At 44.5% G+C, this 277,017-nt stretch overlaps 6 protein-coding genes across 9 annotated transcripts; 2 read left to right on the top strand and 4 right to left on the bottom strand.

The window, feature by feature from the left end:
- Positions 1-36,396: 36,396 nt before the first annotated feature.
- EPDR1 (ependymin related 1) lies at positions 36,397-76,267 on the bottom strand. Its single transcript, XM_075921740.2, has 3 exons — positions 75,862-76,267; positions 44,414-44,622; positions 36,397-38,847 (listed from the first exon to the last, which is right to left on the bottom strand). Exons 1-3 carry the CDS (start codon positions 76,110-76,112, stop codon positions 38,657-38,659), a joined length of 651 nt encoding a protein of 216 aa, XP_075777855.2. The 5' UTR covers positions 76,113-76,267; the 3' UTR covers positions 36,397-38,656.
- A 4,489-nt stretch (positions 76,268-80,756) lies between these two features.
- SFRP4 (secreted frizzled related protein 4) lies at positions 80,757-97,471 on the top strand. The gene is made up of 6 exons (XM_006124069.5): positions 80,757-81,888; positions 82,744-82,824; positions 82,917-82,982; positions 86,808-87,006; positions 90,329-90,392; positions 93,117-97,471. The coding sequence occupies exons 1-6, from the start codon at positions 81,447-81,449 to the stop codon at positions 93,336-93,338; spliced, it is 1,074 nt and encodes a 357-aa protein (XP_006124131.2). The 5' UTR covers positions 80,757-81,446; the 3' UTR covers positions 93,339-97,471.
- Positions 97,472-103,832: 6,361 nt separating this feature from the next.
- On the bottom strand, positions 103,833-144,037 carry NME8 (NME/NM23 family member 8). 4 transcript variants are annotated; one of them, XM_025185161.3, is made up of 18 exons: positions 143,710-144,035; positions 142,082-142,160; positions 140,476-140,512; positions 140,324-140,381; positions 137,888-137,994; positions 133,978-134,049; positions 128,069-128,185; positions 125,843-125,909; positions 124,788-124,864; positions 123,191-123,283; positions 114,722-114,882; positions 113,597-113,775; positions 111,342-111,486; positions 110,250-110,357; positions 107,687-107,838; positions 106,385-106,529; positions 104,124-104,382; positions 103,833-103,975 (listed from the first exon to the last, which is right to left on the bottom strand). In XM_025185161.3, the coding sequence occupies exons 3-17, from the start codon at positions 140,506-140,508 to the stop codon at positions 104,136-104,138; spliced, it is 1,761 nt and encodes a 586-aa protein (XP_025040946.1). In that variant the 5' UTR covers positions 140,509-140,512; positions 142,082-142,160; positions 143,710-144,035; the 3' UTR covers positions 103,833-103,975; positions 104,124-104,135. The 4 variants fall into 4 exon arrangements, with proteins under 4 accessions (XP_025040946.1, XP_025040948.1, XP_006124187.1 ...); XM_025185163.3 differs by lacking the exon at positions 103,833-103,975 and having other exon boundaries at positions 104,021-104,382; positions 142,082-142,157; positions 143,710-144,034; XM_006124125.4 differs by lacking the exon at positions 103,833-103,975 and having other exon boundaries at positions 104,021-104,382; positions 143,710-144,034.
- A 30,124-nt stretch (positions 144,038-174,161) lies between these two features.
- Positions 174,162-176,700, top strand: LOC149525373 (uncharacterized). The gene is made up of 2 exons (XM_089776544.1): positions 174,162-174,986; positions 175,507-176,700. Exons 1-2 carry the CDS (start codon positions 174,497-174,499, stop codon positions 175,965-175,967), a joined length of 951 nt encoding a protein of 316 aa, XP_089632670.1. The 5' UTR covers positions 174,162-174,496; the 3' UTR covers positions 175,968-176,700.
- Positions 176,701-191,156: 14,456 nt separating this feature from the next.
- On the bottom strand, positions 191,157-193,091 carry LOC142826500 (general transcription factor II-I repeat domain-containing protein 2A-like). The gene has a single exon (XM_075919090.2). The coding sequence runs from the start codon at positions 193,089-193,091 to the stop codon at positions 191,157-191,159; it is 1,935 nt and encodes a 644-aa protein (XP_075775205.2).
- A 46,830-nt stretch (positions 193,092-239,921) lies between these two features.
- On the bottom strand, positions 239,922-244,684 carry LOC142827269 (putative G protein-coupled receptor 141). The gene is made up of 2 exons (XM_075921741.2): positions 244,281-244,684; positions 239,922-242,360 (listed from the first exon to the last, which is right to left on the bottom strand). Exon 2 carries the CDS (start codon positions 242,323-242,325, stop codon positions 241,462-241,464), a length of 864 nt encoding a protein of 287 aa, XP_075777856.1. The 5' UTR covers positions 242,326-242,360; positions 244,281-244,684; the 3' UTR covers positions 239,922-241,461.
- Positions 244,685-277,017: the final 32,333 nt, after the last annotated feature.

A 277,017-nucleotide genomic window follows, 5' to 3' on the forward strand; every position in this document is an offset into this window, starting at 1 on the left:
TTTTTATATTGCTACAGCCCCTATTTCTAACAAACCCAGCCATAGCTTGAAGCTGTTGCATATACAGCCAAATATGCAACATAATCCAAATCATAATAGAGTATCTTTCATGGGATAAAAATATCGCCTCTTCATAATTTGGCTATCAGTAAATACCTTATGGACCTGTAATACACCTTCAGGCTGAGGAGTTTTTTGAAATGAAGTTACTAGATGCAAGTTTCTCTAATTTTTAAGCTTAACCAAGGGATTCAAAGCCTAATAATAACTTGGTATGTTCCAGAAGAGCAATGTCAATACTCAAACCACTCCTGCTATTTCCGCTCATATTTCTGAGGTTAGAGAGCAGCCTCATATTTCCCCATGAATTATTCCAACCTCTCAGCCTTGTTTAATTGAAAGTATTTCAGATTCAACAAGAAGAAATAAAAGCATAATTAGGCCATATTCCTGCTGTTTACTTTTCTAGGGGAGAGAGTGCGAAAAAGGCCCAATTGCATCATAGCGTACACACATTTTGGAATGAGTAGTGTGTTGTCTACCCAGATATCAAAGTCAAAAGGTTGTCTTTCTCTAGAACCATAAGCATGGAGATGGAATTTAAAGAACTGTTCAGAAAACCTGGCACATGAGAGGGCTCCTTTGCTAGAGAGGCTACCTGATAGAAAAGGTCAAAGTGAAACAAAGTATTCCGTCAGAGAATTTCAGCTCTAGATAACAAAATGAATGCTCAACTTATTCAAGTAAGCTGTTTGCCTATACCCTACTACTCAAGTTAATCATGGGGGTAAACATTATAATTCCAAGAGAAATAGGCCTAATTATAAAGAAAACGGAACCGTTTGTCAGCACAGTCTTTCAACTGATGCTCTACAGAAGGAGGTGAAGTGACAAGGAGATGGGCCTGAGCAAGACTGCATTAAAATATTTCATGAAGATTGCCTCCTGGAATATTGATCTCAAATAACATAGTCCATGCCTACACTCCAAGCAGTCATTTCAACATAATGTCAAAATAATATTGAGCTGGAGGACTTCTTATTCTGACTCCTATAACCCTCATTTTACGAGGAGTAAGGGAAGTAAGAGGAAGAGTGCTCTAACTTGGACTTTCTGCTGTGAAGACAGTGCCAAAAGCTGAAACAAACTATTTTGACTTAAGCTACGCAATAGATGTAGCTCAAGTTGCACAGCTGTGTAGATGTGCCCTAAACGTGAGACCTTTTTTCTTCTAGGCTTTGAATCTCTTTTAAAAGAGAATGTAACGCATGCTAACAAGCTAAGGAGTAGACATGCTTTCTGGCCCTCTTTTTCCACTAAAATAAATATCATATCTATTAAGATCAGATGACCTTCTATTTCCTGGACTTACATTTTCTTTTCAGATATCACTTGTCTTTATTATCCATGGATAGTTAAACTCCTCTGCCTGCAATCCTCTTGGTTTTTCCTCTTATTATGAGTCTTTCTGGGGACAGGTTGACTCTCTCATTGATTCTTTTATAGTACCTATATAGCAAATTTGTTTTTTGGGAAGATTTCCATGCTCCACTTAGTCCTGAAAATGAGGAAATTCCCAATCTCTCTGCTGACCTGGTATATAGAATTTTTCCTTTTTAAATCACCCTTGATTTACCAGGATCGTGGCTGATAGGAGGAAGAGGAGGGGTTTTAAAAATAGGCTGTAATAGGGCTTACAGGTCAAACCCAACACCTTTAAATTCTGCCGAGTAGAAAATAAATAGCAAGACAAATCCAAAATGTGAGGTACCCTGTAACAAACAGGGAAGTTACTGAATTCTACACAGTCTGTAACTTGAAACTTATGATGTTTCCTTATGTATAAAAAGTATTGTAGTTTAATCTGGAAATAACAGATGCATATAGAATACAAAAGATGCCCTTCTGTCAACAAATTGTGATCCCATGAGATAGTGACTATAGAATGCAATATAAATAAAAGTTAACTTGAAATCTTTAGTCATAACTTTAAAAGGCAGTAGCTCCTTGAAGAGTATAAACCTTACTGAGTTGCATAGAAAGGTGTGTGGACTAAATATTATAGCTGTATCGCAGACATCTTTGAATACAGTAATAGATCTTTGCTCATAGTCCAGGCTCATGATATTTGATAGTAGGTAGGAAAAAAATGACAGGAGTGTTGGAAGCCAGTTTCAGCACTGGGTAAAGATCCTACTGTAGCAGACTGAAAACAAGGCAGGCAAAACATACCCCTAACAAGCCTCTGCTGACTTATAGGTGTTAGTGAAGTCAAACTTAACTAGGAACAAGGAACCATTTCAGATACTTGATGAATCATTCTTCCAATTTTATTCTGGGTCTTGATCCATGACTAGAGCTCATTAGTGCTACTGCAAAGCAAATTAATAATGTGCTGCTTGTTAAACATTAGATCTTTTACATAAAACTGAATTTTAGAATTTATTGTAGACAGTAGCTATAACTCTCTTATCAAAACCGGAATTTAGATCCAGGAAGGAGCAATGATTAAGTCAGGAGACATGGGCTTTGTTCCCAGTTCTACCATTGATGGGGTTTGATCTCTGCATTGGTTTCCTATCCGTAAAACAGTCATTATCTTTGTGTAATACTATGAGATGCTCTCTGGATGAAGACTTACAGCATAGTAAGTGCAAAATATGACTTCAGACAGATGTGTGCCAAATGTATTTCACAGACTAACATTTCTCATTCTGGAACATCCATTCTTTGTAGTGTTCTGTGAAGACATGACACTCATCCTACTTCAAATTTTAAGACGATGTAATTTGTTTGCTATGTCACAGTCATTTGAAAACTAAATGCTATGGCAGTCACTTAATATTTAGAAAGCATCCTAGTCTACAGCAATGTGCTGTTTACATTCAGGCAGTTCATCCACTTTGTGCTAGTACCTGATTGCCTCACATCAATGAACCTAGAAACTGCACCAGTTCAAAAGAGCAAACTTTGGGGAAAACTAACATTTGGACTTGAATTAAGGGTTTAACTTATTTATTTTATGGCATGTTAAGGGCCATTATGTGCTGTGGACAAGGACTACTAGGTCTCTTCTAGGAAGCTCTTAAGTATGCTCAAATAAAAAGAAATTAACATCTAGATGGCTTGTTACCAGATTCCTCTTTTTTCCAGTGGGCTCGCCCTTACCTTGTGTCCCACCTGGAGGCAATAAGAACATTCCAAAGATTTAAAGTTCATGATGTTCCTGCTGAAACCAGACTTTTTTTATGTCAGCTGCTGCTCAGTTATAGGCTTATAGCTTTTCACTAGGGCATAGTGCAGGCCAAAGTGAGAAGTTACCTCTGAGGATACAATTACACTGAATCCCTGCACTGTGAATTATGCTAAGGAGCAGGGTACGATAAGCAGCAACACATTTAGAAGTTTAGTAAATTTAAGTGTGTCCCTGTTAACACTAAGCCAGGTTAAAACAGGTGAGCTAGACCAATTGTGACTGGTACTCATGTAACCTTTGGGTGGGCTAGCGTAGTGTTTTTCAATAACCAGTCCACTGTTACCCTAAAAAGGGGGAACTATATTATGGTTTTGTTCAGTGGGTTCCATTTTAAAAGAGACAGTTTGCCTCAAGAGGTTTTTCCATCATGGAGGTTTTCCCGCTCAAACTGTTAATTTGCACATGGTACCACCTTGTGCACCCCTCCCAAATAGGCTGTGCACTCATTACTATCTGGTGCACTCAGCACCAAAAGAGGTGCACTCAGCACAAAAACGCTGCACACAGCCCCTGGGAAGCTGCACTCAACACCCGAGTTCATTAACATATTTTTCCCGCCTCTGGGCCAATAAAAGCCCTGAGGTATCACCGGCTCGGGTCCTTGGATTTTCAACCTTGGATCTCGTCACTCCTTTTGTTGTTCCCTGCTTACCCTTGTTTGTGTATTATCCTTCCTGAAGCTCGGATACCATCTTGATAATCTGAGGCCTGGACTTTTGGACTGTGCTACCCCTTGTGTGGTGAATACCCACAAGGTTTCTTTTTGCATCGGCCCTTGGAACCGGGACTTTCTCCCTCTATCATCCTTATTGGATTACCCGCCTACTGGATCAGACGGTGTTGCCGAAGGACAGACCAGACTGTTTCCAGAGGGGATTCCTTTCCAGATCAAGGATCCATATCGGGGCTCGTCTCTCCAAAGAGGACTCGCCACTGTGGGATCCCCTGCTTGTCCTCCCCGGAGGCTTCCAAATAGCCCGAGGGTCAAAGGTCGCAGGCATCGATCGCCTCAGGCTTTGTATATATACCTTGTGTATCTAGGGAATTGTTCTATCTCCTTTCTTCGGGTTAGGGTGGGTTGGTTTGTTGTGACTTGCTGATAGTTGTATATCTGTTCACTTTATTTCCATCAAATACACGGTTTGGCCCTAAAATTGTGTGTGCCCCATGTGGAGGCGGGGCCACATAGCTCTGTGTGCTGTCCCATCTCAGGCACTGCTCCCACTGGCCACAGTTGTAAGCCAGTGGGAGCTGCAGAGCTGTCACTTGGGATGGGTACAGCGTGCCGAGCCCCCTGACTACCCCTACTTCTGGGAGCTGCCTGGAGATGCTGTTGCATGCGCAGAGCAGTACCGGAGTGCCTCAGCAAAAGCTCGAGGGCCAGATTAAAAGGTCAGACCGGCCAGATATGGCCCATAGGCCATAGTTTGCTCACTCCAGGTTAAAAGATGGAACTGAAAACAGATCTGTGTTCTAGACATTGGCTTGTACCATGATCTTGAGCAAGTGATTTGGGTCCAGATCTTCAAGAGTACTTAGGTACCTAACTAGCCTCTTTATGCATCCATACCCCCTCTGTAAAATGTGGAGATTACCGACTTTTGCGAAGCGCTTTGGTATCTTTGCAAGCAAAATGCGATAGCAAATGCAAAACATTCTCTTTATAGTTATATTACAGACACTTTCTGTATAGACAGTGATTCTTATTATAAGAGAACTGGACAATTTTATATAATAATAGTAAATTATAAACCAGTAAATTATAAACCTGCTTTAATACAGTTAATTGTGCACTACCAAAGTCCTAAGAAGTTAGCAATTGTAAATATTAAGAGCAATAATAATTCAGCCAACCACACTGTTGATGCTGTGTGTTAAGTAATAATGTAGGCCTTCCTTTGGCACGTACAGGTGCTATACCCTGCAGGTGACATGAACTGTTGCATTCTAGTGAAAGCACAAAAAGAGAGGCTAATGTTCATATGGAAAGGTTAATGTTCATATTTCTCTGCACTATGCAGTAATAATAAATGTCAAGGCTCCTGTATATCTAGATCAGGGGTGAGCAATAATTTTTAAAAGAGGGCCACTTCACAAATTTCTGAAGTGGCCCTGGGCTGCCCTGGAAGGGACGGGGCATTGGGAAGAAGGGGCGGAGCCAGGAGACTTCTCGTGCTCCCCCGCTCATAGCCCCTGATTGGCCTAGGTTTGGGGGAGCACGTGAAGTCTTTCTCTCGGCCCTCGGCTCCTAGAGAGAATTGTCGGCTGTTTTAAAACAACTGGCAATTCCTTGTAGACGCTGCAGCAGGAAGAGACCTCACATGCTCCCTCTGTCCCCACGCCAATCAAGACTGGGGGGAGGGGCGTGCAAAGTCTCTCACCCCCCGCCCACGCCCTACCAGGGGCGCACAACAGCTGGCGGTTCCCTTTGATGCCACACACCCCTGGTGGGGGGAGGAGACTTCACGCATTCCCTCAACCCAGGTCTTGATTGGCCTGGTGGTGGGGGAGTAGCAGGGCGACTGCAGGCCAGATCCAGTGTCTTGGTGGGCCAGATCTGGCTCTTTGTCCACCCCAATCTAGATCCTGATCCAATACTCAAGTGAAGTCAGTGGCAGGTAGATCAACACTGCAGCTGGAAGTGAACCTCCCAATCCAGGTAGAGAGATACCTGCTAGTGTAATGCTGACAGACCCCAGTCACCTGCAGGCAGAATTTCACCTGGGACCTCTGGAGCTTAGTGTAGATGCCTCTGTCCTCTTGCCGCTGTAGAGCAGACTCATTATTCTCTCTATCAGTGGTCTCAGTGCTAGTAGGTGGGACACTACACCACAGCCAGAAGCTGTGTGGGTTACATTAGCATGCTAAAAATAGCAGTGTGGTACGGGCAGCAGCATGCGCTAGCCACTTGAGTCCAAACCTGCCTGACCCTCTGGATCTGAGCTCAGGGTAGCCACCTGTGCTGCAAAGTCAGTGCTCACCTTTAGCATGTGAGTGGGCAGAGTGAATGTAACTCTGTCTACTCAGGCTGGGAGGAGTGCTCCCTGCTGCAGTGCAGACATATCTAAGTTGGCTTCCCAGGTTGCATTTGTCCTAAACTTAAATGTAAAGTCAAGGAGAGCTTTACCATTGACTTCAATGGCTCAGGTAAAGCTGTCTCACTTGTAAGTACAGTGGGTTGGAGAGGAAGCGGAGTAAAGGCAGAAAATAGGCACATCTGAGGAGATATGAATTTTAGCAGGATCCTCATCATGCTAATTAACCATATGCTACATGGTCACATATACACCCCTTTATACTACTGAGCAGGAGTATCTTGGCAGCCACATAGCAGTTTTGGCAATGCAGGACAATTTTCTCCAGCATTTCTTCTTCTGTTCAGCCTTTTCTTTTGGGGGAAGGGGGTAGTTTCCTTATACTTATGCAACATTTCTCATTTCAACTGCACATAATCAAGCCCAAGGTGCCTACTGCAATGCATTAGCCCCTGTAAATTGCATTAGGCGTTGATGTAAAATTAGTTACTTGGGAATTTACAAGTTCTACTGGCAAAACTGTTGCATCTCGTAGTCTCTGCAAACCCAAATCACCTAAGATTGATTTAGCTTTTCTTAAAAGGAAATATTAGAAAATCTACATGATATAATCCTGCCCAAAATGTATTTTTTTGAAAGTTCATTCCTGTTTATATCTCTCTTCCTACTAATAATGATAAGGATAATGTTTCTAAACAGATTACTGGTGATTCAGATCAAGTTTTGAGTCTTGGCTCTGGATGTCCTTATGTAGCTGAATAACTGATGTAAATTATCTGCTGTTAAGAGATTAACTATGCAACAATACATCTTCACTAACCGAGTACATTTGTTAGACATGCACAGATTAAGTCTAAACTTTCACTGCTCATTATAGTTTGTTGTGCATGACCATCTTTCCCCCCATTCTTAATGCAAAACTGCTGACTTGGCTCATCTTCATACTTAGCTCTCCAGCCTTAACTGAGGACTGAGTGCAATCAAATCAAGGTCCCCCGCATGCACATACATACATACACAAAGTTACAACTAGATTTGATACAGAAGTTCCAATCTGCATGTCAGGTCTCTAAGTATAAACGTAAGTCCCAGACTAGCTCATTCTGAGGTAGTGCATTCTTTCCCAGAAGTAAAATATCCATGGGAACCTTAGCTCTAGTTGCTCAATTGCAAGGAGTTTTAAATTTGGCACTTAGGCAGCACTTTCCCCTTACCCTCCACCCGCTCCAAAAAAGAAAAAGAAATCCAGGCCATTGCCCAGATTTTTGTCTGTGGACAGATCAGGAAGAAAAATGTGTGTCTATACTGACATAACTTCACAGTACAAAAATACCATTTTGGTTAGTTCCAATATACTTGTGTTACGTGTCAGTGTTATGGTTGGTATAGAGATGAGTTTTGTGTGGGTCAAAACTTCATTAGCTCTGAACAACTGGTAATAACCAAGACACCAAACAAACAGGCAATGCTGGGTGGACAAACCCTCCTAAGACAGCCTGCCTCAGCAACAGATACTACTTTGCTGTCTATGAAGATGATGAAAATATTTTCCACACTGTTTTTGCAATGAAAATGGCCCCTTTTGTGACAATAAAATGTTTTGTAAAAGAACTGTCAGCATTATAGAATGTTTCTATTTTTCTGTGACTTTTTTTTCAAACATTTAAATTCTTTTGAACATTTTTTACTGTAGAAAACTTTGTTTCAATAAGAAAACACTGGGTTTAGCAAATTCTGTTAAAATAATGGAAAACTTTCTATAACAATGTTGGCAAAAACATGACTAAAAGTTTCAAAAAAAGATGAAAAAGCATTTTGAAATCTGCCATGCAAGTTTTTTTCTGTCTTTTGACCAGCTCTGTGTCTCTGCGGAGAGAGAAAGTTAAGCTCTGCTGCAGACATATATCTGCCTTATTTACCTCTTTCCACTCCTTGCCAAAGAGCAAGTCCTCTGGCAGCTCCTACCCTGGGGACTGGCCAAACATGCTCTATTTGTGGCCTATCCATGCTACCCATCACAATATTACCTCTGCCACTGACTTTCCAGGAAGATTTAAAAGACTCCAAGCACTCATGAAAATATAAATTAACCATTGTTGGACAGCTGGATATATTAACACTATTTGGGGAAAACAAACCCTAGCAATCAGCTATTATGCTGTTGTGAAGCATTCCGCACCAGTCCCATGACAGCAGTCAAAGAAGCCAAATTAGCTTATCCATAAAATAGATGGAAAATTCCACACAGTGAGACATGCTTGAAGCTATGAAGGAGTGAAAAGAATCTGGGTTCACCCTCCAGAACGCTTCAGACATTAACGTCATGAAGGAAGGAAGGAAAAATCTTAATTGCAGTCATGGGAAAAGAATGTACTTACTCTGGTGCAATCAATTGGCTTGGGAAGGAGGTTTCCACCACTATCTGGTTGTCTCTCTCTGCCTTTTTACTTGTCTTCGGTGATTTTAGGAGAGTGGGGTTATCTATGAGGGCAGTGGAAGCACAGCATATTTAGGAGTTATGGTCTCCATGCCCAAGAACCAAAAGGTAATCACAGTAGGACACCAAAGAGTGGTCCAGTAGGATGAAGAGCCTTTACTTCTAGAATTCTTAAACTTTACACCTAAGAGAAAAAGAAAAGGAGCGTAAAGCATAATCTGTGACTATCTGTTTTTATGTTGAAATAAAATGGGTAGCCAAAGAGGCACGGACTAGATAGTTCGGATTAGGCTTCCTCGAGGCGTTCCACGAGGGGTACAGATAGTTCGGATTAGAAGCCTAATCCGAACTATCTAGTCCGTGCCGCGTGTAGCCGCGTGGCACGGGGTTCGCACTAGCCGGCTTTTAAAAATGGCGGCGCCGGCTTTATGCTAATGAAGCCCGGGAAATTCAAATCCCAGGCTTCATTAGCAAGTTCGGTATGCATACATTACCCCCCTAGTTCGAACTAGAGGGGTAGTGTAGACATACCCTGAGAAAGTCTTCGCTCAACCCATGTCTCATCTAGACCTAAGAACTAAAAGCAATTTACCTCAGTTGATTATAACAGGGTTGCCTTCCCAGATCCATCACAGCAGGAACTAACGTTCACGTATCCATCTTCAAACTGCCAAATCCCCACTTCCCAACACTGTTAATCTACTTTCAGGACTGCTATTTATTTGCTCAGAGGATGGATCTAGCTCCTAAACCTGGGAGTGGAAACAGAGACCCTCAGAGCAGGAGTCAATGGACATCTTGCAGTAAACTCCATCATTACCTCCCCTGGCCCATCCCAGCAAACTTTCGGACAGGAACAGTGGAGATGTCTGGCCATGCTCTTAGCTATTGGAAGGTCGTTGGTGGTTGCTTCAGAGCTACCAAATTCTCATACTTTATTTGAGGATTCTTAAAGCCAAGTTCATGATGTTTGGGGAGCCCGAGTCACAGTTTTGGTTGCCTGGCATTGGCCAGACTATATGATTAATTATCATATTTGGCACGTAGGCAGCACTTTCCAAATAAGGTAGGCAAATGAGCTTGAGATAGCTGGGACTAGTCAACTTTGTCCTCCTCCCCCTCCCTGCACTGACACAGGAGGTGCAAGGGAGCAGGAAGGGAAGCATGAAGAAGGGGAGAAGGAGGAGCAAGTAAGCCTTGACTACTTGCTTAACTGTCCTGAGAGTAGACCCTACCAGGCAGGAGAGTGAACTGCAGAAGAAACCGTAATCACCGCCAGCAGGCCTACAAACTTTGCTGGTCCCTGCTAGCCCCACCGATGGTCGAGAGGGTCCAAGTCACTGGCAATGTTCCTGACCATGTGGAAGTGGACACCAGTTGCTACTGTTGATTTTTGTCTTCCCCAGCTGCCTTTGGAGCACAGCACAGCCTGCTGTGGAAAAGGGGAGTGCAGGTATCCGGCAGCAGCAGTGGGCAGGGATAGATACCAATGTTCTTAGCTCCCCCTGCTGAGTGTGGAAGAGGGTTCTGCTTATGGAGGAGTTGCCTTGCACAGCGTCCTGCCTTCTGGTAGTGACAGGGCTGCCAGAGCTATCCCATCCATAGGACAAATTGGGGTGGCTGCCCCTATACTTCTGAGGGCCCTGCAGCAGCTGCCCCAACCACCCTATGGATGGGAGCGACTGGGGGATTACAGAGACCTGGCATGGCAGCAGCAGCAGGGACCACTTCTCCCCTACCCCAAACAGGCTCGCCATGCAGGAGGTGGGAGCTGGAGCGGTGCGGCAGCCTGCTCTGCCCTGCCCTGTTGTCCTTCCGGCCCACTGCATTTGGCTTCTCAGTGGCGGCAGGAAGCAGCATGCCCTGCCCCAGGGTGCTCCACTTCCCTTCCCGTTGTCCATGGAGAAGCAAGGCACAGCAAGCTGGGACAGCAGCAATGCAGGGCAGAGCAGGTTGCCAGGCCACTCTGCTGCCTGAGTGGTAAGCGTGTGGGGGGAGGCGATCCCTGCTGCCGCCTCTGTGCCAGGCCCCTGTAATCGAGGGAGGGGGGCAGGGTGGAATGGAACAGGGGGAGAGTTGAGAGGGGTGGGTCATGCAGGGGGGACTGCCCTAGGCCCTGTGCCTGGGGCACTAGTGGTAGTAGCGGGGTTGTTGCCGCAGGCCCCTTGTTCCCCTCAGGACGGCCCTGGGGGCTGCTGATGTTTTTTGGCTGCCCTTGTTGTCCGTTGTTCAGGTCCCTGCAGAAAATTCCTTCCTCTGACAATTTTTTTTAATTGGACTTACATTTAAAATCAGTTTGGAAAATATGTTGCTTTAAATGAACTCAGTTTTAACAATCAGTTCAAGATGTGTCACTCTGTGAGCCAGCTAGGGTTGGGAGCACTCTACAGGCAGCCCGCTCAGCCCTTCGGGCAGCGGGAGGGATGCTGGAATGCAGGCAAGAGGTGCTTCGGCCAGAAAGGACAGGAGGGCCTGCAACATCTGACAGAACACCAAGGTGCGGATCGTAAAATATTTATTGATGCTTTAAATCTGTGTAATACATCCTTTGTACAGGGCCACATCCTGCACTTGCACAGAAAACTGGCTGCAGTGTTTTAATAGGTTTTTTCCAGTTCTAATCACTATAAGCCCACCTGTTCTTGGCAAATTACCTGCCATAATGTATACCAATAAACAATTCCAATTGCAAAGACCTAAGCAACGATGGCAACAACAGAAGCAAGCAGGACCCGCTTTGTGTAGCCAGCCAACTTCCCGCCCCCAGGTCACTGAGACTCAAAGCCAATCCTCACTGCAGTACCAGGAATTAAAATTCTTCACAACACAGTCACATGTTCTCTAATGGCAACGTGGTGTTCCGAAAACATTCCTGACACAGCTCCACAGTTGCGGCTCTTGTTAATGTCTAAAGGCGTGGGTGATAAGGAATAACTGGAAATTTGGCTGAGAATATGAAAGCCACAGTGCAAGGAATAAATCAAACAGTAGGAGAGTCAGAAGTAGATGCAGGAAGAATGTTGAAGAGACGGGCTAATGAATCAAGACAAACCGAGAAGGAATGAACTCTTTCAAGTAGCAATAATACAAGTCTGGGTGTAGAGTTGCCAATAAGCATCACCCTGGAAAGGCTTGCAATTTTCCTGGTGCAGTGCACGCCTTTAAAAAAAATCACATCAATCCCAGATTAGTTGATTCTTATAAGTGTGTTTGATTCTTACAAGTGGGGTATTCAGTACTGTAGGAATAATTTTGGCCCAGTAGTTTTGATCACTCTATGCCATTGATTCTTATAAACGAAGTCCACTGTCCCACAGGATATATGTTCTTTGAATGTAACCACGGACATGATTTTTTTTAAATGAAGACTTGATCCCGTTGACTTCAGTGACTTCAATTTTTTCCATTGACTTCAGTAGGTTTTGGAACAGGGCCTTTTTGCAGTAGATTCATCTAGCAACATTAGGTAAGTTTTGAGACCTGCACTATTGGAAGAATGTCTAGAAATAAAACATTCTGAGGGAGAAATTTAAACTACTGACCAGAATGTGCAAGGAGTCCGTTTCAGCCATTTGTTCTTTCTCTTCCATTTTTCCTTCTCCTCTTTCATATTCTTTAATCCTTCTTGCACCTAATCTGTACTATTCACAGAGTGTAAAACATGGATTCCAATATGCTCATTTGACTTGGTGTTTTTATTTTTGTTGATGCTTTTGGTGTTTGTGCATATTTGTGATCTACAACTAGCTCTTTCCAATGTAAATTATACCTATAATATGAAATACGCAACAATGAAATACAGGGGTTGGCTTGCATAAGCAGGTCCTCTCACAGGACCCACTTTTCTATATCACCTTTTTTACAGACAAAACAATCTTTAAAACATTTTACGTTTTACAATTTCACAACAATTTTCCATCTAAAGATACAGACTTCCTCAGTTATTTACTCTGAGTTAAACTGCTCTTCTCACTGCTCAACAACACTTCCTCTTGGTTGTTCAGGGGATTAACTCAGCCCAGCCTACAACCCTTTCCAGTGGTTGCTTAGTTAACCTCATTCCTCTGTTAAAAACCTCATTCCACGAGAAGTAACAGCTAATTCAAGTTAAGGGGCTTACTTCAAACTCTCGTTTCACTGCCGTGTGTAGACATGGGCAGTTATTCCGGGCTAGCCAGTTTCCAAAATGGCGACCACCCGGGAACATGCTAATGAAGCGCGGGATATTTAAATCTCGCGCTTCATTTGCATTTTCGATCGCCCTCATTAGCCTCCCTAGTTCAAACTAGGGAGCTAGTGTAGACATACCCTAATTCTTCAGGGTCACAAGTTGTCACTGCTCAGAGTTAGTATTCTATACATTTCCCCCTTACATTTTGATGTATTATATATATTTACTTATATTTATAGGATAACAATTGTGTTCTCTTTCTTTATATCATTACCATAGGGTTGTGACAGGACGGTCCAGCCCCGCACTGGCCAAGGGGGGGAGCCAGCTGGCCTGCTGGGCTGTGTTGGCCCCGCCCCCGCAGCAGTGCTGGGCATGCTCCAACTGCAGGCCAGGTACAAAGGCCAGGGAAATAGCTCAGTTATGGCTGGCCTCCGGGGAGGGAGGAACTCCTGCTCAGCCTCCAGAGCCACAGCCAGACCTGCCACTGGAACAAGAGTCGCTGGCCTGCCGCCATTGCTGCTACCATCCCCGGGCAAAGCACGACCACAAAGCCGATCCCGGGGGGCAACCCGCCCCGCCGCGTTGGACAACCCCGTCGCTGCTGCCCCAGACGCCGGACCTGCCGACGGCACGGTCGCCACCAGCCCAGCGCCTGCAGGTGGGGTCTCCGTTGGCCACGGGGCTGGGGTAGGAACCAACCCAGGGCAAGGGGCAGGGAATCCCCTGGTGGGCTCGGTGCGTTTCGGGGAGAACTCCCCACTGAGCCAGTGGTGGGAACCACCCACCACTAATAGGGCCCTGGGTTGGGGTCCGGTGGAGAGGGAGGGCCCGGACCACCCCTACCCCATCCTCCCAGAGCATGGACTAGGCCTCAGGGCCTGCGTTGACCTTGAACTAGGCCTCAGGGCCTGCGTTGACCTTGGACTATGCATCCAGGCCTGCGTTTGTGATGAACTAGGCCTCCGGGCCTGGGAGTGTACGGCCCAACCCCAGGGCCAAGCAGTGCGAGGTGGGACACCCCGCGACAAGGGCTCATACATGCTCCCACTGAAGTCAATGCTCAGAGGGAGCAGAAGTGATTATCTTTTTCTCATAAATATGTTGACTGCGCACAAAAAAGTAGAGATCTCTGTTCAGACAGTAAAGCAGTTATGGATGAGATTTTAACTTTTAAGTCTGTTTGCACATCTTAAAAAGGAAGGCAAGTAGAAGCAAGAGCATTGTATAGAAATTTAAATCTATATGATCATAAAATACAGACAGACATATAAAGTAGACAAACTGGAGAAATGGTCTGAGGTAAATAGGATGAAGTTTAATAAGGACAAATGCAAAATACTCCACTTAGGGAGGAACAATGCGAAGTGATTGTCTAGGAAGGAGTACTACAGAAAGGGATCTAGAAGTCATAGTGGACCACAAGCTAAATATGAGTCAACAGTGTGACACTGTTGCAAACAAAGCAAGCATGATTCTGGGATTCATTAACAGGAGTGTTGTGAGCAAGGCACAAGAAGTAATTCTTCCATTTTATGCTGCACTGATTAGGCTTCAGCAGGGAGTATAATGTCCAGTTCTGGGCACCATATTTAAAAAAAAAAGTTGTGGAGAAATTGGAGAAGGTCCAGAGAAGAGCAAGAAAAATGATTAAAGGTCTATGACCTATGAGAGGAGACTGAAAGAACTGGGCTTGTTTAGTTCAGAAAAGAGAAGACTGAGGGTATGTCTACACTACCCCGCTAGTTCGAACTAGCGGGGTAATGTAGGCATACCGCAATTGCAAATGAATCCCGGGATTTGAATTTCCCGGGCTTCATTTGCATAAGCGGGGCGCCGCCATTTTTAAATCCCCGTTTGTTCGAACCCCGTGCCACGCGGCTAAACGCGGCACGAACTAGGTAGTTCGAACTAGGCTTCCTAGTTCGAACTACCATTACTCCTCATTCCACGAGGAGTAACGGTAGTTCGAACTAGGAAGCCTAGTTCGAACTACCTAGTTCGTGCCGCGTGTAGCCATGCGGCACGGGGTTCGAACGAGCAGGGATTTAAAAATGGCGGCACCCCGCTCATGCAAATGAAGCCCGGGAAATTCAAATCCCGGGCTTCATTTGCAATTGCGGTATGCCTACATTACCCTCCTATTTCGAAATAGGAGGGTAGTGTAGACATACCCTGAGAGAGGACAAGATAGCAGTTTTCAAGTATCTAAAAGGGTGTTACAAAGACGAGGGAGAAAAATTGTTCTCCTTGGCCTCTGATGATAGGAAAAGAAGCAATGGGCTTAAATTGCAACAAGGCAGGTTTACATTGGACATTAAGAAAAACTTCCTAAGTGTCAGGGCAATTAAGCACTGGAATAAATTGCCTAGGGAGGTTGTGGAATCTTTATTACTGGAGATATTTAAGAGCATGTTGGATAGACACGTATCAGAGATGATCTGATGATGCTTAGTCCTGCCATGAGGGCAGGGGACTGGACTTGATAACCTCTCGAGGTCCCTTCAAGTTCTTGTATTCTATGATTCTATGAATGTGTATCATTATCCAAAGGTGAAAATAATGGCAAATCTTTTTGAAATATCCTGCATAAGGCTACAGTAATCAGATGAGATATTAGAAAGGCTGCAATAATATGATTTTACCTCGAGGTGAAATTTTTCAAATATTCGTGCCCAAGGAATTAACATTAATGGAAACGGGGCATTCAGATTCCCTATGGAGCTTTGAAAATTTCAGCCTAGAGTCCTTAGTTGGGAACCTTGAATTTATTTTATTTCCAGATGTACTATGCTCAAACAGCTCCTATGGACCTGATGTTTTTGGCTTGATGTCATTGTTGATGCATGGAAGCAGCATGTACCCATCATTGAGTTAAATGCTGATGTGCTTGCAGATGCACTGTTCCACAGAAAACAAAGATTTGCAACCATTGTGCTTTGACCACATAGTTTATTTTCTATGCTCAGACTCCGTGCTTGTGAGCGGGGAAGCATTGCCTCTCAGAAGCGCCTACGGGTATTATGTGAATTTCCCAGATTATTGGGTGGAGGCTCAAGCCAGTTCTGTGTTGGGTAGATGGAGAGGATTCCCTAGATATGGAGCCTGGCTCCACCTGGCAGAAGGATTACAGAAATAAAAACAAACCTATTTTGTGAATTTTGATAGAGGCATTTATAGTTCATTTGAATTGAATTTCTGTGTAATTCAGAATCATTTAGCTTGGTGTTCTGGTATGTACTTAAGTGGGTTTTTAAATTTTTTGGGGGGGTTATTCTTTCAAGATTGGATTGATTCTTTCTTTTTTATATTTGCAAGTAGCTGAGGCTGTAAATATATTTTATTTTTATATGGGATCACCACAATAGCCAGACATATGTGAATGTACACAAACTCACAAACACAGACAAGTTAGACTGCAAAGTTGTTTGGGACAGGAAAAGTCTTTTTTAAATAAGAACAGCCATACTGGGTCAGAGCAATGGTTCATCTAGTTTCGTATCCTGTCTGCCGACAGTGGCCAATACCAGATGCCCCAGAGGGAGGGAACACAAGAGGTAATCCTCACATGATCCCTTCTCTGTCACCCATTTCCAGACAAACAGAGGCTAGGGACACCATTGCTACCCATCCTGGCTAATAGCCATTGATGGACCTAACCTCCATGAATCTATTTAGCTCTTTTTTGGACTCTGTTAAAGTCCTAGCCTACATCAATCTTCTGGCAAGGAGTTCCAGAGGTTGACTGTGCACTGAGTGAAGAAAAACTTCCTTTTGTTTATTTTAAACCTTCTGCCTATTAATTTCATTTGGTGACCCCTAGTTCTTATATTGTGGGAATAAGTAAATAACTTTTCCTTATTCACTTTTTCTACACCAGTCATGATTTTATCCCCCCTTGGTCTCTTCTTTTCTAAGCTGTGTATGGGTACGTTGCCTAGAGCAATGGTGATTGGGACTTCTAGACACCACCACAACGCTAATTAGTAATCATGATAATTATCAGGAAAAGTCAAGCACAACTAAAAGAAAGTTAAAATTTTAAATATAATGTAAACATAGAAAATATTGTTGCTCAGCCTTCTAGATTGCTGTGAGTACCCTGCAGAAATGTTGCTGCTTGCTTGCACTTCGCATTTCACTAAAGCTCTCACTTGAAAAAAATGACACTATTCACTGGTAAAAGTAAAATGTGTCATCAATAATTAATACGGTGTGCAAACTTTATATGATACTGAGTTCCTGATAACTTCATGCTAAAAGTTAATTAATTACAAGAACAGAAGTGCTTTCCCTGTAGTATGCCAGTATATTTCCCTCCAACTCTTCCACAGCATATGTGGAATTCTGATATCTGCTGTGCCCTAAGTGCAAGGTGAAAGGAAAATGACTATCATTCAAGGAAATGACATTCTCTTCCAGGAGTTATGCTAAACTGTGCATCTTTCATACCAACAGATATGTGTTAATATTAGAAATTATGAGGTAACATGACCTGTATATTCCTCCCTACAGTCACTGGCACTTTGGGAGGTAATTACTCTGACAGAATAGATTAGACTGTAGTATTGTCTCAAATGGGGTGTCACTGAGGCACTACTGTTAAAATTAACTAGCTGCAGTACATTAGCCTACACTGTACGGGAGAATCCTGGTTGGCCTACCAGTTCTTGTATACCTTTCACTGTCTTCAAGGGTAAGCATGGATTTCACAAATGGCAAATTATAGATGAGAGGCAAATCCTGTATGAATGGATATAGTTCTGATGGATTTAGGGGAGCTACACCAATTCACACCATCTGGCCCAAGTTCTGTTAGGTTTCCTGATGATTGTTATGATTCATCAGACCCTTACTGAAAATATAACCCATTCTTGGTTATCTTAAAAACTGAATAATTAGCTCTTAGTTCCCTGCTAGTACCAAAGGCAGCAAAGGAAGTTCCCTATAATTTCAGAAGGTCTATGGAAGATTTATACATATCATTAATATCTTCCTTTCAATTTTCCCATAGGCTTTAGCATTCCACTTGCTTCTTAACATCAGTTCATCTTTAGATCCTGTGGAAATAACAACAAACCCAAACATGGAGGCTGTGTCTACATTGGCATGATCTTGCACAAATACTCTTTAACGCAAGAGTTCTTGCATTAAAGTATTTGTGCAAGAAAGCATCTACACTGGCATGTGCCTTTGTGCAAGACGTGCTTTTGCTCAAGAGCATCCGTGCCAGTGTAGACGCTCTCTTTCGCAAGAAAGCTCCGATGCCCATTTTAGCCATCGGGCTTTCTTACGCAAGAAATTCATGTTGCCTGTCTACACTGGCCTCTTGCGCAAGAACAGTTGCGCAAGAGGGCTTATTCCTGAGCTGGAGCATTATAGTTCTTGCGCAAGAAGCACTGATTTCACACATTAGAACGTCAGTGTTCTTGCGCAAGAACTCCCCGCCAGTGTAGACAGGCAGCATGTTTTTGTGCAAAAGTGGCTGCTTTGGTGCAAGATCGCACCAATGTAGACACAGCCCGAATGGAATGAGCTCACACCATCTGCAGAGACTTCTTTTTGGGATATAAAGTGTTTAACTAAGGAAGACACCCCCCCATGTGGGCAGCAGCAGTTCAAATAAAAAGCCTTCTATAACAAGTGCATTTTAAATGGAGTTTATGGTGATACACAATGTTACATTAGTTGATATTTGTTCCAAGATTCATTCCAGGGAAATACTAAAATAAAAATTAGCTTCATGAATAGATGTCAGTTTTTTTAAAAAAATGCTAGGTTAAAAGGAAGCATCATATTGCAAAAGAAACTGCAGAATGAGGCTAGAAGATGTTTATTATAGCCAATAAAAGTATAGGAGTTGCAACATTTCTAATATGGCGTTACATTCATCATGTATAAGATGATCATGCGTCTTGTTAATAGTCATACATATGTCATAAACATTACAATGATTAATACATTAATATTTAGCACATATATGCATATAGAATCTTCAAAGCATTTAAATAACCGACACCAATGAGTCTACACAATATGCTTGTGAAGTCTTATTGTCCCCCTGCTACCAATGGAAAAACAGAAGCACTGAAATTAGGTGACTTGCCCCACAGCACCAGAAAGAATCAATACCAGGACCGGGAATGGAAGCCAAAAGTAGGATGTGCGTAGAATGAAGAACTTTGTACAAGAGGATAATAAACTGATATAGCTGGCAGATGGACGCTGATCACACTGAGATAACTTGGATTATTTGAGAGCTTAAGATTTTAAGAAAATGTGAAGCCAATGGATTCCTAACCTTCTGAGAATTCCACAGTGACTACATCTTCCAGCGGTTCTTGTTGCTAAAGTCATAATCTGAATTTGTCAGTATCAATATGCCTAACTCAGTGATTTCAGGGCTGAATAAAGAATCTATGGCTAATCTTGCTGTAATGGATCTAGTAGAATTGAAAGCATCACTGGAAGTTCCAATTCAAAGGCAAGGAAGTCTGAGAAACAAAAATGAAGTGCCTGAGTTGTAGCTATTTTATATCACTTGATCTTTGCTTCTTTTAGAGTCAGCATGAAGATGAACAGGACATTCTAGAGAATGCAAAATTCTTGACTCTGGTTCAGAAGTAAAATATGCATTGGGAAGTACAGACTTTTGCCATATCAGGAGCAAAACTGAAGGTATCTTATATTCTCTTTCATGGTCCTACTTCATGGCCTCTTTCAAACCCACGTTTGGATCACAACATTCTAAGATGACCTGCCATGCTGGATATTATATTTTCAGCTTAAATTCCTTGTGGAGAAAATGAAAGTATGATTTGAAGCAGATTACATTATTCCCAATAACTGACATCCTCTTAAACAGAGGATGAAACTGACTTTCTCCTGTAGGTTAATGTAACACAAAAAATGTCTCCATGGTGTTCTCTGCAAAGACCTTTCCTGATACGGGGAAAGAGAGGAGTGAGTCAAGCCCCCAAGACATTTATATGAAGCATTGGCTCTTGGGTTTGTAAAAACCCTGGATTATACATTTGCTGAGATGATCCCTTCACCCTCCCCTGAAAGCTATATTGGCAGTGTCTATTCCTATCACAGATGATGGTGAAGAAGAGATGAATGGTACTCCCTTACCGACAGTATTGAGCTTTATGCACACAAGTAACAGTCTTGAATCTTCCGAGGTAGGATCATACTCCACTTTCATGCAGAGGACGGAATGAAATCCTTCAAGCATGAAAAGATTTACTTTGGAATCTGGAATACGATGTCATGTAGGTCCAAGAAATCATGACTTCCATATCCCTGAGGATAGAACTTATGCTATTTTGACATTGAGAATGAACAGAGAATACTGAGCTGTGAATCTCTTACCTTCTGTTATTTGGTAATTGCAGAGTTGGTATCCAAAACAGCTCTTATAAAACCCAGCTGTGCCCTACAGTTACAAGCATTTTAGCCTTTAAGAATCTTTCTAGCAACAGCTTTATCTTGGTGGGTGGCCTTCACCCAGCTGTACAGACTCTTACAGACTGACAGATTCAGTCTAAAGTGTCTTTCAATATCTTACGTATTTTATTTCAACTACAGGTCCTTTCTGCAGTCTGCTATATATGACCACTTAAACAATGGAATGGGATGAAGCCACAAGAATGGATGCTAGCTGAACCTAGGCTGCTTTGAACCAGATAGGGGAATCAATTCAACCCGCACACTAGACAATGATGCCAGCACATAACCAATATTAAAACAACAAATCCAAGCAACCACTAAAATAGGAACACAAGCCAGCTAATAGTTGACCAATGCACAAAAGAAGGCTCCTCCTTGAGTTAATCAGAAGTTTCACAAATTTTATTTTTTTCCATGAAACCATTTTCACTCAAATTTTTAAAATTGTTTTGTCTTTTTCAAGTGCATCTCCCCTCCATTGTCTTAACCAGCTCTAGCTGTTTTAGCTGGCAAGAAGGCACCGAGGATCCTAACAATTGAGTCCTAACAACTAATTCTTGAATTCTGAACCAATGATGCACACTTGTCATACGAGTGGGGATCAGGGCTGGCCTTACCATGAGGCGAACTGAGGCAGCCACCTCAGGTGCCAGACTGGAGGGCGGGGGGGAGAGGAGGGGCGCCACTAGGACCCAGAGTGTAGAAAATTGTGTCTGCTGCTGGTGCATATGTTTTCTCTCTGCTCTAGATGCATAGAGATGGTGGAGTGCTGTGCTGGAGGAAGGAGGGCACAAGAGACATAATAGGCAGGCAGGAGAAAAGGTGGTATGGGCGCGTCATTTGAGCTCCCCGCCTCTGGTGCCAAAATGTTGTGGGACGGCCCTGGTGGGGATCAGTATGGACGATACTCAGAAGGAAACTTGGCAATGTAGTGTGCTATGTTACATTTTTAAAGGTACTCTAATAGAACTTGACAATAAACCGCTAACTTAGGAAAAGATCAGAATCTTATAGATGTTTGCATTATGATATATGGACATACTGCATTTTATATGCTAAAATAGAGCCATAGGTGTCATATACAGTAAAACTCCAATAGTCCAGCATCCAATAGTCCGGCACTCCTGATAGTCCGGCATCAAAATGGCAAGAGCCTAGTGAGTGAGCTTCGGCAAAAAATGAGTCACAAGGTAACAGTGGCAACAGCTGAACTGAGCAAAAAGGGTAAAAAAGGCTTAAAAAAACTAAAACATTACAGTATACTGTATATAGTATGTACAATAAAAAGGGTTAAGAACACTTTATATACAGTATATAATGTATATGATATATATATATAACCTGCTTATAGTACCTCCTGATAGTCCGGCATATCTGATAATCTGGCACCACCTAAATCCCATAGGTCCCAGATTATCGGAAGTCTACTGTAATTTGTGTTTACTTGTGCAAGCACCCTCCTCTCAGGCCTAAGGGGATTTTCACATGGACAAAGCCTGAAGAGAGGAAAACTGAGCCAGAATCCTTGCTCCCCATGGCCACCACCACAAGCTTAAAAAGTTTAAAAAGAAAGGCATGGAGACTTTATGGACAGAAGGGCCCAAGAAGAAAGATCTGACTTGGCCACATAACTTCCCCCTTTCCCTGTAATACACCCCTGATCTCTAGCTGAGTTACTGAAGTCTCAAATGATGATCTGAAGATTTCACATGACAGTGAATCCACCATTTAATTTAAACCTGCAAGTGACCTGGTGCCCCATAATGCAGCGGAAGGTGGAGACTCCTCAGGCCTAGGGGAAAATTTCTTCCTGTCCTCAAATTTGGTGATTAGTTAGACCCTGAGGCTACGTCTACACTGGCATGATTTTCCGAAAATGCTTTTAATGGAAAAGTTTTCCGTTAAAAGCATTTTCAGAAAAGTGCATCTAGATTGGCAGAATGCTTTTTCGCAAAAGCAATTTTGCGGAAAAGCGTCCGTGGCCAATCTAGACGTGCTTTTCCACAAAAAAGCCCCGATCACCATTTTTGCGATCAGGGCTTTTTTGCGGAAAACAGTACTGTGCTGTCTACACTGGCCCTTCTGTGCAAAAGTCTTTCGGAAAAAGACTTTTGCCCAAACAGGAGCAGCACAGTATTTCCGGAAAAGCACTGACGATCTTACATGAGATCGTCAGTGCTTTTCCGGAAATTCAAAAGGCAAGTGTAGACGGCTGGCAAGTTTTTCCGCAACTTGCCAGTCTAGACACAGTCTAGAAAAATGGCTCTTGCGCAAGAGAGGGGTTTTGCGCAAAAAGCAGCCATCTACCCAGCTCCTTTTTGTGCAAAAGCTTCTTGTGCAAAAACGGCCCCTAATTAATTATGAAAATGAAGCATGGCAATATGCTAATCTACACTTCATTTGCATAGGCTTTTGCTCAAGAGAGGTGCAGTGCGGACATAGCCTGAGTGTGTTTGCCAGACCTGCCAAACAGAAGGGGGGAAATTCCTTCTAGATCCCAAAGATAGAGTTGGACCCTGAGTACATCAGCATGACTTGTTAGCCAGATACTGGGAAAGAATTCTCTGTAGTAACCCAGTGCCCTCCCCACCTGGTGTCCCATCTCTGGCTATTGATGATATCTGCCACTAGCAGTCACAGATTATCAGGGGAGCTGGTCTGCTGGGTAAGGGGGAGGGGGAGGGCTGGCTCCATGCACCTGGAAGGTTCAGGGCTTTGGGTGGAAGGTGTGGGACCAGGCAGCGAGCGCACTATGCCAGCATCTCTGCCACAGCCCTCAGTGCCACCTGGAATGCACCTCCCTGCCCCAGCCTTTAGAGCTGCCCAGAGTGTGCCACGCGGTGTTCCAGCAGCAATTTAAAAGGCAGCAGCAGTCAGGAGCCCCAGACCTTTTAGGATTTCCAGGCCTTGGGGCAGTTGTCCCTTTTGACTCTCACTCCCCCCCCCCACACACACACACACCGGCAGGCATCCAGGTCAGCTACGTGCCATTGTAGTCAGTTCCATCCTACCATCCTTTCCATAAACTTATCGTGCTCAGTTTTGACCCCAGTTAGGATTTTCCCCCCTCACTGCTTCCCACGGAAGCTGTTCCAGAGCTTCACTTTGGTGGTTAGAAACCCTTGTCTAACGTCAAACATAAACTTGTTATTTCCACTGCCACTATCTTCATCTCCCCCCTGCCCTCAGTTGGAAGTTTTAGGCAGAGAGGGGAGCTGCTACGGATCAGGGCTCCCTGGCTCCTCGTTGATCCGAGACTGCAGCAGAGACCTCAGCTCAGCATTCTTGCTTTGCAGATACCCCAACCCTGTGACGCAGCACTTGCTGAGGACTGCACTGGGCCAACAGAAAACACTGTGTGGCCATAGAAGCAAGCACCTTAAGTAGAGCCCAAATCATGGAGGGTAGAGTCAGCAAGATCAGTGTGACATGGCTCACGGAAGTCACTCATACACACATATACGGCTCAATACAGCAGTGTGGTGTTGAAGCCAGAGGCCTTTAGTATATTTGAACAGGAAGCATCCAGAAGAGGTGAAATTTCTAACCTGAGCTAGGAAAATATATTCAAATGGAGTTGGGATAAGTTAATTAGTGACATGTGTGCTATTCTTTGTTAATACAGGTTGGGATGGCCAATGCTACTGGACTGTATGTGACATCAGTATCAGATTTGTAAAAATGTGAATGGAACTGAGAGTCCTGTGACTGAGACTTTTGAAACCTAGAATGATGAATGAATGCCATGAGTATGGGAAGGTAAACTACAACTGTAAAAAATAGCTCATTTCTGCGACAGGCATCACATCACCTTTCCAGCTGAAACTGAACTGCATAGATCCCTTAAGCAGGCATGGTGAGTTTGTATGAGATACAAGATGTATCCTCGACCATGGGTAACTTTCATAGCTCATTTGTGACTTTCCCCTCGGAGAGTTATTTCTCCACCTCGCTTTTTGGGAAAAAGTTCAGATCCTATATAAACTCACAGCACATCTGTCATTTCCTAATGATTTAGAACGGACAGCTGCCAATACCCGAAATAGGCAACTGGAAGTGGTAGGTGAAGTACAAGTCTTGTCTCCTCATTTTTGTATGCCAAAATTCATATGCACACTTGCATTTTGTAAATAAATGTGTTTATAACACATATGTGTGTGTGCTTAGATAGATGGAGGAAGGTTTTTTTATGCTGTGGCTGAGTGGGAGGCAAGGAAGAGGTTTCTTGTTTCTCTACCACAGTTTCCACAAAAATTTAGAAAGTAGACCTGCTCCAGAATGTACATAGTCTGGTTATTCCAGATTGCCTTTGCTCAGCAAGTATTATAAGGCCCTTCTGCTGTCAAGAACTGCTGTATTATTTTGTAGATATCTGGTTGGGTTGGGGCAAACTACCTGCTTCCATGTAGGAAGAGGAAGAGTATGGGATGCAGGTGAAATGTTGGTTGGAGAAGGCCGGGACCTAGGCATTTTGCTGCCCAGGGTGGAATGTTTTCAGATGTGCAAAAAACAAGTGATGTGATATCCTCTTGGATGCTGATTTGGTGCCACCAGAAGTTGACATCAGGGCCATTGCCATGAGTGTCCAGTTACCAGCCTGTGCAAGAGCTTCAACTGGTATCACTTGCTGAACTTCCAGAGGTGTTCAGAGAACCTCAGACTGCAACATGTGACTTGTCCCATGTTCTTCCTGGCTGGAGAAGGACAGGACGTCCATTCCTGCCACAGGCCATGAACATCTGAGAGAGAGAGCAGATGGCTACTTCTTTAACTTCTGATCATATGTAAAAATGAGAATTTGCTCTACAGGTTGTACCTCCCTTAACTGGGAGTCCCTGCTCCGGCAACATCTGTGGTCGTCTGGCATGGACCACAGATGTTCCTGGACCACAGAACTCAGGAAAAGGGAGGTCTGGCAGCCAGGCAGGAGCACATTAGGGGGCACTGGCAACCCAGTGAGTGTGTGTGTGGGTGGAGGGATGATGGGTGGCACAGCGGGGAGTTCTGGTCCCAGCAGCAGCCAGGGAACTCTGGTCCTGGCCATGGAGCCCGGCCCTTCACCCCAGCCCTGGCTACTCAACTCCAGCCCTGGTCGTGGAGCCAGGCAGCTGCTGAGCTGCTCTGCCCCAGATGCTCAGTTCCGGCCCTTAGGTGCAGAACCAGGCAGCTGCAGAGCTCTGCTCCGGCTGCAGAGCTCCAGCCGAGGTGCTCCGCTCTGGCAGCAGAGGGAACAGCAGAATTTAGAGAGTCCCGGGGCATCAGAGGGGGCAGACTGGAGCCCTAACCCAGTGGAAGCACAAGCCAGGAAAGGGAGGGACTTCCCTGGTCCTGAAAATCCCCTCATTCGGGGCCAGTTAGGTCCTGAGGGTGCCGGACCAGCAAGGCCCAACCTGTAGTGTGGTTAGTAAAAAGAAATTAAAATGTCATTCATCAACTTGAGTTCTGTGTTCTACTAGATGTAATCCTGTGATTTCTATATGAAGCCTGGAATACTAAAGACTTGGTAATGAGATACAGAGACTTTCACCCATGTTTAAATCTAGCTCAGCTGAGTGGCAGCCGAAAGTACTGTGTATCTGGTGGCTATGTGATAGGCTGTGTAAAATGAGTTAGTCTTCTCAGTCTAGCTGCTTAAAGACATGTGTCCACATAACAAAAATATGTAGTTACAGCTGGTGGTAATTGGTCCTCTATTTTGTCACTTGAGTTAAAGCATCAAAGGACTGAATGGGCACAGACAATGAAATAGTTGTCAGGGCTGAGACACAGAGATGAAGAAGGAAGGGAGGAGTTTTTGCTAATGCTGCCTGTGTTGTACTAGCCTGTGAATAAGAAATAAAAGTACTAGTTAAGCTCTTCTTCAGCACTCTTCATCAATAAACCTTGAAGCAATTAACAAAGGATGTTAGTAAAGATATCAGTATCCAGGGCTTTTCAGAAACACTTCTGTTGTTTAATCAAGAGAAAGTGGTTGTTGATGATGGTGATAATAAAAATCAATTGTCTTCTACCTTTCCCCAAAAAGCTCATTTGGTCAGTCAGTCTGTCTGGCTGGCCCCATAGTGAAAGGCAGTCAGTGTTAAAGAGTATAGAGCAACACTAAATAATAGTCTAGTATAAGAACTGCAGCACAAGTCATAATTACCCCTGTTCTTTCTTGGTCTAGTTGAAACTGAAGGGGGAATTTAGGTAGGTACAATGTAATTATCTGTGCTGGTATTTGGCTGGAATATCCAGTTCAGATCCCGATACTGTGACTCTTAATTTCTTTCAGCTAATAAAATTTGCTGATCAAAACAGTCTTAGTATTTAATACAATAAACAACTTGCACAATGAGTAGAATTCCAGCAGAAGCCCACCAAACTCTCCACATAAGGAAAAGAAGCTCAATCCCACTGATACCCCCATCCATTTAAAAGCTTGTGTAAACATATGGCCAAGAAATATGCCACAAAGCTAACAAATCTAGCTCTGGAACATTAGCTGGGGGAGTAAAGCCGGAGTCAAAGTCCCACGCTAAACGGGTACGTCTACACAGCAGCATTATTTCAGAATAACTGATGTTATTTTGAAATAACACAGTGTGCAGCTACACAGCCACCTGTTATTTCAAAATACTGTCAAGCTGGAGGACTTCTTACTCTGACTCCTGTAATCCTCATTTCACGAGGAGTAAGGGAAGTCAAAGGAAGAGTGTTCTTCCTCCGACTTCCTGATGTGTAAACAGCACCAAAAGCAAATTTAAGCTGTTTCAACTTCAGCTACTCAACTGACGTAGCATATCTTAATTCGACTTTTGCCCTGCAGTGTAGATGTGCCTCAAATGTCCTGACACCAGGTTATTGTTAGTTCAAGTACCTAAGCTAATTACAACTGTGGTGGTATCATGAAGGGACAACACAATCTTTTAGGCAGTGAGGACCTAAACTACAGTATACCATTTTATGGGTCAAAATCTATACTGGTGTCCCTGCAGATTACAGCAATGAAATGCAATTACTCTTAGTGAAGAGCTCCACAGAGCAAATGGGCTGCAGAACTAGCACATTCCCAACAATTTCTAAATTGTTTTCAGTTATAGACTCGGATGGTAGCATACGTCGCAGTGAGCTAGTCTGAATGTGATAAAGTCCTACCTAACTGCAATGAAGTCCACATCCAAAAGGAAAAGATCTCATCTTATAGCCAATGTAGATGGAAAACTTGTAGGGAACACAGGCGTACTCCGATTTTTTCTAAAGAAAAATGTCAAAAGATCATTAAGGGCCAGGTCCTGAGTTTACAATTCATCCCCAAGAATTGTGTGTGAATTAATATTATTCAATGGAATATTTCAGTGAGACATTTTCCAGTATGAAGTGCTGTTGATCACGGAACACACCACTTCTACAGACACGCTGTGAAACAGGTGGACCAAAGTTCTTTACGCCATTTGAAACACCTGACTAAACACTTGGAACTTATTATATGAATCTCAAAGCCCTTTAAAAGCCAGTGCTTCTAGCAGCTGCCATGGAAATAAGAATCTTTGCAGGAAGTTTTATGAAATGTATTGTCTTTGGCCAATCTTTGTTGATGTTTTTGGCTGGCTGAGATGCAACTTGCTGTTAAGGTATTATCCAACATTTACTTCTGCTCTTAAACAGAACCTCCAGGGAGGGTAAGTAATTTCATTCGTGAGCAACATTTCTGACATCATGCGAGTACTGTATAATATATATAGTATAACAGCAATCTCTGAAGTGTGTGATAGTTCTTTACTTTCTGAGACTTAGTTCTCTCATTTGCCTGTTCTGCAATTCCAACTCAAGTGGCTCACATGGTGGAAAAGGCAGAAGGTGCATGGGACCATGTCATCATGCCTTGTTTCTTTTTAGACTACACTTTTTTATTATTTCTCAGAACATTTCCTGTTAGACCCATTTGTTCCTTTCATTCCCATCTGTAAGAGCAAAATCACTGGAAAAATATAACCCTAAGGGCAATATACTTTTGGCAGCGTGCTAGAAAAGAAAGACCACAAGGTGGAAATTGCATGGAACGAAGTAAAGAGTTTTTAATTCCAACTTCAGCACCTCAGTTAAGAAAACTTTTCTTGGAAAGAAAAGGACAGGATCATACATGATGACTTAATATCCACAGACTGGATAGGATTTTGCTTTCCTGTAATATCTACCTACCTATTTAATTGGGAATTGCAAGTGGTTAGCATTTCCCAAAATCAAGGCCTAAAAGTCAAATTCACCCAGAGTCCATGCAAAGCCCCGTGCATCACCCAAGCCTGATAAATCCCTGGATTAAGGATTTAACACCAACCTCCATTGGCCGGGAGCCTTTCAGCATATGACTGCACTGCAATTAAAAACCTGTGCCTATGTCAGCTGACTCGAGCTAAGGGGCTTAAGCGAAGGGGCTGTTGAACTGCACTGTAGATATCAGAGCTTGGGCTGGAGTCTAGTTTCAAGCCCTCAATTAAACAGCCCCTCTCTCAAGTCCAAGTTAGCTGGCATGGACCAGCCATAGTTTTTAATTGTAGTGTAGACATTCCCTAAGGCTACATCTACATTGTAGCCTTCTTCTGGAAAAGCTTATGCAAATGAAGCATGGCATGGAATATCGCCATGCTTCATTTGCATAATTAAGTAGCAGCTGCTTTTGCGAGGCTTTTGTGCAAAAAGGAGCTGTGTAGACGGCTCCCTTTTGTGCAAAAACCCCCTCTTGCACAAGAGCTGTTCTTCCTGAAAAAATGAGGAAGAACGGCTCTTGCGCAAGAGGGGGCCTTTGTGCAAAAAGGAGCCGTCTACATAGCTCCTTTTTGCGCAAAAGCCTCTTGTGCAAAAATGGCCCCTAATTAATGATGCAAATGAAGCGTGGCGATATTCCACGCTGCACTTCATTTGCTTAAGATTTTCCAGAAGAAGGCTACAGTGTAAATGTAGCCTTAGTGTGAAGCAGTAAATGTATTGTATGTAGGGATGGGCATGCCTAGTGTTATTTGATATTTTGTGACTCTTGCAATGTACTTTGGGCATCTATGCTATTCTCAAAAGAATCTTTCTTTAAATCCAGATGTGCGGTAAATATTTTTTTAAAAGTTAGAGGGCAGCCAATGCTCTGTATCGGCAACTGCCAAGCTGTCCCAGGAGCTATGCTCTGGACTAGATCTTTTGGACTAGATCTTCATCTGTACCACTGATCCACTTGCTATAGGTGAGGTGAGGAGAGGAGAGCAGAGCAAAGTTAGCTTTAAGCACCTTTGACATCCACCTACTGCCACAGCTTGCAGGTTCCAAGTTGACCCCTAGTGTTACTTAGATCATTCCCAGAAACACTCCCTCCCCAAAGCAACCTCTGGTGTATTTCTCCTCAAAGTGCATTCTCATTCTGGTCACTCTCTGCTCTACTTTCACCCTGTCCTTTCTGGGTCTCCCCCCCCCCCCCATCTTTTCACAGGACCTCTCCTATAAACCATTTAATGTTCAAGTCTGAGCTGAAAATTCCAACTCAGTATTTGAATAAGTTAGAAATTAGGCAAAATGAGTTTGTTCATTCCTAATTGTGAATGTCTCTGAAGTGAGTATGGGATGTTATTTTATCACCGGTGGTCTTCAAATACAAAATGTGAAAGATCCTTAGGGAGTGTAAAAGCAACAAGGAGTCCTGTGGCACATTATAGATTAACAGATGTATTGGAGCATAAGCTTTCGTGGGCAAAGACCCACTTCGTCAGATGCATGTGTAAATTAGGGAGTGTGAATTGTCATAGATCCCTGGAAGTTTATGAAGCTATAAACAATGTACACCAGCTGAGGATCTGTCCATCTTATAAAAAAAAGACCCACTTCATCAGATGCATGTGTAAATTTAGGGAGTGTAAATTGTCATAGATCCCTGGAAGTTTATGAAGCTATCTGTCCATCTTATAAAACACAAGAGAGCAAAAGATGGTCAGGTCCTCAGCTGGTATAATTTTTTCTATAACTCCATAGATTTCCAGGGATCTATGACAATTAATAGATAACAAGCATTTGTAACTCCTGAATCAACCATCATAAAATATCTTTCTAAGGCCCAATTCTGCTCTCCTCTGCAGTGGGGTAATCCTGTTCTCTTCAGTGGGACAGTATGACATTCCAAGAGCGGAACTGGGTTCTCAGTTCATAAATAGAGGTTTTAATCTAACATTTAGTGCATTCCTCCCATCTAATAAGCACAAAATCTGTATTGGGGAGTAAGAATATTTTTGGGAAAACTGTACTGAGAGAAAAAAGATGTTTCAGTATTGTAACAAATACAAAGAAAAATTGCACTGAGTAAGTATAGTGGACCAGATCTTGAGTGAATATAAAAAAGCACAGGTAAATTAACTGTACATCATCAATAGCTAATCTATGTAATCATATAATGTAAATGAACACAAAATTACATTCCACCGTTACAGCATCGTGAGACTCACCACTGTAGTGTCGCCTGCTGGTTACACTGGAAGTTAGCTCTGTCCTCAGTAGGGCACCCTCTGCTGGCCAGTGTCTCACTTAGCTTCACTCCATGCTCTCTCCGTTCTGTTCTGGACCCATGTTGCTTCCCGGATCACGGTGTCGTCTCCAGGACACTGCCTTCCCGCAGTGCCTACCACATGGGTCTCTCACCTCTGCTCTTCGGTGGTTATCAGCAGTCCGTAATCTCAGGCCTGCCACTGTGGCCAACTGTAGCTTCAGTCTAGCTCCTTACCTCAGGGGCAAGCCACAGCCCACGTGGCCCATGCCTCAGCATGGCTAAGTGCAGTGCAAGGGAAAAGAGGAGGGACCCAAGCCCACTGTGGCAGCAGCCTTGTCCTGCCCTCCTTCTCTACCCTCTACTGCCTCCTGTTCCCTGAGCCACTTCCCCTGGTCACTCCAGCACCTCTCTGGCCCTTGTGTCAAGGCCTGCACCGTGGCAGGTAGTAGGCTGCAGCCTCCCTCTCTCTAGCTCCCCTGAGCCTGCCCAGCACTGCTTTCTCTAAGGTACCTCTCTGCCCACTGCTCTGCTGAGCAGCTCTTCTGAGCAGCTCCTTATAACCAGAGCTGCCTCATTGGCTCCTTCTAAGCCCTTCCCTGATTGGCCAGGGCCCTGCAAAGGCTCCCTCTAGCTTGCTTTAACCTATTTGCCCCACTACACACCCTTAAGAACTTTCATTTCAAAACTAAATAGTAGAAAAGGAAATAACATCTCCAGCTGAAATTCCCAAGACGGGGGTGTTCATAACCGACTGCATAGTTTTAAAAGAAAAAAAAGGTTAAAAATATTTGCTGGCATAAGCTTTTTTTGAACAAATATTTTATACCAGTCAGAGTATATTGTCTCTTGGCTGTGCCAGCCTAAATCCAATTAGCTTTAAAGGGACCAGAGTGGCTTATTCATCTGCCCATGGGCCATGCACAACTCCTATTCAATCCTTCACGGCTGTTCTTCTGCTCCAGTGGCTGGGCTGCCATTAGTTCTGTTCCAGTTCTGACATTTCACAGGAATCAAAGCGGAACTTCATGACATACCTGGAACAAGGAATGTGTGTTTTGCCTGAAAGCAGCAAAATGGTTCCTGTCAATGACAGATAGACACGTGCACATGAAAGAGAGCAGATGTCACTAATAGACAATCCCTCCTGTTGAGAGAAACATCTATATGTGCTAAGGGATATATGTGAAACATAAATAGTCCTTTGTGAAAAGGTTTGATTTTTGTTTTAAGAAATCTGTGTTCTCTTGTACAACTCATTTTTCCCTTTAAAGTAAACTCCAGTATCTTGGTTATTGTGTCATAATTGTGCTCTACTACCTGAGCACCCAGAGTCATAATTAAATGTACTTTGTTAATGGAATGAATGTAGAAGGTGCTTACCAAGTGAATATGTATAGAGTGAAGTACAGCAAATTAACAATATCACAGCAATAAGTAACTAAGAACCACATGAAAAGACCAACAGCCAGCCGAAAAGGAAATGGCAAAAGATGAAGCCCAGTGACATTCAGGCAAACCACTCTATCAAACAAAAGGGAGCAAGTAACTCTCTGTGGGTATGTCTACATTGCATTCCTCTTCTGAGAGAGGAATGCAAATGCAGATGAGCGAAATTGCAAATGAAGCACGAATTTGAATTTCCCGTGCTTCATTCGCATAATTGCGGACCACCACTATTTCGACATAAAGAATGCTGTGTAGATGCAGTTATTTTGAAAGAAACCCTTTCTTTCGAAATAACCACTAGGAGTAAGGGTTATTTCGAAAGAAGGGGTTTCTTTCAAAATAACCACGTCTGCACTGTGTTCTTTATGTCAAAATAGGGTATTTAGAAATAGCGGCGGTCCGCGATTATGCGAACGAAGCACGAGAAATTCAAATCCGCGCTTCATTTGCAATTTCGCTCGTCTGCATTTGCATTCTTCTCTCAGAAGAGGAATGCAATGTAGACATATCCTATTAAAACACAAACCAGGGAAGACAAGGAGTTAACACATCCCAAAAAGGAAATCAAAACAAAGTGGAGAGGCCCAGTAGAGCCAGGATTAAGCTTGATTCAATAACCAGGTCCTACCCAAGCCCTAGAGGCAACCAATGAAGTATCACGTGTGGGAGAGAGTTCTCTAACCCAGATCCCTGGCCCAAGAAAGACGACTGAAAGCTGACTCATGCTTACTGTCCAGAAGTATACAGCAGGCCAAGAAATGATTATTCAGGCATCTAGGTCTTAGATGATGTATGTATTATACTAACTCTCACCGCTTGACATCTGCTTTCAATTTCTATTTCAGTTATGACTAGACAATTTATGACTAGACTATGTCTCCCTTGTATGCAGCTGTGCAGTGGCGGGGAGGGAGTCGGGAGCCTCGCCACCCTTGCATAACCTACATAAAGATCACCCTGAATGGTGTTGCTGGGCTTGGGATAGTGTAGGGGCTGCTCCTGAGTTGCTCACCCCAGCAGCAAGTCACTGGACAAGAGGAGGGGACTAGCTGTAGCAAGTTGGGATGCCCTCTGCATGGGAGATGGGAGGAAAAATATTCTATATCCTTAAAGGGGTATCACAAGTTGCCTCCCAGCAGTCCCTTGTTACAGAGGGTAGGGTAGCCTATTTGCCTCTAACTACATGCCTCAATACAGTCCAATAGAAAAACAGAAATAAGCACTGAAATGAACTTGTCAGCCTATTGAGATAACACTTTTGTGACTGAAAATGATACTGAGTTTGTGACTGAGTGAAGGATAATTTTATTGGAGAGGCCAAAACCCTCAAACCTCTCTTAAAACGACATGGACTGTAACATGGAAATGACAACTGAACTAGTGCTGTTTCGAGAACATCCAAACTGTTTGTTTGTTAGAAATGTCCCTCCCCCGGCTCACAGCTGTTTAAACAGAGCTCCACAAGGCTGCTTTTCTCAGCAGCGTGTGGGGAGCAGCCAGGGAGTCTGCCTGAGGCTTCCTGCTGCATCCGTGGGCCGGATCTGGCAGCTTCACAGGCCGGATCCGGCCCACAGAGGATATTTTGCTCAGACCTGGGCTAGAACTTGCGCTCTGAGACTAGCCTGAGTCAGTGTAAACTCAAAACCTTGTCTCTCACCAACTGAAGTTGTCTCTCTAATAGCCTGGGACTGACATGGCTACAATAGGACTTGTCTTTCCTACTTGTCTTTCATAGCAGAGAGAGTTTTGTGGTAAGTAATCTTATGCTTTATTTTGCTTAATAAGTATTTTGGGCCTTCATTTTGATCTGCTTCCAGAAATGGCTGTATCAATCCATGTGACTCTTTCAGCTAAAGCCTTTTAAAATTATATATATATTAAGGGGAAAAAGTGATATACTGTAGAAAAGCTACAGAGGTGACACTACCACTATGCTAACTACATACAGTATAATTCCTTGTGTCCGAATTCCCTTCATCTGAAAATCCTATTTATTTGATTTCACAGTGTGTCCTCCTCCATATACCCTATGTTAGTAATCACCCATCAGTAACTTCTCAGGTATACTCTTAGGTCATGTCTACATTACACAGAAATTCAACACTTCACTATACCTGCTAAATTGAACCCAGAGAGGGCCCTGTCAGCACTGATACTCCTACTCCTCATCAGAAGTAAGGGAAGCCGATGGAAGCAGTTGTTCCCGTCAGCCTTCTGTGGTGCGGACAGTGCATAAACTCAGTTTAAGATACATTGACTCAGCTACGTAATTAACATAGCTGGAGTTGCATATCTTAATTCAACCTTCTGCTGTAGTGTAGACCTGGCCTTAGTGACTAATGAAGATGGCTTGCATCAGAAACCTGAAGAAACAAAGAAATGCTCACAAATTACAAACTGTGATTAATCAGATTTTTTAAAAGAGATAAAAAATTCAGAATTAAATTATATCCAGAATGGTTTCGATATAATTTTGGTGTTTTAATAAAGTTAATAAAATTATTTTTTATTAATTAATAAAGTACGAACTATTAAGCAAACATCAGCATTACTCCTTTTCTTCCCTGTACTTCCTATATCAGCAAAACTGACAGTCAAAGTAGCCGAACACATGGTTATCTGAAAGTTTCAGATATTCTCAGGCCATTTAGATAAAGAGGAGTGTACCATATATTTTTACCTATGTGTTAATCTTATCAACAGAAGGATGTTGTGACAGTCTGTACCCCATGTTCTCAGAGCAGAAAGGCCTAATTGCTAGATCCAACATAATTATCCCAGTGTGCAGGGCAGTGGGGCCTACCTATCAGGCAGTCAATAGGGTTACCCCAGTACGTAGGCGTAATGTGCCCTGGTATCCCTTTGGTGAGGGAACTTGTCAAAGGCTTTCTGGAACTCTAAGTACACTATATCCACTGGATCCCCCTTGTCCACATGTTTGTTGACCCCTCAAAGAACTCTAGATTAGTAGGGCATGACTTCCCTTTACAGAAACCATGTTAACTTTCTCCCAACAAATTATATTCATAATTTAGTTTTGATAAACTCAGTGCTCCTGCCCCAGCACCAAGCCCCCTTTCGCATCCAAACTCCTCCCAGAGCCCGTACCTCCTCCTGCAGCCCAACTCCTGCCCCAGGCTCAGCCTGGTGCCTCCTCCCACACTCCAAATGCTTTGGCCCCAGCCCAGAGTTCATGCCTCCTTCTCCACAACCCAATCACTTTCCCCATCCTGGTGAAAGTCAGTGAGGGTAGGGAGAATAAATGACGGAGACAGCATGGAAGAAGTGAGTGGGGCAGGGCTTCTGGGCAGGGGCATGACGTTGGGGCAGGGCAGGGCAGGGCAAGGCAAGGCTGTTTGGGTTTGTGTGATTATTAGACAGTTGGCAACCTTACTCTGACCCTAGATTAACATTAGGTCTAAACAAACTAGTTAAAATACGAACTAACCCAAATGTTCAAATCGCTAGGCCAAACTATAAAACAATCTTTTTTGAGTGATTCAGGAATGTCTTATTAGCTTTAAACAAAACAATGTTATGTTTCTCCACTTTCTGCTTTGGCTAAGCATCAAAGCAGAGATACAAAAATATGGCACAAAAGCCTCTTTTTGCACTAAATCTGGCAAAGCTGAAACCAGCCAGTACTGGAAATTACACACACACACACACACACACACACACACACACACACACACACACACACACACACACACACACACACACACACACACACTTTTTCTCACAAGATTTTCAACTCCAAAGCTACTGTTACTCCTAGTGCCTCTCTCACCGCAGATAAGCAATATTTGATTACGCCCAGGGTAGTTGCTGTAAGAAATTATTGTTCCAGAGTGTTAGCTACACAAAAGCCGTTCTACATCAGTCAGGCAATGGAAATGGGCCTTAAAGTAGGCATAAATGTAATTTACTCCCACTATAAAGCACTTAAGATTGCCATAGTGGTGTAAAAAAGTCAATAAGCAATGTTAAAGGCCTTATATGCCTCTGCTGAAAACAACAGAATAAGTTAGGCAAACTTTTTGGTTAATGATACATTAATTTAAAACAATGAGAAAACAAAATCAAGGCTCTTTGTTCTTTTTTTTGACAAGTCCCTTTATTGAATATAGAAAGCAGAACTCAAACATGCAAAAACAGCATTGTTTTATGCTGCATATGTTTTGTCATTGAGAATTAACTTGGCTGTCACAGCAACATTTTTAAAAGCACTTTGTGTTACAGACTTCTGCAAATGAATATTAAAATACCATCTACTGTAATATTATTTTTAGAACCAATATAATCATAAGCATGGTATTACATCCACACACAGAGAGATTACATTTTTATCTGTTAAACCACAACACAGTCTTTCCTGATGATGTGGAATCACATTTCCATGTCTGCTAGACAGATTTATTATATTTTCCAGATTTCAACAAGAACCATATATTAAGAAATGCATGTTGCCCTAATGAAAACAATATGCAGTTAGTATTTAAGTTGTCACAAAATTATAGAGAAATCACATAGACTAACTGCATACTAAATTGATAGGATCACTAGCACATCTCAATAAAGTTTAAATGTTTGGGAAAATATCACTAATTAGTTATACTTCAGCTAATTCACATGTATACTTGCAGGAAGGACTCCACTAAAGAAAATTCCTTCATAACTCCAGCTCTGAAAGGAAAATACACACGTACACTGTGCTGCAGTGTCTACATGATAAAAGCAGTAGAGAAATGAACATATAGAAACAAATAATGTACCTAGCTCCACACACTTCCAAAGATGGTTTTGGTCTTTGGTTTTTGTTAGCTAAGAAGGAACTACTGATCAGTAAATTATATATTGTAGGTAATCTTCCCCCCTCACTATCACTCTAGATAATTTTCTCTTTAGAAGACTATCCTAGAAAAGGAAGTCTTGTGGGATATTTTCAAAAAATTATCTTTAAGGGCCAAAATTTGATCCCCTTACTGATGCCTCTAAAAGTTGTCCTGTTGGCTTCAGCAGGAGTACTCATGAAATGAGGTACTAGCAAACATGAATTAAGGGATCAGAAAATCTAGGTATATGTATATAATCAATTAACAATTGAAATAAGATCCTAGACTTATAGAAGACTAAAGTATTTACTATAATTTCATACACATGAAGATGGTGACAATTATATAGTCTATATCACTTGAATGTCCTGTTCTGTTTGTACTGCTAAAAATGTACAGTTCCTGGGGCTTTTTTGTTTTATTTATTTAAATGAAGCTCTTGTTCCTTCCCCCAGAAAATAGCTGCATGTGTATATTAATGTTCTAGAATGCTGATTTAACAATGAATGTGTTCAGTGATCAAAGGAAAGGTTGCAAACAAAAGATGATTGTCATTTGTGCTTGGATCATAGTGCATTGAAATCATACCATAAAGAAGGGCTTTAAAATATTATTTTTCCGCCTGTCACACATTTAGGTCTTTCATTTGAATTGCAATGGGAGGAGCTATATATGCATTAATCTAGCTTTAGCTAGTTAGGTGACAGGAGCGAGGGAGAAAAAGGCTTCTGGATGTAGGTGTTACAAACAATTATAGCAATTCAGAGTGCAGTATCTATTAATTTATTTGCACAGATTAAAAGCAACAATGCCTTGACAAAGCATGAATTAGAAATGAATAAAACAAAAAAAATCTCTAATCAGACATTGTAGAAAGGCTTCACTGAGGGATTAATAAATGCAAGAAAAATTATGGCTTAATTTTTTATTTTCTCCCCAATACAGTATTAAAACAGTCATGTATATTCTATGAATAGTTATTCTGGTTCTTTGCAAACAAACAAACAGCCATACACAACACAAAAATCTCAAATCGCCACACTCTTGACTGACAGCTTTTTTTAAGAGCAAGGATAAAAAACCCAAGAGAATGCATTTAATCACTCTGATATTGTCTGCTTAAACTATGCCATTTTATGGTTACAGTTTAGCTCTTAAACAGACTGTATTTTACCAACCTCACAAATCTCTCCAGAAGTAACAAATGATATTCAACTTTTCCTTTATGTTAATAAGAGCACAATATACTTTTGTGTTGGCATTTTGACATATTAAATAATGAAACTTTCAAAAAAATTCACAGCTAACATAGTGCCTATAAACTTCATTGGTAAAAACACAACAAGTGAATCACTGAACAGAGTTTAATTTAGTGAAACAATGAAATAAAATGTCCTTTTTGTTACACATCTTAGCTCTCTGTTCAATTAAATGTTGTGTTCCCTTTCTAGTGAAATTTTAGAATTCCCAAAAGAGCAACAATGGGATTGAAAAGCAGGTTACATGTCACAACCAATTGTCCATAATCAACATTCATCTTTCATCTTTACTGGCTGGGCTTCCTGGCAGGTGCTGGGTGGAATAAACACAGAAGGGTCAGTAATACCCAGCTTTAAATCGAAAAAGCGGGTGGAGGTTGTCACGCTGTAGTTCTTTGTGTAGGTTTCCTGCACTGGGTAACAGTCCTTGACTGTATAAACGCCAACCCAGGACTCAACTATGATGAAACACAAAGTATGATTATTTTATGGGACAACAAAACATTTGTATATTTCCCTAACTTCAATCACAATTTTCAAGGGACCCCTGGGGAGATAGGCACTTACAACTTTTTGAAAATCCCAGCCTTAACAGAGAAGTGAAACGAAAAAATGTTTCTCGTGCTCTTTAAAGATAAAATGTTCAGTCACATCTGACCTGAATATTAACTTCTGGTGCTATTTTTGAAAACTCTGTATATTGTAAACATATCTGAAGAAACTCATGAGATAAACTGATTTCTGCTATTCTAATGGACAGCAGAAATCAATTTAGGATTGGGTTAATTAAATCCCTAATTACCAGAAAATTGTTCTGAATAGAGAATCATGTTTGCAGACTTCCTTCTTCACATCTATTACCCTAATTCATGGCAATATTGCTTCCCTAACCCCTCACTATTACTCTTTTCCATTACTTTCCCTTCCTCAGCTCTCTCTCACCTTTTCTATGGAGCCTTCTGATTTTAATTTGTACCCATGTTTGTAATAAAGCAGTATTTTCCAAACCTTGGATCATGAACTGTCACTGAGTTGTGGTAAGATTCTAGGGGTGGGTTACTAACTTAGTAGAGAGACGAGGCCACAGTGGAAAGGGCTGGAGAGCTAGCCCAGCCCACACTCATCCCAAAGTGGGGTTCCTGTCCTGTAAGATCTGGCCTGGCTCCCAGCTCTGAACACTACATGATGATTAAGAGGTGGGCCAGGCCAAATATGAGCCAGTGACCCACATGTGATCCAGATGGCAATGCCCAGTGTGGGGAGCCAGTCCCAATCCTGTGGGAAAGGAGCTGCTGCTGTGAAGTGAATGCAGAATGGGATTGCTCTCCTGCCTCTTTACCCCAGGGCCCTCCCTCCACACCAAGCAGGGTTGCTGTGCCAATGTGCGGCTCTGGGTGGTTGATGGTCTCCACACCTTTGAAGCAAGAAGGAGGAAGAGAAGGTAGCAGTGAAAATGGAGGGAGTTATACATATTGTATTAAAAGAATTATAGCTGAATTTTCATACCCATGACTTTACACACCATTTTTTCCAATTATTTTTTATTAAAAGAGCCACGGCAGATCTGCAGCACTCCCTGTAAGTATCCATGTCTCATCAGTCTAATCAAGAAAGTAGGTTTCTCTCACCTCTCTGTCTGATTCTCTCATAGATCCCAAGTGCCCATCACTTGGAAGGATAGTTATTTTAGTCCTAAATTTACCTACCTGCCACACAAATTTGACATCCTCACCTTTTTATTGTAAAAAATTATTTACCTCACAAATGAAGAACCATGAAAATAAAGTTCTAACAGGAGTTTTTTACATTAAAGGGAGGAACTCCACAGCATTTTGAGTTTCCAGCTTGACAAATGTTGTGTGTCCCACATTTGGGGTAAACATCATACACTGCATCCCACATTTGAGCCTAGATAATTTCAAAGGTCAGAGTACCCTGGATGATCTTCACACTGTACATAACTTGGAAACCACTCTTTCCTGTACAGATTGAAACTTTCTTACCTGGGATTCTCTGGTCTGGCAACATCCAGGGTTCAGCATGATGCTGCAGGACCAGAGAGTCCCAGTGGAGGGCCAGTAGCAAGGATCCCGGTGGGGCTGGCAGGGCAGTGAGCTGCCCAGTGTATGACTGCGGGTCAGCCCAGCGTATGACTGCGGGTCTGCCCAGCAGGGTTGGGAGATATGTGCATGGCTGCCCGGCCTGGCTGGGAACCACGGTAGGTCGGCGGGGCAGTGATCCGCAGTGCGTGGCTGCCCGGTGAGACCCAGAGCCCCAGCATAGCGCGCGCAGCTGCCTGGTGGGGCGCAAAGCCACGGCAGTGATGGCTGCCCAGCGGGGTTGACAGGGCAGCAGGGCCAGCAGGAGGTGAGGCACCAGCTGAGAGGCCAGGAGCTGGGTGAAGGAGCCAGCAGCAGGGGGTCCAGAAATGACCTCCCCTGGTCTGGCAAAATCCCTCATCCAGGACCAGTCAGGTCCTGAGGGTGCTGGACCAGGGAGGTCCAACCTGTAGTTAACCCATGACAAATATATTTCTTCCTTCTGCTATTGAAGGCTCTCTTTCTATGCTCATACAGCTGGGCCTCAGAGCCACCTTTGATATTGAGGAATACTCAATTTCCACAGCTGTGTAAGATATCTGAATCCCTCCTTGTCCATAGCTCTCCTATTACCTATGAAGTTGCTTGTTCTCTGTTTTGGTGGGAATTCCTTCTCTACACCAAGAATTCTCCTTGGTGGAGACCCACAGCCTTCTACCTTCATTGCGTTCAGTTATCTTAATTTCTAACAGCCCATTTTACACTGATAATCTCCAGCTGTACATATTTTGCCTTTTGACACATCTCTAATAAAAATATACTTGGCTTCGTCTCATCTTCTTCCAGCTAACTATCTCAGACACAGACATGTTAGTCCTGGAAAAGAAGAAGCATTCCCAAACACTATTCTAACTTATCTACCTCTTTCCTTGATTCATTCCTCCCATTCATTTCAGTCTCTTTGTAAACTTGTGGCATCATCCTAATCCTCACATTTTACTTCTCACACAATCCTTTGTCTGCAAAACAAACCTACATCCTCTCCAAGGCATTGCCTATATACGTCTCCTCCTTCCCTGCCCCTGTTGCAGAAATCTTCATCCATACTTTCATTAGTGCAACTTCCACCTCCCTACACATCTCTCCTGGCTCATTCATTTGAAGACCTATTCAAAACTACACTTCTTGGACCCTATTCTCCACTGCAAGATACAAGTTAAGCATACAAAATTTGTGTCCTAAAATGGAGAATATGTCATGGACTTAATCCACCATAACTTTCAGACCTACTTTCTTTCTTTCTCTCTCTCTCTCTCTCTCTCTCTCTGATTCTCCACCACTAGTTTCCCGTTTGTGATGTCACATAATCTTGCCACTGCTGATGCAAGCATTTCTATCTCTGCAGCTTCTGCCCTCTAGACGGATATCACTGATTCACCATCCCTTTTAAAATCTCACCTCATAATATTTATTTTCTCTCCTGTCTGCACCTCTCAATTTTTCTCTTCCCCCTTTTTTTAACTTGGTGACTGTATTGTTTTAAGTATGTGCACAAATGCCTTCCTTACTTTTACACAGTATTTGGAATATATTTTGCTTGAAAGAGGCTATTCAAAGAAGAATTGTATTGTATTTTATTAGACTGTAAAGAGTGACATAATTAAACACTGGCAAAGCAGATATATTTATTTTGATGTAATAATTAAGGGATTTCTTCTGTGGAATGCCCTTTTGGGATTATAAGGATGATATAAAATTGGTTACTAACAAATAATTTGAAAGACTAAAGATAAAGAATTCAGGGCATTTTACTGCTGTTAACTCTATTATGGCTTTTAAAAAAATCAAATTCTTCTTGAATTTGGATGTATATATTATTCTTGCATTATATCCTACCATACGCTAGAGTCTATATAGAAATTTCAGAATTGATCAGTGCACCAATTCCCATGTGTTAAATTCTAAGACATGGAGAGGGAGCCTACATCTAGCCATAACCACTTGATAGTCTTTAAGCTTTAAATCCTAGATGCTACCAAGTCTGAGATCCTTCCATTAAGCACTAGTGCATGTGATTAGTATTTCTTATTATAGGAACCCTGATTCCAATCCCCAAGGGATGAAAAATATATGATGGATGCAGTGACCTTCGCATTTTAGTAATCCATATTAGTGACAATTTTTTAATTGCTTTCAACCCTTTAGTAGCCTCTACCTCAGGGATGGGCAAATACTGGCCAGTAGGCTGGATCTAGTCTGCCAGGGTAAGCCCCTAGCGGGCCCCCACACCACCATATTTACCTGCACCTCCACTGGTACAGGGGCTCACAGATCCTGTGGCCACAGATTGCCATTTCCGGCTAATAGGAGCTGTGATCGCCCATACCTGTGGGAGTGTAGGTAAATATAGCTGCAGTGGCCCATCAGGGGCTAATTCTTGTGAATCACCACCATTGTATTGCTCACCCCTGCTCTACCTACCTTCTCTAATCCAAAGAGTGGTCATGCATGCATCATTTTAAAATCCAGTCCACATTATGAAAACAACTTGAGCTGTGACATATACACAGAACATCTAAATAAAGGCTGCTAGATCAGCAATAATTCAACACACTTCCCAAAAAGTCATAATACATCAGCTCACAATGTTTTTAGTGTATTTCATATAAAATGAATGCAAAAAATGCTATTAACGTACAATACATTTCCCTTGAAATCAGAATAACCTTACCATAATAACAATCTCCAGAATCCAAGATAAATTATGTCTCAGGGATGGGTGGATGAACAGATAGAGATGAACAAGACATTGTTTTCTTTCAATATTATTGTATAAAACACTCAAAAATAATTGGGGGTGTATAATATATCAGGGCATATTCAAATGACTTTAAGAGTGCAAATTGCTAATAACTGGTTATGAAGTCTGTAAATCTGCCAACAATAATAGATCTGAATAATAAGTTTCCTGGCTAGGATGGTGATGGTGAATGTTAGAGGATGCATCCAGCATAGTTGGAGTTCTAACAATCTTTTCCTTTATATTATTTTCACATTTTTTTATTACAGAAATATTTTCCCTTGTCTGAGTATTAAGGTTCAAAACCGGGTCATAAGTGTTGCATTAACTGGATAATGTTGTAAATTCAATTTAAATTCAAGGGTTATTAAGAACTATTTTTATTATAGGTAGGGCCTGAGTATGATGCTTCCAGGGGCACCTGGGTTTGTGAGGCACCTCACTACGACCTATTCTTAGCACAAAGAAGCCTCATCTATGCCTGCCAGGGCACAGCTCCCCACTTCTATCAGCCAGAGGCAACAAGTTCTACGTAGGCCCCACTGTTAATGATAAACACACTCTTACCCACGACCCCTAGATATGAGTTAATTAACTAGATACTTTTATGTCTTGTAAAGCGATGCTCACTTGAAGTCCTTTCAGTGTTTTTCACCCAGGTTAGCTGTGACTCAGCTTTCATGAGGCAAAACATGCTGTCAATTTGCCTTCTCAGCAAAGTATTCAGGGTGTTTGCACCCATTGAAATACCAGAAAAAAGCAGGACGCCTCCACTGGTTCTGTTTTCCCATCTACTCCTTTCTTGTAGATTTTGCAATCTTTTAATCAATGTTATTTCTACATTGTGTGACACACACTACCCATATGACCATACAGAGAGATTAGCATCTGCCTCCCTCTGCCAGAAAGGAACCGTCCAAAAGCATGTCACCTCCTAATGACCTGGCCTTATCAGAGGGCCTTAATTTCCATTATATTCTCTTGCACTAATTTAGACATTGGGGACATTTTCTTTAATACAATACAGCACTAATATGATACACTGTATATGCTGCATATTTAGTACATATTATTTCTTCCTGCAAATTTTGTGGTAATATGCAAACCCTTACTAACAGTCGGGTGGAAAATTGTATGTTAGGTAAAGGAGATGCAGGCATTTTTAATAAAGCAAAATACACTTACATTTCCTGGCTGGTTTTCTATCAGACCATTCCTGTACCATAATTTCATCTCCAGGCCCCCCAATGTAGTATTGATCTTCATAAGTGGAGTTGTCAGGAATATCATAAGGATCCCATGGCTCAGTTAAAGCAATCTTTGAACACAGCTTTGTGACTTGTTCAATCTGAAACATCACTGCATCTTGATAGAGAAATATATATTCAAAGAATCTGAAACATTTAAAAGAAGAAAACAGTTCATGTTCATAATGGTTTTACATCTGATAGCACTCCCTGTAGTCAATACTGCCTGAGACTCCCCTTCTCATGTTTGCAGTTGCTTATATCTTTGCCAGACTTTAACCATTTTGACTGAACTTCTCTATAATGGGTTTCTGCCTCAACATGAGCCAATGGGAGCAGCGGGGAAAGCCTCCAGACAGTGCATTCATGCACTGCCAATCCCCCAAGCAGGGGAAGGGAAGCAATAGTGCATGGAGCCATTTTTTGCCTCCTCAAACCAGATCCCGCAGCTCGTGCTCCAACCTGGCATGGGGTGCTGGACTGAAGCGCCTGTGCAGCCTCCCCACTGCAGAGGAGGCGGGGGGATAAGACTTGAGCCATGGCCCATCTGCAAGGTGGCCACAGACCACTAGTGGTCCGTGGACTGCAGTTTGATAACCATTGATTGATAGATAAGAGAAAGCATTTTTCATCATGGGTGGTTGGCTGGTGATCCACGGAAAGGTTTGAGTGCGGTGGGCTGCAGACCAAAAAGTTTGGGAATCACTGCTTTATGCTGAGAAATATTACGAACAGTAGCTATAAATCCATGTCTGTTGTTGTTGATGTCAGATATACAAGAAAAAGGTCGACAAATCTGAAATTACCAAAACTTCATGGGAAGGAGGAATGGAGTTTCCAGAAATATACCAAAAATAAATGCTTCACAGAATTCCCACTGAATTCAACAAGATTTTTATTTAGAAATGAATACCCAATGTGCAGCCCTTAGCATTCAATGTAAACTCAATATAGTGTGTTCACAAGTGAAGAGAACTGACGAATGTATTTGAAGATGTGTTGTTTGAAATGAAATCTAATTTCATATATTTTTCTAAAATGTATACAAATTATTGGCTTTTTGTGTTTTTCAGCAAAATATCATTTAAAATCCTGATCCTGCAAGCTGCCCCACCTGGGTGCACTTCTATACAAATTCCTTCCTTTTCTCCCTACCAAGTTGTAGAGATTTTTGCTTTCATCTCTGGAGACTCCACCTTGAATCCTTACTGTGTTGGCCATGGTGGAATCTATTACACTGATATCACTCACTTTCTCTTGGAGTTTATTTTTCTATATTGTGGTATCCCAGATTTTCTCAAAACCAAAAAGAAAAGGAGTTGCATTATATCTAATTGCCTTTGCTGTGACTCAAAGAAGTGAGAATGATGGCTGTAGCATGCCAGGACTTACACGATATGTCCAGGGATACCAGACATGGGCATTCACTAGAGAGAAGCAAATTAATGGTCTAAGGCTATGTATGAGACACAAACTTTTTAAGTTTTAAATCTGACTCTGCATTACTACTGTCTAAAGCTTTGGGCAAGTCACGTACAATTCTGGAATCTTTCAATTCCACTGAATAATGTTAGGATTTTAAAAAACAATATTATCCATTCCTGGGAAGATGGCTGTAATTTTAGGTAACGAGAACTGTAACCTGTTTTCCCATATTCAGCCTTCTGTGAACATAAAAATCCCTCTCACTTCAATTAGGCCCTATATTAGCTAATCAAGTTTACAAAGTATTTGGAAGGTGAAAGGCAGAATGCTAATTTATTAATTATTAATTATTATTATTATTATTAATTTGAATATATTGTTCAGATGTAAACAATATCATTTTAAATTGCTGCAAATGAACTTCAAAGTTAACTTTGTTTTCCCTCTACTGAAATAACTGGAAGTGTGAGTTACCAATCTCAGTCTTGTTGGTAGATTTGTCTAGTTGCATTTTCAAAAAGAAGATTCGTGAAATTGGTTTACAAATATTGTGAAATCCTTCTTCCTAGTGATAGAAATTTCACTTTTTAAAAGACAAACGCTTCTTTTCTGATGAATATAACAAAACCTACAGGAGCTCTAAGTCCCTAATTCTTTGGCTTTCTCATGTCATGTTTGACAATATATACTACAGCTTTCATAAAAATTGCTTCTTTTACAAATACGTTTTCTAAGCAAAACAGAGTAATGCCTTGTTCCTTAAATGCTGATAGCAACAGCTAATCACTTCATCATTTTTTAAAATAGGAACACTTTGGAGGAGAAAAAATGCTGCTGAGTAGACATTTGGTGAGATGATAAACACTTTCTTCGGGTCAAAGAACACTTCATCTGCTCTTGGAAATCTCTGACCAACTCATTTCCTAACTGTGAAGCCTTCATTTTTCGGTATACTTCTGGGAACTCCAGTCCCCTTTCCCATGCTGTTTCAGTAATTTCAAACTTGTGTTTTTCTTCTGGTGTATCTGACTTCAACAACAGTAATTTACCATCTTTGATCTCACATGTTTGGCAAAGATACAGGACTACAATATTTTATACAAATACAGCATTATACATATATACATGTGGCAGTACATGTAATCTAATACTGTACCAGTGCTGCATTTTTAACTGATCTAAAATGTTCTCAGATTTTAAGGATTTTCTTTTCCAAGGAAACTAAGCCTTCTGTATCAGGTATCTAACAAGATATAAACATAACTTTGACAATAATAAAAATTTTGAACTGGAGAGATATAGGCAGCTTTAGCCCAGTTAGTTATGAAGCTCAGGTACAATAGAAAATTTTAAATATAAGAAAAGAATCAAAACCTGAAAATTCAAAGATAAATCAGGGAGTATGAGTGAGGTTACATAGGTCTGTGATTTTACTTACAAAACTCATGAAAAAGTTTAATATAACCTTTTATTCTTTTTTACACATAAACTAGGTGGCTGTGACCCATGCTCACCAACCCCTCCCCTCTCGGGGGGGAGGGAACCCCAACTTTCCTCCCTGCCACTCATGGCTGTGCCAGCCCGGGCTCCTCCTTCGGCACCACCCCTCCATTCCCAGCTGTGCCATCCCAGGGCCACTTTTTAATCCACTACTCCCCCCCCCCCCCCCGCCTGCCACACAAGCCGCCAGGCCAGGTCCAGCTCTGCCCATGGCATCCAGGGAAGGCCAGGCTAAGGCGTGCCAGCCCAGCTTTCCATGTGGCTGCAGAAGAGAGACGGTCTGGCAGTGGGTGAAGCTTGGCTCCAGGGACAGGGCCTGGGACAGAAGGGGCGGGGTTGGGGATGAGGCTTTACCCAGCCATGCCTACTGCCCAGCCTGTGAACGATGTTGTGATGATGTCACTTTGTCGTCCCACAGGAAAACGATTTGTATATATATATATATAGAGAGAGAGAGAGATTAGATTACTTTGCTAAAAATGACGGGAAACTAAGTAATAAAAGATTTACGCTGGATTATTTCTTTTTTTGCTGTTTCTTGTGGTCCATTTGATGCTCCATAATATAGAGCCTAATCCAGCAAGCTTTAACAAACCATTCTAATTTAAAATGTCATTCAGGAACACAATTAAAATGAGCTTAAATGCACTCCTAGGGTATGTCTACACAGCAAAGTTATTTCAAAATAACTTTACCAGGGTCCACACAAGCCAACCGCTATTTTGAAATTAATTCAAAATAGCGGAGCGCTTATTTCGAAATTGGTAAACCTCATTCCACGAGGAATAACGCCAATTTCAAAACTGCTATTTCGAAATAAGTTTGGTCACAATCACTCTGGCCACAACCAAGAAAACTACTCTCCTTCCCCCCCTCTCCGGAGGCCTTAAAAGGGTAGAGTCTGGCCACAGTGCCTGTGCCAGCTCCAAGCCTGCCATCCCAACAAACAGTCTGTCTTGCCCCTGACCCAATATGAGCCAGCAAGCCACCAGCAGCCAGCCCTCCACCGCTCCTCAGGAGCAGTCTGCCAGCTCCCAGGAGCCTGCCAGGGGCCGGAAAAGGCAGGCGCCTTCCTGGTCCAGTGCGGAGATCATGGACCTCATTTAGGTTTGGGGGGAATCCTCCAACGTCCATGATCTCCGCACTAGACAGACGAATGTGGTTGTCTATGGCAGGATAGCTGCCAGCATGGCCAGCAAAGGCCACATCTGTACCCAGGAGCAGGTGCGGATGAAAATAAAAGAGCTTGGGCAGGCATATGCCAGGGACAGGGGGCAGCTCCCAACGAGGGGCACACACACCAAACTGCCCTTGCATCCTGGGGGGCGGGACGGTCCATGCCCCCCAGGTGGTTGTCAACCCTGGGGCAGAGGGTCTGACCAGGGCATCAAGGAGAGGAGGAGGAGAGCCAGGAGCCACAACAGACCAGACAAAGCGTGCTGAGCAGCCAGGACCCCCGAGCCACCCCAGCAGACCTGTCGCTAGTGTCATCCAAGGCCAGGGAGGCAACAAAAGGTGAGTGCCATCACTGTCCCCTTATGCCGGGAGGGGTGGGGGGAGAGGGGGAGATGGAAATCAGGGACTGCGTGTGTGGGCCTTGCTGTCCACAGATCAAACAGCAAACTGTGCACGTGCAAGCATGTGCCATGCCACCCCTGGGCATGTGGCCCCAGCTGGCTGCCACACAAGGGCCTTACCCTGTTATCCACACATGCATGTGAAGAGGCATGACATTCTCCTGACTCCGGGGTGGGACACAGCAGGATGCCCTCCCTCCACAGGGCCACTCTACACAGAGGCAGGGGACATCTCCCTCCCCCCCACACACAAACAATACACAGCACAGGGTATGGGTGCGGTCTCGGGGCAGCTCCCACTTCTGGGGATAGCAGGACATTCCGAACATGGCCTCTGTGCAAGCACAGCGGCTCTGATGGTGCAGGGAACAGTCATCCTCACCTTGCAGAGGCGGGCTGGGCTTCACCCACTGTGTCCCCAGGGATAACTGGCCACTTCTCGTTTCTTCACAGCTACATCAGCTGTGTGTGCAGGGCGCACCACACTACCCAGGACATGCTCCCGCACCCGAGGGCTCTGCAGGACCACCCGTGCAGTGGAGGGGTACCAACAGCAGCACCTGGGGGCACTGCGAGCCCTGCACTGCACCCTCCAGCACTGGGTGCAAGAAGACTTGCCATCTGCCAGCACCTGCAGACCATGGTGCAGAGCGTGCTGCCTCCTACCGCTACAGCGCCTGCTGCCTCCCCAGCTACTGATCCTCCTTCCACTCCTTCTCCCTCTCCAACTTCTCCCTCCACACCCTCCACCTCCTCCCCATCCTCCCCCGGGGATGCTGAGGCTCCCACACCCGCAGTGCTGGGAAGCAGTTGGTCCAGCGAGACTTCCAACCCCAAATCATTGATGAAGATATTGAACAGAATCAGTCCCAAAACAGACCCCTGCAGAAACCCACTATTTATGCCCTTCCAGCATGACTGTGAACCGTTAATAGCTACCCTCTGAGAATGGTTATCCAGCCAGTTATGCACCCACCTTAAACTAGCCCCATCTATATTGTATTTCCCTAGTTTATTGATAAGAAGGTCATGCAAGACTGTATCAAATCCTTCACTAAAGTCTAGGTATAACACGTCCACCACTTCTCCCTTATCCACAAGGCTTGTTATCCTATCAAAGAAAGTGATCAGGTTGGTTTGACATGATTTGTTCTTTACAAATCCATGCTGAACTGTTACTTATCACCTTATGATCCTCCAGATGTTTGCTGATGGATTCTTTAATTGTTTGTTCCATTATCTTTCATGAAAGTTAAGATGACTGGTCTGTAGTTTCCTGGGTTGTCCTTAGCTCTCTTTTTAAAGATGGGCACTATATTTTCCCTGTTCTAGTCTTATGGAATCTCTCCCATCTTCCTTGACTTTTCAAAGATGATAGCTAATGGCTCAATACCTCCTCAATCAGCTCCTTGAATATTCTAGGATGCACTTCATCAGGTCCTAATGACTTGAAGACATCTATCTTTTCTAAGTAATTTTAACTTGTTCTTTTCCTATTTTAACTTCTGAACCTATCTCCTTTTTTCTAGCATTCACTGTTTTTAAGCATCCAGTCACAACCAACCTTCATAGTGAAAACCGAAATAAAGATGTTGTTAAGCACCTCTGACATTTTAACATTTTCTGTTACTGTTTTTCCCTTTTCACTGAGCAATGGGTCTACCTTGTTCTTGGTCTTCCTCTTGCTTCTAATATTTGTAGAGACTACATCTACACTGCAGCGTTTGTCGCAAGAGCCTATGCAAATGACGCGCAGATTAGCATATTGCTGCACTTCATTTGCATCATTTTATTCAAGCCATTTTTGCACAAGGGGTTTTTGCACAAAAACAAGCAGTGTGGAGGGGGGGGGCGTTGCGCAAAAACCCCGTTATGAGCAAGATCCTTATGCCTCTTTGGGCAAATACCGTCCACACTGCTTGTTTTTGCGCAAAACCCCCTTGAGCAAAAACAACTTGCATAAATTATACAAATGAAGCGCGGCACAAGGCTAATCCACGCTTCGTTTGCATAGGCTCTTGCGGCAAATGCTGCAGTATAGACGAAGCCAGAATGTCTTCTTGTTACCCTTTCTGTCTCCAGCTAGACTGAGCTAGTTTTGTGCCTTTTACTTTCTAAATTTGCCCCTACATACTTGTGTTTTTTTTTTAATATTAATCCTTTGTACTTTGACCTAGTTTCCACTTTTTATAGGACTCCTTTTTGATTTTTAGATCATTCAAGATCTCCTGGTTAAGCCAGAGTGGTCTCTTGCCATACTTCCTATCTTTTCTATGCAGTGGAATATATACAGGTATCATAATAAATCAAAGATGTGGCCTCATTTACAACACTGTGTACAGTTATTGGTCACCCTATCTTTGTGTTCGATCAACACGTAGCACAACTTTTGTTCCTAAGACATATGGCAGCATTTCCCAAACTATGGGACACGGCCCGGTACCGGGCCGCAGGAAAAAAATACCTGGCCTCAGCATGGTTACCGGGGTGTTCCGGGCTCCTGGAGTGCCCGTGTGACACTGGGTCCACCAAGCCCTTGGCTGGCCTGGGCATAACCTGCAGCCTGATGTTCCAGCTCCCAGCAGAGGCGTAGCTAGGGGAGGTTAGGAGTGGGGGTGAGGGAGGGAAGGAGTAGGGGAGAGCAGGCCACTGGAAGCAGCACTGGACAGGGAAATCGGGGTGGGCTTTGGAGATTTGGGGCGAGGGGCAGTGTAGCCAGACAGGAACCCCCCTGTAACATCCATCTGTGCTTGCCTGGAGCATGCAGGGCACACAGAGCAGTAAAAGCCTTGAACAGAAGGCCTGGATATGCAGGCTGCTGTGACCCTGGATGGCTGTAAACAGAGATACGCCAATTGCTGACCAAGAGGCTGCTGAGGTGTGCCCTTGACTGAAACCCATATTGATACGAACACACAGCCGTCCGCAGGGGGAGGAATCTCCCGCCCAGTAAAAAAAATATCCAGTACTTACAATTTAGTTCTCTCTCTTGCAAGTGTAAATTAAGTTGAAACTTGCTTGTAAGAACTGGCGCCACAAAAACGGACCAGTACAATTTGGCATCTTAGATAAGAAAGAGGATACGGGCCCTTATGGGTATAAAGATGGGTCCAGCAGCACATTTACTGTGAGTGTCAATCTACCATCTATCTGCTGGTCGGGTTAGGTGTTTGACCTCCTGAGGTTCACGGAGACGCCCACCTCGTATTCGTCTTTCCTAGGAATTGAGGGACCAGCCCTGGCTTGACCCGCTGGAGTCAAGAGGCACAGAAGGAGGTAAAAATTGTACCTGGATGTGGTCCTTTGTCTTAAGTGTATCCATAGATTTATAGCTCTTTTAAGATTAAGCTGTCACATGGTACCATTATTTCTATTTTCTATCTTTATTTTTCCTTTGTAACCATTTTTTAAGATCTATATTTGCTAGCAGTTAAGAAATAGAGCAATAGCCACTGTAACCATATGATTTATAAGCTTCTTTAATAAACCTGTAACTGTTTTAAGTTTTAACCTGACTCCTTCAGTTGCTGTAACAGAACCAAGAACAATTTAAAAGAACTTCAGCCGGTCATAAGGGACAGGTATAGGAAGAGCTTGGGCGTTTTGGATCGTGACACTCCCAGGTGACAGATCCGTTGGGGCATCTCTCAGTCTTCCCTAGACTGACCGCTGCGAAGGGATCCTGTATCCTAGCAGCTGAAATCTGAGATGTAATAAGCTCTTCCTATAAAACTCGGGGCGTCTGTCAGCCTGTTGGCTGCCCTCCGCGATGGGACCCCGGTCCTAGCGGTAAAGGCATGGACGTTAAACCTTTTCTCGGTAACACACACACACACACACACTGCCCTGACCGTCGGCTGACAGGCAGTCAGCAGAAGCAGAGCTGGCCGAGGGGCAGGGGGCTGGCCGGGAGATCGGGAGGAGGAGTAGGGGAGAAGCGGCTGCCAGAAGCAGGGCTTGCCTGGGGCATCAGGAGAGATTAGGGGGTGGGGCGGCAGAAGCAGAGTTTCCAGGGGGCACGAGGTTGGGGGTAGGGAGCTGGCCAAGGAAGGTGTGGCGGGGGGGGGGGAGGGGAGAGAAGCGGCAGCCAGAAGCAGGGCTGGACATGGGCAGCGGGACGGCCAAGGGAGATTGGGAGAAGTAGGGGAGAAATGGCTGTCTGGGAGGGGGTTGGCGGAAGTGGCGCTGGCCAGAGGTGGAGCGAGGAGGTGGGGGGGACCGGGACTGACCTGGCCATATGTAGATCTCAGGGCACTGCCCCCCCTGAAAGTATGAGTGAGTCCGGCCTGGGGATTCTATTGTGCTCCCCCCAATCCCTTCAAGTAGTTGCGAACTGTCTGGCTGGTAGACACACTCATGCACCCTGAGCACATTTAGCAGCCAGGCAGTTCGAAACTACAAACTGATACATCTAGTAATAATACAACTCACCTAATGAGAAAATACCAGACATGTTATATGTCTGGTATTTTTTCAGTTTGTTTTTTACGTGTTTATATTTTTGGTCTGTGTACCAGTCTCGCCCGACTGTACCTGCTGCCCCTCCCCCTTTTGGGAGGGGGGTAGCCTTAATGTCACCCGCACGCCCTTACTACAGGTCGTTGGGGCGCTTCTCTAGCCTTGGCTTCTCCCCACAGCTGTGGGGCAGAGAAAAGGGGGGCCCGGGCCTAGGGCCCTAAGGACACGGAACAATCTAGCTCCGGTCTGGCTGACGGGTCATCCTGCCGTAACGCGTCAGCCCACCAGCCCTAAGGGACTCTGCCCTGGGCTGCTTCCTTTCCCCGCCCCCGGCCCTCCGGCACCAGGGGGCTCACTTTGCCTTTGGCCGACAGGCTGCCGGCGCTGCTCTACCCAGCAATCAGGGGATTGGTCCCGCCTGCCGGTTGAGGCCCCCACCGGGCCTTTAGGTGCCGGCTCGCGGTGCCACCCCCAAACCTTCCACCCAACCACCCGTCCTCTCTCCCCCCTTCCCTTTGCCATGGCGGCGGCATTTTTAAGCGTCCCGCCGCTTATACCCTCCCTGACGTCATCGGCATGGGCAGGGGCGGGGCTGACCGGCTCTGCCGCAGTTTTTCTGACGCGTGGGGCTCTCCAGGAGGGGGAATGCCCCCGTGCTATCCCTGCTCCTGTCACCACACTTTGGGCTTGCCGCCGGCACATCGGCCGGCTCCGTCAGCCCCGGCGCAGCATAAGAACACACCACGCAGCGCCGGGCTGCCTCCACCCAGATGCCGAGCAGCGCCTGCTCGGTGGGAGTTGCGGTGCGGGGCGATACTGCCCCGTCACAGTCTGCAAAAAACAGTACTGAAAAAAACGGGTTCCAACTAAAGTAAAAAATTTGGGAAACGCTGGTCTAACCAGCTTTCTGTCTGTCTTACACTCTATTTATCCAATCCATATTCTTTAACTTGATGGCAAGAATATTGTGGGTGACCATATCAAAAGCTTTGCTAAAGCTGGCACTGGGGGCTTTGGGAGGACCAGAAACAACTTATTTGAATATTCAGCATTTGATTAATGAATATGCAAATGAATGTTACTGGTCCTCCAAAAGTTTGTGAATGGATTTACTGGTCCCCGTGTCAAAAAGTTTGGGAATCCCTGACATATGGTATACAAATAAATAATAAGAAGAGGATATTGCAGAACTAGAGGGTGTTTAGAAAGCAAGGAAAGCTCTTCTATCAAGAGGCTGAAAAGACTGGGATAGTTTATATTTACCATTGAAAGGGGATGATAAAAGTAAATAAATTAATGAATGATAGAGAGGAAATTGGAAACTTCTCCTTCTCTTACAATATAGGTAGAGGGAACATTCAATAAAATGAAAAGGTGGGAAATTAAAAATGGACAAAAGGAAGTACTCTTTCACACAATAGGTGATTTAACTGAGGAATTCATTGAACTTGATGAGATTCAAAAGAGACTGGACATTTATGTGGATATCAAGAATAGCCAGAGTTTTCAAAATCAATGAGGACAAGGGTTTAAGATTATCTCTAACTATTGGAAAGTAGGATGAGATCTATGTAGGGAGCAGATTAACCTGTATCTGCCTACTGTGGGATTCTTACACCTGCCTCTGAAACATTTCATACTGACCACTGTTGGAGATACGATACTGGACTGTGTGGACTTTGGATCCATTCCAATATATATAGCAAACCTTATGTGTCATGTGAGAAGGGAAATGCAGGATGTGGCCCATATACTAAGCTATATTTACTTGATCACATGCAACCGCCTTTTTATAGAAAGCTATTTCAGAACAGTTGATAATAAGTACACACTTTGAAACTGGGACTGTGTACTGCAGCTTCACACACAACTTAGCTTCAATACATACATAGGGACAGTTTGTTCTATTGAAGTCAATGGAACTGTGCTGATTTACCCTGGGAACTTGTCCCAGAGAACTTGTAGGGTATTTGAGTTCTTTGTTTTGGAAATTATGTATAAGAGTTTGTATGTGAACCAAACATTACACAAACTCTTCAGTGGATATGCATAACACAGGAGTTTGACAAAAGTCAAGGGAGAGCAATAGGCTCTTGTGGATCCTCAACTGCCTATTCTGATAGGACAAATATGTTTCCATGATGGAATTATCTCAGGAAAAATCCTTCTGTAGCTGTTTATTTGCTCAAGATTCCTCGTACAGGTATTTTCTTGGGGACGGGGCAATGCAGGCAGTTGTAATTATCATTCTAATATAAAAAACTAAAAAACACTAGCACTGTATTATTAAGGAACGTTGTAAGACAGGTCATTTTGAGTAATTAGCACAGAAGAGAAGTTATGTGCACTTGATTTTTCTGACATTTATTCAAAGCTTTGACTACAGTTTATTTTAAAATAAGTTTTGTGCAAGATGAATATTTACTTCAGTGAAAAAAAAATAAAGAAAGTTCTGGCTTTTTTGTCAGTTTTCTTTTTCAACATAAAAATAACTCTCCTTTGCCACATCCAGAGTTCTTTGTGCAGGGGTGTGTGTGTGTGTGTGTGTGTGTGTGTGTGTGTGTGTGTGTGTCCCATCCCTCTGTAGCAGAGAGAGAATATTGTGTGCATCTAACAAAGATGAGTTTATATGCCAGTGGATGGGCTCAAACCCACATAATTTGGTAAATTAAAATCCTAGGTCAAATTAACATTGATTAGATGTGCAAAGCAAAAAGTATCATGGGAGAGAAGGAGCTGAATGTGAGTGAGACAGGGAGCAACACAAAGAGACAGAATTCAGCCTTCGTAGTTAAGGGAAATGACACTATAGGCAATCACTGCAATAAGTGTAGTACAATATATAACAAGGAATTACAAAAGGTAGGGTCATAGTTTTGGATCCATTTGTGATACTTACACTGAGCAGTTCCAAATCCATTGCACCCCATCCAGACTTAACAGTGATGAAGAGACAATACGCTCATCAGATCACCCAAATGCTGTCAGTCTCACTCAAGAAACCATTTTGGATGTCAATAACTTTGCAGTTGTTGTCCTGTCTCAATCCTCCTAACTGTAGGAAAGGCTACTGTGAAAGTAGTTATGGGCCTATTCCAGCTGCCCCTGGATTCCTTCAGTGTCGTACCTTGGTTCAAATGGTGGTATGAAAATGCACTGATATCAGTGGTTAATAATCTCCTTGTAGAAACGGACAAGATTTAGACGTCAGGGTTGCTGTTATCAGCTCTACTGGCAGCTTCTTATACCAAGGTATTGCCATCTGTAGGATCTTGCCAGAGCAGCCCAAATGGCTTTTTCTGAGAGTTCCCAACATCTAATGCTGGGCAACTGCTCTTTCTCTTTCAGGGCCCTCACACAGCAGCTCTATAGGACTTTTCCATGTGCTTATGAAGCCACAGGAGAAGACTGTGAAATATGGGAAACTGAAGTTCTCCTGCACACTGAGGATATCCAGCTGTATGTGTCTTTTTCAATTAACCCAGATTACAATGTCTCGTTATTCCTCATATTCTCGTTATGCCTGAATGAGTTAAAGGCCTGGACAAAGTAGCCTGGCTAGAACTCTGCACAGACAAGATGGAAGTGATGCTTCTTGGCTCTGGGAGAAATTTAAAGGAATGAGCAGAGGACTGCATATGCTGTTTGTTAAGGCAACATGCCTGCTTTTCATCAAAATGGTTCCAGGGCTTTGTTTTCCATGGAATCCATTGTATCTTTCATTAACCACAATTGGCTAGAAACTTGCGACTATTCCTCTGATTAGGAGGCCTTTCCACTGTCATCCACGCATTTGTCATGTTTATCACTGTTACCTTATTCAATGACCGTATCCTTGCTGCTGTACTGGAGATACATATAAGGGCGCACACTGATTCCTAATCTTACCGTGGAAGAGATATACAAAGATAAGACAAGATGCACTGGGAGAGCACATTAGAATGCAGCATTACGGAGCTTATTTTGTTTTGTTTCACTGATTTCATTTTCATCACCTCTAACATAATACTGCGAGGAACAGACACAGGCTAGTATTAAGTTGCATTGTAGAAGAACTGAGGCTTTGGGAGTGAATCCTTTTAAGTATACTGTCCAGAATCTCTCACTTGTGGAGAATAGAGCTGGCTACCCATGGAATAGATCACTGTGAATACATAAATCTATTCTTAAGTCTTCCCATTGGCTTTCTGGTAATTTTTGAGGTCAGTTCCAGGGCTGCATCATAACCTTTAAAGCCCCGAATAGTCTGCAACCCAGCCATCTGAGACAGGGGTGCACAATAATTTTTAATGGGGGGGGGCACTCCAAGATTTTGGTAAGTGGTCAAGGACTGCACTTCTGTGGAGGGGGCGTGGGGTCTGGGATAGCAGTTGGGATGTAGAACGGAGTTTGGGATAGAGGGCTGGGGTACAGGAGAGAGTGTGGAGTCTGATGAAGGAAAGGGTTAGATATGAGGCAGTGGCTTGGGGTGCAGGAGGGATTATGGGTGCAGGAAAAGATTTTGGGGTGCAGGAGGAGGAAGTTGTTGCTTGGGAGAAAGGAAGAAAAGGGGTGCAGAGGGTTTGGGTGGTAACATGGGGCAGGGAGATGGGGGGCAGGATCCGGGAGGGGTATGTGTGCAGGAAAGGATACTGTCCTGGAGGAGGGCTGTAAGGAGGATGCAGGGTCTGGGAAGGAGTTGTGACCTGGAGGAAGTGGGGAGAGGTGATACAGAGGGTTTGGGTGGTGGCCTGGGACAGGTAGTTGTGGGGGTGGGATGCCAGAGGCAAGCTCTGGCTGGGAGGCACTTACCTAAGTGGCTCCCAGCCAGCAGCTCTGTAGGAACCTGAGACAGGCTCCCTTCCTGTGTGCTGGGTGGGCTGCTCCACATGGCTCTGCTCCAGCACAGGGAGGGCGCGGGGACGGAGGGAAATGAGGAGGTTTCATTCACTAGCCCTGCCGTCAGCAAAATTTCTCATCTCCTACTGGCAAGAAACTGGCCAATAGGAGCTGAAGGATTTTGCTAGGGGGTGGGGACAGCACACAAAGCTCTCTCCTCCCTGCCCAAATTGCCCAGACTGTATAGCAATTAGCAGCCTGATGTTTAAAGCAGCTGCAGCTGCTTTGCAGTAAGGGTGCCAGTGAGGCGGCTATGGACCAGATCCAGTGCCTTGGCAGGCCGATCCGGCCCGCTAGCCACCTCTTGCCCATCCCTGATCAAAGAGGAGGCTTCCTCTGGCTCTTTCCCTCAGTGACATTTAGATCAGCTGGAAGGTTCTTCCCTGTTTATTCTTGAGGTCAAACACTGCACAATCAGCTGCAGGGCTTTCTCCATAAAGGGCCCTTGCCTTGAGAATTTGCTTTCTTTGCGGGTCTGCCAAAACCTGAATGAGATTAATTGCACGATGTAAAGCAATGACATTTGGTTAGGTATCTTTCAGAGCAGTTGTACTTTTTGATTCCTGTTTGATTTTAGTTCTGTCTAAAGAACAGCAGTTTTTCTCTATTACATTAAGAGTTGTAATGACAACAAGATATCTAGCTGCTATTGTGATAAATGTTAATAAGCTAATGAATAATAATCTTTGTTGTTGAAACCAATTTTTATTTTAAAGTCAATATGTAAATAGTAGGTAAATGAGAATTTTAAAAATATGTTTTTAAAGCATTTTCAAATTGTTTAGTGTTTGCTCTAAGGTTAATTGGAAAAATATATGTGACACAGAATTATTTCATATATTACCTGTTAATATACTACAGAAATTGACCATCACTGGTAAACAAACTGTTCTTAAAGACATGATTATCAGCTAAAACAGATTCTTAAAAATAGAAATGTATTTTATCCAAAATTATCCATTTTAATTGTATTAAAAAACAGGTGTAACTAAAAATCATGATTGACACTTTTATTTTTTATTCAAGGACAGTCCTAAGAAATAATAGCAAGGAAGACAAGACCTGTAAATAACAGTGGTATAAAAATACAGGACTAACATGGCTGAAAGTTTTCCACTGCTCAAGGAAAGGTCACTAGACCTACTGAATATATTTAGCCTACCCTATGCAGATTAAAACATCACAGAAATAGATTTACCATGTGGCATTGACATGACTACAAAACCAAAGTCTATGGCACAGGTAAGGCTGTCTAACTTTCCTGAAATGAAAAAGTCGGTAGCACATACCAGATGGGAAAAAAAAGAGTTTGCAATTCACTTTCTTCCATCAAAAAGAACTGATAATTTTTTGTATACATGCACTAGTGATTTACTTTTTCCTCCCAATAAACATTTCCTCCACTATGCCAACAAATACTCACATCAAAGTAACTTCCCTTTTGAGGTGGACAGATTATTATTATTTATAACCACCAAAAGTGTTCATATTGTAATTTTCTTGTATTTCCAATGGCAGGCACATTTAATAAAAAGTAATGACCACGATTTTTAAATAAAAAGTAGTGACCAGTGATTTTGAAAGTCACGTTTCTTGAGATGCCTGATTTTCATATAATTCAGCACTTTCTGAAAATCAAGTCCCTTTAATTTTCTCAGGTTAGCACCCAAAAATTAAGATGAAAATCTTCTAAAATCATTACTTACAGTTGAAAATCTTGGTCACTGGGCTTGCTTGTCTCTAACTGTTGTTTGCATTATTATCTATCCTAATATGCCAGAATAGAAACATTCTTATTAAGGGGCCTCTGCCTTACATTTTCAGGACTTCCAAAGTTTAGGCATTTCTGCCACATCCCTATTTCTTTACACACACATTCTCAAGGCTGTCTTTGGGATTCTTTTCTCAAAGGCTACACTCTTGCATCTGTGACTGAGTAGGTGAAAGTGTTACATCAGTACTAATCCTTTATTAACTAATACTGTTGAGACCTATCCCTCCAATCTCCCACACAGCTATCATGAATCTTTCTACATCTACATCAGGTCTTTCTACATCTGCAATTATTTACAGGTCCCATTTCATCACCCTCTCTATGCAGAACATATACACCAATAAACTTATCTTACTTTCCCTCCCCAGCTCCAGTGTGAGCATAAAGCCCAGACCTCCCAAAACATGTAAGGGCCATCACTCCAACGACTGTACAAATACCAGCATAATCTAGAATGAGCTGTAATCCATTTTCCAGAAAAAAATTAGGGCCTGATTTAAAGCCCAAGGGAATCAATGGAAAGAATCTTATTGAATTCAATAGTTAAATCAGGTCCTTATAACCTGTTACATATGGAGGACAAACAGCAGTTGAAAAAAATCTAAAGAGGCATTTGATTTACTTATCACAGATGCCTGTGTCCATTCAGTGACTAATGGGACAGGGGCAGAGAGAACATTGTTTGTTAAATCTTAATTTCCAAAATGTTTGTTTTTTACAAATTTAAGGTAATTTTGAATTTTCTGGTTTTAATGTTTTGGGATTTATTTTAGGCAAAGTAATTAAGAAGGAGGGAGAAAAATTGTTCTCCTTGGCCTCTGAGGATTGGACTAGAAGCAATGGGCTTAAACTGCAGCAAGGGAGGTAAAGGATGGACATTAGGAAAAACTTCCTGTCAGGGTGGTTAAACACTGAAATAAATTGCCTAGGGAGGCTGTAGAATCTCCATCTCTGGAGATATTTAAGAGTAGGCTAGATAGACATCTATCAAGGATGGAGATGGTACTGGGTCCTGCCATGAGGGCAGGGGACTGGACTCGATGACCTCTCAAGGTCCCTTCCAGTTCTAAGGGTTCTATGATTCTATGATAACAGAATACATCTTTACACCCTTGATCATAGCCATCTAAATAATCTGGTACATGTTCTTCCACATAAAAAGACGGTGTTGCACACACACCCTTTTGCCCCGACCAATCTTTAAAGTTAATTAGGTAACTTCTTAGAATAGTGGATTTTAAATTTAGGGACCTCTGGGGGGCTGAAGATTATGTCTAAAATTTGCAAAGGGGTCCACACCTCTATTCAAAATTTTCAGAGGTCCCTAAATTTAAAAAAGGGGGGCTGAAAACTGTTGTTTTAGAGATATAAGATTTAAGAAAATGAAAGGGTTTTTTTTTCTCCTTGTAGTATTTTATTGTAACTGTATATCTCAAAGATGCCTTGCACTTCCCCAGAAAGTCATTTACACTTCAATACATTTTAGCAGGAAATAATATGAAGACCAGGTTGATATTAAAAGTGCATAATAATTAAAAGTAATGGGTAATTAAACATGGGTGAGTTGGCCTAATTTGATCCCAGAGTAAAAGACTTCAAGGGTATGTCTAGACTACATGCTTTTGCCGACAGAGACATGTAGATTAGGCTACCCGAAATAGTCAATGAAGTGGAGATTTAAATAATCCCTGCTTCATTAAAATAAACATGGCTTCCGCACTGTGCCGACAATCACTGATCCGCCACAGGACAGCAGTCTAGACGCGGATCTGTCGGCTGGAGAAGCCTTTGCCAACCGATCCCTTATGCCTCATGTCGGGTAGCCTAATCTACATGCCTCTGTCGGCAGAGGCATGTAGTCTAGACATACCCCAAATGTATAAATAGGTCATTTGTAGTTTTTTTTTTAATTCCCAAAACATATTTTACATTTATTGTGCCTATTGCTATAGCTTATAGCAATCAGAGTTCTACACCTTGTGTACTGTTGCCCATATGCCGGGATGCCAGATTACACTAGTTTCCGTCCATGCAGGGTTTTATTTTCCTACCAGTATTACTAAAGTGACATTCATTTAAGCAAGGGGACATGAAGTGAGGTGCATGCTCACTGAACACAACACTGACTAGGAGAGTCATGCACTCCCTTTGCATCCAATCAAAGCACTGCTATGGTTCAATCATCACATCCTGCAAATTCTAGGTACGCAAGTGCAGTCAGCAAAACTACCCTATCCTGGGAGACCATCTTGTTTATGGCAATCTAGCGGTCCACTGAGATGAAGGAAAGCCACTTATGCAGCCCATTCACTAGCGTATGTTGCCCATCACTGGCATATAGGCATCATAATTAAAGCAAAAATTACATAATTTTGGGTTTTTTTTAAATTTCAGCTAAAATACAAATAGGCATTTATTCAAACAATCAGTGCTTTAAATCCATACTAATATTTACAGAAATCAAGGAGGTCACCATCACCACCTCTAACAGTGGGGTATATATAAGTACTGTATAATGTAATTTATCGCTTACTACATCGTTTGTATCTATAGTAGAGCTTCCAAGATTGCTGTTTTGTTTCATTTCAAAAACATATATGCTGTCATACTTTGTGTTCATAGTCATAAGGTTTCACACCCAAGAATGTTATATATTTCATATAGTCATGGTTTAAATACAGTGTAACAAAAATGAAAACAAATCTACACGTAAAAACATGAGTAAATATTAATAAAATATGCAACTGCCCGAGTTCCGACCCCCCGCACTTGCAGCCATTTTTTTAAGAGCGGAAGGGACTGAACCCCCCTTCCGCCCCCCGACTTATGTCCTCGGCCCGCATTTACGACAGCGAACGGCACCTATCATAAATGAAGGTTCAAGTTACGATGTCCCCGACTTGTGACGCTTCCCCAGGAACCAATCGTGTCACAAGTCGAGGGATGCCTGTATTGCAAAATTAGTCTTTACATATGGAGTCAAGATCTAAACTGTTGCTTGTGCATATTCACACATGGTTATAGACACAGACATTTCAAACACTCGATGAAGTAAAAGGAAGCAGCTCATCTGCCCAGCTCTGATGTACCTCCATACTATGTCCACAACTGGATGAATGCGCCTCGTCACCTAGTGCACTGGGGGACCTCACTGGCAGAGATTAGCCCCATCTTCCTTTAGTCCTTATAGGTTCCCATTCTAATTTCCTCCTCATTGTTACTAGTGCAAGGCACACTAGAAACATCTTGACTCTTCTAAAACCTTCTCAGTTATATAGGGCAGATCTATATTAAGGGGACAAGTCGATCCAATCTACGCAATTTGAGTTACATTAATAGAGTAACTCAAATCAATGTAGCTTAGATCTTCTTACCGCAAGGTCCACAATGCACAGGGTTGACAGAACAAACTCTCCTGTTGACTCCTTTTTCTCATCTCAATCTGGTGGAGTAACATTGCTGACAGGAGAGTGACCGGTGGTTGATTTTGTGAGCCTTCACTAGATCTGCTAAATTGACCCTTGGTGGATCAATAGCCATAGTATCAATCCACACCATCATGAAGATATACCCATAGTCAATGTTACTTTGCATTCTTTTGTAATGCATGGAAAATAACACAGCAAACTGATTGTGTGAAGGGAAGATAAGTAGAGGATGGGTTATGTATATGTGCCTGTAAACATATCAGGAAACTCAGAAGTCTCCATGAGCCACAGTGTAAGAAATAATGAATATGTATTTATAACAGTAGGTGTAGGATACCGAATTTGGATTAAATTAAATTATAACAATTCCTGATAATTTATGGAAACAGGTTTTCCAAATAATAAAAAAAAACCTTAAGAAGGAGTCATATTCATGCAGAATGAGTATATTTTCCAGAGCTGTATGCCTAAAAGTGTGACAGAAACACAATATTCTGGCACAAAAAGTACTTGAATATAATAGAAACCACAGATGCTAAAGATAGAAGAAAGTAATGAAACTGAGTACAACAAATATCTTTCCTTGCACTCACTGTTCTTCCACACAAGCTTTCAAAAGTTTTAGCATTGTCATGTACATCATTACACTTTTAAGCTTTTCAGGCGAAACATAGCTTCTCCACCTCAAAAACATAACTTTTTTATGATATAATTATATATTTCCTAATGAGAGAGAGAGAGAATGGAATCCACCACTTTGAAGAAGCCTGACACAAAGTCTATGCATCAACTTCCCCCTTATTTGGAGGGCTAATGTGGGACTGACATGTGGGCAGAATTCATATTAGCTTTCTGCACAAGACTAAATTCCATGTAAAATGTTTTAAAGAACTCAGCAAAGAGTGACAATTTTTTCTGCACTGTTGTATGCAGAGCTCCCTGATTCTAAATGAAGTATCAACCTTATCTTGAACTCCTGCAAGGAGGTGACAGAAGGAAGCTGATAGATTTTGCTATGCTAAATATGAAAGTTCAAAAACTGACAGAGAAACAGATGGACAAGATTAATGCCTGAAACCTGAGTGGACAGTTTTGTAACCTGTGGTCTTCATAGCCATCTTGTATTGTTTTCTTTCTGTAATTAGTCACAGGTTTAGAACAGGAATGCAGAAAAAAAGCTGAATTATTTTCTTCTTTTCCTGTTGGAAACTGGTGCCATTTAATGATGTGGCATTTTATAACGAAAATCTCAAGAAGAATTCCATTAGTTCTCAGAACAACTTCCATAAAAACATTTAAATCATAGTAGACACTTTTGGATACTAGGTACAAAAACATTTCATCTTGAATAAAGCTCATGATAAACAGAGTGCTTTTAACAGATATGCAAGGATTTGGGATAACATTTTATATTAGTTACATAGGACCAGACTGTTATTTTTCTACCCCTGCAATAAACCCCATTGCCAACTCTGTCCACATATCTATACAAGCAACACCATCACAGGACCTAACCACATAAGCCACAACATTAGAGGCTCATACAAATGCACATCCACTGATGTCATATATGCCATCAAGTGCCAACAATGCCCCTCTGTCAAGTATATTGGCCAAACTGGATAGTCTCTATGACAAAGGATAAATGGACACACATCAGATATTAGAAATGGTAACACACATAAACCGGTGTGGACAGGTTTTAGCCTGCCTGGACACTGAATCATGGATTTAAAAGTAGGCGTTCTTCTACAAAGGAATGTCACGATCGGATTACAGAGAGAGAGTGTGGAACTGACCTTAATATGCAAATTTGACATTGAACAATGACATTAACCAGATGGCCCATTATAAAACCAGCCTTCCTTACATGTAACCCCTCAATTACATCAAAAGCTAAGTATGGGGCACTTCCAACCTACTCAACTAGCCTCATTAGCACCAGCACTACAATTGATAGGTACTTTTTTTAACCTCTCCCTTCTTTTTTTCTATTATAATTCTGGGTCCCCCTTTTTTCTCCACTCAAGCTCATCTGAAGAAATGGTTTTTGCCCACAAAAGCTCATGGTACTATATATATTTTGTTAGTGTCTAAGATGACACAGGAATAGTTGTTGTTTTTAGAGTTACAGACTAACAGAGCTATTCCTCTGAGACTTAGTCAAGACAGTTAAGGCCAAAGCTGATTGCGAAAAGTTACAAGGACATCATCCAAAATTGGGTAACTGGGCAACAAAATAACAGATTAAGTTCAACACTGATAAGTGCAAAGTAATGCACACTGGAAAAAATTATCAAAACTACACATACATAATGATAGTTTCTAACTTAGCATTATTACTCAAGAAAGAGATTTTGGAGCCATTGGGAATAGTTCTCTGAACAGTTCAGCTCAACATGCAGCAGCAGTGCATGGTCAAAGTGGGTCTCACAGGGTATGTCTACACTACCACCCTAGTTCGAACTAGGGTGGTAATGTAGGCAAACAGAGTTGCAAATGAAGCCCGGGATTTGACTTTCTCGGGCTTCATTTGCATAAAGCCAGGCGCCACCATTTTTAAATGTCCGCTAGTGCGGACTCCGTGCCGCGCGGCTACACGCGGCACGGACTAGGTAGTTCGGACTAGGCTTCCTCGTTTCACGAGGAGTAACGGTAGTTCGGACTAGGAAGCTTAGTCCGAACTACCTAGTCCGTGCCGCGTGTAGCCGCGCGGCACGGAGTCCGCACTAGCGGACATTTAAAAATGGCGGCACCCGGCTTTATGCAAATGAAGTCCGGGAAATTCAAATCCCGGGCTTCATTTGCAACTCCGGTTGCCTACATTACCACCCTAGTTTGAACTAGGGTGGTAGTGTAGACATACCCATGCAGATATCTTGGCCCTCAGGGCAGGGGCAAGTCATTCGCAGAATTTTAGGAACATGGCCTTGAGCTTGTGGAAGTTCTGCAGCCACTGCTGATTGTCCCCTCTCTGCATCATAAGTCTGAGCTTGTCTCCCAACGTGAGAACCAGGTGCACTAGCATGAGCGCCAGGACTTGCCCGAGCAGGACCTCAATGCTACACTGAGCTTTGTCCTTGTCTTTTTCCCAGCAGAGCAATGTGCATACACTGTTGAAGTACGGCACCATAAGACACACCATAACACACATGAGCATGACGATGCTTTCCAGCACCCTGGACTCCATGCTCGCAGTGCTCTGGCATCCGCACGGGCAACCGAGGCACCAAAAGGCATGAACACACTGCATCCCCTTTATCTCGTGTGAGGGGTAAGGGACTAGAGGAAAGCCTTATGGGATGCAGCCAACATGAGCCCCCCTAACCACCCACTGCCAAGTTTTGTTCCCAGTGGACACCGGAAGCATAGTCCAGGCTGCCAAGCTACCTGCAGTGCCTTTCTCCGTGAGTCAGCAGTAGGCTCCATAATGTGGACATGCTACTTCAGATAACATTTGATTCTTGACCCCTACTGAGGATACAGACCTTTGCCTTCTCAAATTTGGATGCCCAGGAATCAACCATGTTAGATTAAACCTTATCTCATAGTGTAGATGTGTCCTATAATACTTATGGAGCACTGCCTTCTTCCTTGAGCACCACTTTTTAGTTTAGGGTACATCTACACAGCAGGGCTAAGGTCAAGTTAGGCTACATGACGTCAGCTATGTCAACTGTATAACTTAAGTCAAAATAACTTAACTCGATTTTTGGTGCTGTCGACACAGCAGGAAGTTGAATGATGAACACTCTTCCTTCAACTTCCCTTACTCCTCATGAAATGAGTGTTACCATGAGCAACAATAAGAAGTCCTCCAGCTCGACATTATTTTGAAATAAAGCCTTGTAGTGTAGATGCACACTATGGGTATGTCTACACTACCCCACTAGTTCGAACTAGCAGGGTAATGTAGGCATACCGCACTTGCAAATGAAGCCCGGGATTTGAATTTCCCGGGCTTCATTTGCATAAGCGGGGAGCCGCCATTTTTAAAACCCCGCTGGTTCGAACCCCGTGCAGCACGGCTACACGGGCTTGAACTAGGTAGTTCGGACTAGGCTTCCTATTCCGAACTACCGGTATACCTCGTAGGAAGCCTAGTCCGAACTACCTAGTTCGAGCCCCGTGTAGCCACGCTGCACAGGGTTCGAACCAGCGGGGTTTTAAAAATGGCGGCTCCCCGCTTATGCAAATGAAGCCCGGGAAATTCAAATCCCGGGCTTCATTTGCAAGTGCGGTATGCCTACATTACCCTCCTAGTTCGAACTAGGAGGGTAGTGTAGACATACCCTAAGTTATTTCAGAATAATGTCAGTTATTCCGAAATAACGCTGCTGTGTGGACGTACCCTTAGATATTTGTAATTCACCACCAATTCTGACTTGGGAAAGTAGTACAGAGGCTGTAGTGTATACAGGGCTCAGAGATTCTCAGGTTTTTGCTATTGTCATCAAATCCTGCTCTGTTCATGGTTAGATTTCATAGTGTTGAAAACACCCGAGTCCTGTCCACACTATAGCTTCTGCCATTGCTACCAATGATGAAGCTGCACTGGGGGTAAATTATGGGACCTAAGTAAAGTGTTTATAATCCATGCTTGAATAAAAGTAGTTCTGATGTATAGTATTTGGTCCTCTGAAGATAAATGTAATGTTGCCGGTCTGTGTGATCTTAATTACATCAAACCTCAAATTCAATTCTAGACTACTCCAGATGGGTGTTTTTCTAATCTGCTCTTAAATAGCTCCAACCTCCCTAGACAATTTATTCCAGTGGTTACCCATCCTGGAAGTTACATTTTTTTCCTAATGTCGAATCAAGGCCTTCTTTGCTGCAATTTCAGAGCATTGTTTCTTTCCTGTCTTCAGAGATAATGAACAATTTTTCTCCCTCCTTCGTGTAACCACCTTTTAGATACTTGAAAACTGTTATCATGTCCCCTCTCAGTCTTCTCTTTTAAAGACTAAACAATATCATTTATTTCAATCTTTCCTCAGAGGTCGTTTTCTAGACCACTGGTTCTCATCCTGGGGCTTGGAGCCCCCTGGCGGGCCACAAGCAGGTTGCAGGGGGTCTGCCAAGTAGGGCCAGAATTAAGCACTTGCTAGGGCCAAGGGCAGAAATACAAAATCCTGCCACATAGGGCTGAACCTGAAAGACTGCAGCCCAGAACCTGGAGCCCTGGGCTGAAGCCTAAACAATTTAGCTTTGTTCCTTTGGCATAGGGCCCCAGGCAAGTACCCTGCTTGCTACCATTTTGCCCTTTTATGGACAAAACCAGTTGTGGTGGCACAGGTGGACCGTGGAGTTTTTATAGCACATCAAGCTGGACCTCAGAAGGAAAAAGGTTGAAACCTGTTCAAGACTTTTCATTACTTTTATTGTCTTCTCTGGAATTTTTCCAATTTGTTCACATCCACGTGTCCAAAGATCCCCTGAGAACCACAGAGTTCCAAACACCTCAGGAATGGCAGGTGAAGCTATGGGTAAAATTACCAAAGTGCCTAAAAGACTTAGAAGCCTAGGTCATATTTTCAAAAGTGACTTAGAAACTTAGAAGCCTAATTGTTTCTTAAGTTAGTAAGTTCTTGTCAGCTTTGAAAATGGGACTTAGGTGCCTAAGTCATTTAGGCAATTCTGAAAATGTTATCCATAGGCACATTTTATTTTCCTAAATGTTGAGTAGCAGAAACCATTCTCAAAACCAAGTCTGAGAAATAAGTTTTCAGTCCTTCAGTGTTGTGAGCTCAATGACTTAGCTTGTTAAGTCATCCTAATGCACAAGAAACAAAAGCAATTACATTATTTTAACAGGTCGGACATCACTGTTTTTCTCTTTACGACTGCACATTCTTACACAATTAAGAACTGGATCAAGATAAATTAGACACACCTGCCCACACTGTTTATTTTGAAAAGTGATCATCTATTCTCTGGACAAATGCTGCTATATTTGCCCCTGACCATATGGTTCTTCTTATCAGTCCAGGAAAAGGATTGACACAAGTATGCAGACAGGCTACAGGAGTGCAGGATGGACTTCCCTAATCATAGCCTTGATTCTCCTGTACAGCACTAGAAGTTTTTGTTCTCAAGTCAAAGAGTTAAGCAAATTAATAATTTGTGTCTGTCCCTTGCAAATACCACTGAGACCAGAGAAATTATCAATAATCACTTCTGTTACTAAAGCAATACTGTCCTAATTTTAATAGTTCAATTTTTTACCCTTCATTATTATTGTCATTATTATAAGTGCCAAAAGGCATTGACCATATTGGGGTCCCGTTGAGCTAGGCACTACAGAAACATACCATAAATTGCAGTTCCGGTCCCAAAGAGTGTATTGCTCATAATACAGTTACAGAAGGTTGAAAATGAATTTTCCTTCTCTCTTGATGATGCTGACCATTCTGTAAATTCAATATTTTTCTTGTACTTCTTTATGGAGCATATAGGTAAAATACCACCTGAGCTTATTCTCCAATGCCTCACTGACTCACCCTATTACTTTTGCTTAGATTGGCTCATCTGCCCCTCATATGTTTTCTTTCATTCATAACTGAGATATATTGCCTGTGTGACTGCCTCGGACACCCCATGAAATATCCTACAAGACAAACATGAAGTTCTGGATTGAAATCCTGGCCCTGGTGAAGTACTAATGTTTGGTATTGACTACAATGACTTCCCCTGATCTGCAGTGATGTGGCCTTTAAATCTAAATCCATCTTTAAATCTAAAGAGATCATATTAAAACGAAACAAATGCCTCAAGCCCCAATCTGTAAACTAGGGATAATGAGACTTCCTTCCTTTATATAGTGCTTTTCATCCAGGGATCTCAAAACACTTTAAAAGAGTTGGGCATTACTGTTACTGCGCACCCACGCACACACACACTGAGTCTGAGCCGGATTCAGCATGTGCTGATGTAACACAGAAAGTTGTCACTGGGCAGGATCAAACTAGGGATGTTAAAGACTAGTTGACTATCCGATAAGCAAATACTTATCGGATAGTCAGTCGACTATTCGATTCCTCTCCCCCCCCCCCCACGCGCTCATACTGAGATGTCAGCACTACCCAAGGGGGGTGGATAGGCTGAGTTTTAGAAAGCAGGGGGCCCACAGCATTCCAGCAACAGTGGTCCCTTCAGGCAAGTAGCTGAGAGTTCAAAGGGGCAGCACCGCACAGCTGAGCCCAGCATCAGCTGTGCAGCACTGCGCTCATGGAGCCTGCGGTCAGCTGGAGAGTCCCCAGCTGATCCCAGGTTCTGGGGAAATGGAACCCAGGGTCTGATCCCAGGTTCCGCTGAAATGCCACGCGGAGCCCGGGATCAGCTTGGGACTCCCCAGTGCACCACAGGTTCTGTGTGGCATTTCCCCAGCACCCAGGGTCAGTTGGGACTCCCCAGCTGACCCCGGTCTCCATGCGCAGTGCCGCACACCTGATCCCGTGAGCCTGGAGACTCTTGTGCATTTCAAAGCTGGCACCCTGGTGCAGCCCAGAGTCAGCAGGACTTCCCACTGGCCCAAGGCTACATGTAGAGTTCTGCATTCCTCCTTTGAAATGTACAAGAGCACCAGAGGGTGCTCTTGTGCTTTTCAAAGTGGCAGCGCAGCATGGAGCCCAGGGTCAGCGGGGGACTCAGAGACCCTAGTAGGGGCTCTTGATCATTTCAAAGGAGGAATGCAGAAGTGCCTATCGACTATAGTTGAATAGTCAATGGAAATTCCATCAACTACTTGACTAGTGAGTTAACCACTAGTTAATATCCTTAGATCAAACCTGAGGCCTCTGGGCAAACTCTTCCTCCTTAGGGCCACATCTCGGTATGGAAATTGTATGCAGAGCTCACAAAATTGGTTCCAGGGTCCAGGGGCTACAGCTGGAAGTACAGGCTCTGTAATGGGACCAGAAATGAGGAGTACAGGGTGCAGGAGGGGGCTCAGGACTAGGACTGAGATCAGAGGGCAGGAGGGGACTCTCACCTGGGATAGGGTACTGGGGTTATGGCTGTGGGTGGAGGCTGGGAATAAGGAGCTTGAGCTACAGGAGGGTGCACTGTACTATTATCAGAGGGTTTGGAGGGCGGAAGGGGGATCAGGGCTGGGGGGCTCAGAGGAGCAGAATCTGGGCAGCACTTAACTGAAGTGGCTCTTGAAGGCAGCAGCCCCTTCCCCTCTGGCTCCTATGTAGAGGCGGAGTCACACAGCTCTGTGCACTACTCCATCTGCAGGAACCTCCGCCACAGCTCCCATTGGCTGCGGTTCCCAGCCAATGAGAGCTGCAGAGCTGGCACTCCGGGCAGGGGCAGCATGTAGAGCTCCTGACTGCCCTGCTTCCGGGAGCTGTGCAGGAACATTGCTGCACATACAGAGAAAGGCAAGGCAACCTCTAGGAACACTAGAGTGGGGCAAGGTCCTGACTCCTCTCCCCATGAAAGCTCAAGGGTTGGATTGAAAGGTCTGAAGGGCCAGATGCAGTCCTCGGACCGTAGTGTGCCCACCCACACGCTACCACAAGAGCTAAATACCACACAGGCTCTAAGGCTGTAGAGCAAACTAATTAATTTCTCCCTAAGGGTATGTCTATACTACCAGGTTATTTCGAAATAAGTTCTTTCAAAATAATAACTCCCGAAATAACTATTTTGAAATGAACTTATTCCTCTTCACAAGCGGGAGCTATTATTTCGAAATAACAAGCCTATTAATTTGAAATAACAGGCTTGGTAGTATGGATGCTCTGCTTGTTCTTACAGTTATTTTTATATAACTCCCCAGTGTAGACATGCCCTGAGTGGCCTCGGTGCCACTAGATGGAACAGAGAATCACACCCTGAAGGTATGTGGGTTACATTAACATGAGCGAGCTATTAGTTTTTAACTGAGGTTTAGACATACCCTAAGAAGCAAACTGCCTGGCTATTTAAGCAGTTTACTGAGGGCACTGTAGCTGAAGTGAGTATGAAAATTCCACGATTTTTTAAGTTTTATTTTTAAACATATATCTACATGGAAACCCCATTTTTAAGCATATATGTACATGGAAAGCCCTAATAAATCCAGTCCTTACTATGGCTACAATCCTGGAAACAGGCAGATGCTTTGTAACTTCTCACTGAAATCACCAAACTTTAGAGGGGCTGGGCATTGGCACATGAACAGTTTGCAGGATTAGGGCCCATATTTGTAGGATTTAAAAAACATTTTGCTATTTACAATTTAATTAAATCTTTGGCCAGCACTGATTACAGCATTTTAACTACATCTGATGTGAGTAAAGTTTGCATATTGCTGGATCATGGGAAATGTTACTAAAACTTCTCTAGAGGATTGCATAGCAGTTTTGTTTGTTTTTGTAATCACTGCCTGCTCCTAATTACCTTTCACTTGCCAATAACAAAGCAGAGGTTGGAAGAAAACTTTTTTTTCAATAGTCTGGACAATTCCTTTTGATTTTAATTTCTGATGCCTTTGGGACATGAAATGTCTCACTATGTCCAAAGTAAAATGAAGTTGTGATCAGGTACAACCAGAGAACTTCTAAAACGCAAGCAAAATGTGCTAAAAAAACACCATATTAAAACTCGGAGACACTAGTCTCATATGTATTAATTATTATTGTTGTTGCTGTTAGAATATGTTTAAATTTCATTCCAAAACCTTTTAGTTAGGGGGGAAATGAACCAGTAATATTCACAAGCTGCCACTGACATAATAAACTATGGCTGTGTCTATATTGGCACCCTTTTCCGGAAAAGGGATGCTAATGAGACCAGTCGGAATTGCAAATGCCGCGGAGGATTTAAATATCCCCCGCGGCATTTGCATGAACATGGCTGCCGCTTTTTTCCGGCTAGGGGCTTTGCCGGAGAAAAGCGCCAGTCTAGACGGGATCTTTCGGAAAATAAACTCAGGAATAAGAGATCTTCCGGAAAAGGCTTTATTTTCTGAAAGATCCCATCTAGACTGGCGCTTTTCTCCGGCAAAACCCAGAGCCGGAAAAAAGCGACAGCCATGTTCATGCAAATGCCGCGGGGGATATTTAAATCCCCTGCGGCATTTGCAATTCCGACTGGTCTCATTAGCATCCCTTTTCCGGAAAAGGGTGCCAATGTAGACACAGCCTAAATGTATTGAGCATGGACATGACTTAAATCCCTGATGGCTCTTTTCCTGTCACTTGTTTTGATACCTGTATAAGTATCTGTCACCATGAAATGACAGCTCAGTTCATTTAAAAGGCTCTTTCTGGCTTCTCCTTTAACTTCTATACCACCTCCCCTTTCCTTTCCGCAGGAAAAAATACATAAATGCATAAATGTAATGGGTACAGGGGAAGTCTTCTGTCACTATCCACTATCCTGAAATCACCTCATATCATTGTGCTATATACACCCATCGCTGGTCATATCTGTATAAAAACACAAGGCCACATACTGCTCTCCACTAGGCCAGTATAAAGCCAGAGAAACATCACTGACTTAAACTAAGTTACTTCTGATTTACACTGGGGTAAATGAAAGCAAAATCTGAACCAGGGAATCCACTAACCGGTTGGAGTCCAATTTTGGGGAATGGATCTAAAGTGAACTACAAAAACTTCCAACACAATTTACTTTGGCTGAAAATAACGATTTATTTATGTAATTCTTTGGGCAGGCTCACAGTACAAAATGTTAAAGCTGTGTGGCCTAGGAGGCATAAAATATATAATAACTAAGCATATAGCGACAGAACGATAAACAACTTAAAATGTAAACCCTGGGGAAAATAGGAGGTGAGAAGGAAAAAAAAACACATCCCCTGCCTGCAAATTGACTAATGTGCAGGTGGTGGGATGGGTGGAATGGAATCTTTCTCTCTCTGGGCATTTCTATATGACTATAAGTACTGTTTTGGCTGGGACAGTCCCTTTTCTAAGCCCTGTCCTAGCCATCATAGGCAACTTGTAGCACCCAAGAGGTGCACTGCTCCTCTGTGCCCCTGCCAAAATTTTGATTGCTAAATGGGATGCTCCTTCATGCCCCCTCCCTGTTCTTCTGGGTGGTGCTCCCCACACCCTCTGCACCTTTCTCCCCTTGCAGGCACCAGTCACCTATATTACCTATCCTTTTTTTTTCTTCAAAAAGGAGCCATTTGTCTAGTTTGCTTTTGCCAACTCGTTCAGCTGGCAAAAGCAAATAGGACAAATGTCCACTTTTGTAAAAATTAAAAAGGGGGGGGGGGGGAGAGGGTGCTTGCTCATACTGAGATGTCAGCCCCCACAGGGAAACGGGGAGGCTGAGTGAATGCAGCGGGCCTACAGCATTTCAGCAATAGTGGTTCCTTCAGGCAAGCTGCTGAGCGTCCCCTTTTCTCTTTGAGAATTTGACCACTCTAGTGTAGAATAATAGAATTCTAGGGCTGGACTAGATCTCAGGAGCTCATCGAGTCCAGTCCCCTGCGCAAAGCAGGACCAACCCCAACTAAATCCAATTATAGCACTTTTTAGGCAGGTCTGGATTAAGGCATGGGCTAGCCGGACAGCTACCCAAGGCGCCAACCTATGGGGGGGGAGGGTGCCTGATGCTATCAGGTGCCATGCACCCAGTTCCCAGATCACAGGCTGCAGCAGCTCCCAGCAGCCACCCTGCAGCGGTCGCCCAGGGCGGGGGCCACATTAAACCCCGCAGCGCCAGCCAGCAGCGCCCTTCCCCCCGCAGCCGCGGGGCCCTGCACAGCCAGGCTCAGTCTGCCAGGGGTGGCTCCAGGCTGCACACCAGCAGCAGTGGTAGGCTGGTCTGGGCATGTGCGTCCTGCTGCCGCCAGCTCCTTGCTTCCTCCCCCAGGCGCCGGGCAGGGGGCGGGGCCACACCTGCACCCTCCCCCAAACCGGGGCGCAATTAAACTGTCTGTCCGGGGTACTGGAATGGCTCGGTCCGGCCCTGCTTGGGGGGGAGAGACTCTGAGTCTGTGTCCCCCTCTGTATCTGTGTAGCCACGTGGGGGTGTCGCATGCCCTGCCTGGAGCTCAGTGGGAATAGCCACTGGCTTCCCTGGGCTCTGACTCGGGCCCTTGGTGCATGGGAAGGCTTTGCCACACCCAGCCCGGCTCCAGCAAGAGCGCTCCGCCCTCCACGGCCCGCGCTGCCCGGCCGAGGGGAGGTCAGGGCAGGCCTGCAGAGCCAGGGCACGGAGCTGGCTGCCCAAAGGGAGGAGGGGGGGGGGGGGAATTTCCCGCCCAAGCCCCTGTCCCAGAAGCGACTGGCTGGAAGGCTGCTCTCTCACCCCACCCCTGCAGGGCGGGGCCGGCCGAAGCCTCTGCCCCGGAGCCGCGCGGCGCCCGGCTCGCACTCACTTCTTGCAGGGGATGAGCCCCTTCCTCTCCTCCAGCACCCGGAGGCGCTGGTTGCTGCCGTCGTACGACACCACGGCCCGGGTGTTGCGGCCGCTGCTGTGATCGTAGGCCACCGTGCGCCCTTCCCACTGCAGCGGCGCCTGGCACGGGCTGGGCGGCTGCGGGGCGGCCAGCGGGGCCCAGCGGCCCAGGCACAGGAGGCCGCCCAGCAGCAGCAGCAGCAGCGGCCTCAATCCGCCGCCGCGAGCCATCCCGCGCCTCTCTGCCCGCTGCTGGGGCCGCCGCTGCGCTCGCTGCCCGGCCCCTGCTGCTGCGCCGCCGTCCTGGGCCGGCGAAGGCGGGACTGCGGCAGCGCCAGGCGCCGAGCCAGGGCGAGCGAGCCCAGCAAATGCTGCAGTCGGGAGCGAGGCGCGGCGGCCGGGCTGAGCAAGGGCGGCTGCTGTTGGAGCGCTCCCTCCTGCCAGTGGGGGCCGCCGCCTGCAGCCAGCGGGGCATCGCTTCCTTACAGCACGCGTGTGGCGTTGGGAGCAGAGGCTGCCCACCCAGCTAGGGCCCTGCCGTCAGACAGTATCCCCCCTACTGCGCTGTATTCCAGGCTCATCCAGCTACACAACTGGAGCCTGCAGCCAGCGATCATTTACACGGCACGGTGGGAAAGGATACACACGCCCCCGCCCCAGCTCCCTGGGGTTCCTCTGTATCTACATGTTCTATAGCCCCAGGTCTGTAGCTGGATGAACCGCTAATACCAGTGCAGTGGGAGGGAGACATCGTCTGATGCATGGGTTATAGCGCTATGGCAGCATAGGGGACCAGTGCCACCGATGGGAGTTCCCACCTGCTGTAGAACTCTGACTAGAAATACTGGCTGGTATGCCAGTTGATGTCTATTTGTATGCCTCTTTATATGCAGCCCTATACGTTTTCCCTTTGAAAACTGAAGATAAAAACGGAAGTTATATATAGTTTAATGACATTTGATAGGATAACGAGCCTTGTGGATAAGGGAGAAGCGGTGGATGTCATATACCTAGACTTTAGTAAGGCATTTGATACGGTCTCACATGATATTCTTATTGATAAACTAGGCAAATATAACTTAGATAGGGCCACGATAAGGTGGGTGCATAATTGGCTGGCTAACAGTAGTCAGAGAGTTGTTGTTAACGGTGCTAAATCCTGCTGGAAAGGGATAACAAGTGGAGTTCCGCAAGGGTCTGTTTTGGGACCCGTACTGTTCAATATCTTCATCAATGATGTAGATATTGGGATAGAGAGTACGCTTATTAAGTTTGCAGATGATACCAAACTGGGTGGGGTTGCAACTTCTTTGGAGGATAGGAACATAATTCAAAATGACCTTAGCAAGTTAGAGAAATGGTCAGAGGTAAACAGGATGAGGTTTAATAAAGAGAAATGCAAAGTGCTCCACTTAGGAAGGAACAATCAGTTCCATACATACAAGATGGGAAGCGACTGTCTAGGAAGGAGCATGGCGGAAAGGGATCTAGGGGTCATAGTGGACCACAAGTTGAATATGAGTCAACAGTGTGATGCTGTTGCAAAAAAAAGCAAATATGATTTTTTCTAGGTTGTATCAACAGGTGTGTTGTAAGCAAAACTCGTGAAGTCATTCTGCCGCTCTACTCTGCACTAGTTAGGCCTCAGCTGGAGTACTGTGTCCAGTTCTGGGCGCCACATTTCAAGAAAGATGTGGAGAAATTGGAAAGGGTACAGAGAAGAGCGACAAGAATGATTAAAGGTTTAGAGAACATGACCTATGAAGCCAGGCTTCATGAACTGGGCTTGTTTAGTTTGGAAAAAAGAAGATTAAGGGGGGACATGATAGCGGTTTTCAAATATCTAAAAGGGTGTCACAAGGAGGAAGGAGAAAATTTGTTCCTCTTGGTTTCTGAGGACAGGACAAGGAGTAATGGGCTTAAAGTGCAGCAGGGGAGGTTTAGATTGGACATTAGGAAAAAATTCCTAACTGTCAGGGTGGTCAAATATTGGAATAAATTGCCAAGGGAGGTGGTGGAATCTCCCTCTTTGGAGATATTTAAGAACAGGTTAGATAGACATCTGTCAGGGATGGTGTAGATGGAGCTTGGTCCTGCCTTGAGGGTGGGGGGCTGGACTTGATGACCTCTTGAGGTCCCTTCCAGTCCTATTATTCTATGATTCTATGATTGCTCAGTTCAGGTATAAGGTAACATATTTCTTATTCGGCAAAAAAGGACAAAAGTGAAATACTTAACAAATAGTCTGGTAGCACTTTATAGACTAACAAAACATGCAGATGGGATCATGAGCTTTCGTGGGCACAGCCCACTTCTTCAGATGTGGTCTGCACCCTGGAAAGCTCATGATCCCATCTACTGCTGTGTCTAGACTGGCAAGATTTTCCGCAAAATCATCTGATTTGTGGAAAAACTTGCCAGCTGTCTACACTGGCCGCTTGAATTTCCGGAAAAGCACTGACGATCTCCTGTAAAGTCATCAGTGCTTTTCTGGAAATACTATGCTGCTCCCGTTCAGGCAAAAGTCTTCTTCCGAAAGACTTTTGCGTAAAAGGGCCAGTGTAGACAGCATAGTACTGTTTTCCGCAAAAAAGCCCCGATCGCGAAAATGGCGATCGGGGCTTTTTTGCGGAAAACGGCGTCTAGATTGGCCACGGAAGCTTTTCCGCAAAAAGTGCTTTTGCGGAAAAGCATCCTGCCAATCTAGACATGCTTTTCCGAAAATGCTTTTAACGGAAAAGTCTTCCGTTAAAAGCATTTTCGGAAAATCATGCCAGTGTAGACGTAGCCTACCTGTTTTGTTAGTCTTTAAAGTGCTACCAGACTATTTGTTGTTTTTTAAGTTTATCCTGTACACACTAACTGGGTTATCCCCTGAAGCATGTGAAATACAGTCATGCTCATGCTCCATATATAAACCTGAATAAGAAAATAGATACTTTCCAGCAAAGAGCGACATGGCCATTTGGTATGGGAAGTGAGTTGTTTGCTTGCTTTCCACTTGAGCCCTATATTTTTTGGTTTCTCTTTGATGAGATGAGCATCTCTAATTTGAAATTTGATTGTGAGCAAATCTGATCATTTTTTTCCTCCGAGTTTGCAGTAAGGGTCCCTATAAGACAGTGAAAGCACACCTTTCAGTATACAATTTTGCTTGCTCCCCAGATTCCTACTAGTCTAAAACCTCTGGTCTACACTAGGGGATATGTTTGAATTAAGCTAGGTAACTTCAGCTATGTTAATTGCATAGCTTAAGTTGAAGTATCTTAACTCAAATTTTGGTGCTGTCCACACTGCGGAAAGTCAAAGGGAGCACACTCTCTGGTCAACTTCCATTACTCCTTGTGGAAGCAGGAGCCCTCTCAGTTCAAATTAGTGTGTTTTCACTAGACCCACTAATTCGAACCCCTGTGACTGCTTCAATTTTAGCTATACAGTAGACATGGCCAAGGACTGGAAGCTTCAAACCAATTTTATCATATTGACATATATCCCTGTCAATTTGTTGTGTGCTTGAGGGCTGCTGGGGGGGTGGGGGGGAAGGATGAGAGAGGAGGGGCGACTGACCTGCTTCTCTAAACTGTTGCTATTGAGAGAAAATATTTCACTTTGCCAAGCACCTGCTCTTTGGTAACTAATAGGATCATCACTTTCCCTCCTCCCCCCCAAACATAACATTCTTCCTCCATTTGTGTTGTAGATCCCTTGGCCTATGTTTGCTCTCCTCTCCTGGGCAATTTCCTAGTAAAGAGGGGAAGAGACTAAGGGTGTATCTACACTTCAGGGCTTAAGTCAAAATAAGCTATGCAAATTGAGCTACGTCAATTGTGTATTTTATTTTGTAATAGCTTTTTCGAAATAGGGAGCATCTACACAGCACTTATTTTGAAATAGAACACTCTTCCTCTGACTTCCCTTATTCCTCTACAATGAGGGTTACAGGAGTCAGAGTAAGTCCTCCAGCTTGACAGGATTTTGACACTTTCAAAATATCTATCTGCTGTGTAAATGCAGACTAAGTTATTTCAGAATAGCGCAATTTTTTTTTGAAATAGTGTTGCAGTGTCGACATAACCCATCAGACCTTATAGAGCACCCACAAGGAACTAGAGGCCAGGGCGCTGCTGCTACAAACAGGAAAGCTCATCCTACAAAATGCGCTCTACAAAAGAATGAGAGTGGATGAAAAATTGCTACCTTAAGGCTACAGTCTGCCTTCAGTTACATGCCTGCTAAGCCACTGACTGCAACCTGCCTTTGTTCTCATTGGAGTTGCACCAGTTGAGCTGAAGGCAGAATTTGGTCCCTACTAATCAAGGGCAAAATGGCACTCTTTTACATGGTTGTACATCTGGAGCAATGCCACTAAACACCCTGGGGGGAGGAGGGAGAGGGAGAGGGAGAACTGCTGAATTACACCGGTGGAAAAGAAGAATTTCCAGTCTAATGGAAGCATCTGGGTTTGGAAGCAAGGGACAGAACGATTGGGACGTAGAGAGTCTACATTGCTTTATAAAACGCTTGCTCCTGCTGGTTTGTCCCAGAGTGCTTTTGAAAAACTTTAAATAATACCGTAATGCCGGATCTTCCCCTTCCCTGGATAGCTAGGGGGTTCTCATAGCAGCAACAGCAGGTGTAACGCTGTGGACTGGGTTTCACTCTCCGCTCCGATCGCCGGCAGTGGCTGCGCCTTCCATGATCCGTCCCTAAAAATGTAATTGACAAGTCTATACATTTCGTGGGGTTGGGTTTGTAAAGTCTAAGTTTCACAGGCACTAGTTACGTCTGGAGCCATTGCAGCCACTGCGAAACCACCTACCGGCCGCAGAAATAAAGAAAAGTTGCGCTCTTTGAAAAGTTGCGAAAGTTTCTGTTCTTTTATCACGTTGAAAATGTAAGATCGGGGAATAAAGTTTAGTGCTGGTTCACAAATGATCGTCCTTGCGCCCACTGACTCCCCCCTCCCTCTCTTAATGCTGCGTCTGTCCAGACCCGAGACTGCAAGTGAAAGAGGCGCTTTTTCTTCGCTTCGCAAAAGAATTTATTGGCCATATCAAAACTTGGTGAAATGTACCTGGAGTCGCAATGAGAACTGGAGCGCTGTCGCCCTGCGATTACATCGAGTGGAGGTGATGTCACCCTGTCTGAAAAGAAGCACACGCGCGCTCACACACACACACACACACACACACACACACACACACACATACACACACACACTGAGTGATGTTGCCAAGAAGAAAGAGATCAGCCCCCACGTCACTTGGGGCACGGATATAAATATGGTCCTGCTATTTCCATGGCTGTCTGTCAGGCTCAGATCTCTTGAACTTTGGAACAAGAGAGAAGCTCTGTGGGTTTTTAGCATCGAGACACAAGGAGCGCGAGCAGTTCATCTTTGCCCGGGGGGGTTTCCGTGCCAGCATCTCCTTAGCCCTTGCCAGTGAAAACTGAATGAGCAACAGGGTTCGCCTGTGAGACTGATTCCCCGGACCCCAAGACTTCGTCAGAGTCAGCAGAGACTCTCCGGGGCGCCAAACAGCCCTGCAACCTAAGGCTGGGAAAATGCTAGCAACCCTGGCAGTGTTCTTCCTGTGGCTCCGGGGCAGCCTGGGGGTGCTTGGTGCTCCCTGCGAGGCTGTGCGCATCCCCATGTGCCAGACCATGCCCTGGAACATCACGAGGATGCCCAACCACCTGCACCACAGTACCCAGGAGAACGCCATCCTGGCCATCGAGCAGTACCAGGAGCTGGTGGACATCAGCTGCAGCCAGGTGCTCCGCTTCTTCCTGTGCGCCATGTATGTCCCGATCTGCACCCTGGAGTTCCTCCACGACCCCATCAAGCCCTGCAAATCGGTGTGCCAAAGGGCCCGGGATGGGTGCGAGCCTATCATGAAGAAGTACAACCACAGCTGGCCCGAAAGCCTGGCATGCGATGACCTGCCGGTATACGACCGAGGGGTCTGCATATCTCCTGAAGCCATAGTCACCGATGTGCCTGAAGGTGAGGAAACAAAGAGGGAGAGAGAGGGTGAAAGGGAGAGAGAGGCACCGGGTTCATGGGGGAGAGAAACGTGATTATAAAGTGGCAATTTTGAATTCAGATTTGTGCCCTGTTTCTCAAAGTCTCTGGGAAGCAGAAAGCTTTTAGTACATGGGTCACAGCTACAGGAATAGCATTTATAGGCAATCTATCTTTCAAATGTAACAAAAAGGGAGAAGTTTTGGCGAGGATTGCAACTAATCTTCTCGCCGGTAGTTTAAACGTGTCCTTGTTAAAAAGACCTCTCTGCAACAGACAAACGAAGCCAAACAAGAAGAGGTTGAATTTCCTATGGGCAGGCAGCTTTTCTGAGAACACTGAAAAGCCAATCCAGGCAGAAGGATTCCAGTATCTTTGTCTCCAAATCTCACTAGTCAAACGAGAGATGATTCAGAGTTAGGCACAAGACTGAATTGCGATGTTCAAAGTATCCCTTTCACATTTGTCTGTCAACTTGGCAATGCGGACACACAAAACTACACACCAAGCTTTTGTTCACGAAGCGAACTACTAGCAGTCAGACAATGATACACTGCGAACTTTATTCCCTTATTTTAAACAATGTACGGCGCGGTTAAAAAAAGCACAGGTATAAGTCTTGATGCAGAACTATTTTCAAAATTATAGTGAATCAGTGGGTCTCAAAAATACAGTGAATCACAACAACTATTTTAAATGCTCTCCAAGATGTGTGTGCTCGTGAAATGACTCCTGAAATGTCAGAGGTGCTTATTTTTCACACCACCTTGTATTAATTTCTAGTTGGTAGAAGAAAGCAAACTGTGCAAATCGTATTTTGTATGTTTTATTAAATAGATGTGAAGTGGATGGATTTTCCTCAAGATGTAATGGTCCAAGAAAAACTTCAGGAACCAAACTGCAAGAATATAAACCATGGTGCGTTTTCTCGGGATCCTCTTCTATTTCTTTCAAAAATAATTATGTAATTGACATTAATTTGTCATCCCCCCTCCTCTTTTTTTTGGAAGATCGATGCAAGTGTCGGAAGATAAAACCTACCCTAACAACATATCTGACCAAAAACTACAGCTACAGTAAGTCAACCGGTCAAATAATTTAATTTCCAACTCTTGGCAAAGGTTCCTTAAGCTATAGTCGCAGTATCTCCAGGTTCTCTTTCCCTGCTTCTTTTGGTATGATCGATTGTAGCTTCTCTACTCGACACACCAAAGCCTGATCAATAAATTAATAATAAAGCACTTTGAGCTGGCACTTAAAATTGCTCTCGAACCCTTGTTTTTTTTCCCGGAAAACAATAAGAAATATTTATCATTAGTCATTATCAATGGTCATTAAAATCGCTAGATTTTGTTGTATTTTTTATAATACAGACCGGTCTAACAAAGCTTAGAGGGACAGATTGGTTAGCAAAAATGAAGGCGGGGGAAGGTAGTGGGGACCAGTGAGCCATTTCAATTTTCCTGACATTATTTAATGCCACTCAGTCTAGTCACAAGCCACAACATAGCTAGAGATCCTATGAATTGCAGTTTTTTATTTTGCTGTTTCAGCCGGAATAAATTGGAAGCTTGATTAATCAAATGTGCACTAATGTGCTGTTCTCAGGGGATGAAATGAGTTCATGTGAAAACACTGAAATTGGAGAGACATGAAAAGGCTGAAAAGCAACTGTGTTGTTTTATTTGGTAATAAGTCATAGAATATTTATTGTATTTTGCATACCAGCCATTAGAGTCCTTTGGCCAGGTTCTTCATTTATGTCGATTTTCATAGCTCTTAGCTAGAAGTCCTCAGAGCTGTTACAACTGATATCAGCTGAGATCTGGCCTATGGGTTTTATTATACATTGCATGTCATATTGATAATGCTAATGCCCAGCCACAAAAAGAATTTTTGGATTTATGACCAGAGGAACTCAAAATATTTATTTATAATTTAGTTTTTCTTTCAATAACAAATCTATAAGATTAACAATGAATGTCAAGTGAGCTGTGATTTTAACATGAAATATTATGATTTACTGCCATTTAAAGTGGCTTTCCTGAGAAGGATATTATTTTAATTCATTTATTTTAAACTCTGGATATCATTCAATATGCAGTTTAAAAAATTATATTCAATATCAAATTAAAACAAAAATATTTGGGTACACACTTAAGTCATTATTGTTAAATAATTTTTTAATTCAAATTCAGTTTACAATTATCAGGACAAATGTGACATTAACCTTCCAAAGCAAACTAAAAATGTTTGTTTTAAATTGCTGCATTTTAATGCACTTATATGAAACATTAATATTTTCTAATATCTAATTTCCTAATCTATTGCTTTACAACACACATTACTTTTGGATGGAACATTGAGGCTGCGTCTAGACTACATCCCTCTGTTGGCAGAAGGATGTAAATGAAGCACTTCGAAAGTGCAAATGAAGCCGGGATTTAAATATCCCGCACCTCATTTGAATCATCATGTAATGGCGCTCTTTCAAAAAAGCTCTATTTCGAAATTGAAACCGCAGTCTAGATGCAGTTCTTTTGAAAACGGGGTGCTTTTTTGCAAGATCCTGTAAACCGTCTAGACTGTGGTTTCAATTTCGAAATAGCGCTTTTCGAAAGAGCGCCATTATGTGATTATGCAAATGAAGTGTGGGATATTCCCTTCTTCCCTTCAGTGTGCTGTTTTCTGCAGGATGTTTAGCACTCCCGAACCCAAATACAATCTTAATTTCTCCTTCACATAGTCAGGTAACAAGAATCAATGGGGATTGTATTTGGGTCTCTATTCTCTGTAAAACAGAGGGATGTAGTCTAAACACACCTGAGATTCTGCATTGTCTAACATATACAATGTGTGTTTTTGTGTACATAGTAACTTAAAATTTCAGTATTCTGAACTGAAATAAAAATTGTAAAATCATGTTTAGCTCATTCCTGCTTCCATTGACTTCAGCAGGAGACTTACAAGAGGAAAAACTGCAAGTACTGATCCTACACTTGGAAGAGCTGAAAACACTGCATTACAATGGTTATCTTTGTATTCAAGATTTTAGCTTTGAGATGCAGGGCCTTATTCTGCCCTCAATGAAATCAATAGAAGAGTTACCTTTTGAAGTGGGATGGGGAGATAATATAGGGAGAAAAGTTAAAGTACAAATGAAGTTATGCTAGAAATCCCCTTAATAATATATACAGTTTACCAGTACTTTATTGCAATGAGCGAGGTGCTGGAGCTCAGGCAATTATTTTATATTGATAACTGATGCAGCAAACCCAGAGGAGCTGGGGCTATGAACAGCTAAGCCTAGAGATGCCGGAGCTCAGCGCTGGCAAGCTGGCACAAAGTAAGCATCACAAAATTAACGCATTCTTCCAGATGATAGGTGATACTGCTTAATTGTTAAATACAAAAGAATCACAAATGGTTATCTGAGTTTAGCTAAGACAGGATAGCTTATTTTGTAAACAGCTCCCAACAACAGTAATCTTTTGAAGTAAGTCCTATGAGGTCTTCACCTTTTAAAATATAAAGCAAATTTCCAACTAAAACTCATGTAAAGATTATGGGTAGACATTTTCAAAAGCACCTTATTTACATAGGATCCTATATCTCATAATGTTTCAGTAACTTTTGAAAATGTGACTTATGCTGTGTAGTCACGTAAGTGCATTTGAAAATGTAATTAATATCTCTAAAACACTATGTGGATGCTAGATTTTAATATAGTTACTGTTAACAAAGATACCACAAATTGTGTTACAGATACTGTTCTCAATAGTAATATTCCTCTTTTATATGAAACTTTCGTATCTTTCTAGAACATGTTTATTAATAACATTGTTTATTGAAGATGGAATTAAAAATGTTAAAAAAGGTGTACACTGTTCAACTCTAGGACATGCTGTTGATAGGGTGTGTCCTTTGAGAGTAATGGGTGACCCTTCTTAAATCCATATAGGTGTGCTGTTTTCTGCAGGACGTTTAGCACTCCCAAACCCAAATACAATCTTAATTTTTCCTTCACGTAGTCAGGTAACAAGAATCAATGGAGATTGTATTTGGGTCTCTATTCTTCGTAAAATCCACAGTTGAGGTACTACTTTTACACAGTATCAGAGGGGTAGCCGTGTTAGTCTGAATCTGCAAAAGCAGCGAGGAGTCCTGTGGCACCTTATAGACTAACCAAAGTATTGGAGCATAAGCTTTCATGGGCAAAGACCCACTTCATCAGATGCATGTAGTGGAAATTTCCAGAGGCAGGTATAACTATGCAGGCCAGAATCAGGCTAGAGATGACGAGGTGGATCCAATCAGGGAGGATGAGGCCACTTCCAGATCAGCTACTAGAAGTGGGCCTCATTCTCCCTGATTGGATCCACCTCGTCATCTCTAGCCTGATTCTGGCCTGCATATTTATACCTGTCTCTGGCAATTTCCACTACATGCATCTGACGAAGTGGGTCTTTGCCCACGAAAGCTTATGCTCCAACACTTCGGTTAGTCTATAAGGTGCCACAGGACTCCTCACTGCTTTTACTTTTACACAGTCTCTCAAAGACATTTTTATTTGAAGGAAGACAGCATAAACTATACAAATTATGACAACCTTAGCCTATTAATTTCCTAGTTTTTCATTTAAAACAGTAGTCTTTTTTAAAAAGTGTTTGACGTAATTAAGTTTACAACTAGAAAATTTTATCAATCCAGTTTCTAGATGTAATCTAGACATCAGTAATTTAAATGATTTGTTACTTAAAACAGTGTGAATTTCATGGTAAATCTTTAAGCAAATATTGTAGCTAATCATAAATAACAATGTGTAGCATTTACTCATATGAATGCTTCTTACTAATTTCCAATATAATTATCCTTGCATATATATTTTTCTATTTGCACAGTTATTCATGCTAAAGTAAAGGGTGTAGACAGAGGTAGCTGCAATGAAATAACCACCGTGGTTGAAGTGAAAGAAACACTTAAGTCTTCAGTGCCTATTCCTCGGTCTCAAGTGCCTCTTCTTACTAATTCATCCTGTCAGTGTCCACATCTTCTCCCAAATCAAGATGTTCTCATTATGTGCTATGAATGGCATTCAAGGTAAGCAATTACAATACAGTGTAGAAAATTACTGTAGTCAAGTTTAATGGAAAACAGGCAAGCAAGCAAGTAAGCAAACAAGAAAAGGCCATTTTCTCTGTTCAGAGGAACAGGTGAACCAAATGCCAAATTTAATCCCCTGATTAATATCCCATATACAGTTTTGAAGAATATATACAAATATTCTATTAGTTTAACAAGCCTGTAACTTCAAGTAACAACATTAACATTTCAAAATTCACTTATACATTTCATAAACAATCTGAACTTTGATCTGCAACACATACTTACAAACTTTGATGTGCACATGGAACTGAAACTCTATGGCATGGTAAATGCAGCCATCACAACTTTATTTGAAGTTATTACCCTGCTGGGCTAACTACTGCAGATTACCCAGAAGGAACTAGTTAGAGAAAAACAGATTTTAAAAGTGAAAGATCATCATCTGCTTTTTTATTTGTGGAAAGCCAACTAATCACCAAATATGTTGTGAATTATTTGGAAAGGTCATTGAGGTTTTTATTTTAATATGCACTACTAAAATGGATTTGAATACCCCCTCCCCCCACAATCTGTTATATGTTTCCTGTTAAACTCAATGGCATGTAAACAGAAGGTTTTACGTTACAGTGGCTTTTTTAAATGTCAGAAATCCTATCTCCATTGAAGTTAATGGCAAACACCCATTGATTTCAATGGGACCAGGATTTCATCCAATAACTAGTTTTGAGCCAAAGTAACATCAGCTTTGAAGGAAATATTACATTGTGGTTTCATTTATAATGATTTTCCCTTCAGTTTAATGCTACTATTTTTTTCAATAATCACTACTCCAGGACAGAAGGAATGGTGTATTGCCCCATTTTTCCACTGCATTGCTAGCCATTTACATATGTGCAACATGGTTGCAAAATGCTACCAACTCCGCAGGTACCATTTCATGTTCACTTTGTACTGTGTTCATGACTACCTGGGCTGCAAGACAGTTGAGAATCAGGCCCTATAATTGGTAGGGATGTGGAGGCCCTATATTAGGGTAGGATGTGAGGGCTCCAGAAAATTCTCTATAAGGGCATGTCTACACCAGGGACTCATTTTAAAAGAAGTTATTTCAAAATAGTAACTCCCAAAATAATTTCAAAATAATGCTATTCCTCTTCACAAGCAGGAGTTATCATATATATAGTAGCCCGATGTCTGTGACTCTGTAACAATGAAATGCTGGCTATTCCCTCTGGGCGCCGCTGTTGCCTGAGTTATGTCCTTCGCCTCTCGCCGTGGCGCTTGGCTGACTTCTGCACCGCTCAGAAGGGCCACCGCGGGGGAGCAAGCAGCGCAAGTGGCCATTTGGGCACCACGGTCTCCATGCAGCACAGGGCGCGGGGGCAGGGCAGTGACGTATACGGCCACAAGGCAGGGCCCAGCCGTGTACGTCACCTCCCCGCTCCCCTTTGCCTCCCTCCATGGTGCTCAGCTGACTTCTGCGCCACTCAGCCAGGCCGCCGCAGGGGAGCCCAAACGGCCACTTGCTCCCCCGTGGCAGCCCGGTGGAGCGGCGCAGAAGCCAGCCGAGCACCAAGGCTGGAGGCGAACGGGGGTGGGGCGGTGATGTGTGGCGTGACAGCGGCTCCAGGCCCCGCCCCCCCGGCCGTGAATGTTACCACCCCACCTCCCTTCACCTCCTGCAGTGGGGCTTGGTTTACTTCTGCGTCACTCAGCCACGCTGCTGCATGGGAGCAAGTGGCGCAAGCGACCGTTTGGGTTCCGTGCTCCCCATGCAGCACAGGGAGTGCGGTGCCCAAACAGCCATTTGGGCTCCACGGTCCCCCGAGTGAGAGGCAGGAATGGGAGGAGAAGAGAAAGAGAGAGACAGAGAGAGAGGCAGGAGGTGGAGGAGAGCTGAGAGAGGGAGGGGGGAAGCAGTAGGAGGAGAAGAGAGAGAGAGAAAGAGAGAGAGAGAGAGAGCGAGAGACCAGAGGCTCAGGAGAGAAGACCAACGTGGAGGAGAGACCTGAAAATCCCGTCTTATGACGGGCTAATTGGCTAGTTTCAAAATAACAAGTCCTTTATTTCAAAATAACAGGCTTGGTAGTGTCGAAGCTCACTTTGTTATTTTAAAATGTAAGGTTGGACAGTGTGATATAACGTTCTTATACCTGCATAACTCATTAGCCATAGTAGTATTAGCAGTGTCCTACTGGATCAAACCAATGGCCCATCTAGTCTATTATTCTGTGTCTGACAGTGGCCTGTATCAGCACTTTTAGAGGATTATATCTCATAAGTAATACAATTGTCTTAAATAAGTGCCAAAGAAATCCTTGTGCCTCCATGAATAATCAGGTAGTCTCTTTCTCCTGGTGACATTTCTCAGCTAGAGTTACAACAGCAGCCCCTGTATGTCACTGTGTGATATGGCCACTGGAGCCACATAAGTTAGAGCTGGCTGCCTTTCCTCTAGCCCAACCTAACATGGCCCTCATCCTGGGCTCATTGGTTACATGCAGCCCCTCTCCCCACACTGCTGCCTCTAATACAGAGGCAGCAGTGGAGGAGGACAGGTGGGAGCCAGTGTGCATGGTGGAACTGCTTGCGCCCCCCTCCCCCAGTGCTTTTGAACCAGAGCAAGCAGCTTGGGGGTAGGCGGAACCACTTCCCCCTGCTTGTAAATGTGTAACTGCTGAAATTTGCAGCAGTTACAGTGTTTTACCTGAATATACACATTTTAATATCCCTAATAGAGACCTTGTCTGTCTGTCAGCAAGGGTATAGAGACATTGTTATGCCCTGCAATTGTCCCTTTGAGAGACTGAAACGATTGGGCCTTGTGCTGTCTTCCACAGACAGAAAACGTGTGTAATTAATTGATTAATTAAATGAAGTGTCATGGGACATGCTACCCAACCCATTGTTCTTTATTCCTGGTGAAGTTGGGATATCTTTCACCTACAACACTATTGCAGATAAGGATACAGGTCCTCGAGTGTTTCATAGACACCAACATAATGCTGCACTATATGGGTGGCAAAAACATCAAAGAAATACCAGTATTTTAAAAAACAATGGTTTAATTGGAATTAAAAAAATAATACATGGAAACATTTATGTTGGTCTTAGGGTTTGTAAAAGTTTATTTGTAGAAAATTTAAATTTTGGGGCTCCTGTTGAGCTGACTGTTTCCCTTTGGAAATCATTTCTTGTCGATGGTAAATCAAGTGGAATGATGACTTAGCACATAAAATCAGGGATAATATCTTTTAGTTATCTGGTATATAGGAAACTAGCTATAGCTCACATTTTTGTATTTTAAAAATTTTAGACTGATGCTTCTTGATGGATGTTTAGTTGAAAAGTGGAAAGATCAGCTAGATAAAAGATACAAGGTAAGTATAACTAATGAAAGTAATGTTTACCTTCTTAATAAAAAGTCAGCCATCAAAATCTACTTGAGCACCTAAATAAATTATCAGAATTTCAGAGATATTGAGCAGTGATAGCTGCCACTGTCTTCTGTGAAGGTATTTAGCAACATTGTAACTAAGAACTTTTAGTTAGATGACCAAATGTAGATCTAAGAGTTTAAGTTTCAAAATTTTGGCCTTAAATTTTGGAGGGGGTCTCTCATGACATGTATAGGTTTTTAATTTTCTGTGCTGGAAACAATTTTTATTATAAAAATCTAAGATTTAAAAACATTTAACAAAAATCTAAAATATTTCTAATATGTAAATGTTTTATGTTAGTGTTTTTTTCCTAAGCATTGATTTGCTACAATGAACTTATGAATTATTTTCATATAGTTGCTAATGCATTAACTATGAAAACCTCTCACTGTTAATTATACAGTACTCATTACAAAATGAATATGAGAATAAGCCCAAATCCTGTTACACTCAGTGAAGCCAAAGTAAACAGGCTTTGATCCATTTAGAAACATTGCAGGACTGAAGCATGGAATCCTAATCACTAAGAAATCTACCTAGAATCTACTGACCTGTTTGGGAGTCTCCCCAGGGATTTCAGTGGGCTATGGACTGGGCCTTAAGGTGTGTCTACAAAGCACCCGAAATTCGAAATAAGATATGCAAATTGCATAGCTTATTTCGAGACTATTTCAAAATAACTTATTTTGTCATTTGGCACTGTCTACACAGTGGCAAATTTCGGAATACAGCTCTATTTCGAGCCATCTCTTAGTCCTTGTAGAATAAGGTTTACAGGGATGGAGAAATAGTGAGTCTGCTATATTTTGAAATATATAGATTGAAATATATAATAAATTGTGCTCCACAATTTGCGTAGCTTTTTCCGATAGCTTTTCCAGAAGAGGCTTTTCCACCATTTGGCCCCGTCTAGATGGGGCAAATCACAGAAAAGCCTCCTCTTTTGGCAAAGCCCTTATCCTCATGAAACGAGGAATACAGGGCTCCCTGAAAGAGCGTGTTTGCTCCTCTGCGAAAAAAAGCGGAAGAGCAATCGCGTTCCTTGAACATGGTGGGGTTTAACCCTGTAGTCTAGATGTAGCCTAGGTTACCTCCCTCATTCAGTAAGAATCCCACAATTTCTATGACCACCTTCTTGTTCTACACCTGTAGAAACCCTTCTTGTTCTCCTTAACATCTCTTGCTATCTGTGCTTTTACCCTCCTGATTACATCTGTGCATACATCAGGCAATATTTTTATATTCCTCCTTAGTCTTCTGTTCAAATTTCCACTTCTTTTAAGTTTCCTATTTCAGTTTAAGCTCACTACAGATTTCTCTGTTAAGCCAAACAGTTTGCCATTCTTTTCTGCAACATTGGGATGGCTTGTTCCTGTGCCCTCAGTAAGTCTTTTTTAAAATACAGCTAGCTCTCTTGGACTCCTTTTCCCCTCATAATAACCTCCCATTCTGCCCATCAGTTCCCTGAGGGAGTAATAGTCTGTTTTTCTGAAGTCCAAGATCCTTTCTCCCTTTTGTCAGGATCCTGAACTCAAATCATCTTATCATAGAATCATAGGGCTTGAAGAGACCTCAGGAGGTCATCAAACCTAGCCCCCTGTCCAAAGAGTCCATCCCTCTGCCCAGTGATCTTATGATCATTGCTGCCCAGACAGCCATCTATTTCTACTTCCCCTACTAATTCTTGCCTGTTTATGAGCAACAAGTCAAGAGGAACATGACACCTAGTCGGTTTCTCCAGCATTTGCACCAGGAAGCTGTTCCGAATACATTCCCAAAACTTTCTATATTGTCTGTGTGCTGCTTATTGTTCTCCCAGCAGATGCCAGAGTCTGAGATCTGGAAAATTCTGTTAGTTGTCCAAAGAAAGACTCATCCTCCTCATCTGGTGGTCTATAGCAGAGGCCCACCATTACATCATCCTTGTTGCTCTCAATTAGCCTATGTACCAGCTGGTATTTTTGATTTTGTTTAATGTGCTGAATGGGGTTGTTGCTGAATAACACAAGACTCTATTACTGCAACACTTCACAGGACTGATGCTAGATATTTTGTCACCCCACGCAAATCTGCATACACATTGTCCTTCACACGTCACAATGTACCCCTAAAAATTCATTGCCAAGGTGGTCATCTAGCTAGCCTAGTTCTAACATTATCCCGGTTATTTTCAGTCTAGTGAAAAGATGAACCCAGAATCTATATGCAAGTTTCCTACACAGTGATACATACACTTTTAAAGAATAAGCTGCTCTCCACTTAGCTGAAACAATAGGCCAAGTAGGCATGTTCCTTAAATCATTTAGTACTAGTCCTGCAAAGATGTGGGCACACATATATCCTTAAGCCCACTGACTTCACTTAAGTCCCAAGGAATTATGAGCTTTTGTACGTATAGATCACTTTTCAGGGTAAGGGCTATAGCATGCAGTTACTTATTGCACCAGTTTCATTGACAATATCACTGAATCAATGGGAATGTAGACTGCACAAGAAGTACAGGACCAGGCTGTTACTGTAGTAATTGATGACATATTGACAGCAAAATTACCGTAAAATGTTACGCTATTAAGACTGTACTAGAGATAACAGTTTGCAAGCTATTATTAATAGAATATAGTAACATCTCTTTCTAAGTGTTTTGTTTTGAAATTATTTCCCTAGAGGTGGGAACAGAGACTGCAAGAACAAAAGCTGCAACCAGCCCATGATAAAAATCAAAACATTCGACGCACTGGTCGGAGTGGTACACCAAAACTGAACACCAAGAATACCAACCCCATGCTGGCAACCCCCAAAAAGACCACTAAACTAAGAAATTACCAGAAAGAAACAACCCCCCAAAAAAGAAATAACCAGAAAGAAACAACTGCCAAAAAAGCATGAGTTACGAGTTTTCTTGAGGAAAGACTTTCTTGCATGATGAGGGTCACAAACTGGCTTGAGTAGCATGTGCATTACCCCAGAACTCATCAACTGCAGTATTCTACATAGACATTTTTGTAGCACTTTACTTTTACATGTTTGCCTTTTATTTTAAGCCACTGCAAACCCTAGATTGAAGGTTTGCACTGATGTGTAGTAAGCATATTAAAGCTGATTGATGGAGCTTATATTCAGAGGAATTGAACATATAGTTTACCAATAAGCAACAGGATATGCATTATACAATTTTTTGTGTGTCCTCCCCAAAATACACTTACACTATTAGTAATTGAACTGTATTTGTTTGTGTAGCAAAAACACATAAAAAGGAAACATTTAATATTGTATTGTACTTCAGGCTGGCTTCCTTTGTTATAACTTTAAATATATTTAAATATTTAGATGAAAAATCAGATGTTTTAAAAAGAACAAATTAAACTGACACAAAACTATAGTGTGCTTAACAGTAACATTTACATGTTTACCATTTGCAGAAATATGGCTTTGTTATGAAAAGTTACTTAAAACAACTGGAAGGAAAACATATTATTCTGTTACTGTAAACGTGTCCTTCAGGCTATGTCTAAACTACATCCCTCTTTCAAAAGAGAGATGTAAATTAGGTAGATCGAAAGTGCAAATGAAGTGGGGATTTAAATATCCCGTGCTTCATTTGCATAATTGCATCACCAGGGCTCCACAAATCTGCTTATCTACTCGCCCATGGTGAGTAGATTTCAGCCGGTCGCCCCGTTCACCAGTGGTTCGCACATGCACAGTGCGGGTGGTTTTTGCCGCGATTGTCGAGCCCTGCACATCACAGTGTTCTTTAGAGAAAGGGTATTTCGAAAGTGAAACTGCCGTGTAGATGTGGTTCTATAGGAAAAAAACCCTTTTTTGAAAGATCTGTACTCCATCAAAAAAAGAGGTGTACAGGATCTTTTAAAAAAAGGTTTTTTTTTTTTTTTTTTACCCCTGAAAGAACCATGCCTAGACAGTGGTTTCACTTTCGAAATACCCTTTTTCAAAAGAACGCTATGATGCGATTATGCATATGAAGCACGGGATATTTAAATCCCCACTTCATTTGCACTTTCGATCTGCCTAATTTACATCCCTCTTTCGAAAGAGGAATGTAGTTTAGACATGCCCTCAGTTACGCTGTAGTGCAGATGTTAAAATACACAAGAGAGGAACAAGTGTATTTCAGTAGTAAAGCAGGCCAATGGCCATTTTACCACTGGAGACCTGATTTTAAATTTCACTTAGATCACACAAGAAAATGAGATTGCTACACCCTGTTCATAAACTATTATGCAGTTTGGCACAACTGGAAGGCATTCATTGTCTTGAAAAAGGTCCAGGACAAAGTTGATGCTCATGTGCTTAAGGATAAATATGCTTAAATGTAGGGATGTAAGCGACTGGTCAACTACCCAATAAGCATATGCTTACTGGGTAGTCGAGTAATGAGTTGACTAATCACTCTCCCCCTCCCCCAGCTTCTATCAGAGACAGGTAGCAAGTGGGGGAGGGGAGGCGCTGGAGCCAGTGCTGGAGGGATCTGGCTTAAAAGCTGGTTCCCCGTTGCACTGTCTTCAGGAGTGGGGGCGGGAGGGAGAGGGGTGCAGGGAAGGCAGAGGCACAGTGGGGAAATGGCATGGGGCTCTTGCTACATTTCAAAGGCAAAAGTGCAGCAGTCGGAACATGAAGTTAGGGGGGACTGCCTGAGTCCCCACTCACCCTGGGTTCCCCGCTGCTCTTCTGCCTTTTAAATGTAGCAAGAGCTGTGGACCAGGACAGCAATCACCCCACCTCACACTTTATTGACTAATCAAGTGTCGATGGAAATTTAACATCCCTACTCAAATGCTTTGCTAAGTCAGGACTTAAAACAGTAAAGGTGAGGTAACTTAAATACGAGGTATATTGGCACAACTCAGGGGTGCAGTTTCACTACTCTTGACTGCACTCTGCCTGGCTCAAGCCACTGCTACTGGGGTGCTCTGTTTTTTTTTTTTGCTAACAACTATTTAATGCCATTGCATAATGAACATTTGGTTGTTAAAGTTTCAGTGCCCCTGAGCTTTAATTAGGATGTGAGAGCTTACAATGAATGTCTCTAAGACTCAACTTCTTCTAACAAAACCATAAAAATACTAGACTTTACATTCCTGGTATTTTCTATCTTTAAGGGGCAAAATACCATTCTTAAAAACAAGCAAGCAAACAAGCTTTCCTACCTTCTTTACCAATCTTAAATAAGGAGAAAGCCCCACAAACCCAAGTTTAAAAAAGTTCTTTGCATGTCTCCTGATTTATCATGTCAGCACACTAATGTGTTGATACATTTTATTGGAAGAATCCTAATCAAGGTTGCACCCATGTATCTGTGGACATACTTTGTGACCCTGAATTGGTAACAGAAAATGTTCTAGCATAAGCAACAAAAGATGCCAAAATAAATCCAAATAGCCCCTTGCAAAATATTACTTTCCTTAGCCATGTTTGTACCAGTGCAGCACATTCACCTTGTTCACTGGCATGCAAGTTAATCAACTTTTCATGTATGCGATTTCTAGCTACAAGACCCTAGAATAGCAGTGGATGTGTGCTTTGTATACTTACACAACTAAAAGAACCAAGTGACAAAAAGTTCAGGCCAAAATGTCCAAACGTGGGCATCCTAAGGTAGGCATCTCCTGCAACTGGGTTTGGGCAGATGCAAAAATTCAAGCCACCAGAATTGGGTACTAAATCTGTATATAGGTGCCTGATGGTATGTCTACATTACGAGAGAAAGTCGAATTAAGATACACAACTTCAGCTATGTTAGTTGCGTAGCTGAAGTCAAAGTACCTTAATTCGACTTTTGGCGCTGTCCACACTGCAGGAAGTTGAAGGGAGCACACGCTCCCTTTGACTTCCCTTACTCCTCATGGAAGCATAGTTACTGGCATCAACAGGAATGCCTCTCTCAGTTCAAATCACAGTGTCCTCACTAGACCCACTAATTTAAACCCTGGAAGATTGACAGTGTAGACATACCCTAAGTGGACTAATCTTCAGAAGTGCTGAGAACTCATAGTTCCCATTGGTTACAATGGAATTGGGGATGATCAGCTTCTCTTAACTCAGGCCACATAGGTGCCCTAAATAAAAATAATGGATGAAATTCTGTTTCCAGTGAAGTCAATAGTAAAATAGTGGAACCAGGATTTCACTTGAGATGCCTAAATTAGACACCCAAATTTGAAAATAGTGACTTAAGAAGCATAAGCTAAAAATTCAATATTTTAAAAAAGCTTCTAAAATAATATGCTTTTAGAGCATTGTAGAAGCTCTAATGTTTTGTTTTAGAGCTGTATAATATCTTAACCCAGTAGGAAGTGTAATTACAGGCAGTCCCCGGGTTACATGGATCCGACTTACATCGGATCCCTACTTACAAATGGGCTGAGGCAACCCCGCACTAGCTGCTTCCCCCCAGCAAACCAGGGAGATGTGAAGCTAGCGCGCCCCCCAGCAGACCAGGGAGACGCGGAGCGGCTTTTCTCAGCAGACACCTCAGCTTGAGACTAAAGGACTGAGGGAAGTGAGGTGTGGGAGAATAAAACTGAGCTCTGGAGAAATGTTTGGCTAGAGTTTCCCCTACAATATGTACCAGTTCCGACTTACATACAAATTCAACTTAAGAACAAACCTACAGTCCCTATCTTGTACGTAACCCGGGGACTGCCTGTATTGAAAAGGGATCAACATTGTGAACATGGCATTGTTAAGCCAGCAAATACTGTAGTTGTGATACTTCACTTTAACAAGCTTTGTTGTGAGCATACAGTATTGTGAGCATAAGTGTGTGTGTGTTGAATGAAACAGCTGGAGCAGCTACTTAGAAACTGTAGCAGCATTACATATTTCACGTGTTAAAATCAAACTTTTATCCATAGCTTTTGTGATACTAAAGGAAAAATGTAAAAATTATTTGCTACATATAATTTACACCATTCCTTCATATTATAAGATCATTCAACATTCCACTATATGGGAATAAATATTGATGCACTAATACTAGAGGTTTTGTATATTTGCTTTTACATGTTCTCTAATGCACATTATATACATGTCTTAGGCTCATTGCACTTTCATTTTCCTAGTCTTTATAATTAGAAATATTTATAGTTAAAATGCTTGGGAATGAAGGACAATACTGCTGATAACATGGGCCAGTACTATATAAGAAGCAATCCTATCCACAAAAGGGAGATGGACTACATGAGCTAATTTCCATCTCTATTTTTATAACACTGTTACACACACACACACCCCTAATATAATTCTTCACATTTTAAAGTACCTTACAAATATTGGTTAACGAATTCACACAATGGTGGTATGAAGCTTCTTAGTGAATATTTTAATGTCTGAGTACTGATTTTGTTGCTAAAATATAGATTTAGGAACCAAATTTTAGCTACTTAAGTGTGAAACTTTTGGTTAGAAATTACATATCCAAAGCCACACAAACTTATTGTCATAGCCAGTGTTAGAACTAAGGGGTTCCTGATTCCCAGTCACTACAATTATTAATATAATGCATATATGCAAAGTTCTCATTATATGTTGATGGAGAAAAGTAATCTCTGTCTTTTTTAGTGCTGCCTCCCAATAGTTATGGGAGTAAACAACTTCATTAGTTTTAAGACAGAACTAGACAAATTTATGAGTGTGACTGTATTTTGGATCTGTATGTGCTGCTTGGGGGGAGGGCTACACTGGGGCTCATTTCCAATGTACGTCTTATGTTCCTAAATCTCATGTTTAAGGTTTCAGCTGGCCACCTGCAAGGGTCAGGAGAGGATTCCCCCCCCCCCCCATGTATTCTGAGTGGTTTTCTTCATCTCCTTCCTCTAAAGCATGAGGAATAGAGATGGCTGGAGATGAGATATTTGATGGGGAGGGCCAGGATTCGAAGGGAACCTCCACAAAAGCAGGGCCAGGATTCAAAGGGCACATCTACACAGCAGGGCTAAAGCTGAAATAAGTTACACAACTTGAGCTATGTCAATTGCATCACGTAAATCAAAATAGCTTATTTCAGCTTTTAGTGCTGTCTACACAGCAGGAAGTCTGAGGAAGAGCACTCTTCCTGCGACTTCCCTTACTCCCGGTAAAAATGAAGGTTACAGGAGTTGGAGTTAGGGATGTAAGCAAATGGGGGAAGCAGAAACCAGTGCTGGGGGGAGCCAGCTTAAAAGCCGGTTCCCCCCAGTACCACCTCTGCAGAGGGGGAGATAGGGGCAAGGGAAGCAGAGGGGCAGAGGGGATCTGTCAAAATAACTGTTTGTAGTGTAGATGCGGAGTATGTTATTTCAGAATAACGTCAGATATTCCAAAATAACACTGCTGTGTAGACGTACTCTAAGGGATACCAAGTATTCTCCTTGGCTGGCTGGTTCTTGCTCACATGTTCAAGGTCTAACTGATCACCCATACATGGGGTCAAGAAAGACTTTTTTCCTCTGGTCAGATTGGCAGTGACCTTGGTTTTTTGTCTTCCCTTGCAGTACATAGGTAGGGTCATATGGCAGGATTTTCTGTGTATATTTCACATAATCATTTATCTGACTTTGTGGAGGTTCTGGGCACTAGTGCACCGTAAACTCTCCTTGATGCCTCTGGCACAAAATAACCTAGTCTCTTCTTGGCTGTAATATTTCTGTGCAATGTTGGCTGTTGTGTTTAGGTTTTGGTTGCCTGTGAATATGATATACAGAAGGTCAGACTAGATGACAATATGTTCCCATCTGGCCCTAAACTCTGACTCTATGAGAAGATAGCAGGCCAAATTGAATGACCCACACCAACTTTTGTGACTATCTGATTGCCTGGCTATTATAGGGTCTGTTTTTGAAAGGCCAGAGAGGGTAGTAAATTGGGTGTTACAAACAGGGAAACTTACAATTCTCACAATCAAAGCTATGGAGTTTCAAATGTAATAGAGACAGAACCATTTATTACTTCTAGTTCAACAAGGAAACTCTGAAAAGATTAAGTGGGACCTTTATCATATTTGGTGTACATTGATAGTCCCATCTGTTTTGTAGCTTTTCTTCCAGTCAAGTTATGGCACCACCTTGCCCAAGCCCATAAAATAGGATATCAGTTAGGTATAATCCTTTTTAATAACAACTTTGGCAAACTGAGAGGAGAGAATTTGACTGCATCAGACCCAGTCCTAGACGCATTAGCTCCATTATATATAGTGAATTGGAATATTCAACATATATTTAAAGTGACTTTTTTGCCATCACACAAACATGCATCCACTTTATTAAGGGTATGTCTACACTACCACCCTAGTTCAAACTAGGGTGGTAATGTAGGCAACCGGAGTTGCAAATGAAGCCCGGGATTTGAATTTGCATAAAGCCGGGCGCCGCCATTTTTATATGTCCGCTAGTGCAGACTCCGTGCCGCGCGGCTACATGCGGCACGGACAAGTAGTTCGGACTAGGCTTCCTCGTTTCACGAGGAGTAATGGTAGTTCGGAGTAGAAAGCCTAGTCCGAACTACCTAGTCCGTGACGCATGGCTACATGTGGCACGGAGTCCGCACTAGCGGACATTTAAAAATGGCGGCGCCCGGCTTTATGCAATGAAGCCCGGGAAATTCAAATCCCAGGCTTCATTTACAACTCCGGTTGCCTACATTACCACCCTAGTTCGAACTAGGGTGGTAATGTAGACATACCCTAAGAGACGTAGACTTATGGATCACAACTTCCTTATATGGTATGAAGTATCAGAGGGGTAGCCGTGTTAGTCTGAATCTGCAAAAGTGGCAAGGAGTCCTGTGGCACCTTATAGACTAACCAAAGTGTTGGAGCATAAGCTTTCATGGGCAAAGACCCACTTCATCAGATGCATGTAGTGACATTAGGCTCAGAAGGCGCATGTAGACCCTGGCCATGATTACTGGGAATGTTTGCATGTCCTGGACTGCCAACCTGATTACCAGGAAGTGGGATCTGGGGAGGGAGGCCTTGGCCGCTGTCAAGTCCAGACTGGCGCCCACAAACTCTATTATTGGGGTAGGCACCAGAGTCTATTTGGGCACATTCAGAAGCAGACCCATCTCCTGAAAGAGTTCCTGAGTCATGGTGATGTGGGCCCATGCCTGGTCGGCAGAGTGCCCCCGTAGAAGCCAGTCGTTGAGGTATGGGAACACCTGGAAACCTTGCTTTCTGAGAGCAGTGGTGATGGCCATGTACTTCGTAAAGACCCGGGGGGCAGTGGAGAGCCCAAAGGGGAGGGCCGTAAACTGATAGTAGTCACTGCACATTGTAAAATGGAGGAACCGATAGTGGTGGGGCACAATAGAAATATGAAATTACATGTCTTTTAGATTAAGGAAGGAATGATGGATGCTGAGTCACCATCTTGAATTTCTTCTTGACGATGAAGGCATTGAGGTCTCAGAGATCCAAGATGGGACAGAACCCACCCTTAGCTTTGGGGACCAGGAAATACTGGGAATAGAAGCCCCTGCCCAACATTCTCAGGGGAACCACCTCTGCGGGCCCCAGGGTGAGGAGCTGAAGCACCTCCTCCCTCAGGAGAAGCTCGTGTCCCTGAAGAGGGACAGGTCAGGAGAATGTGAGAGAACAGAAGGGGATGATATACCCCCTTCCCACCGTTATCTAGGATCCAACGGTCTGAGGTAATAGATTCCCAGGCCCGTTGGAAAGGGAATAGATGGTCCTGGAAGAGGAGGGGTGAGGCTGGTATGTTGTCCTCGGGTGTACTCTCAAAACTCTTCGCGAGATCCCGAGGATTTGCTGAGTGGACCCTGACTCTGGTCCTGGGTTGGCCGGAAATGGTCTGCCTGAGAAGGAGTGCTGCTGGGTAGCCGGGGTGTGAATACCAAAGGACTTTAGGGTGGCCCAGGTATCTTTGGGGCCGTGCAAACGTTGGTCCATTTACTCAGAGAATAAGGAGGGACCCTCAAAGGGTAGATCCTGTATGGTGTTCTGTAGTTCAGGGGGCACCCTGGACCGCTGCAACCAGAAACTGCGGTGCATAACCAGCCCCATAGTCATGGCACATGCAGCCATGTCAGTCGCATCAAGGGCGGCCTGGAGCACGGCTCTAGAGATCGCCTGCCTTCTTTTGAGAGGCTCTAAATTCAGGCCGAGTCTCCTTGGGGAGTAGCTCAGTGAACTTATCCATAGAGGCCCAGGTGTTATAGGCATAGCAAGACAGCAAAACCCGATGGTTCGCTATGCGAAATTGTAGGCCTCCAGCCTAATGCATAGGTCTTCCTGCCCAACAAGTCTATTTTCTTGGCATCCCTATTTTTGGGGGTAGTGCCCGGTTGACCCCACCTCTCCCTTTGGTTCACCGCCTGGATAACAAGGGACTCAGGAGGCAGCTGGGAGAAGAGGTATTTGTTCCCCTCCTGGAACACGAAGTATCGACGCTCAGCCCTCTTGTCCATTGGTGGGAATGGAGGCTGGGGTTTGCCAGAGGGACTTAGATATTTTGGCCACCATTTTGTTAATGGGGAGGGCCACTCTGGTAGGGATATCCAACTGTAAGATGTCAATAGTCGGGTTGGAGTCCTCCGACACCCTTTCAGCCTGGACTGGTCTAGGCCAGGCATCGAACGAGGGTGCCCTCGAGTCCATGGAAGAGAGAGTCACTCATAGCCTCGTCAGGGGAGAAAGATGAGGACCCCTTTTATCCCATCGATACAGGGGCTTCGGTCTGAGAGAGGACCTGAGAGGCTGCCAGTGAGAGCCCCGTGGGGGCTGGACCACCTGGTCCTCAGGCTCTGAGGGCCTTGGGGAGTGACTGCCCCAACGTGGGTGACCGGGTCATTAGGGTTACCGAAGGGGACGCCCTGGACCCAGAGAGAACCGACTCCAGTCTAGAGGGGCCCATGCCCTGGCGGTAGGCCCATGGAGTCCAAAACAGCCACTGAGATGGGCCTGGAGCCTGTGTGGGCCAGGACTGCTTCATCACTGGTACCGGGATTGGCTGTGCCCATTGATACTATTGCTGGTGAGCGGAGGTACTCCAGTGCCGTGATTGGTGGGAGTGGGACCAGTGCTGGGACCTGGACCTGGACGACCAGGAGGACTCTGCTTCTAAGTTGGCTGAATACTCTGACGCTGACCATGGCGGGGCAGAGGCAGACGCAGTTAGTGACCTGCATGACGGGGCATCCCGAGCCATCAACTTCGGCTTACCCTGGTGCTGGCAGGGAGGAAGAGGAGACATGGCCAGGCCTGGGCAGCAGTCAAGACCTTTGCCCTGGTGCTGAGGCACTGGCCGGGGCCAAGCTCACTGTTGGTGCCGGCCCTGAAGGTGGTGCTGCACTTGGGCCTGGAGAGGCATGGGAGATGACTATTGTGGAGAGGTGCTTCTTAGGCTTCGGTGCCAAAGTGCTTGATGCTCCAACCGGTGCCACCTGAGGTCCCAATCCTTTCCCGAGGTCGGTGCCAAGGTAGGAGATGGGGACAGCTCAATCAGAACCCTGGCTGCCTCGAAAGCCTCCAGGGTCATGGGCTCCAGGAAGTCCCTCATCAGGCTGGCATCCCAGTACGGACTTGGATGCTTGCCCTGATGGTGCCACGTGCCCCACTTGAGGGACCATGGAGGGCACGCACCATGGTGGCAACCTACCCCTGCTAGACCTCCTCTTCTTCTGAGTCACTGGGGACTGGGAATGGTGTCGAGGTCCGTGCGGTGCCGCAGAGGCACGCAAGTGGCCTGATGCCTCCTGCACCAAGGCTGGGGTGCTCTGCATTGCTGGTGCCAGGTCCAACACTGATGCTGGTCATAAAGCTGCCTCCATTAGAATGATTTTCAGGCACGACTCTCTCCCACTTCATCCATGATTTAAACACCTTTCAAATTCTACAGGCCTTGGACAAGTGAGCCTCTCTCAAACACTTAAGGCAAGCAGAGTACGGGTCACCGTAGGACATAGGCCTCTGGCACTTTTCATAGGTTTGAAGCTCTGAGGGCCGGGCATGCCCCACTGCATGCCCCGGGAGCATGGAGCAAGGACTGCGGTGGGTCCTTATCATTAGAAAACAGTACTTAACAACTATTTAGAGAACTGATAAGAAACATAACTGTTGAAACTAGAACAAAGAACTTTAGAAGCGAGTGACTGCTAACGGGTGCTTGCTAGCAAGCACAGGAGCGTGTTCTAATGACCATCCTGGACTGTAAGAAGGAAGTGAGAGGGTGGAAGGTTAGCAGGGGTATATAGTGGCCGGTATACTGGCGCCATTCCAGGGGGCTTCCCTGCTGGCTCAACGGGGTACTGCTATGGGAAAAATCTCAGACAATGCGAGCATGCTGCGTGCCCACACCTACATGGAATGGGCATGAACAATCACTCAAAGAAGAAGTTATTTGATTTTTAATACTCCTTAATGCCAAGTCTTTGAAGACCCACCAAGGTTGACTGGCAGCTTACTGTGGGCCCTAGGAGCAAGAAAATGATTGCAGTACCACAGCTAAGCAGGTTTCCAAGAGGTGAGAGACCTACATTACAACAGGACAAGTAATAATGGGCTTAATCTGCAAAAAAAGAAAGATTTCGGTTAGATATTAGGAAAAACAAAATTTTTCATTCTGGAGAAAAAGTTTATTTTACCACTGCTTTTTATATAGAGAATAAAACAGAACTAGGCAGATAGATAAATAACCAAACCATATAATGACTTACATTTTAACTGTTTCAGATAGATCTTCCTTTTCTTAGACTATTCAGATCAATCTCTCCAAATACATATTCAATGCTCTTCAGTGCATGTTCCTTATTAGATGAGCCATGAACTGCATTTCGCAAAATATCTTCTGCAAATTGAGCTCTAATTGAATCAGGAGAAGACTCTTTTGCTATGTCTGGATCTGCTGGACCCATTAATTGCCTCCATTCCTCCACAGCATTTTCTTTAGTTAGGATCATTACCATTGATGGACCCCTGCAGAATCAAGATATACAAATATCACATGCATTACTACAGCTTTGCAGCCATAGAACATAGTGCAAGAGTGAACTTTATATTGAGTAGTTAGCAAAAGTTAACTCCTAGGGGAAATGTGTTCCTTATTTATTGTAGGAAACAAGTATGTCTGACATTAGAGATGATGAAAATTAGTTCTGGGGGTGACATTTCCCTCATATACCCCTGTGGGTCTGCATTTGAAAGGCCACCAGGAGAAATGTATGGTGAGGTGAAAAACTGGTGATGCAGAAAGAGTGAAGATGGGAAAGTGATCTACTAGAGGAGGTACATAGTTAAAACTAGAAGATTTACCCAGAGTTTTGTTTTCTTTCATTTAAATCATTGTTCTGAGATAGGGCTGGGGATGCAGGGTGTACTTGGGATAGAGGGCAATCCCAGCCCTCTCTCACTGCAGAAGCTGGAGCCCAGTGAGAAGAGTCTGTCCAAGGCCACTGCAGCTGGTACAGCCAGGGGAGGAGTGCATGTCCCCTGGCTGGGGGACAGACAGACACACAAACAAACTCTGTCAAATATATAGTAGATAGCTGTCCCTTTCTCCATCCCTGCCCCATGTGTCCCAATGGGGTTTTAGCTGTCCCGGGCCCCATCTCTGGCGCCTTGTTTTCCCCTGTACTCATTATACAGTATAACTGTCCCTGCTAGCAGACCTCTCCTTTTCCATTTTATGAGAAAGAATCGCATTCCAGACACATCCTATTGTTCTGGCACAACCAAACCCTGACCTTGCTTTAATTTAGGATAAGAGGAAGCTGCATACCAAATTTGGTGGTCCCAGCTCTTACTGTTTAGGAAGTCTTGAACAAATGGACCTACAGATGGATGGAGAGACAGACAGATGCACCTTTCTAAAATACTTACCTTGCATTGCCTGGGTCCAGTATGGGACTGAAGGGGGAGTGGCTTGGCCTAGGGATGGAAAGGCTCAATCTGGGGATGGCTAGGCAGGCCTCCCACCGGTGCTTCCCAGGCCCAGCGGTGCTGGGAATAGCAGGCTATGGCTTCTGCAGCATGGGCTGAGGCTCTACTACCCGGTTCCAGTGGTGCTCCAGGGAGAAGGCACAGTAGTGTGGCAAGTGGAGCTTCCCGCCACCCCAGTCTGGCACTGAGGCCGAAGTGGGAGGAGCTTAGGGTATGGAGACCACTTACTTGCGTCTGGGGCAGGCAAAATAGTTATCCGCATCCCAGTGGGCCTCTCCCTGGGTAGTGTGGCTGCCCCCCAGAGGTCACTCTGCAGTATACAGCTGTCTCCTACATTTGCTGCCCTCAGTGATGACTGTGAACATATCGTCTCTCCAATCACCCTCCTCCTTTTCCATATTATGGAAAACAATCGAATTCCAAAACAATCAAAATCCCATTTTCTTGGCACAACCAAACCCTGATCTTTCTTTAAGTTAGGATAAGAGGAAGCTGCATACCAAATTTGGTGGTCCTACTTCTTAACGTTTAGGAGGAGATCTTGAGCAAATGGACTCACAGACAGACAAATGCGCAAATCTCTAAAATATAGATATAGATGAAATTTGGATTCCTAATACCCTTTGAACAAAAAAACCCTCATTTATTGTGGAAAACAGTGGCCTTAATTCATTAGCTAACGCATTCAGTGGTTAGATGGTTAACCTATTTTCCCATTCTTTGTCCTTTGCTTGGCTCTCTTTTTTTGAGGAAAAGATCCAAAAGGTGGTCATAACTGGGCTTGGTGGAATTCATAGCTGCTGTAAGTGAAACCCACTGCCTAATAAAGGCAAAAGACTATATTCAAAAAAGTAATAAATGTTTAAATTCTTTTTATACAAATTCTAAAAATGCCCTACATTTGACACAAAAAATGACAAAGAAGGGCAGAATTCCAAGAATTTTCCTATGTTCAACAAAAATGTTTTGCCTGCTCTATAAAGGCAAAGTTATAAATGCTATATTTACATAGCACAATATAGTAAAATCAGGCACTTACTCAGACATATAATTCACTAACTGGTCAAAAAAGGGTTTTCCTTCATGATCTTTATAAAACTGTGTTGCCATTTCATGAGTGAAATTTGTTTCCTTCATCTGAGATACAATAAATCCAGCATTTGCAACCTTCCGCATAATGTCATCTAGGAGAATAAAAATACATTGGTCCTAATTTTTAAAATTATTTTAAATACACGTAGAAATTATAGTCTTGAAAAATCGCAGAAATTGATAATTTATTTTCTGGAAAATTCATGAAATTATAACAATTAACTTGCTATGTATAATAGGGAGCAATCAGGAGAGAACTCTTGAAGAGATCAAGACTCCTTAAAAACATATGATAAGTCATTATCAATCATTTACTAATACAGTTCCATAAAGGTGACATAAAATACGAATCACTATTAAAAATAACAAAAAATCATCCTATTGTTTCTCATTGGACAGTTGGAATATGACATCACATACCAACTGGATTTGCAAGATCAAACTGCATAGTTCTAAGATGGGAAAAAAGAGATTCATAAAAATGAATGGGGGCATATAAAAATCAAAATAATCACAACAGCTGTTATTATAAAACAGAGAATATATCTTATATTGGGGGTCTGGACGAACAGGTACAATTCCTAAGCTTGCTACTGCCAGACTCAACTCCATTTTTTCAATTATGACTATAGGGAGTTTTATCCTTCCTTTTTAATGTCTTCCTCTTTCTCTCTGTATGTCTCATAGTAAGAGATTCATCACCACCTCCAAGTCCTGTGAGAGGAAAGAACCACAGGCAATTTTGGCTAATGAAATTTTAGTAGCGAGGCAGAATCAAGAATTACTTCATTTCCATAAGGTTTTTAATAGGTATGTGGTGAACAAGTAGCTGGTTAAACAGTTTCCCAGTAAGTATCACCTTTATTGGGTGCTGTTTACCAGGTAATGGTTAACCATAACCCAGGAGCAGCCCTCAGGGAGTTCGGGATACAGAGGGTGGGTGAAGCGGCAAAAGAGGGTAGGAGGGCTGCCAGCTCCCAGCCTGTGAGCCCATGCAACTGCCCAACTCTGCCCACAACCATTTAATCAGTTCACTGGTCAAACTTCACGTTTAATCAGTTAACTAAATGAATGGAATTTTACATCCTTTGTTTTTAAACATAGCAAATGCATTTAGGAAAGACAAAAATAATTCATCTGATATAATTTATTTGAAAACTGTACATTGGTACTATTTTGTAGGAATGAGGTCTTCAGTTATTTTGGAATGAGATCCCCAGGCCTGGTATGCATGTTCTAGAATATTTACCTTTATGTTCCATAACCGCGGTGGGTTTGATAACTGCCAAAGTATGTTCCACGGGGAAGAAGAATTCTAGTTCCTTCTCAGCTTCACCAGGTGAAATGCTGCCATGCAGTTGATTGAGAGGTACATTATCTACTGCGTACTCTGAACGTAAACTAACAATTATTAAAACAAGAAGTTAATGAAGTGACATTTTCATGCTTAAGTATTAGAATCTTTATTCCTATGAATCTCCTAACTTAATGATAATTCTGAGGGTTGAGCTGCTAGTGGACACTGGAGACACAAAGTATACTTTGTGAATATATTTTAGAAATGTGCATCTGTCTGACTCTCCATCCGTCTGAGAGTCCATTTGTTGAAGACCTCCTAAACTTTGTGAAATTAATCAATATATTCTAAACTATCATTTTGGCTTTTAGTGGGATTTGTGAACCTAAGTCACTTAAGTGCTCTTGAAAATTTCCATTCTTGTCTGCTGCCACCAGTGAATGTTCAACTACTTCAGAATATTACTTTGTCCTGTTTACCTATGTGATACTATAATGATATGTCTATATCATGTGCTAGCAATATGATTTACTGCTCATGTATACATAGTTGGGCTAGTTCTCATCACGCTAGCACAAATATAAATAGCAGCAGAACAGGGTACAAATAGCATCATATCATGGTCAGCACAGCAGAAACATGGCTGAGCCATGCCAAGTACAAACACTCCTGAAACTGGTGGGTATGTAATTGGTACAGCTCACTTGTGCCTCTGCTGCTGTTAGCCACACTCTCACAGCTACAGTGCTATTTATACTTGTACTAGCTTGAAGAGAACTAGTGTAAATAAGTGTACACAAGCAGGGACTCACACTCTTAGCTTGTAGCACAGATGTAACCCAAGACACTGAACTTGGAAGATTAACAGCAGTTTTACCTACTTTTAGCTATAAATAATCTTTCCTACAATTTTTAAACTACTAACTAATTCCCATTATGACCACTAATAATAAGTCTTACTAAATGATAAATATTACCACTCATACAGATGACAGACACTGATGAATGTTGTAATACCACAACAGCTACTTAATACATTACAAACACTGTGGCCAGGTCTACACTAAAAAGAAACATCGAATCAAGATATGCAATTCCAGATATGTTAATTATGTAGGTGGAGTCAATGTACCTTGTTTTAAGTTTCCCCGCCATCCCCTCAGTGGGAGGCCAACAAGAGCAAACACTCTCACCTGCTTCCCTTACTCTTGGCAGAAGCAGGAGTACAGGCTGCTGGCAGGGGGCCCCTCTGAGTTCAATTTAACGAGTCTTAACTAGACTCATTAAATCAAACTTTGGAAGATCAATTGCAGCAGCGTCGATCTTCTGTTTAGTGAAGACATGGTCTAAGTACCTGACATAATTAGACACATTAGTTAAAAGAAATTAGTATATCTGAAAAAGAAATTGAGCTATAAATAAAAGAATATACTCCCACAAAGGCACCTGAATTCCATTTAGCTAAGCTATAGGACATGTTTCAAAGAGAAAAATAAGAAAACAATTTGAAGCAGATACATCACTGCAACCAGTCGGACATGACTCCCATCCCTCATCTTCACTGGTGTCTAGCTGACAAGACATACTCCTCTGCTTTCCCCTTCTTCCCGGACCTTGGTTTTCTTAGTTATAATTTGTTAAGCTTTTTACCATGTCTTTGGTATGTTATCTGTAGTTTTTTGTATCCAAGGCCATGAGGCCCCATTTTACTTAGAAACCATATTGCTTATGAATATGTATGTAACCTGTGGAATGTGTGTGAGGTGTGAATGAGAAATACCCAACTAAAAGGGCAGTTTAGGATCTGTGACCTTTTAAGGCAGACAAAGACCCTGCAAGCAGATAAATTAACTGAGAAGTAGCCAGACTCTCTCTTGCCTCTCTCTTGGACAAAATGTAACATCACAGCAGAAACCTGGGACCACCCAGAAGGACCTCTCAAAGAACATCATGGTTGAGTCTCCAGTAAGCTGACGTCTGGCCAGCACTCCTGCCACCATCGAAATCAGAAGTAATCTATACTGCACTTGCAGCCTGCCTCCAAACTGCCAGCATGAATGTGATGTGTGTGTGTGAATATCACTTTACTCTTAAAAATCTGTGCCAATAAACAACCCCAGAAGCAATACTGCTCCAGCTCACCCTTTGTCCATGTTTGTTCCTCAGAAGGTCTGAGGAAGTGCAACAATCATCAGCAAGAGTAATATATAATTGATAGTTCACTAGCAGAAAACAGATTAGCTGTCAACTGTGTACATCACATAAATAAATCAAACTGATCATAGTTCAAGAGATCTCTCTTCTTTTCAAAATCTTACAATATTCTTTTTTAATTTTAACTTTCATCTTTGTTTACTAGCCATGTGTTTTTGATGTTATGCGCAGTACACTATATAATCAAAAACACCCTAAAATCTTTCTGATGCATATATCACTCATAAATTAGAAGTAAATTATGGATGTAAATTATGGATGTGAATTTTAGATTATGAATTATAGCTATTGTAAATACTACCTGTTTGGACTCTTCTCCTTAGCCTCTTCAAGAGTCTTTGGGCCTAGTAAATCTCGCCAGTGTTGTACAGCATTTTCTCGTATTAAAGCGAGTGCAAGAGTTGGACCACTGTTAAATGAAATGACTAGTGTTAAAAAAGCATTAAAGGAACCCCCAAAATATCTGTTTAAAGAATTTGATTAAATTAAGAGTAGCCAGGGAAAAGGTGCTTTCATATTGGAAAGATTTAAAATCCAATACACATTTAAATAACTGAAGTTCCAGTGATTTTTTGTATTTTTGGGCAGTGTTGGAGAGCAATGGATGAAGGTAATTTAAATGAACAAGGCTACTCAACAGTGCCATTGCAAGGAATATCATAGATTTCTACATCAAAGGTGAAATCTTGGCCTCACTTAAGTCTATTGGAAGTTTTGCCATTGAATTCAATGGAGCCAGGATTTTCCCTTAGATCACCAGTCCAGGACCACAGAGAATATGGTGAGGATGTCAGCAAGAAATGTCACGGACACACTCTTTGAAAACTGGAATTGCTTTTGCTTGAAAAAACTGTTGTTACTCTGCATGAAAGAAAATGTCTACACTGTAATGATAGTCACACTTACTTAACATATTCTGTTGACATCAGAGGAGGATGAGTGATATTTGTCAGATGTTTGGGGAAAAATAAAAGTGAATAAAAGAGGGTTAATGTGATGAATTGCAAAAATCAATGTTTGTATATGCTCTTGATAATTTTTTTTTGATTTTTCAAATACTGCTTTTGCCACAACTTACTTTCTTGAGATCTAATTATTCCCCAGATTTAGTAACATTCAGTATGTAATTATTCTTAAAGTTTGGAGCTAGTTAGCAAACATAGGTGTGGTCATTCCTTGAGGGAATTCTATCACAAAGTGGCCAACTTCTGGATAGCATGTCTATCTGATATGCCTGTGAATGTTCTTATTATCCATAAAACTCATTTCATTTATACTGAACTCCAGGACTTAACTGTATCTTATGGCAATGAGTTACACAGATTAATTATGTATTGTAAAAAATATTGCTTTCATTTGTAAGTTCAAACTCATTGCCTTTCAATTAATGTACCTTGTCATATGTTCTAGAAGAGTTGGGAAAAAATCTTCATTTTCATGCTCCTTGTAAAATTGACGTGCTTGTTCTTCTGTCAGAACTATTTCTCTTTGCATTGCTATTGTAAAGCCATCATCCTTAATCCTTTTCAGAATAGAATCTACATATAAAACATTGAAATAGTGCTGCACTGTCATAATTTAGTTCATTTTATACTTGTTATATTTTCATATTATAGTTTTTCCAGTCATATCATCTTAAAGTTTTCCAAAAAGTTTTCCAAAAACTCAGGGATGGGCAATAAGGGTATGTCTAGACTACGTGGCTCCGTCGACGGAGCCATGTAGTCTAGATATACCCTAAGTGACCAAGATGCAGTTTGCCGTGGTTAGTTCCTGGTGGGCTGCTGGATGCTTTATTTACCTATGCATTCATAGGTATGGCCGCTTACAGCTCCCATTGGCTTCTATTTGCCATTCCCGCCCAGTGGGAGGTGCAGGAGGTGTTGGCCTGGTCCATAGCATGTCCCACAGCTCCCATTGGCTGGGAATAATAAGCCGTGACCAACAGGAGCTGCAAGTAACTGTGCCTGCAGACGTGTAGGTAAATAACATCTCCAATCACCTGCCAGGTGCTAACCCTGGTGAACCGCACCTGGCCCACTGGTTGCTTATTGCCCACTCCTGGGTTAACTTGTTCATTTTGGAATATAAAAAATATAATTCATAACAACTGCTACAGAGATCAAATAATCATTGCCTTTTTTGCCTTTTTAAAATCATTTTGAACAAAAGAAGGAATGTCAGAGAAGTCACATTTACTTTGATTTAGCTTTCTGTTTTTGCAGGTTCTGAAAGTGTCACTGGGTAATCTAAGGGAAAGGTAGGCTGCTTATGAATATATAGCATACAATTACTTTCTTAAAAACCCTTTTACACACACACCCTATTAATAGCAAAGTCTAACCAATCCAATTCATTATGATGAGTCCAAAGTAATGAGTTTGAAGAATGTTGATTTTGGTGCCTAAAAAGATTGACTGTTGGTGCTAACTAGCTGTTTTTTATTTAAAGCAAAGGATAACATTTTGAATCCTGGATTTCTCCGTTATAATTGATTTTCATTTGTTGTTTGTTTTTTATGTAATCTACAGATATTTTGATGATTGCCAGAGATGGTAGGGCACAGTGCAACTCAAAGTATGCCTGATAACACTATTCTGGGTCAGTACAATTGTTTTCACTGCTACGATATCAAAAGTCATGCTTTTCTGAGACATACTCAAAAATAATCAAAATATGTTGGGAGAAAATGGATTGCAACTGTGGCTCTGGCAAGTCAATAAACATCAGGAACTTATAAATGCTGTCAAAAAACCATTTTTTCTATTCAAGAAATGTGCATGCATATTCTCAAACTGAAATATTAATGAGCATTATCGCTCCCCCTTAGGAGGGTCCGGAAGTTCTAACAGAAGGCATAATTACAACTGAATTCTGTGACTTCTTGCAACTAAGCACTATCTGACATGAACAAAGGTGACAGGATCAGACCCTTTGTAAGGACTGCAGAACTGCTCTCCTGTTTGCATGAGAACTAAATGTCAAAATCACGAAAGTAATTCCATTTAAATGTAAGAAGAATGCTGCTAGTAGTAGTCTTTCAAATCTATGTAACAGACATTATTTAAACTAGCCAAAGAAGTGATCTGGCAGAGAATACTCAACCATTCAAGGACAGTGATACAAGCTAAACTGTTTGAACAGAATGTACAACCCATTTAAATATATTTTCAATGCAGTTAGACTCTCTTACTAATTTTTCTACAATCTGAAAAGGGATCTATAGATGCAATTTTTGACAAACTGACCTAGGATAAAAAATGATATCCACACAAAAGTATGAAAAGGCTGAACAGAACGAACATGTATTTTTTAAATGCACTTCTGTCAACATAAAGCTGAGTGCAGAAAATAATTTGAAGATAGCATGATCTAATGTGCAGAACACTGGACTGGAGAACTGGATTCTGTTTCTGGCTCTGTTACTTGCCTGCTAGGTGACTTGGGACAAATCATTTCACTTCTATGTTCCTCTGTCAGTTGGGGATAATGACGTTGACCTACTTTGCTAAGCATGCTGACATTTATTGGAGAAAAGTGATAGATAAAAAGTAGGTATTATTTATTAAAAGAACTAGAATTTTTGGAAATCCAAAATAAAAGACCTTCTTGTGTACAGCAGATGAAAAACTAGTTATCATCACTTACTTCTTCTTTTCTTTAGTAGAGAAGGTCTAATTAAGGCCAATGTTTTTTCAACATTCTGGCCAGTCCTCTTTTTGCCAAAATCTGGAAAAAAGAAGGCAAGCTGCCTGCTAGCCTCTTCTATACTGTCTTCCACATCACATAAATTTAACATATTCTCGGATTCCAAAACTTCTTGCAAGCTAATCAGAGACAAAAATAACTCTAAATTAATGTATCTTTTATATTCATTTACTAATTGATATAAATGTATCAATAATTGACTTGCTGAAAAAATATATATTTAGTACTCTAATAAAACATGTGAGAATAGAAGTTACTTTGATTATGATTCTGGATTCCAGCAGTTCTGCGGAATGAAGATATTATCCATTCCTAAGAGAGTATTAGTTAATTGCTATGTTATACCATAATAACTATGAAAAAGAAATCTTGGTCATGCAATGTTTCTATTTGTTTGCCTTTGAATAGCATCTGTGCTACTCAAAATTAATGGACACTAGCAGTTTATAAAGAATGATTGATAAGAGGATCATGCTTTATGCATCTAAAGCAAGAGCTCTAAAAATAAATAATTTTTATTGTGACGTGTTTATAATTGTGAGGATCACTCAGTTACCTATATATGATCACTCCAATATCATTTCACACAAAATTTATCCAGGAAAGGCTACTGCAGATGTAAATAAAAAGACAAAGGATAATGACTAAAAGAGTTTGTTAATACTATCTTTATATTCATGTCAGTACAGGGTCATGTAATAAGACTGATTTGGATCAGTGCAGTTACATATATTTAGACTGCAATAAGACTTCACAGACTGCAACATCCTTTAATGTGCCTAGCCCACACTGCAAGCCAGTTTGTTTGGGAGGTGCAGATCTATGGCCCTTTATTGTTCTCTTCCTCAAGAATGCACTGATGGGATAGTTCCTGCACTTCTGCAAGTGCTTGGACTGCTGTTGTGATGGTTGGCTGTGTGGGCTACACATGGTTAGAGAGACTCTTGCTTAATCCCTGCATCTGCACAGCTATGCATCTAAAGGCATGTGACAATCAGCTTTTTTTTTCATTATTTCTCATGTAACTCCATAAAACATAAGTGTCATTTGAATTTTTCCAGTTACCTTACTGGCTTTTCAGGCTGAGGCGCTGCAGATATAGACTCATCTGATTTATCTAGTTCTTTCCATTGAGGAACAGCACCAGTTACCTCCTTTGGTTTAGAAATTACCAGAATATGGGATGGTCCACCAGTCATGAATGTAACAAAATCTTCAAAATCAGGCTAAAAAACACAATTTTTCATTTATACACTACAAAAAGATTTGTTTGACCTTATCACCAGAATTGAAACTATATGGCTACATCTACACTGGCATGATTTTCTGAAAATGCTTTTAACGGAAAACTTTTCCATTAAAAGCATTTTTGGAAAAGCACGTCTAGATTGGCAGGATGCTTTTCCGCAAAAGCACTTTTTGCGGAAAAGCGTCCGTGGCCAATCTAGACACGGTTTTCCGCAAAAAAGCCCCGATTGCCATTTTCGCGATCGGGGTTTTTTTGCGGAAAACAGTACTGTGCTGTCTACACTGGCCCTTTTGTGCAAAAGTCTTTTGGAAAAATACTTTTGCCCAAACAGGAGCAGCACAGAATTTCCGGAAAAGCACTGACGATCTTACATGAGATCGTCAGTGCTTTTCCGGAAATTCAAGTGGCCAGTGGAGACAGCTGGCAAGTTTTTCCGGAAAAGCGGATGATTTTCTGGAAAAACTGGCCAGTCTAGAGTCACAGCCTACATGTGGGCTACGTCTAGACTGGAATGATTTTCCGCAAATGCTTTTAACAGAAAAGTTTTCTGTTAAAAGCATTTGCGGAAAAGAGCATCTAGATTGGCACAGATGCTTTTCCGCAAAAGCACTTTTTGTGGAAAAGCGTCCGTGCCAATCTAGACGCGCTTTTGTGCAAAAAAGCCCCGATCGCCATTTTCACGATCGGGGCTTTTTTGCTCAAAACAAATCTGAGCTGTCTGCATTGACCCTCTTGTGCAAAAGCTTTTGCGCAAAAGGACTTTTGCCTGAACGGGAGCAGCATAGTATTTCCGCAAGAAGCACTGATTTCTTAAATGAGATCGTCAGTGTTCTTGCGGAAATTCAAGCGGCCAGTGTAGACAGTCTAGACACAGCCGTGCTGTATAACGTGCTCCCATCCCACTGTTGTATTTACAATCACCATATAAAATGATATGAAATGTAGTATAATAGCTTGTGATAAATCCAAATTAGTTCAGGTGAGAGAACAGTATAAAATATGTCCCAACCTTTAGTGTAAATAAAATATCTGAAGATCATTGAAATTATAGTACTACATACAACCTGGGTATCAAATGTTCTTCCAACTTAATGTACTAACAACTCATATATGAGATCAAATGTAATGTGTGCAGCATATTTGACCAAGGCACATGATGTAAAGCAGTAGTAGGGAACCTATGGATCATGGGCCGAATCTGACCTGCATCACAATTTAATCTGGCCCACAGTGGGGCGCAGCAGCCATATAGCACCTCTTCCTGCAGCACACAGCTGGGCACTAATTTCAGCTCCTTTTCTTGAATGTATATGAGCAAGCAAATGAAGGTGGGGTGGTCAGAGTAAAGAACCACACCAGGTGGCTGGGCAGCAGCAGGGCAAAACACCAGGCAGCAGTGTGGCAAACCACTGAACCACTTCCTGCAACACCAGCTCCAACTACCGCTGTCCCCTCCTCCTGCATGCAGGTGAGGAGACGCATGCAGCGAGTAGGGTGGCTGGAGTGCAGAGGAATGCTGGGAGGCTGGGCGGTAAACCTCCAAGTCATTTCCCTGCCTGGGATGGCCAAAGTGGGGAGGAATGCTGGGCATCAGGGGAACAAGTCCTGAGTGTCTTCCCTGCTTGGGGCAGCCAGAGCGGAGAGACAGCAGGGCAAGCCCACTAGCTGCTCTTGCAGCCAGTAGCCCCAGCCGGACACTACTGCTTTTTCCTTCTTCTGTACACATTTTTAGTACATGCTGGCTGTCCTCACTGAAAAAGTGTTGATGGTGTAGGTGGCTGTTTGAAGATAAAAAGAGTTTCGACCCATTTCAAGTAAAAAATGGCTTCTGCACGCAAAAGAAGAAAACAGTGTTGTGTTTTTAATGAAAAATAGACAAATGACTGCTTTTGTGGAAGTGAAATGCAAGCCTGATTCCCTGATTTGTGGAGAAGTGATTTCTGTCATGAAAAAATACCCTAGAAAGACACTCAATTCTGGGGGAATTCTGTAATTTGACTATGGCTCCAAATGCAACAATTGAAGAATTTCCCCAGGAATAGACACTACAACTAAAGCACACCACGGGCAGTTGCATGTGGACAAAATTAAAGAAAGTAAAAAGATTTTGAATACGAAACAAACAATTTCATAAAAACACAAAAGGAGATTAACAGTGTTATGCAAGCTGGTTATGTGGTGAGTGAACTTACTGCAAACAGAATTTGGCTTTATTCAGAAGAAGAGTTTGTAAAGGAGTGTGTTGTTGCAACTGGAGCTTTAGTGGCATGGGAGAAACAAATTATTTGAGAGTATGAATTTGTATTGCAGGACGGAGTCAGATCAAATTAAGGATATGGCTCAGGACATTGAAATGTCTTTGAAAGATTCTGCAGCAGATTTTGAGTTCTATTCTCTGGCTATTGAGACAAGAAAGAAATGGATCACCTTGGCCTTGATCTAAATAAGCTGATTTTGTGTCATTGCATCATTCAACAAGAGACTTTGTACACAGTCCATGTGACTGAACAATGTTGTATCAATAGCAAAATCAAGCATTAACTTTATCAAAAGTAAATGATTAAATAGTTGCCAGTTAGAGCTATTGAAGAAGAGCCATTGAAAAGCTTTGAACCAGTTTATTATTATGAAGTGCAATGGCTGAGCTGATGGACTATCCAGATGTGGTTTTATGACTTGAGGAATGAAGTGAGATTTTTCATGACAATGAATGGAAAACCAGTGGTTGAGCTGAGTGATCCAAAGTGGTTGTGTGACCTTGCATTTATAGTTGACATTACTCATTACTTGTCAAAGCTCAATGTCAAATTGCAAGGGTCTAACCAGCTTCTTACTTCTGTTCTTGCTAATGTCAAATTAGTTGAAGGTAAATTAAAGCTGTAACAAATGCAACTGAAAAGGGCAACGTAATGCATCTGGAAAACGGCAAAAGGAAGTATTTCTTCATGCAGCACACAGTAAAGCTGTGAAACTCCTTTCTAGAGGATGTTGTGAAGACCAGGATTTAAACAGGATTCTTTCTAAAAAGAACTAGATACCTTCATGAAATTCTTGATAGGTCCCTCAATACTTATTAGTCAGGATGGGTAGGAATAAATGCACCATTTAATGTAGAAGTACTTGATGTACCTGAAGCCTTTCAACATGAACTCAGAGAAATGCAAAGCAACAGTGAACTTATGGCTAAATACAACAACATGCTTCTGCGGGAATTCTACACACTCTATGTAAGTGCAGATAAATTTCCAAATTTGGGACAGGCACTGAAAATTGCATCACTGTTTGGTACTACATACTAACTTGAACAGTTATTTTTGAAGCTTTCTCTTGTGAAGAAGTGCCTGCACGTCTGTGTCACATTATTGGATTTTAAGGGAAGAAGCCAGATCACTGCTGCACCCATGGGGGTGGGGGAGTGTTTGCCCCAAAGTCTGTACAAAGGGGGCCATGTGAGGTGTCAAATGAAAGCTTGTGTTCTACTGATTCTATGTATGCTATTCATGTACTTGAGTGACATGTTTGTGGATTTATAAATATGGATTCTGTGTTGATACTGGCCTGGACTGCCTGTTGTAAAGGAGGATTGTCCAATAAATGACTATGCTAATTAGCACAGCTCCAGGAACAATGGGTCTCAAGGTGCCCAATATACACCTGAGGAATGTGTCTGGAAATCTGCAAACCAGCCAGGGCATAATGGCTGCCAGCATGTGAAACAGAGATAGGTCACTCGATCATGTGACCTGCTCTGGCCAAGAGGACGCCAGGAGAGATATATAAGGCCATGAGGCAGACTCCATCTTGTCTTTAATTCTGCTTTTGATTCCAGATGCAGCCTTGTGAGGGACAGAGAACCAGGAAAGATTGCTGACCCATCCTGACATAGGATGTACACCAGAGACTTTTAAGATAGCAGTTTGTAACATCTCTGCTGACAGCCTGCATCAAGAACTTGGTGATTGGTGCATGTAATGTATTTTCTTTAACAATCTTACTCTCCACCTTTTCTTCCTTTTATTAATAAACCTTTAGGTTTTAGATTCTAAAGGATTGGCCCAGCATGATCTTGTGGGTAAGATCCAATGTGTAAATTGACTGGGAACCGTGGCTGGTCTTTTGGGACCGGGAGGACGCATTCGGGGTAGGTGAGATTGGGTTCTATAAGCCCTCACCTGTGTGTTAGGCCTGGGGCTGATTGTGGCATAGGGAGAGCTGGGGTGTCTGAGGGGTTTTGCTTGTGAGGCTTCCTGCTGGCTGGATTGGCAGCTGAAGCGCTCAGTGTGACTGGTTTGTGGCCTATTTGGGAAAGGCCTCCAGTCAGGGGCTGTAAGGAGCCCTGATTTTGAGCAATTCGTCCTGAGTGGACACCCTCAGTGGTGCCCAGATCTGGCCCGGTCCATCACAGGCTGATTAACAGACACAAATCTGGAAAGCCATTTGCAAGTACACTAGCAACATCTTGAGACCCAGCAGACATAACGAGGCTCACCAAGAAAAAGCAACCTCAGTCATCATACTATATCATAGAATCATAGGACTGGAAGGGACCTCAAGAGGTCATCGAGTCCAGCCCCCCGCCCTCAAGGCAGGACCAAGCTCCGTCTACACCATCCCTGACAGATGTCTATCTAACCTGTTCTTAAATATCTCCAGAGAGGGAGATTCCACCACCTCCCTTGGCAATTTATTCCAATATTTGACCACCCTGACAGTTAGGAATTTTTTCCTAATGTCCAATCTAAACCTCCCCTGCTGCACTTTAAGCCCATTACTCCTTGTCCTGTCCTCAGAAACCAAGAGGAACAAATTTTCTCCTTCCTCCTTGTGACACCCTTTTAGATATTTGAAAACCGCTATCATGTCCCCCCTTAATCTTCTTTTTTTCAAACTAAACAAGCCCAGTTCATGAAGCCTGGCTTCATAGGTCATGTTCTCTAAACCTTTAATCATTCTTGTCGCTCTTCTCTGTACCCTTTCCAATTTCTCCACATCTTTCTTGAAATGTGGCGCCCAGAACTGGACACAGTACTCCAGCTGAGGCCTAACTAGTGCAGAGTAGAGCAGCAGAATGACTTCACGAGTTTTGCTTACAACACACCTGTTGATACAACCTAGAATCATATTTGCTTTTTTTGCAACAGCATCATACTGTTGACTCATATTCAACTTGTGGTCCACTATGACCCCTAGATCCCTTTCCGCCATGCTCCTTCCTAGACAGTCGCTTTCCATCTTGTATGCATGGAACTGATTGTTCCTTCCTAAGTGGAGCACTTTGCATTTCTCTTTATTAAACCTCATCCTGTTTACCTCTGACCATTTCTCTAACTTGCTAAGGTCATTTTGAATTATGTTCCTATCCTCCAAAGAAGTTGCAACCCCACCCAGTTTGGTATCATCTGCAAACTTAATAAGCGTACTCTCTATCCCAATATCTACATCATTGATGAAGATATTGAACAGTACGGGTCCCAAAACAGACCCTTGCGGAACTCCACTTGTTATCCCTTTCCAGCAGGATTTAGCACCGTTAACAACAACTCTCTGACTACGGTTATCCAGCCAATTATGCACCCACCTTATCGTGGCCCTATCTAAGTTATATTTGCCTAGTTTATCAATAAGAATATCATGCGAGACCGTATCAAATGCCTTACTAAAGTCTAGGTATATGACATCCACCGCTTCTCCCTTATCCACAAGGCTCGTTATCCTATCAAAGAAAGCTATCAGATTAGTTTGGCATGACTTGTTCTTCACAAACCCATGCTGGCTATTCCCTATCACTTTATTACCTTCCAAGTGTTTGCATATGATTTCCTTAATTACCTGCTCCATTATCTTCCCTGGGACAGACGTTAAACTGACCGGTCTGTAGTTTCCTGGGTTGTTCTTATTCCCCTTTTTATAGATGGGCACAATATTTGCCCTTTTCCAGTCTTCTGGAATCTCCCTGTCTGCCACGATTTTTCAAAGATCATAGCTAAAGGCTGAGATACCTCCTCTATCAGCTCCTTGAGTATCCTGGGATGCATTTCATCAGGACCTGGTGACTTGCTGACATCTAACTTTCCTAAGTGATTTTTAACTTGTTCTTTGTGTATCCTATCTTCTATACTTACCCTCTCTCTGCTTGTATTCACTACATTAGGCACGCCTCCAGACTTCTCAGTGAAGACCGAAACAAAGAAGTCATTAAGCACCTCTGCCATTTCCAAGTTTCCTGTTACTGCTTCTCCCTCCTCACTGCTTCTCCCTCCTCACTCCTGTTACTGCTTCACCCTCCTCCCTCCTCACATATAAAGAAGAGCATCACACTAAAGGGGTGCTTTGTGGTTTTGTGTGTGTATGCTTCTCACTTTGGGGCTGTTTTACTTTTTTTTTTTTTTGGCTTCTCACTTGTGTGTAGCTTGACTGATTTTTCTGTGGATCAGAGGCCCAAGACCAAAAAAGGTTCCCCACCCATGAGTAAAGCAACACATTACATTTGCTTATTACGTTTCCTAACATCTTTTAAAAAGTTCTTTAAATTAGGCAAGTAGTTTTTTACTTCATTCCTGATTTTCAGAACATTACCAGACACTCACTTCCTTATCCGTTCTTTTCTCTCTTTTAGTTTTGATCTTCAGCCACATAGAGGGAGACTTTCATGAGAAGCAACCTCCTTGTATCTCTTCATAACTTGGAGTCCCTTTTCCACCAGTGCTGGAATTCTCATTATTCCCTCTACACCCGCTCCACCCCCATTTACTTAATTGCTAATCTTTAAATCCTCTTTTTGCTTTAATATACTATACTTCAATATACTATTGAGTCTCCCCCTATCAATATCTCCCATCTCTTACTTGCATCATATATTTCTCTTTCATACTACAAGTTGAGTCTCTCTAGTCCAACACTCTTTGGTCCAGCAACTCTTTGGTCCGTGGTCCTGAATGATTTTAGTTAGCTGGCTGTCTACTCTACCATGGATATGGCCAAGTTTCCCAGGGTTCCATAAAGCTTGTTTACCACCACCAGTCTCGACTGTCAGTGTTCTGTGTCTTGTTTAGCTTTAATTTAACCCTAAATGCTTCTAACAGACCAGTAAACAGTGGAGATGTTGGTAATGCTGCTAGACAATACTGACCTCCCATGCTTTGGCAAATTCTCTGGCTTGGTACAAGTCAGGTCCTGAGGGTGCCGGACTAGCGAGGTTTAATATGTAACAGGATAGTAAGTAAAAATATGTATTTGTATTGTACTGTTTTTAATGAGTAGTTTTTCTTTTTTCATATTCTGGTTAATCTCTATACACTATTTTACTTTGCAGATTTTATTAATATATTGTAAGGACACTCAGTTCTATACTAATTTTCTGTTGGTGCAAAGCTTTTTGGAATATGGCAGTTTGCATGATGGATATATAAAAAGAAATTAAGTGAAAGCAAACAAAAATGTATTGGGCACAATAGAATACATAAAGTGTCTCTTTTCTGAAAAATGATTAAAAATATTGCACGCTCAGTAATTTAAAGAGTACATTTGTTCCATCAACAAAAAAGAAGTTTGTAATGGCAATTGGTCTACTGCTATCCTACAAACAGAACCTGGTAGTTGAAAGTTAAGCTGGTTCATTCAACATCCCCATTACACGGATTCTACAGGCCAAAATTTGCTCTCAATATACCCAAGCACCTCCATTGCCTTCAAATTCCCTTTTCAGTTGCATTTAGTCATCCCATCGTTTTCAATAGAAATGCACAGTTGTAAAGGAAGGCAGTATTTGACCTCTAGAATAGACAGAATTCTACATTCTGAAACAAATCAAGTACACACTGTAAATAAGTGCTTCTTTTACACACTCATTTTTCAAGTAAGAATTACATTTTGAGAATGAGGAAATAACTGATTTCCCACAGTTCACAGCTCCCTCTGAACTAATATATAAATATTCTAAAATCTAACAAGGATACATGTATAGTTATAGCTGTTGCTGTTGTTATTGTGAGTATACCATGAGTAGTTGTGTTAGGGAAAATGCAACTCTATTGCTCCAGTATGCACCAATGATTGTATGCTGTTCCATTGTTATGTAAATGCAAGGTTGGAACACTAACAACCATAGGCATCATACAGTAGCCGGACTGGAAAACCAAAGCAAAGAAGATGAGAGAATTTTAATTTATTTTCTCTGTGCCATAAATAATTTTAATTAAATGGAATCAATTACATGTTATAAATGTTTTACAAGCCAGATGATATTATCGTCAACATAGCCACCTATATTTGTGTAGTCTTTTTACCTGTTCTATGTTGCGGCTATAGAAATCTCTAACTTGATCTTCTGTTAATGTCTTCTCCTCTTCTGCTGCTATGTGAAAGCCTGCTTCTGTAATCTTTAATTGCAGATGAGCCATCAAGTTCAACAGCATTACAGGGGGACAAAACCAGCAATATTAGTTTGTTTACATATTTTTGCCATGATTCTAAAAAAATATTTTTGTGCAGAATCCTACATTTGAGGTAATATGAAATATCACTAATATGGTAATTTGTTCATTCAGTCCAACTAAATTTCCATCTTTTCAAAGTACTGGACTGGGTTCAAGTATGTGATATGCATTAAAATAAAGAATACTTTAGTTACACATTATTTACTTTAATATACATATTTTATTGAAAATCGGACTGACCATAAAATCTTTACTATGCAGCAGTCTGTCAGGTACTTGTGTATGTACATTCCTAGGAGATTGATCTACTGCAGGGGTGGGAAAGATATGGCCTGGGGCTGGATCTGGCTTGCTAAGCCTTTCAATCCGGCCCATGGCACACAGACAGGGAGCAGCCCCAGAGCAGCTGGCTGCTCCATCTGTCTCTCTGTGTTGGAAGGAGAGGGAAGCTTCATGCACTGTGAACCCCTTCCTTCATTCAAACTCCCTCTCCTATATCTCTATTCCCTACCCTGAGCTCCCTTCTGCCTGCAACCTCCATAGAGAAATATAGCCCTTGACCACTTATCAAAATTTTGGAGTGGCTCCTCCATCAAAAATTATTGCCCATCCTTGGTCTATTGCCATTACAAAATAGATACTCACTTTTTATTATGATGTACTTCCTTTTTTATTTTAGAATGTAAAATGACTTGACTATTTTTAAGTCCCACTGGCATGGTAGAAATATGTTTATGTAAAGTAGGCATGCATTGACATAATGTGTATTACCATGTGTACTCTCTGCATGGCATGCACTGTATGTGTGTATATCCACAAATTTATGTTCTAAAAATAGAAATTACTATCCTTAACCAAATGTTGTAGCTGTCTATAAATTTATATCCTTACGAGTGTATAGTCTGTGACTTTACTTTCTCAATGTATATGCATAAGCTATGCATGCCTGTATACATTCACACAGATGTGTAAAGAATTGGGTAATTTGAGCTTGTTTATTTGTAGATCTAGAATTTTGAAAGATACTGCTGTGAAAAAGAGAATGTTTTTCATATTTGTAAAATTATTTTCTGTGACTCATCTGCACTATCCCAGAATTGATGGTTAATTTTCACTCACCCTTAAAATGTGGAAAGAATGAGGAACTGTTGGGAGATCGGGTAAGCAACTTAGGACGCTTCAGTTGGAATAGTTCTGTGTCAATCAATGATCTGCATAGTATAATTCAGTTCATACCTTTTCTAGCAATGCAAAATATGGTAAACAGCATCATCTTGAAAATCATATGTCTCCAGTCACAACCACTTTATGTCTGTCAGTTTTCCAGGATAAATATTAGTGGATATAACTTTAGCGTTTGTCCTAAATTAATATCTAATTGTACTCCTATCTCACTATCTTGGCACTTAACCAAACATAATGGTTGGGGTTTAAAAGCTTTGTTTACCTTTTGTTTAATATCTTCTAATCTTCCATTTGCAACGGCATCAGGTTTTATAATTGCAACAGTGTATATGACTCCTTCTACAGGAAAAGGGAGAATATATATGCATATTTATAAGCATATTTATTGAAATATATACATAGACTAATTTACTTTCTGGACTTACAACCTGAGCTCTCCATATTCTTCCTTTAAAATGATTTTGGATTCTGCCCACTAAGACAGTGGATCCTGGAAACCAATAGCAGTAGAGGTTCAAACGTGCATTATAAACCTTTATACATGAATCACACACTGAGATGCAATTCTTTTTTCCTACTGTTCAGACTTTAATTCTACATCTTTGAATATAGAGATAAGGAGGATGAGATTATATGTATGAAGTAGATCCATTATGTGAAAGGAAAGCTATTATCTATAAGTGGAGTTCCTCCTATGCACACAGATCTTCCTCAGCAGTCTCGCATACATCAGAATTGCAAATCCTGGAATAATTTACAACTATAAAATAGAGGAGCAGCACTCATGCTTGTGGAGTTCAATATTCAAAGCAAGGTTATAATAGGGTTAATTTTATTAAATTATTTGTAATGGAAAGGTCTCTGAAAAAGGCTGCGAAAGAGGGCAGGTAAGTAAATATTTGCAGAGGAAAGATACTTGCATAACACTATATAAAGGTAAACAGACTTCCATTTTTAAAGGGTTAATTTTGCAGCCAGAGAGCATGATGACGCCATTCTGTCACCTGGCAGGAAATACTTTTTTATAGAGAGAGAGATAATAATAACATAAGCATATCTGATATTAGTTTGACCACTTTACAAAATTGCTATGCACCTGCATGTGATAATTACTACATTAATGTAATTTGTTGGTACAAATGGTCTGATTTCCTTACTGTCTAAGACAAAACTGATCCCTCATTTGACTTCTTTCACAATCTTTCGTGTTACCAACTAAATCAAATGAAAGTTCTATGACTGGACACACATAATCCTGTAACCAAATAACTAACAAGCTACTTGTTTGAATTTTTTATTTGTGCTAATCATATTTACCGTCAAGTTGGCTTTCTTCAGTGGTTATTTCTGATGCTTTTTCTTCTAAAAACACAAGCTCTTGTACCTGAGAAAATTGCAGTTTTTATGTGGTTACTTTGTCAGTGTGAAGTTAATATTGAGGTGGCATGGGCCAGTAGAAAGCCCTTTGGAAGCCATGTAAGTTGTGTGTTATTCTGGATCTGCCAGTAATGTTGACAAAAATCACTTCATCGTTCTTTCTCTGTTTTTCCTCACAATTAAAACTACTGCAATGTTAATTTAGCCTCACTACATAAAGATGGGCATAACTGGAAATTTCCAATCTATTTCTCTGATAAAAGTAAAATATGAATTTAACATCAAAATTCTAGCAATTTAAGGGTGTGTCTAGACTACATGCCTCCATTAATGAAGGCATGTAGATTAGACAGATAGGCAAAGGGAAATGAAGCCGCGATTTAAATAATCGTGACTTCATTTAAATTTACATGGCTGCCGCGCTGAGCCGACAAACAGCTAATCAGCTGTTTGTCGGCTCAGCGCGCTAGTCTGGACGCTCCGCGACGACCTGAAAGCCTTTTATCGACATCTCCCTTATGCCTCGTAGGATGAGGTTTATGGGGGATGTCGATAAAAGGCTTTCATTTCGACAGGGGAGCGTCCAGACTAGCGCGCTGAGCCGACAAACAGCTGGTCAGCTGTTTGTCGGCTCAGCGCGACAGCCATGTAAATTTAAATGAAGCCGCGATTATTTAAATAGCGGCTTCGTTTCCTTTTGCCAAATAAACAAATCTACATGGTTCCGTCGACGGAGCCATGTAGTTTAGACATACCATAATATGAGCAACTGGTAATGCAAGCAAGGGAAGGCATTGACTTCCAAAAATTGCCTACACTGACCAGCTGCCTGCAAGGGGGTGAAACTGCACCACATGGCAGCTCAGCTCCCAGGAAAGACTGGGGCCATGCCATGTGGCAGCCCAGCAGCAGAGGAAGGCTGGGGCCAGGCCGTGCAGCAGCGCTGGCCCTCAGTTGGGGTTGGGTAGAGCTTGTCTGAGGAGTGGGGGGAAAGATTGTCAAGGGGCCTGGTCTCAAGGAAGGGGTGTGGCTTTGGGCAGAAGGGTTGGGGCTTTGGCTGCATTCCCCAGCTGGGCCTTTACCTGCTGCACAAGCAATCCAACCTAATTATCGAATCTCAATTATTCACAAATTTCAAGTGGGTTTAGAAACAGGCAGTCTTGTTGCTGATAACATAAGAAAAATAATGTATTTATATCGCCAAGTTATCTCTTCAGCAGCTTTATCCCCAGAAGAATAAGATCTCATGCAGTGCTAAGACAATTTAGGTTTATTCTGATTTTTCGTAATCCAGTTGTACAGTAAACTTCCGATAATCCGGCACCTTTAGGACCCAGGGGCTGCTGGATTATCAGATATTCCGGGGTACTGGAAGGGGGGCTATGAGGGGTCTAGGGTGGGGGCTGGGGTTGGCGGGGAACCCGGCAGCAACCCAGCTGCTCTGCCCTGGCTTCCCTAAGTCAGCCGCTGCTGAAACTGACCAGTGGCTGACTTGGGGAAGCTGGGGGTAGAGCAGCTGGGGTGTTGCTGGGTTGGTCCCACAGCACCGCTCAGGTGAGGGGCGGCGCTGGGGGACCAACCCAGCAGAACCCCAACTGCTCTGCCCCAGGCTTCCCCAAGTCAGCCGCTGGTCAGTTTCAGCAGCGGTGGACTTGGGGAAGCCGGGGGCAGAGCAGTTCCAAATGTCCGGCTGGCCAGAGCACTTCCAGGTTCCAGTTGATGCCGGACTATCAGGAGCGCCAGACAATTGGAGTTTTACTGTAGTTTGTTACAATTTCTCTTTTGCATGTACACAAATAAATAGAATGATTTTAACCTACATTTCAGCTGGGAAGAGGAATGAGATAAGAACTAAACCTTTCCCTTATTTTATCTCTTGAGCCCTTAGTAGAACAGGTAAGCATTGAAAGTATAAAAATAAAGAGATAAATACAAAATTAGTTTTTATGCTGTGATATATTGGTTAGTGAATAATCCCTCCTCTACATACAGATCAGTTTGTAAAATTATCAGTATCATTTGCATAAATACCACTTGGTGGAAATTTCTAAAAGGTGAGATACATGCTAATTCATGACATCATCCACATAGAAAGAGACTGTGCAAATATAGTAAAACTATTAATTTATATTTAAACTTGATAAGAAACAGTTATCTAGTAAGTACCTCAGGACGTTCTATTTCCCCTGCTAAAATTTTCCTTTCTTCTTCTAGTAATTCTATTACTGTCTTACTGAGAAGAGGTGCATTTGCACCTCGCACCATTGCTATAATTTTGCAATCCTGTAAAAAGTAAACAGTAAAACAACACTTAGTAAGAGCTATTCATTAAGTGTTGCATATTTAGGTGACTTCTAATACAATCTATTTTTCACGCGCAACAGATAGTTATCAAGGTACTGTGCTTTAAAAATTAAATTTGGAGCAATATATTACTGTAGGTTGATTTGCAAAACATAAAAATCAGAGCCAAAATTAGTATCAGATAAAACTGACTTGTTGCCATTATTTGAAATTCTGTTATTGATTAACATAGCACTTATCTCAAAACTTTTATATTTTAGAACTTGGCATTTTCTTACTGAAAGTGTTTGGAACTGAGATGGAGTTCAATGGCTGATGAGATACAGAGCATTTCATTTTCAACATTTCAAATATAGCCAACATAGGTGATAACCTAAAACTGACATCCAACTGCTCAACAATGTCCTACATGAAATGAATTGGTGGTCTCTGTAGTAAGATGAGGTCCTAAAACATAAGCCAATGTAGCACAGGCTGGTCTGAGGCTTAGCTAACAAAGAACAACACTTAGCTAACATAAAGCAAAGCTAAGTTGTGAGCAAGAGGCAGGCCCCCGCTCACAGAACTTGGCACGAACAATGCTGAGAGTGTAAAACATGAATTGGTAATAGGCTCAGGTGTCGAACAGTAATTGGTATTAGATATTGACTATAAAACAGTAATTGGTACTGGTTATTACTTGAAAGCACATGGCAACACCAGCTCATTAAAAAATACTTTGGTACCCACACTCCCCACAGATACAGACCCAGGGTCAGGAAAGGGTCTAAAATGAAAGCATGATGGTTAGATATGATCTAATCAAACCACAAGGCACAGGGTGATGGTTGGTATCTAAGAAGCGTCAGAGGGTGGCAACCTGACATATCAGGAATGATGTGTAACTTGTTTGTAGTAGGGATGTAAGTGACTAGTTGACTAGTCCCACAACTAATCACTTCCCACTCTCTTGCTGCCAACTCGTAACACATTCAAAAAGCACAGCGGCAGTGGGGTTAGTTCCCGGGGACAGGAGTTACCCGCTGTGGCTCCCTTGCTTATCAACTAGTCAATGGAAATTCCATCAACTAGTCGATTAGTTGATTAATGGAAATTTAATATCCCTAGTTTGTCTTTGTATATAAAGTGGTGTTTATAAAGGGGCAGTGGGACCACCCACTGACTGAGTTATTCTATTGTTACAAATTACATATGCATAGTGGTTCAGTCAAGTCTACTGACAGGAATTGCTATATTTTGCTTAACAATAAATCTTGCCGGGCATCTTTAATTCTTATCTGATATGCAGTCTTTGTGGGACCTAGGGTGGGCGGGGCAGCCCAGCTTGCGCCCGGGGCTACAGGTGCCACGGGGGGCAACGACCCCACCGCCCATCCCGAAACTTCTGCCCCGCTACCTGCTGCACCATGGGGCTGTGCCGGGGGCTCCCCTGTCCTGTGGGCTGCGGCGAGCAGGTGCTGGGCTCCCAGCCATGTGACCAGGAAGCTGTGCCGGACTCTGGGCCGCTCCCAGCACCGCTGCTGCTGCCTCCCTGCTGGGTTCGCCCCGCTGCACCCGCAACTGCCCTCTAGCAGTGGCCACGAGCTCCAGCCCATCGCGCAGCAACCCTTGGCTGCCACCGGAGGGGAGGGGCCCAGGCCGAGTGACATCACGGGTGGGAGGAGGAGGGGGCTCCCCCACCCCAGACACAGCTGCGCAGCGGAACGGCATGGTAGAGGCAAGTGGGGCAGCTGCCCCTCGGAGCGCCGCCCCATCCCTCGCACCTCCACCACCGGCCTTAGTGAGTTACTGTCCCCGCCGCTTCCCCCGGGACGCCGCTTCTCCCTGCACTGCCAAAAGTACCTTAAAACCTTCTCCTGGGGGAAAGGTTACCCCATGCAAAGTTTGATTGCAGTAGCTCTTATAGTGCCCAAGTTATTTAGCACACAAACATTCTCCTTTATATATTAGGGTATGTCTACACTACAGCGTTATTTCGAAATATCTAATTTCGAAATAATTAGAAATAGCTTATTTTGAAATAATGCATCTACACACAAAATAGCATTTTGCTATTTCAAAATAGTGCGTCCGCACTGAGTGGACACTGAATCACATTTAAGGCTGGTTGGAACCAGTTCTGGCAGGGCATCAAGTCAGGAGTTACTTTGTGTGGCCACTGCCTGAGGCTATCTGAGGCCTGTGCTTAAATGGACCCCCTCCAGACAGCTGGTTGTCAGGTTTCCCTGCTTCCTTGCCTACCTCGATGAGAGACAGCAAAGCATTTTTGTCTGTGTGCACTCTGGTTGCCCTCACTCGGGACCAAGGATTTGGAGCAATCAAATTTTTGAATTCCTCCGTTCCGGCACCAACAGTGACTGCTCCAGCTCTGCTCTGATTCCGCTCTCCGACTCAAATTAATTTTTAACTAAATAAAAAAATGCATACTGTAATTTTGAAAAAAAACATTTTTATTCAGAGTTTTAAAACAATTTAAATGTCATCAACAATGATACAAACTAGAAGCATTCATAATTCAACTTGCAAAAAATTATTGCAGAAATCAAGTCGTCTTTCATAGCCTGCTGCAGATGATTTAAAATTAACTTTAAAGCTGAAAACAGTCACTCTATACTAGCTTGAGTTGTTGGCATGCTCAAAGCAATTCTACAGGCAGCCTGAATGCGGTGTGGGTAGCTGTGAATGGCCTCAAAAACAGACAACTTTTAGCCTACCAATAGACTCCATCGCCTCACAATCTTCCCAAAAGTTTCTCTTGAATAATGCTTCATTACAATTATGAATCACAGAAACTTGCCAGCATCTTTCTTGTTTATCCAATTCCTTTTTGAAGTCGTCATCTTCTGAAGAATTGGTGCTTGAATTATCTCCATTTCCCTGCGATGGCTGATGACGTCTCAGGGATGGACGCTTGAACAAGTTTAGAGTAGAGACGGAAGTTTGAGAACAGCCTTCTATTTCTGAAGAATGTGTACTTTCCAAAACCGCAAATTCGATTGTTGATGACTTCTTCTGTTGTGTTTTGTTTTCTTCAACCTCTTTCGCCAAGTTCAAATGTAGCAATAGATTTTGTTTTTTGAGTCATTGAGCAATATTATGGAGCCTTTGCCTTTGGTATTTCCCTTGAGGTAAGAAGAATCCGATACCATGGGTCAACATAAACTCCAGCAAGGACATGAATATTGTCATGAGTTTCTGCATGGAGGACAGAATTTCTTCTGCAATTTGTTCACCATTTTCTTGCAAGAATTTTGACAGTTTTCACCATTCCTTCATTAAAACTCCCGGAGTTACATTAACAGCTTGAAGATTCATGGTTGTTTCGTTTGGCTTTGCCAAGAGGTCTCGCAGGTTCTTCACTTCATCCCATTCAGCTTTTGTTAACTTGAGTTCTTTTGTTCCAGCAGCAGCCACTTGTTCACAGTAAGATTGAAAAACGAGAAGCTGATCAATCATCGCAAATGTTGAACCCCAGTGAGTCACAATATCCAATGACTGAGTTACCCCATGTAGATCAAGCAAAACACTTTGAATACTTGGGGTTCGTAGTTTGACAAAGACTTGTCAAAATTTTGCCAGAAATTTCTTCGCATGTTCTTTGTTCAGTCCGTCCCAGATTGCCAACTGAAGAGTGTGAATACCACACCTCATCAGTTGGACTTTTGAGTCGTCCTCATGAAGCCATGTTGGAAGTATGAGGCTAGGGTCATTAACCCATTGCGCAGCGGCATCCATGTTGAGTTCGATTTCATCCATTCCTTTAGTTCCTTCATCAGGCAAAATAGCTTCAGTTCTGTCCACATCCCTGCTCTCAGAGGTAGAAATAGTTTCATTGTCCTCGCTGAAATTTTTGATGGCACATGTCATGTTTGCTGCATTGTCAACGCAGATGTTCAGCACTTGCATTTCAATGATCCCAAATTTTTCTAAAATAGCTTTTACTTGACTTTTCACGTAGGAAGAATTGTGACGCCCTTCAGTGTTGATTCTGTCCAAGGTTTTTACCACAGCTTTATCTTTTCCTTCTTCGTAGTACTGAGCATTGATTGCAAGGAAATTTGTTTCCATGGGTTGCCGCATCCATTTTCAGGTAGCACAATTTTTGCTCCAAAGCTTTCCTGAGAGGAGTTTTCCTGGTTGTGTCCAGAGTGGCCAGCAGGTCAGCGTCTACACAACACTTATTTCAAAATAGCAGTTTCGAAATTGGTGCTATTCCTCGTGGAATGAGGTTTACCAATTTTGAAATTAGCCCTCTGCTATTTCAATTTAATTTTGAAATAGTGGTTTGGCTGAGTAGACACTAGGAAAATAATTTCAAAATAACAGCTATTATTTCGAAATAACTTTGCTGTGTAGACATACCCTTAGATTAAACATGCTTTGACCCTCAGAAGTTCTTCATCTAAGTTGAGTATGAAGCAGGATAGAGATACTACTACTACTGATACCCAGGATGTATCTGTTCTATAATGGCCAAAATTTGCTATTCTTATTTGAGCAAAAAAGCTATTGGCAACAATAAGAGTTTTGTTCAATTCAGAACTGCAGAATCTGGCCCTTAAAACATAGTGCAACGGAATGTCCAGGACTAGCAATCAGACACCTTTCACAAATTCACTTACAACTAATTTTCTTAAAAGCCAAAAGAAAAGGAAAGGAAAGAACATAGAAGCTTGATTCTCATTTCCTCTGAAATCCCTTTATACTGTTTTCACTATATAAAGAGACTTTAAGTATTACATGTGTAAATTTACTTAATATTAAGGTCCATTTACATTGATAGAATGATGTAGGGACCTTAATATAAATGAGAATCAGTCTTAAATTTTCCATCTCTCTTGCTGTTCTCTTTCCTTACTTCCATCTCTTCCCATTTTTGACTATTCTTGTTTTTTTGTTACTCTTTGCCTCCTTACTCCTTTAGGATCTGAACTTGAGTCCACTAAAGTTAATGACAGAGCTTCCATTCACTTCACTGGTACAGAATTATACCATTTTTGCTTTCACTTCCTACCTATCCTCCCCGTTTCAAGGTTTCTTCCCTCCACTGTTTGTCACTCTCCTCATCTCAGCTCTAGTTCCTCCATTTCTCCACCGCTTCCTTTATTACCCTCCCTGTTGTGTTTCCTTCCTCTGCTCATTGCTCTGCCACATATATGTGTGAGCAGCATTCTTGAATCTGGCTAGCTTTTGGTGAGATCAGAAATACTCTTAATTTCATCTGGCTGCATTCACATAGAGAGGAACAGAGCAAGCCTATTATCAGTCTCCTTAATGCATCTTGGTTATTTGCCTCTAGCTGCTGGAATCCAAATTTCAAAACTTTTAAGTAGAAAAAAAAAGCATTGTCTACAGAGTTAGCAATCAGGTCTGGCATAATGTACATCTAGTACAGACATGTGGATCACTTTATGATGACTACCTGTTCTGATCATTCTGTCTGGGGCACCTGCATTGGCTACTATTTGAAAGTACTGGGCTAGATGGACTTTAGTCTGACTTTATGGCCATTCTGATAGTCCTAGTATAACAGAGAATTTTCTTAGCAAAAGTACTGTGCTAATACCCCTTCTTTTCTGCATGCCAAAAACATATAAAACATGACTCACTGTTACAATGGCTAGCATGTTCAATATCCAATAATATCCAATACACTAAAATTGTAAAGCTATAATTCACATCTGTACAACTTCACATTTATTTTCAATATATTGATAAATACAAAAACAGGCAGCATGAAAGTAAAAGCCAATGATGTATATTGCACTTACAACACAAAAGAGAAAAACAGGTTCACATTTGTCTCTAAATGTCTGCAGGGTCACAATGCTGTCAGCCTCCGCCTAAAATAAGGACAAATAGATTATGATAGATAGATAGATAGATAGATATTTGAGAACTTTTACAGACTGATTCTCAAACCATGGTTCTGTGGACCAGTGTTCCCTCTAATCTTTTCTATCCCTCTGTGGATTTTTTCCATCCCTGTATGGAATCAAGTTTCATGTGCACCAAGGCGTATATAAATGTGCACCATCAGTAGAAACAAAAAGCTGTGGATGCTCTGCTAATCGGTTTGACAATATTAAAATCTTTCCCAAATAGCCTCACAAGCATGCAATTTACAGGGAACACTGCTGTGGACCACTACTAGACCTTAAAACACTTGCTGTAGTCAGCCTTGCTGGTCACATTGCACAGGCTTTCCTTCTTGTTTACATTAAAAATACTCTGTCCTAATATTGCTTTTTTATGTAAGTAATGGCTGTAGTTGCCATTGAAATGTCATAGGATAAGAACATAAGAACAGCGATACCTGGTTAGTCCAAAGATCCATCTAGCTCAGTATCCTGTCTTCCAACAGTGGCCAATGCCAGATGCCCCAGAGGGAGTGACCAAACAGCTAATCATCAAGGATGTGTCTACAGTGCACTTGTAGCTCAAAATAATATATGCAATTTGAGCTACGCAAATTGTGTATCTTATTTTGATCTTATTTCGAAATAGCTTATTTCAAAATCTGGTGCTCTCTACACAGCACTTACTTAAAAATAAATCGCTATTCTGAAACGTCCCTTACTCCTCATGGAATTAGGCTTACAGGGACGTTGGAATATTATATTCAAAATAATGGGCATGGTCAAAAGGCACGAAATAGCTATTTTGGAATATCTCCAGTATTCCAAAATAGCACTGCAGTGCAGACATAGCCCAAGTGATCCCTTTCCTGTCATCCATTTCCAGCCTCTGACAAACAGAGGGTAGGGACACCATTGCTACCCATCCTGGCTAATAGTCATTGATGGTCCTAACCTCCATGAACTTTAGTTCATTTATGAACCATGTTAAAGTCCTAGTCTTCACCACATCCTCTGGCAAGAAATTCCACAAGTTGACTGTGTGTTGCATAAAGAAAAACTTTCTTTTATTTGTTTTACATCTGCTACCTTTTAATTTCATTTGGTGACCCCTACTTCTTATGTTATGGGAACAAGTAAATAACTTTTTCTTATTCACTTTTTCCACACCAGTCATGATTTTACAGACCTCTATTATATCCTCCCTTAGTCTCCTCTTTTCTAAGCTGAAAAGTCCAAGTCTTTTTAATCACTCCTCATATGGGACCTGTTCTAAATCGCTAATCATTTTTGTTGCCCTTTTCTGAACCTTTTCCAGTGCCAATATATCTTTTTTTCAGATGAGGCGACCACATCTGTACACAGTATTCAAGATGGGGGCGTACCATAGTTTTATAGAGAGGCATTAAGATGTTCTCTGGCTTATTCTCTAGTCCTTTTAAAATTATTCCTAAAATTGTTTGTTTTTTTGACTGCTGCTGTACATTGAGTGGATGTTTTCAGAGAACTATCCACAATGACTCCAAGATCTCTCTCTTGAGTAGCTATAGCTAAATTAGTCTCCATCCTATTGTATGTATAGTTGAGATTACTTTTTCCAATGTCCTTTATTTTGCATTTATCAACATTACATTTCACTTGCCATTTTGTTGCCCAATCATTGTGTGGTGAGATCTTTTTGAAGCTCTTCACAGTCTGCTTTGGTCTATCTTGAGCAGTTTAGTGTCATGTGCAAATGTTGCCACCTCACTGTTTACCCCTTTCTTTGTACCTTTTAATTTCTGTTTAACTAATCTCATTTTTGTATAGTTCCCCTTTCTGAAAATAAATGTCACAGTGTTGGTCTGCTGAGGTGTTTTTCCCACCAAAGGGATGTTAAATGTTATTATGTTATGATCACTATTTCCAAGTGGTTCAGTTATATTTACCTTCTGGACCAGATCCCTGTGCTCCACTTAGGACTAAGTCAAGAATTGCCTCACCTCTTATGGGTTCCAGAACCAGCTGCTCTAAGAAGTAGTCATTTCAAGTATCAAGAAATTTTATCTCTGCATCCCGTCCTGAGGTAACATGTACCCAGTCAATATGGGGATAGCTGAAATCCCCCACTATTATTGATTTTTTAGTTTTAATAGCCTCTCTAATCTCCCTTAGCATTTCATAATCACTATCACTATCCTGGTCAGGTGTCCCTACCGCTGTATTCTTATTAGAGTATGGAATTACTCCCAGGCTGTGTCTAGACTGGCCAGTTTTTCCGCAAAATCAGCCGCTTTTCCGGAAAAACTTGCCAGCTGTCTACACTGGCCGCTTGAATTTCCACAAAAGCACTGACTTCCTACTGTAAGAAATCAGTGCTTCTTGCGGAAATACTATTCTGCTCCCATTCAGGCAAAAGTCCCTTTTGTGCAAAGCTTTTGCACAAAAGGGCCAGTGTAGACAGCTCAGATTTGTTTTCCGCAAAAAAGCTCCTATCGCAAAAATGGTGATTGGGGCTTCTTTGCACAAAAGCGAGTCTAGATTGGCACGGACGCTTTTCCGCAAAAAGTGCTTTTGCGGAAAAGCGTCCGTGCCAATCTAGACGCTATGTTCCGAAAATGCTTTTAACGGAATGCAGTGGTCCACACTACATAAAGATTTGACAAATGCATGTAATAAAATTTATTAACAGTAACTTTGTTTTATTAATGTATTTTTCATATACAATACACACAAACTCAAAAACTATTTGATAAAATACTGATAGAGATGCAGCCATGTTAGTCTAATGTAGCTGAAACAAAAGACAGAACTATGTAGCATTTTAAAGACTAACAAGATGGTTTATTAGGTGATGAGCTTTCGTGGGCCAGACCCACTTCCTCAGATCAATATATGGAAGAAAATCAGCACAACCATATATACCAAAGTGACAATAAAAAAAAAGAACGCGTGTGAAATTGACAAATCAAATTTTAGAACAGAGTGGCGGTGAGGGGGGAAGGTTAGTTTCTGTGAGGTAATGACACAGGGGTGATATTAGGGGAAGTTTCTGTGAGGTAATGACATTAGGGGTGATAATTGGGGAAACTATCTTTGTAAGCTCTTATCGTTTAGGAATTCTTTAAAGAATGGACTCACAGACAGGCAGGCAGGCAGACAGATGCCCGTTTCTAAAATATATAGATAGCTATATGGTATTAGATTCTTAGACTCCAAACTTAACAGGGAGTGCTAAAGATGTGTAGGATAAAAATCTTGCTGACTTATCTGTTGACCAAATAGTAGTGCTCCGTATTTGCATGCTGGAAAAATTATCTCCATTTAAAGTGCATTTGCCAACAATCACCACATAGTGCTATCTGTGATTATACAGTTTTTTGGTGCTTGCTGCTGAAGATATCAGTGGTAACTATTGTGGTTATGGTGAGTGCATAATACTTTTTAACGGCTTTGCCATAGGCTAGACACGCTGCTTCTGTCATCTTGCTTTTTGTTTGAATGCAACAAAAGCAACCTGCAGCCATACTGACAAGTATTATAAGCTCCTGGTTGAAAACTCAGAATGAACCTGTGAAACACATATCTTTAGTGCATTAGACTGTAGCTGCCATTTTATCCTGGTCTTCCAGTTTAAAATTTTCTCAAAAACATTTTATTTTTCAGCTTTTCCCTCTTTACATTATAAACTTCAATATTATTATTTTAAGGAGATATGCAGAAAAAATTACAAGCAAGCCAAATTCACCCGACTCTATTGCTACTCAGATATTATGGTGACACATTTATCTATTTATAGGTATCTATTTGGCACTGAAGTTCTAAATAGAATTTACATCCTTACCACAGCAAAATGCAAAAGGCCATCTTCACCTTGCTCATTTTTCAGTTTTCTGAATAAATTTACCACAGCTTTGCAAGGCCCACACCAAGCTTGATACACATCTATTACTAAAAACATAAAAAACTAGAATGAAATTAATCTGTTTCATATAGTTTATAAAATAATTTTTTTTGTGAATATATAGAGGTAGTCCTGGCAATGGCACTGACATACATGTATTTCTAAATCCATTTTTGGTCTTTTTTCTTCTGAAAAACATTACTTTTTGGTATTCTCTCAAACAATTAGGCTTCAGCTTAACTGTCTTAGTCTGTAAGACTATTTATTTAGTCATGGGAATGCAGACATATGAATTTCTCCTTCCCCTATCCCTTTGTCTTGGTTGCCCTTCCTTTCCTATATCTACTGTTAATTGTCTCTCCCTCCTTTGGCCCTTCCATTGGATGTTTCTTTCCATACCCTGACTCGTCTTTTGTGGGCTGTTTTCCTCCTTCCCATCATGCATGCGGGCTGTCTCTCAATCTTACTTGCTACTAGGGATGTAAAATCCTGGTTAATCAGTTAACCAGTTAATCAGTTAACCAGTTAACTCTAAGGTTTAAGTAGTATAGTAAAACTCCAATAGTCCAGCATCCAATAGTCCGGCACTCCTGATAGTCTGGCATCAAAATGGCAAGAGCCTAGGGAGTGAGCTTTGGCAAAAAATGAGTCAGAAGGTAACAGCGGCAGCAGCTGAACTAAGCGAAAAGGGTAAAAAAACTAAAACATTACAGTATACTGTATACAATATGTACAATAAAAAGGGTTAAGAACACTTTATATACAGTATATACATAACCAGCTTATAGTACCTCCTGATACTCTGGTATATCTGATAGGTTCCAGATTATCGGAAGTTTATTCTATCGTGCTCCTGCCTTTTCCCACACCCCATGCGAGGCTGCCACTACTGGCCTACTGGCAGCAGGAGCCAGTAGGCCTGTGCGAAGGTGGGCTGGCTTCTGCTCCTGCCCCACCCAGCTCCTGTGCTTGCGGCTGCTGGATGCCACTGTCGCCACCCACTTCCTATGCTTAGGGCAGCAGGAGCCAGCTTCTGTTCAGCAGCCAGCTCCTGTTTTCCCCCACCCACACCTAATGCAGGGCAATGAACTTCTGCTTTTTGCCTCTCTGCATGGGGTGTGGAAGTGACTCCTGACCCCCACAGGGTTCTGCCTATAAGGGTGATGCTTAGTGGGCAATCAATTACCCATTCATGCACCCCTACTCACTACCCATTCACTCTCACTCTTAGTCTGCTGATCACATCACCCACTAGCCCAGGGGTGGGCAATAATTTTTGATGAGGGGCCACTCCTAAGATTTTGGAAAGTGGTTGCACTCGCCCATGATATTAATAGTGGAGGAGTGGGGTCTGGGATGGAGGTTGGGTGCAGAAAGGATTGGGATGAGGGAGGGAATTTGGGCAAAGGAGGTAGTTGTGATCTAGGGCAGGGAACCAGAGTGCAGGGTTTTGGGATGTGACCTAGGGTAGGAGCAGATTGAGGTGCCAGATCTGGGAGGGGATATAGGTGCATGTGAAATAGTGGGGCACAGGATTGGGGAAGAGAGGGACTGAGGTGCCAGAGGCAGGTTCTCACCAGGAGACTTACCAGCTGTCGCTACACTTCAAAGGCAAAAAGCACTGCAGGGAGCACGTGACACTGTCGCTTTGAAATGCCACATGCAGCCCAGGGTCAGCTGGAAGCCCTGTACTCCCTGTGGCATTCCAAAGTGGCAGCACCGCATGGATCCCAGGGTCAGCGGGGGATGGGGGGACTCCCCTGCTGACCCTGGGCTCCATGCAACATTGCCGCTTTGAAAATGCCATGTGCCGCCAGGCTTCCAGCTGACCCTGGGCTGCATGTGGCATTTCAAAGGTGCAGTGCCGCGCCGCGTGGATCCCGGGGTCTGGCCCCAGGCTCCACGCAGCACTGCTACTTTGAAGCACTTCTTCCTTCCTCCCTCTCCTCCCCCCCTTCTCTTTCTGATAAAGGTGGCAAGAGGGGAAAGTGACTACTCTGTTGACTATCCGATAAGCATTTGCTTATCGGATAGTCAACTAGTCGTTCACATCCCTAGTATGGAGTGCCAGGGATTATAAATCCAACCTTTAGACTAGTGAAGCAGCTGTGGAGTGGCTGTAGTGCAGCCCTGTATCTTGTTCCCAGTTGAGGAGAGTGAATTTCAAAATCTTCAAGTCTTCATGTAGCAACACAAAGCATGTTTACTTAAGCTTTATGCAGGTTTCCAGAACACTTAGCTTTCAGGGGCAAGCCAATGGGAAGTGGAAGTTAGAAGTGTGTGCACAGTGAGAAATACCTAGGCAGGAAAGGGGTTACAAAATGAAAAAAAGATAAAAATGCACACATTTCATTAGTAGGAAAAAAGTAATAGTACCTGTTACACCTTTAGTCAGCAACATTTCATCCCATTGTGTTTGATTGGTTATTATGGCCTGAGATAAAACAAACTCAGAATTTAGTATCTCTAAAAATGTCAACAATTCTACTGAACTCTAGAATTACTCAAATAATAAACATGATTTATACCTGTAGTTGAATTTCTTTCTTCTTTCCTGCCATTTTTCTGTGATTACATGAAACACAGCAAAACATCAAACACTTCTAAAATATACTGTTGTTGCACTATAAGTTTAGCTCATATAAATTGTGGTTTGGGGAACTGATTTACACAATATGCCTTTTCTGCATAGAACTGTTCAATGGGCCAGATGCTCAGCTGGTTGAAATTGATATAGCTCAACTGAAGTTAGCGGGGCTATGTCTATTTACAACAGCTAAGGCTCTATTCCTAAGTATAGCTGACTTCACTGGAGCTAAATTGATTGGTATCAGGTAAGGATTTTACCATGGAATTCATTATTTACAGAATTAGTTATAACATAGGAAACAACATTACAAAATCCACGTTTTCACTGTACTGGGATCAGTTCCCATGTTACTCTATCTCCCATCGCTCTGCTGAGCCTACCTGGAAGGGCACTGTATGGAATGGAAGTTGCTTTGATCTGAACATATTTCCATAAAGTACTGGAGTAAGAGCTTCAACTCAAAGGGCATCAAGTCAAACTTTCTGTTATTGATAATCTGAAATATATTCAGCCGATTGTCCAACATACAACTCATTGCTAACGTTAAGATTTTGTCATAGTTACTTTGAGTAAAAGTTATAGACAGGTAATTGACAACAAACAAAACATTCGCAGAAGCCCATAATTGCTAAAATTAACTGTGACAAAAAGGGTTGAGCGCTGGCCCTGCTGCTCGACAGGATGCTTAAGGTGTAGGGTACAGCAACTGCCACGACTGCCTGGGAGCTCTGGGAGCTCCTGAGCTTGAGCAGTAACTGGGAGCTGTGGGATCCACCAGATCCATGTAGTTGGTCAGAGCTATGGGGTTTCCCCATTATCTATGGTGGCTGGGAGCTCTGGATCTACCCACAGTAGGTAGGAGCTGTAACAGCCCCTGATGTCTGACAGCTCCAGCTCCACTATCCCAGGGCTGAAGTGCAGATGTCACAGATTCTGTGAATAATCTTAACTTTACTAATTACCAATCTGTCAAACCAGTGATGGGCAACAGTGGGCTACCATTGTGTTAAACTATCCAGACTAGGCCTCTTCCTTGTTATAATGTTAATATGTATTCTTGTTCTTTGTAGATGAATTTCACCAAATGTCTGAATAGTGTTTTGTAGAAAACCTAACCTGAATTATTTTTTAGTCAGTTTTCTAGTTAAGTTTCAGTTAATTTTCAATTAATATAAGAGGTCCTTGTCCAGATGATGATGTACTCTATTGTTTTTGTTTCTCTGACAATTGAAAAAGTTGTATGTACAAAGTCACTTCAGAGGAGAAAACAGGCATCAATATTTGAACTTCAGTTTTAAAACCAAAGAGTGAATATCTCACTGGACAAAAAAAGAGAATATTTCACTTTCTGGCCACTGACTCAAATCAATTGTTTCTGTCTAATGACTGCTGTAGGGAGACTGACAGAAAATGAACTGGTGGTCTCAGTCCATTTTCTAGTGCATAAATAATCCACCTGACATAATCACCAACATGATTGTTATCCTTGTTGACAATATCAACCCAGAAGTCAAACAGTGAACATGTATGCATGCTGAACTGACCTGTGTCTTCTGTAGTCGGTCCCTTCAGGCTATGGTTGGGGCATATTGCCCGATGAGAGAAATCTTGTGTTGCTGGCTGCTGGAAAAGAGAACTTCACTTTCTAGGTCTGTCAGCCTGGCACCTTTCACCTAGGCTATGTCTACACTTGCGGCTTTTTGTGCAAGTAATATGCAAATGAGCCACCTTTTTTTCAGAAGAGGCTCTTGCGCAAGAAAGAGCTTCTACACTGCGCCTTCTTGCGCAAGAAAAACCCTCTTGGGTTGCACAAGAGGGTTTATCTTGCGCAAGAAGGGGCAGTGTAGACGCTCCTTCTTGTACAAGAGCCTCTTCTGAAAAAAATGGTAGCTCATTAGGCATGCAAATGAGGCTCGGCAATATTCCACACTTAGCCTCCTTTACATATTACTTGTGCAAGAAGCCGTGAGTGTAGACATAGCTTTTTATTTAAACAGTTTATTTAAAGACCTTCAAATCAAACAGTGGGATTGCACTGTCATGTGGCAATATATTTGCAAGTAGGTATTTTATCTTCTCCCAAATAGTTTAGGGGAGATGGTGCATAAAAATTGCCAGGTTATGAAATGTTTTATGAATTTCCCAATATTAGTAATTAGTGTTCAATAGATTTGGTCTTCTCCCTCTTGTCAGCCACTATCACTGTAAGATAAGGAGAATCGCTCTTACAACTTGGCCATTAATAGCTCCATAACACATACAACATAGTATTGCACATGCATATATTCCCCAACTCACGTGCTGACAGATATTTTAAAATTACAATGCACACACACAGTATGCTGTCTCACAGAAATTTATACCCTGTTTGGTACATTATGCAAATACAGAGTGCTGAAATGACATATGAATAAACAATTTCATTCATATGCAGATGTAAAAAATAATGAGGCACAAACTTGACATGTTTTCACAATAACACACAATAATATCCTGATAAAATACACATGACAAATTCTCCCTTGCCAAACATAAGAGACCCACAGTACCCTGAAATTCAGTTATTCTCCTAGGTACACTTTGGCACACATCCTCTCACTAAACACACAGGCTGCATCTAGACTGGCTGCTTGATTTTGCACAAAAGCACTGACGATCTACTGTCCGAAATCAGTGCTTTTGTGCAAAAGCGACCGTGCCAATCTAGACGCTCTTTTCCGCAAATGCTTTTAACGGAAAAACTTTTCCGTTAAAAGCATTTGCGGAAAATCATGTCAGTCTAGACGTAGCCACACAGATAACACATCAGCACAGACATATACTAAACATCACATGCACAGTGACAAACTCACATGCAAACAATAGTCTGCAACAAATAGTGCACCCCCCACTATGTGTGCACAACATGTGCTGATTGGACAAATCATCACACCCCCATCCACATTCATGCACACGCACACAGAGGGCTCTTTCTTTCTTACACACACACACTCTCTCTCTCTCTCTCTCTCTCTCTCTCTCTCTCTCCAGGTGCCCCCACTTTAATGCTTTCCCCCAAATACCATTCATCTTATTCAACACAGTCTCTTGACCAGGGCTACTTTTTGGTTTGTGGAAACAATGCCAATAGTGTTTTAGAGTGGCTGATGAGTAAGGGAGGGTCCATAAATACCTCCACAGGAGAGCATCACCTGTGTGCACACAACAGACACTCCCTGCAGGGGGGGGGATGGTTTGCAGAAAGGTTGGTGGTCCCCTGAATGCTCAGAGTCGGTCCCCACAAACGCCCTTCCTACCACTTGCCTAAGGCACTCGCGTGCCACTGACACAGCCCTGCGCCACGTGCGCCCCGGCACCCCTCCCCCAGCGCTCGGGCCCAGGCTGCTCCGGGCCCGGGCGGAGCAAGGCAGCAACAGCAACTGGAGCACGAGGCTAGCGGCGGGTAACGCCCCCAAGGGCCAACCCGTGACGTGAAGAACATTCCACAACCGTTAGTCCCGCCCAGGGGCAGATGACCGTTTTACTAGCCCTCCCCCCCCCCCTTGGCCAAGACGCATGCGCGGGGCTTTTTGAAATGCCGGGCTCAGGGCGGCCCCCCCCCCCCCCGCTCGCCCTGCCCTGCCCTGCCCTATATCCGCCCCTGGTCCCGCCCCCTCCTCACTGCTGCAGCTTCCCTCATTCTCAGCCTCTTCTTCCTTTCCCGCTCATCAAGGGTGGGCGCGGCTCTCGGAGAGCATCGCGCATGCGCGACTCTGATAAATTGCACACGTGCGGGCCCAGCCAGCAGTAGCAGGAGTGTGGCTCGCGCGCGCGCGCGCGCGGGGTCTTATGCCGGGGAGGGGGAGAATTCTTAGCGATAGCGCGAGCCCCTTGTGTTTGCTGCATGGGCTGGCGCGGGCTTCTCTTCTGTTCCTCCAGCTGGGGATGGGGGGGGGGATGCTCATAATTCGTACCTTCTAGTCTCGGTTGCTGGGTATCTAGCTGGTGCCCTGTTGCGCTCTGCAAGGGTTAGTGGCGGTGCAAGGAAGGAGCCTTTGTACCTCGCTTTAGGCCTTTCCTAAAGTTCCTGGGAGGGGAGGGAGACACTGCCCTGTGTAGGTGGTGTTAGCCCCAGCTAAGTGCTGTCTGACACTAGTTATCCCTGCCTTTTCTAGGGCTTAGCATAAATATGGCCTATGGGAAGTGCAAAGCCCTTTGAGTAGGACCTGCAGTCAGTGTGTTTCTCTAGCCCTGTAGGCAAGCAGGGTGTGCTGGACACAGCTTTTAGCTATGAAGCAGGAAAATGAGCACCACTCAGCTGGTTTACCAAAAGGCATAGGGAAATAAAGAGCCTTGTTTAGGGCTTTTAGCAAATGACTTTCTGCTCATGAGTGTGGGGAGTTGGAAGTAGCCACTCACAGGGCCCTTTGCAAAATGGTGGAAAATCTACAGCTATAGTTTCTAGTCCTAGGCTGTTCAGGGATGTAAGAATTCTAGTTTTCCTTACGCAACTTCTAGCATTAACAGTGATTGCCGTATTATGTGGCAACTTGGTGGAATCTTAAAAGATTTTTCCATTTTACATCTATTGGTCTTAACTTCACCTTGCTCCTTATCCTTTTCTGCAGTAGCTGAGACTTAATTAGTAAAACTGCCAGCTCCTGTGCCAACTAAAATTCCTCTTGGGGGAAGAGGTGATAACTGATGCAACTACGAAAAGCATATGTAGTTGCAGATCCGAGATCGAAGAGTGCTTTTGCTTTACATGTACTAATCACTTAGATTGTACTTGTATATGTGATATGTGCAGACAATAGAAAGTCTACATCCTAGACTGATCCTGATCCACAAGACATACTGGTTTAAGTTGAGGAAAGTTTGTCTAATATATCAACAAAAAAGTAAAGCAGAAACTACTTTTAGGAAAGTTAGAAGCTTTTAGGTTTGAATGACTACCAATGATTACACCAATTTTGTTCTTGAAAACAGACAAGAATTGATAATTAGACGTCTGTCTTACAGAACATATAAATATGTAACAAAACTAATATAAGCCTAAGGGATAACTACATTTCATTTCTAATTATATGAAAACTAAAATCCTTAATCATAGAGCTGTAGGACTGGGAAGGGCCCGTCAGGTCATCTAATCCAGTCCCTTGAACTTTTGGCACAGTGTAGACCAGGGTGGCCAACCAGAAAGTGGAAATATATTGTACACAAAATATAATGATAAAAAAATCATTACGGGACATTTGAGACAAGCCCTTCCTCAGCTGTGTTAACTTGACTGTCAACACAGCACTTTATTTCAAATGTTTGTTCCTGGAGATGTTTAAAACATAACATTAATTCCAAAGGGTTCAAAAGCTGGGCGCAACTGAGAGAATGACAATTTTGTTGAGATCTTCATGAGAGCAAACTGCAACTCCAAAAATGTCATCAATATACCTCAGGAAGAGATTGAGTGATGCCAGAAAACTGTTGAAAAAACACCTGTAAAAAACCCACAAATGGACAGGCATAAGAAGATCCCATTTTAGTGCCACACTAACACCTTTTGAGAGCAGAAGTTTGCATTAAAAGTGAACATAAGAACAGCCCTACTGTGTCAGACCAAAGGTCCTTCTAGCCCAGTATCCTGTCTGCGAACAGTGGCCAACACCAGGTGCCCCAAAGAGGGTGAACCGAAGACAATGATCAAGCAATTTGTCTCCTGCCATCTCTCTCCAGCCTCTGACAAACAGAGGCCAAGGACACCATTTTATCCCCTGGCTAATAGCCTTTTATGGATCTAACCTCCATGAAATTATCTAGCTTCTCTTTAAACTCTGTTATAGTCCTAGCCTTCACAGCATCCTCTGGCAAGGAGTTTGACAGGTTGACTACACGCTGTGTGAAGAAGAACTTTCTTTTATTAATTTTAAACCTGCTACCCATTGATTTCATTTGGTGTCCTCTAGTTCTTCTATTATGGGGACTAATAAATAACTTTTCTTTATTGGCTTTCTCCACACCACTCATGATTTTATAGACCTCTATCATATCCCCCCCTCAGTCGCCTCTTTTCTAAACTGAAAAGTCCCAGTCGCTTTAACCTCTCCTCATATGGGACCCGTTCCAAACCCCTAATCATTTTAGTTGCCCTTTTCTGAACCCTTTCCAAGGCCAAAATGTCTTTTTTGAGGTGAGGAGACCACATCTGAACACAGTATTCAAGATGTGGGCATGCCATAGTTTTATACAGGGGCAGTAAGATATTCTGGGTCTTATTTTCTATCCCTTTCCTAATAATTCCTAGTATCCTATTTGCCTTTTTGACCGCTGCTGCACACTGCGTGGAAGTTTTCAGAGAACTGTCCACAATAACTCCAAGATCTCTTTCCTGATTTGTTGTAGCTAAATTAACCCCCATCATACTGTACGTATAGTCGGGGTTATTTTTCCCAATGTGCATTACTTTACACTTATCCACATTAAATTTCATTTGCCATTTTGTTTCCCAATCACTCAGTTTGGTGAGATCTTCTTGGAGTCCCTCACAGTCTGCTTCTGTCTTGACTATCCTAAACAGTTTGGTATCATCTGCATACTTTACTACCTCACTGCTTACCCTTTTCTCTAGATCATTTATGAATAAGTTGAAGAGGATTGGTCCCAGGACTGACTCTTGGGGGACACCACTAGTTACCCCTCTCCAATCTGAAAATTTACCATTTATTCCTACCCTTTGTTTCCTGTCTTTTAACCAGTTCACAATCCAGGAAAGGATCTTCCGTCTTATCCCATGGCCATGTAATTTACACAAGAGCCTTTGGTGAGGGACCTTGTCAAAGGCATTCTGAAAATCCAAGTATACTATATCTTGGCTCCCCCTTATCCGCATGTTTGTTAACCCCTTCAAAGAACTCTAATAGATTAGTAAGACAGGGTTTCCCTTTACAGAAACCGTGTTGACTTTTGTCCAACAAGTTATGTTCTTCTACATGCTTCACAATTTTATTCTTTACTATTGTTTTGACTAATTTGCTCGGTACTGAAGTTAGACTTACTGGTCTGTAATTGCCAGGATCACCTCTAGAGCCCTTTTTAAATATTGGTGTCACGTTGGCTGCCTTCCAGTCATTAGGTACGGAAGCCGATTTAAAGGATAGGTTATAAACCACAGATAATAGCTCAGCAATTTCCCATTTGAGTTCTTTCAGAACCCTTGGATGAATGCCATCCAGTCCCGGAGATTTGTTAACATTAAGTTTTTCTATTTGTTCCAAAACCTCCTCTAATGACACTTCAATCCGGGACAGTTCCTCAGATTCATCACCCAGAAAGGATGGTGCAGATTCGGGAATCTCCCCAACGTCCTCAGCCGTGAAGACTGAAGCAAAGAAATCATGTAGTTTCTCCGCAATGGCTTTATCGTCCTTGATTGCTCCTTTTATAGCTCGATCATCTAGGGGACCCACAGGCTTTTTAGCAGGCTTCCTGCTTCTAATGTACTTAAAAAACATTTTGTTATTTCTTTTTGAGTTTTTGGCTAGCTGTTCCTCAATCTTTTTTTTGCTTTTCTTATTGCATTTTTACATTTGATTTGACAGTGTTTATGTTCCTTTCTATTTATCTCACTAGGATTGGACTTCCACTTCTTAAAAGATACCTTTTTGTCCCTCACTGCTTCTTTTACATGATAGTTAGGCCACGGTGACACTTTTTTAGGTCTCTTGTTATGTTTTTTAATTTGGGATATACATTTAAGTTGGGCCTCTATTATGGTGTCTTTAAAAAGTTTCCATGCAGCTTTCAGGGATTTGGCTCTAGTCACTGTGCCTTTTAATTTTTGTTTAACCTCATTTTTGTGTAATTCCCCTTTTTGAAATTAAATGCCTGGGTGCTGGATTGCTGAGGTGTTCTTCCCACCACAGGAATGTTGAATGTTATTATATTATGGTCACTATTCCCAAGCGGTCCTGTAACGGTTATTTCCTGGACCTGATCCTGCACTCCACTCAGGACTAAATCGAGTATTGCCTCTCCCCTTGTGGGTTCCTGCACCAGCTGCTCCAAGAAGCAGTCATTTAAGCCATTGAGAAATTTCATCTCCGGTTCTCTTCCTGAGGTGACATGTATCCAGTCAATATGGGGGTAATTAAAATCCCCCATTATTATAGAGTTCTCTATTTTGGTAGCCTCTCTAATCTCCATCATCATTTCAATGTCAGTATCGCTGTCCTGGTCAGGTGGTCGGTAATATATCCCTACTGCTAATTTCTTATTTTTGGAGCATGGAATTACTATCCATAGCGATTCTATGCTGATTCACTTAATATTTTTATTTCATTTGATTCTACATTATCTTTCACATACAGTGCCACTCCGCCACCCACCCGGCCTGCTCTATCCTTTCAATATATTTTATATCCCGGTATGATTGCGTCCCACAGATTTTCCTCATTTCACCAGGTTTCAGTGATGCCTATTATGTCAATCTCCTCATATAATACGAGGTACTCCAGTTCAACCATCTTATTAGTCAGACTCCTAGCATTTGTGTACAAGCACTTTAAAAATTTGCCACTGCTTATTTGTTTACCCTTCCCTGATGCATTGGATTCCTTTGTATGCGGTTGTCTGCCTGCTCTGGCCCATGGTTTGCCCTCTCCCCTCCTCTCTTTCTGACTACAGCTTAGAGAATCTCTATCAATGGATTCTCCTCTAAGAGAAGTCTCCATCCGATTTACGTGCATCTCTGCACCGATCGGCTTTCCCCCAGCTCTTAGTTTAAAAACTGCTCTACGGCCTTTTTCATGTTTAGTGCCAGCAGTCTGGTTCCACCCTGGTTTAGGTGGAGCCCATCCTTCCTATATAGGCTCCCCCTCTCCCAAAAGTGTCCCCAGTTCCTAATAAATCTAAACCCTTCTCTCCTACACCATCGTTTCATCCACGCATTGAGACTCTGAAGCTCTGCCTGCCTACCTGGCCCTGCGTGCGGAACTGGAAGCATTTCCGAGAATGCCACCATAGAGGTCCTGGATTTCAGTCTCTTTCCTAGCAACCTAAATTTGGCCTCCAGGACATCTCTCCTACCCTTCCCTATGTCATTGGTACCTACATGTACCATGACCACCGGCTCCTCCCCAGCGCTACACATAAGTCTATCTAGATGCCTCGAGAGATCCGCAACCTTCTCACCAGGCAGGCAAGTGACCATACGGTTCTCTGTCATCACAAACCCAACTATCTATGTTTCTAACGATTGAATCATCCACTACGAACACTTGCCTCTTCCTAACAACTGGCATTCCCTCCCCCTCAGAGGTATCCTCAGTGCGAAAGGATACCACAACATCGTCTGGGAGGAGGGTCCCAACTACGGGATGATTTCCCTCTGCTCCCATTGAATGCTCTGTTCCCTTGAGACTTTCATCCTCCTTAAGAGCACTGGGGCTCTCAGACTGGAGGTGGGACAGTACTACAGTGTCCCGGAAAGTCTCATCTACATAGCTCTCTACCACCCTAAGCTCCTCCAGTTCAGCCATCCTGGCCTCCAAAGCCCGAACTCTGTCTCTGAGGGTCAGGAGCTCCTTGCAACGGGTGCACACATATGCCACCCGCCCACAGGGCAGGTAATCATAAATGTTGCACTCGACGCAATAAACAGGATAGACCCCACTCTGCTGCTGGGCTTCTGTCTCCATTTTTCTAGTAAATAAGTTTAAGTGTAAACTGGGATTCTTTTTAAACCTCTGGAATATAGATTATTCTAAGAGTTATGTTTTAAAGAAGGTCAGAAGTCACTAGTGCCCTCTAACCTCCTCCTCTAAACTCCGTCTCCAAACTCTCCTGTTAGCTGTTCCTGTTCCCAAGCTCCCTGGTCGCTGAGTCACAGGCTTATATAGCTCTGGTAGCCCCTCCTCCTGACTGAGGCTCAGCCAATTAACAGAGGCTTCTAGATTTCAAGCCTTTTAGAAGCTCCTTCAAACAAACAAACAAACCACCAAACAGAAGCTCAGCACACAGCAAATAACTCCCCCCCCCCCCCCCACACACTCCAGACAGCCACTTACCATAAAGGGCCCGTTTTTACTCCTCTTTTACCTGGAGAGCTCCCTCTCCAAACTCTCCTGTTAGCTGTTCCTGTTCGCAAGTGCAACAATTTAATGTAAGCATAAGCTTAGCCAGTCTTAAGAACCCATCTACTGACATTCTTTTAACAGTTTGATCATCGAGGAAATGTTTAAGGTCATTTAAACCTTCCTTGTGGGGGATTACGGTGTAGAAACTCTTAATCCATGGTAAAAAGAAGAGGATCATTAAATTTTTTAAATTCTTTGAAATCCTAAAGAATTTGTAAAACAATTTGTAGAGTCCTTCAATTATGTAGATAAAGATTCAACAGTAGGCTGAAATGTGTCATCTAGAAATTTGGAAATGATTTCTATTGGGCATGAGCAAACAGACACTATGGCTGCGTCTAGACTGGCAAGTTTTTCCGCAAAAGCAGCTGTCTACACTGGCCGCTTGAATTTCCGCAAGAACACGGACAATCTCATGTAAGATTGTCAGTGTTCTTGCGGAAATACAATGCTGCTCCCGTTCTGGCAAAAGCCCTCTTGCGCAAATGATTTTGTGCAAGAGGGCCAGTGTAGACAACGCGGTATTGTTTTGCGCAAAAATGGCAATCGGGGCTTTCTTGCGCAAAACCGCGTCTAGATTGACACGGATGCTTTTCCGCAAAAAGTGCTTTTGCGGAGAAGTGTCTGTGCCAATGTAGACTCTCTTTTCCGCAAATGCTTTTAATGGAAAAACTTCTCCATTAAAAGCATTTGTGGAAAATTATGCCAGTCTAGACGTAGCCTCTAGGTGTCTGTCACTATAGGAGAGCTGTAAATTGAGTAATGCTCCTGAAGCACTTATATGTAACTTGTTTGATAGTTGTTATGATAGTAACTTTGCAGTGATAATTTACAATATCTTGGAAAGATAAACCACGTTACCTGGCATGTTACAGTTTTTGATTTAGTGGGGCTTTTTGCAATCCTTGCTTTCAACAATCCTCTTAAAATCTGGCTTGTATTCAGTTGAGGCCACTCTAAGTAATTCCCTCACATGTGTATCACAACAGATCAATGCTTCAATTTCACATGTTTCAATGTAGAAAAAACTGACTCTCAAAGGTATATTGACCTAAACATTGACAGTAGTCTGAGCTCAGCCTGTTTAATATTGGGGTATTTTTCAATCGGTACAGTTGTCCAGAACTCGTGTTCTTTCCTTTAAAAAATACTTCAATCTATCATTCTCTGACAGTTCAATCATCTCAATCTGAGAAGCGTCTTTATCTGTGACTAATGGGGCTTTCAAACAGCCTCCTCAGTGGAAAGGGTCGACAGGAATGTAATCTATGGCCTTTTCGATTGTAGATCATAGAATCTTTCCACGAAACCATCCTGAAGTTTTTTGACAATTGTTGCATACTGTGCTATGGTTTTTTTTAAGGCTTCAGCTGCTTTTTGACGTACATTTAACAATAAGGGAAAATGTATCTGTTTCTGCCTTTGAAGTTGTGCCTTGAACAGCTTGAGTTTGTTGACAAATGCAAATACACTTTGCACCAGGTCAGGCAGCATCTTTAATTTCCCTTGTAGGTCCAGGTTGAGTCTGTCTAGATGACGCAGCATGTCTACCAGAAATGCCAAATCTAAAATCCAATAGGATATTCTTTATGCTTCCCTTCCACTGTTAGCAAAGGCACACTAACAGACTAGAATGTATTAAATATAGGGCCTGATGTGGAATGGTGGTATAGTGCCTTTGTTTCAGAAGAGGGTTCACTCTGGAACCTGCCGTATCTAATCACCGGCGGATTTTACGGATTCCAATAAACACAGACTCACTTTCAGATTTAACAGGAATATATTGTACAACACAACAGATGAAACACCACAGTCAATAACAATGAATCAATACTGAACAACTCCAGGCCCTCTTCCTCTGTACTCAGTTAGAGGTCCGAAGGAACAGGAACAGGTGCTCAGGACCTTCTACCCTATGGCTATGGACAGCTGTAGGGGAGGAACTCTGAGGAGTCCTTAGGTATGTAAACCTCAGCGATGTTAGAGCAAGTTAGTTGGCAAGGTAAACAAACAGTTCTGTCTTTGCTTAATCCTCACCTTCGCGATGGAAAACAAAGCTGCTCGGTAATCACAAAGCTGTTCCAGTACTGCAGAGGGCCTTCGCCACAGTAAGCAAGCCTCGCTTCATGATGTTGATGTCCAGCGACTTGGGACGCAGGTAGCTGAGGACTTGCTGTGTTGGGCAGTTGCCACAATGGTGGGTCCAAGCACCTTGATGGTGGCAGTGGAATGAGGTCTGTCTGTAACTTGAGATGGTCCTGGCCTTTGCCATGGCTCCCAGATACAGCAAGCGACTCTCCTCCGTGGTGTGATGAAGAACTGCCAACCCGATCCTCTCAGGAATCAGTGTATTTATGAGGTCAAAGGCAGGAAAACAGCTAGAGTCCCGTGTGTAGAAAAGTAGAATGATGTGTGCAAAGTCTACGTGCCTTGTGCAGACTTCCATACCATGTGCACAACCACAGTGCTGTGTGCAAAAGGTGTTTTGGCAGCAACGTCTCTGTTACTCATGACGGGTTCCATTTTAAATTCCCTTTCAAAACCCTGACTCCATTTTGATTTTACCAACTATGTCTTAACACCATGAACAGTTTCACAGCATCCAAAAGTTCAAAAAAACGATACAGCACATTGACTTTTGAGAGCCACCTTATAGTGCAGTGGCAGGTCTCCTGGAAGACGTTGGTCGAGATCAGCAATGAGATTCTTGAATTGTCTGTAGTTAAGAGCATGTGTGCAAATATAATTGATAATTTCTAGCATGAGTTTCATTATGTGGTCTAAATTCAGGTCTTTAGACACCAGTTGCTCCTGATGAATGATGCAGCGAAACATCCAGAACTCAGGAAACCTGTCATTAGCTCTACATAGCCCCACAAGTTCATTCACAGATCCTATCATAGTCTGCACCCTGTGCATTGCTATTGCTGCAGATTTGTTTTTGCAAACACTTCCATCAATGTTTCTTTCACATCAGTGCCATGGGTTCTGTCTTTTAATGGTACGATATCCAGGAGTTCTTTGTTGATTACACAATCCTCTGACACAGTCTGTATAAATATTGCCAATTGAGGTTTGTCCTGTACATCACAAGACTGGTCCAGTGCGATACTGAGGTACTCGTGTTTTGGAGGATCTGAATATAAATGTGATTCAAATACATCATTTATGTCAGATATTCTGTGCTCAGTGGCATGGCATGAGAGTTGAAGGTCTGAAACCATTCTTTTCAGATTGTCTCCAGAAAATGACAAGATAGAAACAACATCTACAATGCATTTTTTTTAACACACTTGCCTTCATTATAAGGTTTTTTTAGCACAGGCAGTGTTCCAAGTGACTTGACACGAGGCAAGTGTAACTGTCAGAGTGCTTGGCAAATGTACGGAACACTTCAGTCTGTTTTTCTATTTGACTTTTCAAAATTTTTAGTTTGTGAATGCGTAGTTCAGTACCTTTTGGAAATTCCTGATTGATGTTAGCATGATGTGAATTGAAATGGCGCTGGAGATTTGAACACTTAGTCTGGCATATCAGACAGAGGGGGTTTGCCATTGCATTCAACGAAAAAACATAAACTTTTCCACTCGGTTAAGAATGTTCTGTGTTCTTCATATTTGCGCTTATTTTTACATTTTCCTTCCATGTTGAAAGAGGGTTACCACATGTTGTAAACTAAAAAGAAAATGTCAGACACTGTCAAATGTCTCACCAGAAAAAGGTGACAAGGAAGATGGGCTTTTTTAAGTAACAAGATACGCGATTGGTTAATAATAATAAATTCCGTGGAATGGTTCTGTTGTAGAATACTGGGCAGAGAGTTTTTTAGTCTGCTGATTGGCTACTAATGACCAGTTAATTATTTGACTGACCAGCTCACATTCAGCACTAGGGTACAGATTTAAACCTATACAACAGGGAAATGAAAATTAGTAGGGCTGTCAATTAATGCACATTGAGGCCTGCAATTAACGGACAGAATTAATGTGTTAAAATTAATCGCAGATTCACAGAGGGCAGGAAACCAGCATGAACTGCTCCGGAGACTGCCTCTGGTAAGGCGCAGTAATGCAAACTGCCACCAGAGGGCACATGGAAAAACAAAGCAGCGAGAAAAAAAAAACCCACTGAAGACGTGGTCCCAACTCCAGTGGAGAAGTAAACAAAAAGTAAAGACCCTGACACCCATTCCTCTCCCCTCACAGGTGACCATATTTTTAAAAATAAAACAGTCTGGGGGGCTTGCCCAACCTACCCCCCCCTTGCAGGTCCCACTCAAGCCTCCCTCTTTTTGCCTCCTCGGGCTGGGTTCCTCCCCCCTCACATCTGATTCTGGGGCTGAATCTCCACTTCCGAACTCTGGACTGTCCTTGGTGGGGTCTGCCCCCGCCCCTAGCCCAGGGGCTGACTCCTTCCCCAAGCTTAGGGGCTGACCCCCACCCTGATCCCTGTGCCACCGGCAGAGTCTACTCCCCTCCAGCCCTGTGTCACCCGCAGTTGGGGTTGAGATAAAGGGAATCTTTTTTTTTAATAGGACACATTGATTATATAGAATGTATTGAATTATTCCAGACATTGACACAGTTCTGCTGTGTTTTCATGATCTATAGTGATAAAATATCAAAGTTAATGGAGCAAAGCAGCAACAGTTCAAGTCATTTGAACGGGAAGTTTGTTTAAAACACTTCCAGATGGTTTTTGTTTAAAAGGACTATTATATGTAACTATTGCAAGGTTGAGTTCCAATACCATAGAAGTACTTCAAGTCTGCAGTACCACCTACGTGCTAAGCATGCTTTTGCTTCCAGATCTTGTACTACAGATAAATCACAATAGAAGATGGAGGAGGTTCCAGAAGACTAGAAAAAGGTAAATATAGTGCCTATCTATAAAAAAGGGAAATAATGACAAACTAGGAAACGGCATACCAGTCAGTTTAACATCTGTTCCGGGAAAGATAATGGACCATAATGAAGGAATCCATTTTCAAATATCCAAAAGATAATGTGATAAGTAATAGCATGGATTTGTCAAGAACAAATCATGTCAAACCAACCTGATAGCGTTTTTTGAAAGGATATCAAGCCTTGCGAAAAGGGGGAAGAGGTAGATGGGGTATACCTAGACTTCAGTAAAGCATTTGATAAATTCTCCCATGACCTTCTAGTTAATGAACTAGGAAAACACAAGCTAGACAAAGCTATTATAAGGTGGTTGCATAACTGGAAATGGTTATTCAACCAGAAAGTAGTTATCAATGGTTCACAGTTATGCTGGAAGGGCATAACAAGTGGGGTTCCATAGGGATCAGTTTTGGAAGTGGTTCTGTTAAACATCAATATCGATTATTTAGATAATGACGTAGAGAGTATGAACGTGGGAGGGGTTGATTCCATGGTCCACGAGCAGTATCTCCAAAGGTGGGTTTGGAATTTATGGACATGCTGATTGCAACACTGCTCTCCTGAAACTGGCATCGCCACAGGCCTGTTGGATGATGGCATAATGATGTGGGAAATTATGAAATGACCATGTTGAAGCTTTGCAGATATTCTGAATTGATATAGATGAGAGGTGTGCTACTGATGAAGTCTGAACTCTCACGGAATGAGCAGTTAGAGTGGCCAGAATAGGAATATTTGCCTGCTCATAGCAAGCTCAGATGAAGGCTGTTATCCAGCTGTCCTTCAATCCTTTCTGCTGCTACAGAAGTGGTGCAGACTTGTAGAGGGGCTTAGTCCTTAACTTTGAAGGCCAGGGCCCATCAAAATGTGATGCTGACATTCCAAAAATATCCTGGTTGTTATGGAACTGTTACACCATCTTTGTTACGAAAGTCAGGTATGAGGTGCAGCTGTATCTTATCCTTGAAGAATAGCATAGAAGAAGGTTCTGACATTGGGGATTTGATCTCAGAGACCATTGTGAATGAAGTAATTGCCATCAAGAATGTGACTTTCCCGGAGAGGAATAGTAAGGAAAAAGAGGCCAATAGCATGTAAAGGGCCCTGTGACCTTCCACAAGACCAGATTTAAGTCCCATGAATTGGGTCATGAACCTGCCAGTAGTTCTTCTAAACCCTTATGGAAGCTCATCAGAGAGAACAGACTTGCCCTGTGCCAGAGAGTAGAAAGCTGAGCTGGCTGCCAAGTGAATCTTGAAAGATAACAGGGCCAGACCTTGATGCTTCAGATGGAGCACATAGTCCAAGATGGACTGCAAGTGGAATGTTTCTAATTAGCGAAGTAGGTAGCTCTACTGTAGGGTTTTCTTTTACCTAGCAACACTTGCTGGACTTTATCCAAGTAGATCTGCTCCTCAAGCTTCAGCCACACTACTAGGAATAGCGAGGCAAGGTTTGGGTGAAACAACTGATTGTGGTCTTCTGTCAGGATGCGATTGGGAGAGCTAGTGGAGTAGCCACTGAGAGGGTCAGAAGCGTGCTAACCCAGTTCTCTTGTTGCCATGCTGGAGCTATCATGATAACCTTCACCTTGTTTCTCTCAATTTTTTATGAATTTGTGAGCCAGCGGGATCCATGGGAAGGCATACAGCAATTTGTCTGCTCAAGAAAGTAATAAAGCATTGGAGAGGGCCCTTGCTGCACCTTCATATAGAATGAAAGTGGTCGCATTTCCTGTTCTGTCTGAGTTTAGCAGATCTGCCTTGAAAGTCCTCCACTTCTAGAATATAACCTTGGTGACCACTCGGTGAAGAGATCACTTGTAACAAGAGGAAAAAGACCTGCCAATGCATTCTAGTCTCCTGGAAGATGTGCTGTTTTGAAAACCAAAGTTACTGTCAGATACAGGGTAATGAAAGGAACCTCCTTCAACACAAAATGCGAGTTGGCCCACCAAGCCGTAGACGCATGAGAGGGGTAGCCAAGTTAGTCTGTAACAGGAAAAACTTGAACAACAAATAGTCTAGTAGCACCTTAAAGACTAACAAAATATGTAGCTGGTATCATGAGCTTTTGCAGGCACAATCCACTTCTTCAGATGACAGGAATGTTAGAAGTCCAGATCCAAGAATAAGTAAGGAAAAGGGGGGAGGGAGAGAGGAAGGAAAAATAGGAAAAAAAGGAGAGGAGGAGGGAAAAAAAGAGACAGTGATTGGATGATTCAAATAGTTACAAGAGGCTGATAAGAACAATTAGCACCTCCATTGGTTGGTTGGTTAAGTCATTACGATGTGGAAGGTGTCCAAGGCAGAACCATACAAAATAGTTGCCCATTGTGAGCTGGCCACAGAAGATCTCACAAGTAGGAGCAGGTATAGGGGGCTCTGTCAGCAGGGTGGAACATCTTCCATATAAGGGCATAAAAACTTAAAAAGAATAATTATTCTCCCCTGCTCACGCCTCCCACTGCGGCAAAAACCAGCCAATGAGCTGGATCTGTAAGCAGGTGATAAAACAGGCAGGCAACCCTTTTCTCACCGGGGAATTGAATCGTGTGAACGCCTGGCTTGATCACCCAGACGCCTTGCTCCCCCTGCTCCCGAGTGTTTGCTGAGCGTATTCGAGTTTGGTTGACCCGAGTGGAGGCAGTTAGAGAGCATGTGACTGGCCCTTGTGTTCCTGCTGTCTTCGGAAACGGTATAATCCCCTCCCACACTGTTTTCCTTCAACTCCAGTATAAAGAGGGAGAAAAACTTGTTGAAAGTCTATGGGTCAGGTTTAAAACAAACAGCAGTGATGTTGTGGTTGGTATCTGCTACAGGCCACCGAACCAGGTGGATGAGGTAGATGAGGTTTTCTTCGGACAACTGAGCGAAGCTTCCAGATCGCAGGCCCTGGTTCTCATGGGGGACTTTAATCACCCTGACATCTGTTGGGAAACCAATACGGCAGTACACAGGCAATCCAGGAAGTTTTTGGAGAATGTTGGGGATAACTTCTTGGTACAAGTGCTGAAGGATCCGACCAGGGGCCGTGCACAGCTTGACCTTCTCCTCACAAACAGGGAGGAACTAATAGGGGACGTAGAGGTGGGTGACAACCTGGGAAGCAGTGATCATGAGATGGTAGATTTCAGGATCCTGACCAAAGGAAGGAAAGAGAGTAGTAAAATACACACCTTGGACTTCAAAAAAGCAGATTTTGACTCCCTCAGAGATCTGATGGAAAGAATCCCCTGGGATGTTAACATGAAGGGGAAAGGAGTCCAGGACAGCTGGCAGTATTTTAAAGAAGCCTTATTGAAGGCACAGAAAGAAACCATCCCGACGCGTAGCAAGAGAGGCAAACATGGTAGGAGACCGGATTGGCTTACAGGGGAAATCCTTGGTGAACTTAAGCACAAAAAGGAAGCTTACAGAAAGTGGAAACTTGGACAAATGACTAGGGAGGAGTTTAAATGTATAGTTCGAGAATGCCGGGGGGTTATCATGAAGGCGAAAGCGCAAATGGAGTTACGACTGGCTAAGGATGTGAAGGATAACAAGAAAGGTTTCTACAGGCATGTCAACAAGAAGAAGGTGATCAGAGAGGGTGTGCAGTCCCTAATGGATGAAGGAGGTAACCTAGTGACAGAGGATGTGGGGAAAGCTGAAGTACTCAATGCTTTCTTTGCCTCTGTATTCACGGACAAGGTCGGCTCCTGGACTTCTGTGCTAAGTGACGCAAGATGGGAAGAAGATGGACAGCCCTTGGTGGGTAAAGAACAGGTTAGGAACTATTTAGAAAAGCTAAACGTACACAAATCCATGGGTTCGGACTTAATGCACCCGAGGGTACTGAGGGAGTTGGCAAATGTCATTGAGGAGCCTTTGGCCATTATCTTTGAAAAGTCGTGGAGATCGGGAGAAATCCCGGATGATTGGAAAAAGGCAAATGTAGTGCCCATCTTCAAAAAAGGGAAGAAGGATGATCCAGGGAACTATAGGCCAGTCAGTCTTACCTCGGTTCCCGGAAAAATCATGGAAGGGATCCTAAAGGAATCCATTTTGAGACACTTGGATGAGAGGAAAGTGATCAGGAATAGTCAGCATGGATTCACAAAGGGCAAGTCGTGCCTGACCAATCTGATTAGCTTCTATGATGAGGTAACTGGCTCGGTGGACATGGGAAAGTCAGTGGATGTTATATACCTTGACTTTAGCAAGGCTTTTGATACGGTCTCCCACAATATTCTTGCCAGCAAGTTAAGGGAATGTGGATTGGATAAATGGACGGTAAGATGGCTAGAAGGCCGGGCCCAGCGGGTAGTGATCAACGGTTCGATGTCAGGATGGCGGTCGGTTTCTAGTGGAGTGCCCCAAGGTTCGGTTCTAGGACTGGTTTTGTTCAATATCTTTATTAATGACCTGGATGAGGGGATAGATTGCACCCTCAGCAAGTTTGCAGATGACACTAAGCTGGGGGGAGAGGTAGATACGCTTAAGGGCAGAGATAGGATCCAGAGTGACTTAGACAAATTGGAGGATTGGGCCACTAGAAATCTCATGAGATTCAACAAAGACAAGTGTAGAGTCCTGCACTTGGGACGGAAGAATCCCAAGCATAGTTACAGGCTGGGGACCAACCAGTTAAGTTGTAGTTCTGCAGAAAAGGACCTGGGGGTTACAGTGGATGAGAAGCTAGATATGAGTCAACAGTGTGCCCTTGTAGCCAAGAAGGCTAATGGCATATTAGGATGCATTAAGAGGAGCATTGCCAGCAGATCCAGAGATGTCATTATTCCCCTTTATTCGGCTTTGGTGAGGCCACATCTGGAGTATTGTGTCCAGTTCTGGGCCCCCCACTACAAAAAGGATGCAGAAGCATTGGAGAGGGTCCAGCGGAGGGCAACCAAAATGATTAGGGGGCTGGAGCATATGACCTACGAGGAGAGGCTGAGGGACTTGGGTCTGTTTAGTCTGCAGAAGCGAAGAGTGAGGGGGGATTTGATAGCAGCCTTCAACTTCCTGAAGGGAGGTTCCAAAGAGGATGGAGAGAGGCTGTTCTCAGTAGTGACAGATGGCAGAACAAGGAGCAATGGTCTCAAGTTGTGGGAGAGGTCCAGATTGGATATTAGGAAAAACTATTTTACTATTTTACTAGAAGGGTAGTGAAGCATTGGAATGGGTTACCTAGGGAAGTAGTGGAGTCTCCATCCCTAGAGGTATTTAAGTCTCGGCTTGACAAAGCCCTGGCCGGGTTGATTTAGATGGGATTGGTCCTGCCTAGAGCGGGGGGCTGGACTTGACGACAGGTGCCCGGAGGGGGGAGGGAGAGAGCATGTCACTCAGGCCACGTGAGCTGCACGCTGCATAGCATGAGGACAGCAAGCAGCAGGTGCAACCACGTGCAGCCTGGTGACCGAGCGGCACGTGACCACGGCAGGCAGCTGCAGGCCACGCCTGGGACCCTGCTGCTCACACACATTCGGCGGGACCAGGGGGAAGGGTGGATGCCGGACGGAACTGGCCAGGGCCCCAGGGACTCAGCCCAGAGCCTGCAGCTCCAGCAAGGGTGCAGAACAGAGAACGGCACACTGTTCCATGCCTAGATGTGAGGCACAGCCAGCTTCTAATTGGGTAGACCGCAGCGTCACGGTCCTGTGACCGTGGCCCCCACCGAGCCCCTCACCTGCTCCCGGTGCCTTGGCTGGTTCCCCAAGGGAAGTCCCCACTGGGGCCACACATGTTCCTGGGCTACCGGGCTTGCGGGAGGGATCGTGGGAGGGAGAAGGGCCCCTGAGTTGTACTGCAAGGATGGGACATCCCCCCACCCAGTCACCCTTCTGGTTCCGTCCAGGAGATATCCCACACGAGGGGATCTGAGAGCCCAGACCGCCTCTGCCAGATGTGCTCCCAGGCACTGCGTGGGGATGCATCTCGCTCCCTGTCAAACAGCAGTGATTAACCCAAAAGCTTTTCACAGTCTCCACCGGCAGGGAGTTCCACAGGTGAACGCTGCACTAGCACCCTCCCGCCCTGCATGGGGCCAGGATACAGAGCGGTGCTTACAATACCCTGGAGGGAGGACCCTACTCCAGGGGCAGGCAGGAGGGGAACCGAGTGGGCCCAAGCCACACAACTGTGGGGTCACCTGGGCTCAGGGGTGGAGGGCATGCGGTGTGGGGACAGTGGACGGCCTGCCTGACTGACCCATCCTTTCTTCTCTTCCTTGCAGCGGGACCCAGCACCAGACCCTCCATTGCGGCAGCAGCGCCACCCCCAGCAGGCCAACCCCGGAGGCACAGGCTCCGCCAGAGGGACCAGCTGCTTCGGCGCCACGTCCATGCTGTGGAGGCAATCCAGGCCTCCATCGAGGAGCGGGTGCAGGGGGACCTGCAGTGGCGGCAGGATGCCTGGGCTGCCTTCCTGGCTGAATGCCGAGGGATGCGCACCACAATGGACACTCTCACGGCACATATTGTGCATGCCATTCACTATGGCATGGGCGGAGCCCAGGCCCCCGCCATCCCTCCCGTAGCACAGGTCATGCCCCCTCCCATCCCAGCTCCTGGCCCTGTTCCTGCCCCTCCTCCTATCCCAGCTCCTGACCCTGTTCCTGCCCCTCCTCCTATCCCAGCTCCTGACCCTCCTCCTATCCCAGCTCCTGACCCTGTTCCTGACCCTGTTCCTGCTCCTGACCCTGTTCCTGACCCTGTTCCTGGCCGTGCCCCTGCTCCTGGCCGTGTCCATGCTCCTGGCCGTGCCCATGCTCCTGGCCACCTCCGCGTGCAGCCTGCCCCGACGCGGTCTGCCCAGCGTGGGCAGGCTGGCCCCCGGAGGAGCGTTCGCAGGGGCCGCCCATCCCAGTAACTGCCTCCCCCCGTCCCAGTTGAAGGTCTCCCCCCCTCCTGTCCCAGTTGAAGGTCTCCCCCCCCCCCCCGTCCCAGTTGAAGGTCTCCCCCCCTCTCCTGTCCCAGTTGAAGATCTCCCCCCCCTTGTAAATAAACAGATCTCTACTTTGCTGTTCATTCGTGTGTTGGGTATTGTGTAACTCTAGGTAGTGTATGAAATGATGTGAGATGCCAAGTAGCCACTTAAATGTAACATGGTGGCAAACTGTGGAGAACGAAATCTGTACTCTATTCACTGGGGGGGGGGGCCTTCGTAAGTGGTCAGTAGTTTGTGGCGCAGAAATAAATGATGACACTTTTCAGTAACAGGTAAACCACAAAATATTATTAACATAGATAACAAACTAGCAAGAACGGTTACAAGATGCACACAACAGAGATAATTAAACAAACTCTAGGCACAGGGAGGACGATTGTGGTGTTGCTGGCCACCTCGATCCTTTGGTCCTTCCGGGCCTCAGGAGAGGAACAGCCAGGAGATCCCTCGACGGACGATGACGGTGTTGCTGGCCACCTCGATCCTTTGGTCCTTCCGGGCCTCAGGAGAGGAACAGCCAGGAGATCCCTCGACGGACGATGACGGTGTTGCTGGCCACCTCGATCCTTTGGTCCTTCCGGGCCTCAGGAGAGGAACAGCCAGGAGATCCATCGAAGATGTCACTGATGTGAGCCTTCTGCACAAGTCCCAAATCCTGTTGGCTGTTCTTCAGGATGGCGATGGTGGCCTAAACCATAGCCTAACTTAAAAGAAAAACCCTAACTACGCCCGACGCACCCGACGAACAGACTCGATGACGGCCGCGATGTGCTGTGACCTGACGCTTTACTATACTATTGGGGGAAGGGGAGGTAAGGGGAGGAGGTGGGGAAGGGTAGGAGCTGGGACGGAGTACTCTGGGGTGACCCAAGTGACCCTGCTAGGGGGCTTGGGCAAACATGTCCACCAGGGCCTCTCTAATGCGCACCGCCGCCTGGCGGATGGCAGCTGTGGCGGGCTGGTCCAAGGTCTGTGCCTCAGCTGCCACCCATGCAGGGAGGAAGGCCTCCCCACTGCGCTCCACAATATTGTGGAGCACGCAGCACGAGGCCAGCACCTCCGTTGCATTCTGCTCACCCATGTCGAGATGGGTGAGCAAACAACGGAAGCGGCCTTTTAAGCGTCCAAATGCCAGCTCCACTGGGTTTCGGGCCCGGTTGAGGCGGTCGTTGAACCGGGCCCGGTTCTGGTCCGGCTGCCCCGTGTAGGGCCGCATGAGCCAGGGCATCAGGGGGTAGGCTGCGTCCCCGACGATGCAGATGGGCATCGGTACATCCCCAACAGTCAAGTCCCGCCGGGGGAAGTAGGTGCCCGCCTCCAACCTCTGAAACAGTCCAGAGTTCCGGAGGATGCGGGCGTCGTGTGCCCGGCCGGACCAGCCGCCGTAGATGTCCAGGAAGCGGCCCCGGTGATCCACGAGGGCCTGCAGGACAATGGAGCAGTACCCCTTTCTGTTCATAAAGTGGGCTGCTCGATGCTCTGGGGCCCGGATGGCGATGTGGGTGGCGTCCAGGGCTCCCCCGCAGTTGGGGAACCCGAGGGCAGCGAAGCCGGCCATGGTCTCATCAACGTCGCGCAGGCGGATGATTCTCGGCAGCAGGACGTCATTGATGGCGTGGACAACCTGCAGAAGGGTGCAGAGAAACACAAGGGAACATATTACATACAGCCAGGGGTGAGTGTGCACTCCCTTGGGTCCCCCCCCTTGATTCCCTCTGTCCACACACACACACACACACACACACACACACACACACACACACACACACCAGGGCCCCCCATGTCCCCCCCCACCAGTGGGCCTGTGCAAGGGAGGGATGGCCGAAACCCCTGGGCGACCCAGCCTGGAGTCTTGGATGTCCCTGGGCCTGGAGTGGAGCACCCTCCCCCCATCCCACTCCCCCTGGGACTTACCTGGATGACGATCACTCCAACAGTGGATCTTCCCACCCCGAACTGGTGTGCCACCGAGCGGTAGCTGTCCGGTGTGGCCAGCTTCCACAGCGCGATGGCAACCCTCTTGTTGACGGGGATGGGTGCCCGCAGCCGGGTGGCGGTTCTCTGCAGCGCGGGGGTGAGCCAGGTGCACAGCGTCAAGAAGGTCCGCTTTCGCATCCGAAAATTCCGGACCCACTGGTGGTCGTCCCATAGTCCGAGGACCACACGGTCCCACCAGTCGGTGCTGATGTCCAAACTCCAGAGTGGCCGGTATACGGTGGGGTGCTGATGAGACAGAGTTGCCAGGGCCCCCCTGGTGAGGGCGTCCAAGGCGATCTCTGCCTCCTGGTCCATGAACAGCAGGGCACCGGCCTGCAGCACGAGCTGCAGCCAGCGGAACAGCCCCAAGAGGGGCCCGACCAGGCACATGGCCACCCGTGGCTCCATAGTAGACAGAGCTGGGCAAAAAAAAAAAAACCGCAGGGAAAAGCAGTTGGGGGCCAAAGGGGGGTGTCCCCAAAAGTCAAAGGGCACCCACAGACTTGTGAAGGGTGTCAGTCCCTGGAAGAGGCCCCAAGGCACGGGAGCAGGAGACCAACGGCTGCCCGGCGAGACCCCTTTAAGCACGTGTCTGAACGGCGCTCTGGCCCCGCCCCCGGAAAGGGCTGGTGGCCTTTGCCCTCTTCAAAATGGCTCCGGGCTTCTGCTTTTCCGGAAAAGCGCGCCGCCAATGTAGACGCGCTTTTCCGGAAAAGCGCTTCGTTATGACGATAACTCCGGGGCCAATGTAGACGCGCTTTTCCGGAAAAACTGAAAACAGATTAGTATTCCGTTTTAAGCATTTCCGGAAAATCATGCCAGTGTAGACGTAGCCTATGAGTCTATGAAACTCTGTAATTGACCTGCTTTGGTCCCCCTTGATGTTCATTGATTGTTATTCGTTGGAAATTTAGTTTAAAGGTGACGAGGGTTGTCAGTCACCCATTCACAAATAGTCTTCCTTATCCCACATTTAAGTAACTAGTGTAAATAGTTACCTCCATGAATGAGACCAGCACTAACATTGCCATTGTCAACCCCTGGGTCCACTTCACCAATTACTGCGATTTAGAAAAACCCCAGGGAATTATTTGCTATTGTCTGGTGATCTGTTTGTCTTTTATTTTAATGATTATCTGGCGTCCACATATGTAAATGTAATTGACTGTAAATCATACTCAGGTGTACTCTCCCAAGAGTTAAGAGTGCCAGTGTTTGTAATAATAATAAAAAAAACAGGATTGCTCTTTAGTCATGGTCTCATCCTTCCAGCATCCCCTTCGAGCCTAACATTTTAGCGGAGCTGGACAGAAGGTAGTGTGCAAGCCAGCCAATATCCCTGTTCATACCATTTGAATAAGAATTAAACTTGTGAGTGAAGCTAAGTTCCAACCCTTTTCTGTGTATTTGGCTTGTGGAATTGGCCTGAAACAAAAAGCCAGAGAAGTTAAGATAGTTGATGGAATCATGAGAACGGAGTCCAAGTGGGGTCTGCCTGTTACCCTATTGTTTTATACTCCATGATAGTACTACTTCTTTAATAAAAGGCTAACAAAGTTGTGACCTTCCCTAAAGATATTGCCAGAATGTTACCTGGGGAACTTATTTTTGATCTGCAGAGGAGGTCCCTAGAGTAGTGGTCACCAACTAGTAGATCAGGTTCTACTAGAAGATCTTAGAACAGGGGTTCTTAACCTGTAAGGTGCACCTCCCCAGGGGAGGTGTGAGGTGCCTCCTAGAAAATTTATCGCAATTGCCTACTCACTGGATAAAATTCTAAAGTTTAGATTTCTTCATAATTAATATTATGAATTAAAATTATAAACATTAATTTCTTATTAACTTCTAGAGATCGGCACACTACAACAGCAGTGCGAATCAATCAGGCCTATGTGACGACACACTACAATAACAGTACGCGAGCATTGCCTCGTTAGCCAGGAGCTCTGGGCAGGCCTCTGTGTCCCTCAGAGTCTGGGCCCCGACTGAGCTCCCTGGCAGAGTTCTTATAGTCTTAGCCACGCCCCTTAGCTTCCTGTCAGGGGCGGGGGCGGGGCTAGACTGTGCACAAAATGGCTTCCGGGGTGTGTGTGAACATGAAGTTCACTTTCAGGGGAGGTGTGAAGGTAAAAAGGTTAAGAACCCCTGTCTTAGAGCCTCTGACAGCTGATCCTGACTAGTTTGGCCAAGAGGCTATGAAGTGCCAGCACTTCAGCTGCCCCTCTCCCAATTGCTGCTCATCTCCTGCCTTTTGCCTTGGAGCTACCCCTCCCCCTGGGAGCCTCCTGTTCGTTGGGTAGGGAGAGAGAGTAGGCCATGCTGTATCCTTTCTCCACAGAGCAGAGTGTAGGCAAAAGGACTTAGGATGGAGTTTGCTGGCTGCTTTGGGGAATGGTCCAAGGCCAGGAAAGGGGTTAGCCTGCCTTAGCCCCACTGTACCACCAGCTAGGAGCCACTAGCAGCACTCTGCTGGAGGCTATATCCTAAACTCCTACCCCAGTCATGAACTCCTGCTTGATCCCCAAACCCTTTTCCTAGTCCCAAGCATCCCTGTATCCAAACGCTGTCCCAGAGCCTGCACCTAGAACCCCCTCCTACATCCCAACTGCTTGCCCCAGACTCAGCACAGAGTCCCTCCCTCACTTCAAATCCCTTAATCCAAGATCAGAGCCTTCACCTTGACCCTCTGCCCCAGCCTGATGAAAGTGAGTGAGTGATAGGCAAGAGAGGAAAGGTGGAGTGAGCAGGGGTATGGGGCCTTGGAGAAAGGGCAGGAAGGAGGCGGGGCAAGGGTATTTATATTTGAGGTAGATCTTGGATTGCACTTATGTTCAATAATGGTCTATCTAATGCTCAAAATGATTGGAGACCACTGCCCTAGAGCAAGCTTGTCTTGCTAACCCTTAAAAGGACATGGATATAGCCTTCTACTCAAAGGTCGACACACACAAGTAGACATTCTTTAAAAACAAAATAATTATTTAAGAGAGATAAAATTTTAGTGAGCCTTATAGGATTTAATAGATACGACTGCATAAAATAGCTGATATACCATGGTTTCAGTTTACATAAAAGCTTTTAGTTTTAATGTTATAATCTTACAATCTAACCGTTTTAGTACAGTAGAGTATATGTAGTTTCTCTATACTTATACAAATAACCATCATCACATTCATAGATTCAAATTAAACGTTTACGTAACTAACAAAATATTTAATCTCTCACACTAATATTTAACACTTAATATCTGATATTAACTATTCATATTCATATTTATATTAACATCCAGGCTGTCACAGAATGGATAGGAGAGATCTCACTAAACACAAGCATCTATCTATTAACAGGCAAAACCTACATATTTCTTAATAATAGAAAAATTAGATGTACATTTCTTCTTTCTCCCATCTGATATTGTCAAAATGGGCCTTTAGTGCTGTCAGTTGGTAGCATTGCTGTTTTCAAGGCTAGTGCTGCTGTTTTCTTTAGGTCTTCTCAGATGCAGTTGTGGTTGCCACTCATGTTATTGCTGTTAGGCAGTTGCTTGTTGCTGTGGCAATGTTTGAATTTTGCTACAGCTACTGGGTGGAGTTGCTTATTCATCCAGGTATAAGATGAACATATTTCCCCATGCCAAATAGCAAACATCTAATAAAATTGCTCTGATTTAAATGAGTTGTCCGGCAATCAGTCAGAACTATGTAGTACAAACATTCAAAATAACGTTATGTTGAACACTCATTAAAGACACACTCCATTATTATCTGTCTATATATTTAAAAAATGTGTGCCTGTCTGTCCATGATTTCATTTGTTAAAGAACTCCTAAATGATAAGAGCTAGGATCACCAAATTTGGTCTGCAGCTTATTCTAACTTAAAGCAAGATCAGGGTTTGGTTGTGCTAGGAAAACAGGATGTGCCTGTACTTCAGAGGTGTAGCGAGGGTGTTAGGTTCCCAGGGACAAAGGCAAAATTTGTGCCCCCCCATCGAGCAGTGGGGCCCTGAACCTGGTGAATGGCTGAGCCCAACCCCCAGAGGAGTGGGGGAAGCTTGTACTGCGTCTTCCTCCCACCCCCTCTAGTTTGGGGCTGTGCCCTGCCAGGACCATCCCTGGGACTGGACAAGCGCAGCTCCCCCAGGAGATGCCAGCAGGATCAGAAACCCAGGCCTGTCTCCCCCCTCTCCACCCCCCAGAGGAGACACCAAGGAACTGGAATCTATGGCCCAACCCTGCCCCTGCCCATGAATAGAGACCAGGGCATATTTCAGGAAGTATTGAGCTGGTCAACTACACACACTTCTGATAGAGTAGTTATCAGCAAAGAAAAAATATTTATTGATTATATAACTAAATTGAACTAACACAAAGTAATGGCAACATCAGTAAATTATTCAGTTTACTTTAGTCAACAATATTTTATTATTGTTCCTTCCGAGGTGATGTAGTATGAGTCATGCAGTAACAGTGCGCATTGCAGCACAACTTGATCTGACTTGCAGATGCATGTTCAATCCTGTTACCATTCAGCTCTTATAAAATCACTGACAAACCTGTGGTGGAGTGGCCCCTGGGGATGGGGCCCCAGGATTTCAGTTGATGGCGGCAGTGCCGCTATGTCATTACCTACTCGTGGCCCCCCTCGTTCTCTGGTGCCAGGAACCCCCCCACATTCACACTTGCTGTTGCACTCGCACCAGCTTCTGGTGGTGGTTTGGGCTCCTGCCGGCAGAGAAATGTGGGCACACGCTGCTGGATTGTCTGCTGTAGGATTGTCTGCTGTAGGCATCGAGCTGCTCCCTTTCTCCCCCTGGGACTTAAGAGAGATTGTTCCCAGCAGTCAGAGATGGCATGTCCCAAGCCATAGGGCTGCTACCGTGGCCTGCCAGCAGCTCAGGTGACTGGCCTCCCTACTCCCCAGTGTTTCGCACATCCTCGCTCCCTGTGGCATCCTCCCTCCTCACATCCCCAGCCTCCCTCATGCCCCCCTCCTCCCCCACAGTTGGAGAAGCCCATGTTGGCAAAGCCGGTGATGATGTCATCCACGTTGCTGAGGTTGATCACCCTGCGCAGCAGGACTATGTTGATGGCCCACACCACCTGTAGAAAGGGACAAACGTACAGAGAATCACATGGGTGCCAGAGCCCTTGGGAGGTCCCCAAGCCCACCCCCTGCTTTCCCCCACACTCACCAGGAGCAATCACCTACATAGCCCATCCCCCGGCAGGGCTGTATGAGGGTGGGACTGAAAAACCACCTGAGGAAGGGGGCTTCCTCCCCTCCCCACCTCAGCCCCTCCCTTTCTCTAGGGTTCCCCATTCCAGCAGTTCATCCTGCTCCTGGGATTATAGCCAGAGAGTGCCATATCTGCATGATGATGGCCCTGATAGTCGACTTCCCCACGCCAAACTGGTTACCAATGGATCAGTAGCTGTCCAGTGTGGCGAGATTCCACAAGTGATGGTGACCCATTTTTTCAGGGGGATGCCAGGTCTCATGTTTGTCCTGATGATTGAGGACAGGGATGAGCCAGGCACACAGCTCTAGAAAGTTCTCCTTCCGGATGTGGAAATTCTGGAACCAATGCTGGTTGTCCCACCACTCCATGACTAGTGGAACTGGCTTTTCAGAACTGGTGTCCAGCCACCAGAAGGGGCAGTGCACAGTGGGGTGCATCTGGAAGAGCTGTGTTGCTAGAGAGGTGGTAGGGGTCTCCTTGACCAGCTGGGGATTGCATTCCTGCAGGGCCAGGAGGGCAGCCACCAGAAACTGCAGCACGACAGATGAGGGCTGTTGACTGCCCAGAGGCAGATACAGCTCCATGGCTGGATAGCTAAGGCTCATGGCAATCCTCAATTTAGTTGCTTTTCTCTGGGGATGGAGGACAGATTGTCCTTTTGCCAATCCAAGATGGCAATTGCAACCATATCAACCAGATACCTATTTAACCTGTTTCTCTCCCAACATCCTGAGCCAGCTGCATGACCATTATGATTCCCTGGGCCGTTTCCCCATGGTCCCTTCTCAGCACTTTCTTTATTTTTAATGGAGGACCTTCCTCCAGGTACCTGAAAGCATTCATACCTCAGTGCAGGTGTACCAAAGTCAGTATAGGTATACCATACTCAGTGTAGGCGTACTAAATCTAAAAGCTTTGCAGGCAAAGGAGCAAGAGATAGTGCAAATAATCAGACAGTTGTCAAAAACAGAGGACAAAAAAAAGGAGCTTGATTTTCATTATCACCATGCTTCCCATCAGGATGTCATCAAGGGACATCAAGAAAATGCCTCAACCAGTTGGTGGATCAAAACAGATTAACAATATCATGGAAATTGTTTGATTTGCAGATAAAACAATTCTACCCCCACAAAAAAGAATGCTTCTTTGTGATCTCAAATATAGGAAAGTTCGTGACAAATGTTGCAAATTGATTTTGTGGAAACTTTACCAAAAACTCCAACTGGAAATCAATATTTGTGGTTATTATTGACACATTCTTTAAGGGCATGTCTATACTAGGGAGTTATTTTGAAATGACAAGATGAGCATCCACACAGCAAGCCTGTTTTGAAATATTACAAAATAACTGCCTTGTTGTTTTAAAATAATAAACCCTGCATCTAATGAGGAATAATGCCTATTTCAAAATATCGTTAGTGTGGACACTTTGCTGCTGTTATTTTGAAATAATTGGCCTCTGGAGACCTCTCACATCTGCCGTAGTAGCCACTCTGGCCACCCCCGTGACAACTCTAATGCTCCCTTCTCCTGCAGTGTTTACAGCTGCAGGCAGAAGAGAGAGGACTTATAGCATCATATAGGGTACGTCTAGACTACAGGGTTTTGTCGACAGAAGTTTTGTCGACAAAGCGCGTCTAGACTACATCAAGCAGATAGACAAAACTATTTGCTTTGTTGACAGAGAGAGTCCAGACTGCAGGATGCTCTGTCGACAGAAGAAAGTACCCAGAACTGCTTCTGCCAGGTCACAGAGGCAGCATGTACTTCCTTGTTCTGCTGGGTGCGCTTTGCAGAGACACATGCTAAAAGGGACCCCCCCACACTAGCCGTTGCTCTGCTGCTGCAGCTGCCTTGTTTACCTTGCTTATCTCCTAGGCTGTGTCTAGACTGCAAGCCTCTTTCGAAAGAGGTGCTTTCGAAAGATACTTTCGAAAGCGCCTCTTTCGAAAGCGAGCGTCTAGACTACAATACGCGGATCGGAAAATCAATCCGCTTTTTGGAAAAAGAGCGTCCTGACTGCTGGACGCTCTTTCGAAATTCAAAGCCACCCGGAACTGCTTCTGCCAGGGCATGGGGGCAGCATTTCCTTCCGGGTGCTGCCTGCCTGCCCTTTGCAGAGACGCATGGTTAAAGGGACACTCCTGAACACCCGTTGCTCTGCTCCTGCAGCTGCCTTTGCTGTCCCTTGAGGAATTTTGCAAGGCATTGCAGTGCTGCTTTGGAGTGCTCAGCTTCCTGGGACACCCCAGCAGCTTTTTTCTTTTGAGGTTTTTCTGCTTGCAGACCCTTATTTTTGGCATGGAGCCAGAGCTGCCCCTGGGCAGGCGATGGCCCCACACCACCATACTGCAGCTGTTGCTGCATCTTCATGACACAGTCATGAGGCTCCTTCCCGAGCTGCTCCCAGACCAGAGGGACGAGGGGTTCCTCCGTCAGGCAGCCGCACTGCCCTTGCCTCCGAACTTTTTCGTGGACAGGCGTGTTTGGAGGTTTGACACCAGCTCTGAATGGTGGGACCGGCTCGTGATGGAGATCTGGGATGACCAAGACTGGCTACGGAACTTCCGCATGACAAAGACCACTTTCCAGGAGCTGTGTACCTGGCTCGCCCTTGCTCTGGAACGGCAAGACACCCACCTGCGGCCCGCCATCCCCCTGGAAAAGAGGGTCGCCATTGCCCTCTGGAAGCTGGCAACCCCCGCTACCGCTCCGTGGGACACCAATTTGGCGTGGGGAGATCTACTGTCGGGGCCGTCTTGATGGAGGTAAGTCATTGTCTGGGGACAGTCACAGTTTGGGGTGGGGGGAAGGGAGACTGTCAGGAAGGGTCAAGTGGAGTGGGAGTGGGAGGGAGCTCCTCCACTCACCCTGAATTGTGGGGGGGGGAGGTTCTGAGGAGGGGATTCCTGGGCTGTTTGAGAGGGAAGGTGGGCGGTGGGTTCTCCTCCTAAGACATAAGGCACCCCTTCTAACACTTTGTTGTCTGTCTCGTTCTGCAGGTGGTGAGGGCCATCAATTCGGAGCTGCTCAACAGGCTCATCTGTCTACCGGATCTGGACAGCGTCATGGCCGGCTTTGCTGCCCTCGGCTTCCAGAATTGCGGAGGAGCGCTCGATGGGACACACATTGCCATCCGTGCACCGCCCCATCGAGCAGCCCAATTCATCAATCGAAAGGGCTACTTTTCTATGGTCCTCCAGGCCCTGGTCGACCATCGTGGACAGTTTTCGGACATTTGTGTTGGGTGGTCAGGGCGGGCACACGATGCCCGCATCTTCAGAAACTCGTACCTGTACCGGAGGCTTCAGGCAGGAACATTTTTCCCCCATCGCCAGTTTGCGGTTGGGGATGTGCACATGCCGGTGTACATAGTGGCTGATGCCGCCTACCCCCTGATGCCGTGGCTGATGAAGCCCTACACCGGCCAGCTGGATGCGAGCAAGGAGCAGTTTAATGCTCGCCTTAACCGGCTCGCAACCAGGTCGAATGTGCGTTTGGCCGTTTAAAGGGCAGATTCCGGTGCTTGCTCACACGCCTCGACATGGGGGAGACCAACATCCCCGAGGTGGTGGCCGCGTGTTGCGTCCTCCATAACCTCATGGAGAGGAAAGGGGATGCCTTCCTACCAGGGTGGGGGAGAGCTGCTGATGGCCAGGAGAGGCTCTTTGCCCAGCCCCGGACAGCTGCCATCCGCCAGGCTCACCGGTCTGCAGTTGGCATCCGGGAGGCCCTCCGGGAGCAATTCTCCAGTGGAGGCCACTGAGACTGAGTGCACTGAGGGGCTTCTGCCTGGGGACTGGGCCCTGGCCCCCAATAGAAGCTTCCCTCCACAACCCATCTCCCTACCCAGTTTGGACACATCACTTACACCAGGGTGTGTTTCAAAATAAAATGTTCTCTTTACTTGTTAGGTAATATGTACAAAATTATAAATGTTGCAAACATAGATAAAAATGTTTTTCATTTTTGTTGATGCCAGACTATATACAATAAAGAAACAGTTCGTTTAACCCTTTGTTTGTGCTTTATAACTGGGGTGATGGGGGTGATTGAAACCTGGAGGGGGGAAGGGGACTGGAAACCTGGAGGGGGGAAGGGGATCAGGTTGAACGGGGCTTGGCAGATTTCCCTTTCCTGCCTGGGCCTCGTGTTTGGGGTGCTCCCCGGCTACGGGATCAGGTGATGCACCTGTCGGTTGGCTGGCTGCTGGGGGGCTCTTGGGACGTGGAAGCCTGGGGGAGAGCAGGGCCAGGGGGAGAGAGGGGCTGGGGAACTGTGGGGGCTGGGGGAGAGGGAGGTCCAAGGGGGGAAAGGGATGCTGTTGTGGAAGGGGGGTTTGGTGGGGTGGGGTCATGGGGTGCTGGAGGAGCAGGACCAGCTACAGCAGCAGGCAAGCCGCTGACCTCCCTCAGGGTATGTCTACACTACAAAGTTAGTTCGAACTAACGGACGTTAGTTCGAACTAACTTTAATAGGTGCTACACTAGCGCTCCGCTAGTTCGAATTTGAATCGAACTAGGGGAGCGCTTAGTTCGAACTAGGTAAACCTCATTTTACGAGGACTAACGCCTAGTTCGAACTAGCTAGTTCGAACTAAGGGCTGTGTAGCCCTTTAGTTCGAACTAGTGGGAGGCTAGCCCTTCCCAGGTTCCCCCTGGTGGCCTCTCTGGGCACAACCAGGAAAACTCTTCTCCTCTCCCCCAGCCCCGGGCCCTTAAAGGGGTAGACTCTGGCCAGACGGCACTTGAGACAGCCAGCCCTGCCAGGAGTCTCTGCCCCGAAGCAGTGGCCCCACCATGAGCCAGGCAGCCAGTGGGAGTGACATGTCCCCTGCCCAGTCCCCCAGCACCCAGGGGCCAGCCAGGGGCCGTAGACGGCGCGCGGCCTCCTGGACTAGTGCGGAGGTCATGGACCTCATTGAGGTTTGGGGGCAGGCCCCCAACGTCCATGATCTCCGCACTAGGAGGAGGAATGCGGCCGTCTATGGCCGCATAGCAGCCGCCATGGCCACCAGGGGACACAGGCGCACCCAGGAGCAGGTGCGCATTAAAATTAAAAAGCTGCGCCAGGCGTACGCCAGGGCCACCAGGGGTGGCGCCACAGCAGGGGCTGCCACCTGCCCCTACTTCTCTGCCCTCAACCGACTCTTGGGGGGCAGGGCGGTCCGTGCCAGCCTGGGGGACAGCGAGCCGGGACTGGAGGGCCCTGACCCGGGCACACCGGAGGGGCCACCGCAGGATGTCCCAGCACCGGAGTCGGCAGGGTCGTCCAGGGAGACCGTACCGGGTAAGTAGTTTGAATTAAGTAGTTCGGGGGGGGAGGTGGCAGGGAGACCAGGGACCGCGCGCGTGGGCCATGCCTTCCACGGATCACGCAGACACCTGTACACGTGCGAGCACGTGCCATGCCACCCTTGGGCAGGTGGCTCCAGCTGCGTGACACCCAGGGGCCATTGCCCAATAGGCACATGCTTGTGCAAAGAGACGTGACATGCTCCCGACCCCGGGGCAGGACCCAGCAGGATGATTTCCCTTCACATGTCCCCTCTACACGGAGGCAGGGGACATCTCCCCTTTCCCCCCACCGCCCCGGCCACACTATACATGGCACAGGGACATGGGTGCGGTCTTGGGGCAGCTTCCAGTCCCGGGGAGAGCCAGACATCCTGACCATGGCCTCTGTACAAGCACAGCGGCTGTGACGGTGCAGGACATGGTCACCCTCACGTTGCGGAGTTGGGGAGGGGGCTGGGCATCATCCTCTGCGTCCCCAGGGAGAACTGACCCCTTCTCTTCTTTCTCTACAGCTGCACCAGCTGCTCGTGCAGGGCGCACCACCCCGCCTGGGACATGCTCCCGCACCCGCGGCCTGCTCCGGACTGCCAGCACGGAGCAGGAGTACCGGGACCAGCACCTTGGGGCCCTGCGAGCGGTGCACCGCACACTGCAGGCCTGGATGCGGGAAGACCTGCAGGTCCGCCACGAGCTGCTGTCTGAGGTCCGAGGGCTGAGCACCAACCTGCAGCTCCTGCTGCAGAGCATGGTGCCCCGTGCTGATCCTGCACCAGCTGTCCCCCCAACTGCTGTCCCTCCTCCCACTCCTGCTCCCCCTCCCACCTCTCCCTCCTCAACCCCCACAACCTCTTCCTCAATGTCCACACCCCCCACCTCAACCTCCGCACCCTCCACCCCATCGCCCCGGGGACGCCGAGGCCCCCTCCCTCGCTGTACTGGGAGGCGGTCGGCCCGGCGAGACCCCCACCCCTGATCCTTCAGTTTCCCCACCCCCTCCTTTCCCTTGCTTCCCCCTTTCAGCTCCCTCCTCCCAGTTTTCCCCCTCCCCTCTCCCAGCCTCTCTCTTCCCCTCTCCCACCTCCTTTTCCCAGTTTCCCCGAGTTTTGTTAAATAAACAGAGTTTCTATTTTTGAACACATGTGTCCTTTATTTTGTACATCAATAAGAAGGGGGGCTAGGGAAGGGTAAGTGGAAGGAGGTGAGGGAGGAATGGGGCACGAGCCCCCGATGGGGAGGACTGGGCTGGCTCTGCGGGTTCTGGGGGTGGAAGCTCTCCTGCAGCCCCCCGATTGTCCCCTCTCCCCAGATGGCAGCCTGCGGCAAGTGCAGCCGGGCTGATGGCCGAGTGGTGTGATGTGCCCAGTGTGGGTACTTCGGGCACTCCAAGCCAGGACTGGTTTGTAAGCGGGGCACCCCTGAGAACTGTCTGTCCGGGGTGGGGGTCGGGACCCTTTAAGCACAGCCCTCGGCTAGCCTGAGACAGCATCTCCACGCTCTAAGTCCTCCTCTGATGCCCTGCCAGCACTGCTTCCGGCCATCCTTAAGCCCTGTTCAGAGTCCACTCAATGTGGACTTGCTAGTTCGAATTAGCAAAACGCTAGTTCGAACTAGTTTTTAGTTCTAGATGCGTTAGTTCGAACTAGCTTAGTTCGAATTAACTAATTCGAACTAAGTTAGTTCGAACTAGCGCTGTAGTGTAGACGTACCCTCAGGGTGCTGTACAGGAGCGTGCGCTGCAGGACCAGCTCGTTCATGAGCCGATCACGCCAGCGCTCCTCTGCCTCCGCCCTCTGTCGCAGGATGGAGTTCTGCTCCTGCACAGCCTCGACGTGCTGTCTGAGGATGTCCGCGTAGACACGCCTGTGTCTGCGGCTCCCATGTCCCCGAGATGGAGATGGAGGTGGGGCTGGGGTGCTGCGGCCCTCTTCCACGGCTGGTCCGGCTGTGGAGGAAAAGAAGAGGACACAATCAGTCCTATAAACTGGACTCTGTAGCACTTACAATACTAACAGGATGGTTTATTAGGGGATGAGCTTTCCTGGGCCAGACCCACTTCCTCAGATCAGAGTAACACGGCTACATTTCTATCACAATCAGTCATGTGTGCAACAGCTGTCCAAAAGGGCATGCCCTCTCCCTTGAGACAGGGGAAGCACACATTCTGAAGGTCACACTGTGTGTGTGTGTGTGTGAGAGAGACCTGGGCATCAGCCTGAGCATGACAGGTTTCCCTTGTGCATCACCCACTGTGCACCCACCTACCTCCAGCCCCCCTCCCCCCGGGTGTGACACAACCTCACTGTACTCACCTGCTGCTTCCTCTCCTGCGCCAGATGACGCCTGGGAGGCCTCAGAGGTCTGGGTGACTGGCTCCATGGTGAGGGTCGCCGTCTCCTCGCTGTCGTCCTCCTCCTCTGGGCCCATGTCCCCGTCTCCAGACTGCTGTAGCTCCCGTTCTGGAGCATCCACCACGGGGTCTGCCAGTCCGGACTGCACGAACCTCCGTGGTGTGCGTGCTTCTGCACTGCCACCCAGGATCTGGTCCAGCTCTGGGTAGTAGGGGCAGTAGTGGGGGGCTTCCCCAGACCGGGAGCTCTCCTCCCTGGCTTTGGCGTAGCCCTGCCGCAGCTCCTTTACCTTGGAGCGCACCTGGTCCTGGGTGCGGGGGTAGTGGCCCTTCTGGGCATAAATGTCGGCATTTCGCCACCGGCTTTTGAGGGCCTGTAAGGCCTCCTCCTCTCCCCACAGCTCCAGCAGGCTCTTGATCTCAGCGCCGGACCAGGATGGTGCCCGGCGCTTGGAGCCCTTGGCTGGGTCCCCAGAAGGCTCTGTGGAAGGGCCAGGACGGTCTTGGGGCTGGGACATGCTGCAGCAAGGTCGCCGTGTGCTCTGGCTCCTTGTCTGCAACAAGTGTCTGTGAGGGTGCCTGTCCCTTTAAGGAATGGCTGCAGCCAGGAACCACAGACGTGCAACCCATGGCCCAGATTGTCCACCAGGGCTTCTTCCTGGAGGCCAATTCTTTCGAAAGAAAGGGCTCCCCCCGTCCAGACTCACGTTCTTTCGACGGATCTCCCTCGAAAAAGGCGTTCTTCCTCGTGAAATGAGGTTTACCACCGTCGAAAGAAAAGCCGCGTTCTTTCGATTTACTTTCGAAAGAACGCGGCTTGAGTCTGGACGCAGGGGAAGTTCTTTCGAAAAAAGGGTACTTTTTTCGAAAGAACCCCTGAGTCTGGACACGGCCCCAGAGTTATACATTGAACCTTCAGGAGAATACAGTCTCTCTTGTTCTTTTAGTCTCTTAAGCTGGAGGTCAAGTCTAGCATTTTCCTCCCTGGCTAGGGCCATCTTCTTTGCATGCTCTACCTCTTCCCTCCGCTGTCTCTCAGCATATTCTGCCTTTTTCTCCTCAAGTTCCCGATCCATCTCCTTCTGTCTCTTAGCAATTTCTTCATCTGCCTTCTGCCTTCTTTCAGCAGCTTCCTTGGCTCGCTTCTGATCCCTAGTAGTCAGATTATGACATTAAAATTGATAGGTTCCATGAGGTATTTTGTCCAGAGAATCATCAAGTTATGCATATTTGTGTCCATAGACAATGTCATAAGTATGTGTGTGTGTGGGGGGGGGGGAGTGGACCATCACACTGTGCACTTTCCCCTCACTCCCTGATGAACAGCCAGCAATGTTTCTGTGTGAAGGGGGAAGAAGGGGGAATTTCAGCTCCCCTGCCCTTCCTTAAAGTGTGACTTGGGGATGGGAGGCTAGGAGCTCAGGGATTCCCAGATGGGGGGGGGGGGAAGCACACCCCCAGCCAATCCCTTTCATCTTCCTGGTGATATTATCTCTGTATATATGGTTTCTGAGAAGCAATCCTATTCCAGGCATATCCCATTTTACTGGCACAACCAAAACCCGACCTTGTTTTAAGTTATAAGAAGCTGTATTCCGAATTTGGTGGTTCTAGCTCTTACCACTTCAAGAGAAGCTCTTGAACAAACAGATAGACAGACAGACACACTCACAGACAAACTCTTATTATCTTTGTCAAGTGCATTTGTTAACAACAAAACTAGCCAGGCTTATGTGTAAAAAGTAACTTTTTAAACTTTATTCATAGTATCCCTGAGGTGTCCAAACCATGTTTAGAATTTCAAATCTACTGCTTATTTTTGTAAAGAAAAATTAACATATTTACATGCTCTGGTGTAAGTTTTGTGCGCAGCCAATTAATATTTATTCTGCAAGCATAGCCATTCCTAGAATGCACAGGTAACTGTTTGCCCTTCTTCCAAGCCTTGGAAAATGCTGTGCATTGACCGTCTTCCACTCCAGTGGACTGCATTCCAATGAAGGGCAAAGCTTCCTGAAGTAATTTTCCAGTTCATTTTCTACTGCATTTGCCGCCTCCTACTTTTGTGTAACTGTAAACAGGTCACTCACCGACCGCAGGGAGAGGGGGGTCCGGGCCCGCCCCCTCTCACGGACCCCAGCCCAAGGTCCTAAGGACACGGATGCTTCCGCTGTCCGGTCCGGCTGGCGGGGCAATCCGCCGTAACTCGCCAGCCCACTGGCTTCCTTTGCCTGCCCTGGGCTACTTCCTCGCTCCGCGGTCAGATCCCCTTGCCTCCAGGCTCACCTCTTTGCCTTGGGTTCCATCCGCTGTTGGGCCTCGGCGAGAGGCCACTTCCGCATCCCTCCTCCCTCTGCGGCATCTCCGGGGGTTTAAATCCCCGCGCAGACTCCCGGACCGTGGGATCCTGCCCCTTCCAGCGTGGCCCTGCTTCCGGTCCGGCGTTGCTCCTCCCCGCGTCAGCGCCCAGCCGGCCGGCGGTGCGTGGGCGTTCGGATGGGGCAGCTGCCCGGGAACAGCTGCCGCATAGCCAGTAGGCCGGCCCCTGCGTCACTCGTCACGCGGTGTGCCCGACACCGCTACCCCGCCCTCTCGCACGGGGGCTGCCAGATAAGCGGCCGCCGGCAGGACTGGAGTGCGGGGCGCCTCTGCCCCGTCACACAAACCTTTACCTAAAAGCATCACTATAGCACTTCTTTTGTTTTTGTCGCTGACTCTATCAGCTCGTCTGGTTCATCACTTCTCAGTTCAGCCCTACTGCATGGAGGTTCTTCTATTTCTAACCTTGATGCAAGTTCCAGAAGCTTTGACTTAGCAGCAATTTGGACAGCAGCTGAAAGAAACCAGATGTGTTTATGGCGTCATTCTAACAAGGGGGCAATAATTGCAGGTTTGACAGTTATGGCTAAATCTCTGAATTTCATGCAGTGTTCCAGAGAGCGATGAACAGCAGCTTTGAAAGAAGTGACTTTTCCATTATCAACAGGAGTGTTACCAGCAAAGGCGCACTAGTAAACCTATTTAGACTGGGGCCTGCTAACTAGATGGTAAATGCCTTTGTCCCAGAAGAAGATCCGGCCTGGAACCCACTGTATCTATCACCAGCGGATCTCTCAGATATTAATAAACACAGACTCTGATTTGTAAGTTTGAAAAATCACTAAACTGTATTATATACAACAGGTAATAAAACACAGAACACAACACTTAAAAGAATAACCAACCCCTCACCCTCTGAAGGTAAAAGAAAAGACAGAGATAATAATGAGTGGTGGAAATACTCAGTCTGTCAGAGGCAGCTGAAGTTCAGGACCTACAACCCCTTCAGCTGCAATAGCGGTCAGGGGAGGAGCACTGAAGCGTCCTCAGTGGAGATGAGGCGTCCGATGGTGTTGGCCTCTGCTTGCACAGCTGAGTGGTGGCATGAGTGGTTTAACTGAAGATCAGGAGGGCTTTCGCCACAGCTCATGATGATGGCTCTGTGTGATCTCAGGCGATCCCAGTGGTGTTGGTCAGGAACACAGACAGGTAGCTAAGGCTCACTAACTGGGCTTTCACCACAGCGTGGGCCAGAGCACCCTGAGGACGGCAGGCAGGCGTGGAACCAGACAGGATAGGTTGGACGGGGCCTTCGCCACAGTCCCCTCTGCGTCTCGACTCCTCCTTCTCCAGATGGTAGGGGAAAACTGCCGACCAGAGCTCCTCAAGCTTTGATGCTTTATAGAAATCAAGGCAGAACTTCTCTTGGTCTCGTGTGCAAAGCAGGGCGTGGTGCATTGTGCAGAGGTGTGGTGCTGGGTGCAGAGACAGGTGCCGTGTGCAAAATGGTGTTTTGGCGGCAAAAGTCTTTACAGTCTGCTGGATTCCATTTTGAAAGTCCCAGTATGCTCCTGAACTCCATTTTGAATGTCCGTCTGTGCAGTACATTTCTACCACTGTTAAATCCCTATTAACAGGAGCTTAGCTTCTGAGGTCAGTTTGGAAAAGACTGTTGTCAATTGAACAAATATTTGAAATTGACACTAACTGTTCAATAGACATGGCAGCTGTAGTACACTTTATGGTGCAAAGTGCTGGTAAGAGATCCTATTAATTGCCAGTGCTCATCTTTCAGCTGAAGTGTTCTGGAATCAGGTTGTTCTGTTAAAGTGCTATCTGAAAAACACAGCTGCTATTACAGCCCACCTTTTCTCACTGAATCTTTTAAATATGTCACATTCTAAGCTTCAGTGAGTTTACATGACTGGATCAGATGGTGTAACTGAATCTGAAGCTCTGTTTTCTTTCACGTGCTTTTGCAGCCATAGTGCCGAGGTGGACGTATACAGCAAGTCTACTTGCAGCTGCAACAGCACAATCCGTAAAACTGGAAGAAACCCCATAATTTTTGGCTAGCTGCAAAGAATGGTCAAAACAAATGACAGATTCCCATGCAATGTGCCTCGGTGTATTGGTTGAGCACAACATTGCTTGTAGTATTGTGTATGCACTCCAAAACATGGCCTGCCAGTCCCCATCTTTCCACTGTAGTTCTAAAATTTTCAGCAAGTTTTTCTTCGATATGATGTTCTACCATACTTTTCATTTGTAGAACCGAGGATCGAAGCTCCTATTATCCAATGTAATGGCAAGTGACAGTTGTGTAGCTTTCTGTAGTTAATGCAGTCCCACAGTCAGTGAGGAATGCTACTTTTAACGGCGTTTTCCACATTTTCATGGGCAGACTTCACACAGTCTTCATAGCCCTTCTCTAATTGCAAGGTTATAGGCTGTCTCACGGGCATATGTTATTCAGGTTCTGCAAAACTCATTAGTGCACGAAAATCAATATTCTCAGAGACACAGTCAACATATCTGTTGTGATCATGGTGCACAACAACTCTTAGTTCTTCCCTATGTTGTGCCTTGCATTTTCTTGAACTGGCAGGAACAAATGCTGTCAGAGTTGTCTGATTTTTGCCACCTTTTTTGCATGAAATAAATGGATGTTTCAGCTTCAAATGGTTGAGCATTGATCTGGTGCTCTATGCATACCTCAGCTCTACATTACAGTTTACATTTAACAGCGTCTTCTTTTATTTTTGTGAAATGATTCCAGACAGTACTTTTTTTCTATCATTACATCTTCACTATGGTACAGTAGTTACCAAAAATTACAAAAACTTAAATGATGTTTGAACTTTGAAGAATGTTCCCAAAGTGTTGCAGGCTGGGGGGCACAGACAGCACTGACAAAATGCTGTATTATGCCAAAAAAAATAAGGACATGTGGTAGGACCTTGAAGAATGCTATCAAAGTGCTGGCAGCAGCAACCACAGTGCGAGTCAGCAGCCAACAGCAGGGTGACCAGGGATGCCAGGATAGTGGTGGATAGCAAGCGAACCCCAGGGTACAGCAGCAGCTGGGACACTGGGCAAGCCAGGACACTGAGGGCATGTCTAGACTGCAAGCTTCTTTTGAAAGAAGCTTTTTCGGAAAAGATCTTCCAAAAAAAACTTCTTTCAAAATTGAGTGTCCACACAGCATAAGCGCATCGAAAAAGTGATCTGCTTTTTCGAAAGAAAGTGTCTGCACTCACTGGACGTTCTCTCACATAAAAGCCCACCCAGAACCACTTCAGCCAGGGCATTAGGTCAGCAGTTGCGTCTGGGTGCTGTTGCCTAAGGTTAGCCGAGATGCGTGCTTAAAGGGACCCCCCCGGACAGCCGTTTCTCAGGTTCTGCTGCAGGCCTGCCTACCTTTCTGAGGGACAGCAAAGCTTTAGCAGCACGTGCTCTGGTTGCCCAGTTTTATTGGACACCACAGCATTTAAAAAAAATTTTTTTTTTTTTGCTATGGAGCCGGAGCTGCCCCTGGGCATGTGATGTCACAACACAGACATACTGCAGGTTCTGCAGCATTTTCAGCAGACCGTCTTGCCCCAGCTCAACTCAGACCTCATCTGTGAGTCTCTCTGCCTGGATGCAGGAGCAACACCCTTGCCCCTGTGCCCCATGGTCAAGAGATGATTTTGGAGGCTGGGCACCAGTTCCGACTGGTGGGACCGGCTGGTGATGGAGCGGTGGGATGACCAGCAGTGGCCTCAATAACTTCCACATGCGGAAGGCCACCTTCTTGCAGCTGTGTGCCTGGCTTGCCACTGCCCTCCACGATGGATCCGCCCCTCAGCGACAGCTAGACCGGCTGTGGAGGAAAAGAGGGACAGGCGGTCAGTCATCCATGCAGACATTGTTCCTGAGGCTGTGCCCTCCTCTGTGAGCAGTGAGCAACTCCTTGGAGCAGGGGATGGTGGTGTCCCAAGAGAAAGGCCATGTGTGGTCTGCACAGCAAGCCCTGCCTCACAGGGCCCTGAGGTGTCTGGGCAGGGCCGGCTTTAGGAAGTGAGGGGCCCACTTTGAACAGTTTCGACGGGGCCCTGGCAGCCAGGATTTTTTGTTGAGCAAAAAGAAAAAGCACCGCTGTGGGGGTTCTCCTGTCCCCCTCCCCTCTGTCTGTCACGGACCACCCTCGAGGTGCACTTCCTGCTCTGTCCCAACTGCAGGTTTGCTGCGTTCCGGGTTTGCAGGGTGGGGGGTCTGGGCCCACCCTCACTCCCAGACCCCAGCCCAGGGCCCTAAGGACAGAGTCTCACAGACCTGTCCCACCGGAGGGGTCGTGTCTGTAACCACCGGTGCGCCGGCTCCATGCCCTGCCCTGGGCTTCTTCCACCCTACCTATCACACCTTGCTTACTCCCCTCCCTAACTCCCTTGCTCTCCCTCCCCCTTTACCTACCATCCTCTAGGAACTTTATACCTCCCCCCCATCTTTCCTGGGCGTCTGACGTCACTCCCCACTCCCCCTCTTCGACGTCCTTCATCACTTCCGACCGCCATGTTGCCCGGGGCCGGAGAGACGCGTTGCTTAGCAACGCTTGCTTCCACGCGAGCCGGTGTGCGCAGGGCGGCGCTACACGGCTCGCAAACCGTCCTCGGCTGTCAGGCCCTTCCCACCAAGGACAGCGCGATCGCTGGGTCAGTGCGGGGTGGGCCTGTTTCAAGGGAATGGGGGGGGGCGGCCCACCCCCACCCCGTCACACACCTTCCCCCTCACGTTCCTTTCGTGTCTCATTTGGTTCCCTTGGTCCTCCACCATGTTCCTTGAGAAGAAGTCCGCATTCCCGTTGGCTTTTCCTGCTTGGTGACTTACTTGGAACAGGTATGGCTGCAAATCTAGGTACCACCGCACGATCCTGGCGTTGGAGTCTTTCATGGCTAGTAGCCATCGCAACGGCGCATGGTCAGTTACCACCGTGAACGTGTTGCCTAGGAGGTAATATCGTAAAAGATTAACAGCCCACTTTACGGCTAAGGCTTCTTTTTCTATGGTTGAATAATTCTGTTCTCTAGGCAGCAACTTACGACTTACGTAAACGATGGGATGTTCCTCCCCTCTCTCCCCTTGCGAGAGCACTGCCCCGAGGCCTACCTCCGACGCATCTGTTTGTAGGATAAACGGTTTCGAGAAGTCTGGCTGGGCTAACACCGGTGCTTGGGTTAGATGTCGCTTCAGACCTCTAAAGGCCTCTTCGCACTTGGGTTCCCACTTTACCTTTTTTGGTGCCGCATCTCGTGTTAGATCTGTCAGTGGGGCGGCTAATGTCGCAAAATCTGGCACGAACCGGCGATAGTAGCTGGCTAGCCCTAAGAACTGTCGTACTTGCCGCTTCGTGCTTGGGGCAGGATAATCTCGCAGGGCTTCAATCTTACTTGTTTGAGGCCGGATACGTTCTTTGCCGACGGTATATCCCAGATAGGAAACTTCCTGTTGGCCAAAATGACATTTACCGGGGTTTGCTGTCAGCCCGGCCTCCCGCAACGATGATAGTACTGCTTCTACTCGTCTTAGGTGTTTGTGCCAGGTCTGACTGTAGATAATTATGTCATCTATGTAGGCGGCGGCATAAGCTTCATGGGGACGTAATACCCGATCCATTAGGCGCTGGAAGGTGGCGGCCGCCCCTTGTAGTCCGAAAGGCATCCTTATGAAATGGTATAGGCCAAAGGGGGTTGAGAAGGCGGTTTTCTCCTTTGACTCGCGGGTCAAAGGTATCTGCCAATATCCTTTGGCTAAGTCAAGGGTGGACAGATATTTAGCGGTGCCCAGCCGTTCCAATAATACATCCACCCGGGGCATAGGGTAGGCATCAAACTGGGAAACCGCGTTGACTTTCCGGAAGTCAATACAAAAACGGACAGACCCATCAGGCTTAGGAACCAGTACAATAGGGCTTCTCCAGGCGCTGTGCGATTCCTCCACCACCCCCCACCGTATCATCTTATCAACCTCGTCTCGGACGGTCGGCCACAGCTTTTGCGGCAGGGGACGAATCGGGTCACGAATGGTACACCCGGGCTCGGTCTGGATGTGATGCCATGACAGCTCCGTGTACCCTGGTGAATCGGTTAGCACCTGGGGGAACCGGTCTAACAAGTTTAGGATTTCTCCTTTCTGCCCTTCTGTTAGCTCCCCTCCCACCTGGAATCTGCGTTCTGCCTCTTCCCCTACCCCGACTAAACTCTCTTGGGCCCGCCAGGCTTTTAGGAGGTTTACATGATAGATATTTGTGGCTTTCCTACGCCCAGGCATTTTTATTTCATAATTTACGTCTCCTATCCTTCGAATAATTTCAAAGGGGCCCTGCCACCAGGCCAGTAATTTGGAGGATTGCTCGGGCAACAAAAGGAGGACCCTGTCGCCTGGCTGAAAGACCCTCAGCCTGGCCCTTCGGTTATAATATTGGGCCTGGCGCTCTTGGGCCTCAAGGAGGTTCTGTTTGGCAAACTCCCCTACCCTCTGTAGTCTTTGCCGCAGTTTGATAATATAGGGTACTGTCCCCATGGCCTGTGTCCCCTGTTCCTCCCATGTCTCCCGAATTACATCTAAAATTCCTCGGGGCTGTCGGCCATATAGTAATTCAAAGGGGGAAAAGCTTGTAGAGGCTTGCGGTATCGCAAACATTGTCGTATCGCAAACATTAAGGCCGGCAGAGCCCTGTCCCATCCGCCAGGTTCTTCATGAGCGAATTTCCTCAGCATACCTTTAAGGGTGCGGTTGAACCTCTCAACCAAACCGTCCGTCTGCGGGTGATAGACCGAGGTCCTTAGGGTCCTGACCTGGAATAGCCGGCATAACTCCTTCATAAGGTTGGACGTAAAGTTTGTCCCTTGGTTGGTGAGAATCTCCTTCGGCACTCCCACCCTTGCGAAGACCTTGACCAATTCTTCCGCGATTGTCGAGGCGGTGATATTCCGCAGTGGTACCGCTTCCGGGTAGCGCGTGGCATAATCTACTATCACTAAAATATACTGGCAACGACTTTTTGTGGGTTCCAATGGCCCCATCAAATCCATGGCTATTCTTTGGAAGGGGACTTCTATTATAGGGAGGGGCACCAGGGGTGCGCGCGGTACTTGCCCAGCCCCGGCCTTCTGACACTTGGGGCATGACTCGCAGAAATCACGGGTAGCGCGGTAGATACCCGGCCAGTAAAATCTTGGTAGGAGGCGGTTTACTGTCTTTTCGTAACCTAAGTGCCCCGCCCAGGGATTGCTATGGGCCAGGCGCAATAGATATCGATAATATTTAGCGGGCACCACCAGCTGGGTGACCGTCTCTCCCTCCTCTTTACTCTTGGTGACCCTATATAGCCGGTCCCCCTGTATCCCAAACCTAGGGAAGGTTCTCGTTACCCTCTGCTTGTCCCATTCCTCCATATTCCTAGCGGCCTGTTCCCATGCCTGTTGTAAGCGGGGGTCCTCCCTTTGTTCTCTCATAAAATCCCCCGAGGCCCCGAGCTCCTCTTCGCCCTCTGGTGCCATTCCCGTATCGGCAGCCAACACTACTTCCTCCTCTCCCGGTCCTGGCCATTCCCGTAGGGCTTGCGCGAAGCCCTTCCAGTCTCGCCCTAATAAGACTGGATATATCAACCCGGGCACGAGAGCCACGTAGGCCCACCCCTCCTGTATTCCGTCCTTCAGGTGCACCCACGTAGTAGGATAAGCCTCTATCCGCCCGTGAACACATTGCACATGCACTGGGGGACCCCTGGGGCCTTCCGCCTTCACCAGCTCCGCCCGGACGAGGGTTTGCCCACACCCTGAATCTACCAAGGCCGTGACCCGCTGCCCATTTACTTCAACTGTCCTTAAAATCCTCCCCCGTCGTTCCCCCTCCGCCGGAGCCGCCGTTATGGTTACCTGACCATAGGAGCAGTCCATAAATGGACAGTCACGTTTGAAGTGCCCCTCCTGTCCACACTGGTAACATCCACCCGTTGTTCCTCGGGTCGGAGTGGGATTATCCGGGCGTGCCTCTCGCGGAATGGGCCGAGGTATAGGTTCAGGGGCTACTGGTCGATTCCACACCGGTGCCAGGCGTCTCCCGACGTTCCTTGTCGGGCTGGGGGGTGGTCCCCCTCCCCCTCTTTCCCCTAACCGCGGTGGGACTTGGCCGCTACCTCGCCCGCCCCCCACGTGAGGATCTTTTCGCCCTCCCGTAACCCCGTCTCCCCCTTCCGCGGCCATATAGTCCTCCATTAAAGTAACAGCTTCCCCTAGCAGCATGGGATGGTGTCGACGTACCCACTGCTGACTCTCTCCCGGTAAAATGTTAATAAATTGTTCTAGTACCACTTTCTCAGCTACCTGCGGCCCCGTCTGTTGGTCAGGCTCCAGCCAGCGCCATCCTGCTTCCCGTAGCTTTTGGGCTACTGCCCTGGGCCTGGCCCCTGGGGGGTACTTTTCTTGCCTAAACCGCTGCCGGTAAGACTCGGGAGTCACCCCGAGTTGATCGAGTATTGCTTCCTTCACCTTAAAATAATGTAGGGCTTCCCTGGGATCTAAGCTCCGATAGGCCAATTGTGCGGGGCCCGTCAGGTACGGAGCTAAAATTGTAGCCCAATGTTGCTCTGGCCACCTAGCGGCGGTGGCCACCCTTTCGAAGGTGACCAGAAACGCCTCTGGGTCGTCTAGGGGCCCCATCTTCGCTAACCTTACGGGTAGCTGGGCGAGGGCTCCTCCCTCCATCGCATCACCCCCTTGTCCTACAGGTTGCCCCCGGCCCATCCCCCCCCACTGTCTTACCCAGTGTTCCTGATGGGTTTTGTACTGCTCAGCCACCTCTTGGAGGAGTTGTCTCTGTTGGTCCTGATGCTGAGCTGCGAGCTGCTGTATGAGGGCAGTTTGTTGTTGGTGCTGTTGTCTCTGATTCTCCGTCAACCATTTGAGCATCTCCGCCGTTTCCATGTTTTGGGATACCCTACGGACTGTTAGTGCTTCGTCACCCCCTTCCTCGTGCTCCGCCTTGACCAGTCTCTTTCTTTTCTTATGTTCCAGGGTGGGGTGTTCCCCAACCCTCTATCTTATTTCCCCCTACTTATTCCCACCGAACCCCCGCCTCCTCAGTGCCACCTTTTTTTTTTTTTTTTTTTTTTATCCCCCCTCCTACCCTCTGGGGTTCAGTCTACCCACATTCTCCACCACGTGTGGGGGTTCTCCTGTCCCCCTCCCCTCTGTCTGTCACGGACCACCCTCGAGGTGCGCTTCCTGCTCTGTCCCAACTGCAGGTTTGCTGCGTTCTGGGTTTGCAGGGTGGGGGGTCTGGGCCCACCCTCTCTCCCAGACCCCAGCCCAGGGCCCTAAGGACAGAGTCTCACAGACCTGTCCCACCGGAGGGGTCGTGTCCGTAACCACCGGTGCGCCGGCTCCATGCCCTGCCCTGGGCTTCTTCCACCCTACCTATCACGCCTTGCTTACTCCTCCCCTAACTCCCTTGCTCTCCCTCCCCCTTTACCTACCATCCTCTAGGAACTTTATACCTCCCCCCCATCTTTCCTGGGCGTCTGACGTCACTCCCCCCTCCCCCTCTTCGACGTCCCTCATCACTTCCGGCCACCATGTTGCCCGGGGCCGGAGAGACGCGTTGCTTAGCAAGGCTTGCTTCCACGCGAGCCGGTGTGCGCAGGGCGGCGCTACACGGCTCGCAAACCGTCCTCGGCTGTCTGGCCCTTCCCACCAAGGACAGCGCGATCGCCGGGTCAGTGCGGGGTGGGCCTGTTTCAAGGGAATGGGGGGGGCCCACCCCGTCACAACCGCACACACAAAGTCACAGCCCCTTTAAATCCCTAGCTACAGGGCAGAGTTATGTCTCGCCTTCCTGCCCCCCACCCAGCTCCACCCTGGGTACCCGCATCCATAGATGAGGATGTGGATATTTACAGCTCTTTTTTACTGACATGGATGTGGATGCAGATACAAATTTTGTATCTAGAACTATGCAGATTTGCAGGTATCAGCTTTATATCTCTGGGTATCTGCATCTCATTTTTGTGGATACAAGTGCAGATTTTGTATCTGCACAGAACTCTGTGTGCGCACTAGGATGCTTCCAAGGGAAAACCCTGAGGCTCAGAACCAGGCCAGCAGCCAGAACCAATGCCAGTGGCAAAGCCCAAGGCATTGGGCTAGAAGCCAGGATACTGCACAGACCAGAACACTGCTGGAGGAAGAGTCTAAGGTGCAAGATCAGCAGCCGAGACCCCGGGAGTGCAGCCCGCAGCCAAGACCCTACGCATGTGCTGGGATGCCTGCTGGCAACAGACTTCAGGCATGGCGCTGGCAGCTGAGATCCCTGTACGCGCTAGGATGCCAGCCTGTGGCAGAGCATTAGGCGTGGGGCAAGCAGCTGGGACCCCACGCCCGTGGGCACGTTAGGTGTTAGGGCTGGCAGCCAGGGCCCTCTCCAGCACTCTTCCCTCCCTCTTGGTCCCTTAGTAAATATTTAACCATTTAACTGATAGTATTTTGATCAATTACACAGTTACTGTTTTTATACATTTTTATATCCCTAGCTGTTACGTATATGTAACAGGGTGCTTATTATCTAATCATCACTTGATAATGAGATGCCACTCACCTGGCCAGGGGCGGGGAGAACATCGCCAATGATTTTACTTTTAGTATTCGTTTATTGTGTGGTGTTTATGATTAATCAGTATGTTACGTTCTGTATACTCACTATGTGTTAATCAAACATAATGAATAGAATTATAGAAGTATAAATGGAGCAAAGTATAAGAGTGAGCAGTATTTAGAGGAATTAGGTGATAAGCCAGACAAGCTGTAATGCAAGGAAATTCACAAATCTCAGGCTGGGTACGTCTAGACTACAGGGTTTTGTCGACAGAAGTTTTGTCGACAGTATCTGTCGACAAAACTTCTGTCGACAAAGTGCGTCCAGACTACTGAAGCAATAGACAAAACTATAGACAAACTTTTTGCATTGTCGACAGAGAGCGTCCAGACTGCAGGACGCTCTGTCGGCAGAAGAAAGTACCCGGAACTGCTTTGCCAGGTCACAGGGGCAGCATGTACTTCCTGGTGCTGCTGCCTGCACTTTGCAGAGACGCATGCTAAAAGGGGCACCCTCCCGACTAGCCCTTGCTCTGCTGCTGCAGCTGCCTAGAGCAGTGGTGGGCAACCTTTTTTTTCAACTGAGCCAAATCTCGCCAAAACCACGATTGAAATTTATTTTGAGAGCCACATTTTTAAACCCGAAAATATATAGGATGGTACACTGTTTTTAGTTTCAATAAGTTTTTATTGAGAATATTCTGCATGCAAGTATCCACATAGGTCGGGAGGATACAAATAACACAACTAATAAAACAAAAACTTTAGAACGATATTATTTATCGATAACGTTAAATTCCGTAAAATTTGCCTTACAAATGTAGAGAAAATTACATCCTGACAATGACTGACAAAGTCACAACCACTAATGTGAACATTGGCCTTGCATTTCCTTGGATAGTTTGAGTAAGTCAGGTTTGTATGTTGTTGTTTTTAATTTTAGGCACGATTCCAGGTTCTCATCGATGAGACGATTTCTCAATTTGCTCTTGATAAGGTTCATGCTTGAAAATGATTGTTCGCATAAATATGTAGACCCGAACAAGGAAAGAACAGCAAACGTTAGCTTTTTTAGTTGATTATATGAGTCAGGAATACTATTCCAGGTGTTAAAAATCAACATATCTTCCTTCTCCAGGTCTTTCAAAGCAGACCACTTGTGCTGTGAACTAAGTTCACATTTGTTTTTCTCCAATCTTTCTAAATCAGCACAAAGACGTTCAAATTTCGAGCTCCACAGTTCTTTGTTTTTTAAATCCAGCAATTGCATTTCAAAGTTGCCAATGTCGATATTAAAGGGAGAAAAATTTAATTCCGTTACAGTGGCATCCAGAGGTTTTTTAACAAAGGCCAACGTCGCTTTGCTGTTTCTGAATTCCTGAAACCTCTTGAGAAAAGCTTCCCTCATATTTAAAAGTGCTGTTTTAAAATAGGTAATGTCAATATCAGAATTATTTTCTTGGCGATGTTTCAACAGGCTTGGAAAGTGAATCAAAGTTTCTCTGTCAAAATCTTGAGCAAAAACAGATAATTTGTTTTCAAACGAAATAAGTTCTTCTAACATCGAAAAAATTGTGTTTCCTTTCCCCTGTAGTTTATGATTAAGCTGATTTAGATGGGAAGTAACATCCACCATGAAATACAGTTTTTGGATCCACTGATCGTTTGTTAATTCTGGATGGTGAACACCCTTCTCGAGGAAAAATGCTTTGATTTCTGATATTAAGGAAGCAAAACGTTTCAAAACGTTTCCTTTTGATAACCAACGTACCTTGTTATGCAGCAGAAGATCTGCGTACTCACTCTCCATTTCAACTAAAAATTCTTTAAATTGGCGATGATGAAGAGCTTTAGCTACAATGGAGTTGATCATCTTAATCACCAATTCCATAACTTTGCACATTTCTTCTGGAAATGTCTGCGCACAAAGTGCTTCTTGATGTATGATGCAATGGTATGTAAGTATCTCGTGACTAATTTTTTCTTTCATAATAGCAACAAATCCATTTCTTACGCCGGTCATACTTTTTGCCCCGTCTGTTGCAATTGAGACGATTTTATCAAGTGGAATATGATATTTTTCAATGCAACCAATTACAGCATTTGCTATATCCTCTCCACGTGTCTGACCTTTCAGTGGCAATAATCCTAAAAGTTCTTCTTTAGGACCTGTAGCTGACATAAATCTTACAAAAAGTGAAACTTGAGCTGTATCATTTAAGTCACAAGACTCGTCAACTGCTATTGATAAAGCTGAAACCACTTTAAGATCATCAACTTGTTGGTTGGTTATATTGGAAGACATTTTGGCTGTTCTATCCTTCACTGTTTTAGCAGACAATGGCAACTCTTTAATTTTTTTTAGAATTTCTTCTTTGTTCTTAAAATCCCTGAATAACTCTTCTGATGCACTTATAAAACAACGTTTTATGTATTCGCCATCTGTATATGGTTTGCCTCTCTTAGCAATCTCTTGACTAACCGCAAAACTTGCAAAATTAACATAGTTGGAAGACTGCACCCACTGATTAAAGGCAGAGCTTGATTTTTCTTGACTCTTCAGAAGTTCCTCAACTGCTTTCTTCCTTGCATCACCAACAGGATATTTATTACTAAAGGACAAGTGTTTTGTTGTAAAGTGTCTCTCCAAATTAGATTTTTTGTTATGCGCCAATTTTTCTTGACAAATAAGACAGGTCGGAAAGCCATTTACGTTCTGAAACGCGAAAGTCTCGGTCCATTCCACTTTAAATTCACGGTTTTCGTCTTCCGTTTTTCGTTGTTTTTTCTTTGTAGCCATGTCAAACAGGGCACCTATAAAAATGTTTCATTTTAAAATAAAGCCACCAACACCAAACCGGCATCCTTAATCACATAAAAGAAGTAATATTGGATGACACACTGTTATTTATCTGTGGATGACGCACTGTTATTTATCTGTGGAAGACGCACTGTTATTTATCTGTGGATGACGCACTGTTATGGGGGATCTGTGGATGACGCACTGGTATTTATCTGTGGATGACGCATATATGGCATCTTATGTGTGTGTAAATAGTATTATAAAATTAGTGGGGCTCATCATGGATATTTTAAGCAGGGTTCTCCACCTTGATGGATACACCCAAACAGTAGGCAAGAAGTAAAAGTAATAAAACAGGCATGAACACATTGCACTGGCTCTGCAGTCAAGTTGAATAAAAGTAAAAAATGACAACATAAAATGAAATAAAAATCAAGATACAACTAAAAAAGTACATATAAAAGTATGTGAAAACACACTCAAATAGTCCTCACTGGTACTGTTATATATTGACCTCAGAACCTGGCCACTAACTTATTTTGCTGGCTCCTAGATTACGATATTCCGCAATTTTATGTCCACACCCCCCTTTTCACATCAACCCTTTTTATGTCAATCCCACAATGTCACATTTCTCCCCTCATGTCACATTTCTGCCCCTGCATGTCACATTTCTCCCCTCATGTCACATTTCTGCCCCTCCATGTCACATTTCTGCCCCTCGTGTCACATTTCACCCCCTCATGTCACATTTCTCCCCCTCATGTCACATTTCCCCCCCCCCCCCTCCATGATGGCCATCACGCCTTTCTTTTTACCCTGCCCTGTTCACATCTCTCATTTCCATAGTTAGGCACACTTAATTCATAATCACCACCCCCCCCTCCCATGATGGCCATCAGTCACCCCTTTCTTTTTGCCCTGTTCACAGTTCACATCTCTCATATGAGTACATAATTCATAATCATCCCCCCCCTCCATGATGGCCATCAGTCACCCCTTTCATTTGTCTCTCCCTGGCCCTGCCCACATCTCTCATTTCCAAGTTCCAGAGGCATATAGTTCATATTCATCCCCTCTCCCCCTCCATTCCCCCCCAACCCTTCTTTTTTCTGTCACAAACTGACGTTCGGTCACAACTTATATAAGGTAGGTTCATACATATTCATTAACCAGATGGTTTAAATTGATTGGATATAACAAAGATGCTCTTGCAGCGTGGTATGATTTGATTGGCTGATATGAATGCTCATGCATATTCATACTTATGCAAAGTTAACTGTCAGGTAGCTTAAGGTTTAAACTCAAACATTCTACCTGCACATTTGATGCCATACTCAACTGTAAAAGCAACTGTGCAAAGTTCTAAATACAAAATGGAGTTTTGGACTCCATTTTGGAAAACCACAATTTAAACAGTTTCTCCATCATTAGTGGTCTTTACAAACATTTCTTATAATTTGCAATTCCTCCCAGCATTGACAAGAGTACACAGTGCTAGATTATATCACTTAGATTCATTACAAGTAGTAGGCCTCAAAATTTACACAGTTCTTTCTCTATTCAGCATTCCTGCCTTACATGGGGCTCTCTTTTTTTCAGCAGAGGGCACCCGAGATGGCTCCCTCGAAGGTCCTTGGGGGCCTCGTGGCGCTGGAGCTGCACACATGGCCACATGCAGGTTACACTGGGAGAGTTCTGGGCTGACAGGATCTCTCTGTGGCCAGCTTCCTGCCACAATGCCTGCCAGGGATGTCTGTGCCTTTAAAACATGGCTACAGACAGGACCAAGAAGAGGTTTTTCCTAAAGAAGGACTCTCCAGCAGGGGGCTTCCCTGGAGGTCTCCTTCTGTCGACAAAAGGAACCCCTGCGTCCAGACTACCCTTTTTGTCGACAGAACTCTGTCGACAAAGACGTTATGCCTCGTAAAATGAGGTTTTCCAGCGTCGACAAAACTGCTGAGTTCTGTCGACAGAACTCAGCGGTAGTGTAGACTCAGGTATAGTTTTGTCGACAAAAGTCCACTTTTGTCGAGAAAACCCGGTAGTCTAGACACATCCTATGACAGGATGTGGTCAGAGAAGATTGGGGATGCTTCCCAGTGGACTGACAAAGCCATTGATACTTGCCTCTTTGCTCTCTGGGACTTCTCACCAGCCTGTTCTTTTGGGCCAGCTCACTTGGTCTCCCCCCACCAAGGCACAGAGCTGAGATCACCCCCTTTCTCCCGGGGAGCAATATGAACACTGAAGCTTCAGGTCTGAGGAAAATGCAATTTTGGAACTAGCTTGCAGGGAAACTACTCCTCAAATGGGATCAGAACCCCAAATATTTATTCAGGTAAGCCCCCTTTAACAATGAAAGGGAGGATGTAACACACTGATTGCTCCCCCAGGTTAAAAAATATGGTTACTTACCTCTCGTAACTTGTTTTTTGGAGTGTGTTGCTCATGTTGATTCCATGTAGGCATGTATGTGCTATGTGCATGAGTTCTGGAAGATTTTCCCTCAGATGTACCTGTTGGGTGAGCCAGGGAGTCCTTTAGAGTGGCGCTGCTATATTGGTGCATATATATCCCTGCTGGTCCTCCACCCACTGGGTTCATTTTTGCCAAAAATCTCTTATGAAGGGAAGACGGGCAGGATTTGGAATGGACATGAGCAACACATCTCGAAGAACAACAGTTGCAAGAGGTAAGTAACCATTTTTTCTTCTTCGAGTGCTTTCTTATGTCTGTTCCATCTAAGTGACTCCCAAGCTGTACCTTCAGCAGCGGGGTCAGAGCCTAAATGGATATAGACAGCAACACCGCTCTGCTAAGCGCAGCAGCATCCCTGGCCTGCTACACAATTGCATAATGGTTGGTAAATGTGTGTACCGACAACCAAGTAGCCACCCTGCAGAGATCCAGAATGGGTCCTTGTGCCAGGAAACCATGGACAAGGCTTGTGCTCTAGTGGAATGGGCTGTGATGGGAGGGGCGGGTCTTTTTGCCAAGTTATAGCATGTCCTAATGCACAACATGATCCACGAGGATAAGCAATGGGCTGATACTGGCAGGCCCCTCATCCTCTCTGCTATTGAAATAAAGAGCTGTTTGGATCTACGGAATGGTTTTGTCCTTTCCAAATAAAATACTAACTCTCTCTTCACCTCTAATGAGTGTAATGCCTGCTCTTTATGAGTGGAGCGAGGTTTTGGGTAGAATACCGGTAAGAAAATGTCCTGAGATATGTGGAATGATGATACCACTTTGGGCGCAGGATAGCTAGGTAAGATCTTAGCTTAACCTTGTCCTTAAAGAACACCACAGCTCTGGCACCCTCTTGGCCGATGTGATGGCCACCAAGAAGGCTACTTTCCAGGAAAGGTGCATCAGAGAACATGTAGCTAACAGCTCAAATGGGGGCCCCATGAGACTTGTTGCAGTTGATGAATCGAGCCTTGCACCCATGAGCTCTATGATCTGTGTAGAAATGAGCGTGGACATTTCCTCATTTAGTAGAAGGCCTAATCAGATAAATGTGTCTTTGACTAGGTCTATATGCTGTAGGACCTGATCTCTTGAAGCTCCCCTGATCATCCAGTCATCTAGGTAGGAGAAAACTTGCACCCTGTGCTTTCTTAGGAAGGCTGCAAATCACTGCTATACGTTTCGTAAAGACCCTGGGGGTTGCAGACAGGCCAAAGGGAAGGACTGCAAATTGGTAATGGTCCCTTCTGATTGTGAATTGGAGGACTGGCCTGTGTTGAGGAATGATAGAAATAAGCATCTGTTAAATCGAGGGCGGTGTGCCAGTCCCCTATATCAGTGGTACACAACCTTTTTTCAACCATGACCTCCATATTTTATTGCACTCGTGTTGTGACCTCCGAAATAATTTGAGATATTTCTTGCTTACTATCGTACCTAAATGTAATACATATGTAATAGAACCTTGATTTTCCACACCGTTTTATCCATCACCTTCTGTTAACCATCACCCCATTGTTTTTAAAGTTACAATGTAAAAACTTTTGTTAAAATGGCATTACATACATATTTCAAACATTCCTAGAAAAAATCATGTTTACTTATCGCTAATAATTCTCAGAATTAACACTAGGCATGTTAAAACCAGTTATAGGAAGTAATAATAAATAAAGCTTTCATATGAATATACATATTTTTATTTTAAATTTTATTACATTATTTTATATGAATGGACATATTTAAAAAATAAGTATATTTTTACATATAGTCATTTCTCGATTTACGTGATAGTTGTGTTCCTGAAAAAGTTGCATAAAACAAAAAAGCGTAAATCAAGAACTAATTTTTCATAGTAAATAAAGGAAAATGGGCAGTTGCATGCATGGGCCAAACCACCTCAGAAGTTTATGGATATTTTATTTATGTAAAATGTTTTGAATAGTTTATTATTTTTTGAAAGGTAAAAAAGACAATGAAGATTTTTTTTGTACATTTATTTTAGTCAAACTAACATAAAAAAAGGTTAAATAATATGAATGTATAAATTCTTTGGAGATGAAGGTGTTGATTCAGTCATCGGAAGAAATGACGATGGCGAAAGTCTTATATGATCTGGTTCCTGATCAATTGAGAAATTACTAATGTAATGAGTAATATGTGGCTTCAAGAAAAAAAAAGAAATAAATACAAAAAAAAGACAAAATTTAGTGAGAAACTTGAGCTTGGATCTTGGATGTTATGATTTCCATTTTCGGATTTATATTTGAAACTGTCACTCTTAGATCTGCCTCCACATTTAGTCTGGACCGATGTTTGGTTTTTATCCCAGTCAGAGCTGAAAAAGCAGATTCACACAAATAGGTTGAGGTGAAGGGAAGTAGAGAAAACATTGCTTTTTTTGATAATTCTGGGTATTTGTTTTTCACAGATATCCAAACTTTATTACACATTGAAGTTTTAAACATGGCATACAGAGCTTCGTCTGATGATAAATCAACAAGTTTTTCATTTTCCTTCATATTCAGTTCTGAATCCTTTTCATTTGATTATGAAGGTAAAAGGACTTCAAATCCAACCTAACTTCTTTTCTGGGAACTCTTCAAATCGTGTTGTAAAACTTTTTAACAGAGCCATAAGATGTGTTGTTAATATCGCTTCGATTTAAGTTGAAATCATTATCACTGATAAATTCAGCTAGACGGGAACATTTCCACGTTACCAAGGGCAATACAATTTTTCCACATCGTTATCTTCTTGACAAACGCTTTCACTTTGTCTGAGAGGATTAAGATGTTCGTATGGCGACCTTGAAGACAAGTTGAGCCCGTTTAACTTTTCAGATGTCTGCAAGATAACTGAAAATCACCAACCACTTCTCATTCAGAAAATGTTCCGCAAGTGTTTTATTGTGTTCCAGAAGAAAAATTCAAACTTCATCTTTGAATTCAAAGAGACGCAACAGTGTTTTGCCACGTGACAAACCACCTTACTTCATTGTGAAGAAGTGTTTTATAGTCAGAGCTCATTTCATTGCACAGAAATGTAAAAAGTCTGCTATTCAAAACCTTTTCCTTTATAAAATTGATAATGCTTACAGCATCTTGTAGTATTTTACTGATATCTGGTTGGAGTTTTTTTGAGGCTAATGTTTCCCTGTGTATCATGCAATGGTGAAACATTACATGTGGTACGATTTCTTTAACTCTTGCTTTGACTCCTTTCTTCGATCCTATTAACGCAGCTGCACCATCTGTACAAATCGAAATGCATTTGGACCACAAAATACAATTCAATTCGAAAACTAAATCACATGGCCGAAAATCTCTTCCCTTCCAAAGGTTTGCAGAATAAAAATTCTTCGAAGATTTCCCCATCATAGCAGTATCTAACATAAACAAGAAGTTGAGCAAGATTTGCAATGTCTATAGATTTGTCCAATTCGAAGTGATCAACTTCTTTTAATCTATCCAGTAGTTGCCTGTTAATATCGTCTGAGAATGCTACGATGCACTGTGAAACCATGTCTCTCGATAAAGGATTGGTTTTCATTTCATCACTATATTTTTCATTGTGAATAACTGAAACCATTTTAATTGTAGCTGGCAAAATGAGAGATTTGCCAATAGACCGAGGTTTCATTGCTTTAGCTGTTAAATATGAAGTTTCTAAAGATGCTCTCAAAGCTTTTTGAGGAACTGTAGTAAAATTTTGCAAAACTGTTTTTTGATTTTGAGATTCATTTTCACGCCTCTTAAAAAACTTTCATCTTTATTGAGATATTTATGTGTTTGGTTTCTAAGTGTCGCCTTAATTTTGTGGGGTTCATGCTTTCTTTAGCTAATCTTTCTAAACAAACACATTGGGCTCATTGCTCACCATTTACGATGGTGAAACTAAATTCATATTTGATATAGCTCTCTTGGTATTTGAGTTCCTTTTTGCTCAGTTTTTAAAAGGCTGTGGTTACCTTTCCTGATGCCATCACCTTTAAACTCATATTAGCTTCCAAAGATTGTCCCAACAGCTTTCTTTTTCTACTATTGCATGCATTGTCAGCACTATCACCACCTGAAGGTCAAATAATTAACCACTTATCCATATTGGCAGTATTAATTTTTTTAATTTATTAACCGACGACACACCACAAATTACAATATGCAAGTGGGCCGAGGAGGCATGTGGCGTGCACCTTGCGTGAATGGTCACAGCAAAGGCGGGTGAGACACGGGGTTCCAAATCAATGCAGTGACAACGCGATGCGCACAGGCGCATAAAGATAAAGGAAAGGCGAAGCATGATCAAGCGCCAACTCAGCCAATGTGACCATGGTCTTTTTCAAATATGCCTACCGCTACGGCGACCCCCAGGAAGACATCCGCGACTCCTTTGGGAGTCCTGAACCTTGTCCTTCATATGAATTGAACCCTCTAAGATCCAGCATGGGGCAAAGACCCCCTTTGGATTTGGGGATAAAAAAATAACGGGAATAAAATCACTTCCTTCGGAATTCTGGCAGAACCACTTCCACTGTTCCAAGTTGTAGGAGTGAACCCACTTCCTACTGTAGAAGGAATGTGTGAGAGGTGTTCCTGAAGAGGGACTGGGACAGGAAGGCAAGGAATGGGATAGAATATTCCACTCCCACTGTGTCCAGGACCAACCAGTCTGAAGTAATCGTGCTCCAGGCATGGTGGAAGTGGAATAGACAGTTGGTAAAGGGACGATCTAGAATTGGAACCATATCTCTGTCCTTGAGCGCATCTTCAAAAGCCTGATGTGGGCCCTTATGCCTTTTTCAAGAGGCCCACCCCCTGGTCTGAAGCAGAATGGGACCACCTCCTATTGGCCCTCCTGTTGTTCACCTGTTCCTCCTTCTTTTGGAGTCCCACTTTGGGTCCTGCTGATAAGTGTGAGGAGGTGGCCTAGGAGTAAGTGGGCATCTTTGTGGGGCAGGCGTATGTATCGCCAAGGACTTCAGTGTAGCTCTGGAGTCCTTGAGGCTATTCAGTTTGCTATCTGTCTGTTCAGAAAACAGTCCACACCCTTCTAACAGAAGGTCCTTAATAGTCGTCTGAATTTCGGATGGAATGCCTGAGACTTGCAGCCAGGAATTCTGCTGCATTACAATGCCTGTGGCCATGGAATGGGCAGCAGAGTCTGCAGTGTTTGAGATACAATCCTGTTTGAACCAAACCCCCAGGGCTTCTTGCAGACCCCTTCTGGGGTATGTGGCAGAGTGGCTACAGGACCTTTATGCCAGCATGCCCTGCCACATCTGGCGTGTGGACACCAATGCCAACTGGTGGGACCACATAATCCTGGAGTGCTGGGGAGACCAAGAAGAAGGACACCTTCCTGGAGCTGTGTGAGTGGCTCGCCCCTGCCCTGAGGTGATGGGATGTGCACATGAGGCCCGCCATTCCACTCCAGAAGTATGTTTCCATCGCCCTCTGGAAACTCTCCATGCCAGACAGCTACCGATCTGTGGGGAACCAGTTTGGCGTGGGGAGATCCACCGTCAGGGCTGTGCTCATGCAGGTATGGCATTCTTGGTCAACTGTCTCAGGAGGGGGGTGGAAGGAAGGAATGGGCTGCACTAGGGAAAGAGGGTGGGGGTGGAGGTGATGCAAGTCCCCTCCCTGGGAGGGTTTGTTCTGTCCTGCCCCCACAAAAGCCTGCCTGCAGTGGCCGGGATTGCAGGGGCTTGTTCCTGGTGAGTGGGGGAGTAGTAAGGGGGAGGAGGGAACTCTCAGGCGTCCTGGCACCCCTGTGATTCTCGGGTTTTGTGTTTCCTTCTGCAAGTGGTCAGGGCAATCAACACCATCTTGCTCTGCAGACTCATCCACCTCGCAGATGTCAATGTGCTCATCGAGGGGTTTGGCGCCCTGGGTTTCCCCAACTGAGGGGGGGGGCATCAATGGGACACACATCCCAATCCATGCCCCAGACCACCAGGCCTCCATGTATATAAACAGGAAGGGATACTTTTCAGTGATCCTGCAGGCCATGACTGACCACTGGGGCCACTTTCTGGACATCAATGTTGGGTGGTCGGGCAAAGCACACGATGCCCAGGTCTACCGCAACACATGAGCCAGAGGCTGCACGCTTGGGACTTTCTTCCTCGACCACCACATCAGGGTCAGAGATGTGGACGTGCCAGTCTGCCTGGTGGGGGATGCAGCCTATCCCGTTGTTACCGACCGGGCCAGGTCTGGGCACCGCTGAGGGTGTCTGCTCTGGGCGAATTGCTCTAATTCGGGGCTCTCTCTAGCCCCAGATTGGAGGCCTTCCCAAATAGGCCACAAACCAGTCCCACAGTAGCTTCAGCTGCCTGCCTTGAAGCCTCATGAGCAAAACCCCTCCGACACCCCAGCAATATCTGTGCCCCAGATGGCCTCATACGCAAGTGAGGGGTCTCAGAGCCCAATCTCATCTTCATTTTCTGTCCAGTTCCAAGAAACCAGTCACAGTTCCCAGGTTAATTTACATTCTGGATCTTACCCTCAAATCACGCTGAGCCAGTCCTTTATAATCTACAATCTAAAGGTTTATTACTACAAGAAAGAAAAGCATGAGAGTAAGGTTGTTAAAGTATCATACATTACATGCATCAAATCTCCCAGTTCTTGACACAGGCTTGCAGCAGAGATGTAATAGCTGGTGAACATCCTACGTCAGGATGGGTCCACAGTTCTTTCCAGCTCTTTGATCCCTGCACTGCTGCCTCTAGGATGAATTGCTGAGCTGAGTACCAAGATGGAGTCAGCCACATGGCATATTTATACCTCCTTCCTGGTCTCTTCTTGGCTGCCGCAGGTCACCTGGCCAGCGGCCTATCCCTGTGTTCCCTGGTAGCTCTTAGGTATCATTCCCCATTCTTGAGGTGTGTCCTTGGCCTATTGAGGGCTATTGTTCCACAGAGTCTCACTAATTAGCATGTCCATAGGCCGATCTCTGCCCACCATTGAACCACATACAGAGAAATATTCAGTACTCATACAAAATACATGCTTATAACTTCACACATAGACATTATACAATGACATGAATAGCATATAGAGAATCAGAAGAAAGTAAGCTTCTATTTGACACCTCGCATGGCCCCCTTTATACCACTTTTGGGGCCAACACCCCCCCCCCCCATGGGTGCAGCAGTGATATGGCTGCTTCCTTCAAATTCAGTAACGTGACACCCCTACAATCCTGACTGATGAAACCCTACACCGGACACCTCAGTCCTTCCTGACAGGCATTTAATGCCAGGCTGAGCAGGGCCTGCATGGTGGTGGAGGTTGCCTTCGGCCGGCTGAAGGTGCATTTCAGATCCCTCCTCACCTGCCTGGACCTTGGCCAGCAGAACATTCCACACATGGTGGCAGCGTGCTGTGTGCTGCACAACACTTGTGAAAGGAAGGGAGAGGTCTTTCTGCCAGGCTAGGTGGTGGAGGCAAACCACTTAGCCAAGGTATACAAGCAGCCATTCTCGGCTGCCATCCAGCAGGTCCATCGGGGCGGTGCACATCCGGGAGGCCCTGCGGGAGATCTTCTACCCAGAGGAGCAGTAATACTTCTCCCTGGTCCACCCTACTGTGGGCTTGTGCCTCAGTCCTCCCTCACATCCTTCCACTTACCCCTACCTTCCCCCCTTTCCAGATGGAAAAATAAAGTTTTTGTAACCAGACTTAACTGTGTTTATTTTACAAAACTGTGAGGGCAAAGAAACTTGGGTGAGACTAGGGAAAGAACCTGGGAGAGGGGAGGAGAGAGGGTGAAAGAAGTGGGGTTTGTTGAAAACTTGGGAGGCGGGAGCTGGAAGGGGGAGGAGAAGCTCAGGGCTCAGGCCCGGAGTGGTACTGGCCTTTCTGGCTCCCACCACCACGGGTGCGGGGGGCCTCTGCGTCCCCAGCGGCGGGATGGGGAAGATGTGGAGGGGGATGCGAAAGGAGGAGAGAGAGCTGAGGAGGCAGCAGAGGCTGGAGCGGGAGGAGGCAGCATGCTCTGCCCCAGGGTCTGCAGATGGAGTGGCCCTGGGCAAGCTGCTCCCACCAGCTCTCCCACCGGAGCTGCAAGTCTTTCTCCACCCTGCGGTCGAGGGTGCGGTACAGAGCTCGCAGTGTCCCCAGGTGCTGTCTCTAGTACTCCTCTAGAGGACGGGCATGCCCAGGTGGTGTAGTGCACCCTCCAGTCGCAGCTGATCCAGCTGTGGAGAACAAAGAAAAATGGTCAGTCATCCCTGGAGATACAGTTCCTGAAGCCCAGCCCCGCTCTGCAAGGTGAGGACAAGAGTTCTCTGTGCCATCAGAGCTGATGTGCTTGAAGTCAGGCCATGTGCGCTATGTCCACTGGACCCTGCTGTCCCTGGGACTGGGAGCTGCCCCGAGACTGCAGCCATGCCTGGGTACTGTGTGCAGGAGTCCTCAGTGTGTGTGTGCGGGGGGGGGGGGGGTGAATGTCCCACCCCGGGGACAGGAGCATTTCATGTCTCTCCACATACCTTTGTGGCCAACAGCCCAAGTCCCACGTGTGGCAGCCTGCGGGGGCCATATGCCCCGGGGTGGCACAGCACATGCTCGCACATGCACAGGTAGCTGCAAGATCGGTGGCCAGCAAGGCCCAAGCGTGCAGTGCCTAGTTCCTCCCCACCCCCCCACATAACAGTAAAGTGATGGCACTCACACCATGTTCCTTCCCCAGCCTTGGACATGTCCACAGGGATGATGCGGGGGTCCTGGCTCAGCTGCGTGGTGACACTGGCCTCATCCAGTCCCTGGCCCTCCTCCTGCTCCTCCTCTGTCATGTCGTCGGGGCCTCCAGCATAGACAGCATCAGCCATCTGCACCCCGGAGACCAGAACTACATGGGAGGAAGGGACAGCCCCACCCCTCAGGATTCAGTCCAGGGCATTGTAGTAGGCACAGCTGTGTCTGTCCCGTGTCGGGAGCTGCCCTCTCAGGCCCTGGCATGGGCCTGGCACAGTTCTTTTACTTTCATCCGCACCAGCTCGTGGGTGTGGATGTGGCCTCTGGTAGCCATGCAGCCATAGATAGCCGTGTTCCTGCGTTTAGTGCGGAGATCCTGGAGATTTGTCGCATCCCCCCAAACCTCAATAAGGTCTAGGACCTCTGCACTAGACCAGGAAGGCGCTCTTCTTTTCCAGCCTTTGGCAGGCTCCTGGGAGATGTCTGACTGCTCCTGGGGAGTGGTGGATGGCTGGCTGGCACTGTCTGCCTGGCTCATTCTGGGGCCACTGAGTCATGGGCAGCTACAGGGTGCATCAGGGCTGTGAGGCCTGCTTCAAGCCTCAAACCCTGTCTGCAAAGTTTGCAGCTTTAAGGGCTCCAGGAGGTGATGGGGGGGGAGGGGGGAGGAGGAGAAAAGTTTTCCTGGTGCATGGCCAGAGCGGCCTGCAGGGCACCATGGGAAGGGCTGGAGGCCCCTATTCCCTGTGGACACAGTGCCTATTCTGAAATAGCTATTTCAAAATAGGCTCTATTCCTCATAGAATGAGGTTTACAAAGTTCTAAATAAGCCGTCCGCTATTTCAAAATTATTTCAAAATAGCGGTTTGGCTGTGTAGATGCTAGCAAAGTTATTTTGGAATAACAGCCATTATTCTGAAATAACTTTGCTGTGTAGACATACCATCTAATGGAACCTTTTTTCTTCTGCCTTTATAATTCTTCCAATGTTTAAATACAGTGTCAAGGTTTACTTCTCCACCACTTGAAATGTGAAATTTGATCCTCATTAGCATATCCAGGTGATCTTTCAATCTGTTTCATAATTTAGTTTTGATATTAATTCATAAGACTGAAGCCACAGTCACAATTAGAACTGGAAGCTTGAAACGTTGTACATATATCCCCAAGTTTTGAAACGACACTGAATTGCTCTGCATTCTGTAAAGTGAAAGTCACCATTTCCTGGAAATTTGTCACCATCTTTGCTTCATGTTTCTCTGCAATTATGTATCTGTAGCCATTGTTTTGTCCGCGAGTAAGAGACAAAATGGTTACTTACCTCTTGTAATGGTTGTTCTTCGAGATGTGTTGCTCATGTCCATTCCGTGTAGGTGCACACAAGCTGTGTACACAGATGTTGGAGCCTTTTTCCCCCAGTGATACCCATTTTGCCAGCCAGGGAGTGGTGCCTCTATATTGGCGCATGCATACCACCTGCTGGTCCTTCCTTCTTACTGGAAATCTCTGACTAAGGGGATGTGGGTGGGATTTAGAATGGACATGAGCAACACATCCTGAAGAACAGTAGTTACGAGAGGTAAGTAACCATTTTTTCTTATCCAAGTTCTTGTTTGTGTCCATTCAAGGTAGGTGACTCCCTAGCCCTTCCACTGGAGGCAGGGTTGGAGACTAAGTGGAAATGGGCTGTGTGACGTAGTGGGGGGTAACCTGCTAACTCTGTGGCTGCTGTCTGTAGTTCCACAGAGCAGACAAGCGATGAGTCACTATGCAAAGAGGGTATCCCAACTGGTTTGGCCAGCTGACCCCCATGGAGAGGAACAAAGGAAGGTGGATGCTGCCCTGGCTGGGGGGCAGGGCTGGAGGAGAGTGAGTTAGTTCTTGGCTGGAAAGCAGGGAAGAAGGAACTGGGGAGGGGGCTGGGATCCCCCCATCTCAAGGGGGCACTGAGGCCTCTTAGCCCCAGTTCCTGTAACCAGATTACATCTGTGCTATGCTGTATCCTGGAGGAGCAATAAACCACCCTCAATTCTACTGGCTGGTGGAGTCTGTTTGTGCCATTTCGGGGTGCAGGAGACGGGGGACCCCAACACGCCGTCACAGGCTGCAACACAGTTCTACCAAAGGATGCATCGTCCCTGGTCTGCTGCACAATGGCATAGTGACTAGTGAACGTGTGCACCAGCGACCAAGTGGCCGCCCTACAGATACCAAGGATGGGCATCTGCACTAGGAAGGCCACAAATGAGGTATCTGCCTTAGTACAATGGGCAGTGAGAGGAGACGCTGACCTGTTGATGAGTTCATAGCATGATTTGAAGCAAGACATAGACCAGGAGGATAAGCATTGGGCTGATAATGGGAGGTTATCCTTTCAGCTTTGGAAATAAAAAGTTGAGCTGAGCTACAAGATGGTCTTGTTTTTTCTATGTAAAACACCAGAACTCTCCTGGCATCCAGTGAGTGCAAGGTCTGCTCTTTGGGGGTAGCATAGGGTTTTGGAAAGAACATTGGTAGAAATATGTCCTGGGACATGTGGAATTGGGAGACAACCTTGGGAAGAAATGCTGAGCGGGTGTACAGTCTGACCTTGTCCTTAAAGAAAACAGTATTAGGGGGGTCTGAATTGAGGTCCCTCAATTCTGACACACTCCGGGCCGACGTGATGGCTACTAAAAGGGCGACCTTCTTCAATAGGTGCTTGAGGAAGCATGTGGCTAGGGGCTCAAACAGGGGGCCCATAAGCCTTGTTAGGACTAAGTTAAGATCCCAGGATAGAAAGGGTTGATGGACATAAGGGTACAACCTGTCTATCCCCTTGAGGAAGTGCTTAGCTGGTGCACTGGCAAACACTGTTCTGCTCTGGTCCCCTGGGTGAAATGCTGAAATGGTCACCAGATGGACTTGTACTGACAAGGCAGACAGACCCTGCTGCCTGATCTCTAGTGTGTAATCCAGGACAAGTGGGATGGGGGCTTCACTGGGTTCTACCCCCTACTGGGAGGACCACAAGTTGAAATGTCTTGACTTTACCAAATATGTGGCCCTACTGGAGGGTTTTCTACTTTCCAACAGAACTTTCCTTACTGCTTCTGAGCAAAGATGCTCTGCGCCCCTTAATCATGAATGTTTCATGCAGTGAGGTGGAGTGACTGGAGGTTTGGGTGGCATAGCTGCCCTTCCCCCCAGATCCTGGGTGATGAGGTTGAGTAGCAAGGGAAGCATCATGGGCTCCTCTACCAAGAGATCCAGAAGCATGGGGAACCAGTGCTGGCGGGGCCACACTAGTGTCATCAATATCACTGAGGCCTTGAACCTCTTGACCCTGAGGAGGACTTTGTGTATCAGAGGGAAGGTGGGAAAGGCATAGAGCAGCTGGGGAGGCCAATCTACATGCAATGCATCTCCCATTGACCCAGGTAGGAGCACAAGTCCTGACACTTCGTGATACTGTGAGTGATGAACAGATCTAGGTGGGGACATCCCCACCTGAGGAAAATATTAAGATCTATATCCCCCCAAGGGACCACTCATGTGCCTTGAATGACTTGCTGAGCTGTTCCCAGGAGGTATGCCGCCTCCAGGTGAATATTGTGGGTGATCCAAAATTCCCATAGGAGCAGGGCTTCCTGACACAGGGGAGAAGAACCAGCTCCACCCTGTTTATCGATATAGAACGTTGCTGCCATATTGTCTGTTAGCGCTGAGACAACCTTATTTCTCAGGTGAGGCAGAAAAACCTGGCAGGCTAGGCGGACTGCCCTGAGCTCCCTGACATTTATATTTGGTGACCACACTGCTTGGGACCACATACCTTGTGTCCAGAAATCCAAAAGGTGCGCTCACCAACCTGTGTCCAAGGCATCCATGACCAGCTGCACCAATGGGGTCTGTCTGGTGAAGGGGATTCCCTCCTGTAGCCATAAATCCAGGGAATGCAGGATGTCCCCAGGCACAGAGAGCATCATGCCCAGCAGGGCATGGACTGGATTGTGAGTGCGTGCCACCCATGTTTGCAGGGGGTGGAGGTGTAATCTGGCATGTTGCACCACATAGGTACACACAGCCGTATGGTCCAGCAGTCTCATGCAATTTCTGGCCATTCTAAGAGGTGAGACTTTGAGCCCTACGATGATGTCTTTTATTGCCACAAACCTGGCCTGGGGGAGGGAGGCCATAGCTGTGGTGGAATCTATTTGGGCCTCTACAAACTTGATCACCAGAGTAGGGACCAGAGTGGATTTGTCCTCTTTTATTAGAAGGCCCAGCTGTCTGCATAGGTGTTTAACCAGTTCTCTGTGCTGCAACACCTGGCTCTGATGAACCAGTCTTCCAGGTATGAAGATACCTGAACCCTGAGCCTCTGTATAAAGGCTGCTACAGCTGCCATACATTTAGTAAAATCCCATGGGGCCGTAGAGAGGCCAAAGGGGATGACTGAAAACTGGAAATGCTATGCCCCAATGGTGAATCTCGGGAATCTTGTGTGGGAGGGGACCATTGAGATGTGAAAGTAAGTATCCTTTAAGTCGAGGGCAGTGTATCAGTCTCCTCTTTCGAGGGAGGTAATAATGGAAACCGATGTGACCATTGTGAATCTCATCTTTCTTATAAAGGCATTCAGGTCTCTGAGATCAAAAGTGGGTTGTAGACCTCTCTTGGATTTTGGAATAAGAAAGTACTAGGAAATAAAAACCCTTTCCCCTGACTTCTCTGGAACCAGTTCTACCACTGCCAGCTGTAGAAGCGACGACACCTCTTGTCTTAGAAGGTGCTCCTGAGAGGGACAGGGATAGGAGATGGGAGGGCAGGAAGGAAAGGAATGGGATAGAATATCCTATCTTCCTGTGTCCAGTACCCAACGATCTGAACTGATCTGGGACCGAGCATGATAAAAGTGGGAGAGATGATTTCCAAATAATTGGACTGGTATAGGGACTAGAACTCTGCCCTCAGGTACATCAAAACCCACCAGACTCGGACCGCTGGTTGGGAGAAGGGCCTGGACCACACTCAAAGTCTGACCTCGATCTCCTCCTTCTGTTCCTTCCCCCATTGTTATTATTGTGACCCTTCCTCCTGTTGGGGTCAGGCCTTTACCCCTATTGGTAGGGTTGTGATTGGGGCGTGTTTGTGGGGCTGGTGTGTGGATCCCCAGGGACTTTAGGATCACCCTGGAGGAGTTGAGGCTGTGCAGCTTCATGTCTGTCTACCCCTGTAGGAATAAATCCTCCCCATTGTTACCAGAAGATTGGAATTCAATTTATTCTACATGAGTGATGTAGCATAAAAGCACTGCTTTTCAATTTAAAACCCTAATTTTTACTGGTAACTAAGGTGTAGGGTTTCCAGATAGTTTCAACAAAAATACCGGACATGCTTGATAAAAATTTGTTGACCAAAAAAAAAAAAAAACCATAATATGGGAAGTTTATTGATGACAATCTACATTATATCCCATATTTTACATTAGATTGTGAAGCTTTTATCATTTTTTTTATTTTTCAAAAACTCAGCTTTTGCTTCCAAACAAATGAAAGATATATTAAAAACCCAAAGTTGACTTCTTACTGACTCAACACTCAATCTGTTGCATTCATCAGTCCATAGATTACCCATGACACTAAAAATTCTTTCTGCATTGGCATTTCATACAGGAATTGAAACAGAATATTGAACCAGTTTTAATAAATTTGGAACAGTAGGTTCTTTGCTGAAAAAATATTCCTTACCTTAAAAGAGCGGTAAGAAATATGAGAAAGATGAAAGCTAGACAAAGGACAACACTGTCGCAAATCGCACGCTTATAAAAGGAAAATATTCAGCAGTACGCAACTGTGTACCGATACTCGTATCCAAGTGGCAAATCGGCATAGTAGCACATAGCGCAGGCCTAGAGAGTGAGCGAGAATATTTATGCACAAGTCACATGATAATAATAAAACTTACTTAATTAGAAAATAACGGACATTTATATGTATGGTATTTTCTCAATTTGTTTCCCGGACAGAAAGCTCAAAACCGGTTCAAAACGGGACACCTGGCAACCCTACTAGGGTGGTGGCTCACCCTAAAGGGATATTGAAGAGAACTGCAGCTAGCAATGTTCCCTTTAAAAGACATGGCTACAGCCTTCTAATCAAGAATAGACAGTCAAACAGTAAATATTCGAAAATAAAAGTAATATTTATTTAGAAGTTAGTGGTTAAAGAATAGAGAGAGATAAAATAGGGTTATAGGTAAAAAAGGAAGTGAAGCAGTATGGCAAATAAAAACGCACCACAATAACAATTTCAATTGGCTGTGTAGCATATAACAATATAAACATTCACTTAATACTCTATACCTTGTGGAAGAAAACAAGCCTCCACAACCTTATAACAATATACCAATTAAACGTAACAATACTAGGTGGCTGCACCCAGTGCTTGCTATACTCACAACTCCCCTTCTTGTGTCTCTGGCTGCTTTTGTGCTATGCTTATCCATACTCTTCTATGAATGAGACAGCTCAAAAAAATTCACAGATAACTTCCACATCACCAGCATTGAAGATCTCAATGGTTTCGAGCGAATCAGACACTTAGCAAAGGATTACATTTTGTCTACATTTGCGTACAGTCTGCTTCCTCCATCTGTCAGTAGCACGCCATTCAGCCACTTGATCTGCGCTCAAATTTTTTCCACTATGTTGTTCTCATTCACATTGCACAGGCTGCGTGATGATGTCATTGTCGTGTGGCAGAAAAAAACTTTTGTTTATAGAGAGAGATTAATTAAACATTCAGTATTAAATCCTTAAAACTAAGCATGCAGTAAACAACTGGCTTTGTGGTTACTAAATGGGGAGGCGAAGATCTCACGCAGACCACAAACATCCCATCCAGCTTTATTTGCACTCGAAACTCATATACATCAGGGATAAATGGGTATTCAGCTAGATTAAACTTATAGAAAACTTCCTTTGAGTCCTTCTGCTCTGTCTCAATGCTCAAGAGCATGATTGGTGGGTTGCTGATGCGAAGCAACTATGGTTGCTCAAGCCTGCACCCGCTGAGGTGAAGTTTCTCTCCAAGTAACAGATACAGAAGCCTCCTTGGTGGCTGCTGTAGTGGACTCATGTTGACTGGCTGGTAGAAATGGCCCTTGCTAGAAGCAACCTCAGAACCTTGGGTGAACTGCTGCTGCAAGTGCTGCTTGAGCGTGTTGCTAATGAGCTTGGGCTGTGGTGGCCTTGCAGCTGCTTGAGAATACTAGTGAGGGTGGGGCTGCAGAACTGCTGTGTGGTGTGGCTAGGCTGGAAAGGCCATTGGCTGTTTAGAGGAGCTGTTAATGTGGCTTGCGATGCTGCTGCTGTAGCAGCTGCTTTGTGGGCATTGGCTAATGCTAGTGATCACTATTGATGCTTGTAATTGTTTGTAGCTAGTTATTTTTGCTGCTGTAAAGCAATGGTTTGCTTTCTTACCAACCAAATTCCACTGGTACGGTTGCCATAGCTCCACGAGCATCTTCCTTCCAGACGTTCTGCAGCATTCTCTTCTCTTTCGTGTACCTGTCCTCCAGCAGGCTATGTCCTCCACCAGGCTTTAGCCTGCTGGTTGTCACCTTTATATTCAATTTGCAGCTCATTAACTATAAGTGAAAAGGCACTGAGGGTCCTACTTTTTCCTTCAATGTACCTTTGCGAAGGTGGATTTTCAGCAGTCACTGCAACCAAGACCAAATATCAAAATAGGTTGAATGTTATGTCTACATTAAGACTTTCTTTAACAAATCTCACTCCAGACATTGATGAAATATGCTGTCACATGCAAGTTCATCCATCCTATTAAAATTCATAATTAATTATGTTTGATTAACATTAATAATACGATGATGTTTATTAAACTAAACTAAAATTATTGGTATAAGGTTTTGGTGTAATATCATGCTAAATGTGTTATGTTATAAGATAATTGCTTTGTGCTATCTCTGCTCTTTTTGTATTTTTGTTGTTACACTTTCTTGATATGGTATATATTTTCTGTTATTAAAACCAGATACAATGTTTCTTCTTTGTTGGGTTTTTTTTTTTTTTTTTTTTTTGGTCTGACAACAATTTTTTTTTGAAAAAAATTTTCATAGGTGTTCCACATAAAAAATATTATTGTTTGGTGTTCCGTGGTCTCAAAAAGTTTAAGAAACACTGCTCTAGACCATTTATAAATAAGTTGAATAGGATGGGTCCCAGGACAAACCCTTGAGGGACCCCACTCGTTACCTCTCTCTTGGAAAACTTACCATTTATTCCTACCCTTTGTTTCAGGCTTTTAACCAGTTATCAATGCATGAGAGGGCCTTCCGTCTTATTCCATGACAACTTACTTTACTTAAGAGCCCTTGGTAAGGGACCTTGTCAGAGGTTTTCTGGAAATTTAAGTACATTATAGTCACTGGATCTTCCTTGTCCACATGCTTGTTGATGCCCTCAAAACACTCTAGTAGATTAGTAAGGCATGATTCCCCTTTACAGAATTCATGTTGACTTTTCTCCAACACATTGTGTTCATCTATGTGTCTGGCAATTCTGTTCTGAGGATCCCAGCCCGGTAGGGATGTCCCTCCTGACCCAGGCAGGTGAGAGCAGAAAACCAGAGAGTGATAGAGAGGAGGAGGGAAGAGGGGCAGATAGGGTGGGTCCTCAAGGGAAGAGGTGGGGTACGGGCTGGGCATTGGAGGAAATAGGTGGGCCAAGAGAGGTTCTGACACTGCTGCTGAAAAGTCTGTTTTTTAAATACTAAGGGGCTGCGCCCTCTGCTTGCTGTGCTCACTCCCCCCTCCCCCCCGGCTGCTATTGGTCTATTACTCCCTACTAATACGTTACAGTACTTCCTTAAATTCAGTAAAACCTGTGTTATCCGGCATGCCTCGGGGATTAGGGCGTTCTGGTTATCTAAAAATTCCAGTTATCTGAGGGTCCCATCAACCTAGGATAAACCAATGGACAATAATAGTAAAACTTCTTTTATTAAATGGAAACAGTACTGTAATTATTATAAGACACAGTAACAAATTAAAACGAAAAATTTAGTCATTCTCTGGATCGAAATCATTGGCACATTTATTTATTTAGTTATTTTATTTAAATATTTTTATCCCACCTCTCTATTTAAAATATTCGAGGAGGCTTACAAAATTTTTAAACACAATACAAATATATATAAAAATTTTAAATACGAGAACCCAAAGGGATATAAAACCTGCTAAAAACATATTGAGAAAAGGAACATACGTATACAGACTCAAACATTAATAAAAGCACCAGTAAAAAGGGTGGCTTTAGCCTGACGCTGAAACAACGCTAGTATTGGCGCCATTTGAATATCCTGAGGAAGAGAATTCCACAGCCTGGGAGCAAAAGCTGTTCTCCATAGATGTTAATCTTATCTCCGCAAGTGGGGGAACACGAAGCAAAGCCTCCCCAGCTGACCTCAATCCCCAGGCAGGTTCATATGGGAGAAGATTGTCCTTCAGATACCCCGGACCCAACCCATTTAAGGCTTTATAGGTCATCACTAAAACCTTTAATTGTGTCTGGAAACATACTGAAAGCCAGTGTAGCTGCCAAAGCACTGGCATAATGTGCTCCGTATAACTAGTGTTAGTTAAGACTCGAGCAGCCGCATTCTGGAGCAGTTGACGTTTCCGAAGGATCTTGAGAGGCAGCCTCACATAAAGTGCATTACAGTAATCCAGTCTGGATGTAACAAGAGCATGGATCACTGTGGCCAAGTCATTCTTGTTCAGGAAGGGTCGCAGCTGGTGGATCAGACAAAGCTGCCCAAAAGCACTCCTGGCCACGGAAGGAATCAGGTTTTCAAATGTTAAAAAAGGGTCCAGGACGACTCCCAAGCTGTGTACCTGTTCTTTCAGGAGGAAAGTAACCCTGTCTAAAGCAGGTGCCACGCCACATTCCCGTACAGATGGGCTCCTGATCCACAGGACCTCAGTCTTATCTGGATTCAACTTCAGCTTGTTTGACTTCATCCAAACCATCACCGCCTCCAGACACCAATTTAGATCAGTCACCGCCACACCTGGTTCTGATGTCACAGGGAAATAGAGTTGGGTGTCATCTGCATATTGATGGCACTGTCCTCCAAAACTCCTTATGACCTCTCCCAGTGGTTTCATGTAGATATTAAATAGCATAGGGGACAAGATGGAAACTTGTGGGACCCCATAGCAAATCGCCATGGGGTCGAATAGCAGCCCCCTAGCTCCACCTTCTGAAAGTGCCCTAAGAGGTAGGACTGGAACTACTGCAAAACAGTGCCTCCAATACCCAACTCCTCCAGGCATTCCAGCAGGATACCATGGTCGATGGTATCAAAAGCCACTGAGAGGTCTAAGAGAACCAACAGGGATACGCTCCCCCTGTCTATCTCCCGGTATATGTCATCTACCGGGCGACCAAGGAGGTTTCAGTTCCAAAACCAGGCCTAAAGCTGGGCATGGGATGTACATATAAAAGGTGTAGCTGCACAAGGTACAGAAGCTCTCTGCAGCAACTTCCTGTTATCAGCCTGCTTACAGGCCTGCTGTCTCTTATGCATAAAGTTCTGAAAATTATACAGCTGCATTACTTCTTGAGATGAAAAGGAATGCCGCTCAGCAAATTTGATCAACGTTGAAAGACCTGCACTTGCATCAGCCCAGGAAGTTTTATCTTCAGGCTTTTCTTCCTCAGAATCATTTTCAGGTGGCAAAGACTTTTCTGGGTTGAAAACTTTTTCTATGTTTTCAGTATCACTAGGGCTATAGGTCACTTCTGCATTGTTGTCCATGTTAACCCATTCTTCGACTTCACCTTTTTTGAGATTCTTGAGTGGGTTTTTAGGCTCAGCTTGCTTCAGAACTTCGATGGTATCTGTAATTTCAGTCTTCCTTCTTCTGATGTTGAAGCCTTCAAAATTTTCTTCTTCATCAGATGACCCATCTGTGAATATGGAATTCAGCCATAATTTTCTCCAAGATCTCCTTAAAGTTTTACTCTTAACTGTATCCCATGCACAAGCAACATTGAAGATGGCATTTTTGATTGTATACTAGGATTGAAATTCCTTGATACTGGATCAACTGTTGCATGAAGTCTTCCTTATAGATTAATTTAAGATTTTTAATAACTCCTTGATCCATTGGTTGTATGAGAGATGTTACATTGGGAGGAAGGAAGACCGTGAAAATATTTCCTGAAACCAAATCCGTTTCAGAAAGATGCACTCTGTGTTACCCCAAAAATATTCTCACTGGAGACCACCCAGGGTTACACTACTGTGGGTTTATTGCTTGAAGAATTAGCACTCCACTATTTGCACTACAAGGTTAAACCAAAGAAGATAGAGATGCCACCAAATGTACAAACTAAAGAAGAAACAGAGCTCTCTCTCACACATACAAACAAGCACACACACCCCTCCTTTCATTCACACACATTCATTTCTGCCCTAGGCACTCACATACTTACACAAGCATATGGATTGTAGAAGGAGCCAAGGCATGTAGATCCTGGAGAGTCTGTCTGTCTGTCTACTCATCATGGCTGGGGAAGCTGGTCAGGAGAAGAGACACTGGCTGTAAACAGGAGTTTCTCAGGAGCAGGGGAAGAGAGAGTCTCACATGTGCTCCCTCTCTTTATATAGTGTCTGAATGGCTCCTATGACTTATTCACCTCGTCATCAGGGAGCATGCCCAGACTTCACTTTATCCAGCAAATGCAGCAGTTTGTGATGACTCATCAACATGTGCTCCATTGTTCACAGTCTTCTTCAAACTCACTCACACTCAGGGGATAATGCCGTTTAGAGCGAGTTACAAAGTTTGACAAAGATCACAGTGAATTGCACAGTTTGACAAAGATCACAATGAGTTACAGTTTAAAATCTTAGACCTTACAGTTTAGTGTAGTTTCAGAAAATGCTTGTGTGTAAATCAAGTAAGCTCAGGCGCAGGCTTTTTATGCAACACTCTGCAGTTGTCTAGAAGTAGGATGACTTTACTGTCTTCTGGCTTGTTTAATTTTCTTAAATTCTCTTTGACTACAGGCACAAAGGTGTGATAGAATCAATCTGAGAAAATATCACAGTCCATCCATTCATTATATTGTGTTTTGTATTCAACAGGCAAATTAATAACTCCTGTAAGGGCTCTAGGTTTAACATATTTTCCAATAACTAAAAGTTTGATTCTATGATTCCCAGAGGCATTAGCACAAATAAGAACAGTCAGACAATCCTTATTCTGCCTAAATCCTGAAGCCGAAGACTCACTTTCACCAGCCAGAGCTGAAGTTGGCAAACAACGCCAAAAAAGGCCAGTTTCATCCGCATTGTATATTTGATCTGCACTTAGTTCATGTTCAGAGACCAATTTCTTAAAGGATTTACAATAACTTTTGGCAGTTCCATGATCTGCCGATGCTTTTTCTCCAGACACCTCCAATCTTCTGATGCCATGTCAAAGCTTAAAACACTGCAGCCACCCTTCAGAAAATGCACAAAGCTCAGTCAACTCAATTTGTTTATAAAAGTCTTTTGCTTTTTCAATCAGTATTGGCCCTGAAATTGGATATCCTTCAGATCTTTTCAATGTGAACCATTCATTCAACACTTTATCAAGCTGTTCCAATTTTGATTTATGCAGTGTATGGCGTTTTTCAAGTCTTTTCTTGGTCTCCGATTGTGCAACAAATCTTAAAAGTTCATCTTTTTGGGCCTTAATGTCATAAATTGTTGAAGAACCGACATTGTATTCATCCCTAAACACTTTTCTATTTAAACTTTTTTCTAAATGCCTTATAATGTCCAATTTTTTACTTAGAGTCAACGCAACTCATTTTCTCTTCTGTCCAGAACTTGTTGATGGTTTTCTTGATGCCATTAATCTTGAATGACAAAATCACTTGAATGACCAAATCACTTAAGCACTATCTTGTGAGATGCTACAGTACAAAACTATTGGATCTCAGGCGCCATCCGGGGAGACGCTGTGGAAGCTTCCAGAAAGGTCAAGCATGGTGGTGCGCAACCTTTTTGGAGCTGCGACTCCCACGCCATAGGGGCCACCAGCTGCCCGGCCCAGCCTTGCACCAGCCAGATCAAAGTGGTATGCTGCGAGGCTGCTCCCAGCCTCACAGCAGCTACATGAAAATACAGCACTGCGCAGCAGCGCCTAGCCCCCGGACATGACAGGAACCACGCAGGCCAGGCTGATGGCACAGAAGTCACAAGTATCCTTCCCCCGCTGGGGTTAGACACCAGGGACTAATCACACAATGTGCAGTAATTAATTTGTGCCTTTGGGGGACTGAAGCCGCCGAGGATTTGCTCAGCCATGGCAGTAAGTGTGTGGGTGACAATTAGGCAAAGCTTCCTTTCAGCACCATGAATAGAATGCCGGAGTCTGAGTGCCAGTTCCCTACTCCTCGAAGACTGAAATAGAACCTAGATATCAAAGTACCACCCTGTGTGGCTGCGCTCAGCCCCCGGCCAGCCAAATCAAAGCACTGTGCTGCCCGGCAGCACCAAGCCCCTAGGAAATGTGCAAGTTTCTAAAGTTTTCCGGATAGTTAGGTGCCGGATAGCACAGGTTTTACTGTATTACATTTGTGATTTCTTCGACTGCCATTACTGAATATTTTGATACACTGGGGGCTTCTACCCAGAGACAGAGCTACAGATTGCTGGCTGTGTCCGAGAAGTGCCTTGTCTGCATTTATGTAGAGGCCAATGCAATGGAAGCTCAGTCCCTGTGACTTGTTAAATCATCATGTTGAAGGCCAACCGCAGGGGGAACTGGATCCACGGCAAGACGAACAGCATGTTGACGTTGCCACAGGTATCCAGCTGTATACGTGAGATATATGCTGAAGACATCATTCTGTCATGCAACATGAAAAACTTTCTATATATATATATAAAGAGATTAGCAAGTTGGCAAATCTTTTATAAGTGTTTAAAGCGATCATTTTGGTGCCTGGCCATCTTCCTTTTAGCTGAGGGCTCAGCTAGGCAATGGTCACATGAGCAGTCTTGGATCCCAAGCCAGCCCTTTACTAAAGAGCTGGGACTTGGAGATGTGTTTTTCAGCGTTGCTGCTGACCGAGCTCTTCTTTCTTTTATGGGCCTGATTCCAGGTCTCACACACCTTGCAGATGTTGTGAGGCAGGGTTTCTTTGGCCTATAGCAGCTTCCTAATTCCTTTCTACCCAGTGTGTACACCACATCACACAGTGTCCCCACAGAAGACTGGTCAAGCTCAACTCCCCTCTTTCCTGACCCAAAAAATACATAAGTTTTATATAGACTCCTGCTCCTGCTCCTGCTCCTGCTCCTGCTCCTGCTCCTGCTCCTGCTCCTGCTCCTGCTCCTGCTCCTGCTCCTGCTCCTGCTCCTGCTCCTGCTCCTGTTTCCCTGTGACGGGGCTAACCTGCCCCACACTGAGCAGGAGGAAGAGGAGCCCATTTATTGGGTAGAGCACGCCCCTCCCCCACAGCCCTACTGGGCATGCTCGAAGTGCAGCCTCTCTATAAAAGACTGCTGGGCTGCTCATTTGGGGCGGACTGCCGGGGAGGAAGGAGCTCCGGCCCAAGCTGCAGGCCCGCCGCTGGGCCTGCCGCCAGATTCAGAGCCAGAGGGAACGCCGCTGTTGCTACTACCAGCCCCGGGGTGAGCCCGCTCCCAACGCCGACGCCGGGGGGCCACCCGCCCCGCTGCAGAAGACACCCCCTGTGCTGCTGCCCCAGAAACAGGACCAGCAGATGTGGCTGCTGCCAACAACCCAGCATCGCCAGGTGGGACCTCCGTCGGCCACAAGATTGGGGTAGGAAGCAACCCAGGGCAAGGGGCAGGGGAAACCCCCCCCCCCCCAGTGGGCTCAGCATGTTTCGGGGAGGCCCCCCGTACTGAGCCAGTGGTGGGAAGCACCCACCACCATTAGGGCCCTGGGTTGGGGTCCGATGGAGAGGGAGGGCCCGGACCCCCCTACCCCCACCTCTCAGTGCTGGACTAGGCCTCTGGGCCTGCTGCAAGCGCTGGAATAGGCCTCCAGGCTGGTGGCTAACGCTTTATTCCGGGGAAGAAGGGAAAGGGGCGGGGAGGACCCCGCCACATTCCCCCAAACTCCTGTCTTGCCTCTTGCTCACTCTGCACCCTCCAATGCTTTCCCCAAGCTCCCACTTCCATCCTGCCTCTTCCCATTCTTCCATGCATACCCTGCCTTTTCTCTGCCCCCGTCTCCTCCGTGCCTCCAGCACTCTGTGGAGCAGGTGATTGCAGTGGGCAGGAAGCGCTGGGAGGAAGGTGCACTAATGGGGGAGGGGGCACCAGCGGGTGGGAGGTGCTGACTATGGTGTTGCTGGCAGGTGTTAAGTACCCACTATTTTTTTTCCAGAATGTTCCCCAGGCCCAGAGCACTCATGGAGTTGGCACCTATGTATAGTAGGGGCATGGACTGACCTATACAAGCAGGAATATTTGGGTTTTAGCTACCAGGCAGCCTACTCAAAAAATATTTGGTGTACATTAAATAAAACACTGGTCCTGGGACTTGGCAATTCCAAGAATGAAGAAGCAAACCAAGGAAATGTTGATTTAAGCTTTTGTTTCCTTCTTTATTTGATTTTTTTCTCCCCTTCATTGTGTCTACAGCTAAATGATTTTTATATAACCTTTAAGGAATTCTGAGGTATTCCCCAACAGTTATATAAATGTTGTATTAAACAGGATAAGCCAGCAGATGGCCTCACTTGCATTCAAATAGAGGGCATGCTACGAACAGCAATTTAGAAACTTGGATGAACTCCTGTACACAATCACTGAAGATTCATACTTAATGTAGTGGAGTGACATTTCTTTGCATGATTCATGCCATGTGTGGCAGCCAGGAAATTTACCCTTTGAAAGAAATAAAGGTATCAGAGATCAAAGAGGGGTATCACTCTCTCCTGGATGCACACATTATTTCTATTAGTATTAAGAGGATTTAGAAACGTGAATCAAGCAGAATATGTAACTCTGAGGCATCTGCTTTTTTTCTGAGTACTCTGTATTGTTACTCTGAACCTTTTGAACTTAATGGGTTCAAAGATCAAATAAAATAAAAACCAGTGTGGCCACTTGGAGGTTTTTTAAGAGTGTTGCAAAAAAAAAAAAAACTGTGTTAAAACTGGTGTCTACCTGAAGTGACTCAGCTTTTAGAAAAATTATTTCCCTTCTCTGCTTTGTTTTTATTCTGTGTGTTAGGTTTTATTTTTTCTCGCTCCCTTCTTTTTTTCTACCTACTTATTCCTCAGGTGTGTTTTTTTTTTTTTTTTTTTTTTTTTTTGTCTATTTCAGCTCCTTCTAACTCTGGAAGCCACATTGTTTCATTTAATTCAAAACCAGGCAAATTGAGTTCATCCCTGCTTCTGTCTCCTGAGACCTAGTTTTAAATCAGAGTATGTCACAACTGAAATGAGGTTATTCGTAGACCTCTAGTCCATCATTTAGACTTATGATATAGTGTTTACTGCACTGATCATCCTTTTCAGTGATTTTTTTGTCTTTTTAATAATTAAGTTTTCCATAAGTAATTCATTAAATGTTCCATGAACTGTCCAGGTAAAAGTGATAAATGTTAAATGATAGTGTCACAATACAATCGACTTGATTTTCAATAATTTTGATAGATTGAAACTAAAAATAAAAATTAGCAGTAATAGGTAAGTACAATCTACTATAGCAAAACTGAAAACTGGAGGAGGGAAGTCTGTTTAGTTGATGTTTATGGATGTACTTTTTGCATGATCAACTCAGTAGTTGGACCATCAGAACACAAAGGTATGAGAAGCAGCAGCTTGAATACAGTATAAATTATTATTCTAAATGCAGTACAGATGGTAGATTAAAAATCATATATGAAGACTCCCTTTCTGGAGCAGAAGACAGGAGTGTTAATGTCTGCTTGAGAAATTACTGTGTACTTTTCTAGCTAATTAGTTCATCTTCATTGTGGAAGGAAAATAAGTGAGTGAGGCAGAAATAAACCTTGAAAACACTCAGACACTTATATAACTCTATAAGACTAATTTCCTTCTATGTCTTCTGCATATGCCATCCCTCACTCCTGGACCTGATGTCTGTCAGCATGCCAGAGTAACTGGCTGAATGGTATCCATGCCAAGGCTTTTATATCTTGTTCGAAGGTGCTGCTTTCCTGTGATCAAAGATGGCTGTATAATGGAGTGCTCAATATCCAATCCTTGCACTGGGTTCTATTCTCCTTTAAGAGCTGAAATCAGTTGTGGGAGAGGGATGTAATTACAAATTTCTAGACACATACCACCTCAGGGGGAACTGCATGTAGTGATTTTCAGACTGCATTCAGGAGCCAACAGACAAAGAATGGACTTTCGGTACAAAGGAAGAGCCTGAACCATCTCAAACTGACACAAAACTGTAACCAAAATGGCAAAATCCTGTGGGATGGGTTTGCAGGACTGGAAAACTTCCAGGGTCTCCATGGGGAAGATGAGTGATGCCTGGTAAGCTAGCATGTGTGTACATTGAGTGCTTTCTCTTATATAAATAAATGTTTTGTATTTTGTGGAAGCTGGCTGGTCACTGTTAAATGCTTGTTAAATCATCAACTCCTCTGGAGATAAGGGAATTGCAGGCTCTGGACTAAGGTCAAACATGCTGGGATACACACAGAGAGATGCACAAACTGCAAGCCTACCATTCTGGTTTGAAAGGAGAGGAACACTAATTCCAGCTCGAAGAGCAGGGGGTCTCAAACTCAATTTACCTTCGGGCCAGTGCTAATCCTCAAATCCTCCAAGTGGGCAAGTGAGCACCCCTCCCCACTCTGGTTGCAGCTCTGGGAGGGTGGGGGGAGGGGTCTCAGTGTGTCCACCTACTCCCTTGCATGTATCTTCCGGCCCCACCTGTGGGCCCACATGCTCCTCTCCTGGTTTTGAGTCATTTTTACATGTTTCCTACAACACGTCCCACAGCCCCATTACACATTTTTCTGTTGACAGTCTCTCAGCCAACAATCCTTTTAGTAGAACTATTAAAAAATTCAGGAGGACTTTCATTGCTGGGAATTGTAATAGCTATTCAAAAAACTATTAGTAAAATTACTTGGGTTGGTCCATATACTGCAAACAGGCATCCCATCTACCTCTAGTTTCACATACCTGTTTCCTTAGGGTACGTCTACACAGCAGCGTTATTTTGAAATAACAAAGTGAGCGTCGACACAGCCCATTATTTCAAAATAATTTTGAAATAACGGGTTTCTTATTCCGACCTCTGTAACCCTCATTTCACAAGGAATAATGCCTGTTTTGAAATATTTATTTCTAAATAGGGCGTGCGTCGACTGCACAGCTGAATTTACAGCCTACGGCCATTCCCTGACTTACGACCACTTCGACTTACAACCATCCGCACTTACGACCAACCTTGCGGCAGCACATCGTGTTTGCGTGTCTGTGGTCAGGCAACGTGTTTACGTTTCATTCCTTCACAGTGTTTTCGGTGTTTGCTTGTGGCCATCATGTCAAGTAAAAGAAAAAGGGCTAGTTTTAAGTGTGGTAATAAGGGTGGTGAGAAAAGAAAGAGAAAAACTATTGATTTGGAACAGAAAATAGCGATAGTGAGACAATATGAAGGGGGGGTCAAACCGTGTCCTTCATGTCGCGTAAGGCTATCAAAATCAACTATCAGCACCATTATAAAGGATAGTGATCGCATTTGTGAAGCAGTGAAAGGGTCTGCTCCTATGAAATAAAAAATTCTAATAAAGCAAAGAGCAGGTCCCATCCTGGAAATGGAAATGGAAAATGGAAAAACTCTTAGTGCTTTGGATGAAAGATCAAATTGAAAAACGCACACCATTAAGTCTCATGACGATACAAACTAAGGCTTATAGTCTTTTTGAAGACTTAAAGAAAAAGGAGAGATATTACTATGACCAAACTTTCACTGCCAGTCACAGTTGGTTCAAGCGTTTCAAGATGCAAACCTTCATAATGTGAAATTAAGTGAGGAGGCAGCCAGTGCTGATTCGAAAGCAGCAAAAGAACATAAAAATGACTGTATTGGGTCAGACCAAAGGTCCATCCAGCCCAGTAGCCTGTCTGCCGACAGTGGCCAGCACCAAGTGCCCCAGAGAGGGTGGACCGAAGACAATGATCAAGCAATTTGTCTCCTGCCATCCTTCTCCAGCCTCTGACAAACAGACGCCAGGGACACCATTTCTATCCCCTGGCTAATAGCCTTTTATGGACCTAACCTCCATGAAATTATCTAGCTTCTCTTTAAACTCTGTTACAGTCCTAGCCTTCACAGCCTCTTCTGGCAAGGAGTTCCACAGGTTGACTACACGCTGTGTGAAGAAGAACTTTCTTTTATTAGTTTTAAACCTGCTACCCATTAATTTCATTTGGTGTCCTCTAGTTCTTCTATTAGAACTATTGAATAACTTTTCTTTATTCGCCCTTTCCACACCACTCATGATTTTATATACCTCTATCATATCCCCCCTCAGTCTCCTCTTTTCTAAACTGAAAAGTCCCAGTCGCTTTAACCTCTCTTCATAAAGTTGAAAAGGATTGGTCCCAGGACTGACCCTTGGGGGACACCACTAGTTACCCCTCTCCATTCTGAAAATTTACCATTTATTCCTACCCATTGTTTCCTGTCTTTTAACCAGTTCTCAATCCATGAAAGGACCTTCCCTCTTATCCCATGGCAATGTAATTTACACAAGAGCCTTTGGTGAGGGACCTTGTCAAAGGCTTTCTGAAAATCTAAGTATACTATATCTAGTGGATTCCCCTTGTCTGCATGTTTGTTAACCCCTTCAAAGAACTCTAATAGATGAGTAAGACAGGATTTCCCTTGACAGAAACCATGCTGACTTTTGTTCAACAAATTATGTTCTTCTACATGCCTGACAATTTTATTCTTTGCTATTTTATTCTTTATTCAGCAGAATCTTTCATAGAGGAATTGGATAAGCTGATAAAAGAAGGAAATTATTTTCCAGAACAAATCTTTAATGTTGATGAGACAGGTCTCTTTTGGAAGAAAATGCCTGAACATACCTACATACATAGAGAAGCAAAAACTATGCCTGGTTATAAGGCTTTCAAAGATCATCTAACAGTCATGTTAGGAGGCAATGTTTCTGGGTATAAATTGAAACCCCTCTTGAATTATCGCTCTGAAAACCCTAGAGCCTTCAAGAATATCAGCAAGGCTACTTTACCAGTCCATTATCGCGCTAATAAGAAAGCCTGGCTGACGCTTGCACTTTTTGAAGATTGGTTCATGAACTGCTTCATCCCTGAAGTCAAGTCATATTTTCTGGAGAAAGGAATTCCTTTCCAAATTTTGTTTATTTTGGACAATGCTCCAGGTCACCCTCAATACCTAAATTACCTAAATTCTGACGTGAAAGTGGTGTTTCTGCCTCCCAACACCACATCTATTCTCCAGCCCATGGATCAGGGGGCCATAGCCGCTTTCAAAGCATATTATCTTCGCAACTCATTTGCAAAGGCAGTAACTGCCACAGAATGCGAAAACGGCGCAAAACATTACGTGACTTTTGGAAGGACTACAACATTCTGCATTGCATAAGGAACATTGCTGCAGGGTGGGAAGAAGTCACTCCACAATGTATGAATGGCATATGGAAGAAAATCCTAAAAAGATTTGTGAACTGTTTCGAAGGCTTTGAAAAAGAAAAGAAACTGGAAGACATTTCTAATAACATTGTACAGCTGGCGAAAGAAGTGGATCTGCAAATGGATAATGAAGACATACACCAACTGGTTGAGGATGTTGGGGATGAGCTGAGCAATGAAGATTTAATGCAGCTCGAGGTGGAGAGGGTAGCAGAGGAAGAGAGACTAACAGCCCAAGAAGAAGAGGAAGCAGCCCCCAAAAACTTTGTGATGAAAGAAATAGCTGCAGCTTTCAGCAAAATAAATGAAGGAATGCAAATGTTTGAAAAAATGGACCCTAATGTTGCGAAATTCGCAAAGGTGGATCGTTTAATTCAGGATGCCCTGGATTGCTATAAGGAAATTTATAACAAGAAGAAAAAACAAATTGTCCAGTCCAAAATGGATATTTTTTTAAAGAAAGCCCCCAGCAGTGCTGCCTCCCATACTGAACCAATGCCTTCTACAAGCAAAGGAACTGCTGAAATAGAATCTGTTGATGATGTTCTTACTGTAGTTTTTTACTCCTGCAATTCCTCATCCTATTAATTCAATTCACGTTACTGTATTTAAGTTACTGCATTGTGTTTTGTATTTCATTTCATGTTTGTTAAATAAAGTTTGCTGTTGCTGCAGTAGTGTTGTTTTTTTTCATGTGTTTCTATTTTTCATTGTTGATTGCTGTGTTATTGGTGCTTGGTTACTCTTTGTATGGGGCATTTCCGACTTACGAACAAATCGAGTTACGACCAGCTATTTGGAAGGTAACCTGTTCGTAAGTCAGGGAATGGCTGTATTTTAAAACAGCTGGTCTCCAAGGCTTCCCACAGGTGCCCTAGTGGCCACTCAGTCTACACTTATCAGAATTCTGTAGTTCCCCTTTCCTTGTAGCCTTTAAAGGTGCAGCTACAGGGGAAAGGGCTGGTGGCACAAAGCAGGCCCAGCTCCTACCATGCCATGCAGCAGAGTCCTGACTACTTTCATTGCTACCATGGCAGATCCCTGTGCTCCCTCCAAGGCCCCCACAGCTGCAAGGGAGCAGGCGGCCACCTCCCTAGCCCCAGCATGGGGGCGAAAGAGGAGGGTGACCTCGTAAACTAACACAGCTCCTGGATCTCAGTGCGATCTGGGGGGAACACGCCAACATCTCTGCGCCAGATGGCAAAATGTGGACATCTATGGCTGGATAGCTGACACCTGCTCCAGAGGAGGCATAGCCGCATACTGGACCACGTGCAAATGAAAACAAAAGAATTCCGGCAGGACTCTGCTAAGGACAGGGAAAGGAGTTCCCAATTGGGAGCAGCACCCCAGACCTGCCACTTCTTCACCCAGCTGGATGGCATCCTGGGAAGGGGGCAGTCTAGGCACCCCTCCCCTCATCGTTGACTCTGGCCTAGACACACCTGTTGTCAGCCTCCCGGAGGGCGTGGCTGGGGAGGAGGATGACAATGAGGAGGGAGTGGCTAGCACAGACACCTTGCCTGCTAGCCAGGAGGACTGCCTGTCCCTGGTGCCTGTCCCCCCCCTCCCAGGATGTCACCCAGGGCTTGGACAAAGCCGGGGAAGGACCATCAGGTGATTTGTATTACTTTACCTGGACACACGTGGGGGGAGGCGGTGGGTGGTGAGGGGCTGCACACTCCTCACTCAGCCTTCTCAGCCTGGGGATAGCACAATAGCCTGAGCATATGGCGCACCAGTCCAGAGCAAACAGCCCCAATGAGGCAGCCATTCTGGAACCTTGCGCTTCTGTTCACAGGGTTTCCGGAGACGCCTGCCTTACTCCCGACCCAGTGGTGGGACACCTTCCCACCACAAGCCACCAAGGAAGCTGGGGCACTGGACACACACACACAACAGTGCCACACATGGCACATGTTCAAGCCCACACTCTTGGGGCAGCATGTGCTCCCAGGCAAGCATGGTGAGGCGGAGGACACCGAGCCCCTGCTAGGGGAGCCTACTGGGAGGGGAAGGAAGTAGAGGGGACCCCAGCAGCACCCTCCCCGGCAAGTGGCATCGACTGCTCTCACACACCTCCCACAATACCTTCCCCTGCTGTACTCCAGAGGGCAGGGATAGAAGTCCTTCTTCCTGAGGGACACCACCTCTGCTGAACCCAGTGTCTGCACGACATGGAGGAAAGCCGAGCTGCCCCGTCACCCCCCTCCCACCCACCTACACGCTCCCGGCCTGGCCAGCACCTTCACATGCCTGCTTGTCCCTGGGTTGAAGGGGTAGCAAGGCTCCCCCCAGGACATCTGTGCCCCTGCAGGAAAGGGCCAACTGTCTAGACTAGTGGTCCCCAACACGGTGCCCGCGGGGCCATTTGTGTGCACCCACCAAGTGCTCGGGGCTGGCCTGGCTCCGGGCATGTGGTGCATATATGGTGCCGGAGCCGGCCCGGACACATGGTAAGCGCCGGCCCTGGGAGCGCTGCGAATTGGCCGCTCGCGCCCCGGGTGCACGGCGCTTGGGGGGGCGCGGCCCCAGGCGTGCGGCACTTGGGGGGGGCGCCATCCCCGAGTACGCGGCTATGGGGGGGCCGCCCCCGGGCATGCATGTGTCCCCGCCCTCTGGCACCCGGCAGCCTCTAAAGGTTGGGGACCACTGGTCTAGACCAACTGCCTCGAAGCACATCGTCTTCATCTGGCCTGAGACCTTTCTGTGTCAGCTCAGAGATGAGGTTCAGGCTTCATGCACCCTGTCTCTTGGGATGACTGCCCTTTTCACTTCATAGCTGGACCAGCTGCAAATGGGGCGCAAGCCACATCTCCCGCATTAGCCTTGCAACCCCGTGAGATCCGCAGGTGAAGGTGCCCCCATGAAGACCTGGGGAGCACATTGCCTGCTTACACAACGAGAAGACCTGCCTGCGTGCCCTGCAGTGGTCTCTGGTCCAGCATGACCGCAGACTGGCTGCTGACCTGAAGCTGCACCGCAACACCTGTCGGGAGTTGTTGCAGCAGGCCCAGACTATGTGCATGGCTTACACCGGCACCATCAACTGCCTAGCGCCACTCCTGCTGCTGCCCCAGCTCCTGTCCCTCTGGCTTGTCCCCCAGGCCATCCCATGGCTGCCGAGGGCCCCTCACACAAGGTGGTGGGACCACTTAGGGCAGGCGCCAGTCCCAACCCCACCCTTGAGCCTCTCTGCCCCCCTGTTCTCCCTTCCCATGTTCTTTCCCCAGTGCCCTCCCTAGTTACATTTACCCCAATTAAATAAAACAGGGTGGCTGTGTCCAGACTCAGGGTTTTTTTTCGAAAAAAGTAGCCTTTTTTCGAAAAAACTTCACCTGCATTTAGATTGCAGCCGCATTCTTTCGAAATTAAATTGAAAGAACGCGGCTTTTCTTTCGACGGCGGTAAACCTCATTGCATCAGGAAGAACACCTTTTTCGACGGAGATCCATCGAAAATAAGTGTGTGTGGACGCGGGGAGGCCATTTTTTCGAAAATAATGGCCTCCAGGAAGAAGCCCTGGTGGACAATCTGGGGCATGCCTTGCATGTCTCTGGTTCCTGTCTGCAGCCATTTCTTAAAGGGACAGGCACCCTCACAGCCACTTGTGTCAGCAATGCAGCCAGAGCACACAGCTGGTGAAGTGCAGCATGTCCCAGCTTCAAGACCCTCCTGGCCCTTCTAGAGACCCTTCTGGGGACCCAACCAGGGGCTCCAAACGCCGGGCACTGTCATGGTCTGGGCCAGAGCTCAAGACCCTTCTCGAGCTCTGGGGAGAGGAGGAGGCCTTACAAGCCCTAAAAAGCCGGCGGCGAAATGCGGACATTTATGGCCGCATGGCAGAGGCCCTGGCCCAGAAAGGACACTACTCCCGCACCCAGGACCAGGTGTGCGCCAAAGTTAAGGAGCTGCGCCAAGGGTAAGTGAAGGCCAGGCAGGATAGCTCCCATTCTGGGGCAGCCCCCCACTCCTGCCCCTATAATACTGAGCTGGACCAGATCCTGGGTGGTGGTGAAGCACACACACCACGGCGTCTCGTGCGTCAGGCTTGGCGGACCCTATGGTGGACGCACCAGAGCAGGACCCAGAGCAGTCTGGAGACGGGGACATGGTGCCAGAGGAGGACAGTGAGGAGACGGTGACCCTCACCCTGGAGCCAGTCACACAGACCCCAGAGGCCTCCCAGGTGTCATCTGACGCCGGAGATGAAGCAGCAGGTGAGTGCAGTGAGGTTGTGTAACACCCGGGGGAGGGCGGAGGAGGTGGGTGCACAGTGGGTGATGCACAAGGGAAACCTGTAATTATCAGGCTGATGCCAAGGTCACACACAGTGTTACCTTAAGAATGTCTGATTCCCCTGTCTCAAGGAGAGGGCATGCCCTTTTGGACAGCTGTTGCACACATGACTGATTGTGATAGAAATGTAGCCGTATTACTCTGATATGAGGAAGTGGGTCTGGCCCACGAAAGCTCATCCCCTAATAAACCATCCTGTTAGTATTTTAAGTGCTACAGAGTCCAGTTTTTTATGACTGATTGTGTCTTCCTCTTTTCCTGCACAGCCGGACCAGCCGTGCAAGAGGGCCGCAGCACCTCAGCCCCACCTCCATCTCGGGGACATGGGAGCCGCAGACACAAGCGTGTGTATGCGGACATCCTGAGGCAGCATGTGGAGGCCGTGCAGGAGCTTAACAACATCCTGCGAGAGAGGGCGGAGGCAGAGGATCGGTGGCATGACCGGCTGATGGAGGATCTGGTCCAGCAGCGCACGTCCCTGAGTGCCACTCTGAGGGAGGTCTGTGGCTTGCCTGCTCCTGTGCCTTGTCCTGCTCCTTCAGCACCCCATGACTCCGCCCCACCAAACCCCCCTTCCACAGCAGCATCCCTTTCCCCCCTTGGACCTCCCTCTCCCCCAACCCCCCCAGTTCCCCAGCCCCTTTCTCCCCCTGACCCTCCTCTCCCCCAGGCCTCCCAGTCCCAAGAGCACCTACCCGCTGTTATCCAGCCAACCAACAGGTGCACCACCCGATCCCGTGGCCATGGTGGACCCCAAACACGAGGCCCAAGCAGGAGACTGAAATCAGGCAAGCACCGTGCAACCTGATCCCCTACCCCCCTCCAGGTTTCAAGTCCCCTTCCCCCCTCCAGGTTTCAAGCACCCCCATCACCCCAGTTAAATGACAAGGAATCTGTTAAACAAAATGTTTATTGTACATAGTTTGCCATGAAAGTATATTTTCTACATCAAAAATGAACAAAAGCTTTTTTATGTTTGCAACACATACTATTTTCCAGTGAGTGATATTTAAAAAAATAAAACAGAACTTATTATTTTGAAACAAACCCTGGTGTTTATTATTTCTCCAAACAGAGTCAGGAGATGGGTTGTGGAGGGAAGCTTCTATTGGGCCAGGGCCCAGTCCCCAGGCAGAAGCCCCTCAGTAGAGTCAGTAGCCTCCACTTGAGAATTGCTCCCGTAGGACCTCCCGTATGCAAACAGCAGACCAGTGAGCCTGGCGGATAGCAGCTGTCCGGGGCTGGGCAAAGTGCCTCTCCTGACCATCAGCACCTGTACCCCACCCTGGTAGGAAGGCCTCCCCTTTCCTCTCCACCAGGTTATGGAGAACGCAACACGCGGCCACCACCTCAGGGATGTTGCTTTCCCCCATGTCTAGGCGTGTGAGCAAGCACCGGAATCTGCCTTTTAAATGTCCGAATGCACATTCCACCTGGTTGCGAGCCCGGTTAAGGTGAGCATTAAACTGCTCCTTGCTCGCATCCAGGTGGCCGGTGTAGGGTTTCATCAGCCACGGCATCAGGGGGTAGGCAGCATCAGCCACTATGCACACCGGCATGTGCACATCATATGCCCGCCCTGACCACCCAACACAAATGTCAGAAAACTGGCCACGATGGTCGACCAGGGCCTGGAGGACCATAGAAAAGTAGCCCTTTCTGTTAATGAATTGGGCTGCTCGATGGGGTGGTGCACGGATTGGAATGTGTGTCCCATCGAGAGCTCCTCCACAATTCGGGAAGCCAAGGGCAGCAAAGCCAGCCATGATGCTGTCCAGATCTGGTAGACAGACGAGCCTGTTCAGCAGCTCCGAATTGATGGCCCTCACCACCTGCAGAACGAGACAGACAACAAAATGTTAGAAGGGGTGCCTTATCTCTTAGGAGGAGAACCCACCGCCCACCTTCCCTCTCAAACACCCCGGGAATCCCCTCCTCAGAACTCCCCCCCCCCAACAATTCAGGGTGAGTGGAGGAGCTCCCTCCCACTCACACTCCACTTTGCCCTTCCTGACAGTCTCCCTTCCCCAGCTTCCGGAGGGCAATGGCGACCCTCTTTTCCATGGGGATAGCGGGCTGCAGGTGGGTGTCTTGCCGTAGCAGAGCAGGGGCGAGCCAGGTACTCAGCTCCTGGAAAGTGGTCTTTCGCATCTGGAAGTTGCGTAGCCACTCTTGGTCATCCCAGAGCTGCATAACGAGTCGGTCCCACCTGTCAGAGCTGGTGTCAAGCCTCCAAAAACGCCTGTCCACAAAGAAGTTTGGAGGCAAGGGCAGTGGGGCTGCATGACGAACGATCCCTTCGTACCTCTGGTCTGGGTCCAGCTGGGGAAGTAGCCTCATGACTGTGTCATGCAGATGCAGCAACACTTGCAGTATGATGGCGTGGGGCCATCGCCTGCCCAGGTGCAGCTCTGGCTCCATGCCCTGGCAGAAGCGGTTCCGGGTGGCTTTTAATTTCGAAAGAGCGTCCAGCAGTCAGGACGCTCTTTTTCGAAAAAGCGGATTGTTTTTCCGATCCGCGTAGTGTAGTCTAGACACGCTTTCTCGAAAGAGGCTTTTTCAAAAGATACTTTCGAAAAAGCCTCTTTCGAAAGAGGCTTGCAGTCTAGACATAGCCGGTATGTCTACACTACAAAGTTAATTGGAACTAACAGACGTTAGTTCGAATTAACTTTGATAAGCGCTACACACGCGAACCGCTAGTTCGAACTTAATTCGAACTAGCGGAGTGCTTAATTCGAACTAGGTAAACCTCATTCTGCGAGGACTAACGCCTAGTTCGAATTAACTAGTTCGAATTAAGGGCTGTGTAGCCACTTAATTTGAACTAGTGGGAGGCTAGCCCTCCCCAGCTTTGCGTGCTGGCCACTCTGGGCACCACCAGGGAAACTCGTCTGCCCCCCTCCCGGCCCTGGAGCCCTTAAAGGGGCACGGGCTGGCTACGGTGCCCGTGCCATGTGCAAGCCTGCCAGCACCCAGCCAGTAGACCCTGCACCTGGCACGGCTCGAGCCAGCCACCCGCTGCCACCCAGCCCTCCGCCTCTTCCCGGGACCAGGCTGGCGGCTCCTGGGAGCCTTCCCGGGACTGCAAGAGGCGGGCGCCCGCCTGGTCTAGTGCGGAGATCGTGGACCTCATCCATGACGTCTGCACTAGGCACAGGAAAGTGGTCGTCTAGGGCAGGATAGCTGCCAGCCTGGCCACCCAGGAGCAGGTTTGCATGAAAATCAAGGTGGTCCAGTGAGACCTCCGACCCTGAGCCCTGAGCTTAGAATGGCCATACTGAGTCAGACAAAAGATCCATCTCACCCAGTAGCCTGTCTGTCAACAGCGGCCAACGGATGGATCGAAGACAATGACCAAGCCATTTGTCTCATGCCATCCATCTCCAGCCTTCCACAAACAGAGGCCAGGGACACCATTTCTTCCCCCTGGCTAATAGCACTCCATGGACCCAACCTCCATGACTTGATCTCACTTCTCTTTAAACTCTGTTCTAGTTCTAGCCTTCACAGCCTACTGCAGCAAGGAGTTCCACAGGTTGACTATTTGCTTTGTGAAGAAGAACTTTCTGTTGTTAGTTTGAAGCCTGCTACCCATTCCTTTCATTTGGTGTCCTTTAGTCCTTCTATTATGGGAACTAATGAAGAACTTTTCTTTATGCACCCTCCACACCACTCATGCTTTTATAGATCTCTATCATATCCCCCCTCAGTCTCCTCTTTTCTAAGCTAAAAAGTGCCAGTCTCTTTAGCCTCTCTTCATATGGGACCTGTTCCAACCCCCTGATCATTTTAGTTGCCCTCCCCTCTCCCACCCTCTCTCTTCCCCTCTCCCACCTCCTTTTCCCAGTCTCCCCGAGTTTTGTTCAATAAAGAGAGTTTCTATTTTTGAACACACGTGTCCTTTATTTTGTACATCAGGAAGGGGGGCTAGGGAGGGTAAGTGGAAGGAGGTGAGGGAGGAATGGGGTACAAGCCCCCGATGGGGAGGACTGGGCTGGCTCTGAGGGCTCCTCGGGGTGGAAGCTCTCCTGAAGCCTCTTGATTGACCCCCCTCCAAATGGCAGCCTGCGGCAAGTGCTGCCAGGCTGATGGCCGAGTGCTGTGATGTGCCCAGTGTGGGCACTCAGGGCACTCCAAGCCAGGACTGCTTTGCAAGGGGGGAACCCCTGAGAACTGTCTGTCCGGGGTGGGGGTCGGGTCCCTTTAAGCACAGCCCTCGGCTAGCCTGAGACAGCAGCTCCACGCTCTAAGTCCTAATCTGATGCCCTGCCGGCACTGCTTCCGGCCATCCTTCACCTCGTTTCAGGGTCCACTCAGTGTGGACATGCTAGTTCGAATTAGCAAAACGCTAATTCGAACTAGTTTTTAAGTCTAGATGCGCTAATTCGAATTAGCTTAGTTCGAATTAACGAATTAGTTAATTCGAACTAAGTTAGTTTGAATTAGTGCTGTAGTGTAGACATACCCACAGAGTTTATTGGTTCAAAACAAAAGTTCTGGTTTATTTTATCAACAGGGTAAGGGAAGGGAGGACAGGGGAAGGGAGAGGTGGGGAGGGAAAGCACAGAGGGGCAATGCACAGGACCCTTATGGGGAGGCCCAGGGGAGTGTCACAAGTGTCCTTGTCTGAAACTCTCCCTCCGGGCCTCTTGGATACACACACCCGCCAACGGGCTTGCCAGATGGCAGCCATGTGCAGCTATTCAAAGGCCGTGTCCAACTGCTCGACCTCTGCTACCCACCCTGGCAGGAACGTCTCCTCCTTGTTCTCACATATATTATGGAGGACACAGCAGGCTGCTAACACTTGGGGGATGTTCCACTCACTGAGGCCCAGGCGAGTGAGGAGGCAGTGGAACCTCCTTTTCAAATGGCACCCTTGACAACAGTGCAGGCCCTGCTGACCCTGATGTTAAAATATTCCTTGGTGAGGTCCACGTGTCCAGTGTAGGGCTTCATGAGCCAGGGGAGCAAAAGGTAGACAGTGTCACCTGTGATGTAGATAGGCATGTCTATGTCCCTGACCCTGATGGAGTGGTCGGGGCAAAAAGTGCTGGTGTGTAGCTTCTGGAAGAGGCTGGAGTTCCTGTATCCCATATTTCCAAAATATTATCTGGTATAGAACACCTCATATTGTCCACTTGTAATAAAATTACTAGCAGAACTTTGTCCTTCCCCGTCACATAAATTCCAAATGTTCCTCCTTGTTTTATATTTATTAATATGGAGTCAATCATTAAGGCCTGTTTTTATTTTGCAATTGACTTGGCATGTTCTGAAGTCCACTTCCAGGTGGCTCCTTTCTTTAACAATCCTTACAGTGACCTGGCTAATTCAGCATGAGCTAGCATAAAATCTTTACTGAAATCTGTCATTCCCTGGAATGATCTCAATGCTGTCTCAGACATAGGCCAGAGTAGAAAACTGATTACCCTCATCTTTTCTTGACTGGAACTTCTTCTAGTCTGACCAGAAGCTTCAGGGGGTAATCGAGTTAGTCTGTACAAGATAAACTTAAAAAACAACAAATAGTCTGGTAGCACTTTATAGACTAACAAAACATGTAGATGGGATCATGCACTTTCGTGGGCACATCCTGGTCATCTGAAGAAGTGGGCTGTGCCCACGAAAGTTCATGATACCATCTACATGTTTTGTTAGTCTATAAAGTGCTACCAGACTATGTGTTGTTTTTAAGTGTAGTCTGAACAGTTCTGATTTCCACAAAACTAATCCTTTAAAAAAAAACCTTATCTCCACCTCTACACATGTTTTCAATCCTTCTGCAGAGACCTCTCAATGTTCTTCTCTAGCTTCTGTATAAATTATAACAAATCATTCAGATGTTGTAAAACCTGATTCCTATTTGTTCACGCTTCCAATACTTGTTTTGTGTGGGCATGAAAAATAGCATTTTCAAAGTGTAGTTCATTCACAACATACTCTACAATTCATTACACACTGCATCCTTGTTGCAATACTTCAGTTTCAAGTATTTTCTTCTGAGAGGCTTTTAACTGTCTCAAGATGCTTCTACACAGCACCCTAAACTCAAAATAAGATACGCAAAGTATCTAATCGCGAATGTATTTCAAAATAGCTTATTTTGAAATTTGGCACGGCTACCCAGCGCCAAATTTCGAAATAACGTGCAACGAGATTTACTGGAATGCCTAAATAATGCACTCGTTATTTCAAAAAATATTTTGAAATAATGGACAGCTTGTGTAGATGAGGGATAGCTATTTTGGGATATCTCTGGTATCCCAAAATAGTCATGCAGTATAGACATACCCTCAGAGGCCAGGACCAATTGTTCTCTTAATGTTCTAGTTCTGTTTTCATCTCTTCCTCTTTATTTTGCCAAATTAGACTCTTCCTTTATTTGATTTTTGTTTCTTACATTCAGCTTTTAGGGGTGTGTGACAGTCTGCCATATTTTTATTTATTTATTGGTTAATCAAGTCTGCATCCAGCACTTGAGTGTCCACTAATCAGGATCTCCCATTCTTCATATTTTCAAAGCCTTTAGTCATCCACTGGGGCCTGCTACATAGTTTTCTACCCATGTGCCAAGAGTTATCAATACCCTGGTTTGAAACCAGGAGTTGAGTGGAAGATATTTGATCATGAGTCAGATAATCTGCTTAACCAAAATAAATTCCTAACCAGTATCCTCTGCCTTATCCTCCAGCCTGCCTTGCCATGTCTGTTCAACTAATTTTTCATAATATGGTTATGAGTCTAAAATGTAGTGAAAGTACCTTTATTTCTCAAAGTCTGACTGCCTTTTTATTAAAGGAAATTAAATTAAGCCCATAAGCTTAATTGAATATCACTACGAAACCCTTATAGAATCATAGGATTGGTCATCCAGACCAGTCCCCTGTACTCATGGCAAGGCCAGCCACCTTCTAGATCATCCCTGACAAATGTCTGTCTAACCTGCTCTTAAATATCTCCAGTGATGGAGATTCCACAGCCTCCCTGGGCAATTTATTGAAGTGTTTAATGACCCTGACAGTTAAGAAGTAGTTTTTCCTAATGTCCAACCTATACCTCTTCCTTGCTGCAATTTAAAATGATTGCTTCTTGTCCTATCCTCTGAGGTTAAAATGAACTTTCCTCCTTGTAATAACCTTTTATATATTTGAAAACACATCCTGTCCCCTCTCAATCCTCTCATTTTCAGGCTAAACAAACCCAGTTTTTTCAGTCTTCCCTCATAGGTCATGTTTTCTAGACTTTATTCATTTTGTGTTGCTTGTCTCTGGACTTTCTCCAATGTGTCCATTACTTCTTGTGACTTGCTTACAACACTCCTGCTAATACATCCCAGAAAGATGTTCACTTTTTGCAACAGTGTCACACTCTGACTTCATATTCATGTGGTTCACTATGATCCCCCACCCCTGCCCCAGATCCCTTTTCACAGTACTCTGTAGTAGTCATTTCTCATTTAGTATGTGTGAAACTGATTGTTCCTTCCTCAATGGAGTACTCTGAATTTGTCCTTATTGCATTTCATCCTGCTTACTTCAGACCATTTCCTCCGTTTGTCTAGATCATTTTGAATTATAATCCTATCCTCCAAAACATTTGCAGTGCCTCCCAGCTTGGTGTCATCTGCAGATTTTTTTATGTTTACTGTCTATACCATTATCTAAGTAATTGATGAAGATATTGAACAGAACTGGACCCGGGATTGATTCCTGCAGCACCCCACTCATTTTGCCCTTCCAGCATGACTATGAACCATTGATAACTGGTCTCTGGGAATAACCATTTATTCACCTTGCTTACAGTAGCCCAATCTAGATTGCGTTTCCTTAGTTTGTTTATGAGAAAGTCATGCAAGAGAGTATCGATGTCTATCACTTCTCACCCCCACTCCTCCACAAGCCTTATTACCCTATCAGAGACAGCTATCAGGTTGGTTTGACATGATTTGTACTTGATAAATCTATGCTGACTGCTTGCTTATCTCATTATCTTCTAGATGTTTGCAAGTTGATTGCTTAATGATTTGCTCCATTATCTTTCCAGGTACAGATATTAAGCTGTCTGATCTGCTGTCCTTATTTTCCTTTTTATAGATCGGCACAATACTTTTCCAGTCTTTCATGACTTTTCAGAAATAATCACTGATGGCTGAGAAATCTCCTCAGTGAGCTCCTTCAGTATTCTAGGAAGCATTTCATCAGGCCATGATGGCTTAAAGATATCTAGCTTGTGTAAGTAATATTTAATTTGTTCTTTCCCTATTTTAACATCTGATCTCATCTCATTTTTACTATGTTAGATGTCCAATAACTACCAAACTTCTTGGTGAACACTGAAACAAAGTATTAATTAAGCACCCCAACCATTTCCACATTTTCTCTTACTTTCTTTATCCCTCCAATGAGTAATGGGTCTAATCTGTCCTTGGTCTTCCTCTTGCTTCTAATGAATTTGTGGAATATTTCCTTGCTACCCTTTATGTCACACTTCCTTAGTAAGCAATGGCCTGTTACAACAGAGCCAGAAGAACGATTCACCATATTATCCGGGTGTCCCATGGTCTTGGCTGTCCAATAAGCCTTCTGAGCTAAAACTTTTTACGCAAATCTCCCTTTTTTTTATCTACACCTAACTGCCTGCTGCACTTGTATTTGTTACTCAGTGTTTCACTTGTCTCAGATACTGTTTCTTGCCATGGTTGTAAGCCTTCCTGTTATAATGGTTTCATTTAGCTTAACCTACTTTGTGGTTTTCAATTATACGGAAAAAAACCCTTGAGGCTTATAACACAACTTTACTTTGCCTTGTAACAGCAAAGCTAACTATAATTAATTCTACCAAACTGCTGCTTACATTACCATTTTATATGAAGTACCATGTTGCATTATCTACCCTTCAGAACTGAGGGAGCAGGACTTATGATACGGGATGCCACAGCCAGAGAGCTTAGAGGACTGAAAGAATTTAAATACCTAGGATGAATGGTGGCTGCTAAAGCTGCATAATATAAATGGTGAGCTCTGACACCAGGTCTGGGGCAAAAAAAAAGCTACTAAATTCAGGTCAAATGAAGGTTATATAAAGTCTGTCTTAATATACAGAACAGAGACTTGGCCAGCCACAAGAAAGAAAATCAGTATGCTTTTCACCATATACATGTAGATGATGAGAGGGAAGTTGGACGAGATAACATCTTTTATTGGCCCAATTTCTGTTGGTGAGAGAGGCAAGCCTTTGAGCTTACACAGAGCTCTTCTTCAGGTCTGGGAGAGGTACACGGTCTATGTCTACACTACAGCCTATGACAGTATAGTTTATGTCACTCCGGAGCATTAATATACCACTGAGCACTAGAAATGACATCAACTTAAGCGCTCATGTGCACTACACTGTCAGTGGGAGAATTTCTCCTGCAGGCATAGCCTCTGCCATTCATGAAGGCTGTTTTATTATGCCAATGGGAGAAAACTCTCCCATCAGAATAGCTGTATCAGTACAGCTGTGCAATTGCAGTGCGTCTGGTAAAGACTTGCCCTCAAGAGAGTCACAGCTCAATGCAAGGTGGAACAGATTGTTTAGCGAAACTAGGTAACACATATTTCAAGGGAATATTCAAGGGGAGGGGACCCATTAACACCCCTCCAGTTATAAGGAGGAAAGGAAGTGAGGAAGGAGGGGTACAAAGGAGGACCTGGGGTGGGGGTTTTAAGTGGGTTATAGATTGTTGTGGCTCAGCAGGAGTGTGGATATTGCTGGACAAGAGAGCCCTTGGACCAGAGAGCCCTGGCTCGGGGCAGGGAGTTTCAGTAGCTCCTGGGCAGCCCTGGGGCTATGGCGCCCCGGAAGCCCCAGGGAAGCTGAGCTCCAGTGGTCCCATGGCTTGTCACAGAGCCCCCTTGCCTTGAAGCATCTGGCCCCAGAGTCCTAGTGGCCCTGGAACAGCAAATCCCTAGCGGTCCCCAGGCAGTGGAGCCCCAGCGTCCTAGAGCTGGCCACGAAGCTGGCAGCCCGGTGTCCCGGAGGCAGGGGAGCCCGGTGACATATCCCAGGAGTCTGTCAGCAGAGGGGTGGTCCTCCCCTGGTCTGGCAAACTCCCTCCTTCAGAGCAAGTCAGGTCCCATGGTGCCAGACCAGACAGATCTCACCTGTAGTTAAAGCTTATTTCACTCATCTCACTGCCACTCAATGGCTTCTTCAAACATAGACCCCAGCTCATTCTGATGATAGTGACCGCTATGCAACCTTCAGGACCAGAATGTCAAAGCCTGGGACTTGCTGCATGTGCTGTGGCTCTCTGGGGGAAGGACTGGGTAGGGAACACTCTGGCTTAGAGCGGGAAGATTCAGTGGAGAAAGTGAGAGTGGGGCCCTATGGTACCTCAAGCGGGCAGCATCAGAGGCAGGCCCCAACTATGTGCTCAGTTATTGTGTTACTGGTTTTAAATATGTAAGTGCAGTAGAGGAGGGGGCATAAGTACTTGAACTAAGGAGTGTGGGTGCTACCACACTCGTTGGGCTTGAAATGATTTCCATTTTATACAGCAGTTTTAGTTTGGTTCAATGCCTTTCAGCGTGTCCCCCATACACATTGCTCCAGCACCCTTGGGAGGGAGAAGAGAAGACAGTGATTAACCACCAAAGACTAAGAACCATGGACATCCTAACCCCAAGGTCATGAGAAGCTGATAAAGAGCATAGCAGACGTGTAGGAGGAGAGTAGGAAGAAAGCCTATGCAGCAACAAATGCATGTATATACACTGCCCACATATACATACAAATATAGAACTGATGGAAACCATTTTTGTTTACTTAATGTATTCTGATATCACTTTCATTTACATCAGCAACCTGCGAAATACAGCCGCCAGTGATGAATATCAACAATGAAACTTAGGAACATTAAACAAAAACAGTCATCAGACAGATGATTTATTTTCATTTTTTGGAGGCAGATAAAATATTTCCCTTATTGCAGAGTTGCTGTTCTCTTGAAGGACCAAACAACTTGAGAGCGCATTGCATCCCCAGTTTCCATGGCCAGAATCCCAGACGTATCAGCAGTAGATGTCATCCTGCCCTAGAAGTGACACTAAATAAATGTCTGAAAAGTTTGACCTTTTCAGCTGTATATTTTAAAATGACTAGTTAGCATATTTAAATGAGGAAGGTAGGAGCATAATTAGAGGAGGATGGCAAAAAAACATAAAAAAAACAGGTCTAGATGTGCTGCGGAGAAGAAAAAAGGGGGTTAGATCCGTCTACTGAGTTTAAGCTTTGATCCAAATGCCATTTTTCCACTCTTTGGACATAGCTTCTTTCCTTGTTAATTCGGAAAGGCTGTTGCAAAAGCACACAAGAGAAAAGGGCAACTTTTTTGTCTGTAGTAGCTTCAAAGGAAGGCGTAAAATCCTCAGAATGTACAATTCTGCAAAAATGTGCTACAGAAGGAAAAATCTTCCTAATCTTTGGCCAGTTAAAGTCTGTTTTGTGGGGTTTTTTTATACCATCCTCAATATGAGCTAATTGTGAGAACAGATTTATTGGGTAAATTGAGCTATTTTAACTGAGGCTACGTCTAGACTATGGGGTTTTTGTGGGATACCTCCCTGCAAAAACCCCGCTGCGTCCAAGGAACACTTTTTTATGTGGAAGAGCAAACACGCTCTTTTGGGGAGCCCTGTACACCTCATTTCATGAGGCATAAGGGCTCTGCTGAAAGAGGAGGCTTTTCCACCATTTGGCCTTGTCTAGACAGGGCCAAATGGCAGAAAAACCTCTTCCAAAAAAAAAAAAAAAAGCAGAAAAAGCTATGCAAAATGTGGAGAAACTCTTTTGAGTGGATGACAAGGGTTGAATCCTTGAAGAGCAATGAGATGAGCAAAAAGAATGGTAGGTGAAATTTGGTGTTGCTGCTAAGACAAAATAGTTAGGCAACGTTAAAAATTAGAGGAATCAAGGCATATCAATGCTCAAGATAGAAAATGAGTTCTAACCACTCCTGTCTCCTAGTGGGCTACAAAAGCATGAAAATTTTACAAATCCAAATACCATTGTCCTCATAGGAAAAATTCAGTAGTTCTTGTAGCTCAGTAAAGTCTTCAGTAGTTTTCTTGTTTAGAAAAGTGGCCAAAATCCACACATCAAGGCTTCCTATACCAGTAGTTCATTTTTAATGGGCTATTCCTGCTATGAAACATAACATATCCAAGCAGCACAATGCTGTGAAAGCTAAGAAAATTTCATTGTATAGAGTCAGATTATTGTCATCCTCTGGGTGAAATTTCTGGATGTAGTATATTCTGAATACATGATGAGGTACAAAACAGACTAGTATTACCAAGATGAAAAAAAAACTCTTCATCTGAGCCCTGAATTCTACATGTAAATTCATGTCAGGCCAGTACTTCATTGCCAACTGAAAGATTACAGCTAATTGGATTATAGAGAGTACAGAGACTGTTGTCACCATAATGCTAATCAAGCAGTAGTTTGCTATTACCATACCCTGCTCCTTCATACCTCTGTGGAACTGAAAACATTTAGAATGGTTATAGTTTTTAGAGGTGCCATAATGTGACAAAAAAATAGGGAAGATAATAACAGTTCCCACAAACCAGACAGCAGCAATCCAAGTAGTAGTGCGCCACCTCTGAAATTCCAGTCTCAAGAGGCGTATTATAATAATAGCTACATAGAAAATGAAGGTGATGTACATGTGGACATAGATCATGCCACTAAACATTTTGCAGGTGAACCATCCAAATTTCCATTCAGATGAAATGTAATAGCTAATGCGGAAAGGTAGGCTGAATAACAGAATGGAATGTACCACCATGAGATTTTTGATAATGATGGTCATCACAGATTGTATTTTCCTCTGAAACAAAAGACGGGACATCACAATTATTCCGGCAATGCCGCCTCCCAGACTGATACTGTATAGTGCTATCAAAATCAAATGCAGCCTCTCCAAATTGTGTGGCAGAGTTCTGTTGGAGGCAATATCCTGTGGTGCTGAGCTTGTGTTAAACATCTTCAACAGTTTTTTTTTTCTCTTTTCAAGTTTACCTAAAAATACAAGAATGGAATATGCATTTTAAAATCTGCATTTAATCTTTCCTTTCTCTATGGATATGCTTTTTTTTTTTAAAGTATAGAATGTCACAAATTCATTAAATAATGTTTACCAGATTGTGTCTGGAAATGGTGCACTGTATAATTGTGTATAAGCTTATGACTATAAAAATACACGATCCTCATGGGCAGTGGGTGAAGGTCTGGCTTGCGGAGGCAAGCTCCAGCCCCACCCCTTCCGTGCCTACCAGAGCCAAGCCCCTATTGTATCTGCTGGGCCATGTCCTGCACCCCCCTGTACTCCTCTATTATGGCTGCTGCCTGCCCCCAGGAGCAACCAGACAGCCACCACGCAGTCCTAGCAGCAGCTCCAGCCCTGGGGATAGCAGCACCCTGGTCCCAGATCCAGCACAGCCACCACATGGCCCCACCCCAGAAGCAGTTGGGCAGTCGCTACATGGCCCCAGCCCCGGGAGCAGGTGAGCAGCCACATCGCGACCCTGGCCCCAGCTCTGGCCCCATGAGCAGCAAGGAAGCCGGTCCCAGTTCTGCCCCGGGAACAGCTAGACAGTGGTTACCACACCATAGCCCCATCCTTCCCAGCTGGTCAGAACACTGGCCTGCCAAGCAGCCACAATGTAGCCAGAGCCTCGGCCTTCCCCAGCCAGCCAGAGTGCGGTGGGTGAGGCCACCGTGGTCTTTTAGGGAAACCAATTCCTTCCCTTGTCTATGTTACCTGCTGCCCATGATGGACCTGTTACATAGCACTTATTAGATCATTTTTATACTGGCTTCATAATCACAAGTTTTTTGTACATGAACTTTTTTCTTGAATAGCCTAAGTCCCTCAGCCTCTCCTCATATGTCATGTGCTCCAGCCCCCTAATAATTTTTGTTGCCCTTCACTGGACTCTTTCCAATGTGTCCACGTCCTTTCTGTAACAGGGGGCCCAGAATGGGGCACAATACTGAAGCTGTGACCTCACCAGTGCCAAATAAATGGGAAGAATCACTTCCTTTTAAAAATATGAGCCTTAAAATAAAATAACGTTTATAACAATGGTTTACAGAGTAGAATAGTAGAATAGGCTCAGCTTCCTATTGCTCAAGAACTTGATTTCAATAACGTAATTTAACTAGCAGTTCTTAAACATATTTCTGCTTATCTATACAATACCCTTTGTCATTTTTTAACCCCTAAAAAATTTCAAATGCTAGTGAGGACCCCTTAGGAAATCTTAGACATAGACTGTCGACACCAAGGAGTCCAAGGGCCACAGGTTGAAAACCTCTTCTAAAGTAACAGCAACCTTTCATAGGCTCCTCAGACAGTCTGCTGACCCCAACGAGTCTACAGACCACAGGTTGAAAGCCAGTCCTCTGTGCAAGAGAACATTTTCTGCTTCAGTGTATTAAATGCTTTCAGATAAACTCTGAACATTTACCAAAAACTGTTCAAGCATTCTTGTAACACAGAAATTAATAGATAGATAAATTCTCAAGACTATATTGAATAAGTTATGCGCCAGTCAGAAAAAGACTTTCCTTTCACTCTTTTTAAATACATACTTAAAAATCTTTAAAATGTACAGCCATCTGAATATTTAGCAGAATTTCAAGTCAAACTTGCAGAACTGACAACTTTAATATACAATACACTAAAAAGAATAAGAATGTCTCTTTCATCAGTGTTAATAACAGCCATTTCACTCTTAAATTCTCATGTACATATAGTTATGACTCTATTTCAATGGGAGCTTTGAACAGGTACGCTTTCGTTATTTTATAAACAGGATAATTATGGCATTGCATGCCTACAGTTTCAGTGCATTTCAAAAATTCATTGCATTATCAGGAATAATATTGTCATTATCTATTGCAATTTGTAACAAAAATACAAAGAAGAAATGATACCTCCTAATGTGTTGTTGTTCTGATTTCCTTTCTTCCTTCCTTCTCTGTTTCATACATTGCAAGGTTCATTGTGTTCGCTCCTGATATGAAGAGAAAGCAACACATAGTAGCCTTCCTGCAGACATCCTCTCGCTTTATCTACCCACATACAGGAAGTATTCACTAGTTGTAACTTTCCTAAATGCACGCTGAAGTCTAAAAGTTTCCAAAATGCCTTAGAGTGGCATTTTATTTGAACTTGTGGGAGGTACAGGTCTGAACTGGCTCTAGATGCCCAGGGGTTGGCTAGTTTTTTTCAAGTTAGATAGAATAGCGGGGTAATCTCCCTCTTTAAAGACTATGGGTTCTAGTATCAGCCAACCCTTGATTACGAGACTCAGCTGGGATGGCATGTAGTGTGCAAGAGAGAAAGAAAGAGAGACATTGCCTATAAAAGGTCTGAGAGGGCTCAGTTACAGGGGAGCTATGGGGAGGAGTTTGGTTTTGTAGGTCATGTTGGAGTAAAGAGAGATGGAATCGGAAAGGCCTCTGAGTCCTGACTGTCTGGTTTGATTGTGGTCTTTGTGGGGTTTTGTTTGAATTAAGGCTGTCATTTAATTATCGTTAACTTAAGCAATTAACTCTAAATAAATTAACTTGATTAAAAAATAATTGTGGTTAATTGTAGTGTTAATCACTCTGTTAAACAATACCTATTTACATTTAGTACAAATATTTTGGGTTTTTTTACAATTTTCAAATATATTTATTTCAATTACAACACAATGAAAAGTGTACAGTGCTCACTATCTTTTTATTACAAATATTATATTTGCATTATAAAAGGAAGCAAATGAAATAGGTTTTTTTCTATTCACCTCATTCAAATACTGTTGTGCCATCTCTTTATTGTGAAAGTGCAACTTACAAATATAGTTTTACTTTTACATGACTGCAATCAAAAACAAAACAATGTAAAACTTTAGAGCCCAAATGTTCCAAGAGTGCTACTATTTGTTCTGTCAATAGCTAAGAGAAACAAGCTTGTTTACATTTACAGGCGGCAATACTGCCTACTTATTATTTACAATGTCACCTGAAAGTGAGAACAGGCATTCACATGCTACTTTTATCACCAGCATGGCAAGGTATTTAAGTGCCAGATATTCTATACATTCATATGCTCCTTCATGCTTCAGCCACCAATCCAGATGACATACTTCTATACTGATGCTGCTTGTTAAAAAAAATGTTTTAATTAAATTTGTGACTGAGTTCCTTCGAGAATTGCATATCTCCTGCTCAGTGGTTTTAGCTGCATTATATCATATATTTCATGTAATGGCAGTCTTGGGTGACGAGCCAGCATATGTTGTTTGTTTAAAGAACACTTTTCTTGCAGATTTGACAAAATGCAAAGAGGAAACCAACATGAGATTTTGAATGATAGCTACAGCACTCGACCGAAGATTTAAGAATCTGAAATACCTTTCAAAATCTGAAAGGTACAAGGTGCATCAAAAGTCGTAAAAGAAAAGCACTCTGATTGGGAAAGCACAGAATCCAGTCATTCAACAGACAAGATCATCCTTCTGTTAGTGACATCTAACTTGATGAAAATGAACATGAATCAGTCCACACTGCTTTCAAATGTTACTGAGCAGAATCTGTCATCAGCATGGAACCATATCCTCTGGAATGGTAGGTGAAACATTAAGAGCATACAAATGTTTAGCATATCTGGCCCATAAATACGTTGCAATGCAGACTACAGCATTGCCATGTGAATGCCTACTCTCACTTTTAGGTGAAATTGTAAATAAAAAGCAGCCACATTTCCCATAAATGAAAACCAATGTGTCTGTCTTAGTAATTAGCTGACCAAGAAACAGAACTAAGTAGATGTTTAGGCACTAAATTTTTACCCTGTTTTGTTTTTGAGTGTATTTATGTAACAAAAAAAATCTACATTTGGAGGTTACACTTTCACAATAAAGAGATTGCACGACAGAACTTGTATGAGGTTAATTGAAAAATTCTTTCTTTAGTTTTATCTCTTTTACAGTGCAAATATTTGTAACAAAAAATAATATTAAGTGAGCACTCTATACTTTGTATTTTGTGTTGTTGAGTAAACCATATATTGGAAAATGTAGAAAGCACTCAAAATATTTAAATCAGTGAGGGTATGTCTACACTACAAAGTTAATTTGAACTAACAGACGTTAGTTCGAATTAACTTTGATAGGCGCTACACATGCAAACCGCTAGTTCGAACTTAATTCGAACTAACGGAGTGCTTAATTTGAACTAGGTAAACCTCATTCCATGAGGACTAACGCCTAGTTCGAATTAACTAGTTCAAATTAAGGGCTGTGTAGCCACTTAATTCAAACTTTGTGAAAAAGAACTTTCTGTTGTTAGTTTGAAGCCTGCTACCCATTCCTTTCATTTGGTGTCCTTTAGTCCTTCTATTATGGGAACTAATGAAGAACTTTTCTTGATGCACCCTCTCCACACCACTCATGCTTTTATAGACCTCTATCATATCCCCCCTCAGTCTCCTCTTTTCTAAGCTGAAAAGTCCCAGTCTCTTTAGCCTCTCTTCATATGGGACCTGTTCCAAACCCCTGATCATTTTAGTTGCCCTCCCCTCCCCCACCCTCTCGCTTCCCCTCTCCCACCTCCTTTTCCCAGTCTCCCCGAGTTTTGTTCAATAAAGAGAGTTTCTATTTTTGAACACACGTGTCCTTTATTTTGTACATCAGGAAGGGGGGCTAGGGAGGGTAAGTGGAAGGAGGTGAGGGAGGAATGGGGTACAAGCCCCCGATGGGGAGGACTGGGCTGGCTCTGAGGGCTCCTCGGGGTGGAAGCTCTCCTGAAGCCTCTTGATTGACCCCCCCCCCTCCAGATGGCAGCCTGCGGCAAGTGCAGCCGGGCTGATGGCCGAGTGCTGTGATGTGCCGAGTGTGGGCACTCAGGGCACTCCAAGCCAGGACTGCTTTGCAAGCGGGGAACCCCTGAGAACTGTCTGTCCGGGGTGGGGGTTGGGTCCCTTTAAGCACAGCCCTCGGCTAGCCTGAGACAGCAGCTCCACGCTCTAAGTCCTAATCTGATGCCTTGCCGGCACTGCTTCCGGCCATCCTTAACCTCGGTTCAGGGTCCACTCAGGGTCCATTCAGTATGGACATGCTAGTTCGAACTAGTCCAAAACGCTAATTCGAACTAGTTTTTAAGTCTAGATGCACTAATTTGAATTAGCTTAGTTCGAATTAACTAATTCGAACTAAATTAGTTCGAATTAGTGCTGTAGTATAGACATACCCTGATACTGTATTACTTTTAACAATACAATTAAAACTACAATTAATCATGATTATTTATTTAATCTTGTGATTAATCAAAATTCATTTTTAATTGTTTGACAGCCCCTAGGTTGAATTAATAAATCTGTGCCCTGCAGGAATGGATTGAAAGATTTGGGGTGTACTGTCAGTCCTACCTGAGCTGATAAGACAGGCCAACATTATTATATCTGGACAGAAACTTAAGTTGTTTGACTAATTGGATAACCTACTGTGAGTTCCTAGATTTTGTTATTTAGCATGTCAGAGAACAAAATGTAATAATCAAGCAGAGGCGTCTGCATCACAAAAGTGCTCTCTTTTCTGTTCTATACCTTATTATAGTATTGCTTGTTAGGTCAGTAAATTATCTGTATTATGTTCTGTAAGAATAATGAGATGTTTGGCAGAAGGAATAAAAGATCTGACTGAAGCCCTCTGTTACATGTTTCAGATATGAGAAGAGAATTGCAGTGTTTAGTGTGAAATAAGGTATCTGCATTAGTGAAGAGTGAATTAGAAAACTTTTATTGTAAAACAAAACCAAGAGATAGCCAAAACAAAATACAGGACTATGTAGCACTTTAAAGTGCTACATAGTCCTGTATTTTGTTTCAGGTACACCAGACTAACATGGCTACATTTCTATCAACAGTGGTGGATGAAAGATGACTCCAGGCCACAGGCACAAACACTGACCCGAACCACAATTTTCATTGTGTGTCTCACTGTAAATATTAAAATACTGAGCTAGGTCTCTTCTAGAGGCATCAGCATTTCCCTGGGAAAGGCAATTCCTCAATTAACTTCTACCTCAATATAGTTTTTAAGATTGCTGATGGCAAAATTCATGATTGTACATCAGAGTCAGGGTAGCCAATAGTCAGAGGAATGTATTAATTGAAGGGGAAAACACTATGAGAAGTTTGGTGTGCAAAAACATAACTATAAGCAGCAGATATGACAGTAACACTTGCATCCCCTGCCTATTGTGCAATCATTTCATTTTTGGGGATGGGAAGGCATTTTCTCTCCCTCCTGTAAGTCAATCATTCTTTTTATTAAGTAATACTACCAGGAAGAGCAAAAAGTCAAGGAGGAGAAGTCACGTTGGCAGTTGAATAAAGTTTGTGATACTTTTTAAATTTTGGGTCATAGTCTGGTCTTGGAAACAAAAGTGCATGCGGTCCTTACATAAATTACAATATCTCCAAGGCACTCCTTCAGGAGATGTAGTAAGTGTGTGCTTGTTACACTCTCAGACAATGGTGCTGTTTCAAGCAGGAGCATTTTATCCACATTCTTGCAAAAATCAAATCAACACACATTTTATAAAAGCCCATTGCTGGAGACTATTTCAGCCGCTCCAAACTCCACTGTGACCACACCCTGCTAATCAAAGCTATGTCCTAGACTTTCAAAAGAGTTCCAAACCTTAGACAGGGCACTGGCATTCCATTCAGTGCCTTATGAGACAGACACTTGGCATGCACAAGAACAGGATACATATCTCATAACTTTTGCATGCTACTGACACTTCAAATATTGTGTGATGTTTAGAATGAAAGGAAACTTGTTTGGTCAAAAGTGCCTCTGCAAACCTTCTTCTAGGTTGCCACCAGCAGACGATCTAATCTCTTTCATGCTTTCCCTTTAAATCCACTGAAACAAGGAGGCTTTATAAACTGTTCTCAGAGGTGGAATGAAAATATTTGTGAGAAAACAGAGAAACTAACATCTTGATTTTGCCCCCTACTCCTTTTATGTGATGTCCAGTTAGAAGTCATTTCTTCTGGGCAAGAAGCATTAGTTTTAATATCAGCCTGTAAATTGCCCAGCAAATATAGCTACCATAAGAAACAATTATTAATGGCGTAATGAACCCAATGGCTCACTGCCGGATGGTCTTCTCACCTAAGAACACCTTGGAAAGGATTGAACCACAGATTTCTCAGAGAGGGAAAAGGACTCCAGTCAGCTCTTTGGGTCAGGAGCCATGACTCTATGTCATGGCGTTCAGAGATTGCACAGTGCTTAAGGTGCTTGCCAGAGATTTCCTTTTTCCTGAGCCCAGTTCCAACTGCCTGGGCATAACACCAAGAGCTTCCCAGTGCCATGACAAGACTCTTTGACATTCCCCTCATACCACACATATCTTTGTTTCTATTTGGAAAGATCCTTTCATAGTGTGGGTGCTACTGAAATTAAATAATAATAATGGAAGGCATTATGTTCCATTGTGAGCAGGATATGTAAAGAGGATGTCAGGAAAAGAAGACAGCTGTTTGGTATGGGGAACAGCTGCCTGAGAGTTGGTCTCAGGGCTGCAGTCCAAGAAGCAAACCTTGAAAGGTTTGAGGAAACAGCAGTTTTAGATGAGGACTGAGAATGGGGGCATGTCTAGACTAAGTGCCTTGTGAAATGAGCTTTACCAGAGCGGTCGACAAAGGCTTTCCTTGTCGACTGCGGTGCGTCCAGACTGCCCTGCTGTGCCGCCAAACAGATGATCAGCACAGCGTGGCGGCCATTTTGATGTAAATGAAACGGTGATTATTTAAATCGCCACTTCATTTTCCTATGTCTAGTCAACTCATCTACATGGCTCCGTCAATGAAGCCATGTAGTCTAGACATACCCTGGGAGAGTAGCCAAGCAGACAGACTGTGTGTAGCCACAGGATGGGACTAGTAGAGAACTGTAATTTCTAAAGAGTCATTGGAGGAAAGGAGGTACCAGCACCAGTGGCTTGGGGAGCTGAGCCAACAGCAGGCTGAATAAGAACAGGGGTCAAGGTTATGGGAGAAGCTTTACCTAGCAATTCTGTGTGGGTACCTGGGGTCTTGTACTGGATCTGAAGCTGCGCATGGGGGACATAGAGCATCAACTAGAAAGGAGAGGCCATGGCAGGGCTCTTAGTGTGACCACTAGGTGATACTCAGAACCCCAGAGGCAGAACCAAGACAGTCTTAGACCAAGAGCTAATGCTCTTTCTCATCTAAGTCCCGTCTGTGGCTTTGGATAGCGAGTGATTCCAGAAGTAAGGATTTACGAATTACCACCCTGTAAACATTTATCAGTGGCTGCTGTCAGCAGTGCTAGGAACTTTTCAGCTAGTTTGTTAGGACGTGTGGATTTTTCTTGAAAATTGCATTTGGAAATTATTCAAGGCCTATTAATCTCTCATCTTCAGACTCTTGCCTTCAAATTTTAGATCACAGTCCCGTCTCTGTGCAAAAGAAATTAGTCATTGTAACCAATTTAGATTGGGTGCAGGAAACCATAAGATGTTTTGTGGTTGTTCGCAGAACATCAGCTCCTGACCTTCTCAGTGCAAAGCTGGCAGGGTATTGAGGATGAAAGGTAAGGAGAGCATAGGCATGTGGTAGAGGCCAAAAGGACCTCTATCAGGAAAAGGGGGGGGACATGCTCATGAGATTAATAAAAGTGGAGATGAGGAAGGATAAAAAGAGACAGAAGTTAATGAAAACAGCTGACAGGAATGGAGAATAAAGTTCAGATGATATTTCAGAAAAAGAGGAGGAAGTAGGGTTTGAAAGAGAAGAATGGAGTGAAGCAGAAGCTAAAGGAAGAGGAGACAGAGCATTCTTAGCGGTTCAAAGACAGGTGCAGGTTATGTGAAGCCTCTAGGAGATTTACAGAGAGGTTCCTTTAGGCAGGCGTTGAATCGGCATAAACCTGGCTTAAAATTTTGACAACTTCAAGCCTTTTTCATTAATTAGTTGCACAGTAGAACTCTTGATCCTTTATTTTATTTAATTTCAATAGACCTTACATGACCTCTGCCAGTGCAGTTGCATATCGAAGTGCTTGGTTTCATTTAATCTACATCAGATAACAAAGAATTGTGTTTGCTTTTTTTATTTTAATTTACAATCTCATGCTGCTCTTTTCTGGATAGTAACAGAGTCCATTACATAGGACAGAGCTAAAGACATTTTGCACTACTGCTAGCTTATCAATTAGTTGCCTCAGACTAGAGCTGTGGTGTGGAACCAGTTCTGAAGCAGTAGCTACTATAATGGCTACTGATATAAGCAACCTAGCTACACTCAAGTGCCAAATAGCCACATGGTTCAAGTTAACTAGCAACACTCAGCCAGCCAAATAGCCACATGTGACTAGTGGCTAGTGTGCTGAACACCAAGGGTACGTCTAGACTGCGCGTCTCTTTAAAAAGATGCTTTTTCGAAAGAAACTTTCGAAAAAGCGTCTTTTGAAAAAGAACATCTAGATTACATTATGCGGATCGGAAAATCGATCCGCTCTTTAGAAAAAGAACATCTTGACTGCTGGACGCTCTTTCAAAAGAAAAAGCCACCCAAAACCGCTTCTACCAGGGTATGGGGGCAGCATTTCCTTCTGGGTGCTGCTGCCTGCCCTTTGCAGAGATGCATGGTTAAAGGGACGCCCATGACCACCTGTTGCTCTGCTCTTGCAGCTGCCTTTGCTGTCCCTCTAAGAGGTAAGCAAGGTATTGCAGTGCTTGTTTTGAGTGCCCAGCTTCCTGGGACAGCATAAGAACATAAGAATGGCTGTATTGGGTCAGACCAAAGGTCCATCCAGCCCAGTAGCCTGTCTGCCGACAGTGGCCAGCACCAGGTGCCCCAGAGAGGGTGGACCAAAGACAATGATCAAGCAGTTTGTCTCCTGCCATCCTTCTCCATCCAAACAGAGGCCAGGGACACCATTACTATCCCTTAGCTAATAGCCTTTTATGGACCTAACCTCCATGAAATTATCTAGCTTCTCTTTAAACTCTATTATAGTTCTAGCCTTCACAGCCTCTTCTGGCAAGGAGTTCCACAGGTTGACTACACGCAGTGTAAACCTGCTACCCATTAACTTCATTTGGTGTCCTCTAGTCCTTCTATTATGGGAACTAATAAATAACTTTTCTTTATTTGTCCTCTCAACACCACTCATGATTTTATATACCTCTATCATGTCCCCCCTCAGTCTCCTCTTTTCTAAACTGAAAAGTCCCAGTCGTTTTAACCTCTCTTCATATGGGACCTGTTCCAAACCCCTAATCATTTTAGTTGCCCTTTTCTGAACCCTTTCCAAGGCCAAAATATCTTTTTTGAGGTGATGAGACCACATCTGTAAACAGTATTCAAGATATGGGCGTACCATAGTTTTATACAGGGGCAGTAAGATATTCTGTGTCCTATTTTCTATCCCTTTCTTAATTCCTAGCGTCCTATTTTTGCCTTTTTGACCGCCGCTGCACACTGTGTGGAAGTTTTCAGGGAACTATCCACAATAACTCCAAGATCCCTTTCCTGATTTGTCGTAGGCAAATTAGGGCCCATCATACTGTAAGTATAGTTGGTGTTATTTTTCCCAATGTGCATTACTTTACCCTTATCCACATTAAAGTTCATTTGCCATTTTGTTGCCCAATCATTCAGTTTGGTGAGATCTTTTTGGAGTCCCTCACAGTCTGATTCTGTCTTGACTATCCTAACAGTTTGGTATCATCCACAAACTTTACCACCTCACTGCTTACCCCTTTCTCCAGATCATTTATGAATAAGTTGAACAGGATTGGTCCCAGGACTGACCCTTGGGGGACACCACTAGTTACCCCTCTCCATTCTGAAAATTTACCATTTATTCCTACCCTTTGTTTCCTGTCTTTTAACCAGTTCTCAGTCCAAGAAAGGACCTTCCCTCTTATCCCATGGCCATGTAATTTACACAAGAGCCTTTGGTGAGGGACCTTGTCAAAGGCTTTCTGAAAATCTAAACATACTATATCTACTGGATCCCCCCTGTCCGCATGTTTGTTAACCCCTTCAAAGAATTCTAATAGATTAGTAAGACAGGATTTCCCTTTACAGATATCATGTTGACTTTTGTCCAGCAAATTATGTGCCTCAATTTTATTCTTTACTATTGTTTCGACAAATTTTCCCGGTACTGAAGTTAGACTTACCGGTCTAACTTGAAACCTGGAGGGGGGAAGGGGATCAGGTTGGATGGTGCTTGCCTACTCGCAGGCTCCTGGCGCCTCACGTTCGGGGTCCACCATGGCCTCGGGATCGGGTGGGGCGATTGAGTGTTGGCTGGACAAGAGAGGGTAGGTGCACTTGGGTCTAGGAGGCCTGGGGGAAAGGAGGGCCAGAGGAAGAGGGGGACTGGGGGAGAGGGAGATATAAGGGGGGGAAGGGGATGGTGCTGTGGAAGGGGGGTTTGGTGGGGCAGGGTCATGGTGTGCTGGAGGAGCAGGACCAGGCACAGGAGCAGGTAAGCCACAGACCTCCCTGAGAGTGGCACACAAGGACGTGCGCTGCTGGACAAGCTCCTCCATCAGCCGATCATGCCACCGAGCCTCCGCCTCCGTCCTCTCTTGCAGGATGATGTTGAGCTCCTGCAGGGCCTCCACATGCTGCCTCAGGATGTCTGCATAGACACGCCTGTGTCTGCAGCTCCCATGTCCCCGAGATGGAGGTGAGGCTGGGGGGCTGCAGCCTTCTTGTACGGCTGGTCCGGCTGTGGAGGAAAAGAGGAAGACACAATTAGTCATGTGTGCAACAGCTTTCCAAAAGGGCATGCCCTCTCCTTCAGACAGGGGACTCAGATGTTCTGAAGGTAACACTATGTGTGACCTGGGCATCAGCCTGAGCATCACAGGGGTCCTGAAGTGCCAATGGGACCTCACACTGACAACCCACCTGGGTGTGTTCTGGACATGGTTTATGCCACCTCGTGATGCACCCCCATGTGTCACACTACCGCTGAACATGTTGGCACATGCACAGCCAGCTGCATTATGTCCAGGGTGAGAATTACAGGTTTCCCTTGTGCATCACCCCCTGTGTACCCACCTCCCCCACCCTGTGTGTTACATGACCTCACTGCACTCATCTGCTGCTTCGTCTCCGGCATCAGATAACACCTGGGAGGCCTCTGGGGTCTGGGTGACTGGCTTCAGAGTGAGGGTCACCGTCTCCTCGCTCTCCTCCTCCTCCTGCACCATCTCCCCGTCTCCAGACTCTCTGGACTGCTCTAGGTCCTGCTCTGGCACGTCCACCACAGGGTCCCCCAAGGAGACTGGACGAGACGCAGTGGTGTGTGTGCTTCCCCACCACCAAGGATCTGGGACAGCTCAGAGTAATAAGGGCAGTAGTGGGGGGCTGCTCCAGAATGGGAGCTCTCCTCCATGGCCTTAATATAGCCCTGGTGCAGCTCTTTCACTTTAGAGTGCACCTGGTCCTAGGTGCGGGGGTGGTGCCCTCTCTTGGCAAGGGCCTCTGTCATGCGGCCAAAAATGTCCACATTTTGCTGCCTCGTGTTCAGGGCTTGTAAGGCCTCTTCCTCCGACCAGAGCTCAAGAAGGGTCTAGAGCTCTGGCCCAGACCATGCCGGTGCCCGACGTTTGGAGCCTCTGGTTGGGTCCCCAGAAGGCTCTCTAGAAGGGCCAAGAGGGTCTTGGGGCTGAGACATGGCTGCACTGGAATAGCCGTGTGCTGTAGCTGCTTTGCTGCCACAACTGGCTGTGAGGGTGACTGTCCCTTTAAAAGATGGCTGCAGACAGGAACCAGAGAGATGCCAGGCATGCCCCAGGCATGCTTCTTCCTGGAGGCCCTTTTTTTAAAAAAAAGTGGCTGCCTGCATCTACACACACTTTTTTTCAACAGATCTCCGTCGAAAAAGGCGTTCTTCCTTGTGAAATGAGGAGTACCACCGTCGAGAGAAAAGCCGCGTTCTTTCAATTTAATTTCGAAAGAACGCGGCTGTAGTCAAGACGCAGGTGAAGTTTTTTCGAAAAAAGGCTACTTTTTTTGAAAAAACTCTGCAGTCTAGACACAGCCCAAGGGTCTAGGGTTATACTTAATTGCATTTGTATTATTAATTTAAAATTAAATCCTACTTATTTACATATTTTATTATGCCCTCTCTGAAAACCCCATTACATGTCGCCAAGGTAAAGCCAGCAATATGGTATGATTGTGTGTTTACGTGCTTCTTTTGTGTGTGTGTGTGTGTGTATGTGTGTGTGATTCCCCGTGTTCCTTCACAGTCTTATTCTGCCTCTCCTAATGAAGTCACATATGCTGTAAACTGAGCAAGTGATGTTTCATGGGCTACAATCTTTCAAATTACAGCCGGTCCCCAAGATGCATCTGTTCGCAGTTACGACCAAAGCTGTTGTAAATGGCGGACCCCGAGTTACGAACGCGATCCGCACTTACGAACAGCGCGGTCGCGTGTAACTCAGTGGGGTCCGACTTAAGAACAAACTGAGTTACGACCAATTGCTTGGTCCCTAACCAGTTCGTAAGTCAGAGAGAGGCTGTATATCATCCCATATCTTATACATTGTGAGGAGATGGGTGTTTTCAATCAGCAAACAGGCAGCAAGGGTCACAGTAGGCACATTCAAGTCCAAGAAAATAATTCAAGCAGTTTGGGGTTATTAAACCAGTGTTTTGGGGTTACAATTTTGTGAGAGAGATTTTACACTTTGTTCTTTGTGGTGGAAAAACAGGCCTTTTATCTTACAGGATACAAGCTCTAAAATGTATTTGGATTTGCATCAATGACACTTGGTTGGAAATTGCATTAGCTGGATGTGCATCTACAAAGGGTGTTATGTTTTCAGTAACTGCAGATAAGATATTTTCACTTTGATCTAATTCTTCCATAGAGATACACAGTTTTATCACTGATGCGTTAGAACATGGCTTTGAAACTAAACCACGGTCACTTGATTTTGGAGCCCGGGAGGTAACGTACTTGGGGTATACTGTCAGGAGGGGACAATTACGCCCGTTGATTGATAAGATTGGAGCACTATGGGTATGTCTACACTACCCTCCTAATTCGAATTAGGAGGGTAATGTAGGCATACTGCACTTGCAAATAAAGCCCGGGATTTGAATTTCCCGGGCTTCATTTGCATAAGCGGGGCGCCGCCATTTTTAAATCCCCGCTCGTTCGAACCCCGTGCAGCACGGCTACACGGGGCACGAACTAGGTAGTTCGAACTAGGCTTCCTAGTTCGAACTACCGTTACTCCTCGTGGAACTAGGAAGCCTAGTTTGAACTACCTAGTTTGTGCCCCGTGTAGCCACGCTGCACGGGGTTCGAACAAGCGGGGATTTAAAAATGGCGGCACCCCGCTTATGCAAATGAAGCCCGGGAAATTCAAATCCCAGGCTTCATTTGCAATTGCGGTATGCCTACATTACCCCTCTAGTTCGAACTAGCGGGGTAGTGTAGACATACCCTGAGGGACTACCCCGCCCCGAGAACCAAGAGGCAGGTGCGCCAGTTCCTGGGCCTGGCCGGGTATTACCAGAGCTTTGTTCCCAATTTCGCGACATTCGCTACGCCCCTGACAAACCTAACCCGAGGAGCAATGCCACAAAAGATAAGGTGGACACCAGAATGTGAGGAAGCTTTCCGGGCCTTAAAAAACCGACTAACCCATGCACCGGTCCTCACCCAACCCGATTTCAACCAATCATTTACTTTGTAAACGGACGCCTCGGAGATAGGGATAGGAGCGGTATTATCGCAGGGGGAAGGACCGGGAGAACACCCAGTTGTTTATATCAGCTGAAAGTTATTCCCCCGGGAGTGTAAGTATTCCATAATAGAAAAAGAAGCTCTAGCCATAAAATGGGCTATTGAGATGTTACGCTATTACCTCCTAGGAATCCGATTTCGGGTGGTGACGGACCATGCCCCGTTGCGCTGGTTACAGACAATGAAAGACACCAACGCACGACTAATGAGATGGTACTTAACCTTACAACCGTATTCATTTGAAGTGGCCCACAGGGCAGGAACGCAACACCAGAACGCGGACTTCTTTTCGAGGCAATACGGAGGGGGAGGAAAACAAGGATACAGAGACAACACGTGATTTAACGGGGGGGGGGTGTGATGGGGTACTGAGACCCCGCACTCAAAGCCTGGGATTCTGCGCTCTCTCAGAGGGGCCGCGGAGTGCGTACTGACTGTGCACCGATTGCTCCCGAGCTGCGGCTCAGCTGAGTGGCGCCGCGGCTCAGCTGGAGTGATGCCGCAGCGCAGCTGAGACTGCCTCAGCCCCGCCAGTGGAACGGGGGCGGGGGCGGGGAGGAGGAGCGACGCAACGCGCCGGACAGCGTGGGGGTGGGGCACATAACCCCTCCCGGTGCAGCGGGAACTTTAAAACCCCGCCAGCCACTGGAGGTAGGGGGGAGAAGAGGAGACTATCCGGACCCACTGGAGAGTGGAGGGATCCGGACGTTCCCATGAACGTCTCCCCCGGGACACTCGGACGCCGTGAGTGCAGATACCCCGGAAGGGGGTGGGAGAAGAAGGAAGTAGCCCAGGGCAGGGCGGTAAAGAAGCCCGTGGGCTGGCATGTTTAGGGGCACAACCCTGCCAGCCCGACCGAGACTGGAACTTAGTCTCAGTCCTTAGGGCCCTGGGCTGGGCCCCTGAGTGAGGGCGGGCCCAGGCCCCCCCTTCCTTTCCCCATCCGAGGAAAAAGCGGATATTGTAAAGCCCAACGCGAGGGGACTAACCGACGGGCTTGGAGAGACAGCAGACCGGACCCCAGACTAGATTGAAAGCGGGGGACACGGTCACAGAAGGGATAACTGAAACTTCCTTATTCAGTTTTTTTCTCAAGGCCATGTAAGTGCTAAGGCAAATAACAGGGTGACAGGTGGGCGAGAGAGTGCATTAGAGTTTATACAGGAAGTCACTGGAGCAGTGATTTTACAGACCCTTTAAAAGGGTTTTATATGGGAGCTGTCTTGTCACTTCAGTGCCAAATACATCCATAAAACTTTACTGTCAGAAGTTGATATTGCGAAGTGATAAAGATACCTCTTTCAATGGGACAATGCCACTAGAGATACAAAAATGTAAAGGAACTTGGTAATGCACAGGGGCATTAGAGATGTACTGCAAAAGGAAATAGTCTTGAATCATTCTGGTTTAGGGTGGAAATATGCCACATTTGTAACTGACTGTCAGCTCCTAATAACTTCTCAGGCAGCAACAGGAAAAAAATCAGTGTAAAAGGGATAGAACAAAATAAAATAAATTTCTGACTATGGAATTAATGACCACAGTAAAAATGTTCCTCATTAATATTGTGAGATTCAGATGAGCTGATGGCTGATAGACCTACAAACATCTGAATGCAGTGGTGCTTCATTTTGAACTGAGTGGCTAGTCAAAGTTTGGGGCCCAGAATTTGATGGAATCTGATATTTTCTTGACGCAGCCTTCTTTATTTACAAAGTCTTGCTTCTCCCAAGTATACGAGGAACCAAAACCAAAAGGAGCAGGGTTTATTTCCTTCTTTGCAGCTGCAAGCCTTTTCTAGCCAATGCCTGCCCCCTCAAATCTCTCTTTCTCTAGCTTTTTCCAGGCCATACAGTATGCTTGAAGGCTGTTGCTTGGCTTTCACGCTTTTTTGCCTCTCCCTGTGCTCTCTGTTCTCACTTTCATTGTGTTCTGCTTACACACACATGTGGCCCCCACACCTATAGCCCTACTCAGAACAATATCCAATGAAAGCCTCCACCGACACAATGTTAGTTTCAGGGTAGACAATAAGGCCTTATTTTAATTGTTTCATATAACTCTTTATGTTGAAGGGTGCATGCACACCCAATCTCAAAGAAGTTTGTGATCCAGGCTGCACATCTCAGTATAACAAATGCAACCTCGTTCAATTCCTGTTTGAACCTGATGAGTACTGTGTTTTGTGCAATATTAGAGTACGTCTACACTGCATGCTTATTTCAAAATAGCACGTCTACATTGCAGGGAAGCCTCAAAATTAGTCTGCGGCAGGCTTCCCTGATGTAGACGTGCTATCTCAATTTAGAGCCCCAGGAGGCACTGGGGAGGAATAACTTAGAATGGCCCTGGCGAGGGGCAATTTCAAAATAGCAGCAGTGGAGCATCTACACATGCCTTATTTCAAAATAGCTGTTTTGGAATAGGTGTTATTCCTCATAGAATGAGGTCTACAGATTTCGCAATAAGCCAGCCGTTATTTTGAAATTATTTCAAAATAACAGAATGGCTTTGTAGATGCTCACATTGTTATTTCAAAATAGCGCTCTAGTTATCTCGAAATAACGATGCAGTGTAGACACACTTAGACACACCTGAAAAGCCTGGGAGTAAGGTGAGCCTTGTAGTTCACCAAGAAAGATCACAAATCTGCATCGTAGCTGACCAACCAGGGGAGCAGATGTCCTAAGATGAGGACATCCCATGGAGAACCTCGAGCCACTAAGGAAACAGTGGTAGGTTTACAGCTCAAAGGTTTTCCTTGTATGCAAGGGCAACAATTTTCATACAAAAATAGCACAAAGAAAGCAGTTTTGTATTATTCAATGTTAGAAGTGGATTCTGAAATGAAGCACTGTGCAGGCAGAGGTAATGTGGGTAGATGTAAAAGGACATTTTGTCTATCTTCATGCTTAAAGTATGGCCTGAAAAAAAGCCATGAACAAGACGGAAACTTCCTACTGCTGCATGTCTCCTCCCCTCTCTTCCTCACACTCTTCTTTCCCTTTTTCCACGTTTGCCCTGCATTCAGCACAGGGGCCAGGGATGGAGGCATCCACAGGGGACAGGGTCAACAGAACAACTTGAGCGTTAGGGTGTTCTCAGTGGACATGCGACAAAAGGTCATTTCAGGCATTCCAACTTTTGGAGGCCCTGAAGTTTCTTGTGGTGCCCAGTTGGGAAAGGGAAGTATTATTCCAAGCTGAGAGACCAGCAGCATATGCCACAAAAGGATTCAAATGTATAGTGACTGAACAGCACATTTATAAGTGGAGTGGCCTGGTCAGATGACCCTGGATTATATGCCTTTCCCTGATAGGTGGCTGCCTATTTGGAGTTCCTGCTCTGGCAACCATTTACAGCTATCAGCACCTGCGGCTGGATGAGAATTAATGAAGGGGATCAACAGGATGGTGTTCCTGTCCACATGGCGTAGCCTGTTATGACTGCACGCAAGTGCCCAGAATTCCACCACCATCCTTATTACCCTGCTCAGTGGGACGTTTCTGGACAAAATTCCACCCTTCCGTCATATCTGGGGCAAGTGATTTTGCCACCTCGGGATTGGGTGGGCTACATTTAACTGACATGGACTAGATTTGTGAACAACACATTCCCCTCCCCTGAGATGACCATTTTCAGGCAGCTTGTGACATTGTTGAGTGGTTACAGAGCAGTCTTGTTATTTTTAATAGCAATGGCTTAGCTAGCAAAATGTGTACCTGTAAAACTTCACTTTTCAAAGCTTTTCTTACAATCCACTATTAGCAGATACGTGCTGCTACCCAGAGCTTGTAACCACTTTTGCATTGGCTCACGAATGAAAATCTTTCTGATTGCTATATTAATAAATGTTTCAGTGGAGCCAGAAGCTTGTCAGGCTCCAGGGCAGCTTCTGCTTCTTCTGTTTACACTGCCCAAACTACAGCAGGGTGTTCATCAAAAAGCTCCTTCAAGAATGGCCCCCTGATGTGCTGCAATTGTTCCTGTAGCAAAGCCTGCTCTTGGACTCGTGTCAACAGCAGAGTCATTTCACTGGCTTCCTTTGGCACCTGTTATTGGCTCCCATTGGGTCCCATGCTGGATTCTGGGGACAGCGAATTACTATCCCAGGAAACCAGGCATCATACACCACTGTAGGCTGTATGCTCAGTAAGTACCTAATACTTGGACACACTCATCATAAAATGTTAATGGTGTTGGTGAGTTACCTGAAGTGCAGGTCTGGTGCCTGGTTTTCTGGTACATGGTCTTGAGCCACTTGTACCACTCGCTACCTGGCCACTGGTCTGTAACATTTCCAGCAGAGCCAGCATCTTTGCTATTTGCTGGTATGGCCAGTTCTGGTTCTCTTACTAAAATCCACTCTTTTGCTGGCCTCATGCCAGTGATTAACCAAAATCTGGCTATGTTCCCTCAACCACAGTGCAGATCTGTGTGTGTATAGAAGTTGGGATTGGGCTCAAGTCTGAGTGTGGATTTATACTGCATTGTTGACACACCCTCTGACTGCACAGCCTGTAGCTCTCAGGCCTTGGGCCATCACCTCTTTTGTGATGGAGTCACATGATTTTTCCCACTCTCCAGCTATGTCTGGATTGCAGAGTTTTTTCGGGATAGGAAAAGCTGTGCCGCAACCTAGGAACGCGTCCGCTTTTTCGGAACAGTTTCCAAAAAAGCAGATGCATTCTTTCATCATCCCTGTATTCTTCATTGTACAAGAAAGAAGGGATGTGCCAAAAGAGTAGGTTTTTCCAAAATGTGGTCCCATGTAGACACGCCAAATTTCAGAAAAGCCTCTTTCGAAAGAAAAGCTGAAAAAGATACACAAATTGTGGTTCACAATTTATGTATCTTTTTCCAGCTTTTCTTTGTAGCGTAGACCTAGTCTCCTTTTATATTAACTATGATGACCTCAGCAGATGTAAGTAGACTCAGATTTTGCAGTTCTGTTTCCTTCAGGGCAATTACAATGGTATGCAGTGACCAAAGAGCTTCCTTAAGATATCCTTTATTTGAAAAAATAACATTGCAGAGAAAATGTGTCAGCATCTCTTCTGTTGGGATATGTAAAAATTAATAGGTGTCTGGGATGACTTTATATCAGTGGGTAAGGGGTCTAGCCAAAGTAGACATTGCCATTGCCCTTTAAACAAGTTTTTTCGCTTTGTCCTGGCAGCCTTGGAGGATGGTTGCTTTGAACAGTGTCTTGCTTTGTCTTCGCACTTGTCTGTAAAAACATTTTCAGGGGCGAAGCGCTTTCCCCCTCCCTAAAAGCTGCTGAATATGGAATGCTGATTCAACTAAAAACCAGTAAACAACAAATAGGGGCGGGTATAACTGTATTCATCACCTACTGATTAATACTCATTGTGTAGGAGTTAACATTACTAAATAAGGTTTTAGGGAAGGTAGTGATAGATGTGTAAATTAACATACTAAAATAGATAAAAGGCTGTGATTGGCACTGGGTTGTTGCCACTTGGACATTGTGTTGAATGTCCGAGGTAAACGTGCATGGGCAATAAAGCGGTTCCTTTTACCCCATCAGCTCCTGGGTCGCCTGTTTCTTCTCTGACATCTTCGGAGGTAGCTTTAACAAGTATTCTCCTATCTCCTTCTCAGAAAGGCTCATTAGCTTCTCTGAGAATCAGAGAATATTAGGACTGGAAGGGACCTCGAGAGGTCATCGAGTCCAGTCCCCTGCCCTCATGGCAGGACCCAGTACTGTCTAGACCATCCCTGATAGACATTTATCTAACCTACTCTTAACTATCTCCACAGATGGGGATTCCACAACCTCCCTGGGGAATTTATTCCAGTGTTTAACCATCCTGACAGTTAGGAACTTTTTTCTAATGTCCAACCTAAACCTCCCTTGCTGCAGTTTAAGCCCATTGCTTCTTGTTCTATCCTCAGAGGCCAAGATGAACAAGTTTTCTCCCTCCTCCTTATGACACCCTTTTAGATACCTGAAAACGGCTATCATGTCCCCCCTCAATCTTCTCTTTTCCAAACTAAACAAACCCAATTCTTTCAGCCTTCCTTCATAGGTCATGTTCTCTAAACCTTTAATCATTCTTGTTGCTCTTCTCTGGATCCTCTCCAATCTCTCCACATCTTTCTTGAAATGCGGTGCCCAGAACTGGACACAATACTCCAAATGAGGCCTAACCAGGGCAGAGTAGTGCGGAAGAATGATTTCTCGGGTCTTGCTCACAACACACCTGTTAATGCATCCCAGAATCATGTTTGCTTTTTTTGCAACAGCATCACACTGTTGACTCGTATTTAGTTTGTGGTCTACTATAACCCCTAGATCCCTTTCTGCTGTACTCCTTCCTAGACATTCGCTTCCCATTCTCTATGTGTGAAACTGATTGTTCCTTCCTAAGTGGAGCACTTTGCATTTGTCTTCATTAAATTTCATCCTTTTTACCTCAGACCATTTCTCCAATTTGTCCAGATCATTTTGAATTATGACCCTGTCCTCCAGATGAGTCGCAACCCCTCCCAGCTTGGTATCATCTGCAGACTTAATAAATGTACTTTCAATGCCAATATCTAAATCGTTGATGAAGATATTGAACAGAGCCAGTCCCAAAACAGACCCTGTGGAACCCAACTTGTTATACCTTTCCAGCAGGATTGAGAACCATTAACAACTACTTTCTGAGTACAGTTATCCAGCCAGTTATGCACCCACCTTATAATAGCCCCATCTAAGTTTTATTTGCCTAGTTTATTGATAAAAATATCATGCAAGAACACATCAAATGCCTTACTAAAGTCTAGGTATACCACATCTACTGCTTCTCCCTTATCCACAAGACTCGTCATCCTATTAAAGAAGCTATCAGATTGGTTTGACATGATTTATTCTTTACAAATCCATGCTGGCTGTTCCCTATCACCTTGCCACCTTCCAAGTGTTTGCAGATGATTTCCTTAATTACTTGCTCCATTATCTTCCCTGGCACAGAAGTTAAACTAACTGGTCTGTAGTTTCCTGGGTTGTTCTTATTTCCCTTTTTATAGATGGGCACTAGATTTGACCTTTTCCAGTCTTCTGGAATCTCTCCTGTCTCCCATGATTTTTCATAGATGATAGCTAAAGGCTCAGATACCTCCTCTATCAGCTCCTTGAGTATTCTAGGATGTATTTCATCAGGTCCTGGTGACTTGCAGGCATCTAACTGTTCTAAGTGATTTTTAACTTGTTCTTTTTTTATTTTATCTTCTAAACCTACTCCCTTCCCACTAGCATTCACTATGTTAGGCATTCCTTCATCAGACTTCTTGGTGAAGACCAAAACAAAGAAGTCATTAAGCATCTCTGCCATTTCCAAGTTTCCTGTTACTCTTTCTCCCTCCTCACTGAGCAGTGGGCCTACCCTGTCCTTGGTCTTCCTCTTGCTTCTAATGTATTTATAAAAAGTCTTCTTGTTTCCTTTATTCCTGTAGTTAGTTTCAGCTCATTTTGTGCCTTTGCCTTTCTAATCTTGCCCTGCATTCCTCTGTTGTTTGCTTATATTCATCCTTTGTAATTTGTCCTAATTTCCATTTTTTATAGGACTCCTTTTTTATTTTTAGATCATGCAAGATCTCGTGGTTAAGCCAAGGCGGTCTTTTGCCATATTTTCTATCTTTCCTACGCAGCGGAATAGCTTACTTTTGGGCCCTTAACAATGTCCCTTTGAAAAACTGCCAGCTCTCCTCAGTTGTTTTTCCCCTCAGTCTTGATTCCCATGGGACCTTACCTATAAGCCCCCTGAGCTTACCAAAATCCGCCTTCCTGAAATCCATTGTCTCTATTTTGCTGTACCTTAGAATTGTGAACTCTACCCTTCCTTAGAATTGTGAACTCTATGATTTCATGATCACTTTCACCCAAGCTGCCTTCCACTTTCAAATTCTCAACCAGTTCCTCCCTATTTGTTAAAATCAAATCTAGAACCCAGTAGCTTTTTCAACCTTCTGAAATAAAAAGTTGTCACCAATGCAGTTCAAGAACTTACTGGATAGTCTGTGCCCCGCTGTGTTATTTTCCCAACATATATCTGGATAGTTGAAGTCCCCCATCACCACCAAATCTTGGGCTCTGGATGATTTTGTTAGTTGTTTAAAAAAAGGCCTCATCCACCCCTTCCACCTGGGTATGTGGCCTGTAATAGACTCCTGGCGTGACATCACCCTTGTTTTTTACCCCTTTTAACCTAACCCAGAGATTCTCAACACTTCCGTCTCCTACGTCCATCTCCACCTCCGTCCAAGTGTGTACATTTTTAATATATAAAGCAACACCTCCTCCCTTTTTTCCCTGTCTATCCTTCATGAGCAATCTGTACCCTTCCATTCCAACATTCCAGTCATATGCATTATTACACCAAGTTTCTGTGATGCCAACAATATCATAGTTGTACTTATGTATTAGCACTTCCAGTTCTTCCTACTTATTACCCATTCTTCTCACATTTGTATATAGACATCTAAGATACTGATTTGATCTTGCCTCCCAGTATTGCCCTGACCCTCCTCTATCTCTGCCATTGTAGCCCACGCTCCCTCCCATTTCCGACCCTTCTCCCAGGTCTCCATGTTCTTCACTTACCCCGTGGGCTTTGCTCACCTGTCCCCATCGAACCTTGAGTCTTCTGATATCCAACTCGCCAGACAAAGTTTGTGGGTTGGAGACAGGATACCAGAAGCTAACATCTTGGCCTATTGTCTTTTAATAGATACCTCAGTGTTCTTATCTTAGAAGCCATTGTTTCACTTCCCTGATCCCCACTGTTCCTTGTTATGAGTAAGAGCAATTACATTAAAAGAGGAAAAACTTATAACCCAATACAGACTAACTTCCCCGTGCTGACCAGCTTCCATAGAGTGTTTATAAATTATTATATAGCAGCTCCATTTTTGTCATCCCGATGAAAGACAAACAAAAGAAACCAACATCAGGTCTGTCACTAGAAATATTACCCCCAATAAACAAAAGCTTGTCCTACTTAGTTTATTATGATGCGTTTGGTGGTATACATGGCATATGTCTGCCTCTGCTCTATGTCCCTGCTTTATGAAGGTGAAGACTGACAGTACAACCGAGGTCCTCACGTACAAAGGAGATGACTGCCATATGGGAATCGAAATAGAGCAGAACTCTTTGCATCAGCAGATTCAAATCTCTCTCACTCTGTTTCCTTCTTGAGTACAAGTTACTGAGCAATTACTGTAATTGTGAGAACATTCCTCCCCCAGAGCGTAGATGGGCCTTTCAGCTAATTAAAATGGTTTAAACCACCTGCTGAAAAATAAAATATGTGACAGGCTCCAAATGAACCATTCTGCAAAGTCCTATCAGGCTTGTCTTTCCCTTGTAACAAAAATAAACTTATTAAAAGAGACTAGGAGAGACAAAAAAAGCATTTAAATGAAGTGATTAACTAAATCACTTTCCGTTCCACCATCATCATAGCCTGCAAGCGAAGGATGAGCTAGGCAGCTGTCAATACCAGCCGAGGGGTGTGGACGTGTGGTCTGGCTATGGCTGGCATATGCCTAAGGGTGTTAGTCTTGGGTCATCATGCCTAGTAGCTATAGTTTAGGGACATGTCACTCACTGGTGAATGCTCAAGGCCACCTTGCCTCATCTGCATAGGTCAGAAAGTATCACTGTTGTGTGTTTCTTTCCCACAACCCAGAACGCACACATTCACAGACAGACTATTGAGCTGGAGAAGTATGTTGTTTCTTTGCTGCTTCGGTGAGTGGCCAGTCCACCAACACAGCATGGAGTTACATGCAATTACACCCCGAGTTCAGTGCTTGCATTAAATATGCTGTTACAAAGTCATTTGCTGTATATTGTATAAACACTTTTTCTGCTTAGCACTGAGATTAGTTAGATAACTCAGTTGTTTAACTGATTGGATTTGCAGGCTCAGCTTTGTAATCTGTCTGTTCTCTTCCCTTGCCAGATAAGCAGGCATCGTCTCACATGTCACAACACCTGACGTATACATTTTATTATACATCCTCCAGCCAACCAATCCCTGAAATTCCAGGCCACCTTGTTTAATGACAACAGGACAGAAAACATTGCCCAGTGGCAAGAGCTCAAGCTGCCTTGCCTTGTACTTAAAGCTCAGGAACCAGGGGTGGGGTTAGCAAATGCTGGCCCAAGCTATGCCACCAGGTTTCCACCCAAAATCCTTTAAAACAATATTCCCATCTGTGGCTGAGAATCTGGTGCCCTTGTCCGTGCTCCGTGGCTCACGTCCTACCCTTGTTCTAGTCCTGCCATTGTTGCTGCAGGCTGGCCTGGGGATCTCCCAGATTCTCCTCTGGTCCTTCTATGGAGCATCTTCCACTGGCAGTAGTGAGCCATCGCCCTCGCTCTCCATGGTTGGAAGGATCCGAGGGTCTTAGCTAAAAGGTCTGGTCCTGTGTGTTTAGAGTCGTAGTGGCTTTTCTGCAGGAGGCTGCTGCATGTGACTTCTCTCTGTCCCAGTCAGAGCGGAGTTGCTCCCTCCACTGGGCGAGGGGGTGTGGCTCAAAACACCTCTTTAACCCTTGCATCATCAGTGCACATGGTTTGTACACCCTGTCACGATGCCATAGAAGCAAAGAAGTGACAGTTACTTTAACATTTTGTGTTACATTGCAAGTCTCTTTATAAATGACTAAACATTCAAATGAGTGCAAAATATTTTTAATTAGTGTAGGGAAGTATTATTTTCATTATTTGTATTATTGTAGCAATTTGGATCATGGACTAGCACCCCATTGTACTAAGCTCTGTACAAATACAGAACAAAAAGTCCCAGCCCTGCAGAGCTTACAAACTAAGTACAAGACAAAAGACAATAGAAAGAATACAGACAGAAAGACAGATGGAGGGGAGGGCAAGGAAACAATCAGATATTGTTGGTCAACATAACAGGCAATGGTCTCAGCACATCAGCAGCCTAATTGTCGTCAAGTTTTTGTTGACAGGATCAACAGTTTTTGTTGAGTGGGATTTGTAAAAGACTAATGAGGTAACTCTGTGGGGTTTTATTATGAGCTCCTCCCCACTGTGAGAGGGCAATCTGGTGGAAAAGCCTCCTTCTACTAGAAAGATACAAAATCTCATTCTTCATTGCCTTATATCAGGGGTGGGCAAAGGGGCCTCTGTGGGCTAGATCTAGCCCACCAAGTGAGTTGATCCGGCCCATGGAGGCCCTGCCACTCTCCCCACCTCTAGGCCAATCAGAGCCTGGGGGCAAGTGGAAGCACGCAAAGTCTTCTCCTGCCCTCCCCCGCCTTGCCAGTGGTGTGCAGTGCTTAGAAACGCCACGCAGTCCTGGAAGGGTGGGAGAAGATTTCATGCACTCCCCCGCCCTCAAGCTCTGATTGGCCTGAGGGCAGGGGGAAGTGCGTGAAGTTTCCTCACGCCCTGCAAGGGGCTCAGCAGTTAAAGTCAACCACCAGCTGGTGGTTGATTCTAAGCACAGTGCTCCTTGCAGGGCAGGGAGAGGGAGTGAAAGACTTCACGTGCTCCCCTGACCCAGGCCCTGATTGACCTGGGGGTCAGGCAGAGCATGCGAAGTCTCCTCTCACTGCCAGGGGCATGGGTACCTAGAGGGAACCTCCAAACTGATGGTTCTTTCAGGGTGGGGAGGGAGGAGGCAAAAGCTTTGTGCAGTCCCTCACCCCCAAACCAATCAGGGTCTGTGTATGGGGAAGCACAGAAGTGTCCTGATCCCACCCCTTCTTCCTGATGCCCCTCCCCTTCTGGGGTGGCCTAGGGCCACTTCAAAAATTTCTGACGTGGCCCCCGGTCAAAAATTGCCCATCCCTGCCTTGAACCTTGTGTTGTCACAGGTAACACACACACACGCATCCTTGCTTAAATGTAAATAACTGCACTGACTGCAAGACAAAAGAATTAGGCCCACAGTGTTCAAATTGTAGTATTGACCTTTCTAAATTAGCTGTAAACTTTCATATTGAAACACTAAGAGAAAAAATTGCAAGAAAATCATGTCAATTGAAAATATTATGAATCTCCTTTGTGTGTGGAATAAGAACAAAATGAACTAGCCTCTTCTGGTGATAAAAAAATGTTGCATAAGGTGTAGAAAGATTAAATTACAGTACTTCCATTTTTTACTGAAGCTAGTTTGACAACTCCCTAGTTAATTATCTTATTTCAGTAGAGTCTCGATTATCCGACTAAACGGGACCAGAGGATGGTCGGATAGTGGAAATGTCGGATAATATGGAATACTAATAAAATACACAGGTACAAATATGTATACACTCAATTTATTGCTAAGTCTAACAAAAAATAAAATAGAATATTTCAACAAACAAAAATAGAATTTAGAACACTTTTTTGAATATATTTTATGAATATATAAAAGATTAGTTTTTAAAGAAATAAGTCTGTAGCAGTCGCTTCCCTCTGTTGCTAACGTAAATTAGTGCTGCGTCAAAAGCCTTCACTCCCTCACTGTGACTCAGTCTATCCGCTTTCTCTAGTTTGATGATATCATCTTCCATATCATCATCCTCACCACTATTCACAAGGTCAATTAAATCTTTATCAGTCAGCTCTTGTTGCTCATCTTTTTCCATCCATTTCTGTACGTCGTCATTGCTTACATCTTCACAGCCTGGTACCTGATTCAATAAGATTAAAAGATTTTCACAACTTTCTTGACCTGTTTCTTCATTTTAGTCTTCTTCATTTTCCGTAGTTAGCTTTTTCCATCATCTTGCCAGTGTTTTTTTTTAATTTCTTCCTAAGCTTGTGCAACTCCATAAACAACATCTTGTAGGTTTATTTTTTTCAATTGATCTAGCAAGCTATTTCCATCATCAATAACATCTATAAGTGATGTAAGAAGTCGACATCGATATTTTTTTTGAAAGCTTCAATAACACCCTGGTCCATAGGTTGGCACAATGAGGTGACATTTGGTGGTTAAAAAAAATCACTCTTATGTCCCCATCTTTCAGTTCATCTGCGTTAGGAGGAGATGGCGCATTATCAACAACCAAAACAGCTTTCCTTTCTAGTTTTTTTTTAATTCAAGAATCTTTCTACTGAAGGAATGAATTCATTATAAAACCAGCTTCAACAAATTTCAGAGCTCATCCATGTGCTCTTTTGGTTGCTGTACCAAACCGGCAGTGCTGTATTAGCTATATTTTTGAAAGTACGTGGATTTTAGGATTTTCCTATCAAAGCAAATTTGAGTTTATGGTTACCTGAGGCATTACTACAGGCAAGAATGGTCACTCTTTCTTTGCTTCTTTTATAGCCAGGAGCTGACATTTCTGCACAGGAAGCCAGAATTTTTGATGGAAGCATTTTAAAATTTAGGCCCGTTTTGTCACAATTGTATATCTGTTCATGTAATAACCCTTTATTTACAAGAGACAGAAAGGCTGTGTCTAGACTGCATCCCTTTTCCGTAAAAGGGATGCAAATTAGACACATCGCAATTGCAAATTTAACCCCCCCGCTTCATTTGCATAAACATAGCTGACGCTTTTTTCTGGCTCGGAGCTTTGCTGGAAAAAAGCGCCAGTCTAGACGGGGATCTTTCAGAAAATAAAGCCTTTTCCGAAAGATCCCTTATTCCTTGGGCTTTCTGTCAGACTTAATTCACTTACCATTAATGGAAAGGGATTTACTTTAAATATATTGAAGCGGCGAGGAGTCCTGTGGCACCTTATAGACTAACTGAAGTGTAGGAGCATAAGCTTTCGTGGGCAAAGACCCACTTCGTCAGATGCATGTAGTGGAAATTTCCAGAGGTAGGTATAAATTTCCACTACATGATCTGACAAAGTGGGTCTTTGCCCACGAAAGCTTATGCTCCAACACTTCCGTTAGTCTATAAGGTGCCACAGGACTCCTCGCCGCTTTTGCAGATTCAGATTCAGACTAACACGGCTACCCCTCTGATACTTTAAATATATTGAGTAGCTTGTACTAAAATACTTGATGCCATCTTACCACAAATTGAAAAGGTACAAGGATCTGTAGAACAAATTGAAAGAATCAGACTTACAGGGAACAAATCCCTTTAGAGCACAGGATCATATTAAAATTGATCTACAGAGCTCTAGAACTCTATTTAATTCAACAATTTAAAATAATGTTCCTATGCATGAGAGGATGCATACACTGGAAATTAAATTCAGTGATTCTAGCCTTCATATATTACGGTTAAAAGAGGGGGCATAGAGAGGTAATCTACTTTTTCCCCTTGTTTTACTAGATAGGATTTTAAATGTAGAATTCAAAACTTTGGTAAGCATTGAAAAAGGGTTTTTTGCCTATGAACATTTAGACATTAATTGAGGCAAATGAAGTCAATGTGGACTCTCCTCACTTATTTTTTTAACTGATCATCCTTGTGATGCAGTCTGAAACAACATGCCCAAATGCTGTGTAGAAACCATTTCATATTTAGCTAGAAGCCATTCTGTATAACAAAAGCCATTTCAGTTTCTTGTGTCTGCATGAGGGAGTGAACTGGCCTTCACCGAGATGGGGAGAGACGAGACGGATGCGCTGTTGGAATGTGTTAATGAACTATTTTGAGCTGAAGCTGGAACTCCCTTTTAACCTGTTTCTTTCTATGCTGATAATAATTCCTCTTTGAAGTTCTCTTTGATTTCTTGCCCTGACGTCAGACTTGTTTGGTTAAGGGTATAAAATACTAGGATTGATTGTATTAGCCAGCTTTACTGATCAATAAAGCAATCAGTTGTTAGCTGTCTAAACAGAGAGGAGCGTGTTTTTGCTTCGACAGCTGTTATTTGCTGACAGCTCAAGGCATCACAAATTAGAAGAAAAGACATAGTTACGATTTCCTATAATGCTGTTGTTCTCCCTCACTTGGTATTGTGGGTCACCCTCACTTTTCACCATGTTTAAAAGTAGATGGCAAGATATTTTGATGACTTATTATTTGTGTATACCCAATCAGGGTATAATGTGCTAGATGCTCTTCAGATATCTCAGTAAGACACCATTTTTTTTCCTGGAGAGTTTACAGTCCAATTTAAGGTAGCACAACAAGTGGTGTAAGGAACAGTTGAAAGTAATGGAGGAAGAGGGTGTTAGCACAGAAAAATCAAAATTAGGAACTGTGATGTTTCTGGGGTAGCGTCTGACCAAATGCCCCATGCCGAAAATGCAGACCCTTCCTCCAAACAGGGTTTATCACCTGTGGTTAACCTCACTCTTTCCCAAATAATGAGGAGACACTTTGTAAGTTAAACCAAGGAAGAGTAGATTAGGAGTTGAGTACAGTGTCAGGGGAAAATGGGGAAGAAAGCAAAAACACAACAATGAATAAAGAAATAGTGACTCAGTCACTTACCCCAGGAGCATAAGCCAAGTAATCTTAGCCAGTGACTAACAGCTAAGTAATCCCCAAAGACTGGATCTGATGAATGACTATGGCTGCCACTGAGGAGGGTTAGGTGCCCAGGAGGTCTGGCCTGTAGGTCTTTTGAGTCCTTAGGGAGGACAACTGAGCAATCTCTCCAAAATGGCTTCATTGGAGAAAAGTCACAGGTGGCAGATGATTTTCAGAGAGGTAGCTGATGATGAATGATGGTAATCACATGGGAATGACTCTTCTTTTCTTCTCTGACAGGCACTGATGGATGATCTGCAATGGCTGAAAGAGAACCCGTGCTCTTGCGGCCTCTGGGGCAGACGGAAGCCTGCTGGTGTCAGTCCCAGCCTTTTAAAGACATCTTTGCGGGAATGTGAGGTAAATGGGACGCTCACCACTGGTGGGAAAATCTGAATAGATCCAGTTCTCAGAGGCCACTGAATGTTACAGAGAAGTGTGCACAAAGCCCAAGATGGAGTTCCGGGGTCGAAGATTGTCAACTGCATATTATCAAAAACAAAGTGGTGGCAGCCGCAGGACCAGCTGCAGCCCGGCCTGGCCTGGAGGCAGCTGTGAATCCTGGCAGCAGCCCGGCAATGGCTGACAGCAGCTGCAGGGCCAGCTGTTCCAGCGGCAGCCGTGGGACAGTCTCAGGGCTGGCAGTAGCCATGGGGCCAGCGGCAGTGGGGCCGGCAGCCAAGTGGGGCCAGTGGCTGGGAGCCTGGCCAGAGCAGCAGTCTTAGTGTAGTGGGTGACAACGGCCAGTCTGTGGGTTGGCAGCCGAGGAGGGGGCAGCAGCTGGGACCAGGAGCAGAGCTGGACATGGTGTATGGAATTGACCTCCCCATGTCCGGAAAATTCCCTCCTTTGGGAAGGTCAGTTCCCAAAGGTGCTGAACCCGGGAGGTCTAACATGTAGTGGTTTACACCATTATAAGGTCTTTGGTGGTAGAACTTCTTTCTGGGGAAGTGAGTTATGTCAATGCAAAGTCCTATAGTCCATTTTCAGATTGTGTGTCTATGGGAATGGGGAAGAGGAGGATCCACTAAGTCCCTATGATGCCATATGAAAATTAGCCTGCTTTGACTGTGGAGATTCTCTGCCTCTCTGGGGAAGGTTCTGTGTACAATTTTCCAGTGGAACTGAAAATCTTCATTCCAGCAGAACATTTGTGGTAGGCATCAGTGGTGACACTGCTAGCCCTTTACTGTCGTACAATAGCCAGGTCTTTACTTTGATGCATTTTATTTCATCTGTTGTGGTGGTTATATGTAATTACTTGCAACTATATGATCTGGAACATTTAGCAATACAAGTATTAGTTAACAAAAATCACTGTTGTTGACATACTTTGATCTGCTACACGAGTCAGTGGTGCTTGCTACTTCTGTCAGCTCAAGGTTTTTTAGGATTAGCAAAAATACCCTGACATTAAAAGAAATGAAACTTGTTGGTTCGGATAAAAGATTATTTTTATTTGCATTGAATCACTAACCACACTGATTTCACATACACCTTTGTTCCTATGTATCTTTACAAGTGGTTGTTATGGTGATGCACTTTGCATGCTCTGTATTTTCATACACCTCCCCTTCCCACTTCTATCACACCCATCACATATTTAAGGGTGACAGCTAGTGATCTACTATCCTGGTTAGGTTTCGGATTTGGTTATAGAACATTTCACATTTTCTCACACATTTATTTTTTCCTACACATAGATATGTATTTCACAGTTTGGTTTTCCTTGTGATCCTTCTTACAGGGTTTGCATCCTAATTTCACCTCTCAGGTTTTACATTTGCTGTTGTAATTGCTGCTGCCTTCCATGTTTATCAATTCCGTAGAGTTAAAATTTTAATCATGTAACTTTCTAATCTCATTGCTTGTAATTTTCCTTCCCAATTACTGCTCTTGTTTTACAGATAATGCCCTCCCAGGAAGCACATGCAAATCTTCAGCCGTTCAGGTTGTTGAACTGGCTGCACTTTACTGCCCGTCACCAAAAAAGGTTCAGAGGGGTCGCCGAGTTAATCTGTAACGGGAAAAACCTAAAAAATAACAAATAGACTAGTAACACCTTAAAGACTAACAAAACATGGAGATGGTATCATGAGCTTTCCTGGGCGCAACACACTTCTTCAGATGACAGAAATATTAGAAGTCCAGATCCAAGAATAAATAAGGGAAGAGGAGGGGGAGGAGAAAGGGGGAAAAAAAGAAGGGGAAAGGAGAACAAAATAAAAAGAGAGAGTGAGTAGATGGTTCAAATAGTTACAACAGGCTGATAAGAAAAATTAGCACCTCCATTGTTTGGTTGGTAGGTTAAGTCAGTGTTTCTCAGCCAGTGGTACGAGTATCCTTAGGGGTACTCGAGAGAAGACTGGGGGAGAATGTCAACACAACTGAAATTTGGAGAAAACTGAATTTTTGTTTTCAATTTTACAGTGCTTTATTATTTCTGTACTTTTTATACCCAAAAATGTCATTGCCCGCCTGGCTATGATTAAGTTGTTTAAACAAATGTTGCAATGGTAAAAAAAAAAAGTTGTGTCTGAAAACTGTAGGTATTGGGGTACTTATAATTTCTTTAAAGGGATACTTCATAAAAAAAGGTTGAGAAACACTGGGTTAAGTCATAGGATGTGGAAGATAGTGTGTGAGCCAGCCTATGTCTTTATTCATACTATCTGCATAAGAATTAAACTTGTAAATGAAGTTAAGTTACAGTCCTTCCCATGCATCTGATGAAGTGGGTCTTTGCCCATGAAAGCTTATACTCCAATAAATCTGTTAGTCTATAAGGGTATGTCTAGACTACATGCCTCTGACGACAGAGGCATGTAGATTAGGCTATCCAGCATAAGAAAATGAAGCGGTGATTTAAATAATCGCCGCTTCATTTAAATTTAAATGGCTGCCGCACTGAGCCGATCAGCTGTTTGTCGGCTCAGTGCGGTAATCTGGATGCTTCGCGGTCAACATCAAAGGCATTTGTCAACCTCCCTGGTATGCCTTATGGGATGAGGTTTACTGGGGAGGTTGACAAATGCCTTTGATGTTCACCACGGAGCATCCAGACTACCGCGCTGAGCTGACAAACAGCTGATCGGCTCAGCGTGGCAGCCATTTAAATTTAAATGAAGCGGCGATTATTTAAATCGCCGCTTCATTTTCCTATGCTGGGTAGCCTAATCTACATGCCTCTGACATCAGAGGCATGTAGTCTAGACATACCCTAAGGTACCACAAGACTTCTTAATCCTTCCCTGTGTATTGGCTTGTGGAATTGTCCTGAAACAAAATGGTGACTTGGAGATCCATTAATGAGTATCCAGGTAGATTAAAGTGTTCTCCAACAGGTTTCTGTGTGTTGCCTTTTCTGATATCTGATTTGTGTCCATTAATTCTTTCCTGTAGAGACTGTCCAGTTTGGCCAATATACATAGCAATGGGGCATTGTTGGCATTTGATGGCATAGATCATGTTAGTGGATGTTCAGTTAAATGAGCCTCTGATTTGGTGGCTGATGTGGTTGGGTTCAGTGAAGAAACTGCTTGTGTAGATGTGTGGGAAGAGCTGGCACTGGTATTGATTGGTCTCCTGGATGATTATGATGGAGGTATGTCATGTGGTTATTGGTAAGAATTTGTTTGAGGCTAGGGGGTTGTCTGTAAACAAGGATTGGCCTTTCCTCCAAAGCCTCTAGGAGTGAGGGGTCATTTTCCAGGATAGGTTGTAAATTGTTGATAATGCATTGGAGGGGTTTAAGTTGTGGACTGTGGGTGATGATAAGTGGGATTCTGTTGTTTTCTCTGTGTCATGTTGGGCTATGTAATGTTTAGCAATTCTGTGACAGCAGCAAACAGGTTGGGAATTGCAGTCTCAAGTAGCAATGTACCATTATTTTCCTTATCTCTGCGTGAAGTTCCTCGTCAGTTATTTTTCCATCAAATTAAAATGCATGAAAATGCTTTAACATCAGGTCAGCCACTCTGAATAGAAGTATTGTTGGACATTAGAGTGGTGCTACAGCATTTATACAATAGTTGTTTAGTAAAAGATTGCCTATTGTGAAAATACATTATGGAATTGTACAGGCTAGTATAAACATTTGGGTTACATTAGTAATGGAATGTAATAATAATTAATTAATCCCACTCTATTGAAATGTATTAGCTGGGGTAAAAAAATCAGATGTGCAGAAGCAAATCGTTTCTTGTTAAGATCTCATATTATTTCAGAATGCTATGAGCAATATAATGATATATTATACCTTAGAAAAGAATTATTATCGCAGCTCTGGATGTGACTGTAGCCGAGGTTGTGTTCCAGTTTCCATTTAAAGCAGGTATTATACCTCCAGGGGAACTGACAGCCAGGATGGACCCCTGAAGAAGGCGGGGGTGGGGAGAAGAGGAACTGCTCCATACTAACCGTGGGGCCTCA

The sequence above is a fragment of the Pelodiscus sinensis genome, chromosome 2 (assembly GCF_052426305.1).
Source record: "Pelodiscus sinensis isolate ZL-2025 chromosome 2, ASM5242630v1, whole genome shotgun sequence".
Lineage (NCBI taxonomy): Eukaryota > Metazoa > Chordata > Testudines > Trionychidae > Pelodiscus > Pelodiscus sinensis.

What these genes read in the sequence shown, in the direction of transcription:
- LOC142827269 (XM_075921741.2), bottom strand. Translation starts at nt 242,325, where the DNA reads ATGTTTAACACAAGCTCAGCACCACAGGATATTGCCTCCAACAGAACT.
- LOC142826500 (XM_075919090.2), bottom strand. Translation starts at nt 193,091, where the DNA reads ATGGCTACAAAGAAAAAACAACGAAAAACGGAAGACGAAAACCGTGAA.
- SFRP4 (XM_006124069.5), top strand. Translation starts at nt 81,447, where the DNA reads ATGCTAGCAACCCTGGCAGTGTTCTTCCTGTGGCTCCGGGGCAGCCTG. An exon ending in AGTCACCGATGTGCCTGAAG is followed by an intron (nt 81,889 to 82,743) that starts GTGAGGAAACAA and finishes TTTATTAAATAG; the next exon opens with ATGTGAAGTGGATGGATTTT. An exon ending in TGCTATGAATGGCATTCAAG is followed by an intron (nt 87,007 to 90,328) that starts GTAAGCAATTAC and finishes TAAAAATTTTAG; the next exon opens with ACTGATGCTTCTTGATGGAT.
- LOC149525373 (XM_089776544.1), top strand. Translation starts at nt 174,497, where the DNA reads ATGAGCCAGGCAGCCAGTGGGAGTGACATGTCCCCTGCCCAGTCCCCC. An exon ending in GTCCAGGGAGACCGTACCGG is followed by an intron (nt 174,987 to 175,506) that starts GTAAGTAGTTTG and finishes CTTTCTCTACAG; the next exon opens with CTGCACCAGCTGCTCGTGCA.
- NME8 (XM_025185161.3), bottom strand. Translation starts at nt 140,508, where the DNA reads ATGGCAGGAAAGAAGAAAGAAATTCAACTACAG. An exon ending in TAGAAGATATTAAACAAAAG is followed by an intron (nt 123,284 to 124,787) that starts GTAAACAAAGCT and finishes CTGCAATTAAAG; the next exon opens with ATTACAGAAGCAGGCTTTCA. An exon ending in TTAGTGAATTATATGTCTGA is followed by an intron (nt 104,383 to 106,384) that starts GTAAGTGCCTGA and finishes TTGATTCTGCAG; the next exon opens with GGGTCCATCAATGGTAATGA.
- EPDR1 (XM_075921740.2), bottom strand. Translation starts at nt 76,112, where the DNA reads ATGGCTCGCGGCGGCGGATTGAGGCCGCTGCTGCTGCTGCTGCTGGGC. An exon ending in GGGCTCATCCCCTGCAAGAA is followed by an intron (nt 44,623 to 75,861) that starts GTGAGTGCGAGC and finishes TAAATGTTTCAG; the next exon opens with ATTCTTTGAATATATATTTC. An exon ending in TAGAAAACCAGCCAGGAAAT is followed by an intron (nt 38,848 to 44,413) that starts GTAAGTGTATTT and finishes GTTTCATCATAG; the next exon opens with TTGAGTCCTGGGTTGGCGTT.